This window comes from Nesoenas mayeri (assembly GCF_963082525.1).
Source record: "Nesoenas mayeri genome assembly, chromosome: 15".
Taxonomy (NCBI): Eukaryota; Metazoa; Chordata; class Aves; order Columbiformes; family Columbidae; genus Nesoenas; species Nesoenas mayeri.
Genome location: NC_137559.1, coordinates 16,505,854 through 16,794,211, shown reverse-complemented (window position 1 = coordinate 16,794,211; position 288,358 = coordinate 16,505,854). Strand labels below are relative to the sequence as shown.

Genomic DNA, 288,358 nt, shown 5'->3' with positions numbered 1-288,358 from the left:
CACAAGTGCATTTTTATACAGTTTTACCAATTCCTGTGTCTCTTCACTGTTGGTTACAAGTTACAGCAGTAACATCTCATTGGCTATTTTTGCTATCATCAATGTTACTCTTCTACTCCCTTCTCTCTCATGGGTACATTCTTAACATCTCTGGATACTCTTTTACTCCCATCTTTCTCACGGGTAGGCCTTCATATCTTCAAGGCTAATTTCTGTTCCCATGCCAGGGAATCCACGGACCCACCGTAGTCCCACAATGGACCCAGAACCAGCACTATGGGATGGACCAGGGACCAGCGCTGCAGGATGGACCCAGAACCAGCACTGTGGGATGGACCCGGGACCAGCACTGCGGGATGGACCCAGAACCAGCACTGCGGGATGGACCAGGGACCAGCACTGCGGGATGGACCAGGGACCAGCACTGCAGGATGGACCCAGAACCAGCACTGCGGGATGGACCAGGGACCAGCACTGTGGGATGGACCAGGGACCAGCACTGCGGGATGGACCCAGAACCAGCACTGTGGGATGGACCCAGGACCAGCACTGTGGGATGGACCCAGAACCAGCACTGCGAGATGGACCAGGGACCAGCACTGCAGGATGGAAAAGGGACCAGCGCTGCGGGACGGACCCAGGACCAGCACTGCGGGATGGACCAGGGACCAGCGCTGTGGGACTGACCTGCGAGGCGGGAGCTGAATCTCTGATTTAACCACAGCCTTTCTGTCACCACAGTTCCCCAGCTGGAAATAAGGAAGAATGTTCTGCTAAATGGGGTGTGGAAATCAATGAGTGATTGTGAAGGAGCCTGATGTGGTGACAACGATGGCCGGGTGCTCAGTGAGACATGGTGCTCAGTGACACAGGGTGCTGAGTGAGGCAGGGTGCTCAGTGACCCGGGGTGCTGCCGTGGAGCTGAACGGGCAGCTGGAGACGTGCTCTAGCAGTAGGTTGGTCATGTACTCAACCAGGAGAACTCCTGCGCTGCGCCGCTGTTTCTGCGCAGCTGGTTTAGCTGTCTGTGTGTGCACAAGGGGTCACCCCAAGGAAGATCCGTAGCTGCCTTTATGTTCCGTCTAGTACTGAGCACACTCCGGCATATCATTAGCAGCCCTCCTTCACTACAGCATCCTGGTGATTAAAACCTCTTTAATTACTCAAGGCCTCTTGAGAGACTTTTTCTAGAAATTTAGCAATGAACATGAGGAAATGTGTTACCTAGGCAGCTGAAAGATTTTTGGGTTTTGTTTCTAATCAATCTAAGCAGTTAGAGACTAGTCACAAAGTGGAAATAATCTTTTGTCATATGTGATGCTTTTAGGATTTCAAATTACTGACTAATTATCACTAATTGAGATGCGAACAGAGCAGCTGGATGCTTGCTTCTGTGCCTGGACACTCCAAAAGATGTGGCTGATGTGTATTTTTCCTGCCTTATTTTTCATTTCTATTTTGTTTCTGTAATCCGACAATCAACAACTCTAACAAATACTGATCCTGGGACTGGGGGAAAGCCCAGAGTCGTACTTTGTGGTGTCTGTTAGTGAGCATGGAAATTCTTGCAGTGCTGTGTTTCATTTTCAACGTATTATTGGAGTTTTGTTTTTCAGACCAACACCTAATTAATTTCAGGTATGAGTAAAACCTTGATGAGTGAATATGATTTTTTTTAAGTGCAAACATTATCAGCCTTTGTGGTAACCCAAAAGACGTTTGGAAATACTATGCATGCTCCCATATGATGAAGATGGCATGCGGAGGAGCAGAGGAGATGATGTGAATGATTTGAAGGGGCTAGTATGTAGCTACATCAAGATGTACACTTGTATCTAACAGTTTGCTAGGAGTGTGTTGTGGAGAAGCAAATGTTATAAAAACTGGTGCTAAATAGCCAGGCCTGGAGGCTTCTAAGCCCCTTTAGTTCTTCCACAAGATATAGCGAATGAAAAACACTAACTGCTATCATTCAGTGTCCTTAACCATAGTAAGAACATTATAAAAAACTACATTTGTTTTAACTTTCTTGCATTTTATTACAAGACGCACATTGAGACAGATTTGCAGTATGCTCCTACCAGTACCTGGGACTGCTGAGCAGCAAAGCTGCTATCTAATTCATTTGCTGGACTGGGAGACCTGAAAGAAGTTTTAGCCATAGACAGGACGGGGCTGACGAGTTCTGAATGTTAGTTACAAATTCCTTGCTCATCCTTTGCTACTTGCAACAGGTCCATTCAGCACTCACGGTTTGTGATCTGCAGGTCCCGCAGAGGCTCTGTTGTGCGATGCTCCCGTGTCACACGCTGTCCCCAGCACCCAGGCCCTTACACGGAGCAGTCGAGAGGTTGTTAGTAAGTCAACTACCAGCTGTAGCAGGTGAGAGCAACCAAACGCAAACATGGAGTACCTACCAAGCAGAAACAACGCGTGAAGGCGCTGCCCAAGTGACACTGCACAGGCACTGGCACGACACAACCCAACCGCTTGCTTCTCTGGGGGAGGTTTTTTGATCAACTTAGAGCATCCTAAAGAACAAAACAGTTACGGAGCTATAAAAGCTTCTGTATCTTCTCTGACGTGAGAGTCCATCAGCTTTCTGGGGATGTTGATGTAAATGCAGCAGCCAAACCACTTGCCGGGTTTAGGAAGTAAGTCAGCCTCAGTAAAGCATTTCCTCAGTACCATCCTTTGACGTGTTTTGAAATCTCACTGTTAACGTCGCAGGTCTGACAAATATCGCTTATGTTCCTGTACTCGATCAGCTGGCCAGGAAGGATAAAAAGATGCCAGAGACAAGCGGTTTGAGGGTGCTCAGAGGTAGTTATTAGAGCAGGTTGTTGTTTGAGGGATGTGAATGTATACATAGGAAAAAAATGTGTATGAACAGCACACTACTAGTAGCTTGTGATGAAGATGCTGTAAAGTGGCAGTTTGAAAGGGCATGTCTGCTTGCTGCTGAGCTACAAGCACAGGTTTGTCAGCAAGGCACTAAGGACCGAGTCTGGTGATGCTGCGCTGCAGAGAGTCGCTGCCTGTGCTGGTACCTGTGCCGGTACCTGTGCCGGTACCTGTGCCGGTACCTGTGCCGGTACCTGCCCCCGGCCGAGGCAGCATTACACACAGTATCTGCCTTGTTCTCCTGTAGGTGTGTGCTGTTAATATCCTCTTGGATGTGTAGCAGATATCTGGTTGTGCTGGTCCCTTCCCTGTGCAGGCGGGGGCAGAGCCGTGTGCGGGGGTTCCAGGGCAGGATGTCCCCGCTCTCCTGCAGCACCACCCGAGCGAGGGGCAGACACCGCGCTCCCCATGGCAGCCTGGAAATAACACATCTGAGAACATCAACAAAGTTTCCTAACATGCATATGAAGGGAATTAGTTTGGTAAACAAACACTTGCAACCTTTTATAATTAAATTCTAGAATTTGCTATTCTTCCTGCTTTGTATTTTAGTTGCACTCAAGAACTATTACGTACAGTACAAGGCGCTTACTACATTTTTATGCTTCATCTCTTCAGTTATTTTTGTCTTTGCAGATTTTAAATTAAGGGAGGCTCAAATTAAAACTATGGTGTTTGAGTTTGTTTTTCCTTCACTGTTTGTTTTTTAGGGGCCTAACCCATTCCTAAATGTGCAGTAAAACTTTATCTCTTTCCAAGGAGCAGGTCTCTTTATTAAAAATAGTAATAGTTTGCACTTGCTTGACCGCTTTGATATTAACTTTGCAGGACTTTACAGGTCCCAGCTAGTTAAGTTTAGCAGAACTGCCGTTAGAGCATGGGCAAGGACAGGTGGATTGATAAGGGACTGGAAGCAGCATTTCCCTGAGTTCATAACGGGACAAAATCAGCTCGGTGATGTTTTGTTTGCCCCTTTACGGAGGTTTGTGTGCTATGAAATTCTCCTGTCTCGTGCTCCATTTTTCTAGCACATGTGAGGGGCGTTGCTGGGCACATTGTCCTGGTGCTCGTTGCCTTTGGGAGGCGTTTCCCCTCCCTCCCCTTCCTGCTGCCTTCGACTTCCTCACTTCAGCTCCACGTTTCTTCTATCCATCCAGTGCTATAAATATCCTTACTGCCAAACTGCTCTTTTTTTGTCCTGAAATCACATCTAGATCCTTTTTCTTGGCATTATCAATGTTATCTATATCCAGTATCCTCCTTGCCAAATTTCTGGGCTCTGTTTGCTTACAAGGAATAATTAAAGCCACAGCTCATTATGTCCTGTCTATTTACAGCGCAAGGAAGTCACACATAAAAAAATGAAAAAATGTGGAGTATATTGTGTGCGTATATACAGCCACATGCATGCATTTACACACGAGACGTGTAAAAATAATACGTGCTGAATTCTGAGTCCTTAGAATAATTCATAATTTCTCTACATTTCTCAGTGTTATTAATTTAACTGAGGGAAGATATGGGGAAGGTGAGGGTAGAATTTCTTCCTCAGAATTCTTCTTTAAATTATATCTCAGCAATGTGAAAAGCAAAACCCTGGTACCAATCAGAAAAGTGCCAAAAAACCACAAGTTTGCTTCTAGTTTATGAAATGTGCTTCAGTAGAACAATCATTTTAGGACCAATTACTGTGATTTTCATCTACTCTTGACCTATTAATAAAATATAAAAACATAATGCTGTCTGGGGATGTGTTTGAGATACTATGTCATTTTCACTGAAAATTAAAAGCACTAAAAGCATATAAATGTTTTAGGTCAGTGAATTGAGGTCAATTTGTGTGTTACATGGGATGTATATCTATACCTTTTCTAAGGTGTCAGTAGAGAAAGGGTCATGTTCACTGCATGATCAAAATGAAGCACAATCACCATCTCCATTCTCATTGCGAGGTTTATATTTCATACTTGATTTAAGCTATAGTTTGCTTAAAAACTAAATGAAAAATCTTCTATGTTGTCACTTACAAAAACTCTCTTCCAGGTGTTCTCCATTAGACATCATGTGCATCAATTTAATTGCCAAATTTGGAATAGGTTTGAAGATAAATTTTGTCAGATTTGCATGAGGACAAGAACATACCCTGGAATTTCCAAGGTAATTCAATATTGGATTCAATTTCAATAGCATTAATCAATTCTACCTTATTAAAAATCAAGTCTTAAAAAAAAAGGCAGAAAACCAAAATGGTGGTTTGTAGCAATTCCTGAAACAAGCTCACCTTCCAAGTTCACTCTGAAATTTGATAATTATTTATAGGAAACATGTTTTTAATGCTTTAAAATTTGAGAATGCAGAGGCAGTTTCCGAGCTGGTTCTCCGCGAGGCCTCGGGACACGGCGCCGTTTGCTTCCATGCTCGGTTCTGCACACACTGGGGCGGTCGTGATGGTTCCAGTGAGTTTGGCTGCGTGCGTTACACGTTCTGCTTGTGTTTTCAAACAACAGGCCTTCTGAAGCCAAATCCTGCTGAAACAAATAATATTGCTGAAGCTACTGAATGAAGAGGAGAAGTGAACTGTGTAGGCAGCAGATTTAACTGCTACCGAAAGGCTGGCAAACACACAATAGAAGTCTGTTTATACGGTAAGTAAAACATCAAGATAAAACAATCTTAAACAGCAATGAAATAACTGACCTTTTGTTCAAAAGTTATATTAGGTCTGTTCAGATCCATAAATGAAGTTTAGATCCAGAAGAACTGGATACACAATTGCTAAAGATTAAATTTGAATAAATATCCCTACACTTAAATGTCTGCAGTTTGATTAACCACATCTGTCATGAGTATGAGCTGGAAGTTCCAGTCTGCTGGTTGTCAAATGGCCAGGGCCAGTCTCAGATATAAACCAGGATGGAAAAGGAATCTTGGGGTATTTCAAGTTGCAGTCTTTGATTCATATTGGATCTAAAACTGGATGGATTTATGGTTTTTAATTAAATGAAAATAATTTCAGTCCTTCGCTATGACTGAGTTTCAAGCTTATTTTGGGAGAGAACAATCATCCTTTCTGTCTTCATGACAGTGTTTACTTTAATGGGACTCTGCTTCTGCCTACAAGGCATAGTTGTGAGACAGATTTCTGTGGTGTTTTTGGTGAAGATTATTCATAATGCATGTGTGCAAGAGCTTCTAAGCATTTAAATAACTAAATTAATAATAAAACCACTCTTTCACCCCCACAGGACATACCAAAAAATCCCAAGTACTGTTTTGCATGAATCTTTCCTGATTGAACAAGGGCAGATAGTCCTGTGATTAATCCACAATGAAAAAATCAGCTGGCTAAATATCTTAATGCAGAGATTTATAAAGACAGCTACTTCCTAAACATGGCTTCCTCACATTTGCTAAGCTACCTGCTTCCTCTTTCTTTCTCTCTCTTTCTGTCTTTCTTTTTCTTTTCCTTCCTCTCCTCTCCTCTCCTCTCCTCTCCTCTCCTCTCCTCTCCTCTCCTCTCCTCTCCTCTCCTCTCCTCTCCTCTCCTCTCCTCTCCTCTCCTCTCCTCTCCTCTCCTCTCCTCTCCTCTCCTCTCCTCTCCTCTCCTCTCCTCTCCTCTCCTCTCCTCTCCTCTCCTCTCCTTCCCCCTTCCCCCTTCCCCCTTCCCCCTTCCCCCTTCCCCCTTCCCCCTTCCCCCTTCCCCCTTCCCCCTTCCCCCTTCCCCCTTCCCTTCCCTTCCCTTCCCTTCCCTTCCCTTCCCTTCCCTTCCCTTCCCTTCCCTTCCCTTCCTCTTCCTCTTCCCTCTTCCCTCTTCCCTCTTCCCTCTTCCCTCTTCTCTTTCTTTCCCTTCTCTTCTCTCTTCCCTCTTCCCTTCCCTTCCTTTTTCTTTTCTTTCTTTTCTTTTTTTTCTTTCTTTTCCTTTCTTTCATTTTTTAACTGTTATGAGGGCTCCAGCCACAGCAGTGACAAAACAGACATCCGGCCACTAGCAGCTCTCCGTTAGAGTCACATCTGGTGGGTTTGACTGACACTCAGTGGAACTGATTAACCACAGACTAACATGCCAGAAATGTAACAGGAGAAGACACTGCTGCCTGATACCAATCAATCACTCACTCCCGGCAACTACAAATGCACATTCACAGTGGAATGAGTTTGACCCACACTCTTATCAGAATAATAGTGAGAAACTCCTGCCAGACTTTTAGATGGGAAAAATACAGTACAAGCCAAATGCCAGAAAGCAAATTCACAGATGGGGATACATGTTGTTAAATGGCACCATGGCATATGACCGCAGGAATCAGACAGTTCTCCATATTGTAGAAGATGTGTTCAATATGATGATTGCCAGTACTTGAAATACAGAGATGAGATATGTAAAATAATATAGCAAAATTCTGATGCAGTATTTTGACAGCTCAGTGCTTTGAAGATCACCTTTTCCATCAATGCAAGAGAGAAAATAATCTAATGCTTAGAGCAAAAAGAGGGGTCTTAGAAAGTGAGAGCTGCTTTTTGATCTAGATTAAGTGAGGCAGTTAAGCATGTGCCAGGGTCTTCTGCTGACATTCTCATTGATTCAGAATATGTTTAAGTCCCATTACGTGGAACATGCTTATGTGCTCTGAATCAGTGTCTTTAGCCTTGTGATTTCAGTACTTCAGCTCTCAAACTATCTGAATACAGCGCAGGTCAGATTCCACCCTGCTAGACAGGTGTACGCAGGGGAATAGAAGAATAACTTTTCTGCTCCCGCAACTTGAGGTGTTGCAGTTTCTTTGCATTTCATGTGTTCGTGAGTCCTGGACATCATGGTGTGATGTTGGGACAATCCGAGTTTGTCGTGTGGTGTCTTTGTTCATGTGGTGTCTTCCACATCCGCTCCAGAGCAGGCCCTGACAGGACAGTCTAAAATCTAACAGACATTTGAACAGAATTTATAAAAGAAAATCGTTCCCTTGACCACCCTCTGGATTCCGCAAACCCGACATTTAGACTTAAATTCTTTGAATCTCCACTGCTCTCGTCTAATTTTCTTTAGATTTTTGTGTACCAGAAAGGAAGATTTTCTAGCTTGTAGTTTTTGCGAGAGCCGTATACCCCAGCTGTGTTTTGCCAGATCCATTGTACAGTAACTCTTGCAAACTTTTTTATTACAGCCTGTTCAAGCCATTGCAGAAAATAAATGCTACAGTGCAGCCACCAGCACCGCCTGTTATCTGCTAGACTGGTGCAAATTGGGACCAGCTCAAAGCAGGGGGGGTTTGAATGGGAGTAACAACTGAGAACAGAACAGCCTTTTACATTGGAAAGAATCAGTCTATCTAGAAAAGAAAATACCCATTACATATAATTATTTCCTGAAACAAATATTGATTTGGTATCTAAGTGTAGAGCTTGCATAGTATGTCACAAGAAGTGACTGTGCAATAATCTTTTTTAAAGAAGATAGCTTTCTGAAAGCAAGCCATATGCATAATGCCCCCTAATAAGAAATGAATCTGATTGAAAATAACTGTGCAGATAATCTCATTCCATTTTTAAAAGCACTAAGCTCTGTGTGATTGGCACAATTGCATTAATAATTTATAGCCATTGGGAATTGTTGGTTTCTGCCTTTTTTGGGAGTATGAATCACGAATGATTGCTCATTTTAACAATATTGAAAAAGATTGGAGAAGTAAAACTGAAGGGAGGAAATGTGCTGACAGAATGTGCGGTAATTGTGTTGGCCAGCCCGGCTGCTGGAGCTGGCGATCGAGGATGGTTTTTCTACTCAACTAGCGAGAATCCTTATGTGAGGAAAACATCATCTCTGGAAACCGTTTCCAGTGCCTGCTATTGTCTGAGAATGCCGAAAGCTCCCCGTTTATGTTTTAATGTGATATTAAATAAATTCCAAAATGTGCAACTAGGCTTTGTTTGGTTTGTTGCAATGTCACAAAGCTTTAATGCTTAAGCTGTCGCTGCTGTTCCTGACAGAGCAAAGTAGGACAATCAAAAATGATGCATGAAAGAAGCTCTCTGGGCTTGACTTCACCAGTTTTAGATGCAATGGTATATATTTGTTTATTGAACATGTTTATGTGGGGATTGAATGCAGCATGTTTTGCAGAAGGATCAGACCTCTAATATAAGATCAATTACTTTTCTTAACATTTGAGACATATATGCTCAATGCACTTCTCCCATTTTGCAAGTGTATGTATTTCCCGTATTGTATCATTATATATACCGTTCAGCTGTTTTCTTTAATGCTAAAATGCAAATGACATATTGGAAAACTCATCTTTCCATCCATACAGAAACAGAACAAAGATATATTTGAGAGGAACAGTTGGTGGCTTGTGAGCTATAATAACAAATTCAATCAATGTTCTTAAACTTTTACAAACATATACCATTGTCAGCGCAAGAATCAATTTGAATTAGTCAGAGGTTTCACACATCTCCGTTTGTTCAACGAAACTATTAGTAGCACTCACTGTGCCTCTTCCAAACTACAGTTTTTGAAAGTCTGACTCTGTGTCCATTGACTAATGATGATACTGTGTATAAGCAAGAAGTTCTGTTTAATATATTTAGTTCAAATTTCTATGGAAAAAAACAGAATATTTGCTTCTGAATTCTGGTGCAGTAGGAATGCTCTTGGGAAAGAATAAAACTTAGAAGAACCCCTCACAAACGGTTTATGATTCTCCTCCAGCCTGTTTCCCCTCACAGTAGCCAGGATGAGTGGACGTGACTGGCTGATCCTTGGGATGTTTTTTCTCCAGCATTACCAAACAACTGGGAAGGTCCCAACCTTAGCTCTGTTTCCTGTTAACACAAGTGTTGACGTTGAGAGGTCCAGCTGAAGGCCCCAGCTCCCTCAGCCCCGTTCCTCCCAGTCCCACCAGTTCGCGGAGCTCGGAGTGTCCTCCCCAGCGGGGACGCCGGGGCTGGCGCAGGCTGAGGCAGCTCTGTCCTTGGGAACGTGCGGCTTCAAGTCACACCAGCACACAGTTAAGCCTCCTAGTGAATCTCCCCATCTCGGCAGGAGCCAGCATAGAAGCCATTTCCATTGTTGCCTCGTTTCCCTGCACAGGACAAGCAATGGAGCAGTGCTGGGCCCTGACGGGGCTCCTCGGCTCAAGGACAGTTCGGCCCGTGCATCTCGCAGCTTAACTCGAGAACCTGCCCATCCTGGGAACCTGACCATCCTGGGAGCCTGCTGAACCTGAGAACCTGCCCAACCTGTGAGCCTGCCGAACCTGAGAACCTGCCCAACCTGGGAGCCTGCCCAACCTGAGAACCTGCCCAACCTGTGAGCCTGCCCAACCTGGGAGCCTGCCCAACCTGGGAACCTGCCCATCCTGGGAGCCTGCCGAACCTGAGAACCTGCCCATCCTGAGAACCTGCCAACCTGAGAACCTGCCCATCCTGGGAACCTGCCCATCCTGAGAACCTGCCCAACCTGAGAACCTGCCCATCCTAGGAACCTGCCCAACCTGGGAACCTGCCCAACCTGAGAACCTGTGCTCATGCTTCTCTCCTCGTTTCTAAGCTCAGAATGTGCTCTCCTCACCCCTCACCTTTCAGGGCATGCTGGGTTACACTTGTGATTTTCGCAACAGAAATGTCACTTATGTTACTTAAAAGCTCCAGCAAATCAAGAGGGTGGCACAATCTCCATGATTTCAGGGTTACAAAATCCTGATGGGCTCTTTCAGCTGGGCTCCCTCCAGCTGCTCTAAGTGCTTCTGAAGATAAATGCTGCAATTTTCAAAGGGGCTTAAGGGAGTAGGTGCCTGATCTCCTCGGATTCCTTAGAAAATCCCATTTTTAAAGCTTTTGTAGCATTAAAATGTAATCTGTTCTTCCCCACACTTTTTTTTTTTTTTTCAGAAAAAGCAAAAGACTTTGTTTACTGAAAATAAACTTCAAAAGCAGATAGTGTTTCAAGGTTTTTTTTCTTGTTCTTAATAGCTATGCATTTTACAGTTCTTTATGAAGTGTAACTATTGATTTGAAGAAGCATGCATGGAGGCGCTCAGCGAGGAGATTGAAAAGATAATCCTATTACACTCAATCTGATTGCATGAGTTACTGTCATTTTATTTTTTCTGAGGGAAGGTGTAAGGCTTTTATATGCATGTGTGTATATCCGAGTGGAAAGCAACGTGCAGTAATTAGATAAAGTCAGCAATAATAAGAAACTGGAGCTTCCCATTAATCACTTCTTGAGCTATTTTTGGTGTGATTATTTGTAAGGAAATTAGGAAGATCTGAACCGTTAAAGCTTAGCAAAATACAGACCTACGCCCTATAAAGAATAAATAACAAAAGAGTCTCCTTCTCTGGAGACATTCAAGACCCACCTGGACATGTTCCTGTGCGACCTCACCTGGGCGTTCCTGCTCCATGGGGGGATTGGACTGAATGATCTTTTGAGGTCACTTCCAATCCCAAACATACTGTGATACTGTGATAAATATAAAGTATATCCTCCTAAGCAAAATGCTATGCAGAACTGTCATCTTTTAGCCTTACTCCATAGTCCCTGGGGTCAGGGAATCCTTGCTAGCAGCAATGGCTATTCCTGCCTCTTGCTTATTTTTCCAAGCGTGTCTCATTCACTTCACTGTCATATGTTTATTTTACTAGTCATTTTTAAAACAAAAGCCAAAAATCACTGCAACAAACCCCAGAGGTACCTGTGGAAAATGAGCGAGCAGGCTTATAATTACTGATGTTGAATGCTACCTCATTTTCAGATTAGTTCTGTTGAATAAATCTCACCGTGAAGGGATAAGATACTACTTAGTGTTCTGAAGTCAGAATCTGATTTGTAATGATGAGTTAGAAACTATTAACCATTTGTAGGATTTTTTTCTCTGAGGAAAAAAGACCGTACAGCATTAAAGGTAAGTACCACCATATACTTATGAAAATTCTGCAACAATTCTTCAGCTGTTCTCTTTGTTTTCCTCCTGTTATCCAGTGATTTAATTCAGCCCCAGAAGAGCACAATGGCTTTTGCTGCCAGGTTTGATGCAATGTAAGTTATTTCAAGACAAATGTCAAATTTTCCTGTGGAGCAAGATATTGAATATGACAAATGGCAAAGAGTTTGTCCAGAATGTAATCTGAGTACAACATTTGTGAACTGTAGTGTATTTTGTATTGCATTTTAATTTGTTTTGGTGTAATTTTCATTTATTTGCCCAGGGTACGTATTTCAGAAAGCACCAAATTACTTAGCATCGTTAGTGATGTGTATTTCATTATCCAGAAGTGAAAACCTGAAAGACAAGAACAATTAAAGAACAGCAAAACATGTTTGTTTTAAGTGATAGACAAGGAGAGTGATGATTCATAATAGGAACTGTAAGTGTTCCAAATGAAGTGGGAACAATTGATTATGCTACTGTGCTTTTGAAACAAGAAGATGTAAGGAGTGTGAGCAAGTGTCCAATTCTTCTTGATTCTGGCTCAGAATAATTTCTCTGCTTTACACTGAAAAATGGATCATATATCCCACACGGGGTTCACAAGCCTTTACTGTAGGTGTTTTCATTATTACTTTTACATTATAGGCAGGCAATTATATTGAGTATAAAACCTTTTTTTACACTTCACTGATTACGTATTTAGTAACAGGTCATGAATAAATTAATCACCTCTTTGGAGAATAGTCATTAAAACTTGTCTTTTTTAGTCTTTCTCGAAGGCTTTCCAAGTTTGTGTAAGCCCTGAGTAGAGCTCACAGCCCGGGCCCTGCTCAGCCTGCGATCGTCTGTGTGTGCTCAGCAAACACAGTAGGCTCCATACCCGCCTCAACCGCTGCCACAACCAGCAGGAAGCCTTTAAAGCCGTTATTCCATCGACCCATCCTCTTACTTTCAAAAAACCAAGAACTTTAGATGAGTCTTGACCACCAAGTTGTACCAGACCATGGTGAGGGTCTGTGATAGCATCTGTGCTCCCTCTGCTCGTCTTTGCTCATCTTTTTTGAACAACCTTCTTCTTTTTGCCTCCACAATCTCTTGCAGTCATGAGATCCAATTTAATCATGTGTTGTTTGAAGAATGACTCGATTTGTTGTCGAATATTCTTTCAATGGATGCATCCTAGTTCTCGTAGTGCATGAAATAGAGAACTCTTGCTTTTCCAAGTGTTAAAGGAGACATTAGATCTGATGTTTGAGGAGCTGCTTAAAGCGCTGTGATCTCTCTTCTGTGCAAACAGGCTTCAGGAGTTGAAGGAAAGCCACGCAGTCTGGAGCTCCAAGCCCCTGCCTTGTCCAATGCAACTTTGCAAGGTACCAGCTGAAGCTCATCAAAACTTTTCATAAAAAAGCGTGTTACAAAACGGTATCCAGATGAGATTATTTAGCATTACAAGTCCTTATGCAGCTTTTAGGAGAATCACTTACTTGCTAAATAGAGTGCAACAGCTCCTTGGGAGCCATTCCAGTCTATCAGGTAAATCTGTAATTAGTATCCAGTTGATCTGAAGCATGGTGCCGTCATTATGTTGATATAGACATACACATTAGAAAACATCACTGCCTGGGCACAGCAGGCAGCTCACAGACTCTAATAACTCAGCCATTTTAGTTTTTAAAGCCTAGTAATTTTTGTTTCAGAGTTAAAATATAAAATCATAATTGCAACAACATTTTTAATTTCCAGTTAAGCATAAAACAGATGAGACATTTCTAATTTTCTCTATGCTTTCCATGGTTTGAAAGTAGTCTGTTAGATTTTTTTAAAAAAGACCTGAGAGGCTTTTTGTTTGTTCTTTGTTTTTTAAGCAAATAGGTTATGTGGTAACATTAAACTGGTAACAACAGCAAAAAAAAATAATATATATATACATACATATATTGTTCTTGTGAAAATAAATCTAAAAGAAAAAGTTTAGACTTAATGTAGCTAAGTGGAATAGATTTAGTGTAGCTAAGTGGAATAGACTTAGTGTAGGTAAGTGGAATCCGACTTCATTTTGTTTGAATTTTAAAATTTAGTTCTCAAAATGTTAGAGATTTGTGCCCTTTTGTGGTAAATGGAGGTTCCATATTTTGGCGTAAATGTTTAAAACAAGTAACCGTGACTAAAATAGGAGGAAGTACAATGATGTGTCAACTTGTAGCTAAAATAGGAGGAAGTACAATGATGTGTCAACTTGTAGCTACTATACTTCCATCATATTCAATAAAATTTAGGATAATTACACCACGGTGCATTTGGCACAATAAATACAATGCAGGCATAGGAACGTGTGAGGTTCCTGGGGGCAGGAGCAGATGCACAAATGGGTTCGGAAAACCTCCCCACCTGATTACCAATGATATTGCATTTGCAAGTCTTTCAATCTTCCTTTAGATAGTCGCTTAAGCCTTTGTTATTAACTAAGAATTACTTTTTCTTTTTCATGCATTGACTAGAGATTTGGGATATGAAAAGCAAAGCTCGGAGGTCTGATGATGTGTTGCCTGATGCTTAGAAAATGGATACTGTCTGCAGACTCAAACGCAGGAAAATGGGTCTCTTTTGTCATTTTTTCCATGGCCTCAATATACCACAGCCAGTGTAAGCATAAAACAGATTTCTTAATGGGCCAACATCAATAATAAACTATTCTCATTCGCCTGTCATGTTTGAAAGGAACAATGTGAACAAAGAGCATGGAGCATTTCACACTGCTGCATTTTCAAACAGAGCTACAAAAGCTGTGAACCATTACATGCATACAAGGTTGATTGATTTTGCTTTAAAATCACATGTAACAGGAAAATTTGTCTTAAAAATAAGCCAAATCAGACATGCTAGTATACCTGGCATAAGTAGAATCCCAAATGAAAGTGCTTACTGAACAAGACATCCAGAGCAGTCTTGTGAGTGATGTGACAGACCGGAGCTGAGGAAAACCCGACACAGAACTTTTTCAGTTTATTTGTAGGGTGGAGAAGAATATAGGCAAGAGAATAACTCTTAATTCCAATTATGAAACATTTTGAAACAAATGGAAACAAGTTTGGGTCAAACAAGCTCAGGCTGACCTACACATGATCTTTTCAGTAAAAAAGTAGATTTCAAACTGAAGTATTCGCCCAGCTCTGAAGTCAAGGGCATCTTCTCTAGTCAGCCCCCAGCTTTTTCACCAGTCCCTTGTCCTTTCCCATGGGTATTAATAAAAAATTAAAAATAAAAAAGTAAAAAAAGCCAAACTTGTCTAAGGGCAGAGGTTTTTCCCCATGCAGTGTGTGAACATCGGCTGGCGTAGCTGGAACTGCTTGGAACTATGGGCTTTACCTTTATAAAACCACAATGTGATTGGGATTCTTTTAAAGCTGTTGGTCTTGGCACTGAATGGGATCAGTGACCATAAAATCTTGGAGAAACAGAACTCTCATTCCAGCATGATGAAATGCCTTAACGACCAAATCCTTTGGATTAATTTATCACCCGCAGTCTTTCCATATTTATGAGGACCCGGCAAGAGATCTAGGTGTAATATAAGGAATCTGTTAATCAGAAAGCAAATTGGGTCATCTTAAAATCTTTCCGAGATAGAAAGCAATTTTGAAAGAACGTGAATCTCTTTTAGCTAACTTTTCACATCACTGTTTTTGCGTTTCTCTGTGCCTGACTGTTGGGAATTTCAAGGGGACTTGCCAATTTTCTGTTGAAGGGGAAACTAATGCCATGAAGTCAGTGTATTTTCTTAGTTTAAACTCTCTCAGTTTTAGTGTTCACAAGCAGAAATACTTCAAAATAACCTGCAGTCGATCTTTTTTTTAAATACCCCAGTCTAGACATCAGCAGTACTTTTCTAGAAGGCATTTGCTATAGTCACATAAAGAGTCACCCTTGCCTATTGCAAGGGCATCCCAAAATTATCAACAGATCTTTTCAAAGTTAGGCTACAGCTTTTTCAGCTGCTCATTAAGCCTTTTCTCAGTGCTGTGGATTGACCTGGATCAAGAAGCACAGCCCAGCTCAGGAGTACGAATCAGCCAGAGGATGTAGGATGGACTTCACACTTGCTTTGTTTCACCCTTAGGACAGATGATCACTCCTGTTAGTGTTCCACAAGATAACGAGTTATTTGGGTTGAAGGGTTGTGTTTTGATTATATAAATGGTTGGTACTGTGATTGCACCTATGAAAGCCCCAGCGACTGGGTGAAATAGGCCCTGGAGTAAGTGGGTCACCTTGCCCTCATAGCCGTGTCTTGTGGAACAGGACAGATCTGTTCTGTCAGGAGGACTTCGACATACTGTTGCAGGGCACTGCTTTTGCTTTATTTTTTCTCCATCAGTCTTATTATTTTCTGGAAAGAAGATTGTGGTGAGCTGGTCTCAGTCTCTTGGGGAAGCAGAGGAGAGGGGCTGGATTAGATCAAGAGGATCTCAGCAAAGTCCTCAGCACAGACTGGCCATGTAAAAGGAGCAGAGGTGAATCCCAGGAGAGGAACAGATACCATGAGGGTAATTAGCAGGGACTCTCAGGCTCGTGGGAATTGTTGGTGAATATATTCTGGAGAACAGAACATTGAACGATTAGTGGTTGAAGCTGAAGGCTTTGCAAAACAGCGAATTAAGTGATCCGGGCTATGCTTCTGTGGTTGTTTGGCGTGCTAGCTTCTGAAGGTACAGACGAGTCCGTGTTACAAAGGCTCCTGAGAATTTGCAACTGTGAAAAGCTACTTAACAGGCTAATGAGAGAGGTTGTTTAGTCTGGAGAAGAGGAGGCTCAGAGCTGAGCTCAGCACTCTCTAGAACTACCTGAAGGGCAGTTCCAGCCAGGTGGGGATTGGGCTCTTCTCCCAGGCATCAGCAATAGGACACGGGGCCATGGGCTTCAACTCTGCCAAGGGAAACTGAGGCTGGCGATTAGAAAGCAATTCTGTGCAGAGAGTGGTCAGGCATTGGAATGGCTGCCCAGGGAGGTGCTGGACTCACCGGCCCTGGAGGTTTTTAAACTGAGATTGGACATGGCACTTAGTGCCATGATCTAGTAAACAGACTGGAGTTGGACCAAGGGTTGGACTCGATGATCTCTGAGGGCTTTTCCAACCCAGTTGATTCTGTGATTCTGCGATTCTGTTAGGTTTTCATTTCCCAAAACTAAATATGGGAGTATAGTTCTGAACAGGGACTTCTCTTAGTTTTATGTATTTCAGAGAAGATCTTTTGAGGCAGTTTGAACTTATCAGTTGCATTTGATGTTTATTGAATAATCATTCTCTCATAAAATATTCTATGGAATTATTACCGAAATATCTCTTCAAGTTTGTGTTCTGTGGATTTAATTCAAGATTATAGGTTCCAGTAGAATTACAACAGGGATATATTTGTCCCCCTGTGACCAACATTCCTGTCTCACTCTTGGCCTTACACTTTTCTATACAGGAGCCATGAATCTATGATTAAATGTTATTTATTAGACCCTCTCTTTTGACAGCTGTTTTGGAGAAGAACTATGTGAACAGACTGGTAAAGGAGTTTTCAGCCTTTACTTTCACTTGATCAGACTTGAAGCCATCACTACATTTCATTTAGTCTTTTTCTCATTTCTTTAAAATCCATCTGGACTCAAAGAACAGTTTATAAACTGCATACAAACTAGGGATGTCCTCTCGGAGTTACGTTTGGTGGGGCTCACAAGCGCCTTTGTACGTGTGGTACAGAATTGGTATAGAATGCCTGCCATGGGAATGGGTGGAAAGTCAGAGCTTTGGAGGCTACTCAGACGAGAAGGACAAAGTATGCTGAGAGAAAAGAATGACAAATCCAAAGAAACAAATCTATTTACCCTTTGGAAAAACAATCACAATTCTGCCCTGACTTGCCAATTGTTTGCACATAATAAAGGTTCTTTAAAAGTATCATACAAAGTAAGACAGCTGAAAGTACATTCTTTTTGCCTTGATATGAGACACCAACTGTTAAAGTCTTAATGTCCTTTAAATATTGTAGCATGTGGAGTGGGGAAAAAAAGTCAGAACAAGCTAAAAGAAAAAAAGTGTTCCTCAAAACAAATTAACATTTTCAAATGCCTCAGCTGAGTGGTTCCTATAGAGGCACGGATGCTCACAAGATGTTGGCCCTAATTTTGTCTCTAGCTGTTTCTGTGACTGCCTGAGCTGTTCAGCAACAAGATCCTGGAGATCTGTGAAATATTCAGAAACTAGGAAGGTGTTATAGAGCCACACGCGCTGCTGGGGCTGTGTCTGAGGAGGGAGAACTTGCTCCACACAGGGACAGGAGAACTAAGGCACCGTGAGGAGCGCGGATGCAGTGGGCAAGCACCAGGTATCAGAGAATGGGATGAAAAGTGCCTCTGTACACTCGAGTTTTTATGGAGTTTGGACCTGGTTTCTTCCCACACCAGTGTTTACATACAAGAACAAGGAAATAATGTAGTTACAGTGGGGTTAACATTACTATTTTTGAGCTAGCTGTTTGCCAACAGCCATAGAGCTTTAAAGCTTTATAACCATCTGTCATGTAGCTGGATGGAAAACACTGATACGTAATGCGGAATCTTCTTTGCCCACCTTGTTCCTGCTCTCTCGGGTTCTATATCTGAGAGTCAATAAGTGACACAAATAACAGAAGTTCAATCACTTTCCATGTCCCAACTTCTTTAACACAGTCTATACTATTACCACAGTAAGTGTGTAACCTGAACAGCTCTGTTTTAGCCATTCTGCCAGTAAAATAGTTGCTGCTTTTTTTTAGCTCATAGCAGAGATTCTATTGTAGGGTGATGGATATTGCAGTAGAAGGCTTAAAAAAATGTCCAGGAAAACAAGTATTTTGATCTGCTTTGTATTCACCTGTTGGAGGCTTATGTAAATACTGGGAAGGGAGATACAGACTTGCATTTGGAAGGGAGTTCTGTAACATATGAAAGGGTAAGGTTACACAGCTAAATGCTAAATGCTGTTTAAATACAAGGAAGATGTTATGTTGCTTTTGTTTTGTATCCCATGAATGTACATTCTAAACATAGATTTGGAAAGGGGGGATTCCAACTAGACTTTGTATTTAAAGGTGGTAAATAAAATAGCCAGACAGCCCAATGGAATGATTTACTAATGCTAAGAGAGTTGGGAAATAAAATAGTATGTGTAATGAGTTCTGTTGGAAACTGCGATGAAACATTGAAGTTTATTTTTTTATACTGAGTAATAAAAGCCAGATATAATAGGTGATCTCCCAAATTTGCTGGTTTTGTGCCTCAGTGCATAGAAGGAAGGTGAAATAGGTTTTGCTTATGGTGCAAATGCACCATAAGAAGGAAAAAATCAGATTAAAAATATATCAAATTTTCTTCTTTAGGGTAAAGCTCTTTGAAGTATCCTTCAAATACTTGTCCAATTTCATTGCTCCCCTGGTTGCTGCCTATGGCTCTTTCAATATATTCATACTTATAAGTAGATCGTGTTTCACTCCTAATCTATGAGAGCTGGGGGACAGAGGTGATAGGAATAATGGTGTAAGTTGCACACCATATTCTGTAGCTCTTTCATCTTGCATCTTCTTTCATCTTCCCTCAGTTTCAAGCCTCTTTTCCCATAGGTTACATCATCCTGCACTAATAGGCTATGCTTACTCAAGCTATAGAAATGTGGAAATTATGTTGACTTATACTGACTCTTCTAGAAGGTTCCTTCAAAAGAGAATGTACCGTGCCCCTCCGTTCTCTCCATCTGCTCAAAAGCTCATTTCTGTCAGCTCCTGACAGAAGATACAGAGCAATCGCATTACCTGCTTCTTGGTTCTCTGATCATTTTCTGGGGTGTTGAGATTATTTTGTATGTTATTTGGATCTGAAGATTTTCCCTACTTTTAAACTCAAAGCCCCTTTCTTAAGCCACACATTATGTACTGTCTCCTGTTTGCTGTGTCTGTTGTCTGCCAACTGTAGCAGCAAGAGGTAGATGAAAGTTTAAATCACAGCTTCCTTGAATGATTTCATGTCTTGAAGTGTATGTTTATCGTTGTTTTGTCCCCAGCCTGCAGGGACTAGAAGACATTTTTGTGGAATTTTTTGTTTCTCTGTGTTATGTCCTCCAGAGAGTGGAAATGGAAGAAGAAATGACAACAATGTCACACACTTGAATACATGTGAGTAATGGCACAAGCACTTGTTAACTCAGATATTTCTTTGAAACATCAAAAATTATTAAATTTTCATGGGAAGCTTGAAACACCGTGGATTAAAGCACAGTCACTTTGCTTTAGATTTTTAGTAGCAGCCCTTGACTTCTCTTTCTGAGACCATCATGGCAACATCACATACCAGTGAGGAATAATGGTTACACAAAAATGGAATTGTGGTTTAACCCACTGATATGAAACTCTGCATGGGGGTCAAAACAATGGATAATTTAATATGGACTATTCTACAAGGCATAGCTAATTGAATGGCAGCCTTAACTTTCCACTGCTGTTCGTGAAACCAAGGGTTTGGAAGCGCATTTTACATAAATAGTCAAAAGCGGGTGTCTTCTGAACTCTGGCTTTGGCTCCATTGATCTGCAAAACTACATTGGACTTTCTCTGAGCTTCTTGTAGAAATCCATTCTCAGGCTATATGCATGAAAAAAGGGCACAGGCTGGCAGCTCTGAGTGGCAGAGTCCATCCACACCAGTGGCATAGATGCCAGGTTAAACGTCACTTGTTTTCTAGGTCAGACTGTGTCACCGGCTTGTAGTACAATAGTGCCAGCTCGGGGTAACACTTGTTCCTCAGTCTGGAGCTGCTGCTGAACAACATTCTGCATCATGATAACTTTCTGTTACATGAGCACACATCAGTTCCAAGAATTAGCCAGAAAATGGCAGCAATCAAATGATCTGAGCTTCCTCAATGTCCATGTGTAGCACCTCATAGTGTTCTGTTCAATTTGTAGATGCTGGGCAGTACAGCAGACCAAACCATAGTATTTATTTTTATTACCTTGATTATACTTCATACCACCCTGGCTGGATTTTCGTATGCATTTCAAAAATACAATTTTGAAAGCCTCAATTATTTAAATTTAAAATATTATTAAATATCTAAGTATGATTATTTCTTCTAGATTTCATAATATTGATTTGCTGATGCAGTTGCATTTCTATTTATGTAAAATAGTAGCAATGACAGGAAATAACAACAAAGAAAACTGAAGGTGTCTACTTCTGGCACCCTTGAGGCCAATATTTCTTAGTTCCCTGGTACAATACTAAGCAGCAAAAGTAAGTTGTTCAAAATCTGTCCTATCGTAATGTCATTGTTGATGTGGTCACCTGTTACGAGTGATGTACACAGTGTTGTGAGGTTCAGGTGAAAGTAAAAATCATAAATGAATACACATTATATACTCAAAAGTTGTTTCATGGATACAAGAGGAGGAAGAGGTTCTGATCTCCTGCCTAAGCCTGGGCAATATCGTCCTTCTGTTCAATGGACAGTGTGTGGACTGTTTCACTGGAGTCTAGTTACCAGAGAAGCTGCCATACACAGCCATGGCTTGAAGCTAGAAACTGTTGTTAATTGTCATAATAATACATTTGCACAAACACACAAATACACAATTAAAGTTCTCATAGTTCTTAAAAGCTTAATCAGTACTTACTGAGACTAGCATTTATAGTTTTTTTAGACGCTGGGCTGAATTCTTGCTTGAGCTATAAAATTCTCGGCTACTGCAGAGGAGAAATAGGTTCCCCCAGTGAAGTTTCCGCCTCCCCTGCAGCTACGCTAGAGGAGATCAAGACACGTTCCACTGAGAACAGAGAGAGTGCAGCTCCAGTGGCAGCTTCTCTGATTTCAGTGCGGCTTCTTTACTCTGCATAATAAAGACAAGTTGGTTCCTTCAGCACCTGTGTGAGATTGTAGCAACGGCATCATTCATCTGCAAGAGATTAATGAGAGGCCTTTGTTTGCCAGCCCTCCTGCAAGTACCTTATGCTTGCTGACATCTGATATTTCCCGTGGTGGCTGGAGTTAGCACGTTTTCAAGGTAGCGCCACGTTGGAACATTTATCACCTCATCAGTGGCTCTGCTGGCGTTGGCTCCATGCAAGGGACAGGCGTGCGGCCACCCGGTCCCACTGCGCGCCAGCCCTGGCATGTGGGGCTGCTGGGCTGCCAGCTCGCTCCGACTTTTTGTTTCTCCTTTGCTGTGCAAGCAGTCAGAATGCCTGAAGGTAATTCCTGTTGTTCAGCCAGTCTGTTAGACAGGTGCATTGTTTTCCATTTTGTGACTTTACAGGTCTGCAAAGCACATTGGACATACATGATGTCACATAAGGATTCTTGTAGTTAGTATAAACATAAAACTTGAGAATATTGCCTAGAGAAGAAATGTCCTACAAAGCAAAAGAGAAAACCTTTGATCTTGTAAAATTATCAAAATCTATTTATAGTGAGCAGAGAAACAAATACTTCATCCCTGCAGGCAGGGCTCTTCCCTTTTCTTTATAGTACATAATACTGAAGTTAAAAAAAAGTCATCAGAATAACCTGTTAGCAAAAGAATTCTTGTAATACAGGTTAGAAGTGGTACTTAGTAGCCATGATGTATGGCACAAGGTATAATCTAAGAAATAAGTTCCTTTAAAGATATATATATATGCCCATATAAAATAAGGATATAATGTATAGTTTTGGGGTTGTTCTGTGCAGGGACAGGAGTTGGACTCAATGGTCCTTGTGGGTCGCTTCCAGCTCAGGACAGTCTATGACTCTGTGACTCTATATTCACTGTGGATGTGAGTGGTAGGTTGAATGTAGGGCAGTTAAAGTTTTATGAAAGAAAATCTATTTGTTGTACAAGTTACAGATTCTAACTACTTTGATATTTGTTAGTCTGAGCAAAGGCAAAGAAACATGCCATGAATTTATGAGTGGTTTTATTAAGGTTTTCTCAGATGAAGTATATTGATTTTCATCTGGGCTGATATTCTAATATTCTCTCCAGGATTTCATTATTTAATTTTGCATTTGCTTGCAAACATGTTTTGCCTCAGCTGTAGCTATGTATAATAGCATTAACTCTGTAGTATAATAACATGCTGAATAGGGTATGTGTCGGTTAATTGCTTTAATTTGGGTCAGTACGTCAGAATGCACGATTTGTCTGTGATTTAAGTTTTGTACACTGGTAACACACACAAACAGCCCCCACCACGTACGCCCCACCGTTTGTTCTGGAGAACCTTTTTGCCAACCCTTCTTGATGGATGGACAGATTGGTACCTTGCATCCTGTTCTCCTGAATATATCTGCATATATTTAGAAAGTTAGCATTGTATCAAAAAGACCTAAATTCACATCACTTGTTCTGCATTTAAAACACCAGACTTTCTAGTTAGTGTAAGTGACTGTGTTACTAGTAGCTCTAGTAGAACAGAACCTCAAATGTGTTTTCTCTCAAGCAGTTCTCATTGCATATCTGTGCACTTTTGGACTCTCTGCCAAAGAAAAATCACAATATAGAAATTTTCTTCTTTTGCTTGGTAGTATCATGGGATACGAACGAGTGGCCTGAAGCTAATTTTAAGGAAGCATAAGCATATGCTGTTGTTCATTTTCAAATATATTGTAATGATTCACATTGTGCTTCATATTTTCAGCAGATAAACAACTTGATTTTGCCAATCCCTTAACTCCATCAATGCCAATATCAGCAGACAGGCTAGGATTTTTGTTTGTTCTTCTAAGGATTTCCTCCTTCTTCCCCAAGTTTCATGTTAAGACAAAGGACAGCATCAGCGAATTAGGAGAGGTATTCTTTTTAGCAGAAAATCCATGTGAAATTTCTCACTTAGTCTTAATGGTTCTCCAGCTGAATGCAAAAAAAGCCATCCTAGGCAAAGTAAATCTGGTGAAAAGCAGCAAAGAACTAACCTGTTGTAACACATTGACATCTCTGGGAAACATGTAAATAGGATGTTAACATCCCTCAATTTGGTTTGCAACACCTATCAGTTGACATAAAACATTTTACTAGAATGTTTCCATGTTTTGAAGGTAATTGCTTTAAAGCGTGATCCACTGTCCAGTCCTCTGGTTTAAAAATGCAGCCCAGTAGAGCAAAAACCCAGACAGGGGGATACAGAAGTTCATGCTCTTTCTGCGGTAGCTCCTGCCGGCGCAGCCCTGGGGCGCGCTCTGCGTCGCCGGGGCACCCGTCTGCTCCTTTTCCAGCCCCCTCAATCTGACGGGACCTTGCACAGAGCCGCATGGCTTTGATGGAAGGGGTAAAGAATGGCCCAGACGACTCATGAAAAGTTTGCTCACCAGAAAGGTGAGAAGAGTGATTTCTTACTGCTACTTCTTCAGATAAGTGATAAGACTTGACTTTGACTCCCTTATTCTGCTGAATGCAACAAGGCAGAGATGGCAGCCACAGATCTTTTAAAGCAAAACCAAACCTTTACGTTCCTTCAAGTTTGGCCTTGCACACTTCAAGATGCTGCCTTTCAGTAGCACATAAACTGTTGACTCTCATGAAAGGTAACTTTTTCAGGAGCTTATCCTGAACATCTCTGTTCATGCTGCCTTTAGGCAGCTCTTTGATCATCGTACTAATAGTTAAGAATCTTGTTGTGAGGCCCATGACTCCCTGTGCCTCTCACTGAGGTTTCCAGACCCAATTCAGAGCTGTGTTTAAAAGCGCAGTGCCACAAATCCCAAATCAACACAACATAATTTAATTGGAGCTTTCAGAAGCAAACTGAAGGAGCTGCAGGTGTAAGGGATGAGGAGCACTGTGAGGGATGAGGAGCACTGTGAGGGATGAGGAGCTGCAGGTGTGAGGGATGAGGAGCACTGTGAGCGATGAGGAGCACTGTGAGCAATGAGGAGCACTGTGAGCAATGAGGAGCACGTGTGAGGGATGAGGAGCACGTGTGAGGGATGAGGAGCACGTGTGAGGGATGAGGAGCACGTGTGAGAGATGAGGAGCACGTGTGAGAGATGAGGAGCACTGTGAGGGATGAGGAGCTGCAGGTGTGAGGGATGAGGAGCACTGTGAGAGATGAGGAGCACGTGTGAGAGATGAGGAGCACGTGTGAGGGATGAGGAACACTGTGAGCGATGAGGAGCACGTGTGAGAGATGAGGAGCACGTGTGAGGGATGAGGAGCATGTGTGAGGGATGAGGAGCACTGTGAGAGATGAGGAGCAGGTGTGAGGGATGAGGAGCACGTGTGAGGGATGAGGAGCACGTGTGAGGGATGAGGAGCTGCAAGTGTGAGGGATGAGGAGCACTGTGAGGGATGAGGAGCACTGTGAGCGATGAGGAGCACTGTGAGCGATGAGGAGCACTGTGAGGGATGAGGAGCACGTGTGAGGGATGAGGAGCACTGTGAGCGATGAGGAGCACTGTGAGGGATGAGGAGCAGGTGTGAGGGATGAGGAGCTGCAGGTGTGAGGGATGAGGAGCTGCAGGTGTGAGGGATGAGGAGCACGTGTGAGGGATGAGGAGCACGGTGAGGGATGAGGAGCACGGTGAGGGATGAGGAGCAGGTGTGAGGGGAGGGAGCAGCTGGTGCTGGGAGGGCTCCGGATGGCACCTGTGCTGAGGTGTTGGGCAGGAGAAGTTGGAGCCTGTCCCTGGAGCCATGGAAAAGTTTTAAAAGAAAGAGTTTGTGCCTGCTGCCAAGCCCCCTGTGAGCTGTGGAGGGCTCCGTGGGCTGCTGGGCCACCATGGCTGTACCACGCACAGTGAGTGTGAGTGCTGCGTGAAACTGCTTTGTCTGTGAGTGGTTTTCGAAGGACATAAAAGAGCTGGGGTGTTGTAGAGAGCCACAGCTGAGAGCAGGGTAAGTACAGAAGGATGGCTTGGTGGTTTTTTAGGGCATGAAGGGAGGGGAAAAGCCCCAGGATACCAGCGGGAGTGTGAATGTGGTGGTGCTGGTGTGCTAAGATGGCTGCTGAGGTGTTGTGAGGAGTGCAGGTAGGGCAGGTGCATGTTAGTTTTGTGTTTAAAAACAAATAGCTCAGAACATAAGCCTAGAATTTTAGTACATCGTCATATGTTTGTTTTGCTGAAGAGAGCTCTTGTCCATAGGACAGATGTTAGATTAAGTTTAAAGCTGAATTTTAGGTGATCCTTTGGAAGGCTGTTCTGACAAGCTTCGTGCACTTTCTCTCGGAAAGTATAGGCTTTTTGGTTTATCTGAAGGACTAAATAATTTGTGTGCTGTAGTTTTACTTCTTGAAAGCAAGGATAGAAAACTCCACAGTAAGACAAGGAAAACTTAATAGAGAGTGAAGTGGCACAAGATGGTTTAGCAGGTTATGATCTGTGTGGGGATGGACATGCTGCATTTGAGAGTGCAACTGCAGTGGGCAAAAGGCTTTTATGTGTGGTTAAGCTTCCAGATTTCATGGCATGGATCCAGTATGAATTACTAAGTTGTTCATAACAATGTGGTTGGAAATAAGGCTCCAGTGATGAGGGCAGAGCTAACTTTTGTAGTTAAATGGTGTAGTGTTGCAGTTGGAGGAAAAAATGCTGTGTTATGTTAGCTCCTTGGTGGGATAAGAATCGTATTCGGGATAAAGGATTACTTATTTAATGCTCAAATTGAGAATTATGTTCTTCAACAGACAGTCATTGTGCTACCTGTATTAAAAGTTATGTAAGTAAAGGAATTATTTATTTACATTGCAATGTGAAGTTACGATGCAATTATTTCTTTGCATTGTTTTTCCTCTTGAGCTGTCAGGGCAGGGAGTGGCAGAAGCTGGAATGCAGGTCCCTGCTCAGCAGCTGCTCAAAGCACCTTCCCCAGTCCTGCAGACACCTGCTTCCCTGGAAACAACAGCTCTGAGACACCTGGGTGAAATTGCGACCTTTCAAATAGTGAACTAAATATGTCAGGTACAATTACCATTTCTACCTACCTTTTCATCCTCAGTCTCACTGAAGTGTGGATCTCAAAGGTGACTTGTTGATCTCCAGGGGTAGATACTCAGGTGTGTCTGGGGCAGGTACAGGGACTAATGCTTTGCATAACAATGATAGGTGTTTGTTTAATCATGAACAGAACGCAAGTCTTTACTAGAACGGGAGAAGAAAAGCATGAAAAAATGCCTGTGGTGTGTTGACTTGTGTGTTAACCAGAACTCAGACTGGGTTCCTATGGGTGAAGTACAGCTATGATGTCCTAGGAGGTGAAAAGCTTCAAGGTTTAGAGGAGCTCTTTTTGCCCTACTTCAAAGTATAGGATGCATCTCCCAAGGTCAAGGAGCCCGCTCTGTTAGCTCATCAAAGCAAAGGCTGGAGAACAATGTGATTGGTCTACAAATACATGCAACCAATCCAGCAATTTGACATAATCAGTCAATTCAGCAGACAAAATACAACAAAAAAATCTTGTAGTGTAAGAGGAACTAACTTGCACAATGTCAGGAATGCATACTTAATAATTTATGTAGATTAATTGCTCTTGGAAGAATTTACCTTGGGTGATAATTGTTATTGAAATGTCTTTTGAGTCACTTGGGATGCTTTTCAGGTGTATATGCTGTAGTTCAAGTAGAGATATTGTAGATGAAGCAGCAATGTGTGAGGCGGTCTCATGGCCTCTGATATGTGAGCCATTAGGCTGAAAGATTAGAGAGGTTCGTCTGATCTGAAAAAGAAGGAATTGTAATAAATGTCCTTTAACTGAGCTGCAAATATGACTGTGCATTACATGAAGTAGGAGAAAACTGTTCCCTTAAAGGTGAAACAAATCTATGTGGTCCAATGTTCTTCTTAATTGATTAGCCAGCACCAAAGCACTGCCTGAATGAGGGAGGAGAGGAAGTATATTTTTGAACTGTCAGATCCCTACTTTTAAATCCCTTAGTTCAAAATTTTATCTATAATTAGCAAAAAGACATCCATATGGTGACTTTTCTAGTCCCAGATGGGTAGCTGTCATTTTGCACATGATCTTTGCTTCTCTTTTGAAGTAGAAATGAGTAATCTTGGAAATATTAATCTGACTTCAACTATATTTATCCTTCTATCAACAGTGATGACACATTTTGATTTCTTTCTTGGCGTACACAGTATGTGCTGCGGTGCAGAGGATTCCAGTTGCCATAATTTTCAGTGGAAAGAATAATTATCACAGGGAACTGTAAGTAAGTTATTATGGAATATTTGTATATTTAATTAGCAAAACCAAAATTTTCAGGAGTAGTGATGCAAAGATATGCCAAACTTAAGACTCTGCTAAGGGGATGATTGAAGGTGTTGTGCAAGTGCTTAAAATTGGCTCCCCTTTTCAGGCACGCGGTGCCTGGCGCGGGAGCAGCTGCACACCTGCTCCTGCCTGGCAGGATGCTGCTGGAAGGATCCCCAGCAGAACAAACAGAGAAGTAAAAATCATTTACTCTGCCAGAAAAGATGTTTAGGTATCTGACTTATCTTTTTCTCTTAACTGCTGGAGTACTAATGCTTAGCACAGATCTTTCTGCCCTTGCCAATATAGTTTATGGGGTGACATAACTACAGGCATCTTGTGTGTTTAGACTTTCATTTTCTTTTTGGGGGGGTGGGGAGGGGAAAGTAATTGCGTAAGGGGAAGGTATTTTATAGCAAGTGTTACATCTGTGCATGACTATCTCCCTCTCATTTTACAAAAAATAATTTTGGTTGCTGGTACTCAAATATCCATATAATGAGGCTAGCAGTCTCTGTAAGTGGTGCAAAATCTTGACATTCCTCTTAGTAAGCATTCCCCTTAAAATGCAATCTTATTTTGGAGGGGAAAAAATGTTACAGTACAGTTGTTTGGGTTTTTTTACCACAGGCAGTGTCAGAGGCAAGAGGCCAGATCCAATCAAATGAAGTAAATGGAATTACCCTGAATTTACTCTTGTATAAGTGAGAGCTTGTTTCAAGCCCCAAGCTACATGAAAATGATTGCTGTTCTCTTTGCTAGTGTTGCCCATATGAAAGCTGACATAAATATGACCCAGAGTGAACCTATTTACCAAGTGATAGGGTACATTTTTTCACTATGATTGAAAGGCCTTAAGAATGCAAGTCTCAGAGGCACGAAGGAATAGAGGTACATGAGTTCCATGAAGATCAATAGGAATTAAATGCTTAAGTGACTCAGGCCTATGCCTCCTGAAAACATTAAAGCGTTTTTTAGCAACTCAGCAATCATAGTTTCTTCTTTTCAGCACCATCCTTATGACAAAATTTGCACAAGAGATGGAAATGAATGCCAGAAGTTTATTTGTTAGGTTAATGTTTTTTATAGGCAATTAAAATTTTAGTGTTGCTGGCCTAATACTAGGGGAAATCTTTTTCATAGCTGTAAGCTTTGCAAGTAACTGAAGGGGTAAAAGATCTGAAAATTAACTTTTGCATTGTAAGAGTGGGGAAGACCTGCACTCTATAGTGAGGAGAAACCCCACCAGACACTCACGTGAAACCAGAGCAGAATGCAGTCTCGGATGCAGAATGCGGTCTCGGATGCCGCTATGATATCCCTTCAAAAGGAATTTAGTACTTAATATCTTGATTTTTTTATTTCCCCCCCCACTCCAGCTATGGCAGAAGAAAAAGATATTCTGTCCCTCTATCAACCTTAGTCTTACAACTTTCTCTGGGATTTCAAGCCACTATTTCAAGTCCCTTTAGTGTTTTGCTTTTGTTACTCTCTTAATAACACCGCTGTACAGAAGGATGTGAACGCAGTTAAGAGACTGTCTTTGGAAATCAGCCCATGTGGTTTAGATCTGTAAGAAACCAGTAGAAACACAACATTGTTGTGGTCAACTTGCACATTCTACAACGGAATGAAAAACATATGGATCCGATGATGTAGATTGCTAATCAAACAAGTGACATGTGGCTTATTTTGCTCCATGTCTCTTTAAAGACACGATGATCAAAAAGAAACGGCATGTTTTACAGATACAAGATTAAATTATCATTGAGCACTTAATACTTGGTGATTTTAAGCTTGAGTTATGCCTTTAAATGCTTGACTAGGTATGTAAATTTAATAAAACCTGTATATATGCTTGAAATAGTGCCAAAGATTTGAATATTGCGGCAGAACCCAGCTCCAGTGGCTTTAGGAATAATTGTTGCGTACCTCTCATCCTAATGTCACTTCACACATAAAGCAAGGCACAACTAAACCGTAACTAAGGCAAACTGGTTTGTGGCAACAGCAATATTCAGATTTTCACTTCTCAAGGGCCTGTGGAAAATGTAAATTCAACTGAACCAGAAAATTGTGGTTAAGTAGGGGCAGGGAAAAACTGTTACTCAGATTGAATGGTGGGTATCCAGTGAAAATATTTGAATTACACAGTTTCCAAAGAGATGAGCAAGTGGGGCAGGTTTGTGCCATGGCAGGGGGACACTTTTACCTTCAAACATGCAGAGTGAGGCTCAGCCTGTTAAGGCTTGATACCTGCCCAATCTTTGGCTTTGGAATTTGAGAATTGTTGTGGGTTCTCTTAACTGACTTTTCTTCAGTTGGAGCCGACCGAGCACCAGCGGGGAACGGCTTCCTAGGTTACAGCTCTTTTTCCATTTGCAGTTTCTGCAGGAGACTTGCTGCCACGCTGAATTGGCAGGAATCTTGCAGAAAACCACCCAAGGTTACAAAGAACACTTAATCACACACAGCACACTATGAAACAATATTTTCTTCCTTGTAGAACAACAGTAGACACCATGTCCAGATCTTTCTATCAGTCAAAATTATTCAAGATGAGGAAATTTTGCTGCTACGTTTCAGGACTTCTTCTAATAAGTGATTGATACTTAATAAAACTTAAAATCTGCACACACACACCGAGGGGTTGTTGGGTTTTCTTCCATTTCACTAGGTACAGTCAAGAACCAAAATCTTATGTTTGATCACATAGAATTACAGACTAATGAGTCCCTAAAATTTACTTAGTTTCACCTAATTGTGTTTTGCTTGACTTCTCTTAGAATTAATTACAGGTAAGGAAGCAAAAGGCTGAATTCATAAGGGTGAGAATGGTTGCCAATTTATAAAGAGTTTTGGGGTGACCGAAACTGAATTTTACCAAAGTACCTGCAATAAAATATCACATAGCTCTAGCTGGTAAAACTTAATCTTCTGCCAACTGCAGTGTTTGCACTTTTGCCAGATGCACACCAAAAAATATTGCTGTCACATAAACCTTGCAACAGTCAGGAATCTGGTTTATGAAAGGGAAAGTTTGTGCACAAAGAACTTGTAGGCTCTTGATGGGAGAAGCTATTCCAGTGCAGTTTTTATTACTCTAGGAGAGAGTTATAAACAGTTTGCAGCATAATCACCAAAGTAAAGGGAACAGTCCTGTCGCCGTGTGTGCAGATATGGCACCCTCCAGAGAGGTTTAGAGATCTGATTCCTGCTCTGTTCTCCTTCTGATCTTGTTGGTTTAATTGCGTGCCGTTTGTCAGGATCTGGGACAATCTGATAGCCGAATGCTCAGAGAGGGACTCGTTCTTGTATTTTCTGTTACCGGGAGTATGCAGGGATATTTTTATGCATAGCAAAAACTAGAATGCCTTCTCAAAGCTATGGATTCTGATTCTTTTCTGACGCTAGCTTTAATCTGTTGTGTACAGTATGTAGATGACAAAAGCCTTTAGCAAGTGTAAAGGCTGTGCTTCTAATACAGATGTATAGAAAAGAGGGATGAGCCCGTGCAAAGAGGAATCGTTTAGAGTGTAACAGCAGGAGCTCTGGGAAGCATCACCCTGTGTTATTGCACATGCTGCTTCCTCACAAAGCTTCAGGCAAATTAGAAACTACGTGATTGAGAATAGCTTTGCAGAAATCCAAGAGGAAAGGTGCAATTAATGTCAGTTAGAACAAATTAATTATACAAAGACTAATGTTCAATTATTTTATTGTGTCTAATTTGTTTCCAACATATTTATGTCATCCATCTGTATCCTGTTGTTATTGAATTTGTTATTGGCCCAACGTCCATCCACATATTTCTCTATTCTTCAGGATCACTTAAGCACAATGAAGACAAATGCTTAGGGACAGTTTTTAATAATATTGAAGTGACATTTCATTCTGGGCTTTGGCCATGCTCTTATTAGCTAGATCCATGTGCCCTTTCGGTGGGTTCTGAGGGGCCTGTTTGGTAAAGTGGATGGGTGGGAGACTGGTTAGATGTAAAACCCGTTTAAGACTTGCATGCTTTTTAGGGAGGAAGCAAGATAAGATGCTCACATACTGTCTGGAAACCCTCTGCCCAAGTTTATGTGCACCTGCAGATGACTGTGCAAGACTTCTATAAACCCTGCACATCTTTCCTATAAGCTGTACCTGATTGTCTTTTTGCTGCGTTGCATCCCCTCTTCCTGTACCGACGAGGTGGAATGACCAGAAATTACCAGTGTGAACAGCAGAAGCGATGCTGCTTCTGGGCAGCAAGAGGAGTCCGATAATAAGAACGTCCCGCCCTGCAGGAACCTCTCCATATGGGAGTTGTTCTATCCAAACTGCATTGTAATTCTGTTTTCAATGTCCATTTCTCAATTACTTGGAAACTGTCTGCTTTCCTAAGGGACGCATCTTATTTCAGCACTTCAGAATTATGCATGAAATTTACTGCTCTATCAAAACAATGAGTTATTTGCTCCTCACAAAAAAAAGGAGCTCAGGGACTGTAGGTGATTAGAATGTTGCAGGGCTGCTTTATCAGCCATGTTATAGCCTGAGTTATTGCCTTCAGCTGTTCTTTATCTGGTGTTTACAAATACTTGTTTGCATCAGTGTTTTCTACTGCTTTTTTATCTCCTTTTTATCACTGTGTTACTAAAAGCTGGTTCAGCCCCTCTCCTCTGGTTACTCATTTTCTGCCTCTGCTGCCTGGCTGCTTGTGACTTTATTATTTCTGTGTTATTGGAAAGCAACGTACTTTTTATTATTTTTCAGCTCTCTGCTTCTGAAAGCTGTGATTGCAAAATCACACCAGGCAGTTCTCTTGGGTTTTTATTTATCTCCCTCTGCTACTATTTGCATTTTACTGAAAGTAATTTCTGATATTTTAAAATTTTTTTTTAGTCAACATAATTAGCTCCTGTGAATAGGAAACTGTTTTTCTTCATTGTTTTTTATTGAAGTACATTGTTTTGGTGGGGTTTTTTCCCCTCTTCTCCCTTGAGGCAAAATTGTAAACAGGACTGTTTTGGAAGGTATTCTTCCTTGCCTTTGGATTTAGAAACAAAGGAGACTAACATCTGTTATGAAATAATGTTTCGTTAAAGACCTGGAACAGTTGTCCAGATCCTAGCTCATATAAACTGTTAGAAAGCCTTTCAAATCTTTAAATCTACACTTAATCTACACTAATTGAAAATGTTACCTATTTTTTTAAAACATTAAAAGCCCTGTGCCAGATTTAATCATTGACTTACACTGACAGGAGTTTCTGAATGTCTTTCTGCTCAGTTCATTAGTTCATTCTCTAATAGGAATTATTTGGAAGGTACCTCTTGGGCATAGTCTGATGAAGCAGGATTGAAAGGTGCAGGAGTGTTCAGTGATCCCATCATATCTGGATGTTCAGCTGACAGTGATTGTCCATATGTTCCTTACGTTCCTTTTCATGAAAACCCCAAAGATACTGTATCATCCAAATTACATTTCTGAATCTTGATTCATCTTGAAGTCTTTAATTCACTGTTCCCTCAATCTGTTGGTAACCTGGGTCTCTTGTGTCAGCTTTTTCCTTGGAAGGAACGTGCACTTTTACCATGGAATCATTCTGCATTTAGAAAGCAGAAGGGGGGGGTTGCCTTTAGCTTTAATTTGATACGACATATTCTGAGTATCCTCCAGGATATGTTTTTCTTGGTTTGTGTAAATTACATTATCAGAATGTAAGTTGAATTCAGTACCTTAAATAGCAAAATATTGAATTGATTTACTTCTGGTATCACTAGGAGCTTGTACTCCCTATGACTGGAAGGTTCCTGCAAAAAGAAGCCGATAGGAGGCAGTGGCATCCCAACAAGGCAGAACAGCACAAAAGGAGCTCTCAGGTAAAAGAATTTTAATTTCTCTTGAACTAAGATGAGATTTAGGGGATGATTTCTTATTTATATTTTTTTAAAACATGCAACTATAGAAGAATCTGCTTGTTTAACTTATTTTGCAAGGACTTCTGTTGTCGCTTAAATTTGAAAACAGCTTGTAAGTTTTTATGCAGTCTGTCTTTATCCAAAGATACCTTGTGATGATTCAACTGTTTATAATATCTATAAGTTGGAGACAGAGACAGCATGGGGTTTTTTTCATTGAATATTGAATACCTCACTGCAGAAAAAGGCCAAAGCTCATAACAAAAGAACAATCATGTTTCAGCCAGCTGGTTGTTTTTCTTTTTTGGAGTTGGTGTCCACTGAGAGCCAGAGCGAGATCTGATGAGACTGAGTGGATTAAGTATTTCTTAGAAATGTGTAACTGTATTAAAACGTGGTACAATTCTTACCACAAGCTTATTAAGTCATTCTATGTCTACAAACCTGACACGCTTCTATGGCACGGGTGTGACCATGTAAACTGTCCCTAACTGAGCTAAGATGTGTTGTGGTGGATGCATTTAACATGTTAATCACACTAAAGTTTCAGAATTGTTAAGTTTACAAAATGTCAGGAAGTGCTGAAGTACCACATTATAAAATCCATGGCTCACACCCTGGTAGCATTGAATTACATTTTAATGAAGTTACATGTGTTGGAGACCTCTTTCTGATAGGTTTTGGAGCTAAATTACTGTTACACATAACTCTTGCTGCCCACTGATAAGTATTTACTTGCCTCTTACATCAAAAGCTGTTGAAGTGCACATAGTTTGCAAAGTGCCTGGGCTCTTTTGGGAATTTAATTTGCAATAAAAATGTAGAATATATCTAGAAATTATATCTGAACTTAAAGATTGACGCTGTTGTAGCTTGGGTTAAGCTCTGGAACAGGAATGGCTGGATACCAATGATGGGGAAATCAGCCTCTCAGGTACGTTTTGGTGTCACAATGCTTTTCTAGCGCATGCCAATACTCGATTGTCACCGATGCCATCAGAAAGGCCATTTCCCCCTTCAGTACATACCCTTGGAGGCAAAGCAGGTGAAAGCACTGGTGATTGGGAAATCTTAGTGTAAAGTAAAATAAAGGTGAGGCTACAAATTCTGCTTTCCTTTCTTGACAGTGCTATATCGGAAACAGGACAGCATTTACATTGTGATTAAACATTAGAGGGGGGAAAAGTGGAGATGGGAAGCAATCTGAAGCAGAACAGACCATACTTAATCTGAGATTGTCCCGAGAAGAAACTGCGTTTTAAGAGCTGATTTGAAAATATAGGTTGATAAAGTGATCTAGGGGAACCTTTGGAAACAGCCAGTCCTGACCCCCACTCTGGGGAAAAAATGCAGCTTTCAGAACCATTCCCTGCTTTGGCACAGGAGAAGTTAAAATCTAGTCATACAAAAAGGAAATCAAGTTGATTCACTTGGTGCATTTCAAAGCTTTTAAAAGAATTACTGTGATCATGTGGTGTGTCTAGTTCAGCCACATTTCAGAAACTTTGACTTCTGTTTCTTAAACACAAAGCACTTGGGAGCATGACTGCCCAGCTGAAAGGCGCCTTTGGTCACCTTCAAGCCCTGTGTTCAAGGAGTGACATTTAACATGTTTTCTGAGCAAAGTGTTTGCTTTCAATGGTTTGCTGTCTTAAATGAAGTTAGAAATATTTCAGCCAGTATTTCTTTAAGGTATTCTGCACAACTGTAATTACTTTATAGTTCCTAGCACGTATTAGGGGTCAATGTGCTAAAAGTGCAGGGTTTTTTTCTTTAAATTTTTTCTTTTCCTTATAGGAATTAGTGAAGATTAGTTATTCTGACTCTGCTTATCTCCCTTAATCATGGTCACTAGGCATAGCCATAGTGTTAAATATATGGCTGTGAATATTGCAAGAGCCTCTTTCAGGAAATACGTGAAAAGCAATAAACTATATTAGGATTATATGTGAATTTCTTCTTTAAAGCTTCACTTAAATTCTACTCTTTGTCATCGCACATCTAAACAATGTTAGTACCAGCATGTCTTGATTGTAGATGTTATTTGTATATGTAGGATTTCCTTTTGTCACTTTATCTGAAGTATTTAACCTGAAAGTGGCTTAGAACATCTGTCTGAATATAGTTCCATAGGTGTCCACGGTGTGCTAGTTTATAATAGCTCAGGTGATTACATGGAACCAAGAATATTGCAGTATTCAAGTCTGCTTGTTCACAGGCAGTAATGCTTCATTGCTCTGCTTCCTAAGCAGCTTGTTGTTTGTCACTATAGAAATTTACATCAACTGTAAAATAAACTAGTGAATGACTCTGTATTTACTATAAATATCCTGAGGTATGGTTTAGTGCTGCTTAGGATGCATCATTTTGACTCCCTGCTTTACCTCCTGCTGGCAGGGCAGAATAAATACCTGCAGAGATGGGCTTAATGGAGTAGATACTGGGGCACTGATATTTTTGCAGCAAAGCAAGAGGTTTTCCAGTCTGTCAGTCTTGATTCTTTTTGTCACAGAGCACATGGAAAGGATGCAGTTCTCCAACAAACAGATTTTGAAACCGTTTTTGATTCTGTTCCTCTGGAGTGTCTGCGAGCTCCTTTAGATTAGTGACATCTACAGCTTTATAAACACGTCATGACTTGAAATATCCATACTGTTAAGATTAGATTAACTGTCTCTTAAGCACAGACTTCTGCTAAAGCTTCTTTGTTACAACCCTCATAGTCTGACCACAAAATATTGATATTGAATCCTTCATACCCTTGGCACTTTAGCTTAAATATGGTAATTCTGCAGATCTCTGATCTTAAACCCCGGTAGGTAAACCAGAAGACCAGTGCCTTATTGAGTATGTGGCACTACTGGTATACATCTTCCTTGTGCAAAAATCTACCTGAAGAGTTGCTCTTTCGATTTCTGACAGTCACTGCGGTGCAATGTACAACACTATAGTTAGAAAGTACATGTGCAGTCTTGCTTGTACTTCATCTCTTCAGCATCATTATCAGATGGTGCATGACAACTGACAAACCAGTTAAAAGTAACATCTGTGAGTCAGTGAGTCTAAATAATTATGCCCAGGCTCTAGCGTGTCTGTATGCTTCAAGATAAACTCTTTTGAAATTGTGTCTCAGAACATCAACAGGAAAAAAAGACAAGTGTGCCTTTTGTTCTTCCTGGTGCCTTCATCTTCCACTTACTTTCAGCGGTTTTTGATATTAACTAGTGATGTCCAGAAAGACTCTTGGCAAAACTTTATTTTTGTAACATTTTCCTGCACCTCTTCCCAAGTGAACTGTTGGGAGATAAGCATGGCCAGGAAGCTGAAGGTACGTCTGCTACACAGCTGGGCTGTGTGATCGGCGTGGAGATTCCCTCCCGTGCGGCTGTGCTCTCACTTGATCTGTCCGCACCTGTGTCTCTGGGGATAAACTGCAACATCCTCTGTGCCAAATGTCCAAGGATTATTTTCCACCTATGGAACTGTGGGATAATGTTCCTTCTAAATACAAAAGGACAGTTAACAACTCCTGCACTCAAATGATAGCAAGCACTAGCAAAGTAAATTAATGGATTGTATGTAATCTGGGCAAAACCACTTGTAGACACACAGGTGAAACCTATGGTGTAGACACAGCCATAATGCAACAGTTCTTTATAGAATACTCTGCAATAATTTGGATTTAAAGAAGGTGTAAGAGGAGTCTGTAGGCTAGTTTTTATAATTCTGGAAGACTCTTCCTTTTTTTTGTCTTTTTTTTCTGTTTCCTTTTTTTCCTGTGCATTTCTTACTGCATCTTTCCCTTGAACCTTCTCTTCCCATATGATGTTCAAGCTAAGAGATGCTCCAGATGCTTCAAATGGCCTCTCCATTACTTTCTTTGCACGCTAAGCCCACCCCAGCAGAAGATTTGCTTGTTCATCCTGCACAGGGGGAACTTAACAAACTGATACCTCATAAAGACAACGTCGATATGTCCAAGGTTTCCTTTGAGCCAGAGCTATTCATGTCTCTTTCTTTACACAGGGTAGCACTACTTCTCACAGTCAGTAAATCTCAGCCCTCTGAGTGCTGGAATCTAATTACCCTGCTCTATTCAACCAGCTGCTACGAAGAGCTGAAAAGCAGAATTCCCTTTGGTACCCATTATGAGCAGGTTTTGCTACGTTCGTTTTGCAGAAGCATTCGTGTTCCACATAAATAACATAGAAGTTCAAACACAGAAACTTGCTGTTACACATTGAAAAATAACATGAAGTTTCATATAAACTATGACACAGCCACATGAATAAGTCAGCTCTTGTTTTATTCAGGCTGGAGGGATCCCTGGTGAAACCTGAGTTCTGCCCTGGGTAGTGAACGTGCTGGTGTAGGTCTTTGCTCAGTGGCACGTTGTGTGTACCTTGCCCTCTCCTCACGTAAACTCCACGTTGACATGTGAGTTGGTATTATGTCTATTACTGTGGGCCTGTGAATGTATCGACCACTATGATTTATTTATTGGGAGGCTATAAGTGTTTGGGTTAGGGAACAAAATGAATTTGTAGAATGGTTGAAATCAGTGGGCTTTTCCAGTTTTGTACATTGATGCTTAAAGCAGTTTGCTCCGATGTTTTAAGTACTTTGGTGTGGGGAAATACTAAGATTTTTGGAAAAAATACTCCTAAGTCTGTCTGATCAGTGCTTTCTGGTGGAATTGCACAGCTTTAGAAGGAAATCTGTTCACTGTGCAGCAACAGCCCTCCTTAGGTAGGATTGCCAGGTATAAAAATAATTTTGAAAATCAGGAATGTGTATATTCTGTTTGTATTCTTATCTCATATTTTTTATTTTGACAAGAATAAAATTTAAAAGGCAAGCGCTAGTTACTGGCATAGCTCTGTCTGCTGCATGGGAAACGATTGGTTTTCTTCTAGCTACTAGAAGGACTGCTTAAAAAGTACTTTCCACAGTCCCAGGTGGGAAATGAGGAATTGGAAGGTGGATGGAAATCAGTTTTTGTACACAGCTGTGCTTACTCAGAGTTTTAGATATCCAGGGCTTTGTGCATGCCATTTATATCTATTTGCTCTACATAAAGTGTTCTGAAACTGTACTGCACTGTGGCTGGAAACCCACCATTGTGGACTGTGATTCAGAATTCCTGACATCAGCTTTTTCCCCAAAATTAAGTGGGTCTCTAATAAATCAATGTTCTTGGGAATAAAAACATCAAGTGTTGGCGTTTCTAATTAACAACGCATGTCAGTTTCTTAAAATTTAATGTGTCGCGTGTCTGTACCGAATAGTCCCTTACAGCTGTAGTACTGTTCACTTGACACCTCATAAATAATAATTTTCACATGAAGACTTCTCTATGGAAGACACTTTAGATTATCTGAATGAATTAATACATAAGAATTTTACGTGTTGCAGAGAAATGAGTGAAATTAATACCAAGTACTAAAAGCCATCAACAGGAACAATGTAAATTTGGATGTAACTGTTGATGTTGTTATACAATAACCTCCCTCCTATTAATATTTTATGTAATTGGGGCAGCAAAGAAAAACTATTATGTGTTATACGAACTCCCTGCATAAAGGCAATTCACTAATTTATTTTATGGTCGAGAGAAGAATTATTCTCAGTAGCAATAAGGTGACTTTCCTGGGAGTTTGTGTGTACGTGCAAGTTTAAAAACCAACCAAACACAAATAGACCCCAAAACCATGCAGCTAGTGAATTCAAAATTCTCCTTTCTAAGAGGTGATAGCACATGATTTTGCCAGAAGTTCTATGCTATGAAGTTTTGGTGCATTTCTGAATTGAGAAGATAAGCTCCTATAGGGCCAGGTGAACCTGAAGCACTTGCATGCAAAACAAAAACCCGCGAACTAAAACCAACCAAAGAAAAACCCCCCAAACACTTGTCTTTTGTTTTAAAAATGTCTTATCCAAGTTCTACAAACATGACTCTGATATAAGGAGGGCTTCATGGCTTATCGCTGTTGTTACTGGCCCTTGAGGAAGTTGTGTGGTCTGGTCAAAAATCAGACCTGTTCAGGTGGTCCCAGTTTACCCGTGGGTCAGAGTAGGGGAAATATTGCCGTTCCTGGGGGAGTGCTGGTGAGTGAGCTCTGAGACCAGAGCGGCCATCAGGTCAGTAAGGGGACACTCTCTTGGAGGTGTGAAGGGGCTAGTGTTGATCGAGGCTTTACGTAGGCATAGGATGAAAAAGAAGATTCCCAGAGCCCTTGTAATATCCTGTTGTTCTTCCATCTTTTACCTCTTCCTTCCCCCACACCCCCATCTTTATCATGCAAAGAAGCAAAAATGCTTAAAACCTTTGTTCCATTTTTTCTTAACTGGTAGTGGAAAACAGTGATCTATCCTGGCAACACAAATTGAGAACAATCTGTCACCAGGGAATAAATGATTCTAAATTTTTATTAGTTATTTATAGTGCGGGCAGCACCTGGAGGCCTTGATCAGACACAACAGTGGTGTTTGTCAGCGGAACAAAGGGGCAGTCCCTGCTTCAGACAGAGTTGCTGCCTGAGACGCAAGGGACCTTTTCCTTGAGGTGGAAGGTGTGGAAATGAATCCCAGGATGTCAGGGGTTGGAAGGGCCCTGGAAAGCTCATCCAGTGCAATCCCCCCATGGAGCAGGAACACCCAGATGAGGTTACACAGGAAGGTGTCCAGGCGGGTTGGAATGTCTGCACAGGAGACTCCACAACCCCCCTGGACAGCCTGGGCCAGGCTCTGACACCCTCACCCCGAACAAGTTTCTTCTCAAATTTAAGCAGAACTTCCTGTATTCCGGTTTGCCCCCATTGCCCCTTGTCCTGTCCCTGGTTGTCACCAGAAGAGCCTGGCTCCATCCTCCTGACACTCCCCCTTTCCATATTGATCCCCATGGATGAGTCCCCCCTCAGTGTCCTCTTGTCCAGCTCCAGAGCCCCAGCTCCCTCAGCCTTTCCTCACATGGGAGATGCTCCACTCCCTTCAGCATCTTGGTGGCTGCGCTGGACTCTCTGCAGCAGTTCCCTGTCCTGCTGGAACTGAGGGGCCACAGCTGGACACAATATTCCAGGTGTGGTCTGAAGCAGGGAACTGATGGTGGAGCATGAAGTTGTGTACAGAAGTGAGGGGAACGGGAGCTTCATCTGCTGCCCTTCCATGCTGGGGCATGTGAGCAGGTATGGTTTCTCCAGCTCCAGGTTGGAGAAGGTTCTTGGACTGCACAAACCCCCGGCTGTCCTTCCTGCGAGTCCCCGCGCAGCACGAGGACACCCTGCGCTGGGGTTTGCCCTCTGTCACTTTGTAGGGCACACTGTGCTCCCCATGCAGAGACACAACTGCACTTCCCCAGAAATTGTACTTGGTTCATAGAGGACTGTCCTCATGCAGAACACTTTGGATGGGGCAGTGGCAGGGGGCAGTGGTGCTTGGTGTAGTTTTGGGTTTGTTTGAGTTTTTTGCCCTCATGTCTTGCTACTACATTTTCTCCCTTTTGAGGTGACTGAGCTTAACCAGTCTCTAATTCCCAAGTCAGGGATGCTGAGTTTCCTTAGGGATGTTTCACTTGCTCAGACTCTGTGCTGTGATCTGAAGTAAAAAGACATAGAATAGTATTGAGGACGTTGCACTTTTTCTTCTGTAACTACCCCCTTCAAGCGCATGCTTATCTAGTTCTGTTCCAGATAGGTTTGGCTTTGGTTTAGATTAGGTTTAGCAGTCAGTAACCTTCGGAATTGGCTGCTAGCTTCAGGCTGGCTGTCACAGTGCACACAGCAGCTGATTCTGTGCAATTTTTTTGTATTCCTGGGACCCAAGCTTGAGGGACCAGCCATTCTTCTATTTACTTGGCATATGTGATGTGGGTACATTTTTATTGCCCACATTCCACCTCTTCATTAGGCTCATTCTCTGTTTTCAGCTCTTTTCAAATGTCAGGGTCTGCCACTTCTCTGCCAATTCCATGATGGCCTATACTGGCAAACAGCCTGAGCTGTGCTGCAGTCATTTCTGCATGGGGAGAGGGCAGCGTCTCCTGAGCTTTCTTTTGGATAACATCAGTTTGGGTGTTTGGACACTCCATATTGAAGGAGAATTTCTAGCTGTCTTAATCTCTGAAACCTGTGACTGAAATGAACCTATTTTTATAATTAAGTTCACTGAGTAACATGCTGTTTCGTTAGATTATCTTTGATATAATGTACAATTGTTTCATCCTTACTGCCTGGTCAGGTAAAAAGGAAGGAGTTTTGGTTTGAGATGTAGCCTTGAGTGACAAAACTATGGTTTGCATGGATCTATAAACTTCCACAAAACTTCTAGTGACTTGCCATGCTCAGGAAAGAGAGGTCAGCACATCTAAATGAGCAAATTTCTCAGCATGGTGTGTGATATTTGCCATTTCTGCCTTCTAACGAGTAGGATTTATTTTCTTATGTATCATGATTGGAAAGTATTTTTATTTAATTGACTATAAATACGTTAATGTTGAACAGTGGGAGACAAACTATCAGACCTTTTGTTTCACTGTCTCTTATGTAGCAACACACAAGAGCACGAAGGATTGTATTTGGTACCCCGTTTGTACTATGGTGAAATGTTCTGGATGTACAGTAGTGGTAATTGAAGCACGCAGGAAATCTCATGCTTGTGGAATGCAGCATTTCTCCTGATGAAAACTGATTGCCCTGGAGGGGTTACAGTACAAGGAGGGCAGCAAAATCTCCTCTTACTTGCTGAACCTTGATGTTAATGAATTGTATACTCTTCTAAAATAAGAGCATGTTCAGTTTTGCAGTTAGCCAGCTCGCAGCCAAGATACAATTTTATCCTGGTGTCCTGTGGCAGGCTTTGCAGCAGGGATCAGCAGCGGAACCTCGCTATCAACACTGCGTGCTGAGATCCTGCTTTCATGCAAATGATGACTTTTTCTGTGAGCAAGCGATAAGCTTTTTCAGACGGCATGGTAACCTAACAAATAAAAAGCTTCCGTATCCGCGTGAAGGAGTGACTTCTTTTGTGTGCCTCTCGGTGACCTTAATTTCCGTGTAATTAAATTTTGATCTTTTAATGATTTCGCTATGATGGGTGACACAGAACTGAGGGACAAGCAGGAGAAACTGGTGTATCATTGCTTGCAAATGAGCTCATTTGAAAAATAAAATTTAAAGTTTTTGAAACTCAACTGAACTGACTTAATATTAAATAATGTTGTATTCTCCTTGTTATTATTTTGTCACATAAAGATGTCTAGATTTCTGATTAGGAAACAGATCATCAAATGCAATCAACTGAAGTATAGGACAGAAATAATTAGAGAAACCCTAGAAAACTTGAGCCACATAATGTTTCCAATGCTGCTTATTTCATGTTAAGTATTTAGAGAGCACTATTAGTGAATTTAGTTGTGTAATAATTCGATGTTCGCTTAGTAAGGTAATGTTCATTGTAAACTATTGTTGATGCTTTCAGTGTTGGAATACAGAAATCTGAGATTAACTAAGGAGGAGCAAGGAGGGAAGATAAAGCACTGACTCAGCCTAGTGGTCCTGACTCTGAATGCTCTTGCTTGAGTAGACACAGTGTTATTTCAATAACTTCAAGTATTATTCATTATAACTAAGTTATTTCTCTGTAAGTGACATTAGGATCTGATCAATATATGACAAACAAGGTGTATGGCAGGACTTGTGGAAAGGCAGTCAATAATACAAGGAGGACCTTAGCCAGGACGTTGATTCTTGTAAAAATGTCACTGCAATAATCTATTAAATGGACAGAATTTTAATTATTGCACTATCTTGAATGATACAAGCTGTTTGAATCTGACCCCATTTGTTTACGATAGTATTAATGGCATTGATGTGTTTTGCTGTAAAACACATGAGAGGAAAAGCGAGGCCCGTGTTGTCCAGCTGAGGCAGAGTCCGTCAGCGCCACGTGAGGCCAGATTCCCCGCTGCCTTGAGATCTGATTTCACTAAGAGAGCCTTCCAGCAGAACCACTGCAAACCTTACAGCTGTTTTCACAAGAGAAGGACAGTGCCACACGGCAGGCTTGGTATTGTGACTTCAGATTCCAGCAGCAAGGAAATCTTCAACTTGAAATTGCTCCCTCCTAAGAGTATGAATCAGACTTTTACTACCAAAAAAGGTCTACTGACATAAGGTGGTGGGTTTTCCTTTGTTAGATTTTACTGCTCTACGGCAAAACTGTTTTCCTAATCAGGAGAAATTTAGGCAAAGGTGGGAATAAAAGATAGTAAAGCCTCTGGAAAACCTTGCTTAATTAAAATCAGTGGTAGCCAGACTTCTCAGAGTGTTGCTGAGCACAGCAGTTTGTGAAGAACCAATACCATCAGATGTCAAAACCTCAAACTTTTTATTGTCCATTTTTCATCAGGTATATTTTCCCATAAAAGTTTTCATGAAAAGGAAACATATTATCCAAAAGATGTGAAACAATGCCTGCACAGGCAAAAAATAAAACAAAACATGCCCCAAAACCAAACCAAACAACAGCAAAACAAATCCAAACCACACAACAACAACGAAAAGATACAGTGAACCTTCTTCAATAAATATGTCTGTGTCTAAACTCAGACCAGACAAGCTTATTGTTTTTTGCATTACACTCTGAGCATAGCTCTTGTATATATATCTTCACATTGTGCTGGGGACTAAATCCCCTTGCTTAAAAGGCTTGATTAAAAACTCCTTCTCTGTGAGCAGCAGCTAGAGTGGCAAATTTAATAACCACTTTGTAAAACCTACACATAAAGGAATATAGATGCAACATTGTGGTGACTTTGATAGGGAAAACACTGAGGATTCAGTTTTGTGGTGGTATTCTAGGCATACTGTTTCACCCTTGGATGCTAAGCAAGCACAAGGAGAAACGTCATGTAATAACATTGGTTGTTTTTTTCATTCCATTTGTAAATATTTGTATTTGTGGACTCTGACAGTTTTACCTGTGACAAGTCACAAGGCTTCCTTTGCACAGCCAAACCAACCAGCCTCACTGACACATCCCTATGGCACAGTGAATGTGGCAGCATCGATAAGGTGGAAAAAAGCCCCGTGCAGATAGAGGTTCAGCGGTGGTGTTTTCCCTGAAGTTTTGAACAGGTAGTAACAGAACGATGATGATCTCAGAGCTGCTCCCCTCTGATCCCTCCGTTACGGCCACGTGTGGAACTGTGGAGCAGTATGGGTCATAAAGGGCCCCTGGAGGTCATTCCAACTCCCGGTTTAAAGCAGGACCGCTCAGATTCAGCCTATAAACAGTTTATGTACCTCTGCATAGCAAGGGCAGAGTTTGAGAAACGGGCTTGGGATTTATTTAAACCTAAATAAAACACTCAGTCTTGATGGAAACTTGTAACTTTTGATAAAGCAGTTTTGTGTGTGCGCTGGTTGTCTAAAAATGTGTGGGGTAAACTTCAGGTGTTCGTGCTTTTTATATATTGCCAGAGTTGCCTTTGCCTCAAGTTTTGTATGAAATACATCTTTCCAGCTTGGATGCAAAGGCAACTCTGGCAATATATAAAACACACGAACACCTGAAGTTTATCCCACATGGACCAGAAGTATCCGCCTCTTGAGTTACCTGCATGATTTCCCTGCTGTGAACTGGATTTCAAATATGAAAACACATGCCATGGAATCCTCCCACGTATTAGAATATATTGAGAGATTATACTGAAGAGGTTACTGTGAATGTAGATAAGTTCTGTACCTATTCCAGCAGAAATTGAAGCTTAGCTTTGTGTTTCCCATCGGTAGCTAGAGCTCTTTTAGCTCTAGCCAGGAGCCCTTAATCTGGCAAGCGTGATGTCTTTTATAGATTTTGTTCTCTGGGAGAAGCTGTGAGCTAAAGTCATATACAACTTCAACGAAATTTGCATGTATTTTAGAAGTCCCTGCAGGTCAAAGAAAAATGGGCTTAAACATACCTTTGAAGCACCTTTTGGCAGTTACACGTGATAATGTGGCGACTCCTTTATATGTAAAATAGTCCTCAACTGTGTGGATTTGGAAGCACCGAAGAATTGTAATGCTAACAGCAACCACAGGTGATCTTTGTTGAGATGCTTTGATATGTTTTAAGAGCATCATAATCGGAATTATTTTTTTTCTAGTGCTCACGTGCAGTAAAAATGGATGAAGTGGTTCGCGCAGCAGCTCATGGTGTGGTTGTGGTTAGACACAGATGAGCCCAATTGATAGCATTTACCTTGCTCTCAAATACATCACACAGGTGAATGGTGTGAAATGAGAAAGTTGCCATTAGAAGAGATGTTATGATCAAATCCCAAAATCTGAGAAAGCTCTTTAGTGTAAGTTGCAGAAGTGCTGTGCAGTAATTAAAGCACAGAAAATGCCAGCATGCATGAAGAGGGGAGGAGGAGGCTAAAATGAACCGTAACAAAAATCAGTCAGTGCGGAGAAGGAAAAGCAGCGGATGAGCAGCGAGCTGAGGTGGTGTCTTACGCTGCTCTGGGCAGCAGCTTCATTTCGGAAAGTTATTTTCAGTTTGGGTCATTTCACAACTGTGTGTGTGACAAACTGCATTGCGGGGGACAAGTACAGCTGGCTCGGGCAAAAGCTGTCAGAGGACCGTGGCCATTTCTGACAGTGGTTTTGCCACCGAGGAGAATGTAACACGGAGGCACATCCTGCGAGAATGGCTGTGCAGAGACGGAATTATTTTTAGCAGCTTAAACAATGCTTAATCTCTGTATAGGCAACCTTCCTCATAATTACGTTTATCTTAATTTGCTTTGCTCTAAAATACAGTGAAGGTGAATTAAGACACATGAAATAAGCTATTTAAATTCTGAATGAAACCATCTACATAGTTTTATGCAGTTTAATCAATGTCCTTCAAATTTACAGACTTGGTTAAAGCTTTTCAAGATGCTTAAGTGCTGTGATGGCAAGTTGAAAGCTCTTGTGGAGTGCAGTATTTGGGGAGTACAAAGACAAGATCTTTCTGAAATCCCAACGGCTACATTTAGGTAGTTCGTATATTATCTTTACAGGCAAATGTCAGATTGAACGAAGCATGAATGGAGTTGCTCTGAGCAAAGAGAAAGCGTTCTTATGCACCTGAACAGAATGGCCAGTAGAAGTTTTGGTGTTCCCATCAAGTGCAAAGCTTCCTAATGAACTTCATCAGAGTTCAGGGGGTGAATGGAATTCTCTTACCAAGGCTGAATATTTTCTGGAAGTGTTTCAGGGCAAATCTAAGAGATCAAGAGAATGAAGTATAAAAATAAAGATGTTTTGATTCATTCATTGGGAACCAAACTAAATTTACACTTTACACAGTTTTAGATTTAAAAGAAAGATCTGCAAATTAATTACATCCTGAAGAAACGCAGATAACTCTGTTTTCAGAGGTATGAGGATTAATATCATAAAACATTTATTGCTTTGAGTTTATACTATAATCTAGATTTCTTTTTGATATGCGACTTTGTGTTAATCAGACAGGTTTTCTGATTCTATGTAGTGTAGTAAATTTTAAATTACTTCCAATAATGTCTGTCTGACCCTTGCCTCCTTCCATTACCTATTTATGTGGTAGTCAGAGACCAAATTGCCCCTGTATTATCACCACAATGGTAATTTTTTTCTTTCTTTCCCTCTTTCCTCCTGAATGTATTCCAGCATTTGTAGGGCATTTATTTAACAAGTTGAAGGGAAAAAAATAGAATTAGGTCTGTGATGCAAGCTGTCACAATAACTCTTTAGAAATCTGTCCATGCACTAACCTGATTTCTCTGCTCGTGTTTCTCTTGCTGGAGGGAACTTTGCAAAGGTGCAGCCAATGTCTGTCTGTATTAGAAAACACCAAGAGGAGATGATTTAGGTGAGGAACGTGGCAAATTATTGTAAAAATGACTTGAACACTTTGACAAGTATTATGTTAAGGGACTCCAAGTTATTACTTAATTCTTCAACTATGACCCTTTGTTCTGTGCTGGAGCATTGGGACTGGGACACTTGTGGGTATTAACAGTTACTACTTAAATCATTTGCAGTGTACTGAATTCTCACTCAGAATGAACTATACATTGGAAATCTGTATTTTTGAGTATCAGTCCATTCTTTCAAGCTGTTCTTTAGCTATGACTTGAGTTCAGCCATATATATGAATGGGAAACTCAAAATACTGCACTTGTTTGCTGGCCATTGTGGATTCTTTTGAAAGAAGAAAAAGGAAAGAGTGTCACTTTTTCTTACGGGGGATGCGCAGGGACCTCAGAGCTGCTGAGAATGGAAGATGCTGACACATTCTCACCTGAAAGATGCTGCTCTGGCCTGTACTCGTCACTCCAACAAATACCCGACTTTTATTGAGGTGCAATTAAACCAAGACTTTCTTTTATAAGGCTAGTTGGATATAATTGTAAAGATTTAGGAAAGATTTTGTGATTAAGCTTTTCAGTTGGTCACTTTGCTTTTAGAAATACCTGTGGCTTGCACACAAATGCTGTTCCATGTCAGTAAGTAAAGATATTGTGATTGCTACATGAATACTGCACCTTCCATGGAAAAACCTCGGGACACCTCCCAGACCCACAGTGTCCTCGCAGTGTTACTGTGCCTAATGGAATGTACATGGATGTTGGTTTTGAACAGGATTTGCCAGTCATTAATAACAGTCTTCAAAACCTCAGTTACCTCACAATGATCCTACTTTATTTTGCAAAAATGTTTTTCCTTTTCCCAAGTGAGAAAGTGCTTTTGAGAACATATTTTATAAAACCCTTCATGTAAATTGTTTTGAGAGGCTATCCAAACTGTAAGCATCACGTGGAAGCGTTTTACAGGTTTTTACACCCGCAGAAAGGTTACATTTCTATTTTACAGGTGTACATACCAGAGTTCAATAGATACAGACGTTATAATAGTAAGAATAGGACAGAATTCTTCAACAGTGACGTGTTGTTTCTCAGAAGGATTTACTTCATGAATTAAACAGCAAACCCACTGTGTTCTGTGTCATCTCTTCCTCTTGGCTTCTTTCACCCTTCTCATATTGGAAACAAATTCAAAACTGTCTTGAGAGCTCCATATTGTAGCTCATCTAAACATCATTATACAGTCTTTATGTGGCACACGCTGTGCAGCTGTATGTCTGTTTTATATAAAGGCACTAGACCTGTTGTAAGGATGTCTCTTATCATAAGATATTCCCTGCTAACTGTTCAGACAGATTTTTGCTTGTGGTTTCTTTACTTTAGCAAACCCTTTCCAGTGAGGGAGTTAAGTCACTGTTTAATGCAGCTTTTCCAGCTGCATCAGTAAGTGGAAGTAGACAGAAGAGAAATTAATCTAGAAAGAAGAAAGATAATGAGGGGGTTTATCTAGACAATAGAAATCATTGAAAAGAATGATTAATTCCTTGCTTTTTGACACAGTTCTGATTCCCACTAGTTTGGTTAAGATTTCCCACTGTGTATGTTAGCTCAAAACAATGACATTCACACGCTGGCTGTGGTAGTCCCACCAGTGGTATTTTCTTCTGACATATGCAGTGTTCACAAATCCGCGGTGACTAAGATGTCCCAAGCACATGACAGTTGTGTTTTAGGGAAATAAACACCAAACTGAAAGGAGGAGGTTGCAACTATGGTTCTTAGACACCAGGCGAATCTCCCTGTAACCTGGCAGTGGGTGATTTAGAGATCAAATTTCAGTCCTTTCTTTGACACTTCTATTAAATATTCTGCTTCCCTAATACTGAGTGTTTTCTGTCTAGATCAGCGAGGTTTTTTTTAATGCATCAAATATGAACATAGTTGGCTTGAACAATCTGAAAACATTTTAAAATGTTTATGACTTTTTGCTCTTTATATCAAAATACTTCAACTTGCTCTTGGGACGCATTTTCTTCATACAGTAATGAAGCCCAGGACTTGTCTCACTCACTTCTCTTTATATCGTCCTAAGAACTGGGAGGAAAGGAAGCTGTCACGAGGTGAGAGACGTGACTGCCGGTTGAGACTGCGATGTGCTATGCGTATTTTTTTCCCCTGTGTTTTTACCTAACATTTCATAAGCGTCATGTTGATGGAGTAAACCTTCATGTCTTTGCTGAATCTGTAGTTACAACACCAGATTACATCTGTGATCTGTGAGGCAGTACCTGTTAAACAAATGTGTTCCGTTTGTGAGTGTCCTGAGAGCTGTTCTTCAAGATTCGCTCACTCCAATAGCACCCTGACTGACCCGCACCCTCCATCCCCTCCAGATTTTATTAAATAGTTCACTAGAGAGGAACCTGGACGCTCAGCCCAGGGATCTGGCATTTTTCTTCCTTTCAAATGATCAGTGAAGGGAGTCTAAACATTATTTTAGCACAGCAGCCCTGACAGAAGACAGCAAATTTCAGTTTCTGCCATATGGCAATCAAAGTGTGTTTGGATGACCAGCTGCAGCTCAGCCGGGTCTGTTGGATATTGATGGAGACGTTCACCTAACACATGGGTTTGTCTTATTATTCTGAGATCTTTAAGTGAAAACGCAGTGGAGCATTGAGGCAGGCATCCTCGTTAAATAGTCCGTATTCTTTATAAGAATCGTGAGAGTCTCTGCTGACATCTATAGTTAGATAATTGTTTTGAAGCTGTTGTCTATCCCTCCTACAATTTTCCCATTGATACATGCTGTTTTCGGGTATGGGAGAATTAGTGGATAATTTCTAAATCTATAACTGTAAAAATGCTGCTTCTTGTCTCATTTTTATTGTATGCAATTATCTTTCAATTCATTCTGACCTAGTACTTTCAAAATACAGCTTATATTTGATTCACAGCAGCACAATGTCATTTAAAGTTTTAAATATCTCATTTTAAACAATTGCATTTAAACTTTGGAGTAACTTGCTGATAGCTTTCCTCAGTGTTAGTGCACTGTTTGCGTGTAGGATACGAGACACATTTTGTGTTTATCGTGAGTTTGTGAACTGGGTTCCATCTGTATGTGATGTACAGTCCCAAACAAGATTTTAGAAATGCATTTCCATTTTGTTGTGCAGAAGTAGAGAGAAAATGACAGCTGGGCAGCCATTCCACCTGCATCTCAGAAGACTCATCCAATTGCTCTGATATTTGGGAAATTGAGCATCATGCCCTTAGCTCCTGTAGAGTGGCCGTAGAAGGCAGCAATGGTCGTGCCAAGCGGTTCTGATTTACTTCAGCAGCAGAGACATGAGCATTTTGGAGCATCTCTGCCTTTGGCAGCACGGAGAGGAAAGGGATGACTGCAGTTGTAGTTATATTGCCTTTTCCTTAGCCTGGATTATTTTAACATGAAAAGCACAAATCCTGTGCTATTTTTGTTTAAATTTGTTTTTCGGACAAGGAAAGTACTGTTTACAACTCCCCATGTTGTAATACACTTTCTGGACTAGTTTATTTGGGTATAATTTGATGTTAAATTACAATGGGCAGCAGCATAAATATAATAACTTAATAAGATGTACGATGAATTATTACTACCACAGCTTTTCTCTTATAGTCAGCATACTTTTTTTTTTTTTTAATTCATGCTGTTTGAATTATCATGAGATGTTTGGAGATTAGCAGAACTGTTTGGACTATTAAAGAGATGTGGCTATTAATAACTAAGACTGAGTTAATTACGTATAGACTATAGAAGCCCACACAAAATAGATCAGTGGGAGCTTTACCATCTGTATCAGTGGGGCCAGGACTTCATATGTGACTGATAAGAGAAAAGCATTTTAACTAGAAAAATGTATGTTGTATTCTTATCCGTAAATTCAATTATTACAAAGGGAAGGGAAGAATAGCTAGACTTGAAGAATATGTGAAAGCATTCAGAAATCATACTCTGTTTGTGTAGGAAAAACATATTTACATTCAAACAATGTGAAGTCAGTGATGGTTCCTGAGGATTCTATGGGAATTTTCTGGGAGCACAAACAAAAACCAGCAGAAATTCCGAGACCCGTCTAGTCCAGATATTTAAAGTGAAAGATTTGTTCATATCTCAAAATATTCAGAAACAGCAAGTGATGAAAAGCCCTTAAAATATGAATGTACTTGTACATAAGGCTATAAACAACTTACACTGTAGCATATAATAGTAATCAATAATACAAATTAATGTACACAGTATGTAAAATGAAAATAATTTCTTCTCTGAATTATTATTAATAGTTTCTGGTGTCACAACAGAGCTTGAAAAATTACAGATATTTAATTAAACAATCAAGAAAGCATACTTTCAGATTAATGTAGTTTCCATACCGGAAGGTGTATGTGCAGGTGTGAAGGCATGTATGTTGGTAATGCAGTAAATCTGGAATAATTTGAGTAATATTTTCATATCTATATTTTGTCCAAAACCATTCTATTCCATGTTCTGAAAACACTATTGATTACAAGTTCCATGAAGAAACTGTGCTGAAGTGTAGCTTAATAGCAGTAACTGGGAGCTTGTAGGCATTTTTTAATATTAATTTGAGAAGACTGTTAGCAAAGCAGTGAGGGTCGGGCTGCTGAGAAGAGACAATATGGTTGATGAGTAACAATCACATATCCCAGATAATATTCAGGGCCGGTGTGATAAACTTCTCACATAGTATTTTTTATGCCTGTGGCCTCCTCGTCCTCCTGCCACCAAAGAGCTGCTGGTTACTCACGTAGAGATCTTGACAGTCGCAGCTTGTTCCTCTGCTTTTCTTCTCCCTAACGGTGCAAGGTATTTTCCATTGATGCAAAGAGATCTCCACGTGCAAGTGGAACTCCTTTTGTACCACAAGATGAATGTGCAACAGATCGTTGCGGTTTGTCGAGACCTTCCTACACCGATAGCCTGTTGAGCAGCCAAGCCTGAAGTTTCTGTTCGCACCCAGTTTTCAGTCCCTATGTACAACTGAAGCAAGAGCTTCAAAAAGAGCTGGGGGTTGCCTATGAGATACTATAAAGAACATTTATATTTTTCGCAACCCCTTTCTCACACCCAGCCATCTGTCCTTATTATGCTCAGCACTTTAGTGCCCAAACAACTTTGACAGTTCTGCTATTCTAATTCTTAAGTAAAATCCTGTGATATGAAGCTCCCTATTTTCCTGTGCAATAGAGGTGCTTCTTTAAATGCACTTTTCACTGGGTTTTTCTGCTTATCAAAGTTATTTATCATGGGTTAATTACCATATGTTATTGCCACAGCTTGACCTTGGATATTCTTTTAGAGGCAGTAACAGCCATAGCAATTTTAATCCTCATAGAAAAGTGTTTCAGAAGTAAGTATAATACTATGAGAGATCATTCCAGTGAACTCTGGTTTCCTGTCCATCCAAAATGAGATAAAAACAGTAAAAAAAATAAAAATAGAAAGTTTTAACAGAATAAACCAGCTGAAATATTTGGTATGAAAACAGATTAAACAACAACAACAACGATCACTCCACATTAGCAATCTTGCGAGGCATGATTTATTTTAAACTAATCTCTTTTTAATTGGCTCTTGGGCTTTTGTGTTTCTATGATTTAGCAGCTTTCTGGTTTGTGGGCTGAAGGCAAGTTAAAAGCACATTTTGGTCCATATGAACTGTTGAACTTCAGAGACAAAATGGAGGAATTGGTTTAGTTTCTCATTAGATGTTCAATCTGGATGTAACAAGCTTTCGAGATTTCTTATCCGTTGCAGCAAATAAATGTCTGTGAACAGTTTCTGTAGTTGAAGAACATGGACATTTGATCTATTTGCAATTCCTTTCAAGGGCACTTTTCTTGTTATGGGCCTTAGATTTTCACTTACCACTCTAAAAACTAGACTTTGGCATAGAATCTTCTTGCTGACCATCCAAGGTGGGCACTACCAAACCCACTGCAATTCATTCCTCCCCAGAGTTTCCATGCGGGGTTAGAGAAGGCTGGCGAAGGAGCAGGGATGTCCCCATAGCCACTGTGGCAGCAGGTCTGCACTGGCTTGGGAAATGCTGCGATTTCACAGTTGGGATTATCTGGCAGGGGAAAAGAAACACAACGGGAGCGGCAGAGTCACACTATCTCCCAGGTAAATCCTGACCTAACCACTGCTAACTTAGAATTTTGTTTACACGTAGAAAATAGACTGGAACTTCTTTAAAAAATATGTTCTTTCCTTGTTCACAAATCACTTAAAGCTGCTTTTCTATAGTAACCAACTAACATCAGTTTTTAGAAGGGCTGTCTCTTTGTTTAAGAAGAAAATTGTACCTTTCCATGCTAGCACTCTCAGGTCTGATATTACTCTGCCATGTCATAAAAAATCTTCTATTTTCTACTGGGTGAATAAAACAAATTCTCCAAATTCCATGAGAACATGTGCATGAATGCTGGCATATCTAATGTTTGACACATTTGTTATAAACAAAGTAGCAGATGTTACCTTACCCACGTATATTAGTTCATTAAAGAGCATATTTATTTCGTTTTAATTTTTTAATATTAACTCTTATGCTCGCTTTTGCTGCTAACAGAAAAGCCAATATGGCCTTAAAGCTAATGCTTTATGCTCTATGTTATTTTACATGTTGTATTAGATGGGGGGGTTTTCCATAAGGCAGCAGGGCTGCTTTTTCCTTAACTCAGAGCAAAACAGTGTCCTTGAATGTAATCCTCCTTCTCAAACTGGGTTTGTTTGCAACATACAGTAAAGAACTGTGATTGTATGGGTTTATATATATATGTATATATATATATATATATATATGGTTCAGGAAGAGGAGCAGAAGGAAGTAGTGAGCGGGGAGCTGGACTAAACCTCTCGAGGTCCCTTCCAGCTTGCGTTACCCTGTGGTCTATCTGAGGTGGCTTTACAAATAGTGGTGCCACAGGGAGACAATGAGTTAATGATTCGCTTCTGCATCCAAGTTTGATTCAAGTCATCCATGAAATGGGTTCGTTGCTCTTACCCTGAAGGCAGAGCTTTGATCCCACGGGCTTCTCTGCTGAGGTGGGCATCTGGGGAGCTTCAGCAACGCCACAGGGGCTGCACCTCTGCACCCCTGGCAATCCAGACGTGAAACTGGGTCAGTTGTGCTCCTTTCACTGAGAGCTTCTGTCCGACCTTAAGCCAGTTCTTGAGGAATTAACTGTTAGTGTGTTGTTAGGACACCTGCCCCAAAAGTGGCTTATGCCTGAGAACAATTTCTTGGTGTCTGGGCTTCGGAAATCCAGTGATGTCCCCAGTCTGTTGGAAGAAGTTGTAGCTGTGAGATCACCACTTTCTCTTTGGAGAGCAGTGCACATACAGTAATAAAACCCCTGATTCTAGTTGATGAGGTCTAATTATGACCTCTACATTATGAGGTCTAGCTGTATTTTATCTTTAAAATATCTTTGTGAGTAGTACATGTACACTTTTACTGCTAGAAAAATCTGTTATGAACAAAGTAGTAAATAACAAAAATCAGCTTCACCAGAAGATACTCCTTCAATGGGTTAAAAAGAAACCCAATGCTGCATTTGTACTTTGTACAGTAGTCATTTTTCTCTGTAAAGTGAACAGTTTTCAAAACATGAAATGGGTGCTGCCTTGTGACCATGGCAAGTGAACAACGGTTTGGCTGCGGTGGTTGGAATCACGGCTTGTTCAATGCCCCTCCGGTCTGTGTGTGGATTGTGTGTGCATGCACACGCTTCTGATGGGTTTAGATTTCCTACCGATTCCCAAAAGAGACTCTGAAACTGAGATCCTAAACATCAGTGTGGCTAAAACCATCTGTATGGGCGGTATGCTCTTTTAGCTGGAGTTAAATGGAGTTGACTAGATAATGGTCAGAATCTGTTTGCTCAGCAGCAAGAAAACTCACTGGATACAAAGCAGGAATTGTGTTGTACTACAGGGAGGTCAGTTACTGTGGGAGTCATTTGGCTACATGTCTGTGTTTTCGTTAAAAAAGCAACCTTGATTAAAAGCAAGCAATCACCAGAGAAACCAAACCGAAGTGAGAGGATTGCAAACACAAGTGACGCTCGTGCGGCTCCCGGTGCAGACAGCGACTGCTGGGTGCAATGGAGACGGCCCAGGGTTAGAACTGGTGAAATGCAAAACAACGTTACCATGGTAATGAGTATATACATCTCTCCTCAAAAGAAAAAGATTTCATTATTTCAGGACTGCAGCTGATGGTTCTCCTCCAGGAAGTGCATCTTCTGCATCAGCGTCAGGGACAGAAAAACCCTTTTCTTTGGGTTTTTTTTTATTTCACCTTTGATTGATTTAGACAGCTCTTGACCAAACTGTTCTATAACATGAAAATATTTCAACATGCTGTAAACAGATTGAAATTCAGCCAAAATATACTGCCCAAAGAAACAGGAGAATGTCTGTGCTTCTAACTTGAAACCGAAAACTCTTTTCTTTAGTAGTTAGAAATGCAAATACTCTGAGATGCTTTGACTAAAAGGGAAAAATGGGTAATATAAGGCTACAGTTTGAATCTGTAGCCAGAGAACTTAGAAAAACATAATTGCCTATATATTCAACAGTTTTTGTAACAAAAAAATTCTGCTTCCTCTATGTACCTGTAAACGATAAAAGATATCTAGCAAGTTTTAGAAACTATCAGCAGTTTTTGTGTGATAACTATAACTGCTTATTATGAATCTTTTCCCAGGAACAGACTGTATTTTTTTCCTTGTTTAGTAATTTTGAAAACAGGCCTACAGACTTACATACCACTTTGATTAGAGTGTATGGTTCATCCTATTAATGTTCTCTCTTCATTCTTTTAATTACAGTTTTACATTTTTATCTATATTCTAATTTCCATCGAATTAGACATGCTAATCTGTCCTTTAATAATATGTTTACATTTTGCTTCTTTTGGGATGGAAGTAAATGTAGATATATTTTAATTTATCTTTCAGTGTTGCATTTTTTAAGTTTGCATTGCAGATTGATATATTATTGAATATATACATATTTTATACTATGTTTACAGATATAGACGTGTATGATAACACACATACTGAGGATCAGTGGAACCTTAGTGTAGCTTTACAGACCCTCAGGCGCTATTTCTTTCAGAATTAATTATTGCTGCTGTGTCTACAGGGTAATAAAAAACATTAAGCGAATGTTTTAGGAACTATTGGTAATGTAGCCACTGCTGGAACTGCTGGGAAGTGTGATGTTCCCTTGCAGATGGGACCGAGCATGGGCTGTATCTCTCTGCACCAGTGTCACCGTCACCTGCCCAGTTTTTGGCCGCATTGCAGAATGTCTTTAGCCAGCCCTGAGCCCTGGGTCTGTGCATGTTTGAGTCAACAAAGGGTGACATTAGTAGTTGCATGTAGAAAAACCTCCTGTCTTCCAGCCATCTGAACCCCCACAGCATCAGGCACGTTAATAGGAGCTATGAAGCCAGGAGGGAAGACATATGGACATATATTTAACGTGTCCCTTAAACAAAATGCAAAACCTTCCATAGTAGGTCAGGCCTGTTGCCTACATGTCCGCTGTGGCCATAGCTGCCATGCAGTACGTGGAGCCTGTTGTGAGCCATTGGACTGTCAGCTCGCAGGGGAACAGCGCTTTCTGTCCTGAGACTCATTATTTCATGTCTGGAAGTACCAGGGCTTGGATCCGTTTATTTTCTGTTTAGTTGGCATGCCTCATTAGAAACAGAAACCATGTGTCAACGACATGATTGTTCCACTTAATGCAGTCTCCCAGGGGGGTTTGTGCTGCTATGTTCTAGCTTTTTTTCATTAATTGCTTTAGAAATACCAATACGTAAGTTATTAAATCCTAATTCAGCAAAGTACTTAAGCAAGTACCATCTTTAGTATAGATGTTGTCATGCTAATTTCAGACACAGTGCTTATAGGTTTAATATCTCGTGGTACCAAAGCTAAAATGCTTTACAACCCCTTTTGTGCTAAGGCTGATGTTTCGGATGCAGATGGATGCTGCTGCAGGAGTTCCTGGCATTCCAGCCGCGTTGTTTGTGCATGGGTCAGCACGCCCATGGAGAGCTGATGGAGCCGGACACGTGTGCACGTCTCTCCTTTCCCAGCTCACAGGTTGGCATCTCCTGTTCAGCGACTGTTGGGAGGAACCTCGATGGAGGGGCTGAGGTTGGCAGCTTGCGGTAGTAGCGTCTTAAGCTGCAAAATTCCTCTGAGGATACATCAATACTTAGAGACCTACCAGGGGAAAGTAAGAGTGACCAAATTGCTGCAGATTAGAGGGCTCTTGTGCAAGGAACGCCTTTTTGTATTTTTCAGACCCTCCTTTTAGACACCCAGCACAGCAACAGGCATTTGCAGTTTGAATGTGCCCTGTGCCCATTGCTCAGGCTCATGGCAACATGTTGTGCTAAATCTGCTCTCCAGCATCTAGCTAAAAAAAGTGTGCCAGGACATTAACTTGGGAGTTAATATGGTTAAAGTGCAGGATTCACTCCCTAAGTGATGCTTTGTTTCCCTTTTTAAGTTGTGCTAGTGATCTACAGTCCCACTTTTAAACTGAAGTTTTACTTTTTCATTATTTTTCTGCATTGTACAGTGAGGTGCTTTTATGTGTTTTTCTTTATTTTACTTTTAAAGAAAAATATTATAAGAATGGATGGAGGCCACCATTCTCTTCCACGAAGGAACAGGCAGCAAGATAGTTCTTGGTGATTAAAACTGAAGATGTAGTACTACAGCCTGTTAAAGATAATGTCCTGTTATAAAATGCTTCAGGTCTTGAAGACTCCACCTTTTCCTTAAGCATCCCTAATTGTACTGGATCAAAGCCATGAGGCTGAAGAAGACAGATCATCTTCCCGACAGACAGATTCCCCGCTGGGCGCTGACACAGAGATCTGCTGAGCCATCAGTCTAGCGAGGTTCGTTAAAGACGAGGTGAAATCTGAAGTACCTTTGAGCAAAATGAGTAGAAAATCAAATGGGAGCTAGCCTGTGTGAGATGACTGCATTGTGTTTTGTTCATCATTGTATAATTCAGTGTTCCATTGGCGTTAACTTTTGCCAAGACCCTTCCTGCTGAAATGCTAGTTTTGGATGAACTTCAGATTTGCTAAAAATGGTCAACCAAGTATTTGTCAGGGATTCTTTCTGCTCAGCTGGAGAAGGAAACCTGGAGAGTTCAAAGCAACTTTGGAACTGTCTGTGCAGGATGAATCTCTGAAAGAAGGATGTTGGGCCAAAGATTAGGACAATAGTGATTACTTTGTTGTTTATATGAAAACTGGCACAACCACATGCTGATCCCTACTAGAGTGTTACAATTTCTTGTTATCTCTTCGTCTTGTCAATATTTTTCATAACCTTTCTTCAAGTCTGTCTTGTCTCTACAGTATTTCCCTATTGTAACATACTTGTGTTCCAGTGACTTTGCTATGACAGCGGCTCTTAGCTGAAAGAAGTCAGGAGGCAGCCTGTCATCAGAAACCATGCAGAAGATTTGCTGTTACGCTGAGGAAGGAAAAGAAAATCCTCAAGCCATTTATTGCACTTACTGGCACTTTAGTTAATCATTCTGGAAATGAAAGGTGCCGATGCTGGTGTGGCACGAATCTTTTTTTGTCTGAGTTCTTTCCTCAGTGATGTTGCATGTGAGGGTATTTCAGACAGAAGGATAACATGCAGAAACACTTTACAGTGGCATTTGCCCTTTTGCTGTCTTGCATTTCTAAGACTAGTACATTTAACTCATCACAGTGTGTTGAAGTCAAAACACCCCTGTCTGAGAGAAAGTCACTCCTGAAGTTGCTGGAATTGTGTCAAAGTTGGGTTTGTGTCAGAACTTTAATTTCTAAGTCATTCTATTGGTAGGCCCCCATTTGCACATAGCTCCGTACTCCTTGTGTAAGAAAGGAAAGCAGGGAGCATCCTGCAGTGACATGGGGTTTTGGGGGCACCTGAGGAGTGAATTGTGTCCAGCAGTGACTGGCACCGGAGCTGGCCTGCAAAGGGGAGCGTGTGCTAGAGAACGGGCACAGACTGAAACACAGGAGGCTCCAGCTGAGCATGAGCAGAAACTTGTTTGCTGGGAGGTGCCGGAGCCTGGCCCAGGCTGCCCAGAGCGGGTGTGGAGTCTCCTGCTCTGAGACATTCAAACCGCCCGGACCCACCTGTGTGATCTGCTCTGTGACCCTGCGTGGGCAGTGCTGGGGGATCCACAGAGGTCACTTCAGCCCAGCTAGCCTGGGGTTCCGTGACTCTTTATCCACATGCCACACGGGAAAAGCAACGTGTTGCCCTTAGAAAAGGGAATTGGCCTTACTCAGGTGGACCACTTCAGCTGACAGTTTCTTCTGTCTGTTGTACTATGCATTCTGTAGTCTAGGAGCCGCAAAGATATGGTAATACCAATTTCTTCATGTTGGATTTTAACTTGATTTTTCCTTTTAATTCTTGTGTTTATCCTTGGAAACACGTGGTGGTGGGTGGGAGAGGGTTTGGGCACTGGATTGCGGCTTCCACCGTATGTATGGAGTCCTGTAAGTGTGAGGCTGGACCTTGGGTTTGGATAAGTAATGTTGTGAGTATGATTTGTTTTTCAAAGAGTGCTTGTCTTTTCTGACTGTTTAAAATAGAATCAATTAATCCTAATTTTGAAAGAGGCTGTACTGTAACTTGTAATAACCTGTGGATGATACGTTACTGATAAACATACTATCCATAAACTATTCCCATGTGTATGTGTATGTGTACAATGCATTTTTCTAGTAGTTTCAGGAGTTATGAAAGGCAGGAGGTTTTGATGACAACATGATGGTCATAAGCACATCACCTCGCACACTGTTGTACCTCTTTTCCTGGCAGAGGCATGGTTTGTTTTCCAAGGGATTGCATTAATATCCCAGGCTACCTCACTTTGCTTTTAAAATTATTACCTGAATCTAGTTTCCTGTTCCTTCTTTATTATTGTTCTATCTTTGATCACATCTATATCTGGGGAAAAAATAGAATAGGACAGCTAGCGATTTAATTAGTGGTGATGGCCAGAGGGTATACCTGTCACCACCAGAACGAATGGCTGCTTTCCAGTTGCAGCAGCAGAACCAGCAAAAGCGTATCACCCAATTTATCTACCTGTTATTATACTCTGGGAATTCCCATGTGTGTTGATCACATACTTACCAGGTGACTGATTAGTCTGCAGCAAGACTACTGAACCTTTTCACAAATGTTTTCGGTTTTTCCATTTGCAGCTGTTCCATTTTGTCACATCTTGTTTCCTCTGACTTGGACTCTGGAGAGCTCTGGACAACGTGCCTATGCAGATTAGTTTTGCTATTACTGCACAAGCAACTGATGCATCCTCTTCCCTTCTGACTAAACTACTGAATTGTTTTCAGTGAATTAAAAATGAGCTTTGCTGTTATTTTCTCTTCAATAGGGATATTGGTTTCTAATTTCCTGTTACAGAAGTTGTTTATTAAAATATCTGTCCGTTCATTATTTGTGCTTATGAAGGTGGAGCAACTTCATGTGCAGAACTTAATTAGCACTTGGAACCGTTGTGATCTAGTTTTCTGTAGGTAAAATCTTCAGTAATAGAAGATTTCTGCTGGTGAGAAATCTCTTTGAGACTCTCAGCATCAAAGCCTGACTAAGTGAATTTCATGATTCAGCGAGGTTTTCAGTGCAGTGCAAAGAGTTTGAAAGACCTTTCTCAAACACCACTTTTTATGCTAATTTTGCTTGGGGTTATTTGGAGGGGGACGTAGCGTGAAATGCAAAATATTTCATGAATAAATTAAATAACCGAAGCATAGAACTTCTCCCTCAATTTGAGGGCTTCATAGAGAAGTAACATGCTGAAAAATATCCTCTTCTGGCTGCACATTAAGATATGGAGAAGGGAATGGAAAATATCTGTCATTTGGACTGCTGGAAGTGCCTAAGAAAGGGTTTCTTGTAGAAATCTGTCATCCGTCTCTGTGTTCTGAGGTGGTTGCATTAGTCACTTAGGTACCTCTTTCCATCGCCGCTCTGCCCAGTTCCACCTCTTCAAAAACGCAGGACGCAGAACCCTTTCCAGATTAGGGTTCTAGATCAGCCGCAGTTTCACTAACAATGCAGATTAGGATTTGGTCCACATACTAGTAATGACAGAGCCATTCTTTTGATAACTGGATATACATTTTATGTTACTAGTAATAAACCAAATCTGGAGTAATAATGCTTTGAGAACCCAATTGCATTTTCAGCTGCTATGTTATAATGGTCTATTTTTTACTCTCATGTTACATTTCTGTCTTACTTATATGCGTGTGTAAACTGAGAAGAAATAATGAGCATAATGCAAGGATTTTCAAGAAATCATAATGATCAGTCAGGTTTTGAACATGTGAAATCTCAAAAATGTTCTTTTTATAAGACAAATATTTCTTCATTCCCTGCTCTCTTTGTTCCACCTAATTTCTCAAGAGTCAAACGACCTTCTTTGTGTTGCTCTTGTTCCGCCGAAAGTTGATATGAAGCCAGATCCTTCCAAAAGTGTTACGTTCATATAATGAAAATGTGTAGAGATAGAAACACAGACTCCTGCTCCACACTAGTATTTTTGGCTCTGTAGACACATTTGAACATGAACAACTATGTATCTTACATTTAACCATCTTAATTTAATTTCACTTGACCTAAGGAGCTGGCAGCATTAATCTTCCATATTGATTAACCAGATGGAAAACACTTCTTCACATGATAAGGTGGCAGATTTATATCCAGAGAACAAGTACTGATGTGTTTAATTTGCTTGCAAATTGAGCTGATAAGGTACAGATTCTTTACACCAAGGATGAAAGTTAATTCTCATTTACTAGTCATTCTTGCTCAGACCATTAACAAAGATTCCAGACAACTGACAATTTGGTGGATTTTTAATTCTATTTCTGTATGTAAAACAAGTAGTTTCCACACAAATTGCATGCATACTTTATATATAGATATGTATATATACATATATAAATATATGCACATATACATTGACTTCGTATACCCTTAAGACTTCCCTTAGATTTGTTTCTACTGATCATTTAATAAATGAGACAACTATCAGATTTCTTTGCAAGTTGGGTTATTCTTCCCTCATCCTGTGTCTCATCCTCCTCAGCGAGGAACAGGCGTCTCCAGTGATAACCATGTACCTGTCTGCCCATGTAACTTTCAAACCCCTGAATTTGGAATTAAAAAGAGCACCACCTGGTCTAACTTTAATTAACAATGTGCAGAATGGTCTTCTCTCTGTAATACGGAAAGTCTCCCACATTATGGAAATTACCAAATGCAATTGAAACAACAAAAAAAAAGTCTTTGAAATGAAAAGAGAGTAAGAATTATAATCCTTAACTTACCCATTATCGCTCTCCCCCTTCTGTTTAAGCCGCTTTGCTGCAATAATCAAAACTGGAGTTGCTTAGTCACTGATAATCCTACATCATATATTCATTCCATTATTTTCCTGCAGGCCCTAGAAGTACCTTTTGACCATGATACAGCTTGTCCAGTGATTGACAAGTGTTCTGATAGCTCATTTCACAGCTTTCTTGCATCTTAGGGGCTGAATTGCTGGCGGCACAAGCTGTGCAGGGAGAAAATCAAGCCTTATCAGTGCTTCCCAAATTCTTGTTCAGGTTTTTCCTCTTGAGCTTCTGCCTGCCTCTACTCATTTAATTAATGCTTCTATGTCCCTAGGTTACATACCTGCTGACTTTAAATCTGTTGCCATTTATCCATTATTAAACTAACATTCTTTGCCTGATGACTTGGCTGACAGCTATAGAGCTACTGCCAAACTCCCATTCCCATCAGAGACCCTTGGAAACAAGGACATTAAAGATTTTATTTTGTTTTAATGAAAAGGGATAAAATTTATCTTAATAGCTTGAGGTCTGACATCCTGAAGCTCTTTAGGAGCTAATTAACTTACATCGCATTGACTTGGATATTGTCATTTCTCCTTTCGTTCACATCAATGTCGCACTGGAAAAGAAACTCTTCTGAGAGCCACTTGACTCTGTTTTTAATGGGGAGGTTAAGGAAGGGAACCAAAGGAACTGAGAACTTTAACCCTTAAACTTGTTTCTCTTGCTCTGGCCATCTTGTTTTGAAGTTTAAACTCCCACCTGTTCTCCAATAGCTCCCTGTCCAGGGAATGACCATATGGCAGGGTAAAAGGAAAGCATTACCATCTCTGTGAGCTTCCCGGCTCTGGGGGAGATCTGATCTGTGGCAGGGAAAGATCACGTCCCTTTCTGAATAGAAAATCCTTTAGCTGTTATATTAAAACAATGATGTCCAGGAGTTCTCATTAGCCTCCCTGTAGCTCAGCAAGCTTAATGACTTTCCACCACACAGTTGGCCACTCTGATCTGACTAGAATGGGTTTTGCAGTCTTTTTGAAATCACAGGTCAGATTTTCGAAGTGGACCTCTACATGACAGATGTGAAACTGTTGATGAGAGGCTTGCTTCTCTTCATTCACTTTTTATGAGGTTATAGAAGCAGTTTATTGGCCCTTAGATGTCTGTGGGTCATGAGTGGAAAAGCTCTAGACTGGGATCCCACATGACTGGTAGGATTGCTTTAGGAGACAGGGTGTTTTCATTTCTCTATAGCTTTCTTCACTATTTCTGCACTGGCATTCCTGCACTCCTCACTTCTTTGTCTTTTTGTCACCTCAAGCTTTAAATGAATTTACCTTTTTAAATACACAAATTTTCATTTACTGAGCATTAAATGTAAGGATAACACAAGGAACAAGTAAACATAAAGTTCCGTAAAGAATAGTTAATCTTCTGTTCACAGCTTCATCTCAGCCTAAATCCAACTGATCTTTCGAAATGCTCAGAGGGCATTGAGTGAAGTTAGCAGCAGGCAGATTCAAAACAAGCAAGAAGGGCTGATTCTTCACACAATACAAAGTGCTACAACGTGCCTTCCTGCGGGTTGTTGACAGTCTTAGAAATGTACATGTGTAAAAAGTGACAGGGAAACCTAACGAAAGAAAAAGAATCCAGTGAGAACCATTAAGCAGAAAGATGTCAGTCTTGGCTCAGCAGATCCTGAACTGCAAAGCGCTAGAAGCCAGGGGGCACAATGAAAGTGTGTTCCAGCTCTTCTTATTCTGCTCTCAAAACTGCTTCTGAGCTTCTGTGCCCATTATGAGAAAGAAGATTTAGGGTGATCTCTACTGTTCTTATCTTGCTGTTCAAGTGCTTTTTCCCCTTGACCCTGTCTTTCTGTTGGACTGCTTCAGGATTATCTCCTTGCTTCAACATTTGCTATCTATAATGCTTTAATAATAGATTTTATTCTCAATGTATTCATTCAAACCTTGCAACTCGGTAGATGTCACAGGTGTTTCTCCTGAAATTTTTATGCCTGATTTGATTTAATCTCTTTAACAATGTTTGTCCAAGATTTAACATTTGAGTGAATAAAATTAAAATTAACCTCTGCATTTGAAAACTAAGTTTGGGAATCCCATCTGCCATAGAATTTCTTGCTTTAAGCACAGCAAGTTTTGAAAGCATTGAAATCCCAAATTGCAACTTCGCTCACTAAAATTGACGTCAATTCCTTTTTTTTTTTTTCCCTCCTATCTATCTTAGATGTTTTTACGTTCCAATTGTAATTGTAGCTTTTATATTTTTGGAAGATGACACTACGCAAATCATCTACTGTGATCAAAGTTGTACCATGTGGAGTCTCAAGTGCTCTGAATAATTCCTGCAAGTATTGATGTAAAAATGGCTTTGGCTTCCTTTTTTCCCCACTGCATTTGAACATGTTGTGAAACAAGATCTCAGAAACTTTTGAATAAGTGTTTCTTGTCATTACAGAAGGAGGTCATGTCGAGGTTTGAATCATACGAAATGTCAATTCAGCTGACAGCTGACAGCGTACATTGAATCCACAGCTTGCCACCCAAATAAACCAGGAAACAAGCACAACTGGGGTTAAAAAAAAAAAGCAGAAAACCAAGATTTTAAGTTGAGCCCAAGGTATATTCTATTGTAAATGAAAACTTTTAGAATCCTTGGGTGCTTTTCAAAAGTTTGCCCATATTTCAAAAAAAGGTGAAAGCAAGCTAGACAAGTATGAGCTGCTGTTCTCTTTTAGGATACAAGTACCCTGTTTAGGTACTAAACATGGAGACTTTCAGAGTACCGTTCTGTCAGGAGCCGGGGTCAATTGTACATTTAGCAAGGAAAAAAAAAGCTATACCCAAAAGTTGCCTGGATGTTAAAACAAAGCATTCATGAGAAAATGCCATTTAGGAATAAGTTTTCACCTTATGTTTTTTGGGAAATCTCAGATGCATTGGTCTCAATTATACAGAAAAAGTAATGTCTAAATTTTCCATATAATAGCTTTTCATTTTTAAATTTAGAAAATGTAAATAAAATACTTTGTAAAGATTGAACACTTGCAGCAGAAATATTTCAAAATTATGAAATATGTTTTCTACCATACCAAATCAGAAGTGATCATGTTTCATAAAGCAGGTCTCCGAGTCTGCCTTTCTTTACTCTGAGTTTGGCTCTTTCTGGGCTGGAGGAGGTGGGAGCTCAGCTGGTCTCTGCAGCAGCGTGGCTGTGGCACCAACCCCAGCCGGGCTGCGGCTGCCACCGCCACTCCAACATGCTTCTCTTGGGGTGGAGTCAATGTTTTCTTGCTCCCTGGGCTTAGTCTTTGCTGCTGTCTTTTGCTATTAACATTGTCCTAATGTTCACACAGGAGGAAGACAGCCTTGGTTTCCCTAGAGAAATCCAAATTGCAGCTGCCTGCTGCACACTGAGATGCTCATTTTGGGAGAAGACAAAGTGTCTTGCCCCCATTTGTTTTCACCGATAGGAGTTTTCTCCATCTATTCGAGGCTGCTCCCTTATTTTTGCTGTGCCGCACCCCTCATCATCTCTGGACCGGCCACCAGAGCAGTGGTTGCCTTCTCGTCTCCAGCTGCCTCAGGCCAGATGTTCTCGTCCCAGTTTCAGGAGAGTTTCTGTGTTGGTTTCTGCCCATCTTGAGTGTGTGGTGCATCAGACCCCAGTATGATCCAGGAATGCTGTTTGGGTAGATCACCTCACATATTGGGCTTCTTGCATTTTCAGCAGTTAATTTTTGAAAAAGATTTAGGCATAATCCTATTGCTCTGTTTTCAGAACAAGGGAATTACATGTTGAACATTGCTACTCACTTGGGTCTGCTCCAAATCACGGCAATACACTGACAATGGCAGATTAAATTCCCTTCTGTTCCTTGTTGCAATTTCCAGTTAATAATCACCATGCCAAAGATGTGGCAGGCCTGGCTGATGCCTTCTAGCACAAGTGACCTGGCTATGAAATTGCCCTCGACACAAAGGGGTACGAATATGTGAGTGTTCTGAAATTGTCTGTCTTCCTAAAAATCACCAGTTCTTCTGGTAGTTTGAAGCAATTTCAAGACTGTATTTAAAAGCGGCTCAGGGCTCCACTGGCAATAATGCTGGGTGTCCAGGCTGAGGTACATGGGCAGAATGTGATCAGGAAACAGGTTTTTGTGTGCGTTGTACTTCACTCTGGCTAGTGGTGTAAATCCATTTGTTTAATAATCGTTCACACACACAATAAAAGGTGGTGTATCTGACTAGATCATTTTGTTTTTACTTTTCTGATTTCTAGCTTCAGCTGCTTCCTTTACCTATACCTTGTTCATTTATATTCAGGGGAACCTCATTCAAATCCAGCAAGCAATTACATTGTGGTGTAACCATGAATAATATTGCTGTTTACACACACTTAAGGTGGCCCATTTCTTGACAGGGAAAGATATTATGTGGATTGATACTGCCTATTTTTTTTTCAATCTGTCTGACTTGTTATCCATCTTTCTAGACATTTATGAAGTATCTGTCTTTATTGCAACCTTCCATTAAAGCTGGGGATTATGTCTTATCCAATGCTGTATGTTCTGCTAGTGCTTACAAAGCAGGAGAGCGCATGCAAGCTGCAGCAAGTCACTTGTGGGAAGATAAAGTGTGGTGAGAGAAAATCATGAAGAGCTCATCTATAGAAATGTGCAGGAGTCAAAACATTTTATTAAAGGCAACTTTTCATCCTTTAAAAGCACAGAACTAATACTGAAATAAAGAGGAATCTCATGTGTGAAAGTTCACAGGCTGGTTAGATGGCTGTAAGTCATTCTTAGGGGGCTGTTTGACAGGCTGCTTACCTCTGTTATCAGTTACAGAGCATCAACAGAAAGAAAGACAGACAAAAATGATCTTTTGTGCCCTGAGTGAACATGATTTCCTGAATTTCAGTTGGGGAAGCTCCCCCTGGGATCAGAATGCAGCTTTCCTTTCAGTTTTGTAGCCATTAAAAAGTTCAGGAAAAATGTCATGCTAAAATGAAAGCCTCTTCCACAGTTTTTTAGTAATATGCTCCTTACCATGCATCAGTTTTACAGAGAGTGAAGAGACTGATCATTTTGAATGTATTTATATATGGTGCAGTTCCTTCTTCTGATTAACACTGTGGTAATGATTTTCCCCAGAAAAGATGTGTACTTAAGTAGGTTTGTTTAGATTAAGAATCTACTACCAAAAAAAGAAAAATTAATAGAAATTGAAAATTCTACAGAAACAAGAACAATACGTCAATAAGTTATGAAAATTTATGAAGATCTACTAAGTGATCCCAGATGACTTTAAGTTGCTTGGGCCTTGCAGAACCCACCACTTGTTACCAGTCACCACTTTTGTTCTGAAAACTACGATTAGCTATTGATACAGCTTGGAAAAAGGCTCTTTGCTTCTCTCTCTCCTTTTGCAGTTTACACGCTTGCTCTCCCTTTTCCTTTTTTCCTTTTCAGAGTGTGTATTGAATGGCATTATGTTAAAAGAGGGAGGGGGAAAAGAGAGAGAAAAAGAATATTTAGTGATATTGGTAAGTCTGCAGTTGTCTTACAACTTTGTTGTTTCATTTGCTTACAAGATAGTGTACATGTACATGTAGAATTGTGTACAGGTACATGTAGAAATGGGAATAACTTAATACACAAGCTAGGATTTCCTACTCTCTATTGCTTTAATACTTTATGTAAATAATGAATAAAATTAATGCAGCATCAGATAGTATAGTAGACCACAGAATAAAAGATTTTAGGTAATTTTTCTTTTTGTTCAGGGTAGAACAGCCATCGCAGCACAAGCGTCTTGCTGCAGAAGTCAACAGTGGGCAGAAAATCTCTCCCAGAGCCTGAGCTCGGCCTGCGGACACAGTTTGTTGTATTGGGATGAGGAAGGCGGCTAATTCAGATGCTGTCCTTTTGACTTCAATAACTCTGTGTGTTTCAAAAGGGTATTATCGCAGCTAGAGCCCAGTGCCATAAGATGATTAAGGCCACGTTGAGCGTTAAGTGCAGAGCCCCTGCCCTTAACTCTCAGATAAGTGTTAGATGTGAGGCCGGTGCTGAGCAAGAGCCATCAGATGGGAACTAATCCTGCAGCTCGGGAGCAGAGTCTCCATAAGGATTACATTTGGCTGTGATGCTGCCTCTCCTTGAAAGAAACACCTCTAAAGTGATCCTGCTGCGGCGAAACATTTTACTAGGTTTGTCTAGAAATTACAATGATTTTGAAAATATTTGTCTAATTTTTATACTGCTGTTTCACTTCAAGAGTCAAGCTCATGCATGTAAACCTTTTATATTGTGGTTGCCAGCATTATTCAGCAAATATCACCGCTTTCCCTGTGAAATAGCTGAATAATTGTTTTACATTTACATTAATAAATATTAAGTGACCAACTCTGTATTGTAATGAGATCAACAAGCTATCTCTAAGTTTTGGAGTAATGTGTTAGGGTGATTTTATATTTTATATCTGTATTCAACCAGTTCCAGAGTTTTTATGGACTACGGTTGTCTATGGATGGTAATAATAATATAAAATAAATATGTTATTTCTTTGGCATATATGGGAGTATCTCCCACAGTCTGTCAAGGGAGGTGGGTTCTCACCGGTACAAATGAGAATAAAAGCCCTATTTAATGGTCCTCCTTCAACAAACCTCACGACACTCTATGAGTAGAGGCCTGGACGTTGGTTTACAAAACTCAGGACCATGATTCTCATACAAACAGCTACAGCAAGGCTGAACAACATCAAAGAAAACATTGACACCAGAAAGAAAATGACCAAAACTTACGCAAAGTCCCAGTCTAGGTAATGACTTGTTTTCAGATGCACATTTGTGGTCACATCTATAGTTTGTATTATGTAAGCCAAAGTATTTCACATCTAAAAGACAACTAACCTGAGAGGACACAGCTCATCCTAGAAAACATCCTAGAAAACAGTATTTTAATTTTTATTTTAGAATTAGATAAAATTAAAATAATCACAGTTACTGCTAATTTGGGTTTCCTAATGTGGTCCTCATTTCTAATGGTGAACTCACTATTAAAAGAATTAACATGCTTGGTTTTTTTCTGTTGCAAATGTGAGGTTTTGCAATTAGATTTTTAAACAGTTTTTCTACTTCATCAGTAAAAATGTATACAGGCATGCTTTGTAAGTATGACTTTGGGCTGTGCTTTTTACATGCACATCTGTACTGTTGATATAAATTCAACTTACATTTAATTTCACAGAATCACAGAATGGACTGGGTTGGAAAAGACCTCAGAGCTCATCCAGTCCAACCCTTGGTCCAACTCCAGTCCATTCACTAGATCATGGCACTAAGTGCCATGGCCAATCTCAGTTTAAAAACCTCCAGGGCTGGTGAGTCCAGCACCTCCCTGGGCAGCCATTCCAATGCCTGACCACTCTCTGCACAGAATTGCTTTCTAATCTCCAGCCTCAGTTTCCCCTGGCAGAGTTGAAGCCCATGGCCCCTTGTCCTATTGCTGATGCCTGGGAGAAGAGACCAATCCCCACCTGGCTAGAACTGCCCTTCAGGTAGTTCTAGAGAGTGCTGAGCTCACCTCTGAGCCTCCTCTTCTCCAGACTAAACAAGCCCAGCTCCCTCAGCCTCCCCCCATAGGGCTTGTGTTCAAGTCCCTTCCCCAGTCTTGTTGCTCTTCTCTGGACCCGCTCCAGCACTTCAATCTCTTTCCTGACCTGAGGGGCCCAGAACTGAACACAACACTCCAGGTATGGCCTCCCCAATGCAGAGCACAGGGGAAGGATCACTGCCCTTGGCCTGCTGACCGCGCTAGTTTTTATATTTTTGATATTTTTGTAGTGCTTTTCTCTGTAGTGGGTTAACAGCAATAGCCTGGGTCGCTGGAGTTTCCTGAAAGAGAGCAGTCGTGTCTGTCAGCCTCATGGGTTGGAACAAACGCTGCAGCCAAGGTCTGACATGGGACAGCGGCCCAGAGCTCCAAACCTGTCCCAAACAGTCAGTTAATTAACCCTGAGAGCACAGTGAGCTCTGTGGTGTTGGATGTGCACAACAAACCAGCCTCAAACTGCTGGCTTTAAACGTTACTGCCTCGTACTGTCGTACCAGTGGTTACAGTGGTGGTTATTAAGAATTTTCTTGTATGGATGATGATCTTGGCTTAGGAAAACAGGAATACAAAGACTCCAGGCCACCTTTTTTCATCCTGTGCTTTGTAGGGTGGTGGCCACATTTCCTCAAATATAATTTAGAGCTGATTTTAAATTACAGATACAGCAGTGCATAAGGTTTCCTTATTATTTTTTGGTTGCACCCCTGTCATCTCCCTCAGAGAAGTCTTTGCTGGAGGAGGTGAGTGCATCCTCTGTGGTGGCAGAAGAATGGGAGGTTACACTTCAAGCTATTCAGTTCTGCTTGAAATATATCTTTTGCTTGTGGCATTTGTGTTTGTGTAGTTTCCACACGCCAGAGCTGTGCTTGTGGCATTGTTACAGTCTGGCTAATTTATTCTCAACTCTCCTCTTTCCATAATTTTCTTTTTGTCTGGGAAAGCCCACTGATTTAACTAATGAATCTAGTACTGATTTCTGAACAGCTGCTAATAAGAAGAAAATTGTCTTGATGGTTATTCTCGAGCCCAGAGAATGAGCACGCAAGCAAGTTGTTGGGTCTTTTTTTCACTTTCCAGGATGTTTGGCTTGTTCTGAGAGCTCTCATGTCAAATCCCTTTTATCTGTAATTACAAAGCGTTATGATTTCATCTCGGTGCCAAGGGACAGCAAATGACTGCAGGGAATACTGAAAGCCCATTTATTTATCTTAAGGCCAGCTTTTGGTCACAGTGATATCATTGCCAAAATCCTCAGTGAATTTCTCTGTTTGGAGCTTTAACCCTACGCGTGTCTCCCAGGACTGACTATGGCTTGGATGCAAACCACTGGGAACAACTGGGAATATATTTATTCCCTTTCTGTCTTAAACAGTATGTGTTGGACTATTTGTCCCAGAGAACTGACAGTCAAATTACAGATAGCTTATTTTTATCCTCACTTTTAAAATAAACTAATAGCACAGCAAAGGAACTGATTCATCCTAAATGATGTAGGAAGTCCATTTCAGACTAGGAAATGAAACCTATATTTTTCTGGAAGGCAAATCTTATTGGTTCAAAACCTTTCTACCTCCCTTCTGTGCTCTTCTACCTTTTCAAATGCTTTATTGGAATTCAGATGTATTCAGATTGTAGCTGTGAGCTGTCTCATAGTGGCAGGTTCTTTCCTTGGCTCTGAGATCACACCAACTGTGTGGGATGTTACATTGGAGATCAGGGGTTTGGCCTTTCAAAGATGGGCTGACTGCCGAGTGAGGACATGGAGCGACAGAGCTACTGTCAAACGTCTGAATGAAGTTGGTGTTGGTAACACTTAATAACACAGTTTAAATGGTTTGTGCTGCAGGATTCTGTTTCCAGACAGTGTGTAGTGTGTCTGAATTTATGTGCTTTTAGCTACTGTGTAAGTCTGTGTAGGGAACATCACGCACTGATCTGCAACTGCGGTGTAACAACACCGAAGTTTGGGGAAACCGCAGATACCTTTATTATACTAGTTACAGCTTCCATCTGCTGCAAAGTGATGAAAGAAATGGGAGAAAAACCTCCTTCCCGCCTTTGCTGTGGGCCATGAAGAAAAAATAACAGGTGTAATGGACTTCAAAGATCATCTAGTCCATCTTTTGTCTTCAAGAAGGGTTCAACAATATCTAAATCATTTTTGACAGAATCAGTTCACTGTTTCTTTAAAACAATTTAGCAATGGAAACTCCGCAGCCTCTGTATATAATGCATTTCACTGCTTGTCATTCCACGCCATTCAAAAGGTTTTTCTTCTAATACTTGACTAAATTGTCCTTACACCAAATAGATATTTTTCCTGTCTCAAGTGGAGTATATTATTTTCCTCTTTTCAGCAACTCTTTACATAGATGTAATCCTGTATCTCCATAGCTGTCTTTTCTCTAGAAGAACAGGAAGAAATACTCTCTAAAATAACAGAGTTTTATTTTATCTGATTTCTAATCATCTGCCGGTTGCTGTTTCTCATTTCTGGAGTTCGTGTATGAGTTTCTGCATGCTGTTTCAGTTGAAGCCTTACCCATAGGAGTAGAAGGATCGTATTGTTCACATTCTCTGTGACATTAGAACTCAAAAATACTTTTTGCAGAAAAGCTTTCTAGTCCATCGTTTCCCACCTTGCCTGTTTTTCATTTTCTCATGTTAGTAGCACTTTGCAAACACCATTGCTGATCTGCAGTGGTCTGAAATAGCTTGGATCAGTAAGACCATTTGAATTCCAGTCACGTCTTATGAGCTCTTGCAGTCCAAAATAGTTCTTCTGCAAGTGTAGTCTGTCCTCCAAGTCGTAACGGGAAATACTTGTTGGTACTGAAAATCTCACTCAGTCCCACATTTGCATTTTCCTCATTGCCATTATTTGAATATTGGAGCTGGAACCCATCTTACAGTACTTCCATCTAGACAGGTTGTGAAGGAAAAAGTAGTTTGGGGAGGGCTACAGAGATGCTGGAGAGTTACACGCAGAATCTTCCTGTTACTCTTCTTTTCCCCTCAGTCTTTCCTTCTCTTTTCCCCTCACACTTCTGAAGTGAGTTTGGGATTTTGTTTCCTTTCCTGGCATCACTTATTTACCTTGTGAAAAGAGCTAAAGACAATATGAAAATCAGATCGCTCTCTTTACATCAGAGATCCCTTTCCTCACCAACGCTTTGATCCCCTTTGGCTTCGCATTCACACGATTCTGACAAACGCTGTCATCCAACCAGCAACACTCTGAAATTGCTGTTGGAGACTCTGCCACCTTCTATTAGGATAATGCTGAAGTCCATTGAGATAAATGATCAAAACCAGATCCTCTAGGGAGCGGCAGAAGGATGCTGGACTTGTAGAGCACAGTGTTCTCCTGGGGAAGAGAGGCCTGGCTGGATATAATTAGAATCCTGGGTGCAATTACTGACTTTGCTGTAGTGTAAATCAAGCAAATCCTTGGAATTCATTCAGTGTTAGTTTCTGTCTGCTCGGTAATTCTATTTTAAACACAAGATCTTTGGAGAAGGGACTGTATTTCTAAAGTATACATAGTCCAAGCAGCTCCATGCTGCCGTCTAAAACATCATTTGTTGACAGTTACTGACTATATGGTGTCTTCTTAAAAGACAATAAAATCCTCTGTGTTTGTTAAGTCTCAATGGGCCAGTGTCAGCAGCGATGGTTACATGTGTCATTCCTTTCTGTGCTGCCAGTGGTGTCCGCAGAGAAGCTGAAGACTCGGAGAACAGCCCAGGTTGGAAGGGGCCTTGACAGACCATCTGGTGCAGCTGTGCAGGGAGGGGGAGCCTGGATGAGATGGTCCAGCATCCCTTCCATTCACCTCTTGGAAACATCCAGTGATGGGGGTTGTTCCATTAATTGCTTGTTTGCACTGTAAAATAATTTGTTTCATATATTGAGATGAAACCTTTCCTAGTGCAACTTGTACCCCACTGTTCCTTGTCTTCTGGAGAAGGAAGATCCTCCACCCCCTGTAACCACCACCCTGTATGTACTGGAATCCTACGATGAGCTCCTGCCCTTCTCCAGGGAGATGAGACCTGACTGTTTCGTGTTCTGTTTTCATTAGACACGAACTGGTTTATCCTCCTTTCAGTGACTCTTTGTTACAAATTATGTAATCTGTACATAATATCTCTCTTCAGTTGTCTGCTCTTTAGTGTAAACAACTTTAGTTTTTTCATTGTTTTCCTCACAGTTTGTTTTCTCTACCCCTCTGCTTACTCATAGCAACTGTTCAAGTAATAACTGATTACAATAACCTTACTGACTTGTCTCTTCCCTGGTACTTTCTGGCTGACCCCCACCCCTCTGGAAGCCTTGCCAGGGTATTCGTTCTACCTGGGGCTTTGTCACATCTCAGCAGAGAGGGAAGATTACTGCATGTGACTTCCCTGTTTGGCCTGTCTGAATTTCTTAACTCATGGTAGGTTTGGATGACGTTGTAATTGCCAGCCCCACGCTTTGCAGAACTGCTGCCTGAGCTGTTATTCTAAAACTTGTAAGTCTGTGTCATTATTCCTATCTATAATATATAGTAATTGTGTGCATATATGATACCATGCATTAGTCCTCAGTGCTCCATCCTGTTTATTTCATACCACCATGCTATATGGTGAACAGGTTTGATTCTTATTTTGCTTGCCTTTTTTAAGCTGACAGGCGTTGACTGTAAAAGTAATACTTTTCCTTACTGACTTAGACAATGAAATACAAATATGCTTTGGTATTTTAAAGTAAACTTTTAAAGAATGTTGCTTGATTTCTCTTTGTGGTTTGTTACAGTGTTGCTGATAGCTATGTTATTCCATTATGGTCGTACTTCACAGCAGGTTAATTTAACACACATTTCCCAATTTTTTAATGAAAATGTGACATGAACCAGAGTCAGAAGTCTTGATAACATGTATGATATCTACTGCTGATTCCCATTTTTCTGATTGGAGGCCTCACCATTAGCAATTAGCAGCTGACCTTTAAGATGTCCCCGGGTGAACTCAGGACAGAGATCTGCACACTTTCTGTGCTCACCAGCAGAGTGCCAGCAGTTCCTTCCCTGCCAGCACCTCAGTCAGCCTGAAGTTTTGGATGAGAAACCTTTAAAACAGCTTGCTGGCAATTCTTCCTCCTTCTGCAGAAAGAATGAGATGGAAACAGATGAGAGCAGGGGGCTCCTTTCCCCAGCACAGCTTCAAGCTTTACATTCAGGAATATGCACAAGGGGTATTAGGATTCTGTGTGGATGTGAAATAGTCTCCCAAGGGAAAGAGGCATGTCATACAGCTTGAGAGATTGTACAGCTTGAAAATAGTAGAAAACATGATATGGAGTAGTATGCTAGGAGATAAGATGCTTTTTATTCCCATCTGTGCTTCAGGGGTTGAATTGGCAGGAAATTCAAAAACCTTTACTAGGCAACAGAAAAGATCAAGAAATACAGTATATGCATAGCAGGGCTTTGGCAGGAGGTGGTGTGTGTCCTAACTGGATAATAGGAGCTGGTCTGGGGATTAACGTAGAGCATGTATTTTCCAAATGTGTTTTTTTCTAAGATCTCATGCCATGTTAGTTTTCGCAGTGTCTTTATGGTCAATGTTGTTTTGACCTCTCATTAAAATGCCTTTGCATAGAGCTCTCCAAGAGAAGCCCCAGCACTGTATTATTTTTCTGGCATTCGGTATTGTGTAACATATGGATATGTCCCTCTGCGGAGGTTGTGTTGTCTGTCTCAGCTGCTGTTTCACATTGATAAAAATACTGGTTCTCTTCTCACTTGTATATATTAACAGCTTGAGTGTAAGTGAACATATATGCCACAGGTTCTGGAGACTTATGATCTCCAAGAGAGGAAAAAATACCTCTGTTTATTATGGTATCTCTCATGTGGTTCCCTTGTGCAGCTGACAAGGGGGAAATTAGCAGATGGTGTAAAACTTGTGTAGTTATTAACAGGCAGCACTATCAATTCTATAGACTTTTTCTTACTGCAGCCTTAGTCACCTCTTCAGTTTCATAAGCTTTCTCTTGACCTAGTGGACATTTATGATAGTCTGTGTTTTCCTCAGTTTTCTGTTTGTTGACAGGAATATGGCCATTCTGATATTAACTAAACCAAACTCAACCAGCCAAACCCCAAAGCCAAAGCAAAGGACAGAGAAAAAAATAACACGATGAAAATAACACGATGTCTTTATAAAGTAATTCCCTCTGTCTCCCTTAACATATTAAGGCAGACTTGCATGTGTTCTGTAATGTGCCAGCATTAACCGGAGGTGTTGCACACCGTGCTGTCTTGTATGCATTTGTGTCTCTTTTAGTTTCTTTTCTCATATATATATATATATGAGATGCAATACATGTTCCTCCCATTCTCAGATAAGACAACAGAAAAGAATTCTCAAGGCTACTTATTACTGCAATATTTTACAAAGAATAACTATGCAGTTTTATATCTTATCTTTTTCTGAAACTGTGACCTATCCTAGAAGGTCACTGTTGAAGAGTGAATAAATGTAAAACATATTGGAAAGTCATTATTGGAAAGTCAGCTTCATCTTTCCCTGAAGTTGATTAAATGCATTGGCTCCACTTGAACCTCTCTAGTACTTTTGTGTGAGAAAGTATTACTATACAGGGATAGAGGCTGTGATGTTATAGATAAGGGGAATGGGATTCAAGCTGGTAAAGACTCGATATTATCTTATTAATTAAGTGTAGCATCCCTTCTCTTCCACCTGTTCTCTCACACTTCACACAGACACAATCTTTCTGCAAATATTTGTTTTCTATTCCTATTATGAAAAGAAACATGTTGAAAATGGCAGAATAGCTTTTGTAGTCTCTGTAGGAGCTTTTCAGAAAGTAAATTTTTCTATTACTAACCTGTCAAGGAAATGCAACCCCAAAGACAGCTGAACTGTGATTGTCAGGAAATGTGGGGTTGATAAGTGTTTCCTGCTGAACACTCATCTAATACTGCTGTATTTGGAGGACAATATCTCAGCTAAGAAAATCATCAATTAGAAATAAAATAAATTGAGCACCATGAATTAACAGCGTGATGAATACCAGTATTTAGTGTGGCACTATTTTGTGTAGAAACATGAAAAATATCTTAACAGGTAAACAACCAAGTATCAACTAAAAGTCAAGGAAACTGAAGAGTGTCTAAGGCAGGATTTTCAAAGAAGCTAGGCAGCAAATCACAAGGAAATTGGAACTGGGCCTCAAAATTACATATATTTTAATGCTGTTTGTAGAAAGTGGTAAGCTTAGTACCTGCACTTTGAGTCTATGCAGGCTCCAGCGTCCTCCTGGCTGCAGCAGCTGTGTGTCACAAGGACTGCAACACGCACATTGAAGCCAAGCAACAGCCTCGAGAGTGGAGTCTTCCCTACCCATTATGGGCTGTGTCCAGGTTACAAGACAACCAGGTAGCTGAGATCTGGCAGGATAACTGCATTTTGCTCCAAAGCAATGTTGCAATCCCTGCCTTGTTGAACTGCAGTCTGAGCAGTGACCAAGTCCAGGATCTGTGTGATCATGTCATGTTACCTGCTGTGTTTCCTTTCCCACACCATTTAGTTGGGGTCTGATTGAAAACATTCACTTGTAGTGGAGCCTAAAAACTTTTGCATATGGAAGCACGAATGTGTGTTGTCTGTGGGTTTGGTCTTCCGCACACTGACAAGCGTGTCACTAACTCAGCAGTGTGGGATCAGGGCCTTTGTGATTAGAGTCATGCTGTACAATGTTGTATCTATCGCTGCGTTCACCAGGGCACCTTTGTTATGAGCACTCTCAGCCTCGCACTTTTTAGATGCACCTTCTAGAACAGAAAAACAAACAAACAAACAAACAAACAAAAAACCAACCCCCCACACTCCTAAATCACTGTTAGTAAAACCCAGAAGAGTTTGCATTGCACAGGCAGACTTGTGCAGGATCTTGCACATAATAGCCTACTTAAACTGCCTGTGCCTTAATGGATCCTGTCAAGTTGCTCTCTATCATTCTTATCATTCCCCAAGCAGTAACGGTAGAATGCATTATAGCCTTAGAGGACACTTTTCATCCCTAAAGTTTAGACTGTCTCTTTAGAATGTCACATTCTTTAGCATTTCATTTTCAAAAGCACTAAAGTAAATTAGGGATATAGATTCCATCTTCAAAAGTGATGTGAGGCAGTTAGATGGATTTTCCCAATCAGTGTTACCCACTGACAATGTTGCAAACACAAACTGGTTTAGGTAGTCAGGCTCCAAAGGTCAAGTGACTGATGTGGAGGATCTTGTAAGGTTTGTGCACACGTGTGCACAGAGAAGGGTCTTTTGTGAGTCTGTGACAGCCGTACGGGCGCTGCCAGCCCAGGTGCGGTGCTGGCGGGGCTGCTCAGGAACACCGCAGGAGCTCTCTGGGGAGCGGCAGGTTTGCAAACACTGCGCGGTTCTCTTGACCTCTTCAAACGGGAAGCGGAAAGCAGCCCCTGAACCAAAGCCAGTGCTGGCGCCACAGGAGTCCAGTCCATCTTTTGTACCTTTGTGTCTGCCAGGTGCATGATTTTTTTCATTCCTAGTACCTGAGGGAGGGAACGGGTTGTCTCTGTGCTCAGTAGTCAGCGCTGTCGCCTGCAGAGTGTGCATGAAACATCCCCTCTGAAGTGTAACACCGCCTGGAAAAGAGACAGATAAGTAGGAATCCTTCAGCACTCTCTTCGCCCCTCAAAGGACGAAGCAAAACCTAGTTTCTCTTCACTGTGGCAGAGAAAAAAGAGCACAAATATGATACTTTTGCAATGTTTCTGTTGCTTAAAAGAGTAAGTAGCAGGTAAAGTGCTCTTTCCCTTGGGGACCAATTACTTCAGGGAATTAGATACACTAACATTGGCAAAAGTCTCTCAAATAATAACCACTGTGATCAAAGTGTGATTAGTGTGAGCCCAAATACCAGGGAGTGAAAATGAGGCCATCACCTGCATGCAGTAAACAGAAGAAGGTTTCTGCTCAGGGAGCGTTAGTGGCTGCACTGACGCTCCTGCTACTCGGTACGACTGGTTTCCCTGGCCAAATAACTCTGCCAATGACCACTGAACAGGCTTGTGGTTATTCCCGTTTCTCAGCTCTCATTTGTAGCTCAGGTTGAGCAGCAGCGCTGCCTGACCTTCTCTCTTGATTTGAAGTCATCTCTGTTGATAGCCTCTTGTGCTCCCAGCCCTGTTTATCGTGAGGGATGCACACAGCACTTGGCGGGCAGGCGCACAAGATGAACTCTGCCACTGCAACAACAACCCCTATTAACAAGCAGTGATGCCGCTTCCAATTTAAATGCAGGTGAAGTTGCTAAGCGAAGGAAGCTAGTGTTGATTTAACCAGACAAGGTGCAACTGTATGTGTAACAGTGTGAGGGTATTGTTAAAGCCCTGAATAGGGAAAAAAATTGTGAATTGCCCTCAAGTTACCCGCAGAGAAAGACAGGTACAGAGAGCCTCTTCATGCATCCGGGAAGGACCAAGTTTACTGTAACATTGCTTTATGCACTTAGCTACAAGTATTATAGCATCTCATTCCTTTTTCTTCTGTGAAACCAGAGCAGCGGTGATAGATTGGGGTTCTAGACCTATCTCAGCCTCAGGTAAGCTTGAATCCAGAGCTTCTGCTTCCCAGAAAGGGATCCTGAACTCTGAAGGTGAGAAATTAAATGCTACTGAAGAGAACAGTTTGCTCTTGGAGCCACACCGTTATCTTGCTGCAGAGGAGCCCTGCGATGGGGGCCTGTCCAGGCTGTGTTTCTTTGGCAGATTCTGACACAGAAGAACTAGAGTCAGGAACGATTTTTCTTCCAGGGTCACAAAGTGTACTCTGTTGTCACTGGTGACAAATACATCTGACTTAGGTTTTGCTAACCTGGTAGGACCAGCACAGCTGAGTGAGTTGTGTCAAATTCTTCGTGGTGCAAGTTCTGCAGAAGTGTTTACGAGGTCCAATCAGCTGCATTTGTCTGACAGCAGCTTTTGTGCAGAAACAGCCTGTAATCAGTATCCTAATTTGGTCCTGACTTCCATTAATGCAGCTGGATGGGGAGGAAAAGCCTGGTTTAACACTCGTGTTCCAGATCGAGCTGGCAGGTATGAGGACACATCTTACTTGCAGGCTAGGCAAATCTGAGTCTGGAAACCTCTAAAGCATGAATTCCAAGAATTATTTTTTACAGCCACTTTTCAAATTAGAGCTTTATGTTGGTGTTTACATTGAAAGTTTTCCCCTGGGGTTTTAGCTGTAATAGCATTTGCTGGCTCTTTTTTTTTTCCAGTCTGTAGGCTGAGATTAATGTGCTATTATGTCACATTATTCGAATGAATTGATGTAGTGGTTTGGCATGAAACATTGCAGTTTATCTTCCCTCATTAGCCACACTCCTCTGCCATTGCCATCCTGAACGTGGTCCTGCACAGGGTGCAGCAGGAGAGGCAGCCGGGCGGCCAGCGCGGTTTGCTGGAGCAGAGCTGTGCTCCGTGAGTACCAACCCCGGCTGCCAACGGCACATCCACAGGGCACAGTCTGTTCCTTTGCCTCTCCTAATGTCACCCCTTGACGTTAAGCCTGTTGTGGAGAAAGCGCTGCTCATGTCATGGGCAAACACTGGAGATCAGCTTGAGTTTGAATTCTAAGCCGTTGGGTTGGGCTTCTCTGCTCGCCCGTGGGCAGCTGTGGGACCCGCAGAGCAGGGCGAGAGGGGCAGAGTCCGGTGGGAGCAGAACATAAAGGTATTGCACGTCTTGTAACACAGGACGGTGTCGTGGCTCTGGGTCACCTTTGGAATTAAGCCACTATATGCTACCTCTTCTGCTGAACTATTGGTAAATCAGTTTTATCTACAATTAGAAAACCTCTGATTTTGTTCTTCCAAACTAGTCTCATTTCTAGAGGATTAGTTACCAGGAATTTTCAAAGTAGTTGCTGACACTTAGTACAGCGAACAGCTTTAGTAATAGTTTTAACCCTTTAGGACTTTGTTATTGAGCCAATATAGGATTTTTAGTTTTTTTAATTAGAATTTTAATGTATCCCAGGAGCTGTTTCTCACTGATCATGTATTGGTATTTTAGAAACAATACAGAGAGCAAGTTGCTGTATAACTTGCAATAAACAGGACTTGCATTTGGTCCTTTTTGGCTAAAAGCAACTTTCATACCCAAGGTAGCACGGATTCTGTACTACTATATTTGTGTTATATTAATGCTAAAATAAATGACAAAATATATCTGAAGTCATAAATAATCAATAGACACAATAATGTGACTTTACCACTCACAAAAATAACAATGCTGCCTTTTTAGTAATGTGGTACTCATCCTATTTTCACATTGTCAGCTCTGGGTGATATATGAGATGATATAATCTAATACAGTAATGCTTCCTGTCATAGCTGGTTTTAGCAAAATAAAATTATCCATGCCAAATAGAAAGATTATATAATTACAGCAAAGACTATATTTATCACTGGAAGTCCTTCATGTATTTAAGTATAGAGACCAGGATTAAATAAAGTGTGCAGAATTGTGTGCAAAAGGGATTTGTGGACTAGGGTTATTTATTTAGTACCCCAAATTCAATAACCATTCTATAAGAGCAAAGCATGAATCTTTTCCCAGATCTATTAAAATCTGAAGTCTGAGTCGGGGAGACACTTTGTAGGTACAGAGTGGAATGTCTTGAAACCTGATCCCGTGTTTGTATGAGTCACCACGTCTTCACGGTGTCGCCTTCGTCTTTGTGTAACCCAAGGATCATGCTCCAAAGCTTTAGTCGCGAGAACAGTGTTTCCAGGGTAGAGGGGTCTCAGGCAAATAACCTTTAGACTTCCAGACGCCGTAGCTCTGTACATGGAACACCTTCATTTCTCAGCAGTACGCATTTTTCTTTGTAGTGTGGTGCATCTGCGCTAATATCAAAGAGACCTATGGAAAAAATGTTTATGGGAGCCCAGTGCAGTTCTTGCTCATGGCAACAAAAGTTTCAGGCTAACATAAGAGGAAAAAACATGCAGAAACACAAAAATCAAATGCAGAGCTTTTTTTGCAGGTTTTATTCCACATATCTGGATGAACAAAATCCTATGTAGAGGCATTCTAGTGAAGCAGTTGTTCTTTTTGCCATCCATGATTCCAGTCAGGAATTTGCCGATAGAAATAATATGAATGGGGTGGGTTGTTGGTGGGGCTGTAACAGCGAGTTGTCTACCATGGGTTAGGCTGTGCTCCCTGGGCTCCCCAGCCTGCCCTGGGGGTCACAGGGCTGCCCCAAATGTTTCTGGTGCCGTGGCCACGCTCCATTTGTCTCTCCTGAGCCCCTGGCAGAATGGTGGTGTTTTGGTAATGATGCCAGAGGCAGGAAAATGCTCATGTGACCAGAAGGGGTCTTCTATGGACTAATTCATGGTACCCATAAAGGCACATAAAGAAAATGAGACACTTGTACTGTTGGCTAACTGCAGCCACTTCTGAATGGGTGTTTCCCCTCTGGTAACGTGTCATGCCTGCCTAGGAATCAGAATTTTCACCAAGTTATGCACTAAGTTGATTCTGAAGCCAGGTATCCCAGTTCTTAATTTCTTCCTCTGAAATTCATCCAATATCACTGCAGCAAAGCGAAGAGAAGGAGGTACCCAAACACTCCCCTTTTCTGACGTTCTGTTCATTGTCAAGTTTACTTACAAGCCATTCACAGTACTGAAACCCTGTAAAGGACTTTCTGTTCCAGCCGACTCGGTACACACATCTCGTGTACAATTTTCTGTGTGGTGAACATATCAAAGTTTTGAAGCGATACTGACTAGTGTTCCATCTGTGCTCGCTGCCCAGTTCCGCCGGTGGGATGCGGCTGGGACTGCAGAACTCCCGTGTGTTCGTGCGCCCCAGGAGCCGGCCCTGTGCCCGCTTCACCTTTCTGCCCTTCCCCAAACTGCAATTCACTGATGAAGTGCCAAGTGTCTGTGGTGCCTGGAGGCTCGCAGGGCACACGGAGGTTTGCAAGATGTGTGACCTTTTATGTATTTTGAATATGTGACACTGTCTGTAACAGGCATTGCACATATGTAACACATACAGCTGCTTTCCAAAGAACCTCTTGTTCATGAGGCTGCCAGTGGCACTCAGATCCTGATTAGTGCTGAGATGAACCCCGCTGCCTGCAGTGGGAGGCGCCAGGAGCTCAGTTAATACTCAGAAATTGGCCCTATGATACAAGTTGAGGAATGAGCCATCAAGTTGGATTCACATAGAATCAGTTTTATTGCCAGGTAAGAAATTCATATTAATGTAGTGAATACATATGTTTACAAATAAACATTCTTAAAAAACAAACAAACATTTTATTGTAGGAAGTATTATTGGTATCATAAACTCTGTAGTTAACAAGTATTAACACGGGTTTACTTACAGAACATACAGTTACTAAAATATTTCCACATAAAATATGCTCAAGTTACACGAAACCTGTGTGAATTAGAGTGCAGCTGTAATGTGTATCTGAAGCATATGGATTAACAGCAACATTCCATAAAGGGTCAAATTAAGTCAGCCAGTTGTGAAGGCAATAAAGATTAAAGGAATAAAAGTAAGATAATGGAGAATCTGGGTTGTGTGCAAAGTATTTTTCCCGTGGGCTTTGTCCACTTCTGATAGTCTTAAAACAAATGATTGTACAATTTAGCAGCAGGATTATGGAGAGATGCCGGTGCTCTCAAGATGCAAATCAGTCTTGGTATAGCTAAAAAAATGGTCTCTCCATTTAACCACACCTCAAACTCTTAGCCCTTGCATCCTGACTAAGAAGAAACACTGCCAGTTAGTCGAGAACAGCGAGAAATGCCACTTCCAATTCTTCTTACAACACACCAGTTCTCACTCCTCCTTGCATGCTCTTCCAAAGCTAATCTCCAGAGGAACTGACAGCTGGAACGCTGTCCTCCAGAGGAACGCAGCTGTACTAAGATAGCTAGTTAGAGTTTAGCCAAACGACTTGTTTGGGGGGAAAGGCAGGGATTTAAGTGCCAGACTGAGCGCGTTGCGTGCCATGGGGCTGGTGCCGCACCGCCATCCCATCCCAGCTCTGCTCGGCTCTCTGCGGACGTTCCGGAGCCTTTGGAGGCCCAGGACTGCAAGTCTGCTACCTGTGCCCAATTCAAGAGCGGTTTTACTCGTACAAACAAGGCATCCAGCTCACCAGAACCACAATCAAGACCACGAGTCCAATTGTTTGTTTAGTTTAAACCCAGATCTCTTTGACGTTTGAGGCTAGTCCATTAGCCTCCTCCGCCAAATAGTCCACCAAGAGGGAACGTCACAATAGAAAGCCAAATGATAGAGACAATATACCATATAACATTTAGTTAAACTGTGAGGAACTACCATGACTAAAAGCAAATACAAAATGAGAGACTAGAGGGAAAAAGTTTAAATTGGGAAAATGGAGGGGCTAACTAAATAGTCTTGGCTGTGCAACCACGGCATGGAGATGTCGTCCAGTTTCCCTTCAGAACAGACAAAGGAGGCTGAGCAGGGCAGAGCCCTTGTCACCCTTGCCAAAACATGAGGAAATAGCTTAAAGGAACAGAGGGGTCACTTGGAGAAACAAGACCATCATTGAACAATAGTAATACAGAAAAGGCACCACCCACGCTTAATTTCAGTCTGAAGCAGTTGAAGATAGGCAAAACATTTAGGTGAAGAAAAAGTCTTGACAGTCTGCAAAGTGAGATTTCTTACTATCTGCCCGAAAACAGGAGGACTGAGAGGGAATATTCTGATGCCCTTATTCCCCCAGCAGCTTTCTGTGTCGCATGATTTGTCTCTTCTGATTTTGGAGGTTCCCAAAATTTTCAAATCAAATGAAGTAAACTGAAATAAAATCTTCTGCTGTTTGTTATCATCCTGCAGAATTCTCTACCGGCCAGAAAGGTCCCATATGCATAACAGTCTTCATAAATTTCTTGTGAAAGAGTCTTTATCCCTTATTGTGTATATATTTTTTGCGCTTTCTATAGGATGGTGTGAAAGTACAATAATAGATGTTAGGGGTTGTACCAAGATGTTTGCTCTTGGCTTTTCACAGGTCTAGTGATTGTTAATAGGTTTTATACAAAATTTCTCTCTGAAATAATATATTACAGTATATCGTCCTCTCTTTCTTCCTCTGTCTCAAGGCAGGAACATAGTGTAAATGTTTAAGCAGACATAAAGTTTCCCTAGATTGTGCTACTTCTCATCATGGATATTAGTTTCAAGTAAAAAAATTTAGTCACAAGGGTTTGTGTTCCATTGTGAAATACAAATGGAGTTTATAATTCAGCCTTCAGTGTGTATTGCTGCATGGTATTAACCCACTCTTCGGCCCACAGTTGGCTGGATACCAAGAGTGTCCAGGTGGAAGTTCTTTCCATTCCCCTTTTTTTTTTTCAAATTTGTTTTATATTTTTAAATTTATTTTTTGCCTTTCAGTCGAGTGTTTGTGTTGTGTGTGGATTTCCATGTGGTTTTTAAAGGATTTCATTTAAAAAAAAAAAAAAAAAGAAAGAAAGAAAGAAAGAAAGAAAAGAGGAAATCAGACTCAAACAGTTACTTCTGTCTTGCTGTTGGTGATGAAGTATGGCTGTGGGCCCAGGTAGTGCTGGCTGCGCGTCGTCAGCGGGTCGCTCAACGTGGGGTCCCCCAGGCCGTGCTTGCCCTTGCTGCTGTAGGCTTGCCGTCTGAGCGACTGGTCGTTGGGATCCCAGGTCTTGTAGTGGGAGTTGTAGCCCAGCGGGTGCGTGTGGATCTTGGCCATTCTGGATTTCTGCCCGTTCTGCTTGGTCAGGCCGCTGTCGATGGTGTACGCTCGCTCGTCGTCCAGGCGCACGGGGTGCAGCGGCAGGCTTCCCTTGGCGGCCAGCTCTGCCAGGTGCCGGCGCTTGGTGTAGAAGTCATCGTTGACTTTGTCAGCTATTTGGATTCAGAAGGGGAGGGGACAAAAAATGTCAGTTGGACGCCAGAAAAATGTTACACGGTTTACAGCAGGTCATGCACAGTTACACCTGGGGACCAGATCCAGTGACAGGTACATCAGGAGAAATCCACGCCACCTCCCACCTCTTACTTTCTCTCTGTACTATGTTTTTGAACACTATTATCTTAGGGTTTTCATATAGGCAGACAAAAACCTGTTGCCCTTTAACAAAAGACTGTCCCTGCCCCAAATTACTCAGGTTGTACATTTACATCATGGGGATGGGTCCTACCTATCTTACCACTCATCTCACATAGCACAGGGATTTTAGGAAGTATGCAGACTTCCTTGGAAATCTTTGGGCATCTTGGGATGCGCTGTTGTGTGAGAGCAAATCCCTTCAAATGCAAAGTGTCCCGCGGGTGTTTAACCAAGCCAGTGGTTAAGCTCTAACGGTGTATGACGTGGACCCATTTCTGTTTAATAACGCCTTAGGGCAAAATGAAGACTGGAATCTGTTCTTCTGAATGGCTGGAAGTTCACTAATGCTTTATGGGGCTGAAAATACTTCGGCTGGCTGAAGGTTAGGTGTTTACCCTGTGATTTTACAGACAATGAAAACCCTAAATTCCAGGTTCTGACATAATTTTCTGGGGCCAGTGCCACTAAGAAAAGCAGCAATAGCCCTGCCAACAATCACCGCATTGCAGTTCTCAAATTAGGATTTTGCCCTCTGCAGTTTCCTAGGCGAGTGTCTTCCAGTGCATGCTTTTGCTCGAATTTGATTGTTGTTATTGCTGGCATTTATTTGGCCTTGCTTAAAAGTATGAACCGTGCTCAGGAAGCTAAAGGCGTTCTGCAGCAGCTCAGCAACTCACTTCAGTTTGAGACTGACTAGCGGGGATTTGCGGGGAGCTTAGCTGAATTTCATTTTTTAAGAGCTTGCCTTTTATGCAAACAGGGCTTATTTACCCGCTTTGAAAGTCTAGATTTTGGTTTAAGATAGTGCCAAATTTGTAGATCAACCACCATGGTGTTGTGTTAATCAGCAGTGATGTGGTTGGAATGTGGCTGTGGCAGCCCAGGTTTGATTTTTGCTGTGCCCTGGCTGGGTCCGTCCCTGTCCCTTGACGCTGTGCCAGGTAAGGCTTCTCTGCACAAGTCTCGTATGTGGAGCTGTCTGTGCAGCTCAGCTCCTCCTGCCTGCATGATGAGGAGGTTTTTAATTCCCTGCACTGTTCCTGTTTATTTCCCCTCTTTTTCTCTCTCTATGGCTCGGAGGCTTTTGTTACACTCTGAGTTTTCTCCTCTCCAGTTCTGAACCAAATCTTTACGCAAGGTGGTGAAATCCCCATGAGCACCACATTAATCTTCAAGATCAGGCTTCGGTTCTGCACCCCCCTTGTCCTGGCCCCTCAACAGGGAGGAACATTACCAAAAGCGGTTGCCGTTTATCATCTCGTGACATTTTTTGTATAATGACTGTGTAACTGGACTTTGCTGTTAAATCCTTAATTTTATCCTTAAAGGGGTGTTTCCTCACAATATACTGTAATTGCTCTTCTCTGTGCTGTAAAATTAGGCTTTGTATGCTTTACCCATCTCCATCTGTCTTGTTTGAAACAAACGACAGAATGTAGATAATGGCCTGTTCCAGTTTCAGTACAGGATGTGCAGCTGCAATTGCTGATAGACCTGTAACGTGTCACAAAGAGTACCTGTGGAGTTCTGCTTTGATTTGGGGTGAGTTGTATCATTTGGAGATCTGTCATCTGAATAGTCAAGAAGTTGTACCTATTTCTTCTTGGAGGAGCTTTTTCCAGTTCTAAATGTGTCTTGTCCTTTTGATGTGTTAATATTCACTGAATGCCACAAAACAGTATTGCATGCAAGTTGAATAAAACCAGGAGGGAATTGCAGTCTGTATGGCTAATATCTCATTAATCTCTTATCAGTAAATGAGAAAAACAGTTGCGGGAAAAGCATTGTGAACATCGAGGCAAGTATTTATTTTGTATAAATGTTTACATCGAAGGCACTGCAGGCCAGCTGGTTAGGGGAGCCAGGTTCTACATCTTATGACTGGGAACTTGTCTATATATGAAAAGTCATGCTAGCTTATATGATTTAAATTCAGCGTGGTTAATTATGTCCAGCTCCTAATATAGATACATTTGTCTGCCTATTTCACATTTAAATTGGTTTGATTTGCATAGAAAAATTAAAAACTAAGCTGATGTCATGTAAGGATAGAGTAAAGTTGTAAGTTTGTGCTTTTCATTTTATCGTAGTTACACTGCAGCAATTTGTTTTATACAACCAAGACCTTGATGATCAATTGCAAGGTAAATAATTACTTCTGTTTAGAAAAATAACGGTGATACAGTTATGTAAATAATGACCAAAAATTGCAGCAATTTGCATTGCCTGATTCCTCATGCCATTTTTCTCTTTCGTGTGGCTACATGAAAAAGGCCATAACAGGCTCCTTTTATCTCCCTCACACCTTTTTCTGCTGGTAGCAATGGTCCTGGGTCCCTGGATTTTGCCAGACATCAGATCTATTACTCAGATCTCCAAACACATCCAGAGTGATGGTCCTCACAGAGAAGTGAGTCCTCCCAGAGACTGTGCCTGGGACACATCTGTGAGACAGACTGTGCTCCTGCTTGTGCCGTCCTACCTGTCAAATGGTCAGGTCTTTGATTTCTTACAGAAGATCATATGGAAAGTGAGATGATGGATTCTGCAAATATGGTTACTTTAAAGTTGCTTTAACTGATTTAGGCTGTTGTCCCTTTTGTAGAGTCTTCCTGACTGTTTTCTGGGAACGGGGCTTGAAGAGGACAAGCCAGGCTGTGATCTGCAAATCCTTGTCAGCAAAGTCAAGCGGGAAGCGGCAAACGTGTGACGAACGGCCGATAATGTGTTGTGTGTGGGAGAGCTGCTGGTTGTGTTTGTCCTGATCAAATAATGGTTTGCAGAGTTTTGCCTGCGAATGTGTGCCTAGGAGTTCAGTGCTGACAGTGAAAGGCAGCCTCTTAATCTGATGTTTTAACCTCTTTAAAACAGGTTTCTTTCAGCATGCACGTGCAGCCTTACATATAGGTACATGTAGCACAAGTGGGGAGGCAGGAAAACACCACTGTAGCAAGAAAACCCCCGTAGATAAAACCAAATTGTTCAGCTGATGGAAAAGGGCTTGTGGCAAGCCTTGAGCAGCCCTCGTTCCTGCACAGCAACCAGAGGACGGGGTTTGTAACACCGCTGTGACCTGATGCCAGGACAGCGCAGAAACAGGGGGTTTACTTCTGATTTTCAAAGCAGAGAAGATTCAAAATGTGATATTGAACATGGTTTTGTAACAAATATTTTATCAAGAAAAGCGTATTTATAGCATCCTGATGCTGACTACTTCAAAAATCAACTGTGAATCTCAGGAAGTTCATTTTTCTTCTTAACCAGCTCCTTGCAATATTTTGTGCCCTTCAAACATGCAAAGAGATATTTGAGCATTATAGGACACATTTATCATGTGACCCTGGGTACAGGACTCAGTTTCCCTTCTGCTTTTGTTTCTCCAGCTGTAAAATGAGCTGTGAAGACACTGGAGGAGGTAGTTAAGTGTTATGAAGTTTAACTGCTATTCGCAGAGTATACTGAGTTTTCGAGTGCCTTTTCCATTGGCTTCTCTATACAAATCAGCAAAATGGGATTTAAAGATATCACTGTCATGTTTGCAAAAGGAGTAAAGAATTAGAATTGCAAAATTGCCAAATGAACAATAGTAAAAGAAGGGCTTTAATTCTGAGTGTTATTCTTTGTGTTCCCTCCCTCCAGTCTTGGCAGCTAATTATAAAAATGTTCTCAGTTTCAATATTTTTGTAAGGCTTTTACTCCTATAAGGTAATGCACCCACAAATTTAGTTACTGTTGTAGCTGTTCATCTGGAAAAAATGTTGAAATATGAATTTTTTCCAACCTAAAGCGTGTGCCTGGGAGAGGGAGAACTTGGGCTTTTGTTCCTGCTGTGCATGAAATGAAGAGCTGAAAAAAACAGAAACAGTGTCAGGATCAAACGCAGGACTTCTCCCTCCCAGCCGAGTACCTTGACTATTAGGCTAAAGAGATGTTTTCTCTTCCTTTGTCTTCCTAGACTAATAAATCTTGAGTTCTCTTCTGCTCCACAGCACAGGTTGATCAGGATGTGAATTGCGGGGGGGACCATGCACCTTGCTGGGCAGGGAATGGAGACTGGGATTTCAATCCCACTCGATTGGAAGAGTTGTACAACCATGAGCATACCATCCAAAAGATGGATCACTCCACTCCTCCCTGTTATCTGAGTCCAATGATGATGCCCTAAAGAAAGTGACCACAACACTCTGATTTTGCTCTTGACTTTTCCAGTATCTGCATCAAGTGTCTTGGATTGAGACCCTTGCCTTATTCCTTGAATTTTGATTTTGAAAGGAGCTGGAAACCAGGCTGCTTGGGACAGCAAGGCCCTGGCATTGTGTAGAATAACTTGGGTGGGCTTGGGCTCGTTGGGATGAGGTGGCCAGAAGGAAATGGGCTTTTGATCGTGCGTTTTGATTTGAGTTTCACCATTCTGCCTAAATCTGTCACTAACAGAGACAAGCTTTGTTCTTTCACTGATTGATGTTTAGCCATGACCAAACTTGGCAGTTTCACATGTTTATTTATAATCTACAGTTATATAACAGAAGCATGTAAACCAGTGGGTTGCTTATTGAGTAAATACCATGGATGAAAATGTGTTTTCTTGAAAATCAGTGGCAAAAATGCTTGCGGCTGTAACAGGTCTGGAATTTCTCAATGTGTGCTTATTTGAGTGTATATTATATGTGCTGAGAGGTGGCCCTAAAGCCATGTAATATTGTTCTGCTCCCAAAGTTAAGTAGTTTTCGAGGTGTTTGTGTAACCACTTTTGGCATAAAAAGTCATGTAAACAGACATTAGCATTGTGTCAAGTTTTCTTTTTCTTATAAATATAGTAGTTACAGGCATTTCTGTGTAGAAAGTACAGCTGAATAAGGAGGTCTTGGGTAATTCTGAAACAGTATTTTTGATTCTTTCCCTCATTGACAATCCGCTTATCTTTGCGGGTCCATAAAATGGCTCTGGATTCTTGCAACACTTCTCACAGCATGGAATCCTGAAAGATAATGATGTCCTACAGTTTTTTAGAAAGCAGGTACCCATAAGAGGGTAGAAATCTCTGAAGGAAGAAAGGAGAATCCACAAAGGACTGAGCCCTTACGAAAGCTCTAAAGGTGTTTCAAAAAGCTTCAGTCAGAGCTTGCAGTCAGTCAGAAGGTACAAAAATACATAGGGAACCCTGTTTCTCAGTAGATGTTTCGCAGAATTGTTTGTTATCTGAACATATTTTAAGAACTATTTTGTGAAATGCAGAGCTTTATTCTAGCCACAAAGAGACTATATTGACTATATTTCAAATTTAGGGCTTAGAGATAGAGGAAGCGAGGCAATGGAAGGTGCTGGGAAACAGGATAGCAATGAAATGACTCCAGTGACACTCGAGACAACAGCTAAAATACACTAAATGCCTATTTGCAGGTGTTTTCTGTGTAACAGTGAAGCTATCCCTCTGTAGTATTTAGCAGTTTATAACAAGGCTCTTCTCCTACAGCCATGACTTTGCTGAGACGTTAGTGTGGTTACCTGAAGCTATAGGAACCTTCTCTTTCTCTCTCTGAGTAATGAAAGTGAAAAATGAAGGAAAGCCAAAAGGGTAATGAATCCTGCTTCAAAGACAACACGAGAATGTTGCCCCGGGAGGTACCAGGATGTGTTTGGTGGTGCTTTAGATGATCCAGTCTGGATGTGGGATTGCTTATTCATTTGCTTCCCTAAGTTGGCAGCTCAGACAATATGTTCAAAGGCTTCCAAGATACAAGCCAACTCTACGTGAGAGTTTTTGCACGAGTTTGTCTGAAAATCAAAGATTTATCATTTCTACACTGACACAAGTGTTTTCTTGGGTGAGGGGAAAAAACTAGCAATGACTGAGTTCAGATTAGCTGTCCCCAGGTATGAATTGGATCCAATAAATTCACTGAAAAGTGTGTTCTGTCCAAGAAAACAAATAACTAATGACCCGTCTTTTGAATGAAGGGGTTCACCAAGTGTCAGGGAGACAATTTGCTTTGTATAACATGGAGTCTGTTGGAGAACAGAACACAGCCAGGCGTTGCAGGTAGACACGACTGTGTTCAGGTAGAGCCCGTGGTGGGTCGGGCGATGTGATAGATACAGTTGTGCCCATGGCGGCACAATTTTAAACCACACCAGATTCTAAGAAAGGGCAAAGGCCATTTAAAATCATTTTTGCATCCTTCCTTCTCCGCTCTTGTATAGAGCTCTGAGAAAGCAGAATTCAGCCTGTGGGCTGCAATGCATTGATTTCTGTCCTAAATATTTACCTTTCTTCCCTCCAAATTTCTAACTCCAGTTTGCCTTTGGTTAAGACATTCTGAAAAGGAAGATAGTATTTTATGTCTGGATTCTTTGTAATGATTTTTGTTCCCTGTTACTGATAGAGGTAAAGAAAACTGCATAGTGCATAGAACTGCACATAAATTATTTTCATAATTTTGGTAGAACCTCCTTTTTGTGGCTCTGTGTTGCCCCCTTTACCACTTTATCTATTTAGTAATTTCTTGTCATCACCTGGAGAGAGATCAGGCAGGAAAAGGCATACTATGTCAACTTTTCTTCTGCAGACATCATTAGAAAAGAGCTTGTCCACCTCCAGACACAAGAGTGCATTTTGTTTTCCCGCTGAAATAAAATTCTATTTTCATGATATGAGACATGACGAAACATAAATATGTAGGCCCAAGCATTTCTCCTCTTCTATCAATTACTTTCATGACAGTTTCTGAAAGGCTGAAGGGGCCAGAATATTTCTGGGTTTTGAAACACATTAGGAAGGGTTTAGGATAGGAATGTAATTAGACTTGGTTAAGCAGAACTCCAGTCCCAGGGCTGGTCTCTGGATCCACCGCAGGCAGCGAAAGCTGCTGCTGGGCTGGGAACATGGAGACAGAATTTGATTAACTCCTCGGGCATCGCACATCGTGTGCGGGACCTCATATATCCCTGAACACAGGAGACCAACTGCATTCATTTACATAGCATTAAATGGCAATATTTGTGGTTCAGTTTTGCAAAGCGCTGCATGATTTGGTTTTGTTCAAAATACTCCAGACACACACACATCGTACCCAGCGCAGAGGCCAATGATGTGCAGAATACTTGTATCTGACCTGTGTGAGAAAATCACAGCTTTTCTGATTTACCAGAATCAATAGGTTCTGTCAGCCTAGAAACTAATGGTGGCTACATCATGTTAAATTAACATTAAAACTGAAAATGTTTTCAGGAGACCTGAAATCTGTTGCATGCAAATAGACAAAGATCCCACTACTTGGTTATGTCCTCAAGTGATTTAACATTTTAAATTCAAGCATCAAGATGTTAAATTGCTCGTTCAGTATCGTGCAATGAATGATAAACTTGAGAAGGAAATCAGATTGCCAGTTCTACCCTTGAACCAATGGATAAAACTGCGAAAGAAGTCTGAGAGAATTATGTATTCAAATCTCTGGCTTTTCTTTGAAAATGCAGCCAGTGGCTGTCCTGGAACTGTAAATCTGTTTGCTCATTATTTTTTTTTCCTAAAGGCCTCCAAGCTCATGTTCTTTCATGGCATCTACAATGGCAAATAAATATGAAAAGTTCTACTGTGAAATATTTATTTCATTTTATCTCATTTAGGCATATTTGTCAGTTTGAGTTTTACTGGAAACCCTATATATATGGTAAAAACTTGCCTTTTGAAATAGAAGCTCTCTAAGGTGTCGTGCTGTCATGCTTAAATTCTGAATAAAGCATGACTGCAGCATAAACTGATTATAGGAAATGAGGGTTTAGCTTGCTTTCTGCAGACGCTGTCCGAAGCCAAAGAGGTTAATACTTCGGAGATTTGCTTAAATGGCTTCTTGCACTTCTTCCTTGGGGAACCTTGCTCGTTCTTTCACTGGGGAGTTCTTAATGCTTCTCAACCAAATCAGTGCGGACAAATCTGATTGTGACAAAGGTTTGCAGCAATGCTGTCATGCATCAACAGCAGTGGGCAATTGTCTGTAACCTTGTTGGTCAGTGAGGTCCTTGGGTTTGGCTGAGGACAGGGATCCTGGCGCGGCCGCCAGCACGGGACGGGTCACCTCGGGAAAATGGCACCGTGTTCTGAAGTCGGGTTCGGCATCTGAAAACGTGTGTTTGTTTTTCCTTAAGGTGTCAATTTATCTTATTTAACGTTGGCTGGAAAAGCTGTTACATTCCTGACCACATTTATTTGTAATAACTGCTCTTAGCGTGAACCTAATTTCATTTTTTCCCACATGGCTGTTGGCATTCTTCTATGTGCCGAATTTCATTTTCAGTTTTAATACTTTTTATTAGATGTTTTCGTTTCTTTTAGAATGCAGCTGGTTATAACCCTTAAACATACGTCTGAACCAGCTACAAATCAGCTACGAATAGTAGTTGTGGTGATGCAGAAAGCTGCATGAGAACACAGAAGATGCAGTTCAAGTCTCTGAATATAAAATTAAGACTTTTTAGTACTGAAATAAACCTGCATTTTTCTGTCTGTCAACTGGCGTCATGCTAGATTTATACTATTACTTCTGAATACGGAGTGAGGCCTAAATGCTTTTTGAATTGTACCAGTTAAATTAAAAATGTCCCAGTGATGTAATAACTATCTTTTTGCAGGAGTTATTTTTATTTGATCTGTTTCTTCACTGCTATAATTTTAAAGAATTTTTAGCAATCATTCTGGATTGAAGTTGATTTCGTTTTCCAAAATTAGCTGTGGCATAAGTTGTTTCTATTAGCAAGTTATCTTTTTCTATTCTTTTTGCCAGAAGGAATCCTTTTAAAGATACAGTTATTAAGCAAAATAAAAAAATAAGAAATAATTCCACTTGCACACATTCGTTTCTGGTTTTTTCTTCTCCTTTCTTTGTCCTCCACTCTCCCTCCTATTAGACTGTGCAGCATTTGTATTACTGAAGTCTTGTGCATAATTGTCAGAGGTTTCCAAACCAGAGATGTGTGTCAAACTGAAAAGAAATAGTGTTCCCTGGCAATTGTCAAACTTGCAGTGTCAGAAGAAAATCGGTGTCTAAGGTTTTCACACAGATGGGGCCAACCCAATGGCAAAGCAGGACCGAGCAGGACTGAGTAGCCTTCGCACACAGCAGAAGCGTTGGTGACTCACGTGGAGAAATCAGTAACGAAGCTCACGTCAATGAATATTCAATAGCGCACACGCGAGGCTTCAGCCGTCTCGCAGTGCTGCGCTCCCCAGGAACTGCGACCGCAGCCGCCGCTGGTGCAGATGAGCCCCAGCAGCTCCGAGCTGCAGACGTTCCTGCCCACCGGGGCAGGTCCTTCCAGGGACAGGAACGTTCTGCAGGAGCCCCTCCCATAGCCTAGAACCTTCCTGCTAGAAAAATGACCCGTTGCACTTAATATTGCCATTAGGATGGAGCAGACTGGTATTTTCATGGTGATTATTTTTTAATGTTGTAGTATCATAACTACTGTATATCAGGTTTTTCTTTTCCTCTTATCCTTCTTCAAATAAGCTGTGAGGGGAAGGACTTCTGGAAAAATTAACTGTGTGCATTAGAAATCGCGTTATTGCTCTTCTTCCCTCCATGCCTCGAGCCCTTTGTTATTATAGTATGAATGTGTAGGAGTAATGCAATGATCTCTGTGGCTTTTATCGGTGTAATTTCTCTCTTAACCACATTTACTGTCTTTAGAACATCCTTTGCAGAACCAAAATAGCAGACAGATAACTGCTGCTATTTATATTGTATTGTTAATAAGAGATTCATTCCTATCAGTTGTCTTACTGGTCTTCATTGGTATTCATGGGTAATTCTGCTGAACTTCACATTGCTGTTGACATAGGTCTGTGTACAAAGCTGAAGAGTATTCAAGCTTCTGAGTTTTTGAATTTGGCTAAAACACAAAAAAAAGTATTATTTGTTTACTTAAGTAAACTTGACTTGCAACAAAGTAATCCTCCTGATTGCTGAAAACTGCCAGGCCAAACCTGAATGCTCCTGTCACAAACAGACTTGGATGAGATAGTTTGACGTTCTGTCGTCCACATGGAGGCAGATTCTGAGGCACTTGAAGAAACAATACTTTCTGTCCTGCTTTTGGCCAGGGTAGAGGCCATTCATTTTCTTCCTAGTGACTGGTCTGCTGCTGTGGTTTGGATTTAGTGTGAGGATGATGTTGATAACACAGGGATGTTTTACTTGTTGCTGAGCAGTCAGCGGCTTTTCAGCTCCTCACACAGCGAGTGGGTTGGGGGCACGGGGAGGGGACACAGCCGGGACAGGTGACTCCGACTGACCCCAGGGACATCACACACCATATGATGTCATCCCCAGTATGGAAAGCTGCGGGAAGAAGCAGGAACAATGGTGTTTATCCTCCCAAGTCACCGTGACCCGCGATGGAGCGAGGCTGTGCTGGCTGAGCACCTGCCTGCCATGGGAAGCAGGGAATGAACTCCTTGTTTTTCTTTGCTCGCGTGCACAGCTTTTGCTTCACCTACTGAACTGCCTTCATCTCAGCCCATGAGTTTGTCACGTTTACTGTTCTGATTCTGCCCCCCGTCCCACCGGGGGGTGTGAGTGAGCGGCTGTGTGGGCTCAGTGGCCGGCTGGGGTTAGACCACGACACCTCCTACAAAAATAACCCCAATGTGAATCAGTGGAACTATGGGAAATGAAGTATGAGTATAGGAATTGAAGTCTGTTTCTCACCGAGTTTGTGTCCCAAGCCTAAGATTCCTAAATGTATTCCTGAATTAAGTGTATTGATTGTAGTAGGATTTCAGAATGGCTTCATTCTGTTACTCTTTGTTCATTTCTTGAGAAAATTTAAATCAAAGCCCTTCCTTGAGAAGCTACTTTTCATTTTCACCTTCAGAGTTTTAAAAATAAAAAATCCTGGATCAATTATTATAACCTGATTTATTTTGAATACTGTCAGCATGAAAGACTACTCAATAAATAAAAGTATTTCCCTGAAGCCTTAAGTTAGAGAAACGTTTAATTTAAGAAAATTCTCTTCAAGACTTTTTCCCCAGAATTCATTCAAAGTTGGTACTTTGCAATAGTTTAGAACTTGACTTCCATATGCTGAGTTTATAACACTTTCTAAGCACTGCAGGTATTTAAAAATTGAGATGAACTCAAGACAGATTCTCAAAATCTCTGTTACTTTGTTGAAAAATGTCTCTGGGGGATTTGGGTCATCAGTTTTGATGGTCTGGCAGTGCCGAGAGCCACTTGCAGAACATCCCACCAGTAGGAAACTCTTCTTGCAAAATTATTGCTGGAAATGATCTGCACATCTAATAGTCCAGGATACAAAAGATGTGTGGAGTACATTCAGAAGCAGCAACGCAGTGGATGTGCAGGCTCCGCGGCTGGAACCGTGCAAGTCACACTGCGGATTAAATCCAGACTTCAGCTGGGTCCCACAGTGCTGCTATTTACCTGCAAGTATTCAGAGTCATTGTCTTATCTTCATGATCAACCTCTACTGTTAAATAATGAATTTAAAACATTGCATTGCAGAATGAGAATCATGTTTATATGTAGATATATGTTTATAGTGCAAAATAAAGCAGTTATGGAGAAGGACATTTAAGAAGGGTTGCAAGTGAAAATGCTTAACGTCGTTAGACTTTTCTTCCTATGAGCTGAGCTTTGGTTTTCATAAATTCATTTTTATTTAGTGGTATTGCCTAAGCATAAAGTTTTGCTCACTCATGTCTTCACATCACTTAATGTGTGAAAAAATCTCATGCATAATTCATTAATGTTTCATAGAAATAGGCTTGAATAACCCATGCTTAATTTAGATTGACTGGTTTCCTTCCTGTGGCCATCACTGGTCTCAAGAGATGGAAGGAAAGCTGGTTACTGTAGGTCGTTTCCCCAGAAGACTGCAGTCTTCAGAGACAAAGACAAGCAAAGGACGGTAAATCAAATGCAAAGACCGGCATTGTCTAGCGGTCAACACATTCCTGTTACTTTAGATCTGCCCACCGTGCATTATAAACATGAGAAAATTACTTTTGGTTTCATTTTGATTCATTATCACATAATAAGGATTGTACAAATCAATTAGTTTCCAGAGAACCAACCTAGGATTTAGTGGAAGGATTGGGGTTCACTATGAGGTATAACTGATGAATTGTGGTGTTTCTAATGTGAACTTCTATTACTTCATTGGTGACAGTTTCATTTTCACTGTTTCAAAATACATGCTGGTAACAAGAAAACAAAGGCTGTTTCTCCATTGTAGAGAACTCACTGTAGGGAACATGGGTGGAAAGAATATACATTTCAAGAATAAGAATTAAGGATGCACAGATTTAAATTTGCTATTTTGGCATGAAAAATAGGTTAAGAATGTAATAGATCCTTATCAATATTCTTCTTCCACCATAAAACCAGGCAGTGGACCATATTCAGACAAAACAAATGCACTGGGTGTGAATCCAACCCAGAAACCTAAAAATCCTGAGATCACCTAAACTAAACGGACCTGAAGGTCAGATTTCCTTTCTTTCACAAGTTCAGTGTGTTGCTAAAGTCTTAAAAGTGTGACAACATAGATCAGGGATGTCAAAGTCATTTTCAGCGGGGGCCACATCAGCCTCGCAGTTGTGTTCAAAGGGCCAAATGTAATTTTAGGACAATAAAAATGTAACTACTCTTACATTTATACAGTCCTAAAATTCCACTCGGCCCTTTGAATGCAACCGTGAGGCTGATGTGGCCCCAGCGAAAATGAGTTTGACACCCCTGACATAGATGGAAATGTTGAAGAGCATCTTATTTTGGTGTTAAAGCTGCTTCTTGTAAAATAAGGACTGCTTGCAGTTTCCTGCCGGCAGCCTGGATGTCACTGAGGCGGATGGATCCCTGAGGAGTTCCCTTCCACAGCTCGGGTTGTTTGCTAAAGGACGAAATGGGCAGCGGCTGCCTGGATGTCTCGGTACCTGCAGCAGAATTCCCCAGCCCCACAAACAATATTGCCCCGTAGATTTTGCAGTAAAATCCTGGGGTTTTTTAAAGGCTGTAAAAGAATGTCAGTGATACAGCTGATCCTGCTCAAGATACTGAGGCTTTGCACAAACAGCGTATTTATAATTAAATGCGGGTACCTCACTGTAAGAAATGAGTGTGCTGGATGATAATAGGAAAATATTTTGATCGAGGCTCCCCAAGCATGTTTTATTTACCTATGACAGAGTGCCTGCGGGGATTAGAAGCCAATTTGGTAAATAGCAGAGAAAACAATTAAATGATTTAGTGGAAGCAAGAAAACGTCCTGCAAGTCTGCAGTTCAGCAGGATGTGGAGTCTGGGGGTCTCAGCAGGAGCCGCGGGTGGCACAGGGGCCACCGGCACTGGGTCCCGCGGGGCAGGGGCGGCTGAGGGAGCAGCCGGGGGTGCGGTGCGGCGGGCGGTGCTGCTGGGCTTCGCTCCTGCGCCTGCAGGGGCTGCAGGGATTAAAGTGTGAAAGGCTTCCTTAACCAACCCGCTCTGGAAAGCTTCCAATTCTCCAGCCGCACTGGGCTAAGTAAATGGCAGTAACAAAAAGATACCGAGCTCTTCTCTCATACTTCCTTGAGACAGACCTGTAGTTCAGAGTTGCGACGGGCAGATTGCACAGTCTGGCATTGTCCATGACACTGAACATACCTCCAGATAGATGAAATCGTTAACTGAATCACCCTCTGGATATGACAAATGATGCGTTAGTCTGTGCTTTCCTCTCTGTTTTCACGGTGTTACATCCAGGGAGCTACTTCCATGTACCAGATTTTTTTAATCTGTTTTTGTGCAACTGCTCATGGAAGTAGTAGATGAAAATTTCTTTACTCTTCGAAATGAAAGCATGAAGAAATATGAATATTTACCTGTCAGTGTAATACTGTGGTTGGTATAGGAAAGTAAAGTAACACAAATATATTGTGTCCAATAATTCTGTAGTTGTACTTTTTCTATGAGTTGACTGTATCAACAGCCTTTTCTCCTGTGGTGTGTTTCCATTTTTCCAATTACAGTATTTCTTTCCGGCCCAGAGCCCAATGAACTATAGGAGACAGTACAGAACCTCATGTTGTGGTGAGACAGGTCTCAGATTCTTAGAGGGCAGTTGTGAAGTCACTTCTGTTCTCCTAAGACTCGTATCAGCATAGTCACAGTAATTTCTATGGAAATTGAAAATCTGAAGTTTAAGAGAAGGCACCATCAAATTTCATATAGGACAGAAGGATAGTTCAAAGGTAGCACCTTTGAATTAACCTTCTGGTGATCTTCCTGTTTGGATCCTTCTGTGTGTGCAGATGTGAAGGACAAACCAGACGGTTTTCTCACATGTTGCACCTTTCTGAGGGAGATGTTGCCTTGTGCACTGGCACACAGGCAGCCACAGTATTTTCTATATAAAAGTGACCTAAGCAAGAGATATTTATTCTTTGAGTGTCATATTTGCAGAATCTCACTTTGCAGTTGTGCAGCTGCAGGCGGAGCTGGAGCCCTGTCTAACGTCTCCTTTGGGACAGAACTGTGAAGCTTCAAGAAATGCTGGGAGCTGGAGGCTCAGAGCTCTGATGATGCTGCCAGTTATGTCCTCCTTCTAGCTTCACTATAGCCAGTCAATTAGATCTGATTTCATCCCACAGGAGACTACAACTCCCAGCTTCACTGAAGGCTTTCTGGGTCTGAGTTTCAGGGAGGGATTCTGTCCATTGGTTTGTGTGTGCTTGGTTTTCAAAAACGTAAGTTGGCTGAGTCATCTCTTCTTTAGTCATGCCCAGGCATTTCCTCAGGGGTTTGTGTGCGTGTGAGACAGTAAAGGGGGGAAGAAGAAAGTTTATGAAAGAAACAAAAAATCATATTGAACTGTAGAAATACTTATATTCTCAGTTTTGACCTGTGTGTCTGGGCACCTCTCCAGCAGCTGATCGATCTTTCTCCCAGTCATGCAGGGCTTTAGAAAGTTTGGGGTAGTTTAAAATTCTTCCACCAAGAAACTCTAAAGAAAGTCAGTTTGCACTCCTTGAAACTCAGGAAAGAAAATTACCTGTTAGTGAGCCAGGCCTGCAGAGCAATGTGACTGAGGAAATCTAACGCCTGAGGACAGTGAGGTCAGTTTGAGCTCTACCAAACTCCTATTAAGCAACAAGAGCGACTCCAACTCTTACACCTTAGCAGAGTGGAATTTGAAGTTGGATTGTTCATGCTTTGTGAATGAGTGCTCAAATGATGTGTATAAAGCTTTGTGATGAGCTGCGTTTGTGTGTCCTGGGACTCGATTATCATGAAGGTGTTCAGATACAAGATCTCCATCCGCTTGTAGCTTTAGGCATGTCCAGATTGCTTAAGTGAGCAATAATCATTTAAGCATGGAGCAAAAACATGGTTGATGAACTGGAAATGAGAATAATTTATGCATAAAAACCTCTTTCTGCACTTTTCACATAAATAATCAAATACTGCAAAAGCACTGAAGGAAACCAGGATCACGTCGTCTCAGGTGACCAAAAAACTGAAATGTCTAAACACTGGGTGTTTGCCACACAACACTTTGTGACCACTTTTAGTGGGGCCAGTCTTAGAGCTTGGGAACCCTTCTCCCTCAGATACAGTCTCTGACATTCCTTTGGTGGGACAAAGAGGCTGCTGTTGAAAAAAGAGTCTCTGGCTCAAAAATGGACAAATAGTGGCTCAACAGAGGGCAGCTGTCGGTCAGGGCAGCCATGCCAGGGAACGGATGGCTTCTCTCTGCCGTCAGGCAGTGCGTGTTGCTCTGTCTCATTTCCAAGGGCTCCTCTGCCTTCTGCTGACGCTTCCCTGGTGGTGGATGTGTTGAAGTAGAAGGAGAGTAAAATTCTGACGCAGTGAGGAAAACAGTAAGTAAATCTCAGCTCACTATTAACTTGTACTCCAGGCACTCATCTGACAATATAAAATAGGCACAGAATGTCCTTGCATTATTCAGAGATGTAAATGCCAGCGGACAGTAAGAGGAAAAGGTGAATGTGGTCAGTAGCCGTTGGTCAGTACTTAAGGAATTCTGGAGGCTGCAACAAATAAAGAAATTCCTAACAAGAAATGAGGAAAATATCCTCTTCCATTGAGTGTGTAAGGGTTTGGCTGTGCACTTTGAACTGGTTCACATAAAACCATTTTTCTTTTTAAATAAAATACACCCACATTGGCCTTTTCAACTCTCTCCCGCCCTGTTGTGCTGAATCACACTCTGCCGTGCACACGCTGGATTGCACACGTGCAGAACGGTCCAGCGCCACCTTACACTCTGCCAGGCCATGTGGTTTGGAGTCCAGGGTCTGGCTTTAAAATCGCTTCCTAGGGATCAGCTTGGCCTCACTACCAAGGTCTTGGTCACCCTCCTTCAGTAGCACAATGTGAATTAATAGCAATGGCACTGTTGTCTCTTGTTTTCACCAGCATTTGGGTCTTAGGTGCTGAATTTAGTGCAGATCCTGGACACAATCCAGAACAGAGATTACTATGACTCGCTACTTTTCCATGAACTGAATTTTCACAGCAGCCAGTCACTGAGGGATGAGTAGCTCTCTTCTAAAATTAGACAGCCAAATTTTTAGGACATCTGTAGTTCAGAAGAAAGCAGCTGTGTGGAAATTAATTTAATACTGCCTCTGGTAAAGCATCACTTTTTCAGTTATCTAAACTTCTTACCACTTATGGCCACTTTATGATGAGTGATATTAATGTATTATAGCTACAGTTACTACAAAGCACTAAGAATGCTTCTTCCTCCACCGTCACCCCCATTAAAGAAGATAATTAAGCACAGTGGACTACAATGGGATCATGCAGAGTAAGAAGAACTGAAAAGAATATGGTTTGCCTTAAACACAGGGGGAAATGTAGAACAGATCCCTTACTAAATTTCTGAATCGACCCTCAAGCCACTCACAATGAGCACAAAGGCTGAGGGAGCTGGGGCTCTGGAGCTGGACAAGAGGAGACTGAGGGGGGACTCGTTCCTGGGGATCAATATGGAAAGGGGCAGTGTCAGGAGGATGGAGCCAGGCTCTTCTGGTGACAACCAGGGACAGGACAAGGGGCAGTGGGTGCAAACTGGAACACGGGAGGTTCCACTGAAATTTGAGAAGAAACTTGTTCCTGGTGAGGGTGGCAGAGCCTGGCCCAGGCTGCCCAGGGGGTTGTGGAGTCTCCTTCTGTGCAGACATTCCAACCCGCCTGGACACCTTCCTGTGTAACCTCATCTGGGTGTTCCTGCTCCATGGGGGGATTGCACTGCATGAGCTTTCCAGGGCCCTTCAACCCCTCACATTCTGGGGTTCTGTGAAAGGGAAACAGGCTGCACGTACTCATTAACCTGCTGTGGAGATCTGCAAACGCAACTCTGAATGTTGGCATATGAAAATGCCACCACCCTGTGACATGAACACCAGGTCAGGGGGAACTCAGTCTGTGCCTGTTTGCTTCAAAGATTTTGTCAGGTTAAATTTATCGTGGTGAGCCTGATGTAGGCCTGTTGCAGTTTCTTCTCAGAGCTCTCCTGAAGCTGGTGTGAGCTCTGCGGGTGCGGGCTGGCCGCTGTGCCTCAGCATGGTCCCAGGACCGCTGACATCATGGAAAAACTCTATGTGATCTTGGGATGTACTCAAGAGGTCCCTCTGGGGAGGAATCATGTCCTTGAGAGTCCGAAAGTGGTTAAAAACTGAGTGTTTTCAACTCTTGTGCCATACGTCCAGACAAAAAGTGTGAATGTATAACAGTTTCAAAATCTCTATTGTTTTTTCTGCTGAAAAGTTTGGATAACAATGCAGCACTTTTGTACTTTTCCTGTGAAAACTCACCTGAATATCAAACAGGGCTAACGTGGTCTAAGACCAGTAGTTCTACGGGGAAAAAAGGGAGAGGGTTTAGAAAGGATAGGGGAAAAGCATGGGAAGATGGTGCAGTCCTGGGAGAAAATGTCCCTGAGACTTATGTTTAATTTAGTTTAAGATTCTGAGAGGCATTATACAGCTTCTGGAGCTGAAGTGCACAATCTTTCAAGGTTGATTTAACTGTATGGTTATAATCGAGCTGCTTTAAAAACTTGTACTCAGACACCCAAGAAATATCTAAGTTCTAATTTAATAATTTGAAGAAACAAGTACATTCAGTAGCTCTTGAGCAGATGAGAGAAGTTTCTTTTGAGTGTTTCATCTCTCATTTTATTATGCTTAAGTACCTTTTAGCTTTGATGATTGGCTTGGCCTAAATTGACATCTGAAAAAGAAGCCTGATATCAGTGCATAAATCGGTGATAATCACCACATCATTACACAGTATCAGCTTTTGAAGAAGGAATTGTAAAGCGACTGTCTGTATTCAACATTCAACAGAAAGCTCTTAACCCTTGTCTTTTATAAACAGATTAAAAATGCCATTTGTAAGAGACAAAAATGGCAAGCTAAAGCAAAGTTGAACAATTTGAGATGGGACTTTGATGTCTGCCTTAGAGGTCTGCTGTCCTGGAGGTCAGATAAAGGAATGTCAGTTTGTGATACAAACATTTTCTGGCATGATGACTACTAGATTCTTAAGTCAGAATGTTCTCAGCTGTTCTGCTGTTTTTCTGAGCTAAATAGCTGTCTGGAAATGTGCAGCGTGATGCCGCTCTGCATTCCTGGGGAGATGATGTTTGCATCCACACGCGTGAGCTGAGCCAGGGTTAGTGAGAAGATGTTTGTGAATAGACTCCCCAGTTCTCAATGTATTATTGTCTAGAAGGGGCCCAAAATGTAAGGTGCTAAAGGCTTTCTGTCTGCACATGGTGTGCAGCAGGTATTTAAGGCTGCTGAGAAGTATTATACACTTGCGGTTCCAATTTGAAAATGATGTTGAAGTCTTTACCCACTGTTGTCCTTTTCCCTCCCCAGAACTGTTTCGTTGAGGATGTTCCCCCATTTGCTTAAAAGAATAGTCTGTGATATTAATCAGTACAGAAAACAGCCACCACTGGGATCTTCATTAGGAGCTTTATGATGCACTAATTGTTCGAAATCATGAGGCCTCAGAATATTCCTCCAGTGACCTACTAATGCACATTCTGCAGAAAATTTGAAAGCTCTTACTTTGAAAGTGTACAAGTACCTTCTCCTTTTGGAAGTACTTAGTAGTTGTCTAAATTATATGCTTTAAATTTACAACATATCTGATGTTTTTCTCTCTTGTTTGTGCAGAAAGGCATGGAAAATACATACCAAAATGCATAGACAGTCTTATTCAGGGCATAAAGTAGGGCTGAATACTACGCAAACAAATAGGCTAAATGTGCTGAAAAATGGTGTACAATAGGTATGGTGTGGTTTGTGTGCGTATACAAACACACATGCATATGATCACCAATTCTTACATGTACTTTTCTTATCGCTCATTATAATCCCCCTGTGAATTTATCACACATTTCCAACTAACATGATATTCTGTATGAAATTCTATCGTGAAGTATCCAGATGAGCAAGACTTTGTTTTTAACTTGGAAGCAGAATGTCAGCTGCCAAAGCAAAGGCAGCAGACTGATCTGAAGGAGAAGTCATGCGTCGTGCTGCGTACTTACCGACTGCCTTTAGAGAGGCGTACTTGTTAAGCTCTTTGCCTGGGGGCTGTTGCTCATATGGGTTTGTGATCTGTCCCAGGCTGGGATATGAGTGTTGATGTGCCATCTGAGGAAGGAGGGGAGAGGTTGGCATGACATTATTCATCTGTGGTGGATCTGTATTAAAGAAAATCGACAAGCATTAAGAAAAAAAAATCAGTCTTAAGATTTTAACATCATTATCCAGTACAGATTAGACAGGATATGTCATGAGATTTAATGCAACAAAACATTATTTACTGCAAAGTGGGAGTCTGAGTACAGCAAACCTGTACTTCAAACAGTTAATGGCATGATTAAAGGCTGATGAATGATTGTAGTAATAGATGCTAACTTTTGTATGAAAAAGATCTTTGAACTAAGAAATAGCTTTTCAAAACAATTGAACACCAACATAAAGACTGAATTACTGCAGCATTAGGATACAAAGCAAAACTTGCAGTTTATTCCAAGGTAGCTTGTGCAGTTAAGTAGCCAGGCTAGTTTAAATTGGCTCAGGCAGGCTGCTGCATAAATGCAGTTACACTGCTTTTAATACCAGCACCAGCTTGGTTATTTGCACAGCATTATGTTGTGTTCTGTAGACATGCCCCACAGTGCAGAATGTGCAATTTTGACTCATGACTATCATTAGGTAATTTCTTCAAAGCTCACACTTTGTCCTTATGTTTTCTCCTTTTCCCTGACAGTAGGCTTCCCAATGTCATGCCAAGATAATGTTTTCTGTAGCAGACATACCTAAAAGCAGGAGCTAATTAGTGCTTATGTACCATTTTATACCAGCACTCACTCCGTATCTGTTCTATAGTTGATTTGTTCCTTTGCAGTAGCGAATACAGCCTGGATACTTTCCTTTCTCAGATATTGACATGGTTTGATCCCAGCTACCAACTAAGACCATGAGAGCCACAGACTCACTTCCCCCACCCTCCAGGTGGAACAGGGGAGAGAATCAAAGGAGAAGGGAGAAACTTGCGGGTTGAGATAAGAACAGTTTGATAAGATAACAAAATAATAATAAGTATGTAAAATGAGTGATCGTGCAGTTTATCACAAATTCTGTCCATGCTGAACAGCCAGTCCCAGAAGGGAGAGCACCATGGTCCCGAACAGCCCATCCCAGAGAGAGCGACCAGGCAAAAGGCAGAAAGGCCAAAAGCCAACTGCTTGTCAGCAGAATGGCAAAAGACCGAACCGACACCGAGCTCCAAACAGAGCTCCCAAACAGAACTACTGAAATAACTAGGCGGATATGTATATAGCTCTGGCTGTATACTGAGCATGACACTAATGGTGGTGCATATTTTGCTGGCCAGCCTGGATGTCAGCCCAGGTGCTGTGCCATTCTTCTCCCTCCCAGCTGCTATTTTGTACCTGCAGCTGGACAGTTGAAAAAATCCTTGGTCTCCCTGGCAACAGCCAAAATATCAGTGAGTTCTTACAATATGTACCTCCTCCAAAACACAGTCTAGCTACTGAGAATAAAGCATTAAGTCTATCTCAGGGAAAAACAATTTTATCACATTATTCTCACACTAAATCCAAAACAAAAGACCTTGCTAGCTACCAAGAAGAAAAGGTTCTAACTGCATGAAGAAAATTAACCCAATTTCAGTTAAACCTGCACAGATATACCATAATTCCGTAGTTATTTTTGATGTTTAGTTCCAGCCTCCAAAAAGTTTGATCAGAATTGTATACTGCACTCAGTTTTCAGACCTGAATTTCAACAGATTTCAACATGGTCAGCATATCTTTTCTGCAGAGTCTTTCTCCAGGCTGTGTATTTTGAGTTATGTGGAGCTGATTGTCAATCCTAGGACCTTATCACGGCTTCCAAAATCACAGACAAGTGCATTTTTCTCCTGCAATGAAACCATGGTGCTGAATTGGTGACAACGCAGTAACTTCCCCAGCATCAAGCACAGGCTTATGACTGTGGAGAAAGCAAGCGGGGCAGTTGCGGGGAAGCAGCCTCATTGTGATGGAGGGAGTGGACCAGCCCCAAGCGCCCACGGGATCTGGCAGGAGCCAAATCTCCCTGCAGTTTGCCAAGATTTTAAGCAAATTGAGCCACTTGGTTTTCCACAGCTCATTAATGAAGCCGAGCACGTGGGCAGGAGCTCTGGAGCCAGGTAACAGATTTACTGCTGGGAGAGCGAAGGAGAGCAAGGGTGGGTTTAACTTTCTTCTTGTCTGTGGCTGCTGCCTGGTGCAGTCTCTGCGGAGCAGAGCAATCACATCCTCCTCCCACACACATGGAAACACCTTCTGAGGGCACCTCGAGGCAACACAGGAAAAATTCTAGAAGTGCTACCATCTAATAACAGGATGATTCTTCTTGCTGTTACCGGTTGTGGGTAGTAGGCTGAGCTGGATGAGAAATGATTTTCCCATAACAAAGGAGTTTTGCAGTAAGTGGTTTTCTTCTTTTTCTTTTAACAAACAAATGAAATCTGAACTTGGTCTTTCTTTTTTTTTTCTTTTTAATTTTTTTTGCGAATATTGTGCCAGATTGGAAGAAACATTTTGTTAGAATTTCAAAATCATATATATATATAGATATATATATATATGTATAAATAAGTTGTCTCACTTTTAAAAGGGGAAGCATCATCTTGGATTGAAAACCAGAAACTGTTCTATTCTAGAATTCCCCAAAAAAAGTGCTGGAATGCTTTCTGAATCCTTTTTGATAGGTTTACCTTGAAAGGTAAGTCAGCCCTTTCACAGAAATAGCTGTGATTTTAATGAATCGCTGTTTTCTAATAAGTAGAAGCTCAGTAAGTTTCCATTCAGCTCTAGCACTAGTGTGTCTGGTGTAACTAAATAGAGTGACTCTTCTCTTAGAGCAAGATTTCAAGAAATCCTATTCCATTCCCATTCTACCTCTAGAGTACAGCTCAGGAAAGCCTCTTACACTAACAGCTTAAACCATAAAATAGCTGACCATGCTTTCCAAACCATCCATATGGACATCCAATGTCTCTCTTACGGTTGCACCTGCCAGTACACTTTTGAGGAGCAATACCGGCACAGCTGCATTTTGGTAACAAGGCAGCTCTAAAGATATGGGTGGGACCTTTAATATAAGGAAGGTGTCAATCTTTTACAACCACATTCACTCACTCATTTTTTTCTGAGTAGAGCTAAATCAGCACTTCGTAGATGCTACTACAAGAAGTTCCCTTGTGGCGATACTTATTATTCAGTCTGTCAAACATCATGATTTCATTGGGATGGGAGTATTTGGAGCACAGCTATTTCTATGCTCACTGCCAAAGTGACTTGCAGTTATGGAGACTTGCAAAACCGATGTAAACAAGGTGTGGTTAACCAGGATGTTTTTCTAGCTGTGTTTGTTACTTAGACCTGTCATTTTTATTCAGTCATCTCTTTAAGCATAGTGAACAAAGTTCCCCCAGAAAGGAACGGGGGGAAATTAATCAGGTCCAGGTGTTCAGTGGCAAACTCCGTTGTTACTGGGTTGCTGGGCTACTAATGTTGCTGGGGTTTGGTTCTTTGAGTGTTTATGAAGATGTAAAGAAATATGTTTTCCATTTCCACATCATCTTTGACTTCTCTTTTGTCTTGTTAAAAGCCCAGAACTCTCCTGAAATATGAACTTCAAGCAAATTAATGAGTCATTGTTTCGGTGCTGCCCTGACTGCACAGTGCCCCTCACTCATACGCAGGTACTTACACGAGACTAAGTTATCACATGGAAGACACAGTTCAAATTACTTATTCAGTTGGCCATTTGCACAAAGTAAATTAAACAAAAGGCCAAACTCTGGCAAAGTGCATTGAACTATATTGAAGAACGATTCTTATTTATAAAGAGACTCCCATTGGTATGGACTCCTAGGACCTAAAAGGAAAATCTCAGCTTGATATATATACATCTGTCTCAATACTCAGTATTTACATACTCAATTTTAGTCTAAATGGCTGTAATCGGTGAATGTTGAATTTGTTTGCAAGCCTACTAAACTGTGTGTGAGCTGATTCTTTATCTTTGGGTTTCTAGAAATACATGAGCAAATGGGATGCTTGCATTGTCTTCTCCACACGTAGTTAATGTAATGATGATGGAGAAATTCACCTATATTTGGATGCTATTCAGGAAATGTTCGTAATTAAAGTTAACAATGGTGTAATGCAAATTCTGCAACAGGCACAGTGATGGGGACTGTAAGTCTAACCACTGAGGGAGACCAGGCTTAGCCCTGAGCAACCAGGAGGCATTAAACTGGGCTGACCTCGCCTGCTCTGGGAAAGCCACATTTATAACTAAAAAAGGTATTGGCCTCGGCAGTGTTGTCTTATTCTTATAAATACTGCTTCAGTTTCAGCAATACTGAATAAGGATTCCCCCAGGAAATAAACAAATTTGTCTACAACTACTTCACAAGATCTCAATGTGAAATTTGAGATTTTTCAATTTGAGATTTTGACTTTTTTTCCTGACATTGGAAAAAAACAGTAAGCGTTAAATTTTTGGGAGTAAACCATAATCTCTTGCATTATTCAAAGTATTTTGGGATGCAAGGGATTGGTTTCAGTTGGAAGAAAGTTTAACCAGAAAAAATACCCTACCAGATTTATCACTGACCTCTAGCGCCAAGTTAAATCCTTCATACTTACAAACCAGATATCTGTGATTGGCATTTGCAGATACCTGGCTTCACTGAATGCGGAGAACTTGAACCTGAGATCTGTGGCTGTGCTGATACGTTCCTGTTGGCAACCTGACACGGGTACCTTGTCCAGCACGGTGTTCATGGAACCAGCTGCACTCTGCCACTGCCAATTTAGGGATTTATTTGTAAAAAACAGAGAATATGAACATCACAAAGAGTCAAAAAACTGTCTGTGCCACAGCTTCTAGCATGAATAGTCAGACCTGATTAGCAATGGTGATATTGTAAAAACCCTGCCATATTCCCAACATATCTTATTTTCTGCTGAAGCGAGGAAATACAACACCAGGCTGCTCCCGAACCTCCCAAGACTCTGAGGAGTCATTCTGGATGTAGTGTTAATGGTTTACTCTTCGTCTTGCTGCTGTAGCCCAAAAGAAAGAGTGTGATAAAGTGTGCTGGAGCTCACCACACAAAGGCTACATGTCTGCTGAGCAGCAAATGAGACATACAGGAAAAAAGAAAAGCAAAGAAGTTCTGCAAGCTGCTGAAGAGTGCTTTCCACTGCTACCCCCTTTAGCGGTCTAGGTAGAGAAAAGCTTGTGGGAGGCAAATGAAACAAAAAGCTAGAACTGGAAAGAAGCTGCACAAGTTTATAGCTGGAGAAAGTGGGTTTTACATCCCAGCCACCAACAATGAGCCTTTGGAAAAGGCCAAGGCCTCCGCTCCTGCTCACAGTCGCAGCAGTTGACAAAGACTAATCATTATGTTATCCGCCTGTTATCTTGACCTATGTCTCAGCCTGTGCAGTTGAAACTTGTATCCAGATGTCACAACTAACAGCTTACTGCATTTTTTTCAAGTGAAAGGGCTTTTTTGGGCTGTTTCCAACCCTTCCCGATCGTGAATTTTGGAGTTGCTTTTGTGTGCATCATGGTGACAACAATAATGTAATCGGTTGCTTCTGTTATGCTGCACTCCGTTCAATTAAGACAGTGTCATATCTAATTTATGCACTTCATTCAGAAATCAAGGAATGGGCATCGCAGCAATTATTAAATACAAATAAGAAGCTCACGTGGAAACACCTGACACACCATGGTCCCATGTTTGAACGTGTAAGACAAGGCAAAAGCCCCCAAACTTTTTGTTTGTTTGTTTTGTTTTCTGTGTTGCTCATAGAATAAATTGTGCTGTTCACCTAGTTTTCATTTTTCCTGTCAAGAAGCTGCCAAGGTTATGGGAGATGCTGGGGGCTAGAGGAGGGATGTTGGCAGGTTGTAGCAATAATAAGCTTGTGCCCTGTTTGAGAGCCAACAACCTGCCAGGGACGTCCCTCCAGCTCAGCCACTGTCCCCCTGCTCCTCAGCCCTGAGAGTGGAACCTGCTTTGAGCCCAGCCTTGAAGACAGGGAATATGAAAAAACTCTATAGGCACAGAGTGGAATCTGTTAGTAAATAAGCAGTTACAGCCATAAGGAAAAGGAGAAATGAGACAGGCAATGCAGTGAAACAACGGGAGAGGATGGGGGAAGGGCAGGAAAGCAGAGGAGATTTTACTGTAAAAGCCACCTGCAGACACACATACAAAAGAAATGAGAACAAGACAGACAAAAGAAGACTGGGAAGTCAAGGGAGAAAAAAAGGAAAATTCAGAGCAAAATATAATAATAGCTGAGCATTTTCAGATACTCAAGAGAAAAAGATATGCCCTGAGCTGACGAAAATTGAAAATAATAGCTATGAAAACAGGATAGATATGAGTGATTAGAGAATACTATCTAAAATTGCTCCCCTCCCATCCCTAACTGCACTGCCACCAACATGCAGATTTGCCTCTTTGTTCTTGAGTGTATTATACTTAATTATAAGACTAGCTCATCCAGCATCACAGATCCATACAATCACAATTCCTACAAGACTAACCAACAAACTGCAGGTGCTATTGCTGAAAAATCCCAGAGATGATGAAAGCTGAGAGCTCTCAACAACTCAACTATGCCTGCAAAGTAATTCATTCCAGACCAGCTCCTCCCTGGATAATAGGATTGTTCTCCATTCTTGGGACTGATCCTCCTGTTGGGGTGAAACTCACATTCTTGGCCTCTACACTTGTTCTTGCCGCTCTGTAGGTTGTCCCGATGTGGTTGAACTGACCTTCTCCGAGGTTTTGTGTGTGTGTGCATTTTCCTACGCCTAGATAACCTGAGTTTTCTCTCTCTTTGTAGGTATTGTATTGCCATTGTCATAGTATTTTTATTTTGATTCTTTGCCCCTTCCTTTGAATTTGCATTAAATGTTTTGTTTGCAAGGATATTCTTACATCCAGAGCATCATTGCATGCAGGAGTGTACAGGGTATGTTCTGCAACAGCTGGTACATCAAAATCAGGCTGCGCACCCATTAGATTATTTGTGCAAATATAGACATATACGTAACATGTGCGGTCCTTCCAGTTTAGGGGCCACTCTCTGTCCAGTACAAGATGTGTGACAGGAGGGTGCAAGGGCCCCAATGGTATTTATATGCAAAAGTGTCTCTGAAAGGTGTGTGCTTACCCTTGCACTAGGGGTTATGCCCCAAAACAGCAATCTTCTTATATCCTTTGGTTTGAATTAACTGTCATAAATCCGCATGGTCTTGTTCTCCACATAGTGGTAAAACGGTATTTCAGCTCTTGTTAAATTAACAGCGCTCTGCAGCAACATTTTCCACAGCCTAGTACAAGCCCTAAATGGAAAAGTATTGCTACTATCTAATCTTAGTTTCTTATCTTGCAATTTAACTCATTTTGTATTTTAGCAAGAACAGACGGTTGTAATCCAGCTTCTGTACCATTCATTATTTCATATGCTTTTTTCCCACTTTTCAAATATTTCTCTCTTTTCTGGAGTAAATAATTTCACTCCTTTCAGTCTTTCTTCATCTGGCAGTCTTTCCAAGCTTTGATCATTACTGCTTCCATTTCTCTACACTTGCAGCCTTGCAGTGCAGCTCGAGATGAGATTCTACCCTCCGTAACACACGGAGAAATCTTACTCTGTCTATGATGGTATCGTAAGTCATCCCTATAAGTCTCTGTCCCTTATGATATGCAGACTTCTTGATTTTTCATCAGTGATGCACGAGTCATGTGAGTAGTTGTATTTTCTCTAAACAGGATAGCTCTGAGACAATACGTATCTCTTCATGGCAATTTACACTAGCCAGTCATCTGTTCCGTCTGCGCCATATCACAGAACCGTTCTTGTAACAGAGACAACCTACCCGTCTAATCACCGTCACAAAAAGGATCTGAGATGAGTGGGATGGCATTGCAACCAGCAAAGAAATGTTTCTGTTTAATGGAAGTGACAGTCTACAGTGTAAATGCCTGTCATCAAACACACTGTCTTGCGCCTTCCTCTGTCCTACCAAGCAGTTGTAGGAGTTAGTCCCGTGCTACGTGCTCTACTCTTGATTCTCTGTGCTGCCGCTGAACGTGAGGGCCTCTCACGTACCGAGGTCTGGTGCTGTGTGTTTTCTGTTCGCTGCCAACGTGATTAACCCCTTGGTCTGGTGCTGTCTTCCATGGTAGAGGTTGCATGGCCTTTCACATACGGATACCCTCAGTGGTTTTCTGAGGGGAAGCTTTTTTCCCCCGAATAGAAAACTGCTGGACACAGGAACATCCCCAGTTCCACTGCCAGGCTGATGAAGGTATTGAGCTCTGGAGCGGTGCTGTGGGCTGCGCTGGCAGCGGGGAGCAGGGTCAGCACGCCATCCCGGCTGCAGCACTGACGGACCATCGCCATTCCTGCTGGTGCAAGTTGAAAACCGGCGAGAGAGAGAAAGGCATAACAGCTCTTAGCACCTTGTTGATCTAATTTGAGACACTGGTGAACAAGGTTATTGTGTTCATACTGTGGGTGCGGTCTTTATGGGAAGGCATTATGGTAGGGAGATTCAGGAGCTGATGTTTAGAGATGGCATCACTCGCCTGGACACGGGAAAGAAGGTCACGGAACGCCCAGTGCTGCGCCCGTGGTGCATGGCGTGGGACGAGCAGGCGCTCCTGGCAGGAGAGGAGAACGGCAGAGACCCAGAGCTGGGTGCTCAGTGCTGGTGCTGTTCAAACATGCCCCGGCCTCTTTCTGAATGGCGGAATTCCCAGATTTCCTTCCAGCGCAGCGGGATTCTGTGCTGCTGTCAGAGGAAGGCAATGCTATCTACACACCCTTGGAAACAAATGGACTCTTCATTCTCAATATTCTGTCTGAAGTGCAGATGAGGACAGCACTAATTTTACGATCAAAATCATCCACCTCTACCCCTTTAATTTTCTGTCTACATCCTTCAGGCGCTTACCTGTGTGAAAGTCAGAGATTATATTTCTTTAAATAATGATTTAGGGGGGGAGGTGTGAAAAACAAAAGAAGGGAAATTAGTATCGGTATGACCAAAGAGGGTGGAGCTCCGCTGCCCCCTAATCCTGGCGGGTGGTGCACACACTGCTCCTGTGAAAGGGCCTTTTCCTTACTGAATGTGCTGCCGCCACCTCATGTTTAAATCTGTGGGCATTATTTATACAGATAAGAATCTTATGCCTGTGAGCTCTTCCGAACTCTGTGTGGACAGGTTACAAGTGGGGAAGGGGACAGCTGCATGTTTGTGTATCAGTTAAATCAAGAGCGGGTGCCTGACGTTTCCGTTCTCTGGTGCTGTGAGGGGCCAAGTTCTCCGTGGTTGCAGTGGGTTCGGAGATAGGGCCTTAGATCGTGTTTCAGGTTTGGCCTCCGTGTTGCTAGTCCAGGTGTGTAGGAGCAGAACTCTGCCATGGCCATTTCCTTACCATCGGGGGTGGCAGGGGGACAGCGCCGGCCGTGGGGCTGAGCTGCCCGCGAGCCTCTGGCTTCTGCTTCTCGTTTCCCTGGGGCCCAGCGCTGTATCGTCGCACTCACACGCTTCTAACATTTTCTGGGCTTTTGGTTTGCAGAAGTCTTACAGTCTGGGGTTGGTTTTCCATGTAGACTTTTATTACGTGACACCATATCTCCTTTTATGAAGGTTATTTTTGTGTCTTCTGAAGGTTTGCTTTTCCTTCATAATTACTCACAACCTGACAGATTTATAATCCTCTGATAGGATTTGTGACATTGTAATCTTCTCGAGAGCAACCCATTGTGGCTTCACAAATGGAGGATTATAACCTTTAAGAAGGCAATAAGCAGATGAACTCTTGAGATATGAAGACCTTGCTTCCCTATCAGCTTCCCGCGCCAGTAGTGGGAGGGCAGAGCGGTGCTGTGTTCTCGCTCCCTCCCACGGTTCTGGTTTTCTTCATCTTCTTTTGCCTCAAGTAGCAGAGTTGAGAATTTAATTAAACCCACCAGTTATACACACTTTGAGCACTGCAAATATCCTTAGCTATGCAAATTAGGAAAAGATGCATCCAGCAAATTTGCCTTACACAACAGAAGTTTTTTTGCCTGGAAGATTGTAATTTACACTTTCCCATAAGGTATTGTTTTACAAATCAAATACTTCTGTGCCTTTTCACAGAGATGAACAGAGTCTGCTAAGCTGTACTAGCCAGCTCAGATTATTTGTTTTACCTGTTTTGTCTTTCTATTAAATTACTTGTATTCCAACATTTTTACCTAATGGGAATGTGCCTGTCATTGTAATATTTATTCTAAGTGTTTGTATGCCTTACTTGTTTATTGTTTTCTCTTACCATAGTGGTTATTGGTGACCAATAAGTATAATTTTTTATACAGCTTGAATGTACTAAAAATTCCCTTCCTTCAAGCATTCCACTAGTTCGCGTATTAGCTGTCCCAATATACCAACTGTTTAGAAGGAAAAGACTAGACAGTATAAACATTATAAAAGCAAAATGTTACCAGCTTTGTGTCTTTGTTATTTACCATTAAGTCTAAACCGTGACTTGGTGGTCCTGCCTACGGCTGTGGGTGACACCTGCCTGGAGGATCCTCACATTGTTCATAGGCAAAGGCAACTGAAGAGTTAACATCTCAGGCCGAGGTAGAGGTAAAATTGGAAGGAGTTGTTCCCCTTCAGTCAGCAAAGGCAAAGGACAATTTCACTGGCTAATCATCCAGCTAATGTGGGCTTGGAGAAATATTTTCCTTAAATATGTATCTCGCCTGAGCATATTCTTTCCTGATGTACCTGGCCCAACAATGGAGAACCAGTGTGCTTTTTACTTTCTGGCATAATTTAGATTATTCCTTTAGAGTCTCTCTAGAGATAAAAGTATATCAGTGTGCTACAGTGAAGCTGCAATATCCAGTATTGGATCTCTTCTTTCTTGATCCACATGTGCAAGTCTTATTAATGTCAGTGCCATTTTTGTTTTGTTAGTTTGTGTTAAGCAAACAAACACTCAGAGAAAGAACTCAGAAGGCTGGTGAAGAATTAGAGTTACGTTCTTGGAGAAACAGCCATAATTCGTTATCTTTTAGAATAGTGGAGAACAGAATTCACTGATTACAGAGTAGGATGCATGTTATCTTGTTGCATAGAATCACAGAAAATACAAAGGACTGGCTTTTCAAAAGATCACCTCATTTATCCTGTACCCCTCTCATTGCCTGTACTCTTGGCAGATATTAATCACGTGTTTAAAAAGCCTCCGATGAGGGCCGACCTGCACGGTCTGCTCCAGTCCTAACGCCCTTCCAGTGGTGTCCTCACCATTGGAGAACTTGCCCTATTACCTGTTTTACATCTCCTTTAAAGCAGGTGAAGTGCCCTAGTTGTCTTATTCTCCAGGGACAGGAGGAACAGATGATTACTGTCCCTTAGGCTGCAGCACTTTCCGTGTTTTGAAGTCTCTGTGCTGCAGAATAGGAACGCTTTCAGGCTTCTCATACAGAATGATTAGAGGTCTCAGAAATCCAGTCTTTCTGAACACATCTTTCTTGAGGTCTGGCATCTCAAACCTTCTCATATTTCTCATATCTTATGGGATCTCTACTTATTTATGCACCCTAGCATACCATTTCTTCTCTGGCATCAGCATGGCGGCATTGATCCATTCCTGCCTTCGATCCCCTAAAGCCCAGAAATCCTTTTATGTCAGGCTGCTCTTTACCGTCTCATTCCTATCCTGGGTTTGTTTACGTGATTATTCTTATACATAGAAACGTGCATCTCATTTAGTAGGGATGCACCTTGTTTTTTCACACCATTTCCCCAGCTTCTTGGGATCTTTTGAATTCTAATTCTGTCCTTCAAGGCCTTTGAAATCCCTTCCAGCTTGGTGTTGTCCACAAATTTAATAAGTGCCTGTATGCTCTGTCCCATCATTCTCTTTTTTAATGAAAGTATTACACAGTATTGGAGACAGAATAAATCCCTGCAGAACTCTCTTCAATGTATCCTTCCGTTTCAAAAAAATAAGAATCACTGGGGACTATTCTTGGAATGCAGTTTTTAGACCACTTTGCTCCTATCTTCTAGAAACAGCTTCTGAAAGCCTATTAAAAATAAAGATTGATTATATCTATAGCTTTCCCCCATCCAAAGGGATGTCATGCAAAGAAATTGCTTAGTGATAGGGAAGTCTCTTTTCCCTCGGTATCCTGTAGCAGAGACTCAGGCATTGATTCCAGATATTCTTAAATAAATATTGTGAGATACGGTGTAGCATGGCTCAAAGTGGGTGCATCCTGAAGAGGGACCCTCAGCAAAACAGAAACTTGGACAGCTGTACCCCCACAATCCACCCCTGCCCCATGTCACTCCGGGCCAACTGAAAAATTAGGATCTGTGGTCTCCTGGTTCTTCATTGATCTGTTGTGACAGGACAAGGGGTGATGGTTTTAAACTAAAGGAGGGAGATTCAGGCCGGACATGAGGAAGGAATTGTTGTCCCTGAGGGTGGTGAGAGCCTGGCCCAGGTTGGCCAGAGAGGTGGTGGATGAACCATCCCTGGAGACATCCCAGGCCAGGCTGGACGGGGCTCTGAGCACCCTGAGCTGGTGAAGATGTCCCTGTCATGGCAGGGGGGACCGGGAGCTGGGGAGGGCCCTGCAACACAAACCATCTGTGATTCTATGATTTTCATCAGGCTGGCCATCAATCAAAGTCCTGACCTTCAGTTGCTGTTTTGTACCTGCAGCTAGAGAAAAATAGTTCATGGCAAACCAATACATTCTTCTGTTTCATCTTCTATGAGATGCTGTGCTGCTCGTTTGCTTATCTCCAGGGATGCAGCTCCCCTTCTTTAGCAGCAGAAACCACTCTGAGGCCTTTTTTTCTTAAGGAAGCAGAAAGTTCAGAAGTTCTCAGCTTGCAGAAATTACGCGAAGCAAACATGCTTAGGCTGAGGGAATTCTGTATAAGCAGTTTCTAAACAAGTCCTATAAGAAGCTGTATACCCAATAATTCAATAAGCTAAGGCAGTCTGTTTCCTAACATTAGGTTTAGCTCCATTTGATCTTGGCAAAATTGTATTAGTTGTTATTCATGATCACGTTTTGACTAGATGCTCCAAGAATTGCTGATTTTTATTCCTTCATTCCCTTCCCTGTCCCTTCATTCATGAACTAAATTATTTTGTGTTCTTTCTCCTCTTCTAAGGCTTGAGAGCACCCTTTTCTTTAATAGTTTTACAGAACTTCATCTATTGGGTGAGCGCTTAACGATAATGGCACTTAGAGGACTCGAGTCCTTTCTCCAAGCACGCAGGATGAATCCTTCAGGGCCATCAAGAAGAAACGTGGTATAATTTCTCCGAGTGCTCTTGAAACCTGCCCTTCCTGTCCTCAGGTGTGACCCTCCCTTTTCTGATGCTAATTTGGGTTTGTGTCTTGAAACTATTGCATTTTCTAGTGAATACTGACACGCTGTCTTCTAAAAGGGACAATTGGGTTCTTTGAATCTTTAGATGTTAGCATTTAATAACTAAAAATTAAACAAAAATGAAGTATTTTTGAGCCCTATATATGGTTCTCTTTTAATCAACACCAAGCCTTACATAAATGAGCATTTATAAGAGCCACAGTAATTTGGATTGGCCCTTTAGGTAGTTTAACCTTTAGCTGCTTAGTTATGATGTGTTCCACATTGTTATTTCAATAATTGCTGGATTCACATTATTTTCTGTTTAGATAATGCTGTTTTATTCAAATATATGCACAAGAGTTTCAAGGGAAGAAATCAGGTGAGACAGAAGATCAGACAAATAGCTTCTTTTGAAAAGAAAGTGCTATCTTTGGGGGGGAAATGGCATGTTCTTAACTTTGCTCTTATTTTTAGCCCATCTCATTTGATTTAGGCCTCTGAAGTGAAACTTGAAATATAATAATGCAAGCAAAGTAGATTAAGGATATCTTATAAGAGTAAATATAAAGCTGATAAGTGTCCAACTGATTTTCTTTAAAGTAAATTACTTCTAACCTTGCAGCCAAGAAAAGAGGTTATCGCGGTACCTTGCAGATCTGACTGGGAGCTTTATATCCTGCTTACAGAGCTTGACATTCTCCCCAGAAAGCAAACGTGCTCGAACCCGCTCTGATTTGAGAAGGGGCACGAGTTGGCCGCTTACACGGTTCACTGCTCTTTTCGGCCCGGGCATTGGGAGCAGCGTGTGGCAGAATTCGGGGTTGTAACTCGTGCTACATCCTTGGCACTGGCCACAAACTGCTTACTTGGTTGTAACTTTCTCATTACTCACAAATATTTCCTAGCGCAGCTACTGATGGAACAGCAGCAAGAGGTGAAATAACTGTTTGTTTCATGCTCAGGCACTGGAGACAAGAAGAAAGAGAAAATGGAAAAATAGATCTTAAAAAATACTTTCCTTTTCGCACTCGAAGTTGTGAATTTCCGAACCTATCCTGAGAAACAGGGAAGAATATCTGTCCGTTTTTTCCCTGCAGTTATCCCCCAGGTATTTACTAGGGGAAGGGACTTACTCCTAGGTTCTTTATTTGATTTTAAATTGCAGTTTGATGAGGAAATGAACATCATATCACCTGATGCCATTTAATTTTAGTATTCTAAATGAACTTTAAGGATCATTCAAAGATCTACTAAGGTGCTTCCTCCATCCTCACATTGTTTGATCCTCTCTACTGATGAAGTACATACTGACCTATTGAAGGAAGTGCCAAGTAGATTTGAGAGTGGAGGAAAGGTAGGAAAGAAAATCTCTCCATAATTAGGCCACAGGCAATCCTGTATCAACAGGAACGTTATTTCCCTTTTTACCATTTCAGTAATGTTCCCATTTCATTTTGAACCTTTAGACTTAAAAGGCAACTCCGATAGCTGCTGTCTCAACCCCGTGTTATTTTAAGAACCTCTTCTGTGTAATTTCTGTGATCAATAACGTCCATGCACATACACTGACGTGCAGAATAAAGATGACCTAGTTCTATTTTTGCATTTTAACGGCCTTTTGTAGGGTGGTAACTCTGCTGTTAAAGGGACAATGATGAACGTATCTTTCAATAAATGAGAAAATCCTATTGCTTTGAAGAAGGAAATTTCAATAGCTTTTAAAAGACCTCAGCCACCTGCGCAGAGGTTGAGATTATTCATCCTATTACAACCTCTTTGCCAAAATGCAAATATTTTCTTCTAAATAGTCTTCACTGGAAGCAGTTACCAAAATAACTGCAGTAGGCCAGGCATCGGTTGCTCTCTTCCTCTGAGAATAATGCATAATGGGCTACATTATCACAGGCAAGCTGCTTAGTTAAGAATGCTCCTCAAGATATGCAGCTGATGTGAAGGGACAGCTGGAAAAATCCTCCAGCTGTGCAGTGGTGGGAATCAGGATGGATCTGCCATGCCAGAGGTAAACCTGAGCCCTTCAGTTCCTCCTGCCAGAGAGTCGTACTGTCTGGCCAGGTTTCTCTCAGAGCCTTTTCTGGTTTTACCGCTGATTTCTGTTCTACATTATCCTATGTTAGACCTTTTTCCTCCTCCCTGTAGTCTGTCCGGGGAATGACCGCTTGGCTGTGTGGCATCCTCAGCCATGTCTTCTCTTTGAGTTTAGAGCTGTCTGGGCCACATTGCCCTGAAAAACATCTGCACTGTGCCAGAGAGCCAGGATTAGGGTATGGATCCATCTCCAGCCTGACTCTTTGTCAGTGCTTTTTGGTTGTGCAGAAGAACGATGATGCCAAGCCAACCTGAAGCTGCAGAACGGGAGTGCTTCCCTGGCACAGCGGTGTCCACATGGTCCACCAGACACATTCCCCAGCCACTTCCTCGCTTCTGGTTTGAGAAGACAAAGTTACAGGGACCTGCCACCCTTCTGTGGCGTAATGGCAAGAAAAACAGAGGAAGACGATGGTTCCCTTCTAATTGCTGTTAAGTCGATTTAAAATAAAAAGTATCCAGCTCATATGATTATAACATAAATTCCCACAGTGTGAGTCTCCAGCAAAGAAACTGGCCTCCATAAACTACTTGTTGGACAGTTTCTTTTCTTTTCTTTGGAATTTAGAAAAAAAATGTGATTAATTTATGAAGTCTCTCAGCTCCTAGGTTATTCCTTTTATGGACTCTGTTTGCTTACTATTTATTCTTCTGTCTTACTTACTACAAATTGGTGCATTGTATAATTTGTAAGTGGAGGCAAAAGTGTACAAATTTAGACCTGGTACGTTGAAAGCTATCTTAATTTGGGCGAGGTTTTGATCAGTGCTCAGGCTAGCCTTCACTTTGCTCCCAGTGAAACCCAGACTTTTCAAGAATAGCAGACTCAGGCAAATTTAGAACATTTCCGAAGCTCTGTCTGCACATATTATATGAACACCTACTTTAATGGAGTTAGGCCAATATTTAGAAACTGAATTGCAGTAATTCAGCGTGTCTTCTACAGTGCTACCTCATTGCTGTTTAATTTACAATCATGGTGCTGATGAATTAGATTCACAGAACCTTTCATAACCTGAACACAGGGCACGTGTCAGTGCATTTACGTGCCCTCGGCACAGCCCGTGGGCCCCGGCCTTGCGTGGGAGCCCTGTACCCCTCTGAGAACCTCTCACCCCATTCATCACTTTTGACCTTCCTCGTGATACCAACTGCTTTTTAGTTTCTCTTTCAGAGCTGTGTTTTGTAATGTGGTCACTGCACAGCGGCTGACATCGACAACCCTTTTCACAAAAACCACTCAATAAAAATGAGTTGTTAAATTAATTTTCGGTCCCATACAAATGAGCGTGGGTTATGTTTGCACAGACGTCTCAGAGATGCAGTGGTTGTTACCTGATGACAGTTACCCGAGCTCTGGTCCTGTCTTTCATTAAACCATAGGAACATTATGTTGAGTCTGGTATATAACCGCTCTCACTGGGATCTGTGTCCATGCAGTATTACCTTTCCTAAATGAGGCAATGGACTGACATTTCTCACTGAAGGATTTTACTTGGTTTGTTTAGTTACAATCCAAATAAAAAGCTATTGTCTCGTAGTCCTTTACCTCTCAGCAGGGTGAGATGGACAGGTTTACTGAATGCGAGGGACTTTTCAAAACTGGACCTTCTCCCTCTTGATAAATAGATACTCGAACAGAAATACAGGGTGTTGGGTTTCAATAATTTGTTACAGTGCCACTACTCAAATGTAAATTCCTTTAAAAACCATGATTAGCTGATACAAAACGATGACTGGGGACTGGGACGGTTTATTTAGCAATGATGCTAATTAACAGTGCTGTTGAACTCGAGTGCCTCTTGGCAAGGGAACAAGCCCAGGACAGATTTTGAGTGCCTGCCCAGTGCTACCTGCCCAAAGTGAAATATGTCAGAAGGTAGGCTGAATAGGGGAGAAAATTGATGTCCCTTTAGAATATCACCTTTTCTGTCATTTCTATCTCCTTGTTAGCTGGACTGTTGTCATCCACTGGTCTTTCACAGTGCAGCTCTTCCTCTCAAAAACAAAGTACAGGCCCAAAAGGAAAACTGATTCTTCTATTCTCAGACATTTCTAGTTACAACCTATTACTCTGCATACACTATTTTAAATGAATTGCAGAATGCCTCTTTAGCTTTCTCAGAATGTCTCCCAAGAACAAGGCTGTGTGGACGCCTGCCAGGCACACACACGTCCAATTTCTGTGCTGTCCTTCTCTTTTCTTGTCGGTAGAAAAACTGTTTTGGCAACAGCCTTCCTATACTTCCTCCAGTCGCATCTTGCTCTAAATCTTGTGGAAGCCAAAGCTTCAACCTTCTCTGCCTTCAGTGTCACATCCAGCCAGGTGCCGAGGGCGCCGGTTTGCTGTGGGTTTTCATTTATGACGGCTGAGATGAGAGTCCCCGGTGGGCCCTGGGCACAGTGGTGCCCCCGGAGCCAGGCGGGGCAGGGCCCTGTCCCCGGGCCTGTCACCTGCCCGCAAGGCTCTGCTCCGAAGCGACAGGCTTCCTGTCTGAAGCAATGAACTATTTCAGTGCTACATAGATTATTATGAAAGCTTTCCCCTGCGATCTTCTTGTTATTTATTTATTCCTGATGTGTTAAGGATTTGCCGGGCAGCAAAAGGCACAGTCCCTGCCCGCGGGGAGCCTGCAGGACGCTCTGAACCTCCTCTGTGACCGAGGGCTCTGTCCTTGCATTAATTCTGTCAGAACCATTGCTTCTCGCAGCGTGTTACTGTAAATAATCTCTGTGTACAATAATGGATCATTACTCAAACTTCCCACAGAAACTCAATATGCTGTAAATGTGTTTCCCTTTGTCTTTATTATGTTTTACCTCCAACTTTAATCAACGCTACTTCAGGAAAATTCTCTCTCAGTTATGTATTTACAGCCAGAAATACTGTGGTTAATTGTTCCTTTCCAGCATAATTAAAGATAAATCACCTAGCAATCATTTAATCTTCCCTTCTGTATCTTAATTACGGATTTTTGGACTATGTTCTAATCTTTTATGTAACATTTCTATGACCTATTAAACACCTGTCATGTTTCACCCAAGGGTGGTTCTTGCTGATGGTTGCAGTGATCCCTTTGCTGAACCGGCAGAGTAACTTTCCTCTTTCTCTCTCTTTCCAAGGAGAAAACAGGTAACCTGTAGTTAAGCGGTAGCGGTGGGCTCGGAGCGCAGTGCCTCGGCTCCTGCCCACACCACAACGGCCTTGGGAACTCATGGGGAAGGCACACGAAGACCGGCAGTGTGAACAGCGTATCTAGTATATTGTTTGGAAACACTTCATATACTCCTGCCAGTGCTTTTTGCATGTGCAGATGGAGAATTATTATAATACAACATTTTTTCATTTTGATTAACTGGCCTATACAGAGTTTAGGGCAGCTAGCGCTGCTCAATGCGCTGGAATGGACTCACGTATGGTTAGAAACCGAGGTGCTGAGGCAGCTTAGTAGGACTGATTCTACTTTCAATGGGAAGAAGAATCTGAAATGTATGACGGTATCCTACAGCCTCGTTTTGTCAAATAGTTAGAATGTTGTTCTTACCACACAGAAAGTACGTGGACAAGTAACCCCCCCATTTGATTTTAGCAGCAAGATCTGTTTTGTTGAATTCCATATCTGGGAGAATCACACATACCTACAGAGAACCGCTGGTGGTTTGTTATCTCATCTAGTGCTGGGTGAATTCATGTCAACGATCCCCAATAAATGAAAAATACCTTTGAAACAGAGTTTTCTTTTCGTTAAATACGGGTTGTCCTTGGAATTTGGAGTGAGCAACTGAATATCAAAAGCAGAGAACGTTATATACACACAAAAGGATAGGGCATCAGAACAGCTTTTGTTCTGAATACTCCATCTGGTTTACACTGCGATTACTAAATGCTGATTAATCCTAAATCTTGCGGAAGATTGTAGGAAAAAAATATTATGTACTTATAAACTGGCCATATTTCATTGAATGTTACGGATGTTAAAGTTGCAATAGCCATGAAGAGCCTGGAAAATAGAAATGTGTCCAGCTTCTCTCCATATTTTTATTGGGGTTTTTAAAAAATGTTTGCAATGGGGGAAACTTAGAAGAGACTTCAAAGACAAATTCTGTGGTTTGCCTGCAATGAGGGTAAAGTGGAGAAATCTGTACAACTGTCCCATGGATAAACACCACAGCACTGCCTCTGTGTGTGTCAACTGCTGCTCCCTTTATTGAAACAAATTGCAAGGTCTGTCACTCTTCAGACAGACCCAGAATGCGGATAAATGTGCTTAACCGCCAATTATGAATCTATTTGGCCTTGGCAGGACTAAAAAATTTAATAGGACTTTTCTGTGTCTTCTCTTTGAAATTCAGTAAGAAGAGAATAAAGATTGTCCTGCTATGCTTTATTTTTATTTTTCCTCATGGGTGGATGAGCACCCTTTGCTTAGCTATTCTTTTTTGCAAAATAGTAGAGGCACAAAGGGCATTTCTGTAATTCATTATACATGTGTCAGTCCACTTGACTAGAGATTGGTGAAAGATCTTAACCTTTATTTATGATAAAGAGAATGTAAGTGGGGGACAATTTGGATGTTGTAGGCGCTCTGTCTTGTAGATGTGTATGAGTATCTCTTTGGTTTGGAATGTTATCTGTTGTCACTTCCCAGCCAGGTCAGTCCTTGCTCATGTTGATACCTGGACTTCCTACTGTGCATTTAGAACAAAGGCTTGTGAGATTTGCTAAGCTAAGACAGCACCACTTAAGCCCGAAGCTGAGAAAGAGGCAGTGAAAGAAACACCTATTTTCCAGAAGTTTTTTGGGTTTGTTTTTTTTGCAAGTGATCTCTGCATACGTGCTTCAGGATATTAAAATACGAGGCTTTTCTATGGAGCAAAGGCGAAAACAGGTGCTGCGGTTTGTAACGAGTGAGTTATTCTGCTGGCAGTAAGTTTGCTGACTTTTTGTTCATTTTATACGTGTCTGCTCAGGGATCCGTCACTCAGCCACTGCTGTCAGCTAGTGAACAACAGGATAACACAAACACTGTAAAGGAGGGGGGCAGAAGGCGATATTTTTGCATTTGAAACCTGAACGTGTAAAACCCGAGCTCAGTGCAGTCTCTCTGGGTGCAGATATCAGTGGGCACAGCTGGGTCTGGCAGAGCCCAGCACCGTGCCCTCTAAAGCCAAGCCTGCCTGGTCCCAGCTAGATCGGGAACCCCCCGTAACCGTGTCGCGTGTGCCGGCACACGATTCACGTGCAGTCCCGCTGAGGGCAGGAAGGGACAAGAGCAGACCCCTAATACTGTGTTTTCCATATGGGACCCATTTGATAAAAAGCGCTTGAGCACAACACATTAAACACCTCCATCCATCCCACACAGTGGCACTGCGCGGGCACCCGGGTCTTCTTCTGCGTAAAGACCACATATCCTCAGTCTAGTCCTTATGGTGGATTATGTCACTGTTTGCAGGGGGGTTGGAGAAAACCCCGGGTTTCAGCACTTACAGGAATTGCTGTTTTCAGGATTCAGCCCTTCGCAGTTCAACCTTCAACCACACAAACTGATTATGCAGGGAAATAGCCAAGATTTGCATGAGGCACTGGAAAACATGTTATAAAATCTTCATATATCCTCCTCCGAACAGCTTTAGTTCATACCTATTTTTAAGCAGAATTCAATTAAGCAATATCAGAGCTAATATCAACAGCACAAAATGATATGGCTGTACATAGCCTTAAGTAACAGTGCCTGTTAATAACCTAAATCATTATGTTGCTCTTGTATGTTATTGCTGTGATTGTTTCTGAAAACAGAAGAGTTTCGGCAACGATTGTACATTAGCAGCAGTTAGAGGTGAACCAGACAACCACCCACTCCTACATTTGCAGCTGCATAATACTAAACCTGTTTAAATGTGTTGATATATTGTAGCCAGGGATTGTATACGTGCGTGGTTCACAGAAAATCTCTATTTTGGCGGTGTAACGCATTTCACATGAGAGCAATGCTCTCAGCTGAGGGAAGGGATGAGTCTCCGGGCATCGTTCTGACTTTGTCACTGTGCTTACTGCACCGACAGCGTCAACACCCTGTGTCTGATCCACAGATACAACGTGAGAACCGCGCTTTAGAAAAGTGATTTGAAATCAACTACGGCCACTTTGGTTTTAAGAAGAAAGCCTGATATATTTACTAGAAAAAGGAAACTTTTCTAAGTAAAACTGAGAGGAGTTTTGGGCACATAAGCCAGACTGTGCCCGGGCTCAGTGGCAGCGCAGGTTATTGGCACCGGGGTGTCCCCGGGGCTCCCATCGTGCTGGAACTCAGTGCTGGAGTGGAAACCTGCAGTGTGAGTTCTGGGGGAATACAGCTGGAAATGCCACATGAATGTTATAGGCATTGAAAGAATTAAACACACAGAGCCTGGAAGGATGAAGGTAAAATAAGTGGTTGCTTTGGAAGGTCGGCCACCCTGTGCAGAACAAGCCATTTGAATCCTGGATTCAGGGTATGTTAAATAAATAATATATGTTAAATTCACTTCTATTTTCCAAAACATCTGAAGCTAAAGGAGTCTGTGCAAAGACCCAAAGCCCTGTAGTAAAACTTGAGGCCCATGGCTCAATGCTGATGAGTCTCAAATGAATTCTTCTGATTTCAAGCAAAAGTGCATCTAGAACAACCTATTGAATGTCAACTTAATACAAGTATCATGACCCCTGTGTAAGTAAAATATTTTGTCTTCATTCTAGCTACGTAAAATTATGTTAAATTCAGTTGTGAATTCCTGTTTTCCTGTAGTAGTATCAGTGAGGGGAAAAATAACCAGAAATAAATGTCTGTGGGTAATTCGGTTATAATTGCTGCTACCATTAATGACGTTTATTATTCATGTTTTTCCCCCACTCCTAAATAGCATAAATCATTAGTAATTTTTTTATTCTTCAAGGATAAAATGACTAAAAATGTAAATATTGTACATTCATGTAAATATAATGTTTTTCTCTTGTCCCAAGCCTTTAGAAACAGACTATTTACAAAGGTCTCAAAGCATGCCTTTATTTATCTCTTGGTTGCTCCCAGCGTGAAATCCATTGTGCGCTGATCCCGAGCACATTAACACCCATGGCATCGGGCCGGCATCCCCAGAACGGGACGGGGATGCTCTGGGGAGGCTGGATTTGCAGAGCCTGATGCAGACGGGCATCCAGCTCTCATGGAATTTGTCATCTGGAGCCTCCGCTAAAGCTGGACAGAAATGCTTTGAGTGGAGAGTGCTGATTTGTGCAGATCAAAGCATCACCCAGGGGAAATTTGGGTTTAACTACAGGCTGATGGAAAATGGGCAGGTTTGGAAAGTTCTATCAGTCTCTGTCAGCGTCTCTGCCGAGCAGCTCGGCCCAGCGCTGCTGGGGGAGCTACAGCTCGAGCTGCTCCCGGGCCCATCCGCGGAGACCCGGAGACGTGCAGCCCGGCTCCCCAGCAGCCCCCTCACATCCTGCGCTTTCAGCGAGCCAGAGGGAAACCAAACCCGGAAATGTCGAAACCCTTCCAAGCACAAAGCATAATCTGCTTCCATTGCTTTGTTACTCGTAGTTGTAACCATTCTGTTCGGTGTTTGGTTTTGACTTGTTTGGGTTTTTTTCTGGTAGTAAACAACAACAAAAGGATGCACATTCCGCCACTACTGAGCAATAATGTGTATCCAGAATTTCTCTATCTTGCAGCTACTACCTCCAAAACAACCCCAAAGTGCAGAACATACTCTCCTGGCAAATGCATAAGCAGAAAAAAATTAATATAAGAAAAGCTGCATAATCTTTTGAAAATCGAGTTACACTGGAAAAGAATCCTTCAGCAACTGAAGTTTTACTAGGAAATAATTCAGCATTCTGCTGACCTTTAGAAGTTTAGCCTTTATGTAGAAATGAACTGTTTGAAAAATGTTTCTAATTCAGTTGTCACAAACAGACACCAAATTTGTGGCTGATGTTTCATGAGCAGCGGCTTCGTTTTGATTTTTTACAAGCGCAAAGCTTGATCTCATACTGTCTCCCATAGCTCTCGGCTGCCTGATCGCTTCTAGTTCCTCCCAAACAAAAGCCCACGTGGAAAAAGCCATGCATGTGACAAAGATAATGAGGATAATAAGAAGGTAATCTTGGCAATTGTTGTTGCTTACACATTCCAAACCAGACCCTGACTCCGTTCCAGGAACCCCACTGTGCAAAGCTGGTTGATGAAGACGGATACAGACTCACTGCTTATATGCACACATGCATACATATACACACGAGGGAGAAGAACGGCTTTGATCTGTATGCCTGCGAACAGCAACAGTCTGTTGCTTGCTATATAGACAAGAGTATGAGACATAATAAAGAGACACTGATGACCTATAGAGCTCAATAAGAAGAGCAGGGCAGACTCCAGCTGTAGCTGGTTGTGTAATGTCACTTGCTCACCGATTTGGACTCCTTTCCAATCAGCCCGAGCTCCTGATTCACAGCAGCTATGAGACAGAATGTATTCTGTCGGGACAGGGAAGGAAGGAGCGACAGACGGTGCCTGTCCCGTAAGCCCTCAGAGCAGCCTCCTCCAGGCACAGAGCAAGCGGGACGAATGTGAAAGAAACAGGATATTTCAAATCAGATTTTACTACTCAAAGACATGAGAGGGAATGTCAGGACCCCGTTGTTATTAGAAACAAATAATGACAATAATCAGAAAGAAAAGAAGTCATGGAGAATATTCTCAACTAGATACTGACTTGAATCTGGTTTTCTAGTTTTAGTTATTATCAGTCCTTTTCCAAATGATGCTTATGTATTATAGGTGAGAAAGCACTCTGCCCATATAAAAAAAAAATGTTTCTCTATTTCATTAAAGGCAAAGGCACAATTGTATCATTAAATTTCATTACTTTGCTGCAGCTAATGTGTCTCCTTTTGCTGCGGACACACCGCGGGGGCAGCAGAGGGTGCTTACAGCCGGACTTACAGGTCCTGCAGGTCGTTGTTCTGACATGTGCTATTGTGCTTGTAAATTCGTTACTGTGAGAGGAGTTCCACTGAATTGCCAAATGCGGCGCTTCATAGGTAGCTCAGTCAAAGGTCATCCCTGTTCTCCTGGGACTTAGTATAAAAATGCACCTGAAATTATGTACTAGGGTGCGATTCTCTCTTGCAAATGGAGCAAACACAGCCCGTATGGCAAGTGGGTTTTATTTGTGCATGATATGCTCGGTACACGTTCTCTGCCGTCCCCTAAACCAGAGCGGCTTCTCTCACGCAGGCTGCAGGAGCGATTTTCAGTCACCCGTGGGCTCCCAGGGGTTGGCAGCATGGCCACGTTCACATGGGGGCTGGGGACGAGCTCCGTCCTCGGGCCGAAGCCAGGAGGGCGGCACCAGCAGACAATGTGTTGCATTTTGGCAGGACCCTGCTCCCCAGGGCCAGAGGAACGCAGGGCAGCGCCGGTTCGTCCCAGCCCGGGGCTGCTCGTGCGCCCTCGGCGGCAGGAGGGCCCGCTGGGGGCTGGGGACACGAGGACGTGTCCGGTGACTCAGTCTGCCGGAGCAAGCGGCGTCAGCGCTGCAGAGGCTGAGTGGGAAGGCAGCCAGCTGGGCTTTCTCTTCAGCGTACACGAGAACGGGAGTGTGAGAGTTATTTTGATGGGGTCAGAGCCACAGTCACAAGCGTTACGCCTGTTGCAAGTGGTGTGAATCTACACTGGGCCCAACTTCCTTCCCCCACTTGTTTTTAAAAGGAATAGGGAGAGAAGAGCGCGCAGCCGTGCGGCACAGCTCGGGGACCAGCCCTTGGTGCGGAGGGACCCTGGAGGCCCCGGGACGGGCCGCCCGGGCCGCGGGGCACACGCTGCGGCCGCGTTTGAAGAAGTGTCGTGTAAGAGCGGGTGAAAAATACCATTTTATTTCCATGTTTTCATTTGGTATTTTTCTCCCGTTAGCTGCTGGTTTCTACACCCAAAATTGCAAACATTCAGCTCTTTATGAAATGACCTTTCTAAGAAAAAGCATGTGAAAAGGTTTATGAGGATAAACCAAAGCCTCTCTAATTAATACCTCAGAGAAATATTTTTATTTAATGGTTTCTTAACACTAGTGTCCCAATATTATAGTGAAATATGTTAAATTCACTGCTACTTTGGCTTGGCTGATAAAAAGAAAGGAAACATATTCTGCCACCTACAGTAATCATCCCACCTAAAATGGAATGGTTTTCCATATTTACGTAATGTGCTGGTAGTCTGCATGCTCCTTAATTGTACTGATGCTTATAACCAATTAATCTTGAGCATGTTTATCATCATTGTGCTTTCATCCCAGGGATTCATCTTTATATGAAGACTCTCCAAAAATTTTAATAGGAAATTTAAGTATTTCTACAGCAAAGAGATTGTGCCTCTGATTTCCAGGCAGTTTTAGACTTAAATAAGTCGCCGTTGCCATTCAAACAAAATGAGGGAACAGTTCTGTCTCTTTTTCACGTGTCCCTTTTCCATACAAGCTGGAATAGCGTAGCCTGCCGTCCGAGGCTCCTACTAAATTCAAATGTAGGAGTTTGATTGATTTGTTAGTAACTGTGCGTAGAAAGCAAGAAGATGAATTACCCGAGGAAAAACAAGCAGAGCTGCCAGCTCCGAGCTGCAGAGGAGTCGCCGGGGCAGCAGGGAAGAGCCTTCCAAATGGTTTAATAAAGGCAGCAAGAGAAAAAGATCAGTGCCTGATTAATCATGTGCTGGTGTTTTCAGGGACATAGGCTAATAGAGAACCAAATGTTAGGAAAATATGTTTCAAGGGAAGGCCAACAGAAAAATCAGAGGAATGAACCCATGACAATGTTGTGTGGAGACTTAGGAAGGAGAGAGGAAGGAAGGAAGGAAGGAAGGAAGGGAGGAAGGGAGGGAGGGAGGAAGGGAGGGAGGGAGGGAGGGAGGAAGGGAGGAAGGGAGGAAGGGAGGAAGGGAGGAAGGAAGGAAGGAAGGAAGGAAGGAAGGAAGGAAGGAAGGAAAGGGCAGATGAGAGGGCAACTTGTAAAGGATCAAATGAAAACCACACAAATAATTACTTTTAAAGGTCACAGCAATAAAAGAAGAATAAAATGAACAAACAAATGAAAAAGCCAGCTCCCTGACATGGTGTTTTCTTGTAGGTGTTGGGGGATTGCTTGTAAATGACAAAATGGCAGAGTCACCCGTGCCCTCAAGTCTCCACGTGTAAATGGAATAAATACTGAAAATCTACTCTGACAACAGACTTGGGAAATAATGTTTCCTCTTTGCCACCGGAATTTCCGCAGCCACTGCTGTCCCTCAGCTTCCAGAGGCACATCCTCCCGCATGCCCCCGGCGGGCTGCTCCCCCCGGAAGGGTGTCTGAGCACCTTAGAGACACGGCACATCACCCCACGACACTGCAACCCTGTGCAGTCCTCACCCGTCTGCTGCAGCGCAACGGCTAAAACCACCAGTTCTGTGTCTGACAGAGCAGTCAGAGATTCATCTCAGAGATTTAATGAGCTTCGTGGTCTTACTGAAGAACAGGAGGGATTTTTTTTTTGTTGTCAGGATGATTTATTAGTAATTGTATCTATTAACATTTTTTAAATGTTCAATTATTCCTTCAATACACCTTGTAAATTAATCTTAATAAATATGCGGTAGGAATCAGCTTACCCCAGTAATTGACATTTAATAGCATACAATAGCTATAATTTACAAAGATAAGTTCTCAGACTAGTTTAACTCTTAATTAGCCCTAGGGAAAGAGCTAACCCTACAGACAGCTATTTGTTTTGAAAAAGTGTAATGTGAGAAAACATGCATGAATTCGTTATCGCAGATTTCTGCAGGGCAAGTGACGTGTATGAGAACAGCCAGCAAATGGAAAACAGAAGAGGATAAACATATTTTCACTTTAATCTACTGCATTTATCACCTCCAAATTCACAACAAGTGCAACTTTAATATTTTTTTCCTTTCATGCATTTTAAAAACATATCATTACTCAATTGTACTGTGTGGGCAGACTGGGACTAATGTGAATTAGAGGACACAAGATTCCCAGCAGTTCTGTTTCTCTAAGGGAGTTACAGTGCTCTGGACCAATTTTCAGTGGGGACTCACTCAGCATGAGACTGACATGTGATGGTGGTGGTACCAGAGAGGAAGCTGCGATTTCACTTCAAAACCAGTGTGGTCAGCAGGCCAAGGGCAGTGACCCTTCCCCTGTGCTCTGCACTGGGGAGGCCACACCTGGAGTACTGTGTTCAGTTCTGGGCCCCTCAGCTCAGGAAAGAGATGGAAGTGCTGGGGCGGGTCCAGAGAAGAGCAACAAGACTGGGGAAGGGACTTGAGCACAAGCCCTATGGGGAGAGGCTGAGGGAGCTGGGCTTGTTTAGTCTGGAGAAGAGGAGGCTTAGAGCTGAGCTCAGCACTCTCTAGAACTACCTGAAGGGAAGTCGATTCTGTGATTCGGCTATCTCGACCTCATCCCCTAAATACTTTCCAATCTGCTGATACTGGATCTTCCCAAAATCTCTCTTGATGGTTCTGCAAAAGCAAATCGGGGTAACCTGCAAAGCAACGGGAGCTGTCCTGGAGCAGCCGCGTGCAGGAGTATGAATCGCTTGGGTAATGCGCATACTGAAGAAACTGCTCTGCCCACTGACGCTTATCGCCACAAGTTTCATTCTAAGCACTTTTATTTCAGCTTATTTAACTTGTTTAAACAGTCTGTTGCAAAGCCTTTGTTCCTAGTGACATTTTGGTTCTTAGTAAAGAAACAGACTTATCATGTAATTACATCACTGCTATTAATTATTAGAGCTCTCACTTGTGCTGTGATTGCTGCCTTTTTTGGGCATGCTGTTTTAACAACAGTGACACATCGGAGGAGAAGACACTTTGAATGAAGTGTAGAGCAGCCAAACTGAGCTTTCAGATGTTACTGTCTTTTTCTAATATTACGAAGCCAAAATGTTTCAATTTATTTTAAATATACAACTATATTTACTATGCAAACCCACTTAACCAATAAGCAAAGTAATAATTACTGTCAGATTGCTTAATAATATGACTTTATTTTTGTTTGATTCTATTTCTAGTTCCTTTAGTTATCCTCCATGAGGTTGTGCATCTTCCACATTAGTACTCCCGTATCTTAAGGGCACATTTCCATCGTGGTGATTTTACTTGTAATCTTCCTTTCGTTCCCTCTCTCCGTCTCTTGCTCTCCCTCTCCCCTTCCTTTCTTTCTTTGCTTATTTTTCTGGCCATACTTCGCCAGCTGTGCACAACCATTCAATTTCTGAACTGTCTGTTCCATTTACAAGTAAATAAATGGCAGCACATTCACTTTTGCCTCTTCTCAGCCTCGTATCGGTGAGATTCTCTTCTTGGTGCAATTACGCAGGAGTCTAAAATAAAGTTTCCAGCCTCACACCATTATCATTCCCTGCCCACACCAGTTGCTACTTCGATATAGCTCCCTGTGATTTAGATTTTTCCCAGAAAGTATGAAGCACTGATTCCTTCTACCAGCTCATTTCAAGGTTCAGGGAAATTGCTTCACCCTTAGAGAACACAGGATACATTCAAACAGCATGAGGTACATTTTCCAAGTGGTACTTAGGAATTACACATCTCATTAGCAAATAATTGAGATTCATCACCTCAACTCACTTGCTCCTTGGAAAATGTTCCCCCATAAAGCCTATAATTTGCTGAAGTTAAAAGAGGGTAAAGTATGATAGAGTGCATGTTAATTTTCAGGGAAAGCATATGCATGTGCCTGGGGGTCCTGACCCGGCTTTAATCTGGGGTAAATGCTCTGGGTCCCGTGTCACTGCCGCTTACCCTGGCATGTGGGACATGGAATGGCCTGGATTCCTTCTCTTACAGCAAGAGGGCATATTGAGAAAAAGGTGTAGCTCTTCTTGCCCTATACTGTACTTAAAATAATGCAAAAAGACTTCATCCATTTGTATTGCACTGCCTGGCCCACCACAGAACATTAAGAAGAGGTTGGCGCTTGGAGGAGATAGGGAGCTTTCCACTGGATAAACTGAAAACCAAACAAAAAACCCTGTGAAATTATAACAGGAAATAAATACTCTTAAATATTAGAAAGACTCATTGATTGGTCCTTCCCCACAAGACAGAGGTTTTCTGTCTCTGAGCTCCCGCTGTCGTTGAGGTTCTTGTAAAGCTACCAGGGCCAAGGAGTCCCATCGCCAGTACCAGGTGCAGCTCTGCTGACTCCACAGGTCCTTCACATGAACAGGGTGCCGGAGGCCAAGGCTGGGTTTGCTGCACTCGGAACAAAGGAAATGGTGGGAAATTTCCATTTTCCACCTGATGCTGCTAACACTGACGACTCTCTGGGCATCATCCGCTTGCTGCTCACACCGAGTGGGCCCACCTCACTGGCAGCAGCCCAGGGAAGTTTAAATTCTGCTCTGACATTCATTCTGGACCATGCTTCTCTCATTTCGGCATTGCCAGGTATCAATTCCCGTGTAGCAGCTTGAACGGGTTCTTCGCCAGTTCATGTATATGGTGTATCACCCGAGAGATATAAACCATGCCTATTGCTTTAGTGCATTATCTCCAACAGAGATGAGTTTCTAAGCTGGTGTGGTTGTAAAGGAAAAAGCAGCAGCCTCGGTTCTTGATCCTATATACAGAAACATTACAGAATGATGAAAAAGGTATGCTAAGCATGATTTTTTCATTTCTCTTGGTGGGCCGGGTGACTAGACGGGGGAGGTGTTCTGTGAGTCTCTCTCTCCATTGGGAAAGGCTCTTAGGCTCGTGTACCTGCTTGTAAACATCACTAGGTCCTACCCAAAGGAACAGATCCATCCTCTGGAATTCCACGGGAGAGTTGTAGCACTGTGTCCCTTCACCTGAGATCAGTTGTAATCTTGGTTATGAAACTTGATATGCCAATGGATAGACTGGAAAAATGGGCCGATTGCAATGGGCTGAAGTTCAACAAGGCCAAGTGGCAGGTCCTGCACTTTGGCCACAACAACCCCCTGCAGCTCCAGGCTGGGCACAGAGTGGCTGCAGAGCAGTCAGGCAGAAAGGGACCTGGGGGGACTAATGGACAGGAAGCTCAACATGAGCCAACAGTGTGCCCAGGTGGCCAAGAAGGCCAATGGTATCCTGTCCTGTATCCAAACTAGCGTGGTCAGCAGGACAAGGGCAGTGACCCTTCCCCTGTGCTCTGCACTGGGGAGGCCACACCTGGAGTATTGTGTTCAGTTCTGGGCCCCTCAGTTCAGGAAAGAGATTGAAGTGCTGGAGCGGGTCCAGAGAAGAGCAACAAGACTGGGGAAGGGACTTGAGCACAAGCCCTATGGGGAGAGGCTGAGGGAGCTGGGCTTGTTTAGTCTGGAGAAGAGGAGGCTCAGAGGTGAGCTCAGCACTCTCTAGAACTACCTGAAGGGCAGTTCTAGCCAGGTGAGATTGGGCTCTTTTCCCAGGCATCAGCAATAGGACAAGGGGCCATGGGCTCCAACTCTGCCAGGGGAAATTGAGGCTGGAGATTAGAAAGCAATTCTGTGCAGAGAGTGGTCAGGCATTGGAATGGCTGCCCAGGGAGGTGCTGGACTCACCAGCCCTGGAGGTTTTTAAACTGAGATTGGCCATGGCACTTAGTGCCATGATCTAGTGAATGGACTGGAGTTGGACCAAGGGTTGGACTGGATGAGCTCTGAGGTCTTTTCCAACCCAGTCCATTCTGTGATTCTGTAATGTGTGACCAACCTCCTCCTCTCCCCCTCGATTAATATATGTTATGTAAAACCTACATTCTTTCTAGAATTGGACTTCATTGATACTTAATATAATGACAGTGCAGTAAAATATCAGAACAGTCCATCCAAGGAGGAAGCTGTAAGGAGAAGCTTTCTGTGGCATGGTAACTCCTTGTAACTCAAAAGATAAGAGCACCCTACTTCTATACGCAGCATCATGCCCTGACAAAAAAATGCAGCTCTTAGTAGGATGACCCTGTTTTCTGCTGTTGCTTGTAGCTTTGAAATAATACTGCCCAAACATAATAACATACTGGAAAAGGTGGGTTTGTATCTCTAGAAAAAGAAAGATTATTTTCTATTCCATTTCCCCATAGGGATATGCAGCCCTTACACTCCTTCGATATGGGTTGATAGGTACAGGTGTGCATGATGTAGCAAGCTGAGAAAAACATCATAAAGATGAGTTATGATACCTATGAAAGGACACGGTGAACTGAGATTAACTTCACATTGGTGTATAAATTGACACAGAGCAGAAAAGCCTTTCATGGCGCTTGAAGTGGGTCTAAGCAAGTGGGACAGCTGCCTCGAACTACAAATAAATACCAACAAATTGTATGTGAAAAATGCATTTCACAAACACAGAAATTTGCCCCGTACCTGATCTTCTGTGTCAGTGTTTGATAATTTTTGGCAACAGTAATATTGAAATTTATATAATGTCTATATTAGAGATTTTTTAGAATCTCTTAAAGTGAGCATCCTAACAGAGGTAGACAGCCGCCCTATGTGGATGACTGAGCATCTCCATCAGCTTGATCCCCTATGTTTTCCATATCCTTCTGCCTGATACACAGTCTTTTAGGGATCAGATGGACTATGAGAGGACAGAGAATTTATAAGAGAGTGCTGAAAAGGAAAATATCTTTCCAGCTTCAAACTTAGTTGAGTTTTTTTTCTAACAAAGTATTCGTTAAGACTCAGCATTAGATAATATGCTACCTTTTTTAAAATAAAAACCCAAACCTCTTAATTGTCAGAAAAAGAGAGTGAGACAGTGAAGGTTTTTATGTGTGCACGTACCCACAGGCTGCAGAGGGGCAGGGCGATGGCAACGTGCTTAAACAAAACCAGATTCAGAGAGTGTAACAGTTTGATTCCATTTAGGAACAGACAGCTTATGAACTTGCCAGGGCATCCCTCCTCTTTATTCTTCCACTGATTTCTCTTACATTCGTTTTCTTTGTAATCTGTTTATCTAACTTCCCTTTACTACATGTCAAAAGGAAGGTCCTGTGTTACAAATCCACAGGGTGATCGGTTCTCTGTGTGACAGTCTGTGCATGTTTCTAAGGTCCACATGCCCTCCTTCAGAAAAACCTCTTTCCTTCTAAGCCACATAACTGCTGCTGAAATGAAGCTTAATTGCTGAAGTCTGGCTGCTGCTTTATGTACTTGGGTGGAAGGATGTGAAAACACTTGCTGCTCAAAAGCAAGAAGTGCCCCAGCTGACTGACCTGTGCTCCTGGTGAATCTTTTCTACTCCTACCACAAGAGGAGAAGAGCACATTCAGTTTGCCAACCTAGCAGCGTTCCCAGTCGTCTCTTGATGACTTATAGACAGGTGAAGCTGTGAAGATGAGAACTGGTGAGACACAAACGCTGCCGCAGGGGTGGCGCTGGGCTGAGGGGGATGTGGCCCTGGTCCTCCCAGTGCCAGGGACCCACTGGGGCCGGTCCCTGCCCGGCAGCCACCCCAGCAGCACTCGTGTATCTGCTTCAGCGCCCGCTTGTGAGCGGAACGCTCAAGTCAGATGCCTGCTATTTGATAAATCAAAGACATTTTAATTTTTAAAGCACTGTTAAATAATTCCTAAGTGCTCACTGAAGAAGCACTTGACCAGATCACAAAATAACGAGCCATCCCTACCTATTCTGTGACTACCTATCATAAAAGTTACCCAGCAGTACAGGATGGAAGGAGAGGAAAGCCCTGCTGCTCTTTTGAAATCTGTTACTGAGAAATATATATTGTACACTGGAGATCTTAGTATCAAAGTACCTGCAGTTGAATCTTGAGTATTAGTTCCCTGAGGTGCATGAGTGGAGTTAGGAAAAGAGTTTGGTGGCTTTTGCATTAGTTTTGGAAAAACTACCTTGTTGCACAGGTAGGAAGAAATGTTATCAGTCTCCCTGACAACAGGAAAACACTAGAAACACTGAAAATAAATAGGTACTTAGGCTGTGCCAGTACTCAGGGGTTGATTGTGTGGGAGAGGGATTTATGGGGGGTTTGCACTCCTGATCTCTGCGCCGTCCCCATGCCCCGGACCCCGTCCAGCTCGGAGCTCCTCAGGGCCAGCGTCCCGCCCTTCGGCGTGTTGCTGTGGTTTATTGTCTACGTGGATATTGGTTTCTACAACTGATGGCATAACGTATTTCTTGAGTCATGTTTAGGTTATCTTTTGGTACAAAACTTAACTCTACAAGCACTTTCAAGTAGCTGGACTTTTATAAAAAAATAACACTTAATATAATAGCCTACAATATGACAGTTGTTTTTCTAGTTACTCAGCAGTTCGCCTTTTTTATTGGACAAATGGACAGAGGAGCAGTATTGTGAGAGCAAAAGCTTTTTTTCAGAATGTTTTATGCTTATATGCTGGAATTAATAGCTGTGTGGTTTTTATGACTGCTTCTATCAGTTGAATTAGGAAAAACAGAAAAATATCACACTTTAAGGATTTTGCTTTTACACTGTTGTCACTTTTGTTGTATAGTCTGATACCACATTCTTAGCTGAGTCAAGGCCCAGGCTTAACTTAAGCACATGCTTTAAAAAAGATGCACAATGGCCATTTCTCTGTGCCATTGGGATGACACGAAATCCCACGGAAGGTACAGTCTGCCTTCCACTCTCCAGAATGGAAGTTCTTATGCAACCATGTTTAGCCAGGATATGTCGCAAGTCAGACCTAAGGCTCATACTAAAATATTATTTTTTTTTAGTTAAAATAAAATCACAGAATCACAGAATGGACTGGGTTGGTAAAGACCTCAGAGATCATCCAGTCCAACCCTTGGTCCAACTCCAGTCCATTCACTAGATCATGGCACTAGGTGCCATGGCCAATCTCAGTTTAAAAACCTCCAGGGCTGGTGAGTCCAGCACCTCCCTGGGCAGCCATTCCAATGCCTGACCACTCTCTGCACAGAATTGCTTTCTAATCTCCAGCCTCAATTTCCCCTGGCAGAGTTGAAGCCCATGGCCCCTTGTCCTATTGCTGATGCCTGGGAGAAGAGCCCAATCCCCACCTGGCTGGAACTGCCCTTCAGGTAGTTCTAGAGAGTGCTGAGCTCAGCTCTGAGCCTCCTCTTCTCCAGACTAAACAAGCCCAGCTCCCTCAGCCTCTCCCCATAGGGCTTGTGCTCAAGTCCCTTCCCCAGTCTTGTTGCTCTTCTCTGGACCCGCTCCAGCACTTCACTCTCTTTAATGTCAAAACCTTAAATGTTAAAACAAACAAACAAGTCAAATGCAGAGTTTAAAGAAATTGGTAAACGGGGTTGATCCTTGTCCCAGCAATTTACTTTAATGTCCTTGTGTAAAAGAAAGTGTGCAGCAATGGTAATATATGAGAAATGGAAGGAACCCAATCCCTGTCTGATCCAGCTGCAGATCCGTGGAAATCTGTCTCCTGTCTGTGCTGCGTTCGCTCTCTGCATTATCTGTGGTGTTTTTCCAGCTAACACTGAATCAACACTCCTTCTGCTCCAGCAGAGACTGAGAAATCTAGTTACCTTGTTAACCATGTGCACTCCCTCGGGGTTTGTTCGTAAAGGAGCCCTTTTGAGTTGCAGTATTTTTAATGCATAAAATATGCTTCAAATAAGACATGAATATTTTCTTTCTAATCTCATTTTCAAAGAAAAATATAGAATAGCAAAGTGCCACAACATGTTACGGAATATATTGATGGTTTAGTGTGTTTTAATACTACCACAGCTGAAAAGCAAAAGAAACTCAGATATAATGCTTGTTTCATTATAAGTTCCTCAGAAAAAAAAAAAAAATGAAAACCTGAAATTATAATTAAGGCAAGATTGTGACAAGTCTTAGCACTTTTAAGAATTATTATTTTTTAAACAAGGAATTATCTCAGAAGAGAATGTGAATCTGATGCTCGCAGTCATGGACTGTGCAGTGGTTTGTCTGGCTGCAGAGGTGCAAGGACACGATGCAGCCCAGCGGCAAAGGGCCTGATGCCGAGAGCAAACGCTGAATCCTGCAGGTTCCAGTTGCTGAGAGTGCTCCCCATGCGGGTCACTGCGCCGCAACAAGGGGTTCTTCTGGGGAGCATGTGCAGGGGCTGTGATCATCGTGCTTCCTGTGCTGTTCCAAGCCAAGCAAGGAGAAGAAACAAACTCTCTTCTCAGGATGAGCAGGAGCAGCAGTCGTGTCCCCAGCCCAGCTGTCTCGTTGCACCCAAACCGGGGTGCAAAGCCGAGCAGCTCACCTGCTGTTGTCCATAAAAGCACAAACACTAAACATCTACTGGGAGCTCTGGTACGTGGAGTTGGGGACGAAAACACTCACTCTACAAGGAAGGAAAAACCAGCTACTTCAGTAAACCTGTATTTACTATAGTGAGAAATATTCACCAGAATATTTTAAATGCACCATCAGCTATCATCCTATTAAAAATAACCCTCCCCTGTCACTAGCCTAGCGGATAATTATACAATCAGAAGTGTTGGAAATGTCATTCCTAGAATTAGATTAGGGAAATTTTGGTTAATGGCATGAGAGCCTCCCCGGTGATGGTGTTGGGGTGGGTGCCCCATCCCAGCCCCGTGTCCCTTGGCTGTGGGGACACCCCAAGGCCCTTCTGGGGTTACATCCCCAGACGCCCCACCTGGCGTTATTCCAGGGCATAAAATGTATTTGCTGGCATGCTTGCCTTGTGAGAAATAGTGCACTGGCACTCTACAAATCTGAGTCAAGTATTGTCTATATTTAGTTGGTTAAATATAGCAGTAAAGTCAACTGGGAAATCGTAAGCTCGGCGGTGGAGACCAAAGCTATTAAGAAGCCACACAGCTGTGGCAGATAAAATGGCAATACACTCACCCATTGCACCTTTGTCTCATTTGCTCGGCTACCCAAATTTGCAATAAAACCGTGGTGTAAGCATGTCCTGTTCCCGCACGTCGGCCCCAGGAAGGCCACGCGTGCCCAGGGGCTGAGCCGGGCTCTGGTGGGGGCTCGAGGCATTGTGGTTTCCTTGATGACAGAGGCAATCAGGACGTTTGTGCAATGTGTGCATTTGACAAGTGGGAGCCACAGGGGTGTTTAAGTTGCGGTAGCAGAGAGACTCCATCTGCTTCACACATTTCATAAGGTTGATATAGAATGTGCACAAACAGCTCCCCAAATGCTGTTAGTGTCCAAGCATAGTTACCATAAGTGGTGGTAGAAGACTTAAAATCAACATGAATTACCATGCCCTTATATTTTTATAGGTGATAGATATAAGTGGCAGATTTCCTCAGATTTGGTTTTGATGCCGATCTGAGAATGACATTTACTTAGTGGCTGTAACCACTGAGATCTGAAACTCCTTCACTGAAAGGACTCTGTATGAATTTCCAAATGGCTGATTCGCATTCTTGCTTTTCTGAAAGATCCATTAGATAATCAGTGTACTCCCTGGGAGAGGTCGGTGCAACTTAGCAACCAGAAATTTCAGCTCTTGTAATAATTCTAATACTGGTCCTCAGCATCAGAAAAGTTAGTTCAGCCTACACAGAACTTCTGAAACAAAACGTTACAGTTTCACATCAATTTCTGAGAAAGCAAGTTCTACCCTATACCTGTTCTGAGATCCAGGGCTTTTGGAGGGGTTGGTGGGAAATAAATCTGTTCTGAGCAAATAGTTAATAAATGTGGCAATTTTCTTAAGCTATATTCACATCTCGTTTCTTTGCACTTGTTTATTCACCCTGAGCTGTGTGTTAAGATTAACATGCTGTCACGGCTAATGCACAGGGAGTGTAATTACCGGTTTCCCTTGGTTCGTTTCTCAAATGCTTGGATTTTGGCATAGTTGGAGGTTCTCACCTGTTCATCTTTTCACTTCTATTGTAATTAGTTTCAGTAGAAAGAAAAAAAGACAAAGTCAAATTCTGCTCACATCTTTCGTACGTTTTCTTGCAACTGTTATTGCCACCAAAACCTCTTTCAGATGCTCCCGCTCTTCCCAGTCTCTTATTTCTCCTGCCATGATGTAGTTTACCATCCACTCAGTTGCACAGATGCAACTGTTTGTGGGTCTGCACACTAAAGTGGATCATGAAATCATCAGGTTTTATTCTTTAATTATCTTTTTCTTAAAGAACAATACAGGGAGAGAGCAAAGTGATGAAGACAAGGGCAGGTTGGCTGTGCTTCTGAGGTGAAAATGTTTTATGGAATTACATCCGTATCAGTTATAACTCATCTTTTGTGCTCCACAGTGCAGACAATACCGTAGTAGCTAGCGCAGTGTAGGACAGTCATGGCGAGACAACATCATGTCTGCTGGTGGCAGTCATTCCATTCCTGGTTGACCCCAACCACACACTTGCCACTTGGTGCATATTTACATACTAAAGGCTGGCGGGTCAGGGGAGCACCAGTATCCTCTCGGGTCTCGTCTCTGCGCTGATCACTTATCTTTCAGTGGGAGAAATGGAACCTCCACTTGTACCACCCGCAGGTACAGCACAGGGCAGCCTGGGACCGTGGATGCCACACTGACCATGGAGGGGCCTGGGGCTCAGGTCAAGTCCCCGAGCACTGCCCCTCCAGCACTGCTCTGTCTCTCACTGCTCTTATTTTGGCATTTCCTTTCTCATTTTCTAGCACACGCAAATGCTGTGTGTGTTCCCATGGGTGCTTTATGTACTGCACGGCGCCAGAAGTTCTTATACAAAATACCTGCAGGACTGAGCCTATCATGCTATCCTCATTTCAGTTTGCGTTGGTGAGTCTTTTTCCTTTTTAAACATAAATAGAATTTTTCTTTCCTTTGTGGGACTGATTTTTTTCCCTCCCAGAGCTCTATCTAATGAGGCTATTTTTTGTGATGAGAATCCTGCTATGATAAGATAGCAGTGAGCTCTGTTCATCCTTGCGTGATTGTGATTGTGATTCTGTTTATCTGCTCTGCTCTGCAGTGCTCTCGTTGGCAATCCTATCAAGCCTTGATTCAACAGCCAATGATTTTTTATTTGTTTCTTGGGAGAGTTTTGGGGGCTCTGGGTGCAGGTTATTGATGAGACTGAGTTTTATTGCTCAGGAAGCACTGACATTGCCCTTTGATAACGGTTCCTTTGTCTTCTTTCTAGTGAATCATATGACACAGGTACTCTTGGCAGACAAAATGCTGTCACAGGTGGACTTGCACTTAATCTCAGCAAACGCTGATAAAATGCCTGGGTGACTAAATTGTGTTTTAAGCTGTTACACAAAAAAAAAAAAAAAAAAAAAAAGAGAAAAAGGGGGAGTTCTAAAAGATTTCTAAGCCCAGAGGGACTCATCAGTACCCCCATTACATCATGCTTTCTAAGCTCAAGTGCCAAATGTACTGCTGCTCAGCTCTCCAGATTTACTGCGCCTTCTCTCCATCAGCAGGAATGGAGAATCAGTCCCTCCCATCAGGCAGACAAATGAAAAGGCTGTTAAACTGCATGGAAGTGATATTTATATTTCCTTGTGTTTTGTGCTCCTAGAGTGCACTGTGTCCGAGTGAGTAATGGGTGTAAGTAGAATGGTGTTACGGCAGTAATGAAGATGGTCTCTAAGTCGGATGGTTAGTAAATGCGTTGGAATCGTGACACTAACAAAGAGAAATGTTCCTATCTATACCTATCGCTTTATCTTCCTCTTTAGATCAATAAACCGACTCTAGTTGCTTTATTCTGCTTCGGACTGTACAACTGAATTGTGCCCTGTGCTTCCCTCTGTCTCCTGATGCATAATGCAGAAGGTTCTCTGTGTCATTACAGGAAATTCAGCCTCATTTAATTCCCTGGTGATTTGCATTGCCAGCACCCAGTCTCACAGCCTTGCAACCCCATTCTTTTCTTTCCTCTCTTCAGAAGTCAGGGGGCTCGTTTTCTACCTGAGTCTTATGTTGTGACCTATCCACCATCTTCCCTCACACTGAGAAAAGAGAGATCTAGGTTTTCTTCAATGTAGTCTTCATCCTGCTTTGATTTTTTACTTTCTCTTGCTCCTTTTTCAGGCCCTATAATCACCTGTTTGTACCACAGAAGAGCAGCCTCTGTGCTGAAGGCAGCTGTCCATCTCCTGCATGTTACCCAAATAGATCCTGCTTCCCACTGAGCAATTTCTCTGCAAGGATCTTGTGTCTTTAAAGCAGAGATCAGAAGCTGCTGGTGCCCTGTAATTATATTGCCAATACAATTAACTCCTAAGAGCAAATAAAGGAAAAAAAATAGGGGGAAGAAATGGTTGTTAGGATGAAACAGGTAGTTCTAGGAAAGTTTCTTAAGGTGACAAAACCAATGTCACTCAGTGATGCTGATCTGTTGTAAACCTCCATCTCCGCTGTTCTGAATTCTTCACTGAATTGCTAAGAATACATCATAGTTGGTTGTATTTGGAAAGGTGGTGCTACCATGTCCAGTATTTTTGCCTCAATTTTTACATCAAATATATGGTATCCAACTTGCATTATAAGTCTATAGATTTTTTTCTCCACTAGACATCCACGATCTGTAAACAAAGGAGTTTTGTCTGCCTCGATGGTTGCAGTAGTTTGTTGTGGCCGACTGGAGTCCCTGTCCCTGTCACTGCTGCAGGCAGGGCTGGCCCTGCTGCACTCACCCCCGCGGCTGGAGCTGCACTTGTTGTCATGTTCACTGACCCCTGCATTGGGCTTCAGTGTAAGGTCCACTTTAGGCTGAAATTACCTCACCCTCATCCCATCTCACAAAAAAGGAGGAAAGACTCTACCTTGACAGGACAAGGGGTGATGGTTTTAAACTGAAGGAGGGAAATTCAGGCCGGACATGAGGAAGGAATTGTTGTCCCTGAGGGTGGTGAGAGCCTGGCCCAGGTTGCCCAGAGAGGTGGTGGATGAACCATCCCTGGAGACATCCCAGGCCAGGCTGGACGGGGCTCTGAGCACCCTGAGCTGGTGCAGATGTCCCTGTCATGGCAGGGGGGGCACTGGGAGCTAGGAAGGTCCCTCCGACACAAACGGTGATTCTGTTTCCAGGAAGGAAGGGAGGGCTGTTCCCAGCTATTGCCCCACCTCTCATCTGGCGAAGCTGCCCAAAGGACAGGAGTGCCCAGCTGGGACTGCTGGTCCCAGCCCGGTTTCCAGCGCTGGAGAGGCGCAGGCTGTGTCTGGGACTGCACAGCTCACAGGAGCTCCCCCAGAACTGGGAGAGCAAGAGCTCCAGCTCCCGATGGCTTTTGTCCATCTGCTCCTTTCTCCTGAACGCCAGGGATGCCGTCACCGTCACCCTGCGCCGCTCAGGCATCACCATCACCGTCGCCCTGCACCACTCAGGCATCGCCATCACCGTCGCCCTGCACCACTCAGGCATCGCCATCACCGTCGCCCTGCGCCACTCGGGCATCGCCATCACCGTCGCCCTGCGCCACTCAGGCATCGCCATCACCGTCGCCCTGCGCCACTCAGGCATCGCCATCACCGTCGCCCTGCGCCACTCGGGCATCGCCATCACCGTCGCCCTGCGCCACTCGGGCATCGCCGTCCCCAGCGCGGCCATGGCTGCCTCTGAGCGTTGTGCTGCATTCCGGGAGCGGTGCGTGTTGAGTGCACGTGCTGGCGACCGCTTTGCAGTGCCCTAAATCTTGTCAAGTCTTTGTGCCGGTACAAAATGGATGTCAGACACTGACCCGGGGCTGCTTGTTTTATGGTGCGGTGGATCATTTTTCAACCTATATCTAAAGTACCTTCTTCCCTGGAGGCAGATATTTAAAGTCAGCTGCTTAGATCATTAACTTCTTTCACTAATATAAATGATCAAAATGTGTAACTACTCTATATATTTTATTTTGTAAAATCGTTACTGTATGTGTAGTGTGACTAATCACCTATCAGATTTCATATGCATGTTTAATGGTCACAAACAGGATTTGTTTACCTTAATATAGTTTGGATTCTGCACTAAAACACTGTCTTCTCCCTCTTTGTTTAACTCTTTCAATACTACACTTAGAATAATATTTCCTACATTCACTCAGAGCTGAGCTGCTCTTATTTACCTCGGAAAAAAAGAGAACACTCACATGAGGACAGATTCTGACCCAGAGAATTACATAAATGCTGATGACATGAGCACCATGTGGAATGGAACTTCTGTGTAACTTGTTGGGAATTAGTAAATGGTTTTACTTAATGCTTATGAAGCATTTTCCTGGCTCACACAACAGTGGCCTCAGGAAAAATGGCTGTGTAGAAAAGATATTAAAAAATATCGAAGCTGTTAGTGCAATACAAAATATTTCCAGAAAAGGTTAAAATGTCCCTCATGAAATCATCTTCTAGTAAAAAATTTGGAGCACATCAGTTTGGTATTCATACATCTATTGTGCCAAACTGGGGGAGTTTCATGTATCTGACCAGAAAACACTGACGTATATTCCTGTTTAAATATATTTTTCTGTCTCCATCTTCCTATTGTTCTAAGTAATATATTCCATACAAAATGAATTAGGCAACATACTTCTCAACTCTGACAGTTTTTCTCTTATGGTTCAAAAATAAGTATAGACTGGTATTCCACAAAAGTACACACTGAATCATTCCCATTAATTAAGGATCACTTTTTCATCCACTTTGAATAATTGTAATAATAGTCTTGAGATGATCTGTTTTGTTAAGCTGAAATATATGGGCAGCTGTGTTCCTTCCACAGCTCTTGGCACGCTGCAGGAACGCAGCACCTATGGGCAGCATCAGATGGAATTGCCCATCCATTAAGTTCTTGTGCATACCTGGGGCTGATTGTGCAATTAATATTCGCATTACTATTGGTTTTATTGTTACACTGTGATTCCCAGCAAGCAAATACTTCTGGCAGGTTGGTAAGAGTAGCAGAGCTGGGTCTCTGATGAGTTTTTTTCATTGAAGAGCCTGCAGTTGGTGGTATTAGTCATCTGCTTAGTCAAGCGTGTGTCTGAATATCTTGCTGAACCGAACCTGTAACATGGAGACCACCATAAATCTGAGTCTATTGTCTCCTGGCTCCAGGTAGGAGCCTGAATCCCATCACAGTCTGCCTGACCTTTGAATAGCTTCAGTATGAGCAACGAGCTGCTGATAACGAACGTAAGATAACGAAGAGGAGATAGCACTGTACTGTGGTGGCTAAGATCCTTTTCCATGCTGAGAGCAATGCTGACAACATATTGTTACAATAGCAGTACTGCTTGTGCGTCTGCTGTCCCTGTGTCCACAGAGAAAACACCTTTTTTTAGGCTTGCCAGCCTGCTGAAGACAGTCACAGCGCAAATCGCTTTGACAAGCGCAGCTCCCTTCACAGGGGCGCTACAGGATTTTCAAGAGCAGGTAGGGGCTTGATGTCTTCCTACGATAATTTTCCATAGGCAGCCCACTTTGTGTTCTGACCCGGCTGCTGGCCCCTGGCCACTTCTCCTGTCTCCGATCCCGATTTTCTGAGGGAGCAGCAGGTTCAGCCATGGCAGCAGATCTCAGGGCACCAACAGATCCCGGTGCGGACAGACCCGAGGTGACGTGGCGCACAGAGCACAGGGCTCACCGCGGAACAGACCTTCAGGTGCTCGTCACCTCTGAGGCCCACCTGCAAGCCTTTCCTAAAGCTTCCTTACTATATCTGAAGTTTTATATAATACACCAAACGTAATCACTGAAACGTGCTCGGTTTCTATGGTGATGGGTGCTGGTAGAGAACTCAGAGACAGATGAATTGGAGAACAAAAGAGCACAGGAAGCTGAGAGCCTCAAGTTCACTGTGCAGATCTAATTTGTCTGCATAATGTGTAAAGAATAGAATGAGGAACACTACAGGAAAAAGTCAGATGTAACTAACAAAGGATCTCATCTGGTACAAGCATACCTAGATAGGCTGGAGAGCTGGGCGGGGAAAAATTTAGTGAAATATAACACGGGCAAGTGTAGAGTTTTCAATCTGGGCAGGAACAACCCCAGGTTCCAGTATAAGTTGGAGAATGAGCTGTTGTGTAGGGGAAAGGGACCTGGGGGTCCTGGGGACAGCAGGGTGACCATGAGCCAGCACTGGGCCCTTGTGGCCAGGAAGCCAATGGTACCTGGGGTGGGTTAGAAGGGGGTGGTCAGTAGGTCAGAGAGGTTCTCCTGCCCCTCTGCTCTGCCCTGGGGAGACCACATCTGGAATCTTGTGTCCAGTTGTGGCCCCTCAGTTCCAGTAGGACAGGGAACTGCTGGAGAGAGTCCAGTGCAGCCACCAAGATGCTGCAGGGAGTGGAGCATCTCCCGTGTGAGGAAAGGCTGAGGGAGTTGGGGCTCTGGAGCTGGACAAGAGGACATTGAGGGGGCACTCGTTCCTGGGGATCAATATGGAAAGGAGCAGTGTCAGGAGGATGGGGCCAGGCTCTGCTGGTGACAACCAGTGACAGGACAAGGGGCAATGGGTGCAAACTGGAACACAGGAGGTTCCACTTAAAGACAAGAAGAAACTTGTTCGGGGTGAGGGTGGCAGAGCCTGGCCCAGGCTGCCCAGGGGGGTTGTGGAGTCTCCTTCTCTACAGACATTCCAACCCGCCTGGACACCTTCCTGTGTAACCTCATCTGGGTGTTCCTGCTCCATGGGGGGATTGCACTGCATGAGCTTTCCAAGTCCCTTCAACCCCTGACATTCTGGGCTTCTGGGATTCCTTCCCATGCTCATTTATTTCTTTAATGGTAAAAATAGTTGCGCAGGCTTATGGAAGCAATAGAGAAGGTGGCAGCCGAACTGGAGCTGAACACTCACTGGAAAGGGAGCTGAGTTTGAGGCCAATATTGTCAAGTGTTAGTGGGAAGAGTGGTGGGATCAGTGGAAATTCATGGAAGATACAAGCTAGTATAAGAGGTATGGGATAGCATCAAGAAAAAGAGAGAGCTTAGGGGTGGAGAGGTCAAGCAACCTCATACCAAGTCTATTTAACATTTGATCTTCTGCTCTTGCCTCACTGCTCTTTTTGCTAGTATTAGACTGAGTAAGGATCATAAATATAAATAAAGGGCTGTTCAAGTAGCAGGGAAGCCGAGACCACTTTACATTTGCTGGGAAAATGGAAGGTTATTTAAGCAGAAAAAAAACCCCACAAACCAATCTGTATACCTTTTCCTTACAGATGCAGTCACTGCCAGCAGTCATTCCGTCTTGCTGTGTCTGAGCAATGTTTCCAAAATATTTGTTTCACTTTCCTTGCCTGAAATCACTTTGTGTTTCCTATGGCACTGCTGCTGTGATAGTCACCGTGCTGTTTGGGAAGCATTACGTGCTCGACTAACTTCCCACTCTTTAGATTCAACAAAATGCATTTCCTCAAGCTCCTCACAGCAAGATTTACAGCTCTGGTAATGAGGCAAGGGAGGGTGGGCTTGGGCTCGCTGAGACAGCCCTGCAGCTCCGCGTTCCGCCGCTCGTGCTGGCAAAACTCAACCAGTCCAACTTCAGCTTCATTGTGTCAATAAGCACATGAAGCACAAGAAATGGTGGCTCAGCAAAATCAGTCATCCTGTCAAAGGTCAGTGGAGTTTGTAAGTGCATCTGTTCAGAGCATCGCAGCCTAATCTGTCTGTTTGCTGATGTTCATAACTCATTCACGGCTAAAAGTTGACTATGTCAATTTTATGTGAAGGAAAGAAAGGAAAAATGTTAAGAATTGGAATAAGCCTTTGGGCCTTGGAATAGAAAAGCTCATGTATTTTGTTGCTAACTCTGCTGCTGAGGTTGTATGCAGTATGCATTTGCAAACATATACCTTCTGTGCATCTCATATGGGAAGGGAAGGGAAGGGAAGGGAAGGGAAGGGAAGGGAAGGGAAGGGAAGGGAAGGGAAGGGAAGGGAAGGGAAGGGAAGGGAAGGGAAGGGAAGGGAAGGGAAGGGAAGGGAAGGGAAGGGAAGGGAAGGGAAAGGAAGGGAAAGGAAGGGAAAGGAAGGGAAAGGAAGGGAAAGGAAGGGAAAGGAAGGGAAAAATGGAATGCATTCTTGCCCAGTACTTTGGGAGATGTACAGCACACAGAGATTTACTGGATTTATTGCAGTGTTAGTTCCTCTGTAATGAGCAGGGAGAGGGAGAAGGGATTCTGATTCTTTGCACATTTTGTATCCATATGTAGATTCTCTCTACGCACCACTTAAATTCGTTGGAAGCATTGTGTTGACAACAGGAACAAAGAGTTGAGACAGAGGCAAAAGCCAGGAGCGAAGCCTCCTGCTTGTCCCCTGCTCTGATGGCAGCTTGGCCACGGCTCCCAGCCTGAGCCCAGGCATTCATTTCTCTTTCTGACGGATGTTCTGTGTCCCAGAGTCAGCTCTGTCAGTGTACCACACTGAATGGCCTCAAGGACTAGCATACACTGCATCCTCATCAGATTAAATGCAATTTGTCTAACTGCCTTTTCGTTACTGTGTTCCAGCGTGCTGCAAAATGTCAAGCACAAGATTCAGCAAGTGCAACTTGCAGCAGTTTCAGAGTTTGCTGTTCTATTGGAGCCTGCCAGCCCCTAAACATTTCTGTATGATGGCAAAGATGGGACTAGGAGATGAATGAAGTTTTAAAATCCCTTCCAAAGCATTTTGTAAACTCTAATATGATGTGACTCAATAATCACTGGAAATCTCAGAGACAACTGTTCAGATGGAAGTTTTTAATCAACCTATTAACTATTTTTAGTGAAACTCTCAGGAGTTTCATTGATCCTTGCCTTCTTTAATAGTCTTATGGCTCTCAAGAATGTTTTGTTTTAAAAAGATTCTGAGTCTGAAAATGATCCTGACAGGGAAACCAAGATGTCTGCAGCTTCACCTGAACAGACAGTGTTTCCAGCTTACCAAGAACCACTATTTACTAACTAGTCCCTTCTGGCTGGAGGTATTGACTGCTGAGAGACTGATGCTGCAGAAATGCTTGTTGGATTGAGAAATAAATGTCAAGTCTACCAAAGTTCCAACATTTCTATAGAACTGTCTGGGATTCAGTGCCTTTAGAATTCAGCCTGTGTCTGCCCAGGAGTGACAGAGCACGGCAGTTGCGCGATACCCATTACCGGCTGCACTGTTAATTGTGGAAAGACGTTACAATCACATTCCTGCCTTCTGCATCATGATACCTCTTCCTGTTAGTCTTTACTACCCTGAAAATATGTTTGGGAAGTGACTTATGGTGATTGGAAGTCTCTTTAAAAAGTGACTGAAGTTCTGAAATTGAAGTGCTCACGAATTATTGAATTTTTGTGAAACTGAAAAAAAAATCAGTGTAGGTATTGTATAAAATGGATTATGGCTTTAAAAATGCGAATGCTTCCCTTGAGATACGCTCATGAAAATGTTATTCATGTGATAATCAGATAAGTATGTAATATGCTTTTTCTTCTCTCATCTGTGTGTACCATCTTTGTGACTTTTGTATTCCATTATCAGGCTATTGATTAGTTGCTCAGATATAGTTACTTGGTTGGAGGCGGAGGAAAGGGAGTGATTTTTTACTTTTATCTGTGATTTTGTACTCATTGCTTAGCTTTTTAACAGGTGGAGCTTTATTCAGGAATGTGTAGTTTGTGAGACATCATACTGTCTGAACTATTTGGTATTAGTCATACTTTGTAAACTGTTTATTAAACTGAGCATAAACAATAAGCTACACAGAATAAATATATAGAATAATTATTTTTAGATTGCAGCAAGCTCTTCTGAAGCCTTCATTTTACTGCAGTAACATTCTCTTTGTAAAATGATGTATTCAGAGCACAGTTCTGATACTACTGTCATTTAAAGCAGCATAAAAAATAGCAACTCAAATAGTGTACTTCCATCACTGTGAAAGGCAAACGTCAAAGGCACTTTGAGCTCCTATCTGCATGTCGCGATGCTGAAGCAATGGCTGCATGTGCAAGGCACCCAGAGCTGGGCGCAGCTGGGATGGATGAACCCCGAGCTGTCCCGCCAGCCTGCCCGGGCAGCGGGAAGGAGCCAACAGCTCTGATGGGACAGAACCGTCCCCAGGTTCTCTCTGCAGGATGGAGCAGCTGTGTGGTTTGCTGCAGCCAGCCCTCCGTGTCTTGCACACCTCTCTGTGCTTGGTTAATGTCTTATGTTGTCCATACACCGTGAATGTCCCAAAGGCAAACCTGCCCTGGAGCATCTGCGGCTGCTGGACGGGCACAGGTCCCAGAGGTCCTCAGTGTTGGGTCCGTGTGTCTGTCCTGGCTCCCCTGCCTGTCTGGTGGCCTCTGTAGCCGCCACTGCTGACAGTCACCCCCAGCTGCCCCTCTGGAAAGGCACAGGCTTTGCAAGCCTGCGTCTGCCTGCTGGGCCCAGGAAGGTGGCACCACGCTAAAGTGTCTAAAGCGACAGCAGATGCCTATGGTTAGGAAGGTGAATGCCACCCCAGGTGGCAGAGGCGACAGAGGAACAGTTGCAGCTCTGACCTTCCAATTTTCCTTTAAGGGAACCTGTTGCATAACTCAGACCTTGAAACATGTTTTTTTTTTTTGCAAAGTCTCCTCGTTCTGCCACTGTCTGACAAAAGGCAAAACCTGCTGCAGCCATTTCACCAGCTCACTTGTTCTGTAGGCACCACAGGCCTGACTGAAAAAGCCTTCCCTGAAAAGCTGGGGCAGGTGCAGTGACTTAAACGGGGTTTAAAAGTGGTTATTCCTCTGCTTTTCACACCTGGGAAAGTACAGCTGGACTCCAGCACACAGAGGGTGTTGGGAGAGGGGAGTGAGCCCAGGGGCGGCCGGCAGAGCGGTGAGGGACAGAGCCTGGGGACCGGGCTGCTCCGCTTCCCGAGAACACACCAGGAGCCGGTCTGAGGAGGGAGGTGCTCAACGGGATGCCCAGAGCAGCTCTGGAATCTCCATCCTTGGAGTAACCCAAAATTTGACTAAACCAGGTCATGATCAACAGGATTTAAGTTCACCCTGCTTTGCACTTCTGAAGGTAAATACAACCTGAATTATTCTGAAATTCTATAAAATGACCTGAATAAGAATAGGTCTGTGCATGTGCTTTCTTTTCTAACCAAATCTGAGCCCAAAGCAGAATGCAGTACACCTCCAGGATCCCTCAGAGCTGGGTGCAGTACTGTTTTGACTATAAATTCCAATCACTCTTTTTAACTAAGTTTCCCGGGTAAATCTCTACATGACTCTTAAGCTTTTAGAGCCCCAGGTTGTCAGTGTTATTCAAATACGAATGCTCTGCTAGAGCTCACTTGGGAAATTAAATAAGTGTAAGTGTGACGTGTGTATTGGTCCAGTAAATCTATTGTAATACCTTCAGAGACACTCAGAGGGCAATTATCTCACGTAGTATCCCCATGTGCGCTGCTCGCGCTCAGAGTTTTTGGGTGAATCAGTAATACAAGCCTCAAGACTTGCATTTAGTGGACTTCACAGTTTCACTCTGGCTGTTACATTTCCATGGCTGGTTGCTATATGCTTTTTGCAATGTTTCCATGAAGTTTTAATGAAGGTTTTCATTTCATGCAGTTTAGTGCTGTCTTGTTCATGATGCAGTTCAACAAAAACACTTCTGTTCCACTTAAAAATCCTGAAGAACTGATAGCAAAAATGTTCTGTGTAGTCGTTGAACTGCAACACTTGTCCATTGTAGTGTTCTTGTGCTGTTCCTATCCCAAGTATTTTACTTTAACCACAGTATGAAATAATTTTATAAAGGTGGATTTCGTTTTTCTCAGTGGATCCTGTCAAGGCACACTCCTGCCTGTTGTATCACACATTGCTTTAACCCTCTTCGGGCATCACCTTAATTTTGCCCCATTATTCTTATTCAGAAACATTTTGATGGAGTACTTTTGCTAGAATTTAATTTTAAAGGAAACAGATGCAGCCTCTTGAAAGCTCTAATGTTGAACTCACAATTGTGGAGGCAACGATCCAAGTCACACAAGGTAGTATGGGTGCATAGTGCTATGGTGTATGGGGTGAGTTGGCCACATTAGTCATATGAATTAATGTCCATTCAGTGACTTCCTCCATGGTACCTAATTTGATATAAACCCAAGAAATTTGATAATGAAAATCTTTTTCTATAAAATTAGATTAAAAAATAAAACACAGCTTGAGAAATGCAAAGGGAAATCTATACAAATACCGCTATTATTCAAGTATATGAGTCCTGACAACACCTCCTTTTTTTTGTCTTCAAAAGAAAACAGCAGAAAGTGAGATCTGTCAAACGCTTTCGCATGGTTCATTAGCTGTATTGCCTCCACAGTTTCACATTTCTTCAACATTTTAAGAGCAGTCACTCATTCAGATTTTGACAAATAGAACTTTGCTTCTCTCATTTTAAAATGTGTCATTTATCAAGGAAAAACAGAATCCTGAGATTTCTGATCAGATTGAGGTTTTTCACAAAGATTTTTCGAATAATTTATTTGTCCTTTGGTTGGACAAATCCTCGAATAATCACACTTTCTGGGAAAAATGCCATCATTTCAACTGCTCATCATTGCATGGCAACATTTTGATCTCCTCCCAAAAAAAGCTGCTTTTTTGAGTAGAAGGCATTCAAGAAGACATTGAACACCAACTAGTCTTCCAAGGGCATAAATATACATGTCCCGTGGCTGGTCAGCTTCATTTGAAAGTACCCAGAACTAAGTAAGTTCTGGTTAAACTTCAGCCTTCATCCCTCTATATGCACCAAACTCTGGTTATGCTTTTCGCTCATAAGTTTCAGTGCCGTGGCCAAACCAGGTCATGTTGCAGAAATTACTGCATTAAAATTCTTTAAATGGTACAAGAATGTTTCAAAATAAATCTTTTGCCAACACTTGCTGTAGCTGAACAAGCTATAATATTAAATCCAATAGAAGTCCTATACAGTAAATATAGTCAGTGATGGAAATAATATATTATCATTGGATAGCAATAAAAAAAACTATTGTGTCACTGATTTTGTAGAGTAGACTATTGGTATTTCAAGCATTTTGCTTTTAAAATGAACCGGCCATTTGACGCAACACTTTCATATACCTTATTTCCAGCCTCTTTTTCTAGTCTCGTGCGGCCGGAATTTTGGGTCTGGTGTGTGAGTTTTGGATGACCCAGTGGCAGTTGTGTGCAGGTCTGGGTTGGGCCCTGCCCAAGCCCCCTGGCAGGGAGGAAGTTGCTGATTTGAATGGGGGACAGAGAATGTGGAAACAGGTTTGACCACACGTTTGTCATTAAGCTGAGTGGTGACGTGGTCACCAGGCTCAAAAGAAACGTACTGAAGTTCCCCAAGGTATTTTTCTCCTGTGCCCATCCCTAAAATAAATCTGTTCCTCTTTCCCACCCTCCACATTTCAATTCGGATGCCCCGGTGCAGAGAATGGAAGTGAGACACTTGCTCCTTCTCGGAGCTCGTCCAGCTCCAGGGAGAGAAAAGGAGCTGATCAGCTCCTGTGGTTTGGAAAACGCTGCCTTAAACATTTGAATTATTTGTTGTTTGCACAGGAACCACTGTGCTACAGTTATTGGAATGTTTGGATTTCTTGCTTCTAGAGCCGTTCAGCCCCTCTGCGTGTCCTGGAGCCTTTGCTCTATCGCAAAACGTCTGTAGGAGCAGCACAGAATGCTGAGAAATCTTCTGGAAAACAATTCTGAAATTTTGATGAAATCCGCTTTCACAGGAATTGAACATTCCCAGCTGTTTTCCTCCTCCTACAAATACATTCTTACACAACAGCAGAATATATTATTAAAGGCAAAAATTTTAGCTGTTTATTTTATCTGTTTCTTTGATGGGAAAGCCAGAAGTGTCCTATAGAAGTAAGGAAAATATGGGGAAGGATGTATTGCAATGTGCAGTCATGGGTATTTTATGTAATCTGTGAGTTTTGGAATGAGATTATACCTGCTGTGTGCACATGAGCTAAAACCCCTTATGCTCAATATAGTGTTCAATTGGAAAATACATGGGTATAACCGGAATATTACTCTACTTTTCCCAAACATGGGTGTGCTTGCTGGTCTTGGCAGAACTGCTACCTCTGTTTTAACCCTTGCTTCTCTCTTCTCTCATCTCTCATGCTGTTCCACAGTCAGGGCTGGCTAAAATAAGAAGTTATGGAAAAATCTCATTCACGATAAATGTCAAACTTTTGCTAGCTTTTACTGCTTTTTTTGGGTGGTTGTTGCTGTTGGAAAAATAGAAACCAGAGCCTAATCTTTATCCCAGAGTATTTGGTAGCTGCACAGTCCATTTCATCTGGCATATCAAAAACTGCATCTGAACCCATTCTGAATCCGAGAAACAGTATTAGTTGAAAAAAAGTCAATAGTAGGAAAGGTTTCCATGTCAATATACATATTTTTCATAGAAGGCCTGACCATCTCTACTCCTGTACTTGTTTCCTAAGTTTTTCTAATGCAGAGTACATGGTGGTTTGGGGGTAGGCTGCTTGTCTTGTTTTGCTGTGGTTGTGGTTGAACCCCAGCCGCAGCAGCACAGAGCGGGGGAGAGTCAGAGCTGCAAAGTGAGAAAACTCAGGGGTTGAGATAAGAACAATTTAATAACTGAAATAAAATAATAACGATAATTATAAAAGAATATAGAAAACAAGTGATGCACATTGCAGTTGCTCACCCCCTGCTGACTGACGCCCAGACTGTGCCCAAGCAGTGACCCCCAGCTAACTTTTCTCTGGGTTATACACTGAGCACGACATCGTAGGGTGCGTAATGTCCCTTTGGCCAGTTGGAGTCACCTGTCTCGACTGTGTCCCCTTCCAGCTCCTTGTCACCCCCTCACTGGCAGAGCATGGGAAGCTGAATAGTCCTTGACTTCGTATAAGTACTATTTAGCAACACCTAAAACATCCTCCTGTTATCAACACCATTCTCATACCAAATCCAAACCACAGCACTAGACCAGCTGCTAGGAAGATAATTATCTCCATCCCAGCCAAAACTGGGACCTACATTTTCCTCAAGGAGTGTTTAGTATCTGGTTGCTTTATTTGAAAGTCTAGATAAAAGCTGAGCTCTTTGGAAAATCTGGGTCCCGTTGTTCAGAAAAGCATCTTAAGAGGTGAGCTTTTTCAGCCTAAAGAAGTTTATGTCAAGCTTTATCCAGATAAACGATCTCCCAATGTTAATGTTTCACTGCCTGGAATGTCTCTGGACAGCTGTAATATTTGTAGCAGTTCTTTCAAATCATCACTTCTGTCAATTTGAAAATGCCACAGTATAAGGTTTACAACCTCTTTCTTTTCAGTGCCACCCATTGTAAATGCTGCTGTACTAAAGAGTCAGTCAATATGGCATTATATTATATTACTTGGGATATCTTGTGACAATGGAATTAGAATAATATCGTAGCTGGTACATGTCATGTTGGCTTGAAATTTCTACACAGATTGTTGTTGCAATGCAATGACCATTCAGCTTTTAGCAAAATCGTTAAATGTTCTCTAGTCATTTTTTTAAATATATTGCTTGATTTCAAAACAGAATCCTCCGAAATACAGTGCCTTGTACCTTTTAGATACACCCAAACCAAAGCAATAAAGAATTATATAGTGTCAGATGCCTACCAGCTGAGGTGAATTTGTGCCTTTCTGGGGTTTGGAACACGTACCAATAGCAATTTACTGTAGAACTTTGCAAAATCGGCTGTGATGCTTCAAATGAGTGTGTGCTTTCACAATTGTGGTTTTTGATGCTTCAGACTATCTCACAGACTCCCTTTTCATCTTTCTGTCACCTAAAAGACACTGTGCATCTGATGGAATTGGTCTAACGTAACATTATATAATCGCCAGCCCCTGTGACGGTACGAGACTCCCCTTTCTGTGCAGCCAGCCATGGCATCCCGGCTGGTAGGAAATGGAAAGCCGTAGTTGAAATTAATGGAAAGTTTGCTGCCTTTCCGTAGGATTTTGTGCAACAGCAATAATCGTAGAGCATTTGATTGCATTTTAAACTTGCTGCCTAAAAAAGTTCTCCGTATGTGTGATACAGGGTCTGAAAATGGTCAAAATGCTTTTAAACTGCATGGAAACAGGAGATACAAAGCACTCGTTCCATTTTCTCTCCACCTCTCAACCCACCTAAATGCACAGGCCCTGTTCCACAGACCCTTTCGTTCATTTGAAACTAAAAATCTCTGTCAACATGGAAATTCTCTGGCCTGTCAGTTCCCTTAACTAATCCAGTTTCCACAGACAAAGCAGCTGCTGTGCTCTTAGCAAGTGCTGTGTTTGCCGACAGGGAGGGACAGAGAGACCAGGGGGATCAGAGCTGGGAGCTTCTGTAGGAATCAGAGATCCCTTTGCAAATGACTTGTACAAGTAAATACCAAATAGCAGCTGATTGTGTTGAAGAAGAGCCTTTGGATCTACTCAGTGAGAACCTGTTACCATTATAACAGGAAACTGCAACAAGAACTTGGCTAGAAAACATAATGGAGTTATTGATTCATCTCATGGGATGATCTTCTTCAGTGGTTTGAGCAGACAGGGCTCTACGTAGTATTTTCAATCTTTTACTCATTGCCATTGAAATGAATAAAGCTTCTGCACCATTGATTTCAAAACCATTTATTGTAGCAGGAAAAATATATAATAATAGTAAAAGGACACTGTGTAGTGAGAAAAATAGGTTGTTTGTGAGTTAGATGTGACTCAGCAGAGCCCAGATTTTGTAACTGTTCAAAGTGCTCCTTTGACAGCTACTCCTGCTCCCGGAAAGTCTTGGCCTCAGGCATCTTGCCATCTGTTGGAGGTGAGAATGGCGCGATGGGAAACCCTCGCCTGCTGCAAGGCTGAACCGGAGCAGGAGCTGCAGCACTGTCATACAGAATATTTACTACCTTAAAATCACTGATTAACTTTATTGTTATTTAAAATAATTCTATATAGAATCATAGAGCAGTTTGTGTTGGAAGGACCTTCCCAGCTCCCAGTCCGCCCTGCCATGACAGGGACATCTTCACCAGCTCAGGGTGCTCAGAGCCCCGTCCAGCCTGGCCTGGGATGTCTCCAGGGATGGTTCAGCCACCACCTCTCTGGCCAACCTGGGCCAGGCTCTCACCACCCTCAGGGCCAACAATTCCTTCCTCATGTCTGGCCTGAATCTCCTTTAGTTTAAACCATCACCCCTTGTCCTGTCATGACAGGCCCTGATAAAAGGTCTGTCCCCATCTTTCTTGTAAGCTCCTGTTCAAGGTCACACTAGAATTTTGGATTCATATTTAGGTGCTTAAATGTCCTTAAAAATCTGAAGTCTAAAGCTTCAGTTTCTGAAATTGTACTTGTACCAGAGCCCTGGCTCTTCTGCAGAGGAGACTCATCTACAGAGCAGCAAGGGAGAGGAGAGATCAGTCACTCGGGTCTTGGGGCCTCACACAGAAAAGACTGAACATTTTATAGCAGTTTAAAAATCTAAAAAGGGGGAAGAAGACCTCCAAAATGTATCCTTTTTAAATAGTCCATATTTTAAATTGATCTAGTGGGATTCTGTTGATTTTTTGAGGCCTAACTAATTTTTAAACCCTTGGCTTTGGCAACATCATGTTCTTAAATAGCCAGCCTGAATCACTGACCCTCCTGCTGAAGTGTGTACAGACAGCGGGAAGATTTAGCACAAAGGAGTAGCCTCATGTCTGAATATCTCCATACTTGGCAGCTTGTAACTCATTCTATTATTCAGGCATGGGAGAAGGATTTGAATGTAGAGTGTTGAGGGGTTATTTTAGTTTGTTTAATTATTAGCTTAGAACCAAAATAGCGCAAGTCCTGATTTACTTTAATACTAAGGGTCCTATTCATAGAACTGAAGCCACAACCATGAGAGAATTGTATAACTTAGGAACATAATGACTGTAATTACTGGAACAGCAAAGGTCACTGGGTCCATCATCATTGTTTCTTAATTTCCCTTTTACTTTTATCCCTTTATGCATATAGTCCTATTTTATCCATTCCTTCTTTAAACATCTTCTCTTGTTATAAAGATGAGTTAATTTGCCATCCCTGAACTAAGCAGCACACCAACTTTTCCTGAATGCCTCCATTTTATTTCCGAATGCTGTAACTTTGCAGTGCTTCCTTCTTTTGCTTCACATTTCTGTTTGAATTTTTCATCGATACGGACCGACGGAGAGCCGCGGTGTTCTTGTCATCCACGGTGTGCAGAGCCATCCTTCAGCTGTCTGCGGAATCCTGCCCCTGTGGAAAAGCAGTTATTCACCTTGCTCTTCACTATATTAATTTGGCTAATAAGAAATGGTTGTATTTTCTCTCAGCTCTTGCCTGTTGAAGGCTACACAGCTGTTCCTCCCTATCTTAAATCTAGTTTATTGTGGGTCATGGGTCGTTCACTCCATCCGGAGGTGACAGTTGGCTGCTGCTTTCATCTAAGGAAAAAACCTCACTTGTCATGCAGTGCCCTGTTCCAATGTGGAGCACTCTGCAGTGCTTCTGGTACCCTGGGGCGGATCATCCACCAAACGGGTTAGACACGATCTCACAGAGCCTGTTACCAGGGCAGCTCTGAGCTTCCTCTCCTGCACAAGATCGGATTTTGAAATATTTGTCTAGTTAGCTCAAAAGGAATGCTGCCGAATCAGTGCAGAACTATCCAGGCGGCTATTTGATTTGCATCCTCGCTTATCTCAGTGCTGCACTGTATTCAGGGGAGTTTCTCAACTTGCTCTGTGACTGTTCCCATTGATCAGATAGGGCACTGCAACCGAGGACGTGAAATAACTTCTGCTGCACCGTATCAGGGATCTGCGTCTGGGCCATGAATCACACATACGTCTTCTAAACCCGGTATCAGCAGCCTCGCATAACTCATACCTTTTGGAAAAAGCCAAGTTGCTTGACATTCAGGATTCCTCAGAACTTGAGGAGGACTAGTTTTAGGAAATGTTTGTCTACTTCTGTTCTAAGAGTCATGTCTTCCCCACAGGTTTTATCATGGCATGTCATGCAAACAATATGGCCAACCGGCAAAGTACCATTAGTCTAGGATAAAGTGTCAAAACAGGGATTTCTTTCAAACAGGAACCGTAGTGGTAAGCAGACTTAGAAGAACAGGGCTAAAAGAAAACAGGTCAGATTATTTCTACTTAAGCTCCCACTTGAACTCTAACTTTGGTAGTAATGCCGTGTCAACTTTCTGAACAGTTCTGTTTACCTGCTGACCTCCCCACACAATTCCCTGCTCTTTTACCAGTCCTTTGAATGGAAACTTTTCATTTGACTTGAAGGATTTTTTGAAACATGATCACACTTGTCTTCCCAAAGAGCTTTGTGACTGGCGCAAGTTTTCCTTCCTCTTGGGGGATCTTGAAGGAAGGATTCACATATTTTCAACATGCTCCACTGTGTCACCCCAGCCCAGTGCATTATCACGTCAGGATCCTACATGCAATGAAATAGCTCGGGCACTGGTCCTGACCTCTTATTGTTGTGGAATTAGCCCGGCTGGAAAGACGTGCCCGCGGGGCCCGGTCTGCCCTGGGCAGAGAAGCGTCAGCGCTGGTGGGAGCTCCTGCCCCAGACAGACACCGCTGGGCACTGGGGCGACCCTCCAAGATCAGGGCACTGATAGTGCATTTAAAGAAGGAGTAATATGGAAATACTGGAGGTGAAGTCAGTTTTTTACTGGGCATCTAGCTTAGCAGCAATCATGGACCCTGAAACCTGCATCTCTATTGAGTTTCAAAGTACTTGTTTTAACCCCATAAATCTCAGGCTTAATAAACCAGAACTAACATTTTTTCCTCACTGTCATCCCTTACCTGAGGACAGGTGCTCAGAGTAAAGCCACTTTGTGAATAAAACCCCATTAATATTTTATATCTAAATGAATAATAAAAATGAGAATAATATGCATGGGCATAAGAAATAAGTGAAAAATAATTTAAAACACATGCATATTTTAATGTAAATTAGTCCTAGGTAAGAAGACCAACAATCATGGTCTAGATGGACTGCTTGCTTGGTGCTCTCCAAAGTGAAGTGAGAAGTGTGGGATGGATAGGGAAGAACACAAAAGACGTTGGGCAGTGGAGCTCTGTAGTACTTCGAGGAAAAAGAGGCACGGAGTAGAATGTGTACCTAAGGAACTGTTCTCAGTGAGGAAAACTTCGTGTTTTGAGAGAAAGGAAATAAGGTTTTTAGATGGTGTGTGGTACAGATTAAGCTTGTTAATAACTAAATTCTAAGCAGTTGATGCCTGCACATTGTGTGACTCCCTTTACCTGAAATACTTTGCTTTCCAAGTGCTAATATACTGGGCACTGAATACTCGGTAATAAAGTAACTGTTTTGTAATTGCACGCATAAGAAATAAGTCTTTATTGCGAATTCTAGGAGTAAGGGGGTTTCCAAATTGCATTGAGTCACAGTGTTTCCTGCAAAACAGAGCCAAAAATCTGTGTATATATCGCCGTATTTTTGCATAACAACCATGATCCAAGGGTTTATTGGAGCCAGTTCCTTGAATACCCAACTGAGGTTCTCTGGCTTTTATTGAATTCAAAACCATGGGACTCCCTCGTGAAGATACGTCGTGTCTGTGCAGACAGGAGTTTGTATGGTGCCGTGTAACCAATTGTCAAGTGTCTCTGCAAATGACTTTTCTGCCCCGGTGGGTCTGTGAAGTAGGTAAAGTTGTATCTGAGTACTTGCCAGAGCCCAAAAGAGAAAACCACTATGAAGAAGTCAGAAAAATATGTTGTAAAGGAAAGGTTTGACTTCTGTCACGAATCAATTAATTCCCTTTGAAAGGTACTCCATTGCTAATTAATTCACATGCACCTAGCGTGTGATTTCAATTTAAAAGGCTAATCCTCTTGCATGAGTTCAAAGAGGGTTTTTTAAAAACAAAACATTTCAAATGCCTATGAAAATGCAAAGAAAATTGAAAGGAGTTAAAACTTAATCGAATGTATTATTTCCCCAGAAGTATATCCAGAAAGGATTTGTGTGAATGGGCGGTGTATATAAGTAAATACCATTTTAGGTATATGACAATAACTGAATGAGCTGATCTACAATAAGCAAGATGTTAATAAAGATTTTAGCCTTGCAGAGGCTTCAAATAGATATTTAAAAAAATCTTAAATTACTAAAAAAAGCACAGCAAAATGTGAACTTTAAAGCAGTTATACACAGAATTCCTGTGATCTCCTCCTGAGGAGGAGATTCCCTGTAAGACACTTGGATGGAGCTTCCCCAGAGCCCCTGAGAAACAGACTTAGACTGCGAGAGACACGGAGCAACCCCAGCAAGACGGGCGCTGGGCTGAAGGGACTCGGGGCAGCACAACAGTTCTGGCCGTGCACAAAGAAATTTCATTCCGAAGGTTCATCTGTTGAAAATTTTTCTTTCACTTTTTTTTTTTTTCTTTTAGTTTTGAAGCCCCCAAAGGACAAAATGAACTAGAAAATCAATAAACATATAGGCATTTATAAACTGAACCTTCTATATATCAAGCAACACAAAACTTGTATTTGTTAATTTGGAAATGCTTAGAAAGCTGAGGTGACAGCAGCCATCCAGCTGCTTTCAGAAAACTTCTTTATTTTGAAAAAGCGATAAATTGTCCCAGACCCATTGCATACTGCAGTGCTTAAGTATATTTATTTTCTGCTCTGTTATTTATTACTTCCCTCCTTCCTTACTGTCCTGGTTTTGTTAAAAACAAGTCTCTCTTTTAGTGAATTTGCCTGTCAGCTAAAGCTTCATATGAGCTGCATTTTCCTGGAGAACCAGATCCATGTTTTGGTGAACACAGCAATGGAATGTGAAGTTATTGATCAGCATGGATGGACATCTCGCCAGAGGGGCAGCGAGAAACAGGTGACCAAGAAACTGACCAACTGAGTATAACATCCCATTCACCTGATACCTCATATAAAAGTGGGAGATCACGAGGATCTCGTCCCTTTTCCTTATGGCGACATTAGGAGAGGACCTTGCGAGTCGTCCCTGCGAACTGAGGCCAGTGACAGACTGAATCCAGCTCCGGCTGGCTGCAGAGTCCAGTCCAGGACTTCAGGTGCCGGCTCTGCAGTTGCTGAGACTTTCCAGATTGGTTTTGTATATTTTGTATTATTTTCTCTATTCTTATTAGTAAAACATTTTTAATATTTCCAGCTCTCTTCTCTCTGTCCTTCTTTCCTCCTGATCGCCTGTGCTGAGCGGGAAGCAGGGAGAGAGAAGGGTAAAAGAGGGGAGCGGGGGGTGGGGAGAGGAGGTTAACAATACATCTGCCAGGGTTTGATTGTCACCCTGCAATCAAAACCCTCAACACTTACACTTTCATGTCAACTTAATTCATCTTTCTTCAAGATAACCAGAGATGGTGGCAAGGAATATTTGTGTGCGGGCAAACACTTGCAGGATAATGAAACTCACTGCTGGCCTGTAGTTAGGAAGAAGCGCAGTGGAAATAAGACTGTGCAGAGTAACCCCGAAGGACGAAGCACCATGTTCCCCTCCGAGAGCGAGCAGATGCGTGATGGGAAGGCAGGATATAGCCCATATCCCTGCTCAGCAGCAATTTAAAATCTGATAAATGCTGGTGCAGTTCAGGACAAAGCTGCATTTGGTTCTCAGCTCTGCTGTGGGCCCTTAATCATCTTCCTGAGCTTTGCTGGACTGGCTCCCGGATGTTCCTGTCTGGTGCCTGGGGGGGGAAACCAGAACTGGCCACAGCCCCCCAGACGTGGGCACTCCAGATGTGAATGCTCCAGATGTGGGCACTCCAGACATGGCTTCACCACTGCAAGTACAGGAGAATAACCACCTCCTTTTACCTGCTGCCCACACTCTTCCTAATGTGGAGAAGTGCCATTTAAAATTAAATTTAAATTGGAAGACGAGTTGAAACAATTGTGATGATTTGCCAAGTTCCGATTTAAAAATTGGTGGATTTCTGACCAAGTCTGTTGTATCACTCCCTGTCAGACAAGATACCTATGAAGCTTGAGGTCTTGAAGGTTTGCTTAGTGTTTGTTAAGCATTTTTTATCCTTGTATGAATGCTCCTTATATAACTTCAAAAAAAGCCCCACCACACCAAAACCCCCGCACCTCTCAACGTGAGCAACAACCTGAATTTTGCTGGTTAGCAGCTGCATCTGAGCTCCATGTACGCAGGGAGCCTCTGAATACCCACTTATTACATTGCTGTCCTCACAAAGTGTTGAAAGAGGCTACAGTAATAGGTCAGGACAGAGAGAGTATCAGAAAATCCCAAATAGATTTTTTATGTAGCTTATTGGAATCAAATATAACCTGGGGCAATGAGAAAGAAAGGAGATCTCAGTCCAAAATGGAACTTTTAAGGTTTTTTTCATCTTTTTCATAAAGCATCTGAAAGTCTGAGGAAAAGTAGAGGAAAGGAGGATGAAGCAGGGAAATACCCCGAGGGATTAACGTTCATGTCTCAAATAACACTTTCATATCTTGCAGCTTTCAAACTGTCTGGTTGGGTTTATTTTGCTGTTCTGGGAACAGCAGGTTCGTTTCCCCTGACGCAGGGTGGCTGGTGGGTTGGGTGGGCGCTGTGGTAGCTGTGGTCTGACGGGGGGGATGGAAGGATTGTCCTCCTGCCCCGCGGGTGACGCCCCTGGGCCGAGTGTCAGACTTGACTGTGTCCTCGCTGCACCACGGGAGCGGCTGTTGGTCCCAAGCCCAAGTCTGTCCCAGCCCTCGAGCACCCCGACCGAACCTCCTGCTGGTCAGTGCTCCTCAGAGCGCTCCCTACACAACCCACAAAACTTAGGAGAAATGTCTGCTAGGGGCCTCATTAATATTATTTTCTTCTCTGTCAAGCAGCAGAGGGTTCAGCCGCAGCCGTGCCATTTGAAACATCTTTAACTTTGTTTTAGCTGATGAGGTGTTCCATTTTCTATTTGATTCTGTACTTAAATGTCACATGGATTTCTTGTTTCCTTATCCTCTCTCTTTTCCAATCTAGTAGCATTTTTTTTTTCATGGATATTCTGGTATTTAGTTCTATGCTGCTGTGTTACATTCACCTTCAGTCATTTATGAATCTTAATAGCAGCTAAATATCACAGCCTATACCCAGGAGTGTTCACATGCCATTTTCTATCTTCTACACACAAACCTTAACTGACACGTGCAAATCAAGAGTCTAGACACAAATGCATATTTTCTCAAAGAAAATCTGTTCATGTTTCATTCTGTGAGTGACTAAACACAGGGCAAAGACTAAAGATGCATAATTTTGGACAATTCAGTTCAAAAAATCTCACGTGGTTTATTTTTAATAGCTTCTGGGTTTGTTTTTTTGTTTCACTAATTGCTCTTGCTCTGATTCACATCTCTGCAGAGCCGCTCGTACGTGTGTGCCTGGGCTCAGACTGCGCTAACTGAGCAGCCAGCACTCAGCAATTAGTCAAAGTCTGAGGAGCTTGCTCATATTAGTATTGCTGTTCCGACCGTCACTTCAGGCTGCACACAAGGCTGTGACTAAATGTCTTTCTTGGAAATGCTTCTTAGAAGTGTAAGGCTGAAAACATTCTTCTGGTTCATAGTCACCTTGGTCGTCCCTTGGCGAAAAGGCTAGAGCAGCTCAGTAACAGCGTCGATACCAAGCTGGTGTAGGCGTAATGGGGATGCACTGGCTGTGACCAACCCGAACAGGATGGCTTACCTTATAAATGTTTGTAATACTACCTTTGCTTCAATAATTATCACTCAATAAGACATTTTGGCTTCAGAGAAGGCTACAGGCAGAGATGTTAGAAGATTATTAAGGTTGCAAAACTAAGCGTGCAGAAACTGAGAAGTGCCTTTATCCGGTTAGTATGAATATGTTATAAGACCATGTTTAATCACATGTTGTATTTTCTATGTTTTGCTAGTGCTGCTAATTCTTTCAGCTTTTCAGGTGAAGGCAGGATAAAATATATCTACTATCTGCTAGAGTCTGGGAGTGGCGGAAGGAAACTGTTCAGTGCTGCGTTGTTGCGGTAAGGCTGAGTTTGGCCTGGCTGACTGCTGGGAGGAAAGTGAATTCTCTGCTTTCCTTGTTCCCGAAGGATCTCACTGAGGAGGGTCCTTTCCATCCCTCTTGTGTTATGCATAACACTTGGGAAATGCAGCAGCAAAGCCTGCGTGTGCCCGTAGGGAGGCGAGTCCTGTGGGGTGCGCAGGAGGTTCCTGGGGAGGGGTGTGCAGAGATGTACAGATAAATAGTCCCAATGGCTGGGGAACTTCTGCTGAGTAACACCAGTGTGGCTGGTATACTGGACATAAGGCAGTGCTCCTCCTAAACTACCAAAATCACTGGTTTAGACCCTGGACCTTCTTCAGGAGACAAGCAGTCTATTTCCTTCAGTGGAATGTTCACAGCGAGCGAGAGTCAGTATGACTCTAATATGTACTAGAGAACTGACTTGTTTTATAGCGGATGTATGTTTGAAATAGTTACAATTCCAAAAAGTAGGAAGTAATTGAAACCAAAGTCAAATGGGAAAGCATTATAGGCATGGGAACCATCCAGTTCATAGTAAGTTTTTTAAGTTTCCCTTTTCTCCCTTAAAGGTTGTTTTTCTGTCCTGTCTCAAGGAAATGGCATATTTTAGGTACAACAATTGTGTAAAATGCTCTCTCAAAGTTTTTTACCTTATAGACAAGTAACACTCCCCTTACCCCATTCAGGCCTTTGCCTTTGGGGTGGAAGGTGACCTGGAGCACAGCGAGTGATAAACGGGAAAGGAAAAGATGTGCCTGAGGTCACTAAGTGACAACCTTCCTTCCTCATCAATTACATGGGACCTCAAACTCTCCTGTCTAAGATGTAGTAAAGATAAATGGTGGGTTAACGCCTATAAATGTATCGCTCATCTGGGCAGAGTTTAAACTTTTTTATTATAAACAGTAAGATCTTTTTATGACAGTTTCCGATATAAAACAATATTACTGAGAATACATGATCATTGCTTGTGTATGATAAATTTTCAAATCTTTGTTTATGATAAATGGTGTTATTTTTCTTTTCTCACATCTGACAATATAATACAATAATGCTGAGCATGACTCATACATTGCAATGATTCAGCAAGCTCAGAGAGTCAAAAAGTAGATATAGCTGACTTGAAAATTGGAGACTGAGGAGTCAGAGCTGTATCATTTGGCTGTACGAAAAGGAAAGCAATTTCAGTGAAAATGGTATGTATTGTGTACATTTACACAAACGTACATATAGGTTGGCCAAAAATAATATACCAGGGCCTGATATTGCATTTATTATCATCAATGACATAACTACTAGGAACTCAAAAGCAAGTAGGACTTGACTCTAACTTCATATAATATTCCAAGTGTTAAGTAATATGCACAGCTATGCCTGATATTTCCCAAGAATCAAGACATCTGCATGCAAAAACTTATCAAAATTAACAGGATTATATGGGTGAATACACTAATATTTTCACAGGAAATCTAGTCTGGTTAATTGGGTGGCATCAGAAATGGTGAATTTCCAGGCAGTCTGACTGCGCATCTTCACCTTCTTCATAACTAATCCTGTCCAAATACTTTCCAATTTCAGCTCTGTAGGATAGAGTTGGAGTTGGAAAGTAGATGCTCCCAAGCACAAGAAACCACTTAAGGAGTCATAAAATAACAAGGCCTGGCCTTATGAGGGGAAGGCAGGCAGGGAGAGAAGGGTGGAGGTCCCTGAGGCTGAGTGGGACTGACAGGAGGAGGAGGAGGCAATAACGAACTCAGTGGTGAGAGGCACATTGAAGTTAGAGGGCAGTTACTGAAAACATGTTACCCGTGGCCTTCAGATGGTTTTCTCTGTGATCCAAGCGCCTGGAAAGATCTAAATACCCATTTGTTGGCACAGGGCAAATTCAAATGCTGAGCATTTCCACTTGTGCCTCCTCCAAAAAGCCTGGGGCAGCACGGTGAGACCTTCCGCCAGCGTCACCCCTCTGTGCTCCCTCCGCGTGTGACATATGAAGACACCTCAGCTGAAACAGTTTACACAAACTGACATTCTGCCCCTATAGCTCTTAATTTATATAAGCAAGTCAGAGCCAAATCCCTTGCTTACTTGGTAGGCTAGCTTACAATTTACTACAAAAATATCCATGAAATGATACTTTCCAAAGTCACATAGGTGTTCTTTAGAAATGTAAAAATGTTGAGACGTTTAAAAGTCCCCTGGTGTTAGCAAATTCATTTTTTTTTAACTTTCCAAGACCTTCTTTATCGTACGTACAGTCAGCTCTGTAAGAGCGAGTGTGGGTGATGGGGAAGGCCTGTGTGCCGGGCAGCTGTCTAAACACACGTGTTGCACAGCCTAACACACCGGTGCTTTGATGAGGTTTGGTTTTCATCTCTAACGAGCAGGGATGCAGATTTGCCTACCATGAGAGGACTCTCGGACTTCTTGGTTTCCACCTTCAGATTTTTCAATCTTTGTATCTAATCTTTCCCGGATTTGGGTCCGTCCTGAGTCTGAGCTATCAGTAACTCCGCTTTGGGGTTGTTTCTATTGTGTGTACATTAGTGCCTTCTGCTCTTGTCTGGACTAAAATACCATAAAAATACACCATTTGTTTTATTGTTGCCTTTCAGCTCTGCCAACTCTACCCTTAGCTGTAGCCTGAAGTACTATGACAGTCAACAGACAAAACCAGTGTTATGTAGATGTTGGCTACTCCCTAAAACATATTCTTATATGGGCAAGAAATTAATCTGAGGGATCAGTGTTCATTTTGTCAGGCACATTTTCCCTATTTCAGTGCCAGAATAAGTGATTCTTCATGTTTGTGGTGTTGTTTTCCTCCTTTTAGAAGTGATGTTTGACACTTTTTTCTTTATTTATCAAGGGAACCCACCTGGGAAAATCTTAAAATGTTCCAACGTGTATCACATAATTTTTATGCCATATCCTTGTCTCTGCTGTCGGCCCTGACATTCTTACTACACCAGCTCCCAGCCGCTCCTGTACCAGTAACATCAGCTGGATAACTCGTGTTGGGTTTTCAAGCACCGACCTTCACGCTTAGCAGGAGCTTCCTGTCAGCATCCTCAGAGCTGGTTGTTTTCTGCTTTCATACCCCATCCTGAAGCCTTTTTTCCCATCTGACGGCAGAACATTTCAAGTGTTTACGCAGCTGGTGGGCTCTGACTTCTCCTTTTCACCAACTATGGTCTCACTTGTATTGGACTCTCCCTTTGTTTCCTCTTGTCTTTCTTATGGCTGGGTGGGATTCTCTGTGACAGCTCCTGCTCATGAGGATGTAGGTGCTACAGCAATACAATATACAGATCAACAGTAACAGCACTCTTATCTCTCTTTTTTGATAGAAGCACTTTCATCAGAAACATGTCTCATTTAGTTACCCTGTCTTACTTAAGGGAGAAAGAATGAGGAGCTGTAAAATCAGCAGCCCCAAGCAGCCCAAACACGTCACTTCAGTGCTTTGATCAAGCAGACGGAAACGCCAGATTGGGAAAGTTTCCCAGTTCAAAATAACAAAATTCACCAGCTACTCATGTATTTGTAGCTACCAATGAGTTATAGGCAGAAACTGTTGACGTAAACTGCGTTCTGTTTTAAAGGTTTCTTGTAAGAAGATTGTTCTGCCTCTTCCCCCACAGTCCCTTATTGTGACTGAATAAGGAAGAAAAGGACGGACTTTGGTGGCACCTGTCCTCCTGTTCGCTGCAGGCTGCTCTGTTAGGGCCTGAGCATGAAATCATTCACCATGTCTCGCCTCTAGCAGGCGATGTCCCTCCGGTACCCATAGCTTACGATGGGTAAGAGGGCACATCCTTGTGCACAGACGTCGCCCCAGCAGCTGTCCCCACATGTTCTCTTGGAGAGGCTGACTCCTGGTGTCTCTGTGCCCTGGCAGCAGTGTCTCCATCTCAGATGCTATCAGCCCTCCTTCAGTCAGTCCATTAATCAAAAGTGTAAGGGGTATTTCAGCCTACTGCTGTTTATTTCCAGAAGAGACAGAAGATGTGTTTAATGAAACACAAAGAATAATGCATCTCCAAGTACATCTCCTGCCTAGAGGCTGAACAAAAGTGCCATCAGTTCAGGCACTCGGCCTGAGCAGAGCATGGCCCCGAGTGAGTTCAGAGCTCAGTGCTGGTGTCCGTGGTCTGCCCAGGGCACTGCAAAGTCGGGCTCTGTCCCATGGGCAGGAGCACATCCCAAACGGGCTGGGAGGAACACATATTAGTGTCCGATCCGGGAGTGCTGTGGCCGCTCTGTGTGTTCCCAGCGGGGCCACGTCTCAGTCTGTAGCCCTTGCGTAACTTCAGAGGTTCTGTCAGGTCTTTGTTAAGAGGATACCCTAATTTCCCTCTTTGCTATGCAAAAACTGCTGTATTTTCTAATTGACAAAAACACTTAATGAAGTTCAGTACTTTGTGCTAAACACTCTGATTTCTTTTTTGCATATTCATCCACTTCAAAGGCCTTTTCTAAACTTCAAAGACTACCTTTTGAAGTCTCTTAAATTGTGAGCCAGCTAAAAGGATTTACATCCTCCACTGAAGGAGCATTTAAGTAAATACTTGCCCAGGAACACATTTTTTGTATTTCACGAGTGTCCCCTCACCGAGAATGAGAAATGTCCCTGCCCACAGCAGGGGCGCTGTGGCCCGGTGACACTTAGAGGTCCCTCCAACCCAAACCATTCTACCATTCTGTGATTCTGATCAAAAGCTTTCTATGCTGAAAACTTCTGTGCTGCTCCTCGACAGAGAGACATTTCAGTAAAATAGCTACTAACATCTGACTATTAAATATTTACTATAATACAGCATAAAATAAAAATCTGAAAGAAAAAGGAGGAGGGACTCTGCCCCCTTCTGTCACTGAGAATAGGATTTGCTTAATTCTAGTGAAATTTATGATAGTGCAAACAGATGTTCTGGGTGAAGCGCTATTGCCAGCAAAGTCCATCAATGTTTTGCCAACCTGATGGTAATTGGAACTGGAAGTCTCTGCCAGCATCTTTCAGAGGTGGGCTGTACTCCACAGCCCCAGGGACACTGCGGAGATGCCTCCTGCCCTTCCACTGTGCTCCTGCACCAACCACAGCAAGAAATGCGATAATTTCTCAGCAGAAACGATCTTCCCCCTTTTGGCCGCATTGGATGGGCTGTTGTGTGTGGGCAGGACAGGACAAAAGGTGTCCAGAAGGACTCCTATATCTGGGACTGTGCTTCCAAGTTAATTAATCTCTGAGCCGCAGCTACAGCAGAGGAGGAGTCTGAGGCAGGTGTTCTCAAGCACTGCGAGTCAGTTTGTTTTCACCAGTTTATTTCTAGTCTTTGCCACTGTGTGAAATCACAGAAAGGTTAAATGTTAGTCTGGCATCTGCTAGTTTACATTTGCTGAAAATGTACTGCTCTCTATATAGATCTCCTTATTCTGTGAGTTTCATCTGTCTTTCTGGTATCCTGATTAGAGACTTGGTTGGGGTTTTTTTTATTTAAAAGATTTTGGGGGTCAAAAAGTGAATTTTTAAATCAAAAGATCTCCAAAGCTGAGTTAGCTTTTACAAAAAAACAAAATAGGAAACTGGAAAAGTCCAGCAAATTGTAAAAAATATAATTTGAAAAGCAAGAGTTCATGATTTAATTTCATCATTTCATGCTCTATGTGAATTGTTCAGTGCTCCATCTTCTCTATTTAAATACACACCACTAGAAATGGTGTGTTATGTGCCTGGCTCGTGGCATGCAGTCATACAGTACGACAGCTAACTACCAAGTTCTGGTTTTTTAAATGATTAAGCTCAGCAAGCCCTTCATACTGACTGATAAAATATCTTAAGCTTTTTTCTAACATGTCCTGAGCATTGTTTCGTCATGTCAAGTGACAGGAAGAAGACGCTACTGTCTCAGTTCATTAAGGATCTGGAGGTTTTGTCTGGCTGGTTTGTCTTGCTGCTCACCCTGTGCTTTGGCTGGGCTCTGGAAAGGACCATCAAATTCTCATTGAAGTTACTAAATATCTGAGGCTTCATCTCTCTGTGCTCTTTCCTTCTGGGAACAGATTTAGCCCAAGAGTGGAAGGCACCTGTGACCCCCCACCACACCGGGGCACCCCAGGAGCCTGTTCCGGGGAGGCCGGAGCTCCCCACATCACCCCCAGCCCCGCTGCGGTTGCATCCACCGGCCGTGTGCCCCCAAACGCACACGCTGAACCTGCCGTCAGAGTTCAGAAACGTCATTCAGGCATCCTTAATAAAAATTATTTAGCTTTCAAAGATGCTGAGTGCAGCTCCCATTTTATTTCCCTGGGATTCATAAAATGTAATTAGGCCACTTACATAGTAGGATCCTTGAGTGTGAACACGGTTTATTTATCTAGGTTAGACTATTCTGGCCTATTGTTTATTTCATACCCAAGGCTGATCTACTTTTTACATGTATTGTGAGGAAATAGGTTTCTTCCATTCCCCTGCAAACATGTTTCATAAATATCAGTGTTCAATCTCAGCTGTAAATAATTACTCTCATTTTGAGGTAGGCCATAGCTTAATTGGTAAAATTGCTTAATTGTCTTACTTACACACTGTGTTCTCTGCTGAGCTATTTGGAGCGCTTTCTATACAAAATGCATTATTCAAAGCGCAATCTGTGCTCTTGACTTGCAGACTTCACATACATTACAGAACCTCGTCTGCTCATTGTTATACTTGTTTTTTTCTTCCATATTCCAGCACCTACATCTGAATATTTCTATTCTTCAAAAAAATGTTCTGTTCAGAATTTCTTCACCCTTACAAAAAGGTAACCTAAAGCACATATCAGGGAGAAGGACACAGCATGAATACGCTTTAAGATGATAAAACTCCCTCTGCTGTCCTTTCCAAGTCATTGAACAATAATGGCATCAACAACAGCTTTGCTCATCTTTCTGCCTTCCTGGTGGTATTCAGCAGTTGAAAGCATCCTCTTTAAGTGAAGGAGCAAAAGCAAAGGCTCATATGCTGCGTGGAATCTTTCTTTACCTGGCAGACTGCCTGGAAACTACTGTGTTAGGAAATCCCACTGGAAGGACCAGTGAGGCAGGTGGTCTGGTTCCCGGGGAGGTGCCAGTGCATCGCACCGAGCTGTTCTCCGGTGCATCGCACCGAGCTGTTCTCCAGTGCATCGCACCAAGCTGTTCTCCAGTGTGTTGCACCGAGCTGTCCTCCAGTGCATCACACCGAGCTGTTCTCCGGTGCATCACACCGAGCTGTTCTCCGGTGCATCACACCAAACTGTTCTGCACATCTGGGATTGCAAGTGCTCGTTAGAACGGGCAGCACTGGTGGGAGCTGCACATGGGAAGAACAAAGAGTCTTGGACTTTCTGCCCCATAACTACTGTCCCTTAAAAGCATAGATGAGATACTGTTACAAGGTAATGGTAATTAATAGAGAAGTTAATTAATTATTTAAGTCCTTAATTAATCGGGAAGCAACATGAAGTTCCACCAGCAGATGCTAAGAACCCTGTGAAATCCCCACAAGTGTGTAACTTCCCAGATGAATGCCTTGCTCAGGCAGCATCTGCATCGCACCGCTCTCCCCTGCTCCTGCTGCTTGACAGCCCACAGCGGCCACTGGCACCCACTGCCACCCCCTGCCACCCCCTGCCACCCACTGCCACCCCCTGCCACCCACTGCCACCCACTGCCACCCCCTGCCACCCCCTGCCACCCACTGCCACCCACTGCCACCCCCTGCCACCCACTGCCACCCACTGTCACCCACTGCCACACACTGCCACCCAATGCCACCTATTGCCACCCACTGCCACTGGCTGGGGCTCAGGCTGAACCTTGTGCCCTCTCCTCACTGCCAGCCATGCTTGTCCCCTTGCTGCCAGACACTAACAAGAAATGGTAACGGAACTGGCTCTAATGCCCCATGTCTATAGTAGGTAGCCCCAGGAATAATCTTCACAGATCTGAATTTTAGCACTCCCCAAATGCTGGCTTGCTCCAGTGACCAGGGATCTAGGATTCTTATGAAATATTTTATGTAAAAAATATCTTTCCTAAAGTCCTGGTTAGAAACTTGAAAGATAAAGTTTCCTGTGTTATAACAGATGGCGAAAAGGGAAAAACATTCATTGAATTAGTTTGAAGCTAGGGAAAAGTTTAGCTTTAGTTTGAGCTTCAGGAGAGTCATGACTGATGTGTTCCCAGCTGATTTGCGATCTCAACTTTGTTTCTTTCCATCGGAACCTTAAAGCTGTCATCTATATTTTTACAGGTACTTAAGATGTTCTGTGGTTAAACTGTGTGCAATGATTCACCTTCGGGTGCAGTCATTTTCTCTCCCATAACAAGACTTTCATAAATCATTCCTAACAAAGTAAATAAATCTCTCAGTTCCTACCATGCACCATCATTAAATTTCAATCCTTCCTTAAAAATAAAGATAAATGCATTTAGTTACTGCAAATAACTAGAACTGCCATCCTTTAAAATATTATCTCCTGGTACAGAATCTGAACTAGAGAAATGCGTTTACTTTTAAGAATTTGAACATCAATCATCCGTCAGAAGTGGCACGCTGTGTCCATGGAGTGGAGTGGGGCTGTGCTGCACCAGCAATGGCCCACAAACAGAAGAGAAATAGGATGAAGCTTCCTACTGAAGTACGAAAGGGCTGGTGATGCACACCCAGTGCTGACAGCCGCTCTGTGCCCGGAGAACCCTGAGCAGCACAAGTGTTGGATCATTTGCATTACTGGCCGTTACCTTTGGTGCTGTCAGCACTTGCACAATTTCATTTTCATGTGCTTAATGCCAGCAGAGTCAATAAGCCTCCCCCGCCGGCCCGGCGTGGGAGCGGGGCCTTGTGCTGTCCCATTTGTAGGACACATGGGACTTCATCTTTGTTCATGTTCTTGTCTCTGCAATGCAATGGTCAGCCTGAGAAGAACATGTTGAATTCTTTTTTGAAAAATGCTTATGATATTTCAGCCGTGGGTTTTTCTGGAGATAAAGATTTTAGCATTTTTAGGGGTTTTGCTCTTTTTGTTTATTCTTATTAAGGTTTATTAAATTTTTCAGATTGCCTTTTAAGAACATCTGCTTCCACATCAACATTTTGATCTAGGACAGAAAATCAGTAGCATTTGGTTTTCATTTTATGAAGCACAAAACATTGTACAGTGGGCAATCATAGTCAAAAAAAAAAGGCACATTGCTTTAACATTTTTAAATCATCTTGATTGGAAGATTAATCCTATCAGCCCTGGTGTTGGGATACAAGGCTTTTTTTTAATGGCTCCTTCAAATTAGTAGTTTTTCATAACTTTAAAAAATTATCTTATGGTAGAAGAGTTCAGTTGAACTAGGAAACCACAGAGAACAGTTCTCTGCTCCGATCCTTAGCATGTAAGAAAGTGCATGTGAATTACAGACCAGAGGAAAGGGATTATTGCACACATTTAGAGGTCAATGACTGCCAAAAGTGACGGCACCAGTGAACCAGCCCCACTCTATTTAGCAGCTGATTTAGGAGACCAAATAACAGTCACAATTCTCTGATCATGAAGCAACTGTGCTTCTCAAACGTGAAGGATGTAATCTTACAGTCCAGCCAAGGCGTTTGAGAGCTGTGCTTCCTTTACACGGCTATGTTTAGAATTTGGTCAGAAATCCATGGCAGGTACCTGTACCGCCCCAGCGGTGACCGCAGCTCCCACCACGACCTGTGTCCAGGGCAGCTCAGCGCCCAGCATATAATGTCCTTTTAATGTGGTAGGTAATCAAAGAGGAAACGAACCACAGAAGCTAAAAATACAGCTGATGTTTCTTTATTTTGCTTTTCCCAGTTTAATTAAAAGGATTGTATGCTGTGCGTCTGAATTGCAACTGCATGAGAAAATTCATAGTTTGACCTACACTTCTTTAGGGATTAATATAACCAGGATAAACTCAGAGTCTATTCACGGATGGGCATAAACATTCCGTTTCCGTACCAAAATAAAAAATCTTTGATGATTCTGTTTCATTATTTTTTAACATTTACAGTGTATCAAATAGAGTTAAAGGGCTCGGGGCACCAAGACTCACTGGTGCCTAAGGGGTATGTTACATGTGGTGATCCACACTAGAAATGAAGTTCCCCATCTCTACAAATACTGAAGTCACCGCTCTCTGAAGGTGAAAATGCAAGCAGCCACTTTGTCACAGCCTAATTGGGCAGAAAAGGCTTTCCACTGAAAATCTGCAGCATACAGTTGCTATTGTATATATTTTTGTTTGTATGATGCGGCTGTACGTGGCACATGCTGTTATCATCTACTATACAGATAACACTGTGGAAAGACCTGGAAATGTGACAAGAAAAGCTTTTCTTGTACTTGGTTAAGCTTGCCAAAAATTGCCATGTTGTGAGTTCTCTGTCTTTTCCTGATGAAAAGAAAATTCGTGTCACTGCAGTTGTGGTGACAGAAATAGCCCAAGGTAAATAAATACACAGAGCAATTTTATTCTTTCTCCTGAGTTTTCACAAAATAGCAATAGGACGGCTCCCTCGCAGTTAACACAAAACCACTCCGACAGCTCCTTTACTCAATAATTTAATACCTTCTATAGCAGGTGATGTAGTCTTGTGCATTTCAGGACCTCAGATTTTACAGGTTTAATCATTTCCACTCAATAACCAAAAGAGACCATACATATAATTACTGGCCACCAATAACTGGTGACATTAGTGAAGGGAATTCTTGCCTGTTTACCATGTCAGATGCTTGAAAACAGCATGCACACTCCTTATAGCCATTTAAGCACTTAACAGAATGTCCACGTATCGATTTTCCAGTGTCTCTTAAACCACTCAAATGAACATTGGAGCATCTGTGAGTTGTCCAAATGGGCATCGATCCTACATAATGACCTTGCTTCCACAAGCATCATTCTCTTTATTCCTTTCCTTCTATATTTCCTTGGTTTGCCTAGCGAACATATAGCATATTACACTGAGGTTCAGGCCCCCATCACCAGATCTGTCTTAAACATTTTTGTTGTAATAAAAGAAAGGAAATTATATTCCACACTCTTGTCCTGAGTTGTGCATTAACTTCATTATAGCATTATTCCTCATTTAAATCAATGTAAATGAGAACACTAGGTTTTTCTTTATAAAGGGTCTTTCCCTGTGCATACATAAAGTGCCTGGTGAACCCTCCAAGCATGGGACCAGCCTTCTGGCAAGAGCAAAGCTTTCCTGCTCAGCCCATACAGAACCATACAGGACGCTTCATCTGCCCAGGTTTAGCAAAGCTCAGCACTTCACTGTTGCCTCTCCAAGTGCCCTGCGCGTACTCGCAGCGTCAAAACTTACAGAACGGCTCCAAAAGGTTTCTCTGTCCCTTTGGCCAAAGAGCACGGTGTCCAGCAGAGTTACCCTGCTGTACAGAGGAGGCCCACATGCGGCATTTTTCAGTCACTCTCAGATTTACTGGGGACTGTGGTTTTGTCTTGTGAATCAAATCCACATTGAGTTGTGGATGCAAAATGTTGATTTAGTTTAATACAACTGGCAACACGGTTCACCTACAGAATTACAGGCCTCTGTTAAAAACCAGTCCTCCTCCAGCAACAATTCATATCAATACTCATTGAACGTGACTGTACTTCTGTCTCTTCCTGCTGTTATTCAAAGGCCGGGAAATGCATAGAACAGTTTAAAAAGATCTTTCTTTCTGCAAGTTTACTACAGGGGTGTGAGTTCAAAACATGCTTAGACAGTGACACGTAAGCAAAATCAGACCAAATTAACTACTGCAATACTCAAACATTTAAGTGTCCCTTTCTGTGATATTCTCATCAGAAACGAACTCTCTAAGTAAATTGATTTTACTTTGGTCAACGAAAGCTTTATTTCTGAATTGCAATCTCCACAAGGAGATTTGGTTTAGGGTTTATTTTGGTTTTGGTTGTTTTGTTTGGGTTTCTTTTCATTTATTATTCAGACTTTTATGGAGCTGTATTACTTTAAATGGATGGACGGCTAGATAGAGAGACATCCTGGCCTTAGTGGCCCAGGAATTGTCTGTCTTCTACGTTGCTGCGATATAATTTGTTTCTTAAGATTAAATCATCTTTAGCTTTGAAGAATGTTTGGAAAATGTCTTAGAGTTGCTACATTCACAAGAGAAGAGGTCATAAAAATAGTTGCTAATTCAAATTGTGAGAACAGCACCAAAGGAGCTGGGGGGGCAGGGAAGCAAACGGTGCTTGGATGTGACAGGAGCTTCTGCTGAGCCTGCTGAAGGTTTGGGGAGACGCTTCCCCTCCGACAGACCCCCAGTGGAGCCAGGACCCGTCTCTCCTCCTCTCGGTGCCAAGGCAGGAGCCAGCCCAGGGAACCGCGTGTTTTCCCTGGCAGAGGGTGAGCAGGGGCATGCAGAGAATGCACAGAGCAACCCAGCAAAAGCCTCCGCGTTCTGCGCCGCTGCGCCTGTGGTTCCCAAATACTTGTGTCTCCAGGCACCGCCGGCAGGCTTGAGTGCACCAATGCATCACGTCCAAGTGTAATAAAAGTAGCTGTTCAACCATGTAAGTCTGAGCTAAGTAGCAGGAGCACACAGTGTGGGAGGCCGGGGGACAGGGACACGGGCAGCTCCGTCATGCCTGGCAGTTTGGTATCCTCGTTCTTTGCTTTATTTCGGTCTATAAATCATTATGTTTCACAAAATACATTCTGTACTTTGTTCTGCTGTGCTGTCCTTCATCCAAGGGGTCTCAGAGCACTTTACACGCATTATTAACTAGGGCCTGAAACAATTAAGGTAATTAAGTATTTATTATTGTATAGATGCATGAGCTGAAATAGTGTCCAAGATGCAGGCCAGTGTTTACATTAAAGGCCCTTTGGACTGCTCTATTAGCATAAAATGTCCTTAAAACAGTTGTAAATGAGATGCTTAGGAATGTTAGTGCTTCTTTACCCCTCAGAACGGTGCGAAGAGCTGGCTGGTCCACAGGCCAGCGCAGGTGCCTGGTTGTCCCCGGCGTCCTGGCCGGGCATGACCTGCTCTGGTTCCGCTTCACGTGTGGACGCCTGCAAAGGGCCTGGTGTGCAGGACCTGGCGCTGCTCCCAGCGCCATCTGCATCTACTGCACTTACAGCACCTGCAACATTCATAACTTACACATCCCATCGCTGTCATACTTTCCCTCTGAATCTCTAATTGCTATTTCCAGTTTCCAGAGGAGGCAGAAGTGCCCCCGTGTCCCTGGTCCGTGTGCGCTCTGCAGTGCTGACCGGGCCGTCGGTGCAGGGGCTGGACTCGCGTGGCAGTGGAGCCAGAACAAAGTGGCTGTTGTCTCAGAAAATGGGTGATAATTTCCATTCAAAAAACGCACCTTTCTTCTGTTTTTATTATCTGCTCTTGCCTTTAGTTTTAATTACTGAAATTCTGAGGATCCCCTGTAGGTACCTCTGTTCTTTGTTTAGTTTGTCCCTAAGTTCATCTGTTGAGCGTGGATTTACCAAAGAAATCTCATAGTATAAGAAAGGGACTGGTACACCTGGCCGGTCTGATTAGTGGTTCTGCTTCCTCTCCTGTGGACAACCACTAGATCACCTCATAATTTTTTTAAAAGCCATATTTTTTCCTAATTAGGCAAGTAGATCCTGTGCATGCGAAACTGCAGTTAATAACTTGGGCTACACACTTCAAATGAAGAACTGCAGGTGAACCCAAGTGTCAAGTTTCCTCTGAAGCTCGCGGGCGCGCTTCCTGCAGGAGGGAGCCCGGGCTGAGGATCCCCAGCTCTGCGGGGCTACCTGAGTGTCAGCTCACGCTCTGCGCGCAGTGGGACTATATACATCCATGTGGCACTGCATATAGGAATATGCATTCTGGTTCCTGTTGTCCATCTGCTACACCTCCTTCAGTCCCAGATTGGTGCTGTCAGTCCCAATTCAGGATCTCTGCTCTGCGGCACAGGCGTCCGCACAGAGAATTCCTGGTGTCAGGTGCTGGTTAGAAACGCGTGTGGTTTCCCTTTGCTTTTCTGTTTGCACTAATGATGTCAGGGTAGTTTTTCCAGTTAATCAAGGTACCTTCTGCAGCTACTGCAGTAGCAGAATACAAAATACAAGCAGTGTTTATTGCCAGTTGATTTCCCCCTCAGCAAGAAGCCTATGAATTTAAAATACATATAGCTTAAATGTGGAGGACATTCTGTACAAACTTCAAGGTTGATTTGAATTTTGGGCATAAACCACCTGACAGCTTCCGTTTTATATTGTGGTATTTTAGCTTTTAGTAAATATAGCACCAGCAAGAAACACGTACACAGCTGATGCACAGACTAGTAGATCTTTGCCACTACTTAATTTGTCCTGACAAGAAGTTGCTGCTGTTCAGTTTAGTTTAGGAGTGAAATAACCTTGTATTGATGCAAGTGTATACAGAAGAGAGTTTCAGCTTCTAGATAGGAGGTGTTTCACATTTCCTTCCCCGTGGCCAAGAATTTAGACATGAAGTTAGACATTTACATCTAACAAATACATTTCTACATTTCCAACAGCATTTAAATGAAACCATCTCTCTCATCACTCCATTACCACAGATGAGCATGAAATGAGATTGGATGGGACTTTCTGATTATAAAATCCAGTCGTTTTCTTTTTCGGGCAACTCTGGTATAAATAGCTGACATTTGCTTTGAGGCCAATTGCTTTCGTTACTCCAATAAAGGCACTCACTCTTTTCATGATTAGAAATCTATTATTTGCAACCTCTGTATGCAAAGCCAGTCTACACCAGTTTCTACTTGTACCAACTTTGTTCATTAGCCCAAACAGCTCTTCTGCTTGGTCTTTCTCTCCAATACATTTACGTCAAAAGCAGTTTTGCCTCTTGCTCAGCTGTGATTTTGCTTGGGTTGCCACAGCATCTCCTTTTCATCTTATTCTCTAAAATGGATACTATTTTCTTTTTCTCCTTGACCTCTCTCACAGTCCTTCTCTACACTTGCTGCACTTTGAACTGGTATATCTTGCTTGTGCAAAACCTAATGACCAGAGTTGCATCAAGTAGTAAGCAGGAAGGCTTTTCGGTGCCTTGGATCCGAGCATGAATACATCACATGTCATCAAACAGCCCTTAGATTTTATCAAAACTTTGTATTAGTCCCCAGGTACTGGGGTTTATACTGGCAGAATCCATCTGATTTCTGTTATTTCAGTCCTCAAGATCACTCTCCTTCTTGAATGATACTGCTGTCTCCCATATGGCATCTGCTTCTCACCTTTTGTCATCTGCAGATTCAATTAGCAGTCTCCTAGGTTTTGTTATATTTATTTGATGAAAAGATCAAATAAGCTGAACCTTTGCACTGGTCCTCCAGGAATTCTCCGTGTAAAGTCCCTGCTGCCTGACAGCTGCTTTCAGGATGACCTGCAGTCTTATCCACTCTACATTTCTAACAGGTTCCCTCTATTCCATCTTAAATAGTAGTTGTACACACGGCGTCATATCAGACTTGGCCTTGCTGAAGTCCTGTTTCTTTTCTCCAAAACATGAATTATCCTTTCCCAGAAAGATATTAGTTAAGTTTCAAGCAGCAATATTCTTTGCCTTACCAAGTGAGAGAAAAATTTCCATAGTTTGCAGAAGAAACAGCTGTCCTGTGTTCCTCCATAACACAAACGATGCCTTTGGTGTGAAATGCATCACGTCACTAATGAGTTTTTAGTGTAACACTGCTCCTGGAAGAGTGGGTAACTACTTTCATGGACAAAATAGGAACTTACAGCTTATATGCCCTAAATTGACATGAGCAGTGGTTCTAGTGGATGTGTCACATCTCTGATTCATTACGTGCTGTGTCAGTATTGTCCTTTGGGACCCTCGAGCTCAATTATATCCCCATGCTCAGCACTAGTAACCACTGGGTTAAACTAACTCTATCTATCTGTGGTAGCACTTGAGAACAGGGTCAGGGCAGTAGCCCGTGATTGCTCCACTTCCCAGCAATCAGTCAGCTTGCTCCCCAATTCAGAGACCACTCCGGCTGCTGTTCTGGGACCGCTCTGCTCCCATAGCTCTGGGCAGCGGGGCTGGGGGCTGCCGCAGCCGCTCTGGGCAGCGGGGCTGGGGGCTGCCGCAGCCGCTCTGGGCAGCGGGGCTCAGTCCTCAGCCCTCCTGCAGAGCAAGTGTTCCTGCCACCTGCAGACATAATGGCTATTTAATACAGCTTTTGCACTCAACGTGCCTGAAATGCCCTAAGGCTGTCCTTTTGCTGTGCGATGCCAGGTGTGTTACACATTGCTCGGGATGCCGTGAGGGCGTGTGAGGGCACAAGGACCATTAGTGAGAGTCTGTCCCTGGAGGAGCAAACAGGACGTGGCAGGATCCACATCCACATTGCCTGGTCAGTGGATTTGAGGGTAAGATACCACAGCAGCTGGGCCAGGTGTCCTCTCCAAGAAATCCACAGTCCCTTCAGAAAGGGGCCTGGAAGGGAATGAGCACGAGCATGGGGAAGCGGGTCCTGGCCCCATGGGGAGCAGAGGAAAGCGGCCATGCCAGGAGGCGGCACTGGCACCAGTGCCACGGGGCTGGGACACCTCCCACTGTGAACCCTGAACAGCCTCATCTTTTGGAAGCTCATCTGATGTCGTAACAGCTCTTAGATCTTGAACAAAGTACCTGAAATATAATCTTTTGTGAACTACTTATTATTTTGCCCATTGCTAGTTAAGATTTTCACATTGGCCATTTCCTCTAAGGAATAAAAGGAGACGTTAACTTCTGAAAAGCCAACAGGACTGTGATAATTTATTCTAAATTCTAGGCAAAAGCATTTATTTTCTTTGTAAATGAATATTTTAAGTCTATGCACGCCAAAATTCTGTTACTATTACTTTCAGTTAGAAATAATAAGGTTAGAAAAGCAGCCTCAATTAAACTATACAGGTAAGGAAAGAAATGTTTTTCATCTGAGCAGGAATGAAAAGTCTAAATGTTGCATTAGATGTTTAAAGTGTACAAAGAGAATCTCCAATGCACATTTTAATTTGCATCTAATATCTGAGTTCCTCTGAGTGAATCCCAGTTGCTTATGAAAAGCTGAGGTTTAAAAACTGTCTAGTGGCCATAGCATTAAAGCAGAAGGTCAAAGAAGTCTATTACAGAGAGAATAATTAAAGGTTCTGGTCTTCAGCTTGGCTAATTTGATGCAGTTCCTCTGAGGTTAATGGAGCTTGACTGATTTACATGAGCTGATAACTTACCTTCAGCTCCATGTTTTTAGTGAGCAAAATAATTCCCTTCTTTAAAAGCAGAACTGCAATTGTTTGCTAAGAACTGTCTCTAACCATTTAGGAAATATTCCCCAAAGAGAGAAGAAACTCCCTGATATAAATCACCTCCAGGGCACCAAGCGAGAGGGGCCGATGGCAGAGCTGCTCGAGCTTTAGGGGATCTGCGGGATGCACCCGAGTCACGCAGTGCTCAACATACAGGACTGATGCTTATCCCATATGTTTACCCTATGTGAGTACATGGATTGTCGTCGTGCTATTGTAACATACTGTGTTCATCTCAACTAAGTGTAGATAAAGTCTGTGGACAATTTCTCCAATATCAATGGAAGAAACAGTGTCTTATGGAAAGATCAGCAGCTCCTAAAACAAGGATGTTCAAGCGTACTGCACTACGTTATTCCAAATATCACGACACTTAACATCTCGTTTGCTGAAAAATACTTGAGTTGTTAATACTCTATGGGATTACCATAAATCCACCAACAGGTAGTATCTGTGAGAACTGCTGAATGAAATGAAAAGTGGGATAATTCAGATCTAAGCAAGCATTAGGAAAGGATTTAAAGGAACAAACTGCCTCAGTATTTTCCAGTGCTCTCTGATGGGGGGTTCGCTTTGAGTTCAGCGAGAAGCAATCAATGTGCAGGAGCAAGTTACTCTTTCTTAACAATGATAGTGAATTACTGTTTCTTAACAACGATAGCCAAATCTAGATGAATAAATAACGACCTTCTATGAGAACAGGTGGGTGGGTTTGTGATCAAACCACCAGACAATTTTCTCTGCTGTGTTCGCTACACACTCAATAAATGTGAACAGAACAGCCCTGCAGGGGCGGGGACAGGGACAGGACCGAGGCCTGTCAGTGCCCTCTGGAGAATGCACGGATTCCCATGGCTCAGCTTGCCCAGCTTTACCTGAATCCACATTTTCTGCAGATCAGCTTATATGTAAAATAAAACTATGGGAATTTAGAGTAGGAACAAGGATAACTGAATAACCAAGCAAAGCTAGGAATTTTTGAAACAGATTTGTTTCCACATTTTATTCACTTTCGTCCTAGAAGAATAACATGTCTACATAAGAAAGAACTGGATGCTATTTTGGCAAATGCATTTTCAGTAGAAACATTATGTTACGTTTAAAGCATCTTTTTTCTTTTAAAGTTTGGATCAAGAAGAGAAACCCTATCAGCCATATTGCAGCCTGAATTTAAAGCACAGAAAGACAGAAAACCAGCTTATAACTGGAACTGATAGAAAAAAGTCATAGAGACAACTCATACAGAGCTCCAGCACCATTTGTCAGGAACAATGATCATTGAGATTCACTTGGATGAAGTCATTTTTGGATTATACAAGGGGTGCAAACGATGCTTTTCTCCAACTGCAAATGTATAATTTATGAAAACTGCAATATTTTCATGCAGAGTTCCAAAGTGGGAAAAAGCACAAATGTGCAGTATTGCTTTGGGAAACAACAGACTGGGAACAGGATAATCTGACCTAACTGGAGCACAGCAGAGCTCCTGCAAGCGTTATTCCAAGGGAGGCTGCTTGAGGACTGGGAAGTTTCACAGCTGTCAAAGAATATGTTTAATAGGTTTCTTCGTATGTTTTTCTTAAAAGCAGTAATTCCTATTTATTAGCTATGTCTGTATTTGTTTCCTAGGTAAAGCACGATAAAGGTGGGATGATGTGTTGTGAGTTGCAGTCCTGCTCGCTCTGGTCAGTGAGACACAGACTTCCCCACACGGAGATGAAACAGCACAGCAATAGTATGGCTGTGCCAACCACCATTGCCAATATCCCTCTGCTCCCACGCACGCTGGCAAACCGGACTGCTTTTTTTTTTGCTTTATTTTCTGTTAGGATTTCCAAAGCCTTACAGGAACTGGGTTGTATTCCGTGGGCTTCCAAATAACATTCTGTGGAGATCAGGCGGGTCGAATGGGTTTTATTTGCAGGAGAAAATACCCAATTCTTGCCCACTACACATGGACAAAATAAGCTCAGAGGCCGCTGGCCCAATGCACAGCCCGAGTAATCATTAAGAAATTCTGCCAGTATTATGTGTATTGCACGCTCTGAAATTAGAAATAATGGCTATTAAAAACATGTAAAGCTTTTAAACTCTGTCTCTATAAGAAGGTCAAACAAGCCAATATAATCCATGAATAGAAGAAAAATATTATCGCAAAAAATCTGATAGCCTATCATTAAAATTAATCAGGACATTTTAGTTATTCAGGTCCATTCCAGGAGAAATGAGTGATTGAATAACAGGATGCTGTGTTCCTAGTGATGGCAAGGAGAAGGAAAATACCTGAGTAATGGTTAAGAAATGCTCCTTGAGAAGATAATGCTCTGATTTTCTACTATGACAGCTTAATAGCCTCTGACTGATGCACTAGAAAGCACTCACAGACCTACACCAAAACCACACAGGCACACCGACACCACCCTGCCTGCTGCAGAGCTGCGTCTTCCTAGGAAAAAAAGGACTAAAAAGATTATACAATATTGACACTTAAATATCAACACTCTGGTTACTGTTTCAAGTTCCTATTAGTTCCTTGCATGTCCCAGTCTATGTCTGGATCAACGTTCTTGGTAGCACCGAGTCATTATTTGATGTGTCGGGGTCAATGTGACTGCAGAGCAGTCGGGACTCCCCTTCCTCCCAACACAAACCAGACTCTGGGGTGCTCAAGACAGATTTCATTTTCAAAATAATGCTCTCCTCTCCTTAGCTTGTGTGAGTGCTGAAGAAACTGTTTGGTCCCGTTAATTACATTTAATCAAGTACTATACCCAAGAAATATAGTTTTCTGGACAACTTTGATCACTCGTGTTTGTCAAAAAGGTTCCTCCCACCTCTAGACTGCTCGTGGAGTTTGATTCTCAGGCATCACATTTTTTCACAGAATCCCAGAGTGCCAGGGGTTGGAGGGCCCTGGAAAGCTCATCCAGTGCAATCCCCCCATGGAGCAGGAACACCCAGATGAGGTTACACAGGAAGGTGTCCAGGCGGGTTGGAATGTCTGCACAGAAGGAGACTCCACAACCCCCTGGGCAGCCTGGGCCAGTTAATTTTCAACAAAATGACCATTGACATCAAGTTCCAGAACTTTTGTTACATTATTCTTTATTTCTGAAAGCTCCAACTTCCCTTCCACTAAAAAGGTATCTATCTTTAGAATCTCTTTAGAATCATTTGGTTTGGAAGAGACCCTCGGGATAACTGAGTCCAACCATAACTGAACTCTGGCACTAATCCATGCCCCTGAGAACCTCATCTAAACCCCTCCAGGGATGGTGACTCCAGCACTGCCCTGGGCAGCCTGTTCTATCATTGCCAGATATTTTAAATGCAGGGATATCTCCTTAGCAAAGCCCAGTTTTTCAGCTTGGTGCCAGCAGTAGGGGCAGCTCTACCAGAGGCGCTGTGGGACCAGTACAGGTGAACTCCAACCCATCTAGCTCTGAGCCTCCTCAGCCCACGTGCATTAGGTGCAGTGGTTCCACCTGCGTCACTTAAAGCAATATCCTGTCAAATGCCTGACTGGAAAGGCTCCAGCATGCTTGAACTCTTTCTTTTGCTAAGAATTCTTTTAAAATATCACAGTATCACAGTATGTTTGGGATTGGAAGGGACTTCAGAAGATCATCTAGTCCAATCTCCCTGCCAGAGTAGAAACACCTAGGTGAGGTCACACAGGAACATGTCCAGGTTGGTTTTGAATGTCTCCAGAGAAGGAGACTCCACAACCCTCCTGGGCAGCCTGTTCCAGTGCTCCGTCACCTTCACTGAGAAGACGTTTCTTCTCAAATTTAAGTGGAACCTCTTGTGTTCCAGCTTGATCCCATTACCCCTTGTCCTATCATTGTTTGCCACCGAGAAGAGCCTGGCTCCATCCTCGTGGCACTCACCTCTTATATACTTATAGACATTAATAAGGTCCCCCCTTAGTCTCCTCTTCTCCAAACTAAAGAGCCCCAGCTCCCTCAGCCTTTCTTCATAAGGAAGATGCTCCACTCCCTTAATCATCTTTGTTACCCTGCGCTGGACTCTCTCCAGCAGTTCCCTGTCCTGCTGGAACTGAGGGGCCACAACTGGACACAATATTCCAGATGTGGTCTCCCCAGGGCAGAGCAGAGGGGCAGGAGAACCTCTCTGACCTACTGACCACCCCCTTCTAACCCACCCCAGGTACCATTGGCTTCCTGGCCACAAGGGCCCAGTGCTGGCTTTTAGAGTTTTTATCAACGAATCTCTGTATGCACTGTCTCAATTATAGGCCATTTCTCTCTGTGTTGTTTTTTTTTTTCGGTTCATCTGAATGCAAATCCTGTTCATCACTGAAGAACAATGGAAATGTCCCCAGCCCTCACTTCCTCAGATCAGGGTTCAGATTTCAGGAATCAAAAGAAAAGAGCTGTGCCAAGCCTGAAGAAAATGAGGCTGCTTAAAATGCTTTTGAACTGTAACACTGCACATGCAATGGGATGTTAATAGTACTGAGCAGTAATTAGGAAACATATTGTGTGTGTATGCCATGCCCTACTACATACAATAATACGTCAGCTATTAATTGGATATTGTTTTCATTTGTGCAAAAAACCTTCTGTGTGCTGAAATAATCTCCAAATACATTGAGAGAAATCGACTCTATTCATAATTATTCTTATGAAGCCCTCAAAAGGAGCACTTCTGAGAAAGACAGTGCTGGCAACAGATGTGCTTCAGGTGGAACTAGGTCAGGAAGAATTGTAAGTCAATAGCTGAAATAATTGAATAGTTTAAATCAGAAGACCATACTTGAAGTAGTCAGTCTTCTGAATCTGTGTACTATAAGAGCATCTACGTGACTGTGAAAGGACAAAGGCCATTACAGTGGATATCCTCCTTTCTGAAAGGCACAGCATCAGAAATTATACCTTCAAAAGAGAGATTTGGCAGGTATTTTCTTAATGAATGTCAGTATAAACAGACAACTGAGTATCCTGTCCTTAGGTACACCTCACACACCATGAGATTTGTACTGGTATTTATGGCAGAGATAGTGCTTGTTAATTTTGGCTGGACCGGCCCATTTTCCACCCATTTTGCAGAGCTTGTGTATCCTTTCGGTTCCCAGGTAAGTTGCTAATTCATATATTGGGAAGGAAGTTGAAAAGAATGGTAATGAATTTGTATTTTCTTGGTTAGATCCTCACATTTTATGAATGTACATACAGCCAAACATTTTTCTTATTGTCTCTGTATTATGCCATGTACAGCATGTTTCAGCTTAACTGCCTTCCAGAAGGAAAACAGTAATGAGCCCAAGTGGAAAATAATCTTGTGTTTTATAATCAACATTTAACTTGGTGGTGGATGTTCCTCTAAGGATTAAAGGGTCTGTGTTCCAGCAACGACAATGAGAATCATTCTCTAGAGCACAGGAAGCTCTGGATCAGACCCTAACAGGGAAGAAAGTATCACCCAAAGGTTCAGAATCAGGGAGAAGTAGCTGCCTCCTATCTCGCACGCTTTTTTACTGGAAGTGTAGAAATTGTTTTCTTAGCAGCATGTTGACAAGGGTACAGTGCCATATGAACAATATAAAAATGGTGAACTATGGAACTTGCTGATTTCTGAGTGCCATTAACAACTGGTGATCCCGTGTTGTGTTTCTTCCACACTTCAGTGGCATCCTTGCCTTTCCACTGAAAGATCAGGATGTTTCACTGGTTGGCATGGCCCAGGGGCGGCCAATGGTTTGTAACCAGACTGGGCTGAAATCTTCTGTGTTTTGATCACTAAACACTAAAAATGGTTACAACAGATGAACTTGTGCAACTCTTGGACGTTGATACTATAAGACAGATAATAGTGTTTAAAACACAAGTCTTTTAAGCTAAAATAAAATATGTTAACAAGTGTATAGTCAACATTTGTTTTCCATAATAAGTGAAACAAAAGTCCTTTCCTACAAAAGGAAATCCTTCCACAAACTTAAAAATATCAACTTATAATAGTGGGAAAATAACATGTGCTGCTAGCATATTGTGATTATATTCAATTAAAGCTTTTTTCTCCACTTTCCAGACCATAGTAAAAAGAAATGTTTTCTATTTTTGTCAGCACTGCAGATAGAACAGTCAAAGTGGATTGGTTTTCACTGTTTCTCACAGTCATCTGTAAACAAGATTTATTAAAGTAATTAAATGAGGATTTTGTAATTTGTACAGCACTTAACTCAGAATTTGGAAGTGTTAAAAGTACTAATACACTTAGAATCAATTTGTCTTTAGATTATGTAAGACTTGCAGATATTGCCATTTCCAAACGGAATCGTTATCAGTTATGAACTATCGGGTCCGTGCTCAGTTTTGTGAAGCACACATTTGGGAGAAGACCCGTGACACGGCCATGGGGACAGCAGCGACCTGCAGCAGCGGGCAGGCGTGGGGACACACAGCCAGAGCTCGCTGAGGGACCAGCCAACATCTCCTGAGGCCAGTCCGCTGGTGCTGCTCCCACCGAGGCCCAGGCTGAGGAATCTGACCACTGACATCTACTGCACAGTCTTTTTCCTTCCATCCCACCACACTTTTCCTCTCAAAGCCACCAGACCACACTATGTTCATTGCACTGAAGGCTCAGCTCTGCCTTCTCCTCTCCACATCCCTGCCTTTGAATAGAATCACAGAATGTCCTGAGCTGGAAGGACCCACAAGGATCATGGAGTCCAACTCCTGTCCCTGCACAGGACACCCTACAGGTCACCCCGTGTGTCTGAGGCCCCGTGTGTCCTCCCTGGCACATCTTCTGCCGTTCCCTGGGCTCTGTCACTGTCACAGAGCAGAGCTCACCCTGCCCCTCCTGCTCCTGCTGAGGAACCTGCAGCCCATGAGCTCTGCCCTCAGTCTGCTCTGCTCCAGCTGAACAGACCCAGGGACTTCAGCTGCTCCTCATCTGGCTTCCCCTCCAAACCTTCACCAACTTTGTAGCCTCCTCTGGACGCTCTCCAGCAGCTTTATCTCCTTTTCTCCTGTGTCCCCAGCCCCGCACACAGTCAATGCTGCAGGTGAGGCCGAGCAGAGCGGGACAATCCCCTCCCTGCCTGACTGGCTGTGCTGTGCTGGATCATAGAATCATAGAATCATTTGGGTTGGAAGAGACCCTTAAGATCATCAAGTCCAAACACAACCCACCCCTGGCACTGCCCCATGTCCTGAGAACCTCATGTCCGTCTGTCCAACTCTCCAGGGATGGTGACTCCAGCACTGCCCTGGGCAGCCTGTTCCAATGCCCCACAGCCCTTTGGGGAAGAAATTGTTCCCCACATCCAACCTCAACCTCCCCTGGCGCAACTTGAGGCCGTTTCCTCTGCTCCTGGCGCTTGTTCCTGGGGAGCAGAGCCCGACACCCCTGGCTCCAAGCTCCTTTCAGGCAGTTCAGAGATCAGAAGGTCTCCCCTCAGCTCCTGTTCTCCAGCTGAACTCTCCAGGTCCCTCAGCCGCTCCATCACACTTGTGCTCCAGATGTCCCCACGCTGCCTGGTGCCCCCCACGAAGCCCCCATCTCTCCAGCCCCAGAGCTTCCGCAGCCGCTGCGCGTGTGCAGCATCTCCCAAGACGCGGCTCAGGGACCGCCCGCTCCGTTCTGCCAGCCCCTGGCCCACGGAGGGCTCCCGGGAGCTCCAGCATCTCCTTTGCACAGGCTCTTCTAACCCGGTGTGTCAGCTCCAAATGAGGGGCTCATTCTAAGAGATTTTTGATGCTTTAAAAAAAAAAAGAGAGTGCTTTCTTGTAAAAACAAGCATTTTTCTTCCTTTTCCATGCCTAAGTGGGATTTTTGTTTATAAAATACAACTTAACTCGTTACAAGGCAGGGAAGATTTTGCTGATCTGCTCTGTCGTCTGTGTGGAAGAATGAGATTGAAGGGTTATGCACTGCCTGCTAACACATGAAAAACAAGCAACTTCTTTCACCTTTGTGTCCTAACTGATGATCTCCGTTTTCAAGTGCTGAAGTTGCAAAGGGGCTGCCCAGAAACCGCGGTCCTGCCCAAAAACCGCGGTCCTGCCCAGAAACCGCGGTCCTGCCCAGCTGGCTGGTGGCACCGTGAGATCAGGAACTGCTGTTAAATGTCTGATCACATCAGAACCTCCAAATGCTTTCTGTTGATGAATCCCTCATTATATATTTTTCTTACTATTGTTTCAAAAGCTTCTGTATGAACTGGAAAATGACTCTTTTTTGGCCATGTCCATCCTTTGGGCAGTGGGAGGCTGATTCAGTTTGGATTTCTTGGGGGCTGTATTTTTCTTTTCCTTTCATCTATTATGTCATTCACTGTAAGCAGATCAGCCTAATGCCAAACGGGATCAATATTGACTGGAGTCTGTGGTCATCTGCAAAAACGCTGTTGCTTATAGAGTGATGTGATTGGCGTAAAAATAATATCTAACGTAATTTAGTAACAAATGAAGGGGACTGTTGCTAATTCTTCCCACTTACAGGGACGCATCTTGTTTAGGCATTTTGCCTGCTCTTTTTTTCCCTTCCGGTAATCTTTGTGGAAACTTTCCTTGACTCCTCATCTCATGCTGTTTCAAATTCAAGATTGTCAGTAATTAAAATGTCTGAATTTATACTGACTTTAGGCAAATTGAAAACAAATGTTTAGAAAGTCAGATGATGTTCTTCTTTGCATTCATGTAATGGGCAAGTAGAGAATAATATTGGCATATTTCTATTTATGAAGTTATAGCTAACGTAAAGGCTGAGATTGTTCCATCAGCAATGATTTTAATAATCATGCAGACTGTGCTGCTGAAGAACAGAGGAAACTGCACAATTTAAAATAAAATAAAAGAAATATATGGAATAGAAGTGCTGAAAGGCACTGGGAGCCACATGGAGCAATTGCTTCCCTGCTGAAAAAAATATTGGCTACTTTACCACTCATTAGTTCCCAGATTGCTTTATAACCATGGTTAAGAGAATGGGACCTGTGAATAATGTATATTTTTTAATGCTGTAATTGTTTCATGTTGATTTACATTTTATGTCTACGCAGCTCTTTAGAAATGGAATATTTGCACGAGCAACTGCATCTGCTGAGTGGCTCTGCCCGAGCTGTGCCCGGGCCAGCCCGGCTGTGGCCATGCCCGCTGGTGCTCTCCGACTCTGCGCCTGTCAGGATCCAGAAGTATTCTGTAGCTCTAGATATTTTCCACTGTTGATCACTGCAGCATAAAATTTAGCACAATATTTTGCACTATTTTGTAAACACAAGGGATAGAATTGATAGAATCGTAGAATCATTTCAGTTGGAAGAGACCCTCAGGATCACCAAGTCCAGACATAACCCAACTCTGGCACTGACCTGTGTCCCTGAGAACCTCGTCCAAACGCCTTGTAAACCCCTCCAGGGATGGTGACTCCACCATTCTTGTGATCAGTGGTTTTGGGGTTGTTCTACATCTTATTTGGTATAATGGTGAAATCTATTTCCCTGAGAAGAAGATACTAAGCACTCAAAGCTTGATAAAGAAAAGTGTGTTTGCTGTATTTGAATGTCAGTACAAGTGACATTTAAATGTAGTGCCGTGAATATTTTCTGTTATCCCTTTCTGTTTCTTCTCTTCCCCGCGCTGGGAACACTCCCTCCGGGGCTCCGGAGCCCTCAGGAGCACTTCCCGCAACTCATTGTACCTCATGCACTTCTGACTGGCAAGGGTTGCTTTATTTTGGTTATTCTTTTTTTTTTCTTTTCTCCACCAGCATTGGAAAGTATTTTGTTAAATTCTAGGGGGTTTATTATATATAATCATAAAAAAAAGAAGGCAACTTACGAAGGTAAAAAAAATATGATGATGAAAAAAGGAGGTTAATGACATCTGTTCTAATTCTTTTCCCCCTCCTGGGACCTACAGAAAAGCCCACTAGCACCAGCACAAGTCACCTCAGTCTTCCCTGGGCTTTCATCTTATGCAATATTTAGGAAAGCGCAGCCTGCAAATGGGCGAGAGGGGGCTGTGGATGCACAGGCTGTGGGATGCACAGACTGTGGATGGACAGGCTGTGGACGGACAGGCTGTGGATGGACAGGCTGTGGATGGACAGGCTGTAGATGGACAGGCTGCGGACGGACAGGCTGTGGATGGACAGGCTGTGGACGGACAGTCTGTGGATGGACAGGCTGCGGACGGACAGGCTGAGGGATGCACAGGCTGCGGATGCACAGGCTGCAGACGGACAGGCTGCGGATGCACAGGCTGCGGACGGACATGCTGCGGACGGACAGGCTGTGGATGGACAGGCTGTGGACGGACAGTCTGCGGATGGACAGGCTGTGGACGGACAGGCTGTGGATGGACAGGCTGTGGATGGACAGGCTGCGGACGGACAGGCTGCGGGATGCACAGGCTGCGGATGCACAGGCTGTGGACGGACAGGCTGCGGGATGCACAGGCTGCGGATGCACAGGCTGTGGACGGACAGGCTGTGGGATGCACAGGCTGTGGATGGACAGGCTGTGGACGGACAGTCTGCGGATGGACAGGCTGTGGACGGACAGGCTGTGGATGGACAGGCTGCGGATGGACAGGCTGTGGACGGACAGGCTGTGGGATGCACAGGCTGTGGATGGACAGGCTGCGGACGGACAGGCTGTGGATGGACAGGCTGCGGACGGACAGGCTGCGGATGGACAGGCTGTGGACGGACAGGCTGCGGATGGACAGGCTGTGGATGGACAGGCTGTGGGATGCACAGGCTGTGGACGGACAGTCTGTGGATGGACAGGTTGCGGATGGACAGGCTGCAGTTGCCATTCCGAGGGGTGTGAGGGCAGCCCTTGGTTCCACCGGGTTGGCTGCAGAGGGTGCAGTACTACACAGGGACTTCATCGGGGCAACAGTGACACAATCCCATGCAAAGATTGTGCTCCTGATTACCCAGGAAAACCAATTTCCATCAAAATTCAGATCATTATCAGATATAGATTGTGATGCATATAGAAAAGCTCCTTTTTCCCTCTTATATTCAGAACCGCCTGTTTATTAGCCTTGACCTCAAAAATTGGATTTTCTTTCCATAGCCCATACTCACGTGCATTATCAACTATTTCCCAGCTCATTCTCCAAAATGTTATCAGAACATAATAAGTCTGGTTTCTTTGGTCATTTTGTTGCTGCCATTTCACTGTACCAATACCAGCTGAACTTCAGCAGGAAGGTTACAAAATAACAAGGGAATCATGCAACACAGGGTAAGATTGGGGGCGGTTTCAAAGCAATCATTTTAGACACCTGGCATCTATGTTCCAAAAAAGGCTCCGGTTCCAAATCAAAGTTTTAAGGCTCAATCTCTCTGGTGTGCAGGGAAAGAGCAACGCTGGGTATTCCTAGTTGCTCTGTGGTTTTAAATTGTAGGCAAAATGACCGTCTTCCCTTCAACAGGACCTAGAATGTGTGTTCAATTTTAAAATCACCACATTGTAGATAGAGCTGTGACATTAACTATCACATTGAGTATAGAAAAAGCCAATTTATTTGCACAAAATTTCCTCCTTAATGATTGCTAGATGTTCAGATTAGGACAGCACTTAGTTATGCGCAAACTGGAAAAGGCGTGCCTTTGCTAGGGAATGATGAAACATGGAACCCAGCAGGAAAAGGACCGAGGCGCATGTCAGTTCTGCTGTCAAACAAATAGAAGATGCTGTATGAACCTCCCCTGCTACAAGTGTCCCTTCTCCAGTAATGTTGTAACACATAAAATCTTTAATACGTTTAACGCTGCAATAAAAACATAATCATTTTTTGAGTGAAGACGGGTCTGTGAAGCCAAGTCATTTTCCCCTGTAACAACACGCACATTGCTGCTTTTAGAGCGCACTAAAATTACAAGAGCACAAGCCTCTGCCCGTTTGCCATTCGTGTTGCTGTTATCATCAAAATAGGAACATATTCTTTTTATTGCCAAACATGGTAGTTGTTCCATTTTCCTATGTTTGCTATTCTCAAATACAGAACAAGTTAGGATTCTGGGGATAATCCCAAATTTAAATTTGCTAAGAAGTACTGATCTAAAAAATGTCCAGACAAGTACCCAACTATGTGGAATGTTATATAAAATTCAGAGGATATGGGTTGCAGCCCACTGCTCCTCAGAATGCCTGCATTTCTTGCTTTCAGACCTACCAGAAATACGCATTTGATAGTATTTTAGGTCCCCTCCCTGATCCTAAAATGGAAAGAAAGAGTTGTGGGTGTGGGAGAAAAAATGAAAGATTTGGATCAAGTACCAGGATTTGAGAAGTGCAGCCAAGTTTTGGGGTGAGCCCACCGCAAGTGTGGGGCTGCCATGCTGGTCAATTGTTTTACTTAGCGAGATTCATTCTTCCCTAATTAGAACCAGCGTTCCGGTGCCAGGAATTACGCTGCTGCTTCAGAAACGGAGCATGTGTGGGTTCGGCTCCTGTCAAGGACAATTTTTAGCATTCGGGTAGTGTGGTGCCCTAGAAATAACTACGACAGACAGACAGAAAGAATGAGTGAGGTTAGCACACCAGTCACGGTGACAACACTGAGTCATGTGTATATATTTATTTCACTCTTGATTGCCAAAGGCAATGCCAGAGTGTGAGACCGGGTCATGTTGCACAAAGGACATCTGCAATATGTCCTAAGAGCTACACCGGCTTGTCAAAGCCAAAATACGAGATATAAAAAGAACAAAGCTCCAACTTTAGAAGCATAAATACAATGGCAGTGATGAGCTTTCTAATGATAAGGAATTAATTTGACTCCTATTTCATATTGGATTACATTAAACTCAAACTGCGTATGAACTGTTCAGTGTTGATTCCTCTAAAATAGATTAAATGATCTGTCTTCAGTTGCAAGCTCCTCAAACAGGGACAGTCTTTTTGTGTGTTTTGGAAACCATCTAGTGAACAGTTTGCATTCAAAATGGAAATGAGAAAATCAGTGAGAAGATCCAGAAATTCTGCTGGGGAGGTGCTTGCAAGGATTAAAAAATAAGAAAATACTCTAAAGCTTCTCCAAGAGCGGGCGGCTGTGCCAGCGCTCAGGACGGGCTCAGCCGAGGCTGCTGGAGGGCTGGCAAAATCCTCATTTGATAATGACTTGCACTGATTTCATGGAATTTCTCTGTAGCTCTTAGTAAGAGTTAAATTATCTATCCACTTTACCCTGGGGCACTTGCGAAGGAGACTGGAGACAGAAATATTGATTATTGTCAACCAATGCAAATTCTTACTTGAATCAGTCTATTTGGGAAGGAGGAGAAATTGTATAATAACAAGTTTTTTCACAAGAGGCAGCTGAGACACCCTCTGCTAGTGCAGCTTCATTATCTGTTTCCTTTAGCAGTTATTTTTCCTTGCTCTGCTCAAAAGCATTTCCAATCTGTTGTTATTCCTCATCCTAATACCAGAAGAAGTATTGTCAGAGCAATTAGGAGTCCCAAGCCATTTTGAAGGCTCATTGCACTTGATTTTGTAATGTCTTCCCCAATAGTTTACCATCCAGCTCCAGTTCACCGTGCACTAAAACTCGGTGGAAGAAATGGAACTGCTCACAGGGAAAAGAAACCTCAGGGCAAAGAGAACCGTGTGATTCTCTCTGCAGCTGTTTGGTAAGATGAAGTTCCTTGAAGACACCGAATATGTAGCGCGTGGTAGCGAATGCTGGGCTGACTCGCTCGGTGCACTTCTGGGAGGTGATCTCGGAGGTGTGGCTCCCTTAGGGTTAATTGGAGCCGCGGCAGCCAACGTGCCACGGCTGCCGTGTTGCCAACGTGCCACGGCCACTGTGTTGCCAACATGCCATGGCCGCCGTGTTGCCAGGGCCGCGGCAGCAGTCGCACCTTCCCATGGGCTTTTCCATGCGGGGGTGCTCACTTGTCCCGTTCTGGGAGCAGCATCCCCTTGTCATCTGTGTTTCAATCAGCACTGCAGCAACGGGCAAGGCTTTCGATCCAGAAATCTGCACTGGTACTGAATCATCGCAGCACTCGGAGTTCATCTCCTCATCCCTCCTCTCTCCCTGCAAACCCAAATCTTCTGCTCCTGCAAGATTAATCTGCTCGCACATCCCTCATTTCAAAATAACCCACTGAATTTTCCATTCGACTTCTCGCATGTGACAAATGAAACGCTCTGTGCTTGGGCAGGGGTGACAGTGTCCCCCCCGAACACGGCACCACCGACCAGACCTCCAGCAACTGCCCCCCAGCAACCACCCCCGTTGCCATGGCAACGCGCTGCGACGCGCTGGGTGAAAGCAGGGAAAAACAATGCTGCTGCCACTTGTGAAAAGACTTCAAAATTGCTAAAACAGGGTAAAAAACAACAAAAAACAACAACAAAAAAGAGGCAATATTGAAAAACACATTGCCATTTCTGCCAAATAACACACAAGATGGATGGCCGCAGAGATAATGCTTTTGTCTTCCTTGTTTCATTTGTTGGGGAAATGGCTTAGTGATCATCTTTCCCTTTATTTGTACGACAGAATAAAAATAGGGCACATATCTGATGCATACGTGTAGAAATTACGGGTACAAAAATGTGTGTGTACGTCACAGTGCGAATAGATAGTGTATCCATAAATACTCATATATAATATGCTAAGTATCATGGTTTCGATTTAGTCTAAGCAACTGAAAAAAGCGAATGCATGGCACAGGGTGTTTATTTCTTTATATATGTTTCTCTTTTCTGCCTGTTCCTGCATGTGTTTGCATGTAGATATGTGGTTATTTTAGTGGTCTATTTTGAAGGGATTATTGGTTTAAGACAACAGTAATCTCAAAATATTATTTGAATTTTGCAGTGCGGAACATATTTATATTCCATTTTGCTATTATAACTTCCACAAGGCTATTTCTTGTCTTCATGCTCTCACAGAGCAGAGCAGAGGAAAAAGAGCCATTGAAGAGTTGGTGCCGCAGAGCTGGGGGGGTTCACAACCTGGGGGTCTAATACAAACCAAGGGGTGTCCCAGGGCCAGCGGGCGGGACACGGAAACAGGAGAGATGTCCCTGCACCGGGGTGGGCTGTGCTGTGTGTCCTCCCACTGGGAGCTGGACCTGCCACCTGTGTCACAAAGGGTCACATTGGCCAGTGCATGTGAGAGTGGTCAAGGGAAGCTGGAAAAGGAAACCCAGCATTCCTGACTGTGTGGATCCGAACCTGTCACTGACTTGCCCTGCTGGGTGGTTTGGCAGGGGAGCGCAGAGGGCATCACTGTGGGTGGTGTGTCCCATGGAGCTGTTGCGCAGGGACAGCCTGGGCTGGCGGGAGCGCGGGTGTCACAGCCCGGGCTGTTGGAGAGCACGGGTGTCACAGCCCGGGCTGGCGGGAGCGCGGGTGTCACAGCTGGGGTTCTCCCGCCCCCCCACAACCGCCACACTGCTCAGCGCTGGGGCTGCGGGGAACGTTCCCTTGCAAAAGTGACTCCTTTAAAAATTTGGGGGAAAAAAAAATCGATGCAACCATTTCTCATGGCCATAAATAAAATATATCAACTTGCACTTTTGAAGATCTTTTCTAACTGTTTCTATTCTCTCGTAACTCCAAAATGTCCTTGGTTTGATACTTCAAATACAGCTGCATGTCGCTAGGAATGGGCTGTTACAGCTTATACATATTTCATAAAGGAATACACAGTTCTGAACTTTTGGAAACTTCTTACCCCGCTGAGCATAGTTTTCTGCATAACCAGTGTTGTCACTTTAACTTTTTCTCTTTCTTTTAATTTATCCATTTGAATGTTCTTGCTAGTACCTGTGTGTTCAGATGGAATTGAAAAAGACATGATCCAGGTTCCTATTGTTTTAGCTACAGCACTACATAAATGGATTTATTTGGTGCAAACATAGGAAGGGTTGAAGGGTGTTTGGACCTGAAAATATTATTCAACAAGTGCCTTGCACAGCTATAAGCCATATTTCTATTGCTTTCTTCTTGATTGGTTTTGTTTGTTTGTTTGTTTTTAGATCATCATTACAGTGGATTTGGGTGAATCAGGTCAATTCAGGGAAGGGCGATTGCTGTTCTCCCTGTTGTGGTGTCCTCACGTGTTATCAGAAAGCTCTCTTGCCTTGGCGTGACAGGAACCTCCGTTGTTTCTCTAAGTTCACAATACTACATTTTTGTACTAAATCTTTAGAACAGCTTATTGGGAAAGGTGTGAGTTTATGAACAAATAATTATTATGCACATCTGCTATATATAGTGTCTTTCCCCTACTATGCAAAAGTGAATGCCATTCCATTTGTGTCAGTAAAAAATGAGAAGATAAAAGTTGTGTAAAATACTGTCCTGACAGTATTTCAAAATATATTTGAGGTTTCTTAATGGTATATTCTGAAAACTAAAAGGAGTTGTGCCTCCTGATTCTCTAGGCACATTTGGCTCATTTACGTCAGATGGTTATTACATTAAACATTTCACATTTGTCTGGTAGAATCTGAACTGATCTCTCAGAACTTCATCCTGTGCCTTGACCCCATAGAACTGGTCCACACCAGTTTTCTCACTGATCCCAGCAGCACAAATGTCAAAGGCCATTGTGCATGATTATAGAAATATCCGGTAATTATCCATATGTCGAATGCTAAATATTAAGCAGAAACCGCAGCTTTACCAAAAGAAAGAATCACCAGTGGGTAGCGTAGCAGTAACTGTTTGTGTGGACGGTTCCGCTCGCGAATGAGGACTGGACTGTATCTGTACACAGTCATCACGTACACGTCAAACCTCCCCTACCCCTAAAATTATAGTTTTCTTCTTTTTAGCTCTTAACTTCGGAGCACATTTTTGGCTCGTGTCGCTGGACTGCAACAACAGCGCAATCCCTGTCGCGTTGACTGGAAACACATTTGATCACAGGCATTCAGGAATATTTACACCCACTTGTAATCCTTTGGAGGATATTTAACCTTCCTATACGATACCACTTATTAACAATAATTAGTGTTTAGCATTTATCTTCACAGGAGGTATATACCATACAGTCATTAACTGAGTACCTGCTTTTGAACTAAATGATTCATAAGTATTGAAAGTGATTGTAACCAGTGATTTGATTTTTTTAAAAAATGCAACTATTTCAGAACTCTCAAATACAGCCCACAGACCAGGAAACCTCAGAAATGCTATCAGAAGAGCGCTCCAGTTTTAGGTTGGTGCTGGAAGTCTGTTTAGCCCTGTTTTCACCTTTTCAAAGCAGTAGCGCGGTGTTCACGGTTGAAATGCTGGCTTCAAAAATCCATGTAACTTTTTGAAATCTTAGTAGATTCCAGAAAGATACATACAATATAGCGTAAGTAGATAACTATATTATGTGTGTGTATACACATATATATGTCTGGGAAGGGAGGAAGGGAGGGAGGAAGGACGGGAGGGAGGGAGCAAGGGAGGGAGGGAGGGAGGAAGGGGGGAAGAAGGAAGGAAGGAAGGAAGGAAGGAAGGAAGGAAGGAAGGAAGGAAGGAAGGAAGGCTGGCTCCTGCTGCTGCCCCGGCTTGTGTGGCCACACAACGAAGTCCAGACCTCAGAAGAGTCACTTCTTTGGAAATTCAAGGAGTTAATTCTTTACAGTAGCACTGTTTGGCACACAGTAGCGTTCACATACCAAGAAAGCAATTGCAAAGCATTCTTCAGACTATAACTGCATCCAGTTTTGAAAACACTATTTTGAGCTCTGTTTTGCTGTTCCCAGTGAGACTCAGAATGGTGTGACGTTTATTTCAGCCAGCGATACGCTCAGGATGGGCTCAGCTAGCGAGAAAACCTTACTGTGTCCGCTTACAACATTTGTTTCCAAGAGCTGTTAATTAAAGTTTATCCTCTCTAGTGGGAGCTGTTGAGCTCTGTCCCCGCAGTCCCAGTATGGCCACGCCACAGGTGTGCCACAAACACAGTGCTCTCGAACTCCTGGGGAAATTCCAGGGCACAATCCCGTGTTATCTGTTTCAGATGAGCCTCAGGATTTTCTCAGACTTAAAGGCTATGCAGATAGTGAGCTGTGGAGGACTATGGTGGCTCCGTGGATTCCCTGACAGAGGGCATGGCAACAGAAATAAGCCTTGAAGATATGAAGGCCTACCCGTGAGAAAGATGGGAGTAAAGGAGTATCCAGAGATGTTAAGGATGTACCCGTGAGAGAGAAGGGAGTAGAAGAGTAACATCAATGATAGCAAAAATAGCCAATGAGATGTTGCTGCTGTAACTTGTAACCAACAGTGAAGAGACACAGAAACTGGTAAAACTGTATAAAAATGCACTTGTGGCAATAAATGGCATCTACTACTTTCATCCTGGAAGAACCTGGTCTATGTCGTTTGTCCGTCTCAACCACAACAGTGAGCCTCCAGGTTCAGACGGGAGGTGAATGGGGACTTGCTGGGCGCTGGGCTGTTGGAACGTGCCCGCTGGTTGCTCCCCGGTGCGGGTGCGCGACGGGCAGGACGAGCGCGGTGACACAGCACGACCTGTTGTGGGAGCAGCTCAAGCCCAGCCCAGCGCCGTGCTGCCCCGGGCCGGTGCTGTCCTGAGCGAAGGAGCTGTGAAGCTGTGCCTCGGTGGTCGGTGAAAACTCTGCCTTCTGCCAGAGCAAAATGGTGCTCAAAGCAAAACCGCTGCATTCCACGTGGGGCTGAAGTAAAACGTCCGCAAGCAGATGGTGTAGCAATGGCTATCATGGATTGCAAGAGCTCTGCGTAATTTCTCATTTGTAATCTCTAATCCAGTTTACTACAAAGCTGGACTTCAGATAATGATGATACTTTAGGTGTAAGGTGTATTGATTTTGTTCAGTCACATTTCTCCTTTCTGGCTGTAAATGTATAGGTCTCCAAATAATATAGTGGCTGCTAAAATACTTCTGGCATCTGTACTTTAAATAAGTATTGCAAACACCTGAGACAGGAGACTATCTTCTTCTTTGGGGTGATTTTTTACATATCCTCACAAGTCACACATAAATGAAGGTGGCTCTGTGGTACATAACTAACAACTGCTTTTAAGTACATTATAAAATCTCACCATGGCAACATCTTTCTGCTCATCGTATTTATAGTGAGAAAAAGAAAACAAGCAAAAATAATATTAACTCTGAAGCTTTTGTGAAATTTAGAGGTTGAAAGATTATCCTAAGTCAGGGTTCTTCTTTCATAGCTGTCTGCAAATATCCTTGAACAAGTTACTAGAGAAATAGTAACCCAAGGTAGAAATAGAAGGTTTTCTTCTTCGGAGTTCAGCTTTATATGAAACTACCAAGTAGTTTTTGTTTGGGTCACTGTGACCAAATACTTTATTTTAATAGAAGAAACTTAGAAAAAAGAGGGCACATTTGCTTAGCTCTGCTGAGGCCTAAGCACACTGGGCATGGTGCAGACGCCCAGGTGCAGTCATAGAAAGAGAGACCAGCTTGGACATCACCCGAACATCTTCCTGCCCCTGTACTCTGGCACCACGTAAGCCTGGCTCAAAGGGATGGGCAGGCTTCTCTTTCCAGGCCTGTAAGGACTGGTAGTGTTTTCTCTGCTCTCCTGCTCCCGTGGCTCTGCAGTCTTAGAAACGCCTGGGTAAATCGGGGGGAATAATCGTAACAGAGTGTGGTGGGTGCCTGTGCTGGAGGGCTGCACTTTAACTGCTCCTCTTGGTATCACCTCATGGGCTACAGCTGAACAGATCTCCCAGATAACGCGATTCAGAATAGCGTCAGTTATCGCTGCTCTTGCATTTTGTCCATCCCTCTCGCTCCCGTCCCCGCCGGGTGACACCAACGCTGCTCAGGCGGCATGAGGAGCGGAGCGCGGGCGCAGCAGGAGGCTCAGCTGCAGCCAGATGCAGCTACAGTCTCAGCATCACTGCTCGGGTGAAAAACAAAGCTGGACTGATTCCGGAGGAGTTCATCACCTGCAGGTTCCTTGCAACTGTGGGTAAATCTGGGGATGGTCTGAATATCTGAACAAGTTGGACCACTGTGATGCTTAGGTACAGGTTTAAGGTTTAACCATCTACTTTAGAAATTATTTGATTTATTTCTTATTTCACTCTAGTTCATTCTCATTCATCTATCTTTTTTAGAACATGTTCTTTGTTTATATTCAATATAAATAGGGAAGGAAACTAAGGGAAATATAAAGAGATTCTGAATTAAACCCAAAAAATCCAACTATTTTTAATTCTTCATGAATTTTTCATTACTACTTCCCACAAAACACCTCCTGCCTTCTCCAAATGTTCTAAAAAGTGCTGCCACTCTTGGTAGATAAAAGCAGTATAAAATAATTTTATTAAGCAAAATTACTTCTTTGTTTTTCTCAAACAACCGCTATATAGTGACCTTCCATCCAGTGTCTTCTGCAGTGGGAACAGGCTCTGTAACCATCAGTAAAAGCAATTAGCTGTGCGTACAGATCTGTACGGGAACTTGAGCACCAAGATAAAATCAAAGGGCCCTTTTGCTCATTTACACAAAGAATTACAGCATAGGGAGTTCACTCTCAATCACTTCTTTCTGTTACTGTTTTTAGGGGGAAAAAAGCGGTACTGGTACCAAAGCAAGTAGGAGGTGCTTGTTCTTTCCATCGTGCCCATCGGCTCTCTGGCTGCGGCAAGCTGAGTAGATTGGAGTAGAGAAGAGTGTGGAGGAGAGGCTGTAGGACCTGGCTGGAATGAGAATAGTCCAGATGGCCCAGGTTGAAAGGAAAAGGCAGTCTACAATCTAGCAGAGATGGAATTTACTAAATATTACATTTAGAACTGGTTGAAAAACTTGTCAAAGTTTGGCTTCCTTTCTTTCAAAGATGTTTTCCCATATAAAAAACAGGTGCTCACATAGAGCCTACCTTCCAATCATTTTGGTTTTACAGGGGCAAAGATCTCACCAGTTCCCCAGAAGACTTTTCAGAACAACTTTCCAGATCACCTTTTAATTCTGTATTGTTATTTTGAACCTAGCACAACGGATTCCTTATCTATGAACTATTTCCATCTAGTAAGTTTTGATAATACACACTGTGGCATACACCTTGGAGCAAATTTTCTCCTGCTTGTAGAGATATTGCACATCTTATTTGATGAGGCTGTGTTAGGTAGGAATGGGATGGCACAGGCATGAGCTTGGAGGTTGAATCCCATGCTGGGACCATATCTGGAATATTGTGCCCAGTTCTGGCCCCTCAGTTCCAGAAGGACAGGGAACTGCTGGAGAGGGTCCAGCGTAGGGCAACAAAGATGATTAAGGGAGTGGAACATCTCCCTTATGATGAAAGGCTGAGGGAGCTGGGGCTCTTTAGTTTGGAGAAGAAGAGACTAAGGGGTGACCTTATTAATGTTTATAAATATATAAAGGGTGAGTGCCACGAGGATGGAGCCAGGCTCTTCTCGGTGGCAAACAATGACAGGACAAGGGGTAATGGGATCAAGCTGGAACACAAGAAGTTCCACTTAAATTTGAGAAAAAACGTCTTCTCAGTAAGGGTGACAGACACTGGCCCAGGCTGCCCAGGGGGGTTGTGGAGTCTCCTTCTCTGGAGACATTTAAAACCCGCCTGGACACCTTCCTGTGTAACCTCACCTGGGCGTTCCTGCTCCAGCAGGGGGATTGGACTGGATGAGCTTTTGAGGTCACTTCCAATCCCAAATATACTGTGATACTGTGATCAGTTAGTGTGGGGTAACATGTCATGACCTTGATCAGCGATCAAACCTGACTGTGTTTGGCATTCAACAGCGATGGCCTTACTCAAGGAACACAAAGCGTAAAACAACACCCGCCTTTCATGCTCTTAGTCCAGGGCTCTGACACATCAGAAATGAAATCCTTGCTAAGCACAGGTTGCCCTTGACTACTAAAGCAGAAACCTCAAGCTGCCTGTCACTATAGCATGGGGAACAGCGAGGGAGAAAATGTTGTTCTGGGCATCTTCTAGGCTATAGAGAAAGTTCATATTTTGCCACTCTGGTGCTCAGAGTGATCAGCAAAGCTTAATTGTTTGCTTAAGCAGCCTTTGGAGCAGAGAACTAACAGAGCTATAAATTGGCAGGGCTGGCCAATGCACTCGAACAGCAAAAAGACTTTCAAAGAGGCAGTTTTGCTCCCAAGTGCTCATTGTCAGCTCTTTGAGTTAAACAGATTTTAACAACCCAAACAAAAACTCCGCAGGGGAGCTTTTTACAAATAGAAAACAAAGGAGCCCTGTTCCAGCTACATCAAAGCCTCAGCAGAACCTCTGGTGGCACTTTGTTTCATCCCAGGCCCCTCACTCAATGCTCATGTCAGCTTTCCCGCCCACCGATGAACCATTTTTCCCGAGTCCCTGATCCAGCTTTAGCTGACTTCAGAGAAGAAACAGCGTCGCTTCAGGCAGAGCTACAGCCGCTCCCCGTGCCACAGCGTGGCTGCCCGGGAAAGGTGTCTCAGAACGCCGCGCTGGCACGAAAAAGCCTGGGCTGCCTCTGGGTTTGCTCACGTTGGAGCCATCGCACTGAGGAGGTTTCTCCTCCTGGACCAGGCCAGGAGAACGGAGAGCCAGACTTGGGCTGCTCAGCCTGAAGAGAAGACGACAAATTGTATTTTATTCTTTTTTTTCAATTCAATTTTTATCCCCCTGGACCACTGTAAATAGGGGATAGCAGTGAGAGATTTGAAGCTATAAAAAGTTTGTGGTAGTGAAATTTCAGGCACATTTGAGAGAGAACAGCATTACTTTTGCATTTTGTGTGGGGTTTTTTATGTGGTTTTGTTCAGAATATGATGAAATTTAACGCTGCAGTTAAAAAGGGGATGTTCTTGTAGTTCTGGATAATTAATGACACAGTAGGATGCAGCCTCATCTGAATAAGAGGCAGAACCACCTCATGGCTGCTCCACTTTGACATGACACAGAGAATTACATACTGAATGGAAAAAAATGCACTGGCTGAGTAAAAAAATTTTTAAAAAAATTAGGCAGGGTGGAGAAATGATACATATGGATATATATGAAACTTTGTAGGTACAGCTGAGATTCCAGTTGTATGAAACCAACTGAAAGTTCTGAATCATCAAAATCCACATTACAGACCATCCAAAAGTTATATATTTTTTCTTTCAAAATGTGTGTTTATGGCCAGAAGACATTAATGATATCCAAATAATTACTTTCTCAAAACTTTGTTATACTGTATAAATGTGAGGGGGAGCACAGAAAAGGAGAAAATGACAAGCCTCATCCCAAGACAGTATCATCATCTCACATTTACTGGAGACATCCTATGCCTATATTATCACTTCCATTTCCCTGCTTGCTTTAATTACCCACGTAGTCCCATCAGTACGAGATCCAGTTCCACACACGCTGTGCTGCGCCTCCTGCTCCGCAGATCCTCTCCTGCTGCTGTTGAGCGGCCTCAGCTCTGCTTGGGTCTGCCTTGGAGTGGACAAAAACCTGCATGGAGAGCGCTGCGTCTGCCTCAGTACCGCGCTGAGACGGCAACAGATAGGAATGTGTGTGCAACACTCCACTGTTACTAACAAAATCTTTAGTTTGTGGTTATTTTGGATATGTTGGGTTTCGGGTTCCTAACTTCAAATCCTTCAGAGCCACAAATTTTAGAAATTTATGGAAAAAATAGTCATAGAATTGTAGAATCTTTCTGGTTGGAAAAGGCCCTCAGGATCATCAAGTCCAACCATAAACTAACACTAGCACTAAACCATGTCCCTAAGAACCTCGTCTAAATGCCTTTTCAACCCCTCCAGGGCTGGTGACTCCAGCACTGCCCTGGGCAGCCTGTTCAATGCCCCACAGCCCTTTGGGGAAGATTTTTTTTTCCTAATATCCAAACTAAACCTCCCCTGGTGTAACTTGAGGTTGTTTCCTCTTGTCCTGTCACTTGTTACTTGGGAGAAGAGACCAACACACCCTGGCTCCAGGCTCCTTTCAGGTAGTTATCAGGTCTCCCCTCAGCTCCAGGCTGAACCCCCCAGGTCCCTCAGCTGCTCCTCATCAGACTCATAATAAAGGTGCTTCAGGTTAAAGACACCTAATTATTTTAATCTTAAACCAATACTAGCTCTTCCCTGTAATATGCATGTAAAAGCCTAGTTATTCTCCTGCATCAGTCTGTACTTCTGTACTGAGGAATCGATGGTGGGAGTTGGTTAAGGATGAGGAAGAACAGGGGCTATGCCACTGTTTCGAGATAAGCACTTCTGTTGTCTCCCCTCTTTGCTGAAGTCTTTCTGCAGTTAACTACATTTCTTTCAGGCCAGCAACTGTCTTTAGATTTTATCAGCCTGATAGGAGGAGATGAAGAGAAAGAATTCATCCTGTAGCATCCCTAATCCAGGGAACAAGTGGATCAGCTGAGCAGGGGGAAAGATAAGTGAGGAAGAAGCTTGTAGGTAAATGACACAGCGGGATTTGAAAATTAAAGGAGCTAAAGAGGATCTATCTGGATTCAGTGAAGGATGAGAAAAAGAAATACTGAAACTGTGTTTTAGGGAATGAACATTAGAGCAAATAACTAGGCCACTGACTAAGCTCTGGCCCAAGGTTAGATAAGGGAACAGAACATGGAAAATTCCTGGACATTATGTGAGAAATTGCTGAACATGATTGATAAGAGTATGAGAAAATGACTGGGGATCCCACCAGCGCTGTGCGGGATGGCTGGTTCCACTGGGGGCTGTGAGGAACCCAGCAGAAGGCCAAGCGTGACTGAAATCTGGGGAGGTGCTGGGAGACCTTTGGGAAGTAACATCTTGCTTGGTACCGAGGGAACTGCAGCGCTGAGGCCACGAAAGGCCCAGATCACCTAGGTAATGGTATCAGAATTGGCAAATTTGGGATAGATGTAGCAAACTGGCAGCAGTGGGGAAAAAACGGATTTGGTGGGTGTTGTGGAGGAGACTGGGCAGAGTGGGTGGTGAAAAGGCGGGAAATGCAAAAGGACCATTAAGGTACAGAAACCATGGGGCTGGTGCCATCAGGGGTGTCTGTGGGCAGCCCTGCACCCACTGCTGGAGCAAGACAATAACCCCCAGCCACATCACACCAGTAACACCTGCTCTCGCCTGGTGTGCTGGGGTGCAGTGGCCATCCCGGTGTCACCCTGCCAGTGCCAGCCCTGCCAGCATCCACACAGCGTGGCCGACCAAACTAAAACGTCATTCTGCATTTAACCTGCAAAACCATCACTGACTTAAACAAATTAATGAAAACTGGCTGGCAGCAGCAAAATGTTTTCGCAAAGAAGAAACGTGAACTTCTTTCCCACAGACAGAGTTGTGCCCTCACTGCCCACAGGATATGTAGGTTTTATCAAGAATATAAATAATTGTAACCATTCATTTAAAAGTGTAAAAAGTCCCCACAAAGGGAATAGTTTCATATAACCGCTGAAAGAGAACCATGGGGCTTGACAGAATGTTTTTCATGGTTCACTAAATTCACTGTTCTCTTACTTGTATGGTCCTTTCGGACAATATTTTGGTACCTTTAATAAACTGGGCTGCCGGGAAGTCCTCATCCCTCTCTTTGGTCTCCTCATCTCTGTGCCTCTCGTTTTCTTTAGTCAAATGAATGATTGTGTAATCCTGAGCAGTGGTACAGACTTAAAAATACCACCTAGGATCATCCTGCTTTTCATTGTGTCTGTGTAGGCTGAAGAATTCTGCCTTTGACATTGTATGTAAAGAATTTATTTCTGTCATCAACCGGAGCATGCCGTATATACAGATTGCTCTTGAACCTCCATGGCTGTTTACATTTTTAACAGTATCTCAGACTGACACATCGACCAGATACTTCTTGTCTTTAATGAAAAATTATTGTTTATTCTGCCATGATAAAACGGGAATGTTCAGGTTCCAGCTGCGTCTGAGCACCACTTTTTCCCTCATAGAGAATCTGGCCAAATTAAAAATCTGCTTCTCGCGAGGGGGTGGAAAGGAGCAAGCACAAGGGCAAACACGTTCATTTTTTCTGCTACATCGAGCCCTCCTTAATTATGTGAAAACGGACAGTTGTCACAATTCAGAGTCATAGTGTTCAGTGTATAAATGGCATTAAAGTGCGAAGTTCCTGCGGTGGTGCTGGCGAGGCTGCATGGGGAGGACGCAGTTGGCCCTGCAGCCTCTGCAGGCACACCAAGTGTCCCATCCGCAGCCAGGGCCGCCGGCAGCGGGCAGCGCCCACGGTCCTGCTGCTCCCCATGTCCCTCAAATTACACAGAAGCAGCGGAACTTGAATCCCGCTCCCATCCCGCCATCCCCTCCCGCTCCGATGCATTCGGCAGAAATGTGACTTTCTGTAAGCTCATTTCTACTTCTACAATTTTGCTTTTGGCATTACTAGGCAGTAATCATAAATTTTCAGAGGAGTTTTAAATATTACAGCCCATTCCTGCAGGTTATGTGTTTATGTGCTGTTTTCTGCTCTTTTTGCAATACAGAACGAGTTGCTCCGGCTCTGGTGAGGAAAATTCAGGTCTGGTTCAGAGTTTCATTGCGTATCATTTGTGTCCCAACAGTCTGGCTTCAAGGTGCTGTCCCATCTTCTCATCTGTGCTGGAATAGCAGATGAGGAAGAAGTTGTGGGCATGTTGGATTTAGGATACCCGTAAACCTTCACATGCCACGGCTGTGGACAACACGCCTTTTACTCACTAGTGCTGTGTTCGTAAGTACAAATGAAGAGTTTTGCAGCTGGCAAAGGGGAAATACCAGTGTCACTATGGAAGTATTTGAAAGACTTTCTCCCCAGTGTTGCTCTGGACAGCCGTATCGAAATGTTGAATTCCAAACACGGCAAATGCAGAGAAGGCATTCCCAAAAGAACAGACGCAAAAAGTTGATTCTGCAAGAGGCAGTTTAACAGTTCAGCTCATTTAGCTCAACAAAAGAAGGCTGCGAGGAAATATGATTACTCTTGGAAAATATATCTGCAAAGTGAATACCACGGGGGAAGGGGGGACAGCACAAACCCGGTTGTTTGCAAACTGAGAGCGGATAAATGAGCAGCAGATTTCCAGCGAGCAGAGAAGTCAGTTGGGGAACAACCTCCCAGTGGGGTCAGGGACAGATACACGTCCCCACGGGCTCCAGCCCCGCTGGGCACCGACTCAGCCCCGTTGGCCCAGTCCCAGTTTGCCGTAAGCCCTGCTGGCTCCATGCTTTCAACTGGGTTTTAACCACAGCAAAACTTCTCTCAACTGGCTTGTATTCTCAGTTTTGAAGTTCATTGATTCTAAATCTCTTTGAAGGGAACAGGAGAAAAGTTTCTCACTTCACTGTCTGAATGGCAGGTGTTGGATCAGAAGTGCACGTCCCTTCTTTTAGAAAGAAGAAAACTTCATGGAGTTGGAACTTAAAAATTTGGCACTAGAGAATCTGAATTTTTTGAAAGATAACGGGGGAGAGTGTTTATATTTTAGTTTTTTAGCTTAGGCTTATCACCAAGCTTGAAACCTGTGAAAATAAAGGAATGTAGCAAAATATGTGACAAAGCTGCAGTGGTTCTAGTACTATAATTCTATAGAAAATGTGTTCCATTATATTAACGAAAATGAAATAAGTCTTTTTCCTTGCAATGTGGATGTTTTCCATTACCTTATTTTCTCAGTAATGAAGATATGCACACAGCGGAAGCTCTGAGTGAAATGTGTGATTAGAGACCATTTAAGATACATATTTCACTTCAGAGAAAATTTGCAAATATTGCAAAATCATTATTTAAAAATTGGAAAATGCCAAAATGTCAGATGGTCTGTGCAGCTGTACTTTCGTCATCTCTCAGCACTTTTTCCGTAGGCCCCTTGCCTCTTTCAGAGCTCTCACAAGAAGCGGTTCAGCACCTCCCGATGCACTTTCCCTGCTGCGTCTTGTCTCTTTCTTCCTGTTCAAAACTTCTCAGAAGAGAAACAGCTCCCGCATAGACTTTCCTGTCTCATTTATCTCTACTGCCTCTGAAGGTTTCACAATGACTAATTAATCTAACTTCACAAACTCTTGCCAGATAAGGGCTGGCACATAATTGAGGGACAGAGAGATGAAGGTCAAAAGTGTCCCCTAACTTTGGCGTGTGCTACTGAGATGCTCTGAACATGGTGTTTAGAGCAATAAAGCTCTTTATACTCAAATTACAAACCATTATTCATCTCAGTTGCAATAAATAGTGCTGAGCATTTCTGTCAATCAGAACCTAAGCTCAGGACAGACACCTAGAAAATAAGAAATTAATGGCTATGAAAAATTTAGCTTAAGAGCCTTGCTTAATGAGAGGAGGACAGGAAACCTTGGAGAGGTTCAAAGCTGTAATGTGATTTTATGAGGCAGCATTTACCATGCGGGATGTGTTTTCTTTTCCAGCAACTCCCGGCCTCGTTGTCAGAGATTCCTGCCTCCGGGTTCGAGAATGGTCCATTTTGTGAGCAGGAAATCAAGACGCCAACAGCACATCTCGTCAAAAATGTCGCGGGTTCCTAACTGCCGTCCCTAACAGCTCGTGTCCATTATAGCACAAAGCAGCACGTATACTAGCCATCCACTAAAGCATCTGATAAAATAGCAGGAATTTTTCCAGAAAATACATGAAAATACTTAATGAAAATGTTAAGTATTCAAAGACTTAAACTATAATATGCATCATTAAGCTTCTCTAATTCTAATAATCAAGACATTGAAAACTAAAACGTGCAAACAAATGCTGCCCCAGAATTAATAACACAAAGTGATGTTTTGCCTGCAGAAACACACAAAAATCCCACTGATGTGAGCGTGCGGTTCCTTGAGGCCGTTATCTGGACCTCATCTCTGCAACCATGAAGATGCATTAACAGTCTATTCGTGTGAAGAAAATTAACTACCAACCTGAAGAATATAAATTACTCTATTAAAATTTCTAGAGAAAGTCTGCAAAAGCAATAAATTAGTTCAAGAAAAATCATAAAGCCACAATTATTTTTTGAAAAGAAGACAGTAAATTTGTAGTTGAAATTATCTCCATAGTACTGTTCCCATGTATACACAAATACTACATAAATAATAAATGCTGCGCTAGTGGCAAAAGAAGATTTTTAGGATGTTACTGAATGGCTGACAAACATGAAGTCAACTGAAACGTGTTTTTAACCAGAGGATACATCTGTTTGAAGGCTTTATAAAGGAACCTTATAAATTTAGACCAAAAGCCTGGATTTATTTTACATACCCTAGACCTCACTTTGGCCTCTGATCACAGGAAAAGCTGGTGTAAATCTGGAATACCTCCTTTGAAACCAACTAAGGCTTTCAGAATCGATGCTCCTAGATCCAAGAGAGGAATTTAGCCCAAGGGCCCGGAGCCAGCTTTACTGAGCCAGAGACATTTGGTCTGGCTGCGGGGGGAGGCGGTGGCAGCTGCCCAGCTCTTCTCCCCAAGAAGCGACGTCAGGAGAGTCAGCAGATCCCCTTGGGCACCCCACACAATGGGAAACAGCCAGAGAATGCTCTGAACGGGCCTGGCCGCTCGCCGCGAGGCCCAGGACGCGCCCGCCGCCTCACGCTGCCCCATGGGGCGCCGGCCTCTTGTGCCGGGGCTGCTGGGACTTGCTCTCGATCCTCCTTCTGTTTGTAACATAATATAATTTAATTTATGACCACAAAAAGTGCAACAAGGAAGGGAAAAGATGAAAAAAAAATTAAATACAGCCAGCCATATACTTGAAAATGTAAACATCAAACTATTCCCTAGATACGTAATTACAGGCAGCTTCAAAGAGGGTAAGGCACATTTTTAGCAAATACATCACATTTTGTATATGCTGCGTTGCCTGAAGGACAGTCTGATTTTCCACGGGAGCACAGCAAACTGCTTTTAAAGGGATCATCAAGTAGAGTTTGTGGCCGATCACTTGGAGCTCCCACGAGACAGACAGAGGCACGGCACGAAAAAGAAGATACCAATAAGGAAGCAAACGCCGCGCGTCTCCCGCGCGCCGCAGCAGCCGCCGGCTCGCGCCGTTCAGCTGAGAGCGCCCAACACAGCCGCCCAAGAAAACTTCCCTGAATAAACATCCAGGCCAGTTTTTAATCATTGTTTCATCTTCTAAAACATTTTTCACCTCAAATAAAAAAGCCCCAGCAGATCAATACTGACAAAGATCTGAAACGTTTAACTTGTGTGCTCTTGTTAACGTCTTCCACTTTCTGAAACACCAGCCTGCCGGTGGTGTCTTGTTATCCTTTGGCCTGGCTAAAGAGATCCCTGGGCCAGAACATGCCGAGGAGTCCGTCTAGTAGATTCCTCGTGGGCGGAAAGAATAATTTTATAGTTCCCGTTTACAAATGAAGGTATTTCTTATTTAACTTCTCTATACGTTTTGCTTAGATAAGTGGGGAAAAGGCCAGAATGCCAGTAATGGTACAATAAAAAATACCCGGTAGCATAAGGAAGAGCGGAGCCCAACCCTCATTTGCACTCCAGGGTTCATCTTTGGACAACACAAAGGAAAAGCAGACACAGAGCCCGAGGATGGATCTGTGAGCAACTCAAACTCGTGGTTAAATCTCCCTTGTCTGTGGCAGATCATTTCACCTCTGGCAAATAGTTTCTGGTGTCCTAATTCCTAAGTATTCATGTTTTTCGTTTGTCATCGTCAGCTCTCTGTAATGATGTTTGTTTCGGAGTGAGCTGGGGTTTTATTGGGCTGCATTTGATCTGTCCTGTGCCTGAAAGCAAAGGGACTCACTTAAAATCAGTGAAACTGTTTTCTCAGACTGTGAAAAGGTTACAATAAAACTTCACTTCTTACATGTTAGTAAGGCTTACTAAGTCATTTTACTTTAAAAGCTTTTCATTTAGCAAATGGAGTTTGCCAAGAACCAAATCCTCGGGTAGTGCAGCACTTCTGTTTTTTCAATATTTGTTTCCATTAAATGACTGACCTTCACTTTTTTTCCATTTTTAGTATGCAGTAGTAGAGGAACATCAACGTTTTACATTTCTGACAGTGGATCCGATTATTTTTATTATCACCCCAAAACATTAGTTGTACAAAGAACCTATAGGCAAGTTTTACTAGTACATACAATTAGTAACTACAAATAAACTACAGGGCTGAAAGGCAGAAAACTGTAGAAGTGCCAAATGAAAAAATCAGTGCTATATGAGAGAATTCAGTGCTCACCATATTAAAAATTCATCTTGCTGAAATATAGATATTTTTAAAATATTCAGCATGAATTAATGTGGGTCTATATGTAACAGTTGGCTAAAATCTCTGCTCTGTTTTACAAGAGCAATGTCACGTAAACAGGAAAACATACAGTGAAGAAATATAACACAGGAAAACTAAAGACCTACAAGAACACATAAACATAGATGTCTTCATTCCACATGCCTAACTGTAATGTGATTTTGATGTAGTATTTGCTATTTAGCAACTTTCTTTGTTGATTATTTCCCAGTAGCTGAAAGGCTAACACTCCTCAGACAATTCCTGAGCTGGAAAAGAGAGTCTTGCTCTTGCTTTGTGCCACACAGTGTTTGAGAACCAGGGCCCCTTCTAGGAGAGTTTAATGAAGAAATATTTCAAAGCGATGGTTTTGCTGGTCAGGTGTTCCAGCCTTCCTCTCTGCTGACGGGGAAGCCCGAACTCCCCTCCAGGGCCGGTTCAAGGCCCCGCAGCCGCTGGATGATCCTGCGCACAGGGTGAGCTGGGGATGCACAAACCCTGTTGCTGCAGCTCAGGGGACACAACTCATACAGGGACACATCTTGTGTCCCTGTACCTCCGTAGTGCCTGCACAACCCTCCTACCTGATTCATCTTACAGGGCAGGGGAGGAAAAGTAATGTTCTGAGTGGGGGGTGAGAAGCAGCAGAGCTGTGCCGGGGCAGTGAGTGCTCCTGGTTCCTTCACCAAGACCCAGGCTAGGCAAGGAACGATCCCAGCCCTGCTTCTGTCCAGCAGGTACAAATAACACAGGGCCTTACCAAACCACAGATTAACACCAAACTGTAGATTAAGAATAAGGAAATGGTGATTCATGTGACTAAAACTTGAGCTGATCTTGTCCACGTTCCTCGCACTCCTGTTTTGCAATGTTTTGCTACATTTGGTTAACAGCGCTCCCTAGCACTTAAAAAACCTACAAGGGATAAGATATATACAGCTAGTATCAAGCTAAAGAGGCAAAACAGCATAGTAGCAAAAAGTGTAAGAGATTCTGTTACTTGTCTTTTTGAAAACAAGTCTAATGCAATGCAATGCATGAACTGCCTTTCAGGACAGCCGGCGTCTCCTGCTCTGCTAATCCTCCTTTTGTGAGGAACCAGATTCGAGACACAGCTTTTAAGAAAGAGCTGCAGTCAGGAAGAGTTGCTCTTCAGTTAGCTTAGCGTGGAAACACATCCACGAAACAGTCTTCCCTGGCATGTACATAGAATCATAGAACAGTTTGGGTTGAAGGACCTCCCCAGCTCCCAGTGCCCCCCCTGCCATGACAGGGACATCTTCACCAGCTCAGGGTGCTCAGAGCCCCATCCAGCCTGGCCTGGGATGTCTCCAGGGATGGTTCATCCACCACCTCTCTGCCCAACCTGGGCCAGGCTCTCACCACCCTCAGGGCCAACAATTCCTTCCTCATGTCCAGCTGAATCTCCTCCTTTAGTTTAAAACCATCACCCCTTCTCCTGTCACAACAGGCCCTGCTAAAAGTCTGTCCCCATCTTTCTTATCGGCCCCTTTTAAGTCCAGAAAGGTGCACTAAGGTCTCCCGGAGCTTCTCTTCTGCAGCTGAACACCCCAACTCTCTCAGCCTGTCCCCCAGCAGAGCTGTTCCAGCCTCAGGTCATTCCTGGGGCTGCTCTGGCCCCTCTCCAGCAGGTCCATGTGTGTCCTGTGCTGAGGACCCAGAGCTGGCCCAGCACTGCAGGGGGTCTCACCGGAGCGGGACACAGGGGCAGGATCCCCCCAAACCTGCTGCCCACGGGCTGGGGATGCAGCCCCAGATATGGTTGGCTTCTGGGCTGAAAGTATACAGTGCCATCCTTTGAATCAGTTAAACCTGAATCCCAACAACACAGGAATTAAAATTAAATTACTTTTTCCCATTTTTGTTTTTGTTCTTAAAAGAAAAAATAGCAAAAAATATTTAAAATACAAAATAACTCTACAGGTATCAATGTACAGATTCTTTGAATTTTGAGAAAATTATTTTAAAATGTTGTCAAATATGTATGTTTTAAGCATAAGTTCTCAGTTTCCAAATCTTCCTATTACTCAGAATGAGAGTATGGAGTCCATACTGGTGGCAGAATCCTCCTTGAATAAAGACTCTAAAGATCAGATAAAACAGCCCAAACACCTGAGATATCACCTTACTTCTACACTGCAGATTTGTTTTCATAGAACTCTCACATTTTAACCCATCTTGATGTTTTTCCTCCTGCTGTACCTTGGTTTTGTCAATCTACTGACTCGCAGGATCTCTCATTAAAAAGGAGAGGAAGCCTAATGCTATTTTGCTTTAATTAGTGCCTGTTTGGGGAGGATGGGTGGATCAGAGCAGTTCAGAGCCAGGAGTGTGCTGGGGGTGATGGTGGGAGAGCCTGGTGTGGTTTGCTCAGTCCACAGCAGTTCATGGAAACTCAGGGGCAGGCTGGTTTCTTATATTTGCTTTTAATTAGGTAGTTTAGTAGGGTAATATCTGTGCCAAAGCATAATCCTTATCTTTAAGTGTGTTCTGAATGCTACACCTGTATTTTATTCTGGAAAGTCTAGGAAGTTTTTGGGTTTCTTGTAGTGGTTTTGGGGGTGTTTTAAGACACTGAGAATGTCTTATTAAGATAAGCACATTAGCTGTGCTGTTAGCATACAGAAAATCACAGTTTGAGGAATGGCTGTTGTGGTTCGGTCTCCTAGGACAGATGCATCCTTCAGCAAAATGAATGTATGTTCCAAATGGGGAGGAGAGGAGACAAGAAAGGGAGTTTTTAAACCAAATAAATACAGTAAATTAGACACAGTCTGGAGCATGCCATTGCAAGAATTGAAAGTGTAGTTCTAAGTTATTGTTATTACGATGTTACTTAATGCCTCTTTAATATTTAAAATGTATTTGTTCTAAGCAAGTGTTTCAGGCTTCATATGTTTCTGTTTCATGGACACATTCCAGATTTGTTGTGTGGACTTCTGTTTGCAGCTCTAATGGTACGGGAAAGATATATATATATCAGTGATGCGCAGAGAACTATTATGAATTAAAACTGCATTAAAAATTCAAAAGCTCAAAGGTCAATATCTATTGCTTGAAAAACACAAACCAGCAAAACAATGACTAAACCAGTGATTGATCACATGTAACTTAGAAAATCTGACTCCTGACGAAAGGGAAAGCAACGCTAACAGCCCGAGCGGCGTTCCTTCTGCGGCAGCTGCGGGATTGATCTCCAGCCATCACTCAAAGTGCTGAGAGCTGAGCCAAAGAATCTGTGATCGTTTTTCTTCCCAAACTTCTGTGCCGCAGTTAGTCTGCCAGCTCCAGGGCACAACCAAAGCTGCAGTTTTTCATATGCATTCTTCAATTGTCAAGCTGTACAAATACATCTATTTTCTAATACCAATCTTCATTTTTATTTAATTGTGAGACAGACATCTCCATCTCATCTCTTTTTCTCATCTCACTGAAGTTATAAATTAACCCCTGGATGAAATTTAAAGAGGTATCAAATCTTCACTAGACTCTTTTTTCCCTAAACAACCGAGTTACTTTAAGTAAAACAACGGGATTCTTGACAAAAGATCCTTTGCATTTGCACAAATGCTGGGGATGCCTGTGTCTGGAATGAAATCCTTCAAGATACTCGGCTGGATAAACATGCTTCTCCAAAGAGACGCACTGAGCCATCTCTGTGTATTACAGTCGGCTGTGGACAGTGCTCCTTGCACCGGTTTTGATTAATCTGCCATTGCATCCTGGTGAGGTTAATGAACTGTGAAGGATGTGTGGACGCTGTCTCTTCATTTCGAAGAAAGAGTGTGAAGGATTTAAATAAACATAACATTTAGATGGTCTCTTTCGGCAGGATCTGCTGGGCTGTCTCTGCCTTTATAAAGCCTGTGGGGTTTTTGTTTCTTTGCTTGTTTTGTAGGTGGGTTTGGAGCTCGAAGTTTTCACATAGTAGTTATGTTGGCCAAGAGCAACTACAAGCTATTATTTAGACAAGCAGTGAAAACTTAGGTTGGATGAGCTGATTAGATTTGCATTAGCTACCAGGTAACAGTAGGAGGCTTTAGAGGTGCTTTGAGAAGAGAAATTTATTGTGATATGATTTCATTGAGAGTTGCCATAAAACATCAGTGAAATAGAGGAGTAAAAGGAAAAGAAAAAACTAAAATTGAAAACAAAGAAAGAAGGAAGATCTGGATGCAGCTGTAGATTTTCTGTTACGCTACAAAGAAAATCTTAGTGGGCATCAATTTTAAAATTTGTAATGGCTATCGATTGTAGGTCTGATACTATTTCCAAGTTTGCTTATGTCCTGGTTTTGTTAAAAACCAGACCGGTTCTCTTTCAGTGATGTTTCTCTCAGCTCAGCTCTTCTAGGTGCCTGTGCTCCTCTGAGTTTTAGCTGCAGATTTTTCCTAGGATGCTGCACTCGGTGCTGACAAGAGACCAACGGGATGCTGAAGAAGCTCCTGTTTAGATTTATTACTATGGTAGCCAAGAAAGACTGACAAGTTTTCCCCGTTCCGTTGTGAGAGGGGCGTGTTTGAGGAGGGGGGGATGAACAGGTGACTAGAACTGACCAACGGAAGTATTCCATCCCACCATCGTCATACCCCTATAGAAGAGGGTGATCGCGGGGTCTGTCTCTCTTCGCCCACGGCCGCATCCAGAGAGGCCCCTGTCTGTCTGTCTGTCTGTGACCCGCAGCCCCCAGGCCCTGCATCCTGCACCAGGTTCCGTTTGCTGTGCAGTCCCGCCCGTGACTGCCGGGGCCTGAGCTGCAGCTGCTGGAGCCGCCAGCCCCGCAGCCCCAGCTCTGCTGTGAGCGACGCCAGCGCCACAGCCAGCACTTAGATTGTAGAGTTTGTATATATTCTCTATTTATTAGTAGCATTAGTAAAACCCTGTAAAACTCTCCAACTTGAACTCTAAGTCTCTCTTCCTTTCCCCTTATCTTTCTTATCATCTTTCCGATCTAAAGGAAGGGGTGGCGAGAGGTAAAGGGGATAACAGGGAGTGTCTGCCACGGTTTATTGCTGCCTTGCCTTAAACCTTGACAGCTTACCACTGTGAATTTTGGCTTAAGTACTTTTTTTGTCCTTGAAATCATCCACAATGCTATCTCCCAGCAACAAGAGAGGTGTAAGGCCACCAGGCACAAGAACAGTGCTCAACATGATAACCAAAGGCCTTCAGGTTAAAAAATATATTGCTAAGTTCCCTTCCTCACCAATCAGCACCATATAACCAGAGTCAGTGCACACACATTCTGGAAGTCTGAGGAAACCCCTGTGATTTGTCCTGAATTACACGTGGCAGTTACACATGGCAGTGAACTCCAAGGCCAGCTCTCAATGCAGAGCTGTGAGCGTCCTCATCCTCACAGTAGAGAATTTATCGGCCCAAAAGCTGAAAGGATGAGCCAGTCTTTGAAAGTTGGACTTCACTGAGCTTTAAATAGCATGGGACTTCATTTCCTAGGATATTCTGACAGACTGAACATTTTTATTTATGTTTTTGCTAACTTTGTGAAAATCCTGGATGTTAAAGAGATCACAGTTGTCAAATTAGAAATACATTTGCTTTGCACCATTTCAGGCAAGTTCGCCAGAACAGGTTTGAACCTGCCTGTTTTCCCTCAAGCTGGTAGAACCCCTGGGCAGTTTTCTGCTGTCATCTATACTGTATTTAGCAAAATAGCTTCTATGTCAGTTATATGTACGAGCGGTACCTGATGGTTCACAGGTAGACAGAACCTGAGGAGTTATTGCACTTGACACAAACCTGCCACACTGCAATTTTCACTTGGTTGTGCTATGCTCATGTAGGGTTAATTGTCACATGAAGCCACCAGTGCAAGTTTGGCTTTTAGAAAAACAAGGGCAAAATTCTTGCTGGCTTCAGCAGCGCTGGGTTTGCAGGCAGCGAGGACAAGTCCAGCGCGGTGGAGATGCTGGTTCCCCTGGGCACGGCTCAGGAAGAGCGCTCAGGACTCCACACGGCGCTGCCCAAGCCCCTTGCTGCTCTCTCTGCCCCACAGTCTGCTCTCTGTTATCATCTGTGAATCACCAAACATCCTTTGTGACATTTACATGGTACAGTTATAACTCAAGCACTCACATGTTAAGCAGAAGGTGATTTACAAAGTGCTGCTCAATCTGACAGCTGTTACTACAGCATAGCCAGAATAGTTTACTTGCAAGTTTATTTTCATTATAGACAGGCTTACGCTGAAATACAGTAGTCACTTGTTTAGTCTTGGGACTGCGAAATAGTGGTAAATAACAGCAAGAGCTGTGTCTGCCTTTGTATGAGAAAGAGTGCTGGCCTTCACATGAGTAACTTCAAGTATCAAATCTTTACTAGGCTCTTTTTAGCAGGTTTGTGATCAAGTGAATCCACTTGCAGAATTGGTTGGGCTTCTATTCAAAATGCGTAGAATATTCAGAAAGACCCATTTAAAATACGGTGAACCAAAGTCCAAACTTCACAAGGAGAAATTTGCCCAGCAATCTGGGACTCGTGGCCATTCAAGTACTAATCCCAGCAAGTTTCTCTGAGGAAAAACCACCATCACTAACAAGAACAGCTCTGCATTTGTCCTTCAAATGCTTCTTTTGTGATACAGTGAGTCATAACTACGGAAATAAACAATGAAAAGCATCAAAACTATGTAATTCAATGCTGTGGAAATTGCCCTGTGGAAATAAGGAACTGTTCACAGACCTTGTTTTGTGGATTAAGCAGTTGAATGGGAAGAGCTTGGTTCTCTGGTGGGCTGCCCAACATCAAGGGGACAACTTCCAGAACTGCTAATTCGGAGAACTCCAATGCAAATCCTACAAAGTGTCTTGCATCACCCGAATGACTCCAAATAAGAATGTCACACAACATGGATTATAACTCTGACCATGTATAGTGACAGTTAGAAGACTCAGTTTTGAACAGTCTTCAAAGGTTCCTGCCTAGAAGATCTGACTTCCAGTAAATACTGGAACCTCTATAGCAGCCAGAAAAAGTTATATTGTTCTTTCATGAACATGTAATCGCAATAACCTATCAGAATAATAGGTACTCCAAAAATAATAATGAAAGACAACTTCAGTATATGCACCGTAATATCTCGCACTCTGCATTTCCTAAAATAGGTCACTGACAGAGAATCTCTGGTTTGATTTTAAATGGTAAACTTTAATAGAAAGTGCTTCACTTATCTGAGGTGATGCAAACTTCTAATGGAAAATCACACAGATACTATTTTCAGTTTGTCTATATTTGGGCAAACTTTGTCATGAAGTAATTCTTACAGTCGAATAGCACAGCGAGGTTACATATATGTTCTGTATTTACAAATTCAAGCTCTAGTAAGTTCATTGCAATATCTTAACTTGCATTTAATGTTCTTACAGAAAGCCTTGTCAGCTGTCGGGCTCCCAACACCACAGAGCCCATCGGGACTGATTGTGCGTCTTATGCCCTTTGCTGTTTTGTAGGAATGGTCACTATAAATCACCCTCTGCCCAAACGCAGATACAGATGGAATCCATTAATTACTGCTTGCCTGCTCCGAGCATGATCATCAGTGCCATAGAGCTAAGCAGTGCTATTCTCTAGTAGCCATCTGGAACCATTAAGACAAACTGTGTCTCCTTGCCCAGAGGAGGCAAAAGCTTTGGAAGCTCTTGTGGCACGTGGCCTCTCCCAGCATTGCCCACGGTGACAGCGGCTGCCAAAAGAGCCAAGAACAAGGCTCAGGTCTTCAGCAGAACTTGTGTCACTTACCCCTGTTATGAAGAGCTGAGTGGGATTTTGTGGTAGAATGTAACTGCCAAACTTCTGGGTTTGGTGGAAGGAAACAAAGCCATTGAAAGTAATGGCAACTCCAGGATCAGCAGAAGGAACAACGAGCTCGCTAAAAGCCTGGGCATGACCCGGGGTGGACATAAGAGGACCAAAGACATGCTGAAGACGTCCAGATGGGTGCAAAAGCTGTTTTTTTAAACTCCAGATTTGCTTGTTAAAAGGTATAATATATATTACATACTTGGATAAACCTCAGGGTTTCTTAGGATTCAAACTGGATGTTATGTGGCAGGGATGGTAACTATGAGCCCACCCAAATCCCAACAAATCCAGGTCCCTCCAAAGGAGAGTAACACATGTCGTCACAAAGCTGCTCAGATCACAGTCTCACTGCGTTGTTTGGAGGGTCCTCTGCTCGCTGCAGAGAGTTGTAAATACTTCCTTTCAAAACGGCAGCTGTTGGCAGCGCGGCAGCGTCAGAGTGCTGTCCAGCCGCGCTCCTGCCCGTTCGCAGCCCGAGGATGCACCTCCACTGAGTTCGGTCGGCTTGCTTTGGAATCCATAGATACAAGTGTTTTCACGTCTTTAAAACCAATTTAAGCCTTCTCCTTAAATGCAGCAAAATCCTTATTATTTCTAGTATTGAGCAAATTAAAAACAAGTAATTGCTCCTTAAAAGGATGGGGATTTTTGAACCTTATTCACATCTTGCAAGTGCTTGCAAAGCCTAGTGAATTGCATAGTGACATGTTAACCACCCTTATTTTCATATATGTGTGCAGGACCAGTGTCTGAATCTTATTTTTGGTACTAGATTTGTTTTTACTTGAAGAGCTTAACACGGGAGACCTGGAAACAGCATTGTTCTCTTGACTAGGAACTTCACCTCACGAGGAATATGCTGTGTTACAGCTCTCCATTTCCTCGGAAACTTCGCTGACATCAGTCGCTTTACAAGCAGAAACAGGAATTTTCTGTCTCAGAAGAGAAAGGGCTGAGGCAAAATCTGTTTGATTTCATAAGTGGAACATTGGATGAGTCTTAGCCAAAGAATTCTTGTTCAGGTCTACATTTAACAAAGTACTTCGAACATGTGGCTGACATGAAGTGTTCAAGTGTTGGAATCACAGGAACTCCAAAAACCTAAAAATGCTGCAAATGTGCATCTCCCTCACAAAATCCATGTCTAAAGAAGTATTTTATTCTATTTCACTATTTTTGCGAAAAGCTTTCAAATTTATTCTTCAAGTAATCAGAAAATTTCATATACAGATGTTCGGCTGTTTCCGATACGCAGGCCTGAAGAAAGTGGAAGGTATCTTTATACATACCCCTGACAATTATAAACTGTGAGACAGGTATTGCAAAAGCAAGTGAATCTTTACAAACCCATTTAGCTGATTTACCTCTTTTCCCTGGAAGAAGATGCATTTTGCTTTATGAGGTACAATTGTAGCTGCTTGGTATAAGGGTTAAATCTTTTGCTAAGCAGAGATATTGTTGGCTTAGGCCGTGTCAAAAAATACATGAAAAGGAGCAAGTTTCATTCATAAAGGGAGTGAAACTATAGGAAGTCATACAAGGGGAGGCAGAATCTCCCACTTTTGTTTGTTTCATTTTAAGGGTGTTCTCTTAACATTTAAAAGGCTCAACATTTTATTTAAAAAATATTTAAAAGGGCATAAGTACCTATGAACTGGAGTGAAACAGCACAGGCAGTTACATGCAAGTGGTTAATGTGGCTCTGGTCAAACCTGGTGAATGCGGAGCACTAACGCAGGAGGAAGAAAGGCCGGGGGGCACTTTCAGGCCGCGTCCCTGGATCTGTTCCTGAGCTGCTTTACAGCTTAACTCAGTGATGTATTTTACTCTTAATTGAGCAAAATTGTTTGCTATACAGAAAAAAAAAATGCATAATTGCATCTGTTGGTAGAGAGGCAATGGCAGCTATGCCTCTGTATTTTCTTACGTGCTGCCGTAAGTCCTGTCTTGGCCCAAGGCTGGTAGGTGGAAAGTACACTGGCAGCTTTCCTTTCAGTGGATTTGGAACTAACCTTGGTATTAGGTGTTTCCAAGTAATTGATAAATCATTATCAAAATCTCTTTCCTTGGCAATCAAGAAATGTAGAGGCAATTATAGTCTTTTTAAAGACATAATGGACTGTTTGCTCATAATTACAGTGCCAAGGTCATCAGAATTTGAAAGAAAATCACGCACTGCCTCTGCTCTGCTGTCTCCAGTGTTACAACTATTGCTTCAAGTTTATCATGTTCTATATATTTCTTTGAGAAACCTCTACTTCTCTTTGTAAAAAGATCTTTTAGCCTGATAAGACCTTGAACTGCTTGCAAATCTAATGCAGTATTGGATTATCTCTTTGTCTCTTTTTTGCTGATTGGAAAGAATTATTTGTCCCTGAATGCCAAGGACACTTTTGCAAAACTGGCTGAACAAATGAAGCAATAACCCCAACCTGTATGCTTATCCTCAGTATAAGAAAAGAATACAGAGAAAGATAGTTCTGTGTGTGTGGTAACAGGGACAGAGAGGAAAAGAGATATTTCTTTTCTTCTTGGAAATTGTCTTTGACATTTTTGAATAACTGATATTCAAGGAGAAAAAGCCAAAATGTTGCCTTGAAAAGAAAATACAAGCAATTTAAATGCCAAATCCCGGTCGCGCCCTGCGCAGAAGCCACACTGCAGTGAACAGACGGGAGGAGAGAAGGGCCTGGCGCAGGCTGGCGGCGCCTGCTCAGCGCTGGGCACGGCTCTGCGGTTCATCACCCTCCCAGCCCCAGCGGGCAGCGGACACCCAGTGCGGGTGGAGGTTCCTAAGAGGCTTACATTAACATGGGCATGTTGGTTGAAATGTGCCGGGACCCCCTTCCTGCCATGCCGGCAGGTCCAAGCGGGCGCTGGCAGTGCTGGGAGGGGCCGCGCTCTGGCACCGGCACAGCCCACGCGCTGGTCCCAACAACTGGCTCAGGCGGTGCCGCCGAGCTGCAAGAGTAGCTGCAGTGCTGCTCTGCCATCCCTTTTCACCTCAGGCAACTCATTCCCAGTTCATTCTGTTTCCTAGTAGAGTTGTGGGCTTAAGGGTCTTGTCTGTGCTGAAAAATCTGACCTTCCTATTTGGCAGCTTGCCTGAAGGGCCCTGCCTCACTTTCTCTGCTGCTTCAAAGCACAGTGAAACACTGTTTATCAGACACTGGTTCATACAGTATTTTTTAGGAACTTGAACCAAAAGTTGTAACTCTTTGCGTGAATTCTGCTCGTTGAGGCCGACAGCTGAGTGCAGCAAGCGGGCTGGTGCTCGCTGTCCCGCTGGCGTGCGGGGGCACCGGGAGCACCGCCACATCTTTAGGGCTTAAAATCCTAGAGACAAAGGGCTGAAACCTGTACTCAGTGCCCAGGAGCAACACAAAGGGCAAAGCCAAAGGGCTCAAGCACAGAGAACATCTGCCCTGCGCATCAAGAAGTTCCACGTGTGAATGGGAATGGTCGGCAGGGCACGGCGCAGGGCTGGGCGTCACGGGGAGGGACCTAGGCTGTCAGTGGGAGAATCCAGAACCACGGAAGTGGAACAAGTGATATTTCTGGAATCACTCACTACGATCATGTAGAAAAACCGCTTTTTAAATAAGAAGTATGGCTGCTCGATATTGTGTAAGAGCAATTACATGCTTTCGTAAATCTGTCACAAATTGATTCTCCTTAATTTAATTTTTCAATTAAGTTATTTATGTTTTTATTTAGCATTGCAAGAAGCAAGTGAAAAATAGATTATATTTAAGAAAGCAGTCAAGTGCTTACTCCTGAAGATTCATGCTTTTATTTTGGAGGAATGGGATTTTGATTGTTTTAATTTAATGGTCAAAGTCCAGAACTACCCTAAAACTATACAGAGCTGTCTTCATTTTTTTTCACTTGAGTGCATGGAAAAAATTAACATCCACTCTGTGTATTGATTCTTTGGTCTGAAAACAGGAGATTAATATTTCATATGAGTTAGTTTATGTATACTGTGATTTAGACTGATACACTGGAATCAGTCTACTTCAAATCATCTTCTAAAGTGTCCCATACACTAGATTGAATCCTGTTTATTTTTCTTTCCTAATACTGATATGAAAAAATAGTTACTTTTAAAAAACAATGTATCTGAATCCACCAGTCATGACACGTTTCATAAAAGACAGAAAATCTATGGCCAGGACTGTTATTTTCTTGATCATCCGTTATGTTCTTGTTTCTTCCCAAAGATAATCTGTTTCCCCAAAAATAAGCCAGGGTCTTTTATTAATTTTTGCCCCAAAAGATGCCTTTTTTACATGTATCACTGCCTGGACACTATTTAAATTGACTTTTTTTTTATGAACTGTATGTAACTAGCGCTTATTTTTGGAGTAGGGCTTATATTTCAAGCATCCTCAAAAATCCTGAAAAATCACGCTAGGGCCTATTTTGTGGGAAACAGGGTGTGCACAAAGCAGGTGCGGTGCCCCGGGGTAAGCGTGCCCACGGCTGCAGAGCGGCAGCCGGGCTGGCCCTGGAGCCGCAGCCGCCCGGCTGCTGGTGGGTCATCACTGCGCAGAGCCGCTTGTGCCTTTGGAAACGCTGGGCTCCCAAGAGCGCCATGGGACAGGACGCGGGCTGACAGCCGCAGAGCGCCCGCTGCGTCTATCCTCCCAGTGCAACAACTAAATACTTGTGAATTTTACAGTATGTCAGATATAGGCGCCCTACACTGGAAACATGCCTCCTTCAATTTTTCCATTGTAGGTAATTTCTGTCACAAAAGATTTTATTCAGCACTTAAACTATTGTACAAAGTTATTTTTCACCGTAAGACAATCTGTTGAACTCGAATGTATTCCTGTCACCTTTACTCTTTGTAGAACATTTACATTTCCCATTTCGTTATTAAACCCACCATTCAAAACAGGAGGTTTTTATTGGTTATGAAGAATTCTGTTCATCTAACACATCCATAGGCTCCAGAAAGCAGGTTTTGCTGCCTCTTTGCACAGGGGCTGGAGAAGCACAGAGCGCAGGTTGTGGGCTGGGCTGGCTGTGCCGCCGCAGCTCTTCACCTCCACAGCTCCTTTTGCATCAATACACCTTTGTTCTGCTGGTCCCCTGGAAGGTTTAAGAATCCCTTGCCCTCATTTGGCCAGTTTGCAAACAGCAGTAACAAGTTTTGTCTCTGTGATCAGGTGCTAAGTACATGTAGTGTTGTATCCTTCTTCCTGATGATAAAATGATCAGCTATTACATCTGTGGTGTCACCGTTTTTTCCTACACTGCTGTAATCACAGCTTCAGTTCAGCTCAGTGAACAGAGTTCTTCTGATGCAAACAGAACGCTGTAGGGAGGCAGGCTGGATGCTTTTCATCAGGCTGCAGTAAGGTTACATTTTTATCCTGAATTAGGACATGTAACTATTTCTTTAAAAACAGGGATTATGCTGTTTGTGTGTTTGAAGAATTAAATCACTTATATAGAGATCCATACGGCACTGTAATGAAATAAGTAAAGCACACTTTGTATTTCTTATATGTGAGAGAGGCACGCTCGTTTGAAAAATAACTTCTTGGCACTGTCTTAGATTTATAGCACTTCAGAAAAAATTAGCAGATATTGAAAGTAGAAAAAGTAAAAATAAGTCATTACACTTAAACTACAGTATGATTTGGTTATGTTGCTTTGCATTTGTTGAAAATAACCAACAATATGCAATTATGCACAGCTTTCTAGTGGAATGCACAGCATCATTCTAGAAAGGAAAGTCTCGTTATGAAGACAACCTGGCTTTTCAGTAGTATGTAATGTATGCTGATACCATTGGGCACATCTGAATTGTCATTCTTAAAATGCCAGGAGACTTGATGGTTCCACCACTTTAACTCCAGCATTATATTAATGTCCATCTGGAGATTCTCAACTTCTTTCCCAGTGAGTTTCCCTGGAGATGCTGACAAATATCTAAGAAGAAAGAAGGCGATTTATCATTTCATCCTAGATGTCCAGTCCCCTGGCAGTCAGGCCTGCGGTGAGCGTGAAAGGAACGCAGGCGCCTGCACCAAGCAGTAAATGGCACATGGTGCAGGCACCAGCCTTGCTGAGCGGAGCGTCCACCGTGGCTTTTCTCCTCAGGCCCAGCAGAGCCCGCTCAGTGTCCATGGCAGGGACCGGGGCTGCGGGTGCCCCGCGCTGGTACATCACACCGTGCAGTGGCCTCAGAGCTCTAGATTGCACTTGAAAACTGTCAAAAGCTCCAAAGTCAAAGATACTCAAAGGGCTAAGCAAGCTATACAAGTGAAATGTGTACAGCAAATAAATAAAAGGCATTAATTGTTTGTGGGTTTTGTTTGTTGTTTTGGTTTGGTTTTTCCATTTTATAGTTCAAAATGCAAGGCACTGCTTTGTGAAGAAACTCCCTGGTTTACCTTTGGCTTTATCATTTGTGACAGTGATAACCACCCTCAGCTCCCCTCCCATGGCCGAGGATACAGCTGAGTGTAAATCCACTCGCTCCAAGCCCCGGCTTTCGGAGCAGCTGCCGTTCAGCTCTGAGCCCAACCCGCAGACAAGCGCCCTCCACAGAGGGTTCTGTTTGCTCCGAGCTTACGGAGCAGCTACTCACATCGCGTAAAACACCTGCACTAGGCGCCAAGGCAAAAAGACAACAGACTCCACATTTCTGGAAGCCCAGGTATCAGTACTAGTGCGGTATCAGTGAGGATTATCTTGAAAGGCCTAACAGTGACACTGAACATCAAGAAATACTGAGGATGGAAAGGGTGACATGTCCTGTGGCGGGTGAGGGATCCTGAGCCCCGGGGAACGGGCTGGACTGTCTGACAACTGGAGTTTCAGGTTCCCAGCTGTTCAGAATTATCTGGGCAAAAAGTGATCCTCATAGCCTTGCCTCCCTTTCCAGAATTATAGGATGCCACTGAACGTGCAACATATTTGAATCAGAAAATTGGATGATTTAGTTTATGAAATAAAATTTATGGTCAGCTGGCATATAATTAATCAATTACTTTGTTTTAGTCTAGTTGAATTTGGAAATGGAAACTCCTGAAAATAGGCTTTAGGCAATCATTTTTAATAGAAAAGAAGCAGATTTTAAACCCAGAATCCTTCCCTAATAATTTTAGTACTGTATGCTTTTTGAACTTTGCCTGATTTTCATAACTTAAAACATTTTTCCCCATAGAAGCAATAACTAGAAAATAATGCACACCTGTTAGTGCAAATATTTAAACAAGTTTGTGTCTATTTTCCTTCCTCCCAGTTTTTGCCTTCAGGAAATGTTCCCGTGCCCAAGGTCAGCCCGAGGAGTGGGGATGGAGAGGGTTGTTTTTAAGAGGATTAGTGGTTTGGGGTGGTGGTGTTGCTTGGGTTGGAGGTTTTCCTGTTGTGTTGTTGTTTTGGGGTTCTTTGTGGTTTGGTTTTGTTGAACCCTCAACAGTGACATGTGGGACAAATTCCCTTGCCGGACTCTTCCCCAGTGCCATGCAGGTTTGTATTCAAAGGGCATTTCACTTCAGATTAAGTGGCATAGACTTGAATATTTTACTTCAAAAGAGTTTGCAGACTATAAACATTAATGCATTCATTAGTAGAAATCATAATACAATGCAAATACAATTAGTTTAAAGCCAGTTTATGTTTAATGACATAGCAGTTATCAAAGCTCTATTATTCTAATTAGAATTTTGTTCAGTGAGGTTCATTTTATTCAGTGAGTGTTTGTTCAGCACTTCACAGGATGAGTCCCAAAGACTAACAGTGACTCGCGTTGTTTTTTTAACTGACATTCTTATTCACAAAATGAATGGGATGTTATTTATTTGCTTTTTAATACAGTACATCAATAATTTTCGCTCAATAGCAGCAAAACCTTCCATTATAGCAGTCTGTGAAATGAACTCACTCATGGTAGTCTCGTATATTTGGTAATATGCTGCTTCCACCCCTCTTCAGTCAGTGAGATGTTTCTTGCTACAAACAACTCTGTAGCTTTTTCCCATGTTTGAAGCCACTGACTTGTAATATTAAAGTACATAAAAACTTACTAAGTAATTGATTCTGTCTTAGATTTTTTTTTTTTCCACCAAATGCAATTTACATTAATTTAGGTGATTACTATATGCTTATAGTTCTATAAGATGGCTACTGCAATGGCTTTTTATTGAACTATTTTCTCTGAGTTAGAAAACTCTTTCCACTCCAAAAAGAGTCAGTTCACTGACTCCAGCTCCAGGGTGCTGACACAAATCTATTCTATAATTTCTCTAATTTCTCACTAAAACACTGATCAGTGTCTTTGTGCAACTTCTAGGCGATAAAAAGCCAGCTTAACCTTAAATGTGTGACAAGTATGTGAAAGAGATAAGAAAAGGCTCTAAAAGCCACTGTCCTTAAAAATGGGCTCGTCCTCGTGAAGACTATGAGCTATAGCAATGTAGAGATCCTCCCTTAAAACAGCAAGTCAGGAAATCCTGAAATGACTGATTTTGTGGTATGAGTTCATACTATGACCCTCCATATGTTATTGTGCACCACAATATAGGAATAAAGGTCTTATCGAAATAAGTGGCCTGGACCAAACTGTCTGTTACTTTTCTTTCCTCTCTGGTAACAGTGCTAGAGATGGACTCGATGACCCTGAGGGGCTCTTCCAACTGAAATGATTCTATGATTCTAACGTTGGATCCCCATTTGCTGTGGTTTTTCAAACTCACTTGTGAATATTCTAAATTGACACTGAGCACCCTTGCTGATCCAACCAACATGTGATACAGAAACAGGATCTGTGTATATAGGTTTATCTTTAGTCCAGGCTGGGAAGGCTGGGGGGTCTTTCCTCACACAAGAACAACGGATTGCAGGTCAATGCCAGCCGGCAGGTGGTGGTTCCGCAGTCTGGGGCTGCTCTGGCCCCATCCTGCTGTCCCGTGAACATCCACAGCTGCAGGAGCACCGCGACACCAAACTATGGGAGAGGACCTGAAACTGGCCCTGCCAAAGCCACGGATTCCAGCAAAAATAATACTAGTGTTCCAATTAGTGTACCTTGAAAATGGGAGCTGACTAATAGGACTACAAGCTCCGCATTACTAGAAAGCATAAAGTCAGTTATAAAAATTTTAGGAACTGAAGTCAAGCCTTCTAACCTTTTCCTGTAAGCTATTATATAACCTACTTTAGGTAGCACCTGTACAAAGTTGCTAAATAACAATCAGCAGTCTCAGTCCGCTCAGCCAGCTGATACGCCTGGCTTGCGTATTTTGCTGGTGTCATAGGCGTTCCCTGCAACAAGGACAGTCTGTGGGAACGGGAGAATTGGAAAGCTGGCTGGGAACGGGTTGGTTTCAGTAGCAAGAACCCTGGGAACCTTGGTGTTCAGGAGTCCCACAGCTCGTCGGGGGTGCGGGCAGCAGCGCCGTGGCCATGCCGGCGCGGCCGCAGTGCCAGTTCTGCCGCCTGGAGCCCACGGTACGTGGTGCGGCTGCTCGCGCCCCGCGCACCCGGCCAGGCTGCGGGAGCTGCTCTGTGCCAGCCTGCTTCCTTTTGTCCTCTCCATCACGGCTGGAGCAAAGAACCTTGTGGCAGCCAAAGCAAAACCCAGCATTTTTACAATCAGGGTTGAAAAATGCAGGAGACAATTTTATAGAGCAACACTAGAAGATAAGAGAGAGCCTATTAGCAGCAAGACGCGAAGTGTCTTATTTTTAAACTTATATGTAGTTTTGAAGTGCCATTCCTTTGCTTCACTCTGCAGTTTGAAAAATATTTTCTAAAATGGTGTATTTAGACCAGGGAAGTTGGTAACTTCTCTGAAAATGAGTTAAGTTCATATTTTGAAGTCTAAGTAGGATTATTGTTATATGAATTTATGGATAAATATGTGTGTACACATAGTGTCATAGCACAATATTTAGTCATCTAATATATTTTATACAGCTAATACAAACAGTATCAAGTAACTACACACATAGAGAAAAATAGTATGGTATTCAAGAACCTTTCTTTTTGAGAAAAGCAGGTTTAATTCTTTAATACCAATAAATAAAATGTGAGGGATAACGACACGTGACTACATTTCAAGGTCATTGAGCATATTCCTGTTTCCACTGTCATTGTGTACTGTTGGTGGCAAAAGGTCTTCATTGCAGGCAGCTGTTCCAACAGCAAATGCAGCAGGTTTGTAATTTGGTATTTGTCAAGGGGCTGCATTTTGTAGTCTACGTACCGAACAAAGGAGGCTTTCAGCTCTCCAGGTCTTGAATTAGTCTAGGTCCTGGCATAAGATATGAATGGCTTAGAGGGCTTCTTCTAATCCATCGGACGATTGCATTTAATGTCCTGCTATTAATCTGCTCAATTAATTAAAATTAGCATCTTTATGAAATATGCTATTAGCAAAGCCTTATGGAAAGAAGATCCTCTCTCACCAGTATGCTCCATGCTGATAATGGCCGTGCTATGAATGATGGTAAAAACATAAGTTCAAAAGTTACCAACTTTTATAAAAATGCCATTAGAAAGGCTTGTTTAACAGGGGAAAGAAGAACAAAAGAGGGGAAAGGAGCCTATTGTTTTTATTTAGAAAACATCACTGTGTAAAACATTATAATGGAAATGCTGAATACCCACTTTGCACAGCGTGGCCATCGAGATGCTGAGCTCTCCCCAGGGCTGCCTGATTGCCTGAACAGGCTGAAAGAACAGGCAAAAATAATCCAATAGACCACATTTGTGTCCTCCAAGATAAAGGAAGCAAGAAACTGTTCTTTTGACCCCTGAGCTCCACAGCAAGGGGACCATTGAGTGATCTGGCGTGTTCCGTGGCAGGTCCTGCCGGCACCGCTGGAGCTGTCGCCTCGAGGTGCTTTCTCAGGCTCGTGAGACCGCCACGGGTGCTCGGCTGGCCAGGAAAGAAACATCGCTTTGTTTCCCATTCAGTCTTTTATGCCTGTTGGATTGAAACCTCATTTCTGTTGACCACTATTTTGATGATTGTTAATGGTTTTCAGTGAGAAGAACAGAGCTAATTGGGCGTTTTATAGAACTTCTTTTCCCAAACGAGCCTCACAGAGCTCCTAGGAGACTCAAGAGAACCGCAGCATAGTAGAAAATTTATGCACATATTGGGAATTATTCATATTGAAAGGTTTCTAAGCCACTACCAGAAAATCTGGGCAGGACGGGAGGGGTGATAAACACAAGCCTCAAATTTCTCTTGTTTGCCCCTCATGTTGTTGAGGAAATAAACTATTTTATTTAAGCCACAGGATTAGAACAGTTATCTAAAATCCCTGTGAGGGCAAGCAAACATGTTGTTCCATTTGGCTATCGCTGTCTATCAAGTACTCATTGTAAAATAGTGGCTTCCATTACTAAAACAATGAAGAGATTAAATTTTTATTATGTATATTAGGCTGACAAAACAGAAGAGATGAACATAAAATGAACTGATTAAATTAAAACCTTTGATTAGCTCTTCTAGGAAAAATTACTTGCCTAGTCCATTATGTCTGTATACATAGGTGAAGAACACAGGATTAATGTACAATTACTTTATCACTAGGCAGCTTCTGTTGGTATATTGAAATATGCGAATGGATTTGCTTTGTTTAATTCTGAGCTATTGGGAAATCAGCAAGAAAGGAATTCAGGGGTCCTTAAAGGAATTAAGAGTCCTTAAGAAAATAGCCACTAATTTAGGGGTGCCCACTTCCTGGCTCAAATCTGATTAGCAGGCTTATTTCTCTTGTATTTCAAACTCAGAACGACACTAAATTATTGAAAACAAACATTGTGTCTACAGAAGAAATAGGAGTTGCCTACAGCTAGAAGTGGAGGGAAGCCAACAGAAGAGCTTGTGCGTGGCCCCGGGCTCTCCCAGCACATGGGGCTGGGGGTGAGGAACCAGTCCAGCTCCAACTGCACACCCAGGGCTTTGCTAAGTCATTCTGAAGCTGCACCAGCCCTTCAATCGCACTTAGAAGGCAGCCGTGACACAGCGATGCTCTTGTGCTTGGTGGGAAGGAGGAGGGTGATACTCCTCGATAAAACTGCTGGAGAGAGTCCAGTGCAGCCACCAAGATGCTGCAGGGAGTGGAGCATCTCCTGTGTGAGGAAAGGCTGAGGGAGCTGGGGCTCTGGAGCTGGACAAGAGGACACTGAGGGGGGACTCATTCCTGGGGATCAATATGGAAAGGGGCAGTGTCAGGAGGATGGAGCCAGGCTCTGCTGGTGACAACCAGTGACAGGACAAGGGGCAATGGGGGCAAACTGGAACACAGGAGGTTCCACTTCAATTTGAGAAGAAACTTGTTTGGGGTGAGGGTGTCAGAGCCTGGCCCAGGCTGCCCAGGGGGTTGTGGAGTCTCCTTCTGTGCAGACATTCCAACCCGCCTGGACACCTTCCTGTGTAACCTCATCTGGGTGCTCCTGCACCATGGGGGGATTGCACTGGATGAGCTTTCCAGGTCCCTCCAACCCCTGACACTCTGGGATTCTGAGATTCCTTCCCATGCTCATTTATTTCTTTAATGGTAAAAATAGTTGCCCAGGCTTATGGAAGCAATAGAGAAGATGGCAGCCAAACTGGAGCTGAACACTCACAGGGAGTGTTCATCACCAGGATGCAGGAGAGGAACAGTTTGAGGGACTCGCCAGAGACCCCAGCACCACTCCCTGCATTCTCGTGGCAGGACCATGGGACCAGGGTGATCGCAACGCTGGTGATCCCCAGGACAGACGGAAGGAGCCGGGGCAGCGCGGGGCCTGGCAGAGGGTCGAAGGGAGGACCTGCACGGGAGGCGAGTGATACCAGGGCTGATGGTCACCCCTGAGCCACCACAACATGCTGCTCTTCTTATGTCAGAAAATACTCTGCACAGCTAATGACTCCGTCTATCATGCTTTTAATAAAGGAGCAGTAACAAAACCTGTGGGTGCACTATCAATGGAAAGCACACAACCACATATAGTCCTCAACAAAATCTCCTCAAAAAGCAAAGTTCTGCTTGGCTTGGCTTCGCAGGAGCTGGAGGAGCAGCTCTAGAGTTTCACAGCTGAGCAGGATGCCATTCTTAAATCCAACATAACCAAGTTCTTTCTACTCCAGAAGACTTGCTTTCTACTTCCAGCTCAAGTTCTTTCCTAATTTGACCTACTTCATATGGAACAGCTTTTCAGTATGGGTGTCCCTACACCTACTGCCCAGGGTACCAGCACGTTCCATGTGAACCAGCAGCTCATCCGCTGTCAACTGTTGGCCAAACTAAATGCTCGTTTATTGAAAAGCACTAGACAGAGACATCAGAGCTTTGGGTGGAGACATTCAGCTTGTGGATTATGTTCACCAGTGCCATATAACATGGAACTAGACAGGCTGAAATATTTTCGGTAACATTGTGTCATAAAGTTAACTCACGAGAAAGTTCTGCTGAAATGTTAGTAATCCACGCAGCACTTTTGTTTGCTTTTTAAACCGCGAAGTATCAGCTGCTGTTTAGCAGGGGATCTGTCAGCTAATCTCAGAGTTCTCTGTCTGAGATTCATTTGACTATTGATTTTTTTCCAGACTACATGAAAAGCCTATTAATCATTTGAGAAATATTTGTGCCTCGTCACTTTTATAATTCTTCTGATATTTCATATTGAAAACGCTGCCATGGCCACTGTAGATAGAAACAATTACTTGAGAGTAAGGTCACTGATGTAGTAAACTACAGCCATAAATTTGTTCAGAAGTACATGGTATATGACCTTAAACAGCAGTTTGATGTCCCCATTGATGTAATTATCTTGCCATATGAAGTAGGTATTAAAAATTACTGGTTTGGAAATATTTTTAAATCCACTAATCATTCATGAAATGCAATTATTCACTTATTTTAACTCAAACAATTCATTATACAATAGATTCTGGTTTAAGTATATGTTGGAATACTAGGTTGTTGGTTGTATTTATTTGTGTTTACAGAATCAGGGCTGGTACAGTGCGGAGCTATGATTTTGGAGACTCGAGACCCACACTTTCTAACCTTGTCCGAAGCAGCCGGCATTGCCATTGCTGTGTATGCTGCTGACTGGTTCAGTGCCATAACAAAGCTGTGTTTAAAGATGTCACAACTGTGGCCAGCAGGCTCTACTGGCTCTCAAAACTAGGACAGAAATTCTAATACATTAAGAAATGGAAAATAATTAATCCCGTTTTCCTAATGTTCACCTTCAAAACAAAGAGCTAATGGGATCATGCACCATGTGCTGCCTGGAGCTGCGCGGGTGCTTCACCTTTCCAAATAGCACGCGATGTACGATGGAACTGCCGCTCCGGCACTTAACGGGAATAGGATTAAACACAAGTCATGTTGAGAAGTGAAGTAATAACAATTAGCACATTTCCTAGACGAGGGCAACCCAGACAAGGAGGTCATTGCTCAAGGGAATGTGGAGAAGAAACAGAAAACCGCGTCTGCGTGATACAAAGGTAATGAAAGTTACTTTGTGCTGGGTAGCTGGTGTGGAATTTTGGATAGTTGCCCAAAACTGGCATTGGCTGAGGTCCATTTTTTTTAAAGCTTGAAACAGCATTGTGTGGTTGCAAAGTGATTTGATATTGAACTCAGACAGCAGGAGAGAAAAGAAAACTAGGGGCCAGAGAAATTTGAAATAAAAAATGAATGGCACTTATCAATAGCATCTCAGAAATCTCACATACAGCTTCTTCTGTGAATACACTGCGCACTCATCCTGTGCCCTGAAAAAGTCAAAAAGCCATTTCACCAGATATTTAGAAAGTACAGGGAGGGTACACAGCGTTTTTCCATGATGTATTACACTGACTAGAGCATATGCTTTAGAGGAAAGAAAAATACAAGAGTCTGAGATCACAAAATGTATTTTTAGTTTTGTCTGATACTAAGGACCTGAGCAATTTTGTATTTTTTCATTGTAGCTGTGTGGAATAGGAGAGGGAAGGATTAACATTGTCCTTTGAGGAGGCAAAGAAAGGACTTGTGCTCACACTACTCATTGTCCCAGAGTGTTAGCAAAAAATGGAAAATAGAAAGGGGGAACAGTCATCTTCTGTGTCTTTTTCTTACCGTGACAGCAGGCTCTTCAGAAACTGTGAAACAGTCATGTAGCTGAGCGTCAGATACACCTGGCCATGCCAAGGCCTGCACTTCAAAACCAGTTTCAACCAAACATAAAATCCATGATTTAAACGCTCAGTGGACCTCCAGAGCCGCCCCCCAAGTGTCCACAGCAAACAACAAACACCTGGCACTGTGAAGGGAACTTTCTGATACTTGGGTAAGACTTAGTAGATGTGGTAACATTTACTCATGTTAGATAATAACCTTTTCTACAAGTGACATTCAGCAGCATGATACCAAAACCCTTAAAAAAAATTATGTCATTAACAGAGAATAGTTTATTTGGCAGAGGTGACAGGTGCTCATAGTATAATAATTTGTATCTAGTTATTAGTCCCTAAGCTGTGTAAAAGTAAACTTAATGACTTGAAAAAAAAAAAGCCAGGAGCCATCTTAATTATTCATTCCTTTCTCTCCATTTAAATTGCTTCTGCAAGAGTCTGCTTTACTTTGTTCATCTTCCATTAATCTCTATTTATCTTGACAAATAAATGGTATAGTCCCCCATACTTAAATGTCAGGGGCAAGGCAGATTTTCAATCATTTTCTATACCAAAAAAGGTCACATGGATTTTAAAGTTTGACATAATGGAGAGTATCTGACTGAACTATTGAATAGAGCTTTTTTTCATGTATGTATCCTAATAGCTTCAAGGAACAGTGAACAATCTTTTTTTACGGGTTTAGTGTTTTTGTGATTTGCCTTCTGATTGAAGACTAACCCAAGGGGCTTTGGTGTTGAAGACACATTTTTCAGTGACAAGGATAGTTAATATGTTACCACTAGGTATCTGCAGGATTTGGTCTGTATTTCATGGAGATTCCCATCCAAAACATGTTAGTTTTGTCATTCGTACTTTTAAGCTACCTTGTTGTAGAAAATTTTCAACAGAACAGGTTTAACCAATTTCGCTCCTCTCTAAAAGGAATGGTAGGTCTGGTTCATAACACTTCAAATGTTATATATTAACACCATCATTTACCATAACAAAACAAAAGAAAACAAACCTGAAATAAGGGACTTTGTAAACAGAGGTCACTTTCCTATCTATTCGAATGCCCAGGCAAGATGTCCCAGTGCAGTTCTGTGCTGGTACCAGTATGAGCAGCGATGCTGAGCAGCGCTGTGCCCTCCCCACCACAGCCCGCCCTGCCCTGGCCAACGGGCAGGCTCGGCAGCTACAGCAAGTCCTCTGTAAAGCGAACCGTGCCCAGGAAGTGTCTGTAAAAGCAGGAGAGGAATGGCAGAAGCAGAGGCCTGGCCAAGGACCGGCCTTTAGAAATCCCAGCTGCTGGCCTTCCGTCCTCCTCTCTGAAACCCCCACGGTGCCACCTGAGTTATGACACTGATGGGGCATCAAGAGGTATTAGATGAGTTCCTGTTATTTAGGAAGCTGGACATTATCTGACCCAAGACAGCTGCCTTGACTGCTTGGACTTTTATAGATTCCCTGATCAGATGGAAAGCTGCAAAGAAGACTTGGGTCCCGGGCGGCAGTGCGGGGAGGTGTCGGTTGTGTATCAGGACATGCGCGGATATTGTTTTTACAGCACTGACTGTCTCGGGCTTGACCAAAAGCTGCTCCTCTTCATACACCGCTTTTCCTTGGCTTCAATGGGCTTTGGTTTGGGCCCCTTGAGAGCAGATATGACATAAAAATATTGCAGTGCCAAGAGTGGGTAAAGTCAGTAGAGAAATATGATCAAATTTATCATTATAATACTCAGCAGTTTGTAAACTCATTAACATTTGCAGAGAACATGCTGGTTTACCTGTGACCTATAAATTCTGGAAAGCTCAAGAGAATTACCGCTTGGAGAAATGTTGATGGCAAAGATCTTTTGGAGGAAGTATGACGAAGCCAAGTGGCATCATTTAATTGAAGTTGCTAGTGTTATAAAAGCTTCATGGGATGCAAATGACAAGTCACTATGCATCTGAACAATTACAGAGATTGCACAGAGTGAGGTTAAAGCTTATAAAATTATGTAGGAAAGTGGGAGTCGGCTGGGTTAGCAAGATATTGCCTGCAAATTAAAATACATTCCAAACAGTAGGGACCATTTATAGCAATAAGAGAATGGATAACACTGATGTCCCCCGTTCCAACTATGCTAAATGTTTCAAACCTGCAAGTATTGAGGGCAAAAAGTATAAATCCTGGGTTAGATCAGCAGTATCAGCTGCACACAGCGAGCACATGTAGGCACTAGAAAGAATATTGGAGGACATTAAAAGAATATATAGCAGGTATGAAAAGATTTAGAAACTGAATAGAGAATTGTGAATCTTTAGCTGTGGCAGAACTCATTGCAGAGTCAGCAGCCATTGTCTCGTGAGAAAGAAGAATATATACAGTGCTTGAAATCTTTTTATACGGAAAGAGCCTCTCCATTAAGAATTTTTTTTCAAAATTGTGTGTTTTTGCCAATATGTCAAGATCAAAACAAAACAAAAAAGAGAAATTGCTGCTAGCCTTTGTTGGGTCCTAAATCCATAGCACTGTATATATCATATTTAGAGCTCATTGTCATTATCACAGAATCATAGAATCATTAAGGACTGTCCATAACTAAAGGAAAAGCTGAAAAGTGTCATTTGAATTTCTCTGATTTACATCCTAATTCTGTATTTTCTCCGGTCACAACGTGCTTTACGGCGACACCAAAGCTGCACTGGCCATCCTGACTCCCAGAGAGTCTGAGCCCTGCCTGAGGCTGCTGCTCCGTGGGCAGCTTCGGTCATGTCCTGTTCTTCTCCTTCCTTGTCACATTCCCAGTGCAACCCCCAGTGGTCCCTACAGCGCCCAGCAATGCTGGTGCGGGGAACTCGTGGCCAACTGCACTGAGTTCTGGCCCCTCTCAGACAAGTGGTGCAGTTGGGCAGGAACGGGCCTGACAAATATTTCCATAAGTTGTAGATGGTACATTACAAAAATGGTCCATGCTGTGGCCAACGTCAAGCTGAAATATTACAGATCAAAGACCGACAGTTTCCTGCTGGCTGTATATATAGCAGTGGGAGCTACACATGGCTGTGTTTTGCTGCAGAGGTTATGTCAGTATGGTTTTTGAAGTGCATTATTTGTGCAGGCACAATCCAAAAATAAGACACCCCAAATTAATGCCAACAATAATTGTGCAATATCAAACTACCATGGATTCGCTGCTTGGTTTTGTTACGCTACATATATGTGTGCTACACTTTCTGTAGAAGAACTGCTAGTATTAACGAATCATTTCAACATCTTCTAAAAAATTAATTAGAGCTGTGGTCCATTCTGTACATCATTTATTGCAAGTCTATCATCCAGGAATCACGGTAACTACTGAAAACTCTAAAATGCTATTTTACTCTCAAGAGACAGAGAATTAATCTGTTTATATCAAGGTTCAGGAATATCAGAATAGATCTCATAGAATCACTTGGCAAAAGGCCTGTGAGTTGATCAGTCATGCACAGATATTCAGGAAATTAACTGATGTCCTGAATCTCACTGCCATGTGTGTGACAGGAATTTATTTGTCTGTGTATCTTTGTCTGTAGAACGAAAAATAAAATAGCTTGGAAAATACAGCCCTGTCTCACTTAATTCTGTGTTGCCTTTGCTGCTGAAACTTCCACATGTGCAGCAGGGGGAGGGGAGGAAGAGGAATTTCTGGGGGAGATGTTTGTCCAGTAGGAACTAGATGGAGCTTCCACCTTGTTACACATGGACTAGTGAACACCCAGCAAACTCTCTCGCTCTGCCCATTCGCAGGGTCTGTGGACTTCCTCATATAGTTACTCATCCTGCTAGCTTAAGGGAAAAGCTCTAATTGCATTCACATGAAAGCAAAATCTTCAGTATATGCTGTTTCTGTTAGTAGTATTATTTTTCCTGCTATCAATTAGGGTTTAAGAGAACCCTCAGGATTATAAGCATCTTTTACATTTCTGGTTTGTATTAATACATGATACCAAAGCAAGTAAAGACAAATTAAACAGGCATTTATCATTAAAAAAAAAAAAAAGTTGCTAAAATACAATCCTCGGTACAGAAGGACAGCAGCAGTTCGGCTTCACAGCCCACATGCCCATTACAGGAGCTGCTGAGTAAAATTACAGGACTTGAATTATACAAGAGGTGTCTGTATAGATCCTACACCTAACAGAAGTCATTTCTTCTTTACAGGCTCTGGATCCACCAGCACGCAGCGAGGAGCTGGTGGCAGGCGCAGGTTGGCCCAGGCCAGCGGATTGCTGGGGGATCCCAGTCTCACCAGTCCGCTTTCCCCTTTTATTGTGCCGCAGAAGGAACCGGGACACCCGCGGCTGAGCAAGACACGGCCCCATGGCCACTGCATTAGATCCCCCAAGTCACCATCCCACCCCAAATTCAGCCAGTCAATGCAGCTAACATGCCCATTTCAAAGACCTGATGTGTTCATACATCAAACATGTGCTAATAAACGCTCTCCCCTCTGGTTTTAGCAAGTCTGTCTGCTGAAGAGAAAAGGTTACTGACTCTATTAAACTGGCAAACTCCTTTCTTTCCAGAATCTTTAATGCTCTAAGAAATTAGAAATCCAGCGACAGAGAAATTAGGCTGCAAACCTACAAACTGCCCACTGTTATTTTTACTTCATTTAAATTGGGGATCCAGATGTGACAAGCTCCACATTCTGTTTAATCACCATCCAGTCCTTTAAGGCTTTTTTTTTTTTTCACAACAATGTTTTTGTCAATTCCTACATCCACTTCAACAGCAGGAGTTTCTTCATACACTCAGATTCTACAGCTTTTGAACCACCATTGTTAACTAACCTAATTTCTTCAGTAAATTGCATTAAAAATAATAAATTAGCCTGGATAGTAATTTTACATTTTTCACAGAATCACAGAATGGACTGGGTTGGCAAAGACCTCAGAGCTCATCCAGTCCAACCCTTGGTCCAACTCCAGTCCATTCACTAGATCATGGCACTAAGTGCCATGGCCAATCTCAGTTTCAAAACCTCCAGGGCCGGTGAGTCCAGCACCTCCCTGGGCAGCCATTCCAATGCCTGACCACTCTCTGCACAGAATTGCTTTCTAATCTCCAGCCTCAATTTCCCCTGGCAGAGTTGCAGCCCATGGCCCCTTGTCCTATTGCTGATGCCTGGGAGAAGAGCCCAATCCCCACCTGGCTGGAACTGCCCTTCAGGTAGTTCTAGAGAGTGCTGAGCTCAGCTCTAAGCCTCCTCTTCTCCAGACTAAACAAGCCCAGCTCCCTCAGCCTCTCCCCATAGGGCTTGTGTTCAAGCCCCTTCACCAGTCTTATTTTAACACTCTTACTTGAAGCATTTTAGAAAACTTGAGGTTCTCCCATTCTCCCCCCCCGAAATGAGCTCCTGATTAGTACCAATTGTCAATTTTTGGAGTGTTTACTGCACAGGCGCTGCCCAGCGCTGCAGGACACGGCAGGTTCCGCAGCAGCAGCTCAGCTCCTGGCCGCCCGCCAGCCCATGGTGACCTCCAGAAATCCTCCTGGGTTTGATCAGCACTTCCTTATCCCCAGTGCTCTGTCGCTTCTGTTTTAAATCACATCTCGCTGTACCCAGAGTAGGTAACGATGTTAATGTAAGTGATACAACAGCTTGTTACAAGCATCCTTGGATTATGAGATGGGAATATCTTGATTATGTAAACAAGGATAGTGTTTGCTGTATTATATTTCTGAAATTGTTATAGTATTATGTTGATACAAATTATATTGTTGCATCTCAAGCGTATTTATTTAAAACATAGTGGATGGAATTCAAAGACTGTCAAAGACAATGAAAGACAATGCCTGACTTTCTCTGCGTTTGCATCAGGATCGGTATCCTACTGTCACTTTCACATTATTTTCTACTAATTCCTAAGATACGAAGGTACAAATTTCTTTAGTTTTCTGTGCCCATTATTACCATAATTACAAAGCATTGTAAATAATGGATGGAGAGATCACGCTGTCGCTGCTAAAATACATTTGATTGCTTCAGAATATGCAATGAGTTAGTTTGGGGAATCTTGTAATAGGACCTACAGATAATATTAGAAAATGCATCTCTCAGAAGGCACTTGTTTCTATATTCATATGAAGTTGTATTAACAACAAACAGGATCTTCCCCTGCTAACAAGGCGATAGCAGAATGAGGATTGCTTACACGGCTGAGGAAAACGTGCATTATTTTACCCTCCATTTACCCTTTTGATGCACTGTCAATGGTGCACAGAGAATATAATGTGCTGTATACGTTACATATTACATAGCACATGGGGGTGTATATATATTAACATATGTTGCTGTGTATACTGTGGCAGCTTACACATACTTTGTACATAAGTGGCCTTAATTCAGAAATTGGATGTGGAGAGAAGAGAATGTCATATTCCACTGCAGAACATAAACAGCCTTGCAGGATTGCAAGGTGATAAGAACGTCAAACGCATGTAAGAAAACACAATTATTTGTTTTAAAAACCTACATGTGTTCTAAGTCGAGCAGCACAACTTCAAGCTTTTCAAAATCCATAACACTTTTTCAGTTACAGCTGGCACTGAAACTGGGACTACATACTGTCTTTTCCCATATCACCTTTATGGATCCTGATGCTGCAGTGACACTTTAACAGTGAGTTATTTTCTTCCATGCATATGGAAGTGTTTTCATTGATTTTTTAATTAATGATGACCTTTAAACAAATACTTTTTTCTATAAGTTACAGAGCATGACAGAAATTTACATACTGGTGATCACTTCCAGAAACTGATGTCAGGTATTAGCGATTTCATTTCATCTCTTCTGGCAGAATTTTTCTAGAACACTTGCCTTGTCACTGACTGTGGCATATCTTCATTACAACTGTCAGGCGGAGAAAAGCAGAATCACAAACATGAAGGCAAGAAAAGCTTTGATGGGAGAGAAAGAGATGGAGTGAAAGAGATTGCGCTGAAACAATGATACCATCCACTCCATACTCCTTGGGGCGTGGGAACTGAGACTGGCCTGCTTTTGAGTCACAGCTGGGTAAATAATTATTATTATTATTGTTGTAAAATTAGTATGGTTATGGGCTCATTTTTGCTTGTTCTCTTTCTGACATCATTTAGCCATGGCCTAAATGAATAATATAATATGGTTATGAACCGAGCAGCTACCACAGGAGCAGATGAGCGGTCAGCGCAGGGTTCCCCCGGGATAGCCAGTTCTGCAGCTCTGATCTGAACGCTCGGGGAGCTGCGTAGGCAGCTCCAGGCGTTACACACTACCTACTCCTGAAATTTGGAATCCTTCTTCTAAAAAAGAATCTCTGGAGCATTTTAAATCGAACCCACTCTCTCTGTGTGCTTTCTGACATCTTCCTCGTGAAGTGAGGCTCTTCATTGTCATCTTCCTTTGACAGCTCCTCTCATCCCCTACGTTCAATACATCCGCTTTGAGCAAGCTCCCTTTTCATCTGGCACTTCTTTATGTTAAGGCTATGCCGATCCTCATTCGTGAATTGGATCTGCCAGGCTCACTGATATTACATACTGTAGTTTGCCAACCCTAGTTTGCCCTGCCGGGCAGTGATAACGGTGGATCCCGTTTCAGACGGCTGTGGCAGCAGCAATCTGTGCCATCTCGTCGGAGGTACTGACCCATCAGTATGACAGTCCTGGTCGCTGGGCCACAGCCAGCTCTGCTCTGGCTTTGGCAGCACCTTTCTGCAGTGGGAAGCACCAAGATAATCTGATGCTCAGAGGTGCTCAGCTTGCAGTCAGACTGAGAAAAGCTCAGGTTTGCTTTACATGGACACAGCTCCAGCTGTAAGGCCTCACCGTTTTTTATATGGTGTCAGGAACTGTTTCAGCACAAAAGGAAGCACGTGCCTGTTTCAGTCCTGTGCGCAATGGAAAAAAGCACTGCAGGTGTAAATCGGAGGAAAGGTGGTGCGAATGAGCGAGCTGGGAGCTGCCACTGACGCGAGAGGCCCCGGCAGAGCAGGGCGGCTGCTCCGCACGTGCACGTCTGTCCCGCAGGTCATGTCTGGTGAACCCTGTGGCAGCAACTTACTCTGGGAATATTTCAAAAGGATTCTTCAGATGACAGAGTATTGATCATGACATAAAGGATTCTTCAGATGATATCGATCCTGCCTTACTGACTGCCAGGATCCAGTCAGGCCTGTGAGGCTGGACTGTGACACGCATATATTCTAGTTTTAATTTACTGGGATGATAATTAAGATAAAATTATTCCTCCTCTGTTAATTCCTTCAAAGCTGAAAAGACTTGTCAGCAACGACGTGAGAAGAGCCTTCTTAGAATTACTAGCTCATGCTCACCAACTTCCAGGGTGCAAGATCTCAACCTCTATATAGGCTACAGGTATATGGGGAAACTAAATCCGCTTCTACGTGCACAGATTTCACACAGGGAATATGCGCTTAGGACTTCTCCCTTTGTAATCTGCTCGTTAGCCTCAGATTGCTTAACACCAGCGACTTTCCATCCTTGAAGCTGTGCAATATCTCCTCTCCCAAGAGTGCTGCAAGCCATAAAGGAGGATTAATGCTGCTTTTGAACTGCATTAACTATTGTGTGGATTTTCCACTTGGAAGCTTCTAGCATACACTTAATATCATGTAAAGCAGAAAAATAAGAATAATTAGCAATTAATAAATCATCTGCCAAGTTCTGAGCTTGTATTTTCTTCTATGATCTGATCTTCTGACATGTTCCAACTCCCTTCAGACTTTCCTATTCAATTAATTCAGACACTACAGACCACTACGGTTCTATGAATCATCCTGATACCTTCTTTGGTCCATGGGGAAGAGGATGTGCCATGGATTACTCTATCCTTCTTTTCTTGTTTTCCTGGCATTCCCAGCCTCTGATGACTAGATCTCCCTGTTTGATGATTACAGACTCTCAGAGTACTATCTCAATACTTGTTTGATTTATGGATCCAAATTTCTTGCTAACAATGCCCTGTAGCATTTTATTGCACTCAGTAAATAACTCTAAATTTATTGTTCTTAAAAGAGAACAAGGCTAGTGTAATGTTTTTTGTCTAGCTATCTGCTACTCCCTATAGTAATTTTTAACCCATTTACTCCTTCTGGTGTTATTGAGATCTCAAGGATGAGATGTTTCTGCAGCTGTTAGGAAAACAAATGGCTGGATGGAGACAAAAGGCTGCAGTACAAACTCTGTAGGTGTTTGCTTGGTTTGTTCTGTCTGCTCATCAGTCAGTATATGGATACCGGAATGGGTGCATCTGAAGAAGCCAGAGAGCAGTATTCTTTGTCCAGACAAAATCCAGAAGCACCAGAGGAACCTGAGGGGCTGCGTACAGGTCATTGAGACGCAGAGGGCTTGGAGCAAAGAGGAGCGAGAGGTGGTAAAGTGGACACGAGTGTGGACCGAGTTACAGAGACCAGGTTTTCATGGACCACTTGTCTTCCTTTCTAAAAATGTTTGGGTGATTTTGATGCTTACAAAATCTGAAAGTCTCTCCCTATGCATAGAGCAGATAGGTGATTCATACTTTGCAGCATAAACTCTAGCTCTGTGGCTCTCATTCCAGAGGCATCTTCATTTATGTCTCGATATTTGTAGAAATTATGTCACCAAGGAAATAAGGTGTAGCTTGGAAATAAATATTTCAAACCAGATTTTCACAAGTAAATGTTAATGGCTGCTTCAAAATGCTAGATTATGACAATGCAAGGTCATCATATTAGAAAGTGTGTCCTCCGTATGCGCTTGAAAAGAATCCTGCAGCACTGGTATTTGTCCTCTATCGTAATTTGCTTACTGTGAGAGGAAGGAAGCCTAATCCATTTGCATATAGTTATTTAGACCTCTTTATAAGAGGTGTAGGATCACAGCTGGAAAAAGAATTAGTGACTTAGTTAATTCTTTAGCTGGATGCATTAAATTATTTATATAACAAACAAATCAGAGAAAGAGCTACCCTAACGATATAAATGGCATTTTATATACTTATCCTCTATAATATACCTGCTAAAATGTGGACATCTTCAAAGAGGCATAAATAATTTTACTTTTGGTATTCTTCAAGAGGCAGAAGTTTCTGGTAACTGTTACTGTTTCTGCCACAAAGATTTTACTGCAGGTTTAGCTACTGGCCTCCCTGTTATCACAACCATCCCTTTGCAAGGGCAAGGAACAGCACTGCGGTCCCAAGGGAAAACCGTCGTTTACTGGCTTTGATGGAAGAACTTGCAGACACAAGATAAACCCCAGACACATACTACAGAATTAAGAGGTGGCTGTTTTAAGTGATTTTTTCACATTATAACTCTTAAAGAGATCTTTATTTTAGTGAAACATCCATGCAAAAACCTTCTCTAAATGTCTTATCCCACAATTTAGGTGCTTTTTTTTTTTTCCTGAATTTCTATGGTTTCTTCAAGATCTTTGCTGGGGCCAATTATTTCTGAGAGAAACTGTTCCTTTGCACAGACCTCTTTTTTAAGTGGAGGTCCTTGAGAAGGGGGGAAAGCAAGAACCAAAGAAAACTCAAGTGATAAAACGATGGCAAAGAACCAATCATAAATGTAAACGATTTTGCATTAAAAAAATCCTGATAGGAGTTCATTTTGAGATGGCATAAGGAATGTTTCTTCACAGTTCTGCTGGCTGTCCAGAAATTAACTTAAAACTTGAACAACAACCTGGATTACTATGGGAGAATTATAGTTCTCCAACCTTCACCTTCGGAAAAAAAAATGAGAAGTGGTTTAATCCATTATTATAGATGCAAAATATATTCTTTAAACTAGAGTTAGTCATTTGATGAGGCAGAGCCAAGCTTTCAGGAAAAGCTGCCCTTGCTGGTGGTGAGCCCAGCCCCCCGCAGGAGCTGCTGGAGCATGTTGCACAGCAACTACATCAACCAGCAGCTGCCTTAGCTTAAGTCCTGGGTGAGAATCGTGCTGGAAGGCCTGCTTTTGCTTTTTGGAAGCTGTTTGCAGAACACTGTTGGTAGGCCTCGTTCTTTAGTAATTTGCTTCCAAACGTTATAAGCGTATTGTTTCAGAAGGGCAAGCGCGGCTGGCCGGGCCGGCGGAGCGCTGGGCTGTGCTGGGCCAGCCGGCCCCTGCAGGCGGGCTGACTGGGACCCCCGCCCTGGGACGGGCCTCGGTGACACAGCCCTCAGTTCTCCACTCACATAAGGTTTCAGGGATGTTTTAGACCATTAGCCAAGCGAAAGCTGCCACCTGCAATTCTGTGTTGTGCCAAGGCTCGGTGGTTGAGGATTCAGGGTCCGCACAAGCCCTCCCAGCGGCCTATTCTGTGTCCTTCCAGCAAAGCGAACTGCGCACTCAAATAGTGTCCATGTTTTGTCACAGATGCTCTTTTGTGTGTGATGGTGTGTGTGTAGCTATAACTGTTATCAAACGTGCCTTCCCTTTAACTGGTGAGGAGTGGATAGTAAAAGACAATTGGATTATTTGAGATTATATTATGAATTTGCAGGATCAGAAGTATAGCTATAGCTTTAAGTTTGGGTGCAAGGTCATGTACGAGTTAAAACAAAAATTATGTTACTGAAGGGTTCTTAAAACCTATTTGAATGTGGTAACTAAAAATTAAAGATTAAGTTGATTAGTATACCTAAGAAAATGTTAAAATGCACTTTGTATTCATCTGGGAATAATTATCTATGTAGTTTTGTATCATGGTTCCAGAGATCTTTTTCAACTACAGTTTCTGTTATAAAAATCAACGACAAAGCTATTCCATAAATATTAAACACACTCAGTTCCCTTCTTGACTTTATCTTGTGATAATAAAATGGGAGTCAGAGCCAGTGTGTACATTTCAAGGAAAGTTATTATATAAAGCAGAGAACATAGAACAAAGGTACTAAAGATTGTTTATGATTGAAACTGTAGACTGAAATGTGTAAGTTCTGACTGAAGAGCCGATCACAATTGCCTGGTGATACCAGGAGGTGGATTCACGAGCTTTTCAACGTATGCAGCCAATCTCCTCCGCTTTATTTTGTAACCACTGTGCAGACTCTGCGTGGCAAAGTTGGTGTGACTGATTAAATACTGAAGAGGGGAGTCATTCTACAGAATGTTACATTTCTGATAAGACTATTTTAACAGCTAAAATATAGTATCAAAGTTTCATAGAGCCAGAGTGATAAAAAATGTATATGTTTAGCTGTTTATCAGTTTGCAATAGTTAATGCTTGCATCTAAATGGATGGACAGAAACGGGTGTATTCATGATTTTATGTTTTTATAATTTGTCTTACAAATCTATGATTTTTGAGACAAAATGTGAGGGTGGGAGTTAATGGATTTAGAGAGATGATTAAACTGTAAGTCAACAGTTAAAAGCAATATTGGTTTGGCATGGAAAAGGCAAGTGGAGTTTGTGTGACAGTGTTGACAAACCAACAGGGAAAGCAAAAGCTACTGATGTTTGACTTCCAACGAGGTGACTCATGTCACTACAAAAAAGGTGTCTCAGTCTATCCTCTTCATTTGAAGGAGCTAAAATCTGGCAGGATACAATCATAAAAAGGTGGTGGTGTTGGTTGCTTTTTTTCAAAACACAATTCCTATTTCACATTTTTTCCTATATGAGTTTTTGACATCAAGAATCTCAGTGACATGAGAAATTGCAACAGGCGTGAAGCATCAACGACTGGTCTTGCCGCCAGGTGTGGTTAACAGTGGGAGGATTGTGCACTGCAAGTTATTCAACGTTGGGAATACTGTTATTCAGTGCGCTTGTCCAAAGACAAAATACCATTTTAGATATTAAATTGAGTATTATATAATGGGAATAGCACCTCATTAATGAAATGCAGTAAGAAAAACTTAGATTGTGAAGTGCCAAAACAGCAGAGGGACCTCATTCTTCTAAGCATTGCCTTTGTTTTCAGGTGAGTATTTGATGGCAGGACCTATCAATATCTAATAACAAACACCTGTGGAACTAAACCCTTAGTAAACAATTATGCTGATAGCATGGAAGTAAAAGTGGAATCACAAGAGAAACACACAACTGTTTTTTCCAAAGCTAAGCCACGTTTCAATTTTGAATCCTGTAAATACATCCGCGTAAATACATCCCTGTAGCGCTGGACAACATTTCCAAGTACTTTACAGCACCATGAGTCTCATCCTTTAGATGTGCTTCTCAACTCTGCTGCTGCGCAACTGAAAGCTGCCTGTATAACAGTCTAGTACAGCAATGCTCTCTTCTGTCATGACGATAATTTCTGTTTTATTAAATACCTAGCCTTTTAAACTACATTGTGAAGTGTAAAAATATATTCTAAATAATTTTATTACCATAATGTTAATTGTTGCTGCTAAAGCATAATGCCAGTGATTAACCGTATTTCTCCCAAATACATTTTACATTGATGAATGTTTTTATTAAGATATGTCAAATTTATCTGAATTAAAAGCTGACTAGAAGTAAATGATAGGATGCAAGGCAGTAATCTAATCTAATTGTTCTTATTGTACAATAAATGAAGAAAGATTGAGAGAAAACGTCATTGTTCAGTCCAAATGGAAACAGTTCGTGGAGCGGAGCTCATGAGGAGCAGCCCAGGACGGTTCCAAACACGTCCCAGCGCCTCACATCACAGGCAGGTGCAAAACCGGCTCCTAGAGTGTCCAGGAAGATGGAGCTAACAAGAAATACTTCAGAACACAGAAGAGACCTCAGAACATCTATAATGATGCTAAATTCACAGATGTATTTGATTACAGAGCCAGGATGCAATCCCTCAGTCCTTGTTCGTGTAAAAATTTGTGTTTTACTTTAGGTTGTTTTTTTTTTTCCAAATGCATGGAATTAATTGCATTGTAAGAGCATTGCTAGAGTTCTGACATATTGCACTTGGTGAAGACTGGTACAGGTGTTAATAAAAAGCTGTTATGTATGACACATATTAAATTTTCAAAATAATCCTGTGGGGTTTTTTAATTGATGAAATGTACAATGGTCAGTGACAAACGAGGTATTTCATTCGTTTTAATTTGTGTCTTTCCTCACCAAACTGGGAAGCTCTCATTCTCAGGTTGTAATTAACTTCCTTGAAAATACTCAGTGGTGTTTCAAGAAGTTTCATGGCATCTTCTTATAAATCAGCATCATGCAGCTGAATTAGAATCTGAATGTAAATTAGAACTGGTTTTATATTAATGACTGTGAGGCTAAACACATTCAGAACTGATTAAATGTTACTGTCTTACAGGGACTGACTGAGTTGCAAGAGAAACGCGTCTTCAGGCTCTAAGTTTATATGGGAAACTTTGTTTTCAGCATGGAAGCTTTTGGGCTCTTATTGCAGTGCTATAGCTGTAATTACATTAACAAAAATTATATCTCCAATTTGTTAATGCTTTGAACTTCCACTGGTAGCATAATTTCAGCTGAAGTCAGTATCTAGAAATTAATTTAAAGAGGTTTAAAAAGAGGTCTCAAGATAGCTGTGACAAAGCAGCTTGCAGGTTTTAACCTCAAAGAGAAATTATATTTAAAAAATACCATATTTCCTTCGACATGGCTGGTGATAGCAGTGTGGGCCTTTTCTTGAATGATTAGTTTTATGAAGTGTATAATTCAAATGTGGAATTTGTCCTCCCTGTTGTATATTACAATCAAAATGTAATAAGTAGCCTTCTCCCAGGGTTAACATGAGCCTACTAGCTTTCAGCTCAGGAATTTAATCTGAACTACCACATTTTTTGGACTAGTGTTAAGATTCTTCCTGGATAGATCACAGAAACCTCATTAAATTGGGTTTTGCATGCTGGCGGTGTATGGCTAAGTAAAGACTAAGCCTTTAAATGGAAACAAATTCCCAGTATTACTAAGCGCGGTCCCTTCCCCCTGTGGCAGCACTGGAGTGTCTTGGGAACCAAGTGCTTTCTCCAGCCGAGCGAGCCGTCCTGTCCTCCCCGTGGGCACTGCCTGGAGCACTCCATCCGCACCGCTTCCCCCCTCCTCCTGCTGTCACTGAGCTAAAACGCTTTTTCTTAGCTGAAAACTTCTTAGTATTGCCCATCTTTTTGTGTATAAAGCATGGCTGGAGCTCTGCTACACACACTCCTAAGGGAGGTCGCAAACTGCCAGTTAAAGCTTAGGGAGAACATAGTCCAGTTCCTCTGGGCTAGACCTATGTATCGAGCCAGGCCTTAAAAAGAGCATTTGACTGTCATCAACAACCTGGATAGCAACGAGGCCAAACATATAGTAATTTGCCCAGCCCTTTGGATTTTGCAGCCCTGGCCAAACAAGGTTTTTAGCAGCATTTCAAGGCCACGGTCACCAGGCACATTGTCACTCCGATATTGTGCAATTCATTCTCCAACACTTACTAAGTAAATTACTTATCATGTTCTATATAGTCCAAAAGCTTTGCATTTCAAAGAACAGTCCTTCTTTTTACTCAAGTTTCTTAATATGCCTGTATGCTTATTTCCAATGAGCAACCACAGGAATTACGCTTATGCAATGCAATACAATGAATCATCTGATATAAACATGTTTATGCAAGTTAAATATAAAAATAATTAGGTTGCCAAGACCACTGTATTCAACAACAACAACAACAACAAAAGGCATATTCAGTAGAGATGAAAGAGACTGCAAAAAACTCTTGCAAATTCTAACTGTATTTTCACAGTGTCAAACTAGTGACAGTTTCTCTCACTGGAAAACAGACTGAGCTTCTATTTACAGAAATGGGGGAAAGCACAGGAATTTGCAATACAGAACACTTATTCTAATATGCAAGAACTTCAAAAAATACCCTCCTGCTTAAATGCTTGCTGTGTCAACAGAGAACCAAAGAACTAACAAAAGTTAACTTATCATAAGGCACCAGTTACAGAAATGTCTCAGCTTTGTTTTCAGCATTAGCATTTGTAGTCAGCGAGTATCCAGGACAACAGACAATCAAATGCAGCAGCAAACACATTATTCCCTTGCATATATTTAAGGAGAGAAAAAGTCGTTTTAATCACATGTGCTGCAAATCCTTGGCCATCACAGAAATTGGCCATTTGACACAGTTCAACACTTCCTTTTTCAAGGCGTGTGCTTACAATTCACTTCTTTGTATTTTAATGTTAAATTCAAAATGAAGAAATAATCCATACATGTCCAACTAATTAAAAGATAGAATCTTTCATCTTAAAACTGCCATAATCCAGAACTGGCTTCCCTTTAAAGTCACCTTTCTTCTGGGAGTCTGCACAAATGCTTTCAATGTACCAGTGCAAGGCCAGTTATTATTGAGGAGGGAGTGACGGAGCTTTTACTGATCATTAGGAAAAGTGACTGTGGATCGCACTCACTTAAGTATTTGTTTCACTCTGCTGCCGCAGATTATGAATTAGGAATAATAGCAGTAATCATGTTTCAGAAATTAGGATGTAGCTTTAAAGCCTCTTAACTCCCACTGCACCCGTGTTAGAATCCCAACAAGTTCAATAAATTGCCTCTAACACAATAAGTACAAAGAAAGAAAAAAGAAAATCTGGAATGCTGCTGGTTTCTTAAGATTCATGGAAGTAAGAGAGAAACTAAACAACTAAATTCTGCAGGAAGGTTTGCCTTTGGGTTTATGGTTTAATATAACTTTTAAATGCCCTCTGTTCATTTTATTTCATTTAACAGTCCATGTTAGGAAACCTGAATGCTCTGATTCTTGGTAAATATCTACTGCTTGTTTAGAAAGCATCACAACGTTCTAATGTGCGTGAATGAAGGGGAATAATGGAAAAGTAATCCTAAGTAAAGCACGGTACCGGAAAAAACTCTGACGACCAACGGCCACTAAGGACAAAACAGCTTTGACTAAAAAACACCTGGGTTGTCTGGATTTACATGGGCAAAGAAAAAAATCCCGTGTGTTGCCAGAGGCTCCAATTTGGCCGTTCTTTTCACAAAAAGAAGGGACAAGAAACCGAGTAAAATGCAAGCTGCCGAGAAGAGATCTCTGCTTTTGGCCTCCCATTGCGCTGCTGGGTTGGGTGAATAGCTGTGCAAGCTTAGACAATCTTTGTCCTCTGGTAAAGAACAGGTCAGAAACAAAAAGACATCCATTTGCGGTGTCAGAGATCATGGGAAGTTTGTCACTTTGACAGAGCTTCCCTTCATAAACCACTTTCAGAACGGCTTGGCAGCACCAGCAAAATGTCTTTCAAGGGGGCAGAAAGAGCAAATGAACGTTCAGATTAGAGCATTTTTACTAATGCTTTCAATTGTTTGTCTTCAGTATACGAAACAAATCTGGAAGGGGTACATAATACATAGGAAATCCCTCCTGCCCTCTTCATATCTGTGGACCAATGCGAAAAGTACTTCAGTGTCAAATTTTTGAGTTTCATTTTGAGGTGGTTGGAGTTAGAAAGTGGTAACTTATAAAACTTTAAAAATGCATATGAAGGTGTCTGGTGCTATAATTTTGTACTATTTCATTTTCTCCGTATAACTAAAGATCTAGAATAGAATCTCTATGAAAGCTGCAATTCACTCTGTTTTATTTGCTTGTAAAAGTACCCAAAAATCCTGTCACTTTTCCAGCACTAGTAGGTAACGCTGCACTGCGAAAGTCTCCACAAGAAATATCCACTCTTGTAATGTTTCAGAACTCCACTATAAAATTACAAATTGGGATAATGGACTTGGAAAAATTGTCTTAATTTTTCTTTATAAAGTTTTTTCTGCACCATAAATGCACATGCTCTCAACAGACTTTAATCATTTGTGATGTTCTGGGTAATTCCAGTAAGTCATTTAGCCATGTTTTTGATGAGATTAGGAGGGAATATAATGGCAACAAGTACAGAATAATGATCTATTTGCTGTGCGGTAATGTATGTCACACTGGTTACAGAATGCCTTCAGTAATTTCACCACTCGAAGGTCTGCATTGAACAATCCAAACGATTGACTCAGTCCATGAAGTTGACTGAGACTGAGGCCGTTCCCAGCGGAGCCGCTTGTTCTGAGGGTTTCGTGTGGCCGGGGGCCCGAGCGGCACGGGGAGCAGCGCTGGGGCCGCTCAGCACCCGCCGGCTCAGCTGCGCAGCAGCGCTTGTGCTTCTGTGCTGCAAAGGGCAGCGGTGCTGGGGCTGTTCCACAGCAAACAGGGTGTCTGGGGCCATCGTAAGCCAAGATCCTAAGGTACTCTCAAATATGTCTATTTTTTTTCTTCCTTGATGCAGTACCGACACGCCTCTGAGCTGCATGTCGATGCAAAAGTTTATAGAGCAAGACTTCAATCCAAACCCAAGAAACAATGAGCTCAAAGACCTGCTGAGTTATGCCATATATTGTAGTATACAAAGTTTTAAGCAAGATATCTCAGTGTGATGATAATGAAAATTTAGGTCAAATCAATGCAGTAAGAATCTCTTTACTTTCAAGCTCCTTCATTAACTGGAATTCTAAAGAAACATTCCAAATATGAGAGAAAATATGGATTGCAACTAAACTTCATTACCACTTAGCACCTTTCTTCTTGAAAACATGGTCACAGGAAGGATCAGAGATCAGCAGAGAGCTAATTCACAGAGCAAAGAGAGATAGAGCGCATATGCCCATCCTCCCTAAACCTCCAGAAGTTGACGGCCTCAGCTCCAGGGTCTGGAGCACCTTGGACTGAGAGAGAAGCATCAGTTCCCTGGCAGAAAGGGGATGTCATGCTGCAATACGTACGCGTATCTAACACTTGCCTCTCTGCACGCAGAACTGCACAGGCCCGGGTGGCAGCACCCTGCTGGAGAGCAGTGCGGACAGAGGAGGTGCCACACGTCACTGCATGTGGGGTCTTTATTACAGGTTACAGCTTTAATTCTCTCCTATTAATCACTAACCACGCACATAAGAAACCAGAGTTAGCCTCTGTCACAAACCAGTATCAGGACTGTGTGCAGCGCAGTAATCTGCTCTTTCCCCTGTTGTTTTTCCACTCTTCCCCCAAAAGCAGTAAAATCTCACAATAACCACATAGTGCAGTCCAAATAAAACTAATTCTGTGTCCCAATATAAGCAAATTTTCTGCTTTTTATAGTTACAGAAAGGTAAGGAAAAGACTTGTGCATATACCTGAAATGTTACAAAATTCAAATACCTATGCATTAAAAATATAGTTGCAGCAAAATGCACATCTGCATTGATCTACAGCACAGAACACAGCCATCCACTGCCTGCCAACGTGCCTGAACCAGACCCTTTTCTTTTATAAATATACAGATCTCGAATTTGTAAATAAACTATGTATCATTTGTATGCGTGTATATATATATATATATATCTGCATATATGTACACATATATTAAAGATATGGATGAATAGAAAATACAGAAATATATACCTAAATTAAAATCGCAGTGGAAATTTTCATCACAAAAGCAATATGTATCTAAGCATGAGAAAGATCTGCACTGTGTTCTAATACAAGACTGAGAAATAAGAAGCCCGGGACATCAGAACCACTGGAAATGCCACCATATTTCCTCTAAAGCTCCAAGGTGCACTTTTTCCTTGCCTTCAATGACATAAACACGTAACCGCAGATACATCACCAAAACATTATTTAAAACTCAAAATAATAATCTTCCTCTTGCCTTTCCCTTAGGGAGAAAAACTGAGGAAGTGAAAACCACATACAACTTGATGCTCTCCAGGAAAGTATTTATTTTACCAGTGGAGATTATTTAACAGCCTAATGAGACCGCTTTCCTACTGAATGTTACAGCCCTGTGAAACATCTTGTTAAATCTCACTGTAAGCTTAACCGTTTGTGTTTTGGTACAACAAAGCACAGAATCAGGCACAGCTCGATGAGCTGAGCAAAAACACCAAGTAGGAGGAAACGAAGATACAAAACCAATATCAGTCAACCAAGACAACTCATTAAAAATACATATAATAACTAATTTTTTCTATTTGAAATGGCTTTCTCTTAGTGTTGCACTATTTGCACTAGGAAATCCTAAATATTTCTCATTCTGAAATAAAGAATAGTTCTAATTTGCAAGAACCCATGTACTGTCTATCCTCATTTGACATCCAGCAATATTTGTTTCATACCGCTCATTTTAGTGCCAAAATTCCAGATATAGAAAAAGTTATAATGCAACTTACGTAAATTATTTGGAGGAGGTCTTGTCTCCATGTTTTCATAATGTTGCACGTGTACTACAATGTTCAGATCTCTTTCCATATGATCTGTTGTACAAGGACCTTGAGGTCGCATAACATCAGCAAGAGCCCTGGAAACCAAAGAAAATCAGAGTGAACCTGTTGCGAAATCTGTAAGGCGTTACCAATATATTTCCCTTTTGTTTCGGTTTGAGATGCAGTCCGTCGTCATGTCTGCTGGAGAAACCAGCTCGATTCACAGCAAAATCACAGAATCAGATTCATTGCGAGACTTGGCGCCTCGGGCTCTTTTTAGGTTGTCTTAGACAGTGTGCTACCAGGAATACACAGAAACACATCGAGTTCTTTAGCTGTCTTGGCTTTGTAGGAACACAATTGAAGCTTGTTGAGGCTTGTTGAGCTCTGCCATCGCATGTGCTCAGCCACATTGCCATCTCGGTTAAGCTGAGCACCTCAGCACCCTGCCCCTGGCTACAGCTATCACCAACTAACTAGCTATCTTCACATCTGCATTACCAGCAGGGCCTGTCCAAGTAAATCCTCACACTCGCATTTGCGCAGAGCACTACACAATGTGGTGTCTTGGCCATTTTCATCCAAAAATGTCACCAAAGTTGAAAGGTCACCTGATTTTCATGTAGAAATCCAGCAGGCATAAGTACTCTTCATGATGAGGGATTTAAGCTTTTCTCATCCAGAACGGGAGATGGAAAACGTCTTTTCTAATGCCTGTGAGCGTCCTAGTCCTTAAGATGGAGCAAAGCTTGCACAGGAACACTCCTCTCTGCTTTGAAGCCAGTTCAGAGCCAGGATGAAAGCTTTATGCTGGCAAAGAGGGACCAAGTAAAAGGATTCCTAACAGTTAGGCCAGGCCCAACCTGATTCTGGTTGCGGATTATTTCTGCAGAGCTGCAGGTAGTAACTATCTGAGACAGAGACAGATTCATCCCACTCTGGTGTATTTTCTAAGGACTAGCTTCACTGCCGAGCATCCTGCTGAGCCTAAGTCCATTCTTAGGCATACAGAGTAGTGCACACACCTGGATCAGCCTTGTGGAGGTAGAGACTAAGTTCTAAGCTCTGAAACTCTCAGCATGGCAACACAGAACTCTGTGTGTGACTGCGGGCTGTGGAGTTTCAGCGCTGGCTCCTGCAGGCGCAGGATGAGCCTGCGAGTCCGTGCCAGGGAGCTGAACTGCTGTGCCGCACAAAATAACTGGCCCACCTGCAGAAGCAGTTGCCTCGGGCAAAGGAAAGCCATGGTGTGTGTTACCCGCGTCGCTTCTGTTGAGGTCAGTGCATCACTGACCATTATTTGCCTCCTTTTTGCTTTACTCGTTTGAATTTTTAGAGCCCTTGAGCTATTTCTTTAAAGGGAATGGGCACTGTGCCCAGTTTAGTTTAATTTTCTGCAAAATTATATACAGTGTCCCAGATACTGCATCAAGAAAGACTAGTTTATAAACTAATAAATAAAAATAAACGCATTCACTGGTGAAAGCCATGGCAAGCGCTGTCTAGCTCCTCCACTGTACTTCTGTGACGTGCTGATTTCTTGATCAAGAAGCACTGCCCTTTTAAATATTAAAAAGTAGCTTCATTTAAGTTACAGACAGAAAGGAGTGCATTCAGATTGCAGGAACATTGCTTTGGTACACAGCCGAATGATACTGATGTTTCATTGTGTTTATGGCTGGCCTTATGTTATTAAAATATTAGTTACAGCTGTGATCAACATGTTACAGAATACACTGTTGATACTGTAAAAGGTCAGAAGACAGTAACCGAATGATTAATGGTATCAGAGCAGTGCTCCCATTTGAAGCAGTGCTTATACAGCAGAAAGAGCAGAGCTGGCCTACATAGCAGAATAATAAAAATTCAAGAGAAGAGATCTCACAGAGGTATGTAGAAAATGATGCCAAAGGAAAGCATTATGTTGCAAAACATAGTTTAAAATAAGTGGGGACCAAAGCCATTAATACCTAGTCAATTTATGCAAATATGTCTCTATACAAAGGAAATTACTAACATCAATATTAATTCTAATTCCAGAGGCAGGTGGACACATTTCTGAGAAGGGAGGAAAAGCAAATGAAAGCTCCGAACTTCAATGGAGGAGTCAGAACTGCGACACCTCGTAGTACACGGATTAGTATTTCCCAGCTTTGTGAGAGCAGGTTTTCACAAATGCTTTCCTCGTTGCCCTTAATCTGATGGTAAATACTGGACACTGTGCACTTCAAGTAACACCCCATATGATAGCAGATTAACTACTGCCTGTCTGTGAAAACGCCAACTAAGTTTTCTCACCATTTCAGGGTGCCTTTTTTCAAAGGGGTTTTCAGGAATTAGCTGTCCAGTTCCCACTATATTAAGAAAAAAGGAACTATTGCCCATCAAGTTGTATTTTTAACAACACAGCACCTGTTTATCCTATGTTAGCCACCGTTGTACAATCTTCTCAGGGCAGAAGAGCTCATGTAACACAGAGCTGGTCATTATCTTCCACTGATGTCTGGGAGAGTTATAAACGTGTAGCAGCTTGTGTCACTGAAGTACAAAGGAAATGCTGTACCTGCATTTTGTTCTTTTAGGGATTTGCCATATAATGAAACGCATAAAGGGAGGTTTGTGCCCAGTATGTGACAAAATACTTAAATAGACATTTACTTCAAAAAATTCTACATAGGCCACCAGGCTGTTATAATGCCTTCATGTGTTTGTCTCACCTGAATATCGTCATTTAGATCTTGTTAATTATCTGTAAAAATTGTTGGAGCGGATATCATTGAAAAATTATATGTATGTAGAGGGTCTTTATCTACACCTTTACTATCCTGAATGATTTTTTTTTTAGGAAATGCAAAGGACAAGATAAACTTCTAATCAAGTAACAATATCATTAGGTTTTGTGTATTGATACAGACTGCAGCACTACAAAAACGGATAAATGTTACCTACATGGGAGTTCATGGCCCAGAACTACCCAAGTATTACCAAACTTAAGCACTTCTCTTGCCATAAGACAATGTAATGGATATGTAATACTATTTTGGGATGTTATACACCATGTGGAGCCAGGCATTTCCCTTAGGAGTACAAGTTTGAAGAAGCTGAAACACATGTTATTTCATGAAAGGTCACTTGTCATATTTTGCCTCCAAAACCAGGTCAAAACCAATAAGGGAAATAATTCCACGCAGAGGATCCAGGATTTTGGCAAGTGAGCCTGGTTTTGGCCCCAGGTACCTGCCTTTTGAATGGTCAACAAAAGTCTTAACTCGTGAGGTCAGCACATTGTGAAGGAATTAAAGAAGAGCTCAGATGGTTCAGGACATTTAGGGGCTACAGTCAGAAGTGTTGCTTCGAAAAACCAGGAGCTATAGTGTTCCTGCATGACTGTAAATATTGTCCTTTCAGGTCCTGGCTTGTTTGCGCTTTCTCCACGAGGATTAGGGAAGAAGGCAAAGGTGTGGTTTTATTTACAGACAAATCTCCTGCACGAAACAGAAGTAAAGCTTTTCCCTTTCCACTCATTTTAAAGAGAGGGTTCTCCAGTTTGATGGGGCCTGGGAGTCCCATTGATATCGATTTAAGCAGTGAGAACATGCTGCTCTCAACAGCTTGCAGGGCTGCTCCCGCAGGCTGATCAGCTCTGTCACCTTTTAGCACAATCCTGCCTCCGTCACTGCCTTGGCCATAGTTGATCCCATCTACCATCTTACTCCTTCATTCTCTTGGAAAGCAGGATGCTAAAGGAAGACTTACACTGCTTGGATATGACCGTTACTGCTTAGTTCTTGGACACTGTAGCTGAAGGGAGTATTTATCTCCCTTTAATGTCAAGTAATGCATTTAAAAACTAGGAGAATGATATAAACAAAACATTATCATAGGATGTCTAAAGGCAAATGTGCCATGTAGCGTTAATAGTGTACTCCCCTCTCCATTTTCATCTTCCAGATGCACAGTTGCATGCCAACAGTAAGAGTGTTCCACTGAAAAGCACTGATCGAACCAGAAAGAAAATGTCAACAGTGCCACACTTGGCCTTTTTTCTCCAAACAAAAGGAAGTAACAAGCTCTCTAAAAAAGGCAAATTTTGCTCTTTTTTTTCCTAAAAGGACTTGTCCAATAGAGATTTTTTTTTCCTATGGATTGTTTTCACTAAATAAATGCAGCTCCCCAATGTGTTTTCATTGTCAAATATTTCAGGAAAATTCAGTGAAATTAATGGAGTGTTCTTGGTTTGTTTTGATATAGTAGTAAACAAAATGTAATGAAAACAAGTGTATAGAAACTACACTGGCCTAGCCTGTGAAGTTTCTTTGTTAACAGGGTGCCACTTGCACACACACCAGTGTCTGTCTTCAACAGCACATCCGCTGACTCCAAGATGAAATAATGCAAGGAATTAATAAGTGTGGCACAGTTTTGCTTCCTATTTATAAGTCAGCGTTCTTATTCCCATGTGTCAGGTCTCTTCATATTTTTAGTAAATCAGAAGTGGAAATATATAATTTACACCAGTTGTATTCTGTTCACTTTTTTCAAAAATCACCCCTCATAAAAAAAAAAAAAAAGATTTGGTTTACATTATGCATCGTCTTTTGTTATAACCAGGACTGTCCCTTCCATAGGGGAGTTTGTTCAGAGGAACGAAGAGGATTCAAGTGTTTCATGTGGCCATTGGTGAGGGAAGGGAAGGGAAGGGAAGGGAAGGGAAGGGAAGGGAAGGGAAGGGAAGGGAAGGGAAGGGAAGGGAAGGGAAGGGAAGGGAAGGGAAGGGAAGGGAAGGGAAGGGAAGGGAAGGGAAGGGAAGGGAAGGGAAGGGAAGGGAAAGGAAGGGAAGGGAAGGGAGAGGGGACGATCTGAGCTCAGAGATGACAGATCAGCCTCTCTGTGTTTCTTGTTGCCAGCCAAAATGGAGTAACACTTAGTACTTCTGGTTTGGCCCACTGAACAGCCTCAGGGCTTTGCACTTTTGCTACTTAATAAGGTTCAGTTCAGAAAAAAAAAATCATAAGTGTTCTTTTTTTTCGTATTATAGTGATAAGTGTTATAAAAGAAGGTGAACCTGATTATAAGCTATGTATTATGTTGATTGTTGGTACTATTAACTGTTTAAACAGATAAATTATTTCTTAAGCATCGCAGCCTTTTTTTTCAGAACATAAGTAGTGTAAAATGACCTAGGATTGAATATTTTAGCTAAACACACATTCGAGGACAAGATGTTACTTCAATTCTTCACTCGATGAACAGATTTTTGGATTGCCAAAGGGATTTACAAATCTAATTCATTTTGGAATTAAAGGTAAGCCCACCCCACAGCTGTAAAAGGAGTGTGAGAACTTTAAACAAAAAGAAAAAAAAAAGGCAGCTCTGGAGCTGCTTTTTCAGAACATGACTAGCTATTATGTGTACTGAGTGGGCGACTGTTGTTCCATGTGATCATGACTTCTCAAGTTTCTATATAATACTGACTTGAACATTTGCATGGCGAGAAAAGTGCAAGATCTCAGACACTGTTAAGTAATCAGAGTACCCGATGACCTTTTCTAAGAACCACTTCAGAAACCTAATCTTCATGCACACAGGACTGAAGGATTTCAGAATGATTTTCCAATCCCCTATAATTCTATCTCCATTAACTAAGACAGAATATTTCATACCTGTATTTTAGATAGCAAATATTTGTATCCACAGAAGCAGGACCTATTTGAGCCATATATAAGCAGAGATGGCTACAACTTTGCTCTGTCCTGGTTTTTTAACTGTTGTGAGCCCTGCCTCTTTGCCTGCATGAAGACATTACAGAAAGAGGCTGAAGCAAGGGAGAGCTTTTTCCAAACAAGCTCTCTAGTTTAAGAGTAAGATTTTAAAAATAAATTGAGCCCCAGGTATTCCTTTTCTCAATTTAGTAGTTGAGAATATTCAAAATGTTGAAAGGATGATTAAATCTTGCCTGACGAAAACCTTCTTTGCAGAAGCATCACTGACATACAACGCTAAGTTGACTAAAATTTCTGCAATGTGCTGCGTTCCTCGGTAGTAAAAGCATATCCACATCAGCCAGTTTATAAATAGCAGATAATTGCTAGTGAACTGGCAATGCACTTGCAGGAGTATTTGTGTGGCTTTCTCTGTTCATTTCAGGATAAACAGTTAATCAAAAAGTCATGCAGAAACTTTGGTAAAAAATAAGGCTCCAGGTGTTGAGTTGATCTCTTGGACTGTCTTTCAAAGGATGACTCTTCATCTAAGCTTTAAAGATTGTGAACCACACCATTACCAGTCAGGACAAAAGGAAGCTTTCTGCCGCGCTGCACATCCAGGAGAAGGTTTCCTTTTAATTGCAGTATCATCACTAAAGTTGCCCAACATGCTGGAATCTTATTTAGACTCTTTAATGGAGCTGTTTGCCTTTTTTAATGCCTTTCCCCCCATCTGCTTTACTTTCATGTGCCTGGGATTAGCATAAAGGATCAGACAGACTGCAAACTTGACAAATGTGTTATGTCTTGATTTTGAACTGCTGTGACACTCTGGTTTTGGAAGATGCTGTTAAAGCCATCAGGCTCTGTCCTGAGTTGCCCACCTGCCTCTCCACCACTAGGCAGCCCGTATCTGGAGTAGATGGCACGCAGCATGCCTGACTCTGGGTGGGGGAGGTTCTCTTTGATGTAACTCAGCTATTACACTGTGGATACAGAGTATAACGCACACATATATGGATGAGACAAGACTTTCACATGCCATTTTTTACCTCTCAACAGCAACTGAAAAAAATCTTAAGAAATTCTACAGTAGCTTTTCCTTTTTGTGTCTCCCTCTCCCCTTTTACCCTGGCTCATTTTCACAGCTTAGAAATTTTACAAATAGCTCACACACTTGCAAGGATTGGGGGAGTAGGGAAGGTCCTGCCAAAACCATTTTGCAGCTGGAGAGGGAGGGTGAGATGACATTTGTTTACATCCTTCTGTTGAGAACGAAAAACCTTTTACAAGCTTTGAAACAGTTGGAAGAAACAACCCATTGAGCTTTCTATAATTCAGTGTTGCTGTTTTCAGGATTGTTTTCCTGGTCATGCACAGTATATCCAGGGATACTTGCTGGATCTTGCTGGGGAGAGGGTCAGACACTGCAAGATAAAAATGGACTGCTGTCTGGGCAGACTCCACAATTATTTCTAGTCTTCCTCAGTATGCCTGTACTTTGGTAACCTGGGCTTGGGGAACCACAGGAGCTCTGCTCTCCCAGGTTGGTCTCTCAGTCGCCTTGCAGGGCAATGCAGCCTGCCTGGCAGGAGTTGTTTGTTTAGCAGGAACACACGGGCTCATCTCTCGTCTTTAGGGGCAGGGAGGGGAAGTAGCGGGGAAGGGAGGCCCTGCTGCCTGGCACTCAGCCTTACCTGGACATGTGCTCCCGCTGGGGTCTGTGTGCCTTCTCCAGCCCTAGTTTGGTGAAGATCCCCACCAGCACCATGACTGCCACAACCCCACAGATGATGTAGACAATGAGGTTGGTTTTATCCCTGGTAGGGTCGTGCAGAGGGTCATCTATGCGGGAAGGAGGCTTCCCAGTGTTCATCCACAACGGCGTTTCATAGTTTGTGCAGGTGCTCTGATCCAGTCTTGTCTTCTTGAACTTGCAGCAAAACCTGAAGCCACAAGTGCCGCAGCAGAAGATGAACTCCCCCGAGCTGCAGTTAAAGGGGGGGTCCCACTGCCCCATCACGTCAAAGTAGCCCCTGCAGAAGTCCGGTGTGGGAGGTGGCTCGGAAGGGTCTAACTGTTCCCCAAGGCTGGAGTGGTTTCCTCCTGAGAGCACCACGAAGCTCCCCAGCTGCTGGCCAGCTTTCTCCTGAGCCCGACACACCAGCGTGAGAAGGTCCGCCACCAAGTAGCCGAAGAGCAGCCGAATAAAGCCTTCCATTCTGCCGCCCAGCCCCGGCTCAGCGATGCCGCCGCCGCCGCTCGAGCTGCCGGATGCCGCGCCGCGCCGGGAGCTGCACATAAAGGGGCTCCGTCAGGGGCCGGGGCCGCGCTCCTCCAGCACCGCGGACAGCGCGGCCGGGCCGGGGCCGCCGGGCAGCGCCCGCCGGGCAGCGCCCGCAGCTCGTCCCGCTCCGCCCCGAGCCGCGCGGCACTTGTGGAGCGGAGCGCGCGGGAGGAGGAGGAGGGCGCGGGGCGGAGGTGGCGGCGGGAGCGCAGGCAGCGCAGGCAGCGCAGGCAGCACCGGCACCGCGCTGGGGCTGGGGAGGGGGCGTGGAGGGGCCGCGAGGCGGGAGGGCTGGGGCGAGGGCGCTGCAGGGGCGGGAAGCGGGAGAGAGGGCGAGCGAGCAGCCTCCCCGCGCCGCCTGGTGCCGGCGTGCAGGCGCCCGGGCACCCACCTTCCGCTCCCCAGCGGAGCCCGGCGCGGTCTCTCGCACAACTCCCTCAGCCAGCCACGGCGCCCGCCGAGCTCCGCCTGGGGCCGGGCGAGCCCGCGGGAGGCGACGGCTGCCAGGGCAGAGCGCGGGAGGCTGGACGGGCTCGCCGCGGCATCCAGCCGGCGGGGCCGGGCGGCCGCCGCGGGGAAACGCGCCTTGGCGGGCAGCGTGCGGGTGAGGGCGAGGCTGCCCGGCCGGTCCGCCGAGGCGCCCGGGGGAGGCTGCGCGCAGAGACCCAGCGCTCCCCGTCGGCCTCTCCCCCGCCCCCCGAGCGCCCCTGTCGGAAGCCCCCCCAGCGGCCTCCCCTCCCGAGCAGCCCGTCTGTGGGGGCTCTTCCCCCCTCCCCTCAGCCCCGCCGCGGGGCCGGCCCCGCTCCCCGCCATCCCTTACATAAGACACTTCCCGCCCAGGCGGACGCTCCCCACAGGTGCGTCTCCAAAAGCGCGGGAGCGTCCCCTCCCGTCCCCTCCCGCTGAGGGGGATAACGGCCAGGGCGGGGGAGACGGAGCGGGGGCGGCCTCACCCCGCACGGGCACCCGCGGGCTCCGGCCAAGGCGGGCGGCTCGGGGAGGAACGCAGGGCGCCGCTCTGCCGATGAGCGGAGCGCTCCCGCTGCCGCTGGCTGCTCCCCCGGCAGGCTGGCGCCCTCCGGAGAAGCGCTTACCTGCGAGGCGAAGGCGGGTCCGCCCGGCGGAGCGGTGTCCATGGGGCCGCGCGGCCCCTAAGCCATGGGCGGGAGCGGGCGCTGCCCTCGGCCCGGCGCGCTGCGCACAGGTGCGGGTCAGTCGTACCGCGCGCTCCGGAGCGGGGCTGCGTTTGTGTCTGCTGCACATGAGCTGCCCCTCCGCATCGTTTGTTCAAAACCCTTGTCAGAATGTCAGTCAGGCTGCCTTCAGAGGACGCGCTGAGGCTGCGGGTTGTTTGCGAGACACAGAATTAAAATAACTTCCCCCAAACAGAGAACTGACTCTGCGAAAGACTTTTTAGTAATTCGCTCCCCATCCCTGTCATTTAACTCTCTCACCTCCGTCTATTGCTTTGGCGGTAACCTGTGCAAGTAGCGATAGTATTATCCTGAATACTATGCTGCCACCAAATGTAGGAAATGAGCCCGTTATGGCGTGTTTTAACCGCGGGCTGGTGCTCAGAGCAGCCTCCAGCTTCCCCGGGGTCACGGCCGCGGGGCTCCCGCGGTCCCTGGGCCGAGGGGCCGGTGCGGGGGCCGGTCCCTGCCCGCCCCCGCCCGCCCGGGCTGTGCTGCTGCCGCACTTGAGGAACTTCGGCCAGTTACATGCGGAGCCGTCAAGCGGGAAATGCACAGAAAGGTGAGGCAGAGGTCAAAGCAGACGTCTGGAATCGGATAGGGCTGCAGTTGGCTAATTGCGATCCTTTGCCTTCTCTTAAAAATAGACTCCAAGTACAGTGATGATTCCACTGAACAGCCTGACAGTAAGCCTTGCGTCTTTGTCCTGGGAGGAGGTTAGAAAGACCCTTTATTTCTTAGCGGAGAAAAACAATCAGTCCCAGCCAAACCCAGCCTTTTTGGGTTTTAATATTTAATACTTAAAACTTCCACCTCATCAACATCCCCTTTCAAGTCTCCTCTGAAATCATATCATTCCTCCCTTGTGTATACGTCTCTCTCCTATTATTTATTATTTAACACTTTGTGATGCAGTTTGTGCTGAAAACTCTGCATGAAATGAATCTGTTCCATACTTATTGCATCTGGAGACGTTTAAGGTCCAGTCCTGTCAGACATGTAAGATTATGCAAGTTTCCCTGTTGATCTGACTGCTAAAAAGCTGCTTAAATATTTTGCATGATTAGTGCTATACATATGCAGAAATAATAAGATCAAAAACTTATTTATTTTATGGACTATTAATCCTGACTAAGTATGGTACGAGTTTCTCGTTTCATCGAGTTCCTGGAGTTTTCCTTAAGAATTCCCCTATATCAAAAATAAAAGCCCAAAGGATTTAGGGTAGAATTTGTGGGATTTAGGTCCATGCGATCAGAATCTGACCCTGAGTGGCACGTGCTGGGACTGAGAGCCCAGACCTGGGGAAAGCAGGAGAGTCATTAAAGCTCCTTGGGAAAAAAATGTTTCCTATGGCACCATAAGACCTTGGATCAGACCCACAGAACCCACAACCCACAAATCACGTTACCCTAATCATAAGTTACTCCTCCAGCTGTTATGCTCTCTGTGCCTGTTAGTCGTATTAGCAGAGAAGTTATTTTAGCCGCACCATGTCTTAGAATTCTAATAAGGAACTAGAATTGTTTTAGACCAGTGCACAAACCCTTTTTACTAGACCTGTAGCAGTGTGTTTTAATGGCTTCAGAGTATGGAGTTGTAAGGCCACCTGTGTGATCAAAATATAAAACCTTCAAGTATAATAATGGAAACAGGAAAACTAGTTGAGAGGAACGGGTATCACACATAGTACTGATCCACATCTGGGGTCATGATGTGATTTTTTTATAAAGCTTTTCTCAATGAAGTCAGTCAATAAACTTCTAATTTATTTCATTTGTCTTTATCAAGTGAGAAACATGGAAGATTTCCGAGTTTAGCACCATCACCTTCCACTTTCAAGACTTCTCTTTTTGACATTGCTCTAAGGTAAGTAGTAATTACCTACTTTTCTACAGTTTTATCCTATAAGGAATGTATTTTGCCTCTGAAACATTTGAGAAGATCTTTCAACTAGAACCTACAGAGTTGTCTTTACTCAAGCACATATTCATTTAGTTAAGCAAAATAATTAATTGTAGGCACAGACCTTATACAAAATTAAGTATTCCCATTCTATTTTCCTCCAATTTCTTCCACTTGTTTTGACTGAGACTTTCACATGTGGATCAATGCCAATGCTTGTTGTTCAACTTGAAGCTGGAAAAGAGGCTTTTTTTCTGCTAAATCCTATAGCATCCATGTGTAGCCATGTCTCAGTGGAAGTTATATACATGCATATACACATACTCTTTATATGTATTTGTGCATTATACATGTTCAATTATGTGTTTAATTGTATAAACTCTTAGAACTGATTCTTGCAAGGTTTTTAAAATAAATATGGGAGTTTGAAAAAGAGCGAAATTAGGAGTCAGCGTTAATGAATTAACCTGAATGTTGAGACGGTGATGAATCTGAAGAATATAGAACAATTAGAACATACAGGGCAATTGCAGTTATCATTTTCCAAATTCTGTATTTCATTTTTGTTCATAACGACAATGTTGATGCAACCTCGGAGCATTTCCAGGGACTGATTACCTGCTAGAGAGAGTAGTCCTTTGCTCAGCACCGAGTCAGTGGAGCTTTCCAGCCAATCATTAATTCCCCAGAAATGCCATATAGCTCAATCATTGTTATTAACAGACACTGCAGAGCTGTGAAAATCAGTCAAAAAAACAGCTAGACAGGCCTGATCTCAGGCAGTATTGATGGGAAAGGTATTTTGTGATAAGAAAAGTCATGCGGAAACTGAAGTGAAGCAGTCAATATCTGTTTCCTTGGTACTGGTTTCATACTGTAATGGGCTGTTTGGATGTAGAGATATGAAATGACTGCAGCTGGAAGGCAGAAGAGGTGATGGTTCCGCTATAGCAGGCCAACTGGCAGCACGGTCCCAATGGCTTCTAGACGTTTCTTTTAGTTACACAGCTAACACTTCATCAGCCTGTGTTCTTTTACCCAGTAACTGCAGTCATTAGTATCATATTAGTGCAGCAACGTGTGAAATCCCAGCCTGCAGTTTGTTGACACTAAATATACTTCTCCTTTTATGATTATTGAGCATGCATCTTTTAAACTAAATTTTCTCTTTTCATTAAAAAAGATGCACATACAGCATGGGACAGAATGAGCTTGTTCGTATAATTCCATGAGTTCATAGTAACTTTAACTCGAACACCTTATAAACATTGAGTATTTTTTAGTTATTGTCACCAAGTCTGAAAAAAATAACACTTTGCACATAGCAAAGCAATCACCATCAAGAGATCCTAATGAGCCGGGAGGTGCTTCATGAATGAAAAAGCACGAGAGACTCGTTTTCATGGCTCACTGAGGAGGAATATAATTTATTGCAATTCTACAATGTAAAAATTATCATTATCACCGAATATTTTTCTCTTCAGCCTTTTTTGTAAAACCAAAACTGTAGTAACTGCTTGAGTTGGGACAGCCAGTAACCACATGCACATTTGGAGTGGACTTAATGAAATCCCGAGAGTTCTTGTAGCTTCAGTTTAATGCAAAGGAAATTCAGAAAAAATCAGATAAATTTACAAGGTAAAGGGAGCACTTGCAAATGTACAAGAAGGAACATACGTATACTGCACACGTCCTCAGTGTGCGGCGGCGGAAGAAAGTGCCAAAATGTCTAAAGCAGCTCTGAGCTGCATAGCTGAAAAAACGAGTGGTGCCCTCAGGTTTGCCTGTTGCACGACTGTGTCAACAAGGAGAGCTGCCATCAGTTCCTCTCCTTGGCAAAACTGATGTTACTTTGGAGCTGGAATAATACTGCAAGCGCCTGTGAACAAGGTATGTTTCCACTTGTTGTTAATTAGGCTGCTATGCAATTTAGATCTGGCCGGGCTGGCCAGGTGTCTGAGGATTACTGCAGCTGGCAGAGGGGGCTCTGCAGTTCATTCCAAACTTGGGCCAACAAAATCTTTCTGTCTTGTTAACAAAAAAAGAAAAGAAAGGCTACAGAGGATCAAAAAAACCTGAACTGCTTTTGTATCCTTCCAACTGAAAATCCAGCCACCTTTGTTCCCATGAGCTCAACTTTTCAAGGCAGAAAGGAAGCCTTTCTAAACAGACCTAAAATAGCATTAAACGTTTTCAAGGTTAAAGCCAGTATAATGGGCCGTATACTGCGCCTGAGCATAGAGCAGCTGTGCTTGGATGTACAAGAGGAGACACAGCAGAGAAAATTTCCTAATCCTCTGGTGTATCTTAGAACAGCTGGGTTAATATAACCAATACCTCTTCTACAAACTCCTCGGTAACTGATATGAAGAGGTAGACAAGTTTTAGTCTAGAATGTGTGTGCTCCAGGCCTGGGACATGCATGGGTGACAGCCAGGACAGGAAGAAGTCACGGTAGTGAGTCAGTTTTTGTCAGTCAGTTTTAGCACTATTAACCCTCGAGAGCTATACAAGTGAGCTGTACACCTCCAAAGTGAACTTGCTCTTCACAGAAATGTAAAGTTCCTATATTACTTAACTCACAAGAAGATTTTAGTCACCATATATTTTGCACATCTTCCAAAATGTACTGTCAGGCAACTAAAATCGAAAGTTCTTGCTGAACATGAGACCTTTTTAGTGTGCTTCCCTGATAATAAGCCTTAATGATGTCTCTCCTTATCGTTGTCACAACATGCCCATCTGAGGCTTGATGTATTTTGTATCTTACTTATAGTAATAATATATAGATGCAGGAACTTTCAGATTTATGAAGAAGAAAATTTCTCTGACAGTTCCATTTTTAAAGGATGCTAACTGTTAAAAGATGCTCAGGATTTTAAAATGGTAAGTCACAAGACAGATTAAGTAAGAGGCATCAAGAAAGTAATAATGGTCTAAGTTTTGTGATACTTTTTTGATTATATGACACTGCAGTTTTCATGTAGCTATCAGATTCACTTCTGTGATTACCGTGCCTGGCCAAGAGTGTCAGATGGGGCTGCCAAAGGTTAAATATCCGCAGGACAACTCAACATCTACTAAATGCAACAACTGTCTTTCCACTGATCTAAAATGGAAACTGCACTGGGCGATTTTTTTGAAGAGATGCTGAATAATCACAGCTTACACTGAAATCACCAGATGTCTGAGTGGTCAGTACTTCTGAAAACCGGGTCACATATTTGAAAGCCTAATCATGAATTTAGAGACTAAATTTGGGCACATATGTTGAAAAACTGTTGATGTGCAGAAATACATATCCACGTTCCAGACCACACTTTTAGGCAGCTGGTAACAACTGCCCCTTCTTGACTCCACTTGACGGGCGGTGTGAACAGCAGCACTAAAGCTGCTCCAAAGGGATTTGCATCTCTCGTTCTCTGGCATGGTAACAACTGAGAAGAAATAATCTATCAGCCACGTACACTGACAAATAGATCAAAAAACCACAAAGATCTCAAGGTGGAAAAGTAAATGCCATTTCTTGTGTTTTCTTTCTAGAGAGCATTCTGATAATGTTAACAGAATTCAACCTTTTTATTTCTCAGCACAGTGCAACTCTGTTATTCCTACATATACGGAATATCTATCCCTAACATCTATCTAGGTATTCTGCTATACCCATCTTGAGTGAAAAGGCATCAATCCAGTCTCCTTGCTCTTTGCGACAAGTCAATAGCAAACTGAAAAGTAAATGCTGAAAGTAAATAATGTGTAGCAGAACCTTTTATACTTATTTATTTATTTATTTGTTTGTTTATTTATTGTGGTTTTGTAACATATTTGCCTAGAGGGTTTTTTTTATTATTATTGTGGAAGTGCAGTGATCCCATATCTGGATAAATAATGGGACAAATAAAAGGATTATAACTGTAATGTGAAATGCACATTAGGGAGTCTTGAGAAGTGGTGCAAAAAGATGCTGATGGCAGGTTCTAGCGGTAGCTTTTTGTTGTAGTGTTTCTCTAAATCAGCAGATTATCTCTAACCTGCTAGATATAATCTAACGTTAATAGCATATTTAGGAGATCTGCTCCTTAACACATATATAGGAGATAATTGCAGAGTACAATAAGGTTAAAAATACTTTTAATACAAAACTCTAGCACCTGAGAGTACAGTTTTCAGAATGGATTATTCGATCTGTATATTTATACAGGCAAGTAACATTGGAGTAAAATGTAAATCAGCTGCAAAAGGAATGCTTCTGTATAATATGGAAATAATAGATATACAGGGCCAGGTGTAACTGAACACTTGGAAAAAGGACAACTCACAATTTCCTTGGGTGTGTGTGGGAATTAGTCTGTCATTCACTCCCACACGCCTGACAGAAAGCTGGCCGCTTCAACGTCAATTGTGTAATTTATATACACCTTGAAGGCTTAAATATGAATTTCCAGTTTAACAAATTCTCCTTGTGAATATAGTGATCGTTCCTCTTTAAAAAGAAAAGATAACATAATTTAAAAGGAAATGGCATGTGATTTCTACGCAAACTAGAACAGTTGAAGTAAGCCTTGACAATATGATGGAGAAACAGATAATTTAGATGGCTGAACAATAGGATTGCTTTCCTACATAAACAATGCAAGTATTTGAACACATAAAGTGACCATAAGTGAAAAAGAGCAGATATCTCATAATGCCAAATTATCTCACTTGTTCCTGTCATAATGTTTATCTCAAGTTAAAAAAAACCCACTTGCACAGCAAGATCAGAACTGGATCCTCCATGAAAGCCGGAACCTGGGACCACTTTTCAGTCTTTTCATCTCAGTGCAAAGGATTTTTTTGGTATTAGGTCTGTTGGTTGTCACTAATTACTGACTGACAGCTGCGTGCAAAGGACAAAGCCTCAACTCATTAATGTTAACAGGAATATTACCATTAAATTCAATGGAGTGAAGATTCCACTCTAAGGCCCAAGATTTAATAAGTTTATTCTCATTGAGATGCTCTTTGTAGGACATAAAATTCCATTTGTTTCAATGGGGTCATTTTACTATACTAGCGTTATTCATAATGAAGGAAAACCAAAGTCTAACATTAAAGGAGACAAAAAAAAAAAACCCCACACACAAAAGGCTAAAACCAAAGATAGCAAAGGTAAGGGCCACATTCTGATGCCTATTATATGACAGAATATAGAAATATGTAAGGAAAGAATGTTTTGGCATTTAACTGAAGGTCCGGTGCAGAGGCTGAGTGTTGGTCAAACCCAGCTCAGGGCGGTGTGTCCGGGCAGCGCCGGTGCCGAGGGAGCCGCGGGCACAACGCGCAGCGTGCGCGGCGAGCCTGGTGCTCTCCCTGCCCGCGCCCGTCCCGAGCAGCCTCGCTGCCCTGGCTGCGCGAGGGGCCCGCGGCTGCTTCTCGCTGCCTCCCTGCCCGCTCATGGGCGTGTGTTCCTCTGGGACAAGGGGAGAGTCATCTCGACACCAGAACACACAACATTTTCTCGGCCGCTGGCATATGGCAGTGGAGTTTATTCCCTGATGATGCTGGAACAATGACAAATCTCAGCTCCTCAAGAATAAAATGTGAAATCCCTTATTTCCCCCTACCCGTTCCGTGATAATAATAATGAGAATAACAAAGTCATCCCTCCTAGGACGTGAGGAGAAGCTAGAGATCCTTTGCTGCGATTACTCTTAGAGTTTGTAAAGGTGTTCTGATACCATGGTGATGAACACAGTATAATTGCCAAGATCGATGACGGATCCAGCTGGCACTTCTCCCTCCTCCCCCACACATCATGGTGCTCACCACAACAAGTTTATGATTTTGTCCTAAAAATCTGTTGAGTCTTGTTGGTCTTTATGAATTTACTTGCAGAAACCACAAAATGCTCTCTTCACTTTTAGTCTAGACTATATGAGAGAGGTGCATGATTGGTCTCAGAAATGACACCCATATGGTATATTATTCTCTTGATAAAAAACTCCTCTGAAACCCTAGCTGATAAATAAAGAAATACGAGTTCTCCTTCTTGGCAAAAATACATTTTTCATATCTGCCTGCTCAGTCATCTTAGGTAAGTTTTACCCAGAATGGTATTATTATGTTTGTTCAGGTTCAATTTATTGTTCAGAAGATCAAACAGAAAGTCCTCTATGTTAAGTTCTATCTTGCACTTTTTCTATTCACATAGGATTTTTACAAGGATGAGGTGTTGGTTGGTTGGTTGGTGTTTGTTCGTTTGTTTTTAATCTAGAAGATGAGATAGAGTGAGCTCTGGAAGGTGCTGGATGGAGCTGTGTAAGAACCCAGAAATATTGCAATTCTCTTTTCTTCGAGACAGGAGAAGTGTGAAAAACAATAGCAACCTCATTGGTTTACAAAACCTTCCACTCAACACTACGTTTCAAACAGTAAGCATTGCTAATTTGGATTTCCAAACTCCTGAGAGCTGCGTTGTTCAAGAATGCCACTGCACTTGGCTTTGTGGCCTTGCTGGCAGCATCGCTCCAAGTCAGTCTGAGCGGGTATGGCCAAGGCGCTGATCTTTCTGTTGCAGGGAAACCAGATACCAGTCTCCAGGGTTTCTGAATATGCCATTCAATATATTAGGAGTTAAGCATAAAACATTTTTCATTGAGAAATTAATTTTGAATGGATTTTAGCTATCGAAATACTTTATCTGTGTACATACCTGGATGCTTCCAAAACAGTTATATTTCAGAAGCTGGATGATGTAAGTAAGTACTGAGAGGATATTAGTAGATGAAATTCTAACGGATCTAAATGGAACTAAGACTCCTTTCAGCCAGGGTTAATTTCGCTCTTTATTTGCTTGAGTTGCAGAAATCTGATTAACTAAAGTTTATACAGAAGCAAATTAGTGCTAAAGTGTGAAAATCAGAGCTTTGAGACTACTAGCATGGCCTTATGCTAGCTTTTTTCATCCAAAGAGTTCAATTAAGCAAACCTGGCAGAAGCCTTAAAAGCAAATATTCTCTGCTGGTTGTTAGTTAAAAAAATCATCAGTCTTTTATGAAGGCAAAGGGTGGCTGTTTGCCCAAGGAGGAAAACCAGAACGGAGTGCAGTACCAGAACTGCACAGATTTCTTCTGGCTTTGGAAGCCAAAAGGAAAGATTTGAAATTCTAGTACCAGTCTGTTTATTATTCCATTATTTCTGGCCAACAGCAAGGTCATAGATGCTTCTTCAAGTCAGGGCTCCCCAGCCTGGCCCTAGACAAGCTTCCCATCCTTATTTACGGGAAATGGACTTCAAGTATTGTAGCATACCCAGTGCATGAACAAAGCGTGTACAGATCTCTCAATGCCCTAAAATGCACAGTGGGAAGATCCCTACTACAGTTTCGCAATACTGGCTTACAACACCTACGCTGGCAAAGAAATGCAGCCATACGCAAACAGCCACTTCAGTGCCAAATAAATCCTCAGAAGAAGGCTTAGGGCAGACAAAAGTTACACAGTCTTTATGCTGATTCTCTGCACAGATTCCTCTTCATTCTTGGTAGATGAGTGAAAATATGTTGACTTGCATAAATAACATGTTTATATGGCTGTACCTTTTATATTTAACAATATTTAAACTTTGACTATAGCTTACCTGAAAATAAATACGTAAATCAATCTGGTTTCCAATTAAGTTTGATTTTTTCTTGAGCCAAATTAGCCTTGAAGATTTCTAGAGGCAAACAGAATCGTTGCTTTTCCATCAGTTTTTCCAGCAAGGAATGTAATCATCTCCATCTAGATAAGCTTGGGAGTATAATAATGAATGCTATTTTGCCAAAAGGTTAGCACTGGCAAATTCTCACCAATTTAGAATTCTTTAATACTTTTCACAGAAATAATCAAACAATATGGTGGCAGGTGAGACTGGGTTAGAATTGCTTGAGAACTGATGAAGGCTAAAAGGTACTGTCATTTGGGAATCGGGAATGCAAGAAATTTGTCATATACAGGATAAACTGCGGTGAAGTGCAGCTTGCTATACAGTACTACATCACATTTTGTATGTCAAATAGGCATAGTACATCAAGATCTTCACCTGCTGAATCAGATTCATCGATCACACCTCTTATGTATTATATACATACTTTGTGTCTAAATATCTAGGTATGCTTTTTCCCCAAAGCTAGTTGCTGTGTTCCCAATGCCAGCCTTTACACTGTTTTTCCATAATGCCTGACTTTCGAACAATCTCCAATGCAGACTCAGATGCATAAGCCCTCCAGATAGGACATACGGAGAGTTAGATTCCTCAGAAGGATGAACCTAAAAGTGTGCAGGGTGAGTGGAAAGCCTGGCCGGCCCCGTGGCCGTGCTGACCCCGCGGTCTGTCCCTCCGGGGTCCCGTGGCGGCTCGCTGGCCAGCAGGAGAGACCAAGCAGGTGCCTCCTCCCGATCAGTTCAAGAATCTGGACTCTGGATCCTACTTTCATCTTCTCAGCATAAGAAGAACTTGTCCCTGATTTCTTTCTGTTGTTTTTGTTTTGTTTACTTAACAGAAACCATTAATAAGAGATGAAGAAGCTCCTTCAGATTAATATGAGGAAGGACAGAAAAAGAAAGAAGAGGTTCTTTCATGAGCAGAATATCATCTTCCTTACAGTTGTTACGGGAAGCCTGAATGTGAATCATTTGGACTTCATTTTGCTTTTCAAAACTGAAGTGGTAGGGCAACACGAGTACTACTACACCAACACTAGATATACTCCACTGGCTCTCCAATCAGTGATTACTTGTTCACATTCAAGGCCTTTCTTCAAGGTTTTCACTGGAGTACAATACAACTCCTATGGCATCTGCAACTCAAAAGGTCACTGCATTCTCTGAAACATTTTGAGTTATGGAACTCATCATGACATGGGAATAGGGAGACAGCCCTTGAAAGTCTCAGCCTAACCACCAAAGATCAAAGCCTTGTACTACATCTACAAGCAGCTCAATGTGATGTACCTTTTCCATTAAAAGAGCTCCTCCATTCATGTCAAGATACTGACATAAAAAAGATTTATAGGGAAGAGACACACGCATAACCGCCCATCTTACTGTGAATTCATGTGTGCTACAGATTTAATTAAAAGACAGTAAATTTATATTTTCTTGATATTAAAGTTAACTAGTAAATACCAACACCAACTGACCATCTTGCCATCCCGCGAGAGCCTTGTCGAGGTTGTTAATATGCGAACACCACCAGCCAGCACTCTGCTAGGAATAATAAGCTCGTCTTTTTCTTAACAGATTTCTTTTCATTCAGGAGCCTCCATACATAGGAAGGTTTTGATTCATGCGCGTAACTCCAAATGACAGCATATACAGTGTGTATGCTATAGCTTCAGTTATTAGAAAAGTTTTCGGCTTCCACTTATTTTAGTTTTTATTTCCTCTTATGCTCTTGAATTCTTCCCAGCACGCTGAGCTCTTCTAATGTTTAGAAATATTGTGGAACTGCAAAAAAGGCACAGTTAATTAATTCCTTCATTTGAATAATCAAACATTTTAAATACTCTCTCCATACCTTATGTTCAGCTATAGATATATTATTAATAGTAGCTTGTACCGCGTGCTGCAAGAGAATGTTAGGCACATAATTCCCAGAACCTGGGGAGGAGAACATTTCCTGACACTATGAATTTACCTACCCAATGACAAAGTTATCTTGTTCTAATTCAAATGTATTTTGCACTGTAATAATTACACTGTATGAATGTTGTGCTTTTTTTAATGAAAAGTTCGGCACGGTTAATTATTAAACAAACAAACAAAAAGATATGGTTGATGAAGCCATCCCACTGTGTTCAACAAAAATGTTAATCATGCTTCACTATTTTTAGGCTGTTCCTGTTTTATCGTCCATTCCAGTATCTCAGTCTACAAAGCAAGACCATTGTGTAAGTTCACGATCAAGGGTCTGTAGCCAGACCGCCTGTTGTCAGGACGCGCGGGTTGGACACAGCTTGTGACAGCTCTGCCGTTGGACACAAACAGCCTCAGGCTCTCGACTTTCTTTGGATGGGCATCAGGAAATTTGCCACTCTCAGGCTGACTCCTGAGCAGCTTCAGTGACCACCACGCTTGCTGAACCGGCCTGACTGGCCTTCAGAGTAGTCAGGGCTCAGTTTTACCCCATTTTAAAGCTGGAGTGTCTCATGGATGGAGCAGTTCATTTTACAAGGTCACTTGGTAAATTTGCTGCAGAGTAGATTTGCTAAGCATTGAATGTAGCATTCTTTTCATTTTTAGCCTACAGAAAATATCATTTCTATACATTCTCTGCTGCATTTGCCTGCAACCAACTGGCAAACATCAGAATTACCTTCAATGGTTCCAAGTCATCGCTTTATTTGATTCATTGATTTTGTCTGCTGTACAGGGGATGTATCTTTATTGTGATCATTCTTCAGCAAATGGAGAAAAGTATCAATAAGACCAAGCAATATTTCCACAAATAAATTTTTTGTTCTCCATTGATTTAAAACCAGAAGAAATTTAACAAGCGGTAAAGCCACTTTTCTATTGTCAATTGAAGTCTGCTTTTTTATCTTTGGACATTGAAGTCTGTTACAAATGTAAGAGGGATTTGCAAAGTATTGGAAGGTTAAAAAATTAAAAGAACACCATATGGGAACACAGACAGTGTTTGCTGTCATTGACTTCGTTGTTATGAATAAGTACAACTGGAAGAAATCTGAACAAAATCATCACAAACACAGTGAAGGGGGAGACGAGTCGTGCAGGGCCAGTACAAAACAGGTGGATTGCTTTTGCCTTGCAGGGTATGCAGTCTTGTCCTCATCTATTTTTAATGTTGAAAGTAGAAGCTTTGTGGCACACGTTATGTCTTTGCTCATAAATCAGCCTCCATGTGCTTCTACCTGTGTCCAGATTTTATCTTCATCTCCGTTTACCCAAGGCCTGTGAAACACCTCTGGATCTTTAGACCAGGAACCTGAGAGAAGTGGAAAATGTAATTTATTGCTGAGATAATACTGTTGAAAAATGGATCCTTCTGGTTATCTAATACTATCATTAATGGAAAAGGAAAGGGCCTTGAAATTCTGACAAACGAAAGTGCCATGCACAGCTGAAAGAGTCCACACTGGAGCACAGAAAATCAAGTACTGTTTAATTTTCAAATCATATTTCCTACAAATTAAACTAAGAGGTCTGTAATAGAAATAATTACCTATTCAGCATCCTTCATCGGTCTCTGAACTCATTTTCTTCAGTCATTACTTGAGCGGAAAAAAAAAACCCCACACTTAAATGGGTCATTTATGCTTAAATTAATCTGTGTTGTTTTCTGTGGAGTACGTTTTTTATTCATCTCCAGCTTTAGTTACTGAAAAACATTTTGTTTTCTAGAAATCTGTGGCAAAAGAGATGCATCCTTCACAGTCACCCTGTTCCAGGGAGCTCAGTGACTGCTGTATTAGTGACATCACAGATGGTAAAGTCAATTTTAAGATCTATTTCACATGCCAAACCTGGCGCACAACGTGAGTGAATACAAATGTGTGCAAGAGTTCTCTGAAGCTCTGAGGGGACTTAAGCACAGATTCTCTGGGCTGCGGATGCGATCTGCTGGTAAGGCTGCATTGGGCACTTTGCAAAGCGCCATGACAGCGCTTCCTCTTGCATTCTCAGAGTAACCTGATGTCATTGTTTCTCTATGCCCAGTTTGTTATGTCCTGTCAGAATGGGGATGTACATGTGCTTGTCAAAACCATATTTGGTTAAACAAGCCCGCTGCAAAGAGCCTGCGAAAATTTAGGTGACAAAAAATAAATTCCCCTTTTATGAGAGAGAGTGAATTCTCCTTATACAAGAGAAGAAGAAAAAAGGAAGTATAGTTTTTTTTCAAAAAACCCCAAATGGTTTGCATGTAATGTAAAAAAAGAGGTTTTCCAGTCTGAAAAATAATTTTCTGCTTTGAGCAGGGAAACAAAGGGATTTGCCCAGTTTATTTCAATGCATTCTGAGTTAACTAATGTAACAGTAAACTAGGAATGTCCTTGCTGCATGTGTAGCTGAAAAAACCATCCAAGTGCCCTGATTGTTTATTGAATTTTAATACTTGAAGGACTGCTGCTTCTTTGATTTTTTGGCAGAAATAGCAACTGTGGTTAATGATCATCTGGGGTTTTAGTTTTTTCTAATAAAATGTCATTTATCAGCAAAGAAGGAGAAAGGAATCTGAGAGTCATGCCTACAGATGCATAAACTAAGCACTGCTTTTGCTGCCAGATTGCTGCTTTTGCTTGTACATTAACACAAAGTCTGTTTGTTTAAAAATAAGGAAAGTCCAACAACTTCAAATTTTAGATCTAGATGTGAAAAAAGGCTCTTAAATCTAGATTTTCTTCTTAGACCAAGTCTAACTGTATTCACCTGAAGCCTGTAGTACTCTAAAAACACACACACACACACACACACACACACACACATATATATATATATATATACTTACACACTGAATAATTTCTTCAGATCTGTTTGTGTGCCTAATTCCCTTCCATTTGTGACTGCCAGGTCTCGATGAGCAGCAGGAATCATAAACCTCAGATAGTAGGTAAATTCTGTCCAGTTCTGACTGCAATAATTCTGGATGTTCACCTACATAGAACTCAGCATGTATAGAGAACATATAGGCCATAAAGTTCTTAGTTCAGGATGAGGTGGCAGTCAATCACAAATTTTCTGCATAATTTTGGAAGCCAGTATTTCCATTAAAGCTTGGATTTCTTCTCCTGGCTCTAGCCCTGCTGGACCCCCATGCATTTTTTCTGTGTCAAGCAGTTTCAATACAAACTCATGACCCAAACAGCCACGGCTCTTCAGAAGTAGACACCAAATGTGTCAAAAATACACACAAGATCTAAGAATTGCTTCTGGTCCAGCTTTCTCGTTCTCTGGAGTCATTACTGGTCATGACTTTTGAATTTGCTGGCAGACGAGGCCTCAGCTACTCAATGGAAGGTACAAATACTCAGTGTACCTGAACATGAAATCTAGGGATAGGGAAAGCCAGAACTGGAGGCAGCCTGAATAAAGTAGAGCTCTTGAACATTTGGCAGCACACAAAATGAAAGAGACACCTTACAAAAACGACCAGTTAATCTAGATAAAATTTGTATCTGTGTCAGAAATGGGAATTCAGTGTGCAAAACAAATGGAGTTAAATAGTGTGTTTAACTCATTACATCAACTTCTATATCTCTCATAGTTACAGTGATTCAAGGAATATATTACAGGTTTCTTGAACAAATGGAGCCTGCCCACACTAAATGAGTCAGATAAAAATCAATTACGTTGTGGATTCTTAACTGTGGAAATAATCAATGTCATCATTGTTCTCTTCCTAGCAACAAAATAGTGGTCCTGGTCAACAATATTACTGAGGTGGTTTGCGCAAAACATTTTTAACATTTTTATATATTTTGTGGGTATTCTGAAAATAGAAAACCATTTGCTATCAAGGCCAAATGTTAACAGGACCTTTTTTAAACATTGATAAGCACTCTTTGGTGTAGTAATTCATTTACTCCACTAAACGAGGACCCAGGAAACTACAGGCCAGTCAGCCTCACCACCATCCCTGGAAAGGTGATGGAACAGCTCATTCTGGATGTAATCTCCAAGCATGTCGAGGAAAAGATGGTTCTCAGTAGTAGTCAACATGGCTTCATCAAGAGGAAATCAACCCATCTGATAGCCTTCTGTGATGGTATGACCAGCTGGGTAGGTGAGAGGAGAGCAGTCGATGTTGTCTACCTTGACTCCAGCATGGCTTTTGACACCGTCTCTCACAATCTCTTCGTAGGCAAGCTCAGGACGCGTGGACTGGATGAGTGCACAGGCTGAGAACTGGCTGGGTGCAGAGTCTGGTTGGAGGCTCGTAGTGTGTGGTGTTCTCCAGGGGTCAGTGCCAGATCCAATCTTGTTCAACTCCATCACCAATGACCTTGATGAAGGGACAGAGAGTATCCTCAGCAAGTTTGCTGATGGTACAGAAGTGGGAGGAGTGGTCAATACAGCAGAGGGCTGTGCTGCCATTCAGTGAGACCAACACAGGCTGAAGGACTGAACATGAGCAGAAACTTGTTTGCTGGGAGGCGCCAGAGCCTGGCCCAGGCTGCCCAGAGCGGGTGTGGAGTCTCCTGCTCTGAGACATTCAAACCCCCTGGACCCACCTGTGTGATCTGCTCTGTGACCCTGCGTGAGCAGCGCTGGGGATCCACAGAGGGCCCTGCAACCCAACCAGCCTGGGGTTCTGTGATTTATATTTTTATAAAATGTCAAAGAAGCAGACCTTAAATTTTATAATTCTGTATCATTTTAGGCTCAGATTGCTCTATTTATTTATACTGACATCGTCATCCTGGAGTCTTTTACTCTCAGTGATGGAACTGGAGACAGGGACAGAGCGGGCTAGTATGATACTACTGTAAGTTTTCAAAACTTACTAATTTTCATCCATCAACTGTTCTGGGGAGAAAAATAGGAAGGGTATCATATGCCAAACCTTCCAAAATGTTACATCTGCTAGGAACACTGTCCTGTTATAGGACTTACAGGAGCTGGAAAAAGAGATTAATAGAAAACAGACTTCATACATTGTATGCATTATTTATTTGCAGCATAAGTCCATGTTGTCTCTATACAAATACAATTATGTGATCCTTTTTATATCATCAGGTTTTATTAATTCTCATTTTCTCTAACTTATCCCTCAAGGACTCAGATGCATCAGCATGCACTGAAAACAGATGTTGATAATCCTGTGTGTGTTGTTTACACCTCCAACCTCCACTGGCTTCCCTGAATTCCAGATGGCAGATAGTCATTCTCTTCTATGTGTAAGAGTAAAATGGTTCTGTTTCAAATCTGCATATCTGTCTGTGCTTTGTAATTTTAATTTCAATGACTAGCCCAACCCTGTTGTGTCCTTTTCACCTTTTGGATTCTTCCATTTTCGAAATTTGTTGTCTCGCCATTTGCTGAGAATAGAGAAAGGATTCTCTCCTTCAAGCACAGCTTTGACTATTTCTTTTTATATGAATTGCTCATCAGAGATATAGTAAATTTTAGAATTACTTGTTTTATTAATACTTTATCTGGGTCGCTTGAAGTGCATACAGTCATACTTTAAACTGCAGTAAGAAACAGGGTGTCTGCTACTGGATTTTTCAGAATTTCCAAGTTGTTAAGAACTGTAAGGATTGGCAGCATAATCTAATGCATACTAGAACAAGATCTCAGCTCCTCAGATCTGCGCTATTCTAATCACAGCCATTACTAAGCTAAACTTTATATCAGCATTTCCTTTTTAATGCCTCCATTTCTCAGGTTTTATCTGTCTTATTTTCAATACACTGCATGCTCTTCCAGAATGGCATATTCTCCTCTATATGCCCACACTAGCTTTTTAAAAATTAGTAAAATTATTCTCAATTAATATTCTATAAATAAAATCAGACACGTGGTATTGTATAATATTTATTCAGTGTCATTATATTCATGACACTTCGTATAACAAATCAAGTCCTATGACAAAATTCTGCCACTTTATCTAGGCCTCATCTGGAATAAGTCCATGAAAATCTATAATTAAACTAACATAGATCAGTAGTAACTTCAAACAATTTAGTCACAGTAAAATAAGTTTAGCTATATAGCATTTGGTCCATGATCTTGGCTTCAAAAATGCATGCTTCAAATTTGGCAGAGTAAAGGAAGCAGGAGGGAGCAGAAATCCCCCTCCTGCACACACGCTCCCCATCCTCAGTTCTCACGTTTACATGCAAATGTTGCTTTATTTCTGCAGATGAAAACACTTCTGCACTCAGGCTGCAAAATCACCAGAGAATGTGTTTAAATTACAAAAAGGGAATTTCTGGTGGCATCCTCCTCAGAGCAGCCGGTGCCGCTCGCGCTGCGGTGCCGCATCCCGCGCCAGGGAGGTGACCCGGGCACGCTGCAGACCCAGCACAGCCAGGAGCTGAGCGGCACGGGGCTCAGCCCCCACCCGTCCTGCGCAGAGCAAACGTGCAGGCCTGGCAGCAGAACTGCGCAGAACAGAGCCCCCTACACATGCCTAGAAACAAGAGCTGTGAAATGACAGAGATTTAGATAA

The 288,358-nt window shown here is 42.6% G+C and overlaps 1 protein-coding gene across 1 annotated transcript; it reads right to left on the bottom strand.

The window, feature by feature from the left end:
• Window positions 1-86,293: 86,293 nt before the first annotated feature.
• SHISA9 (shisa family member 9) lies at window positions 86,294-269,133 on the bottom strand. Its single transcript, XM_080353861.1, has 4 exons — window positions 268,513-269,133; window positions 261,078-261,205; window positions 106,781-106,936; window positions 86,294-86,986 (listed from the first exon to the last, which is right to left on the bottom strand). The coding sequence occupies exons 1-4, from the start codon at window positions 269,115-269,117 to the stop codon at window positions 86,616-86,618; spliced, it is 1,260 nt and encodes a 419-aa protein (XP_080209987.1). The 5' UTR covers window positions 269,118-269,133; the 3' UTR covers window positions 86,294-86,615.
• Between the last annotated feature and the right edge of the window lie 19,225 nt (window positions 269,134-288,358).

What these genes read in the sequence shown, in the direction of transcription:
- SHISA9 (XM_080353861.1), bottom strand. Translation starts at nt 269,117, where the DNA reads ATGTGCAGCTCCCGGCGCGGCGCGGCATCCGGCAGCTCGAGCGGCGGC. An exon ending in CAGCGGGAGCACATGTCCAG is followed by an intron (nt 261,206 to 268,512) that starts GTAAGGCTGAGT and finishes TTTGGTTTCCAG; the next exon opens with GGCTCTTGCTGATGTTATGC. An exon ending in ACCTCCTCCAAATAATTTAC is followed by an intron (nt 106,937 to 261,077) that starts GTAAGTTGCATT and finishes TCTTTAATACAG; the next exon opens with ATCCACCACAGATGAATAAT.